The sequence below is a fragment of the Mesoplodon bidens genome (genome assembly GCF_964165515.1).
Source record: "Mesoplodon bidens genome assembly, chromosome: X".
Lineage (NCBI taxonomy): Eukaryota > Metazoa > Chordata > Mammalia > Artiodactyla > Ziphiidae > Mesoplodon > Mesoplodon bidens.
In genome coordinates, this window is record NC_138163.1 from 125,143,999 (window position 1) to 125,359,934 (window position 215,936).

At 39.6% G+C, this 215,936-nt stretch overlaps 1 protein-coding gene and 5 pseudogenes across 8 annotated transcripts; 3 read left to right on the forward strand and 3 right to left on the reverse strand.

Moving 5' to 3' along the window:
* Positions 1-2,346: 2,346 nt before the first annotated feature.
* Positions 2,347-189,871, reverse strand: CDKL5 (cyclin dependent kinase like 5). Of its 3 annotated transcripts, XM_081222835.1 has the most exons (20): positions 189,794-189,862; positions 155,805-155,858; positions 128,257-128,483; positions 125,681-125,715; positions 73,677-73,722; positions 63,596-63,732; positions 52,685-52,805; positions 50,303-50,362; positions 48,197-48,287; positions 44,058-44,247; positions 38,605-38,685; positions 32,412-32,563; positions 26,509-27,475; positions 21,685-21,786; positions 21,293-21,398; positions 17,445-17,568; positions 10,394-10,493; positions 6,417-6,539; positions 5,139-5,258; positions 2,347-2,746 (listed from the first exon to the last, which is right to left on the reverse strand). In XM_081222835.1, exons 3-20 carry the CDS (start codon positions 128,318-128,320, stop codon positions 2,360-2,362), a joined length of 3,006 nt encoding a protein of 1,001 aa, XP_081078961.1. In that variant the 5' UTR covers positions 128,321-128,483; positions 155,805-155,858; positions 189,794-189,862; the 3' UTR covers positions 2,347-2,359. The 3 variants fall into 3 exon arrangements, with proteins under 3 accessions (XP_081078961.1, XP_081078960.1, XP_081078962.1); XM_081222834.1 differs by lacking the exon at positions 155,805-155,858 and having other exon boundaries at positions 189,794-189,871; XM_081222836.1 differs by lacking the exons at positions 6,417-6,539; positions 155,805-155,858 and having other exon boundaries at positions 189,794-189,871.
* LOC308609031 lies at positions 57,060-58,813 on the reverse strand (annotated as a pseudogene). Its single transcript has one exon. The product of its transcript is annotated as an uncharacterized misc_RNA (transcript).
* LOC308609223 (gap junction alpha-1 protein-like) lies at positions 105,517-106,517 on the reverse strand (annotated as a pseudogene). The gene has a single exon. The product of its transcript is annotated as a gap junction alpha-1 protein-like (transcript).
* LOC308608886 (actin-related protein 2/3 complex subunit 1A-like) lies at positions 113,007-114,158 on the forward strand (annotated as a pseudogene). Its single transcript has one exon. The product of its transcript is annotated as an actin-related protein 2/3 complex subunit 1A-like (transcript).
* LOC308609491 (cofilin-2-like) lies at positions 139,646-158,108 on the forward strand (annotated as a pseudogene). The gene is made up of 2 exons: positions 139,646-139,745; positions 157,528-158,108. The product of its transcript is annotated as a cofilin-2-like (transcript).
* LOC308609048 (large ribosomal subunit protein uL30-like) lies at positions 176,847-177,659 on the forward strand (annotated as a pseudogene). The gene has a single exon. The product of its transcript is annotated as a large ribosomal subunit protein uL30-like (transcript).
* Positions 189,872-215,936: the final 26,065 nt, after the last annotated feature.

Below are 215,936 nucleotides of genomic sequence, written 5' to 3' on the forward strand. Positions count from 1 at the left end.
AAGGATGAAAACATGGGAAACCAGCCCCTAGGTGACAACGAGCCTCAAATGCCACAGCATGGCAATGTGACTGCGCAGTTCCTAAGCGCACAGCACAGTGAGAAGTCTTTTCAGAGGAAAAAATGGAGTTTCTGGTTTGCAAGGGGGAATACAAGGTACAGGTTGAGTTTAAAAAAGAAGAGTTACACACCCTTTTAGAGTCATTAGTATCCAGGCAAAAACTGCTAAGGGTCCACATCACTGTATAACTGGGCAGCTGCCTGGAAAAAGCCAGAATTCAGAGCTACTCAGACAGCACTGAACTGGTGAAAGCAGTAAGATATAAAAAGAACCGAAGAGCATGCAAACTATTGGTTTGAATCAAATTGTTTCAATGATAGTACCTAGTTGAGTTTTATTTTAGTGCCTATTACACTTATTAAAATTAAATTAAAAGCACCTTAAAATGACCTCTATATATAATCAATACACATCATTATAGTAGTTATATAAAAATGCAATATGCACACAATTTAAGCTTCAAAGAAACTAAGACCTTTTTCTTTATAATCTTCGTAATCATCAGAGCTATGATTCTTAAAGTATTGGGGGAGGGGAACAGTAACTCAGCAGATTTCAATTATAGCCAACTTGATTCAGGGGCTGATACTCTCACAATCCTGGGACAAGTAATAAATACTGAGAAGTTACCTCTTTGAGGGGTGGGAGGGGACCTTTAAAAATATTATTGCTAAGAGACTACTTCGGAAAATCTAATACTCTTGACGGATGATGGTATTGAGGTGATTTCTGTCAAGGATGGCCCAGAAACGTGGGGCTATGACCCTTGTTGGCCAAAGGTCTTGATGATACTTGGGAATAACTTGGGAGTTGAAGGAGATCAAATGAGGGAAAGGTAAGTCCTGTTCTGGCCACGTGTGTGCGCATATGTGTATTTATTGATGTGCATGATAAACTTGTTATAAATGGACCGTCTCAGGAAGATGAGTACAGCAATTTTCTCTACATCTGGAATTGCTTCAGGAGCCTTTTAAATATATTGGAAAGAGCGATAACAAAAAAAGCATTTAGAAATAGAAATGCCACACATGTATCTCACATGCTACCAGCCAAGAGTCTCCAGTACAGTGCACAGGATTCAGGAGCATAGAGCTGGTTTGCAAGATCTGCAGATACCTTTTACAACCTCGCAACTAGGAATGTTCACTGGCAAATCTTTGGTCTATGCCCTACGCTAATGCTAAGTAGAAGAGCACATTCTCTCTACAAAGACCCATGAGTAACCCTGGATCTGTTCTCCCCTCAGGTGCAAGGAACGTCCCTGGACACGAAGAGGAGCCAACTGTGTGAGGACGGAACAGGCCTGCTGGAGTTCTCACTGGCCTAGCCAACTTCCTTTCCCTGTGGGTTCAGAAGGAGACGCTGCATCTCGTCTGCTACCAAGGATCATGTATAGAAGCTGTCGCTGTCGCCTGAAAGTTTAGCAAGGTTCCTACGGTTACAGTCACAAGCAGCCACAATTCAACTCCCTTGATGAGAAGTATAATACTCACTTCATATCACAAATGTATAAAAATATGGCAGATAAGTGTCATAACGATACTTTCTTTAAATGATTATATTTATAAAACAGACAGATATTTACCATATATATATTTATATATAGAATAAAATACTCCTGATGCAATATATAAACGTTACTGTTTAGTTTTTATAGAAACTACTGTAGCTGTCCCACTGCTTCACAATGTTCCAAACAGCTCAAAATAACTTTACGTTTAACAGAAAAGGTATGATTATAACAGTACAATATTAATTAACTATAAATAAATGTTACAAACCCTATCAAATATGGAAGTTTAGAAAACAATTTAAGACATACAGTTAGTTCATCTGCTAACCCTTCAAAGGGATACTCTTGGATTACAATAAACCCCACATTTAGTCTAGGCGGAAAAAAAATCGGTGGTAAGGACATCGGTCAACACATATTTTTCTATCCCTTGCAGTGCCAAAACACATCCTGGCTTTCCCAAGTTCAACGGCGATTGCACTAGAGCTGGAACCTAAGGGGGAGAACCTGGCAAAAGTGTCTTCTTCCTCAGCTGCACACTATCCACTCTCACACAAGACTCGTGGGGACTGGCGATCCCTAAGGAACTCCTGTGGCTCTAAGATCCCTGACTAGCATTTGTGGCCGTGAGGAGCCAGCTGGCTCCACACATACAATATTGCACACACCTTGATAAAGCTGAAAATACTGGCTTACCACCCCGGCCCCGCCCATTCCCCACCCACCCCACCCCCGCCCCTCCCCTCCTAACCGGATTGTCCCTCCCCCCCCACCCTCCAGCACACATTACAAGGCTGTCTCTTTTAAATCATTCAGATTTGGCATTCGGGACCTATTTGTTCTGTTATAAGGGTGCCCGTTTGGCCCACTCTTGGCACCCAGCTGTTCAGAGTAGGAAGGCCCCTCTGTGGCACTCCGGGTCACAGATGACACGTGCCAACCAGGGTCCATCTGACCTGGCAGCTGGAGGGCCGGCCTGCCCTTTGGTGTTGGCTCCTGCCGGATGTTACTGCTCCCACCAGAGGCCTGGCTCAGTGGGTGAATCCGAATTTCTGAGAAGGAATTTTTGGCTTGTTGAGTTGTTAAGGGCTGGAAGCGGGGGTCTGAGGAAGCCGGGTGATTGGAGGCTGAAGAGAGATGTAACAGCTTGCGCAGTGATTTTAATGGCTGGCTCTGAAAGAAAAGATGAGGGTGCATGTAGGATTTAATTTAGAGTAGACTTGAAAGCTGGGAAGAAAAGGAGCACAGACCTGAGATGACCACGTGGAGCCAGGGAGGGCGGGTGTGGGGGAGGACGGGCCAGTCCAGCCTTATCTGTTCTTTTGTTCTTTTTCAGGCAAGATTGAAGTTATTTTTCTTTAATGAAAAAGCCTAGAAACGTAGAAGAAATCTAGAGCTGGTATGGTGACTGATCAAAGGCTTAGGCACCTTCTATCTGGCTGCATCCCATCTTTATGGGGGGGAGGGGGGAGGCCTCACGTGCCAACGATCAGGAAGAAGCAAAAGAAGGGACGTGCTTCTCCCTTTCGAGAAGACTTCCTTCCCAACAGCTCCGCATAAAGCTGCCACTTAGATTTCACCTGCTAAAACTCAGCCATTCGACCATATTTAGCGGCAAGAGTAACAGAAAAAACGTAATGTTTCAATAGGTAGCAACATACTCAGCTAAAAATTGTGTACCCCCTTCTGTTCTTATCTCCCCGATTTTCCCTTTCCCTTGGCATTGCAAAATCCCAATGTTCCCTTTCTGCACTTTATCATTTTTTTGGTGTTTTACTGTTTTGAGGGGGAGGTAAAGTTTGGGCACTAAAAATGCGAAGCACACAGAAATAAGCAAAAGCCCTAGAGACTCTAAAACACAATTCACTCATAGGGAGCCTTCGTCTCCTAACAGCCTGTCTGCTGTGGGCCTGGGGCCTAGGCCTCATGGGGTGCTGCACTGTGGGGGGGACTTCAAAACAGGAGGGAGGGTCCCAGAAGCCATCTGCCCCACAGGCTCCTCACTGGCCAAAGTTGACTCACACCCCTTTCCTCTTTATCAGGCTTGATGGGGTCACCGTCAGAAGAGGCATGGGAAAGCACCCTGACATTCAAGGCCCTCACCACGGCCCCCGGCATGTGGGCCGAAGCCCCAGCCTGAGGCACCTCTGGCTGCCAATCCTCAAGGGCCTCAAGGCTTTTAAGGGCTCAGCAAAGTAAAATGTTGATCATCTCAAGAAATACTAAAGAGTCGGAAAAACAGGGCATTGTAATCCAGGGGCTACTGCTTGAGCACTGACTGACTCAAGTAGAAAGCGCTCCTGGGGAAGCATCCTCCATGGTCATTCCTGGTGATTTTTACAGCCCTGACCACATGTAACTATTGAACAACCATAATAGTTCAGATGGAGATATAAAGTTACCTGAAAAGAGCTTCTCGGCAAAAGAAGTGTTTACACAAAGAAGGTTCTAAAACCCTGTACTTTCTCTCTCTCTCTCTCTCTTTTTTAAATAAATGAGGAATAGAACATCAGGCTCTCTCACTCACAGCCTTGTGCTTTTAGTTCGCGTACACGTCCAATAACTGGGATAACTGGTTCTCTACACTGTCTTCGCCCCTCCAGCCAATATTATGTTAGAAGCAGAAAATATAAATGGCTGGGCAAATACAGTTGAAATTTAGGGAGCTCTTCTCAGCAGCTCTGAGTAACAGCTTATAGTTAAAGAGAGTAAACAATAAACCTATAAAATAGGACCTACTCCTCCAAATCACAGAAATCCATGGTCATTTATAGGCACAGTAACCCTACAGCCTCAAAAGCTCATGAGGGTTGTGAGAAATTTCAGTACAGAGGACTAAGAGATTTATAAAATATTGAATATAATCAAAAACAAGTTAGATTATGTTACTATGCTCATTATGGGACGCTGAAAAGATACAATATTTTAAAATTTCCATCAAAACAGTTTGCTTCAAGGAGATAAGACCTCAGTTACCTGAAAAATTTATGGCTTCGGTTTCTGCTTATTCCCCCATTATGGCAGAGAAACGTGACTATACATACTTTCTCATATGCAGTTCTTAATGCGAATGTTTGCCGGTTTTCTATCAAAACTAGTATGGATTTCGGAAGCTTAAACAGTCTTTCAGAAAGCTTATTATATCTGTCTTTCAAGGCGCAGTTTGTAGGCTACCACGTTTAACGAACCCTTAATCTTCGCACTACCTCCTCTTACCCTCCCCTACATTTTATGGTACGCTTCACTTTTACCATGAATTACGGTCATTTGTGAATTTTCTCTCTCTCCTAGGCTGCAGAGTTTCTGTGGACTGGAACCGTATCTTATTCATTCCCCTTAACTGTCCTCTCCCTACCCGCAGGTGAAGACTAATAGATGCTCGCTTTCTTTCTCCATTCATCCGGACTCCCAAGATGCATCTGGCTATTTCTGAGGGTATATTCTGGGGAGACTCTCAGCCTTGCTGTAACATTGAGAGGCTAAATTTCTCAACCCTGTCCTCTCTTCAGGAGAGACCGGTCACTGCAGAGTCTGAGAGTCTAGGAGTGATGCAGGCACCACTCACTTGGGTCTGTAGATCAGAGATCTTCTCAGGACGCCACTCCTTTGGTCTGCTGCTTGGGGTGCTAGCAGAGTGAATGGCTTTCTGTAATGTCAGAAGGTCAGGGCCGTCAGAATTGGGCACCTAGAGCAGAATATGGACAAGGATTCAATAATCACACCAGCAAGCCTAAATAGGATATGCAACCACACGCAAGAGGAGAATGAAAGCAAATCAAACGAAACCAAAACTCGACCCCTCCCCTCCAAAGAAGACTCAATAAAAAAAGAAATCACAACTCTCCCAATGTTCACAATGCAAGTGATGCTAGTTAAAGTCTGCTGCCCTCTTAATAATTTTCCCTGCATTAGGAAAAATTGGCAGATGTCATGCAGCTTTGTTAAACCTCAACCCTTAAAGCATTCCCATGCTGTTAGTTTTAGTCGCTGTAAGAGAGAGCAGTTAAATTGAGCTGTACCAGGAATTGCTGCCGTATCCTCATTCCATACTGCAGTTAGGTTATGAACCAGTTCAATAAAACAAAAATTTGTTCCTGCTGGGAAAATGATCCATACACTGTGTTTGGTGGTGCCAAAGAAGTCTAGCAGGCTTTTAAGGATAGCAAAGTGAGAAAGTATGGTTTGAATCATATTCCCAAGACACTACCCAGTAAATCTGGGTCTAGCATTATGCACTATGTAAGTGCTAGAAATTTGTGCCACAAATTCCAGACGAATGCAATTGGTCCACTCACCGATTTTGGTGGACAGAGGAGAGTGCAAAAGCCCTGGCCTTCAACTAAGTGACCAGCGAAAGCTAGAGCCAGGCAAGGAAAGAGCAAATCACCAACTAACAGAAGCTGTTTTTTCATGGAGCCTGCAAGCTCACCCAATTTGGTCAATTTCACTCGGTTTCAAAGAGACAAACTGCCAACCAAGTGTTAACAAACTTTGTGAGCCAAACCAAAAGACATCTGTTAATTGTAAATGTTAATCAAATTCTTTACAGGAAATAAGGGATTTTATGAATACTGTCTGCCAACAACTGGCTAATCAGACAACCCAAACTAGCCTTTCACTAGTTTGTTTGTTTAATAGCCTTTTATGCTTCAACCTCCTTAACTGATTCAGAAGATCCAGAATGTCGAAGAATTTGTATCTCAGTGAATTTATGGAACTGGCTCAGGTACTTAACTAGCACAAAGAGAATATGACCCCATGAAAATAAAAGACATGCTGTTGTCATCAGTAAAACAAGTTTACTGGAGCAGTTTTCAGGGCTACCATACGTAAAAATGGGTACCATGGGTGGAGTGACTACAGGAAGCTTTTTCAAAGAAGAACTATGCTTTAAATGATTCTTTGAATTAAAAAGAGGAAAGAGGGATTTCTTGATGCTTGGATTCTCCCCGTTGGTGGAATCTGTCTGCAATATAAGATACAAATAAACTAATTGCCAAGGAAAAAAAAGAAGGTGTTCTTATCGAAACTCCTAGCCCCTGGATGCCCTCAAATTGTTAAATATTAACAGTCAGTGAAAGAATCTCTGTGCTGTGTGTGCATCTTGAGAGGTTCTGTTTCATTTCTCACCTGGACATGAAGATGCCAATAATGTAAATTCAAGACATGTAGAAACTTCTGTGTATATAAAGAACATTCGGACAGGCTCAATACCTATAGCAGGAATGTCTCTAAAGACCTACACACATATATTCACATTAAGCTTACAAAACATTTAAGGATTTATTTATTTATTATCAGAAATAGGACTGTTACAAAGAATTATGTTTAAAGGGCTACTGATGAGCTTCAATCTTTTCCTAATTGCCAGAGGACTTAAGCAACTAAATAATCTACCATGTAATCTGCCTGCCTATTAGGAAAAAAGAAAAAAGACACTGCAAACCTTTCTGAACGTGGTCAACTCTTGAACCAGAAAACATCACTTGGAAGAGGAATATATCAATATTGCAGGATTCTACCGTTGAGGAAGAAGCCTGGTTCTACACTGTGAGAAGTATTCACCCCATGGAAAGTAGCTGGCACAATTCAGAATACGCCACAAAAGTGAAGAAACAGAAAGTTCAATCTTTAAACTGAAGCATGATTACCAGTTGAGATACTAACTAGGGTAAAATTACCAAGTTGGCAAAGTCACCATATGCTCTGAGGGCTTATGTAACTGTCTGAATGTGGAACTGAAGCCAGATTTCCCAAGGAGGCTTCCAGATTTGCTTGAGTCAAAGCAGGCATCTTTACAATACAGAATGATTTTCTGGCACGACTTTTCCCTGTTTTGGATATTTCAATTGTCAGAGAACCAGAATGTATATGAAGGTGTTCAGATCATCTTTTATTGGTGTGTATGAAGACATTCGAGTAAAATAGCCCATAAGGTTTCCTGCTCCCAAGACAGGGATCCAGGAAGAGTTTAACTTGCATGTCTAAGGAGGCCACAAGAAAGCCCTCAGACATGTATATGTATAACTGATTCACTCTGCTGTACAGCAAAAAGTGACACAACATTTTAAATCAACTATACTCCAATAAAAAAAAAAATAAAATAAAATAGAGAAGCAACAAGGATATAATGTATAGCACAGGGAATTCTAGCCATTATCTTATAATAACTTTTGAGTGTAAACTGCAAAAATACTGAATCGTTATGCTGTACACCTGAAACAAATATAATATTGTAAGTCAATTATACTTCAATTAAAAAAAAAAAAAAAAAAAAGACAAGTAGCCGGAGGTGCTCTGCACCGGTGGGCCCCTGGCAGGGACTGAGCTAGGCCTCCTATTCAGGAGAACCCACCTCCCGTTCTCCCAACTGATTGTGCAACTTTGGGCAGGTCACTACTTGCCTGGGCAGTTAGCAAAATAAAGGGGTTAAACTAGATTTAGGACCCACAGAGGCTTCTCTCTGTGCACTGGGTATCAGATTACCATTTTGAATCTTATGCAAAGGCCACAATGCTTTAAACCTTTCAAAGTTCATTTACCTAGTTTCCTTTTGCTGAGTTCTAGAGAGTGAAGAAAAGTTAAATTTAATTCTGTTCCAATGCTCATGTGAAGGAGGCAGAGTTAACACAAAGTCAAGCTTGGGAGCCTGAGGTCTGCCAGGAAGTACTATGCTGAGTGCTTTTTGGAAATCTTACTCTAGATATCAAAGTCCTTTAAACATTTTTTTTCCTCTTTTAATTAAAAAAAAATGCAGAGGGTATAAACAACTTTTGGTTTGGAAGGCTTAAGTCATTGTGACCTGTGCAGAGATATTTTGCAGTTGCTTTACATATCAAAAAATGAAAAGTATGAAACCCAAAAAAAATAAGTTCAAGTGGAGAGTATGTTAGAGAATAGTAAATTTCCTATTTACCCTACTCTACACTATTTAAACATCTAAAATTTGAACCAGATCCTCAATAATAGTCAGTCAACATGTACATACTTGACTCATGCCATGGTAAGCCGCAGGTTTAACGTCGGTCTAAGGCAGACATCAAAAACTAAATCTACATACAAAAACACCTTCAATTCCTGTGTCCTTGCTACTTTCTTCCACTTAATCACCCCACAATAGCTATGGGCCTGAGGTTAAGAACAAAAACAAACTCGAAATAAAAATAACAGTGGTTAGGAGGAGGTAGTCTAAGTTTAATGTTCATGATGGATAAATATGTTCCACAGATGATGATATAGTTTTATTAGCACTTTACATATTTTAAACTTCTCTACTTCAAATCAGGTCTATTTTGTTCATCTGGTCTAAATAACATATGCAGTTAATATGCAACTAAGTGACATCTTGACTGGACCTTCTACTTTAAGTGAGTTTCAGTTAGCCATATAGGCAGGTTTTGTTTTTTTTCTAAATAAACATTTCAGGAATATTATGCAGCCATTAAAACGAAGATAAGAAAATCTGTGTAGTAACGTACAAATTGTGTGTATGTGTGACAGAAATACTATTAAAAAGCCAGAATACAAAATTATACTAGAATGACTACTATTATTTAAAACAAACTAAAAAACCACCTTCTTTCCATAAACATATGCACAGGCCAAAAAGCTAGGAGGAAATATACCAAAATCCTAATACTAGTTGTGATAGGGTGGTGAGATTAGAAATGATCATTTTTTAATCAATTTTTCTGTAATGAGCTCATATTTATATTATAGTGACATCATAAATTTAACAAACAAGCAAGTAAAGAGTAATCTAGAAAGGTAATCTAGGAAGGCCTTTATTAAATCCTTACTTCAAATATTATATTCCTTTTTACTATCATCTATCTCATCTTTACTCACCATTGAGTCATAATCCTAGACTTTTCGTAACGGAACAGACAGACCTCAGAAAAACTGAGTCTAATCTATTCATTTTAAGAGACGAAATCAATGAAGTCCATCTGAGTAGGTTATTTTGATTATGGCTTTTTCTTTTTAAATAAACGAGAGTCAATCGTGTATGAAGTAAAACTAGAAACAAAATAATTTAAAATGGCTGACTCAACCTTGTCTAGTCTCAAAGTTGTCATAAAGCAAAGGAGGAAGAACGTCTCGTTTGGGTGAAGACGTTCCTGCTGGCCTGGAGGCCTGGCTTCCCCACGTGTTCTCACGTCACTAACCAGCAGAATCCTTGCCTGGTTGGTTCAGTGATGTGACGTGCACAGTTCCATGTACCCAGCCCTTGGTTCAGGTGGAGGGCTCTCAGGAAATGAGACTCATTCCATTTCACAGTTCAATCACAAGATAAACATGTCCTACTAAAGCAAGCCTTGAAATGTCAAATACTATGACCTGTGTGTGACTAGGCAGCCCAGAAATGCACTTGTCAACGTGGGAATCAGACAACCAGCCAGGGGAGAATAATGAACGATGGTTAGTTAAGAATTTTAAGATTTAAACACAAACCAAAACCATTTCCTAAATTTTCACATATCTTTAACCCTCAGAGAGAAATAAATCCTGCAGCTTCATAGTTTTTACATGAATATAAACCCACATGGATAAGATGTTTATTGAGAAAGGGTTAAAGCATTCTCTTTCATCCAAATTAAATTTCTTCTATTCCTGGAGATTCTGTTGAACCTAGAAAAGGCTCTGTGAGAGGAGGATAGTTGTATAGAATTTGAGAAAGAAACATATACAGTATATGCATGTTAAGTCTCAATAAGAAAATAATTCGCTTTGATTGTCACATACAAAGTGTAAAGTACCCACAGACTAATGCAGACTCATACGGATGCCACTGTAAATAGAAACTGGCCATCTACTTACTGTTTGAGATTTCTTCTTTTTCTTTTTCATTGACCTGAAAAAACCTTGTTTTTCCTTTTCCTTGAGTTGTTCAGAATGACTAATGTTTTCAGGACTTTTCCTAAATGGGAAGACATTTTTATCATATTGATCTTTCAATCATTCTGCCATTATATGACAAATATAATGAAGACTAAAAATGCATGACACCAGGTTCAAATAGCCATGAAGAATCAAGCACGTAGGTAAAGAGCCTCTAAAAAGCACAGAAGGAACTGTATCTCATCAACCACGGTTAATGATTAGCCTTTGGCAAAGGCTCACTTGAACTAGCAATTTGAGCATTATTACAAATGATCTGTATCTATGCTGCAGGACCATTTTCATGCTGTTGAAAACCTCAGAATTAGAGTCTGAAAAGCACACGCTTTGAAGGATGGCTTTTCTGTAACCCTCTGAGAGAAACAGAAACATTTTCAGTATCTTCGTTTTTCTATTTACCTTTTAAAAACCAGCTTAACAAGTTCATTATTAGTGGCTTGCCAAGGTACTGAACATTTAAAAAAAAAAAATCAATACTGCTACATAAACCTTACAAATAAAAGTAAAAATTGCCTGAAACTGGAAAATCCCTTTATAAAAATCTTATATATATTTATTAAAACTAAATAAAAAATAGATAAGGTATGAAAAAATGGAGACAGGATGAATGCTTTAATACAAAGCACTCTTCTGGAAAAAAAGCTTCTAACTGAAAATAACGACATTAATACCACCAGGTATTTTAATACAAATAGGAGATATTAAAAGACAGCAAACAAGACACCTCAGCCTCAAGAAGGTGACTACTTGTATGTTAACAGAGGCCCTATATTACTTAAATTAATTTACGGTCTTTAAAAAACAACTGGAATGGTGTCATTCTGGAAAAAGGCACATTCCACGGGCCCTATTTTGAATTTGAACATCTAGATGACTGTGGAAAACCATTTTCTCAAATGACTGAATTCCTTCTATTAGGTATTCCCCAAAATCAAGAGTAGAAACATTAAAGGTGACAGAATTCATTCATATTTATGGTTTTAGAGTACTGAACAGTAAAGTTACCAGAACATCTAAAAAAATATGAGTAAACCAGCATCCTTTACTTGATTAAACCTGTGTGAAGGCAGAAAATATCTATACAAACCATTACAGATCCACATGATAGAAAACACCATGAAGCTATTTTTAAAAATCACATCTTCACAGATTTTTCACTAATATAAAGGAATATTCCAACTACAATACGAAGTGAAAACAGCAGGATTCAAAACCTTCTACATAATATAAGCCCAACTGTATTTTTTTAAAAAGGCATATATATGTATATATACACACGGTTTTTAAAAAGCAGGAAGAAAATTTTTAAAAATCTTAATAGCCATCATTTGTGGGTAGTAGGATTATTGGTGATTTGTTGTTACTTCTTTTTAATTTCAAACAACAAACATGTACTGCAGATATAATAAAAAGGTTTTACAAACCACACAAAATTCATTTGAAAAGCCACGAACTCATGATCAAAGACCACAAGGGAAACAATTTAGAGAGAGAGAGAGAGACAAACACACAAAAAACAAGAAGTAAAAACCATGACTGCTTGAAGGAGCAATGGTCATTTCTTCTTAAGTGTTTGGCCTAAAAGTTAATGGGAATACCAAAGAAGTAAAAACATATACTGCAGGCTCAGGTGTTCTTGAAACTCATTAGGACCTGCAATTTTAAACCTCACTGAGAGAATTCCAAGTTCTGAAGTTAAAGTTTTGTAATACAATACAACCAATAAAATAATTAGCATTGGGACTCAGAATGATGCGTTTAAAATTTTGAAAGCTGAAAAGCTTCAGACATGATGGAATGAGTGAGAATGGAATAGTGAAAAGTTAAAGATTCTTTAAACTCAGTGTTGTAGTGCTGGAAAAAGCACTCTCATCCTAATGACAGACTGGGCCTATTCGGTCAAAGTTTCTTATGACAAGTACTGTTGAGATTAAGGAGATGAAACCCTTGGATGGGGCCTAAAGACAGACTGCCCTAAACTAAATTCCAGGCCACAGCATTCAGTTATGTGAAGGTTCTACGGAACACAGCAGAACAGTGTAAGTAGTTTGCTGGAATCACAGAAGCACCACTCTTAGAATTGAAAGGAACCTTAGAGAACATCTAGTCCAACCAGCAATACTATTCCTAATGTTCTGGAACTTCCAGAAGTTAAAGAATTATATGCTTATGATATAGCTTATGCCCTTCCATAATGGGGTCTGCACATAACCTAGAAGCACAACAGAATACTCAGATTAACGGATAGAAGTTTTTGCTAATCAGAATTAAAGTCTAACAAAATCTCAAAGGTCTGCTGAGGGTCAGTAGTTAAAGTGCTTCCTGCCAACACAGGAAATCTTTAAGGGGGACACATTCATCATGACCACAGTCTCAGGATGGCAATGGGCATTACTATAAGAATGTTAACATTGGCATGAGAGGAAGTGAAGGCTTGAGACACTAGTCCTAGGAGGAGCAGGATTTGGGTAGGAAGAAGAGCCTGTCCAATAAAATGAAAGTGAGAGGATGGGGGGGTGGGGGAAGGGTACTGAAAGAGAAGCAGCAGCAGTACAAAAAGTCCGGTGTTTGCAGTTCCTTGTGTCCCGAAAACACAGAGGATGAATCAAAGACTCTCCGCAGGGTCTCTTCAGAGGCACTGGATAAACTAGAGCCCGGCGGAAAGGGGAATGATGAGGAAAACATCCTCAAACTGGAGCTGCAGAGAGGCGGTAGGGCCAAGGTCCAGGTGGGGAAAGATTCCAGGGGCCAAAGCAAAAAAGAAAATAAATTACCCTTGGACTAGAGGATGAAAGCTAGGTGTAAGGTGTGAGTATGCATGCATCACAAAAGACACAAAAGGAAGTCAGAGAGAAAGAAAGAGTGCCAGTCGGGGAGAGAGAGGGAGACAGAGAGGGAAAAGACATCGAGAGGGAGAAGCTACATTGAATCATACACATACAGAGAATTAACAGAAAAACATAAGGGAGAAAAGCCTGTGAGAGAGACTTAGGGATGGAGAGAAGCTGCTTGGAACACAGGCACCTAAAAAGCTGTGTGCGGTACAAATGAATGAAAGGACTTCAACATTTATAACAACCAGTAGTGCACCCAAAGGGTAAGAGTGAGCTGCACGACTTAATCTCATTTGTGAATTCTGGACCCTGCTGTTGATTCAACAGTTGTGTGCTGAGCTGAGCTAACTAACTGTACAGGCAACAGATGGGTTCAAGAGGAGCAGCACAGAGAAGGGCAAGTGGGACAGGAGCTTTCAGAAGGACCACCCAGCTAGTCACTTGGCACAGTGTGGGGTGGGGTGGGCAGTGAGGATGATGGGGGAGGAGTGTGTGTGTGTGTGGGGGGCGGTTAACAATAACAGTCTCCTTCCTGAACTCAAACAGTATCTACCACATGGGACTCAAACAGTATCTACCACAACAGCTACTACTTCCATAAGGGGTTAAACGAGGAAAGAGAATTCAAAAGACTCACCTAAAAAAAGGAAGGAATTAAAACTGACTGAATCAAAGCCAACCAACACTTACAGAGTACTGTGTATGCACCAGGATCTGTGTTAGGTGTTGGAGATACAGAGAAAAACTAAAACAAGGACTGTGACCTCAAGCTGCTCACAGACTCAAGGCAAAAGACCCACAGGTTTGACGGAGGGCCAGGAAGCGCCAGCATAATCCCTCCAGGAGCAGCAGCATGAAGGCGCGCAGAAGAAGAGAGATGCTTACTCTGCGACACTTGCCCTGCCACCCTCCGGCCCTGCCAGTGTGACTAGGGTGGGTCGGCTAATGTCTGAGAGTAGGAAGTCAGTGACTAATTCTACAGGAATAATTCTGCGAGTTATCATGACAAGCAATAATGGATACCAATGTCTTCGTAACTTTACAAGAAGAGAAAGCCTGGGATTGTGCAAGTGAGTGACAGCAATTCTTCACTTACCTCAACTACTGGGATTTCTAATTAATTTGGTTTACTACTTAAGCGTCAATTTTTAACCCAATTTTGACAGCAGTCTTCCTAAACACTTGGTCTTTTTATAGAAAGTAAGAGCAGCCTATTTTAAAGATATATACTCTACATGGATATCTGTGCTATGTATAAGACCATACAGCTAGAAATGATTTTCCCACTGGGGCCTGAGAAAAAGCAAAAACACCCCTCTTCTCTCTATAGCTATTGTTTAGGATCCTTCTCCCTCTGCACACTGTACTGTTACCTGGGATTATTTCTTGCCTGACAACCTCAGTGCCAACTGCTAGAACTGTGCATAAAAGAAGAATAAACAGGCTCACAGGGAGGGTGGAGGTGTTTTCCCATTAATAAAGATGATCAATCTGACTGCATTAACCCTATTTTTGTTGTTCTGAAATATTTTGGCTTATCTCCCAGTTCTTAACTGGATTCTGGACAGCTGAGATGGCCAGAATAACAGCTCTGGATATTATACTACACTATCCATTTATCACTTTAAAGTATGACATAGTAGCTTGATTTTTCTGTTGCAAGAAATGTGGACACTGTACAAATATCCTCTTCTCCAAAGAAATGGAAGTACTACTAACAAGGAGAAACAGACTGCTCTTAGGTAAGTGATAATTTAGGAACAGCAATTCACTATGTCACCATGGTTTGTTCATGTTTTTTTTGTTTGTTTGTTTGTTTTGCGGTATGCGGGCCTCTCACTGCTGTGGCCTCTCCCGTTGCGGAGCACAGGCTCCGGACATGCAGGCTCAGCGGCCATGGCTCACGGGCCCAGCTGCTCCATGGCATGTGGGATCCTCCCGGACCGGGGTACGAACCCATGTCCCCTGCATCGGCAGGCGGACTCTCAACCACTGCGCCACCAGGGTAGCCCTGTTCATGTTTTTGTAACAGTTATCAAACGGCATTTCTCTCAAATATAAATATGGTGAACCAATGAGAGATATTGTTCAAGAAAAAAATCCAAGACAAGTCAAGCTTAATGGATGACTTAGACTAAGTTAGATATGATGCGTGGAGAACCATCATAGCAGCATTATCATGAGGGGTAGTAAGAAGAAAAGAATATAGCCAATTCATCCCTGGCAATTCTGGAATTCTCTCAAGACTCATAACAGCAGTATCAGAGTAAGGATGACTTGAAGAAGACTTATCTAAAGTTCAGCATCCCAACTGTGCCTCTTTTTTAAAACAATTGTTGTTAGGTTTCTACACATATCCAGGTCTGAACAAGCTCTAGTTAAGATGATTATCAAAAACACAGAAACAATATGCTGTTAAGACTGTTAATCCCACATTTGGATTTAGTTTTGATCTGACCTACCTAATTTTCATAGGACTATGTTAACATGCAATCGACGCACTTTTAAACCATCACCACTTCATCATGCAATGACCAAGACGAAAAACAATTCCATCTCTACTTCTGTGTTCTCACAACTTAGACACTATTCTCACGGCTTGTCAAAACCACACTTGAAAACTGTCAACGCCGGTAACTTAAAGAAGTTGTACCTGTGCTCTCAGGTTAATGTATAGATCTTGTCTACTATTACACGGAGAAAGAATGAACTGAAGTTCATCAGCAAAGTTAAGTGGAGAGGAGACACCTGGCAAGTCATACTGAAGTTAGAGAACATTAATGGCAAAAACCAGGGCTGCTAACGTTAACAAGTCACAACGGTGCCAGGCACTGCTCTAGATGCTTTTTGACGTTTGACTTCATTTAATGATCATATTTACCCGATGAGGGAGGTGCTATTCTTAGCCTATTTTACAGACAAGGAAACTGAGGGGCAGAGAGCTGAAGGTCACATGGCCAAAAGGTGACACTAGTCAAAATATCCTATTTCCAGGGTCTAACCTCTGAGTCATTAATGTTAAAACTCTCATTTTATAAATAAGGCGATAGATATAAAGTATGGTTATAAAAGAAAAAGTATTTATAGCTTTAAGAAAACCGTTTTTATTATTGTAAAAATAAGTAAGTTATTTTCCACATAGGGTATGGTTAACACTGAAACCTTGATAAAACCCTGCCAACAGGGTCCAAATTGTGTGAATTCTGGCAGTAAACAGCAGAGATGGTATCTGACAGATTGGTCTGTTCTCAATTCAGTGAGTTACAATGAGGCACCATTTTATTCTCTTGGTGGAGAACTTAGCAGCCGTATGAAATACATAAACACCCCTCACATCTAGATTCCGGGAAGTCTTTCTGGGCAGTTGAGAATATAAAGTCTACATTAATAAAAAAATAGTCCTACCCCCAAGACAAGATCTGCTAATGAGACTTGATGTATGTTATAATTCTCTCCTTAAATTTTTATTACACATGACACAAAGATTAAAGGATAAGCAAAATTGCCACATCATTTTATCCTCTGACTACCAGTACATTTTTGTGGTAGCATGAAGGGTTGTTCCCCTATTTCTCTCTTTTCACCCTGAATGAAAGTCAGGTGGCACAGAAGTACAGGACATGAGCTTTGGAGTCAGAATGCATCTAGGTCTAGATCCCAGCTCCCTCCTCCCTGTTTCTGGCTGTTCAGCACCAGGCAGGCTCCTTACCTTTTCTAAGCTGCAGTTTCCTCATCTGGAGAGTGGGAGGCACCCCTACTTCAAAGGCTGATTGTGAGTACCGAGTGAGACAGTGTACACATAGAGCTAAGCAAAGTGTCCTACATGATTCAACAGCAACAAGTGGAGAAGACAGCAAAGGACATCAATCATGTCAGAAGAAGGCGATGGAAGACTTATGAGGTATGTACTGACCCAGGATATTTTCTTTCTTTTACATGGTATTTAATATAAATGGTGAACATGAAAGAAACTATTACAAATAATGACAAATCACATTTCCCTTATTAAACAATCTCTCTTTAGAAAGAAAGACTTAGCAGGGGAAAGAATGCTAAAAAGTTTTATCCAGAATTTCTCTGAAATCTAAAATCTACAATTAGAAAAAAGAAGAGTAAAAACAAGCTAAAATACCCACCATGGATCAAATGCTGGTTGTCTTTTTGAGTGATTGGTTCCAGAACTGCTTTCTGATGGTAGGGAAGAAACTCTGGTTGACACATTATTTTCATGGAAAGAATTATCTGGACGTGGAGATGGCACTGAATAAAGAAAAAGTAAGCCACTGATATACTCTTTTGGTTAAAGCAGTTCTCATGTTGTTCTACTGCACTTCCTCTCACACAAACAAAATAAACTAACAAAAAGATAAGTCAAAATCCTTATTTGCCCTTCATATAACTCTTACATTTTCTGAAGCTGGAGGCATTCCAGGGAGAATTCCCCCCACTCCCAACTGCTTATGATGGTAACTTGCAAGGGTCAATTAACACCAGGCAATATACATTCAAGGCATAAATTGATGTGTCAGCTGATAAACTGGAGAACATCGTAGGAGATTTAAAAGTATGAATATGATCCCCATCTCCCTGTTTTGACTTTCTTTTAAGTTGAGGCGTTCTTACATCATAGACCCAACTACGTAAAATCTATTCTTAGTGTGAAGTGATTCTTAACAGTATGTGTACTGGAATACACAAACTACAGTTTAAGCCTTGCCACTTGGGAGGTGGCATCAATTTTATATTTTTTAAAACTCAATTCCAAAGAAATTTGGTTATTTGTACAAAAATACTATTTTTCTCTAAGTTTTCAATCCAGGAATAAACAAAAAGACAAACCACAATGTATGTGAGTCAATACTTTTCTGCTTTTCTTTGGGGGGTGGGTGGGTATTATCTTTTTCTATCAATTTCTAAGCTTGGTCATAAATGAAAATATATTGCAAATTTCATCACAAAAGGAATATACAGGCTGTATATAAAGACAAATGACACCATATTGACCCTTGGCCAGCAGGACTGAAAATGGGAAATATACTAAAAAATCTGTCATTTCAATGATACCACTAAATCTTCATCCAGTTAGATTTAGTAGCATGATTGAAATGAGTGATGTCTCTAAATGTTTCACCTAGTTAAATCTTTTCCTTCTATTTCTGGACTTTCTAAAATAAAAATGTTCTACCTGCCAAACAGTTAAGTCGATTATGAGGGGCCTTGCTGATAGTAACCAAGTTAATTCACTTGCAATCAAAATAAAACTGTGTTTCTAGAGGTCAAGGACTAATTAATAAATTGAAAACTTAGTTAACATTTTAATATTAAAGTATACTCTCCAGACATCTATAGAAGTAACACGTGTATGATCCACTTTGGAAGTAAAACTTACAGTGAGAGTAGAAAAGACTTGCTTATATGTACACTACAATATTTTGTTTAATTAACTTAAAAATTTTTTTTAAATTTATTTTTGGCTGTGTTGGGTCTTCGTTGCTGCATGCGGGCTTTCTCTATTGTGGTGAATGGGGGCTACTCTTTGTTGTGGTGCGCAGGCTTCTCATTGGGTGGCTTTTCTTGTTGTGGAGCATGGGCTCTAGGCACGCGGGCTTCAGTAGTTGCAGCATGTGGGCTCAGTGGCTGCGGCACGCAGGCCCTAGAGCGTGCGGGCTTCAGTTGTTGTGGTGCACGGGCTCAGTAGTTGTGGCTTGCGGGCTCTAGAGCGCAGGCTCAGTAGTTGTGGTGCATGGGATTAGTTGCTCTGCGGCATATGGGATCTTCGTGGATCAGGGCTCAAACCCGTGTCCCTTGCATTGGCAGGCAGATTCTTAACCACTGCACCACCAGGGAAGTCCCAAGTTTAATTAACTTTAATCTGAAGTAAAATTTTAGTCCCATAAGGTTCTAAAGTAACCATGGCATCAGAAAAAAGAATAATAAATGCATCAAAAGGCATATTCAATGCCTTATACTTTTCTCAAAGGTTGGGCTAGGAGGGAACAGAGTAGCCTAATTCAATATACAGTAGGTCCTACATAACACCTGTATGCATTTATTTAGCTCAGGTTCCTAGTTAAAATGACCAAGCAGCTGTCCGTGTTACCCCCCAGTTCCTGCCCTTTCCAGCTGTCCTCCCAGATCAACAGAATAACGAGAAGGGGCAATGTGGATGTGGCAGCTGTAGAAGGTCGTGGTGACCCTTGAAGGAGGCTTTGAGAAGCTGAGCCTCACGGACTCAGGAGGCTTACTGAGTGGGCTTACTGCCGGTCTCACCACTAGGGGCTGAGGATTCCTGGGGGCTCCCACTCTATTACTACATAGCTCCTTCAAGGTGATACCTTTCTCTCGCAACCTCTCCTAAATCCATTCAGCCACTGAAACATCTATTATAGTTGTCAAACATCAAAGCACATTTTTAAGGTCATGCAAGTACACTTGAAGATTTTCTTTCATCCAATCAACAAATATTTATGAAATTGCCAGGCAGTGTGCTAGTCAATGAGGGTAAAAGAGGAAAAGGTAAAGGGCCTTGTAACCTTGTGAGAGAGAAATGCAAACAAAGAATCAGTACCATGTGGTGTGTGTCATGTTAGAGACAGAGGGCCATGGGCGGAACAAAAGAGGAAACACTTCATTTCACCTAGGTGGGCAGGGAAGCCATCACACTGCAGAGGACCTCAAAGCAGAATCTCAAAAGGGACAGAAACAAGTTGTCCAAGTAGGGGGAGCACTGCATTCAGGTCAGAGGAGGGCATGGCCTGTGTGAGTCCCACAGGCTGGGCACCAGAGTGGAGGAGGAGGAGCTGGAGAGGATAGCAAGGGCCAGGGCACAGAAAGTCTAGAATGCCATCTTAGGGAACTCAGATTTTGTCCTGATGCCAATGGGAAGTCGCCAGAGGACTCTCAGCAGATGAGAGGTAGAGGACTGGGACTGGGGTGGAGGCAATGGATTGCCCTGCTATATTTTTTTCCCTGTAGCATTTATTATCTTTTACTGCTCTATGTAATTATTACATTTAGTGTTGCTCTCTCCTCATGAGAATGTGAGCTCTGTAAGGGTGGAGACCTTTGGCTGTCTTGTTCACTGACGTTCTAAATTAGAAGTGTCAGACATACAAGTGACATCAATAAATATTTTATGACTTGGGACTTCCCTGTTGGTCCAGTGGTTAAGAATCCGCCTTCCAATGCAGGGGACGCAGGTTCGATTCCTGGTCGGAGAGCTAAGATCCCACATGCCGCAGGGCAACTAAGCCTGCGCACTGCAACTACAGAGTCCACGCACTCTGGAGCCTGCACGCAACAACTAGAGAGAAGCCCCCGTGCCGCAGTGAAGAGCCTGCCTGCCGCAAAGAAAGATCCCACGTGCCACAACTAAGACCTGAGGCAGCCAAAAATAAATAAATTTTAAAATATATATGTTATGACTTAATCGAATGAATGAGTGGTGTGGTCAGAACACAGCTTCAGAAGGATCACTCCAGGGACCGTTTTTTTTTTTTTTTTTTTTTGCTGTATGCGGGCCTCTCACTGTTGTGGCCTCTCCCGCTGCAGAGCACAGGCTCCGGACGCGCAGGCTCAGCGGCCATGGCTCATGGGCCCAGCCGCTCCGCGGCATGTGGGATCCTCCCGGACCGGGGCACGAACCCGTGTCCCCTGCATCGGCAGGACCCGTGTCCCCTGCATCGGCAGGTGGACTCTCAACCACTGCGCCACCAGGGAAGCCCCCAGGGACCGTTTTGATGGTGACCTTAGAGACAGGGAGAGCAGTTGGGAGGCTACTCAAAGCACCCAAGTCAGAAGCCACAAGGGTCTGAACTAAGACAGAGGGAACCAAGGCAGGGAGACGTGGTGGAAGGCAGTAGTGCAGGTAAGAATGACACTTACCGGAAGTCAGGGCAGTGAAATGTAGGGGAGAGTGCAGCCTGGATGTGTAGTGAGGGGGAGAGAAGAGAGGACCCTGATGGGTGCTAGGAGCTGGGTTTACCTCGGTAGAAGCTGCCAACTCTCCTCGGAACAGGATCATTGTACAGGTGTCTGTTTTCTTTGGGGACAGTGCCATCATCAGAGTGGGGGTCATGATACGCTCCACCCTGAGATAAAAAATAGGTTTATAAAAAGTAAACAACAGAGACATAATGAGGTAGCCTGTGAACGTAGAACAGTGCCTAATTGATCTATAATTTACTCCGGGATCTATTTAAGAGGAAACTCAGAATTATGGCATGAGGAAAACTGCTTACTTTATAAGCCAGTTCGAATTATCTGTGGGAGATGGGGTACAAATAAATCTTAAAAGATAGACTGTAATGATGTTGAGTGACCAATCTTTACAGACATGTTCTACTGTAAAAGGTAGCAGCTCTAGGAAATTCAGACCTCAGACTTCTGCCGTGCATGGAATGAAGAGGTGCCTTCTCTGGAGGACTCCTTAACGGAAGATCGCGCCACAGTCATCTCTGGAGGCAGTTGCTCTCCGGGCTGGAAGTCAAATTTCAAAGGATTTATAAGAGTGTCCTGTTCCTAGGGATGAAAATCACCTAAATCGCCATGGGTTTTATTTGGTATAACCAGTACCTTAACTGGCTAAAATAAAAAATGTGAATTGGTTAAAATACAAATTGTCCTATAAAAGAGTGAATCATCTGATGAATGTAAAATAAGTCAAACAAATGTCACACAGATGGAAAGTGAAATTCTCATTAAAGTTAATGCAAGCAGGGAATGAATTACTCTGAAAATAGTTCAATTAATTATTAAAAATAAAGAAAATCATCTTCCTAATATCTAGAAAGTCATGGTCTGAGCAGCACTCAATTAGAATAGAGTTAGAGATTCTGTTAGTTAATCCAAAATTTCTCTAGCAGATTTTAGGCTGAGTTCTCAAAAAAGAACTACATATGCAAAATTATTTTTCATGAAGGACTTACAAGGCAGATTAAGATGAAAACAAACGTTCTTTGGATATATCAAGGAATTGAATCAGTACCCTTAATAATTTCTGTCTTAAAAATTCCCTAACTACTGTAGGTTTTGTACTTAAGTTCTCTTCTTAATCTTCTCTAGGATAACAGTAATTATACTTCATGTATTTTCTTAATAATCACGACAGCACTCATCTCCGAGACACTACCTATTTCTCTCAAGGAAGTGAGTCACAAGCTAAAAGCAGCCTTGGTCCACAGTCGTGTTCATTGAGGGGAAAAGTAGCATTTTCTACCCTCAGAAAAAAAAAGATTAAGGAATAAAATTAGCAAGCCATTCAGAGGAGTTAGCTGAATTGCATATCTGTATACTATGCACAGAAAGAGTATTATTTTGAGCCTTACATGGTGTGTCAAAAACAGTTTATTTGAAATTTAAAATATGGTTTTCTCTTTCTTCCCCTCACTCCCCAAATGTACTATGAAAGGATTCTGGGCAGGAAATTACCCAATGTAGCCTTTCTTCTTTCTACTTTGTGACAAGATCTCATTTGAATTTTATCACCTGCATTGTTTACAAAGACCTCTACATCTAACATAAACTCTAAGTGACAGAGCCAGTCCAGTCCCCTTGCTCTTGAAGGTGCCTACAGTACTTTGCAAGAGAGTGATTCCCATCATTATTCACAGCTTCAGTTACTTTTCAAGCCATATGCCATCTTTGTGCCTTTAAACTTGTACTTTCTTGCAGCTTTGGCACTGCATTTCCTGAACTGGACTTAAAATTCAGTAACAGTTGGATCTGTGTTTAGCCGACAGTTATTGTTTTATAATTAGCTTATTTCCACCATGTTCATGAAGCCTTTTCTCTAGCACTCTCAGAGAGCCAGTCCATTTGTCCATTTTCCAAGGTATAGTTGTTTTTTTTTTAACTTCTTCTCTATTTACACTATGCTTAATGCTAACACACTTTACTGGCTTTGACCTCCATGTAACATTTATGTGTAGCTGCCAGACTCTAGAGATCTTTCTAGGCCCTAAATGATCCCTTCTCTCTAGAGGGGCTCCTCCTCCGACTGCTCTGACTCCAATCATGACATCTCCTACCCCTCCTCTCACCTGGGCCCCAGACAGTCTTTCCAACCTCATGGAGAACGTCTCTGCATAGGGGCCCAGGGTCACTCTTCAACCTCAATATGTCAGCATGACATGATGCAAAAAGCTCTGGCCTACGGACCTGGACATTACCTCGAGATCCCAGCTCCACCCTGAACTAGTTGGGTAAACTTGGGCAATCCACCCAACCTCTCAGAGCCTCAGCATGCTCATCTGTGCAATGGAGGGGTTGAATGAGGTGACTTCAAGTCCTCTCTTCTACTCTGAAAAGGAGCTCCAAGAAGAGAAACCTTGAAGGCTTCCTTTTTTCTATATTCAATCCTTCAATTCACAAGTCCCGTTTCTACTTCTGAGGAGTCCTTAGACCCACTCTTTCTCTGTCTTCCCACTGGCACTGACTTAGTCCAGAACATATTTCTCCTCACCCCATGCTTGGATTATTGCAAAAGTCACTCTAAATCTTGCATTTTTTCACTCAAGCCACGTGGCCCAAGTTGCAATCCCACAACCCACCAAGCTACTTAATGTCTCAATTATCCTCCTTAACTTCCAGATATCCTTTTTGGCCCTCCCTCGAGCCTCTTTCCTGATGTCCACTCTACTTTCTTCCACTGGTGAAACCCCCAACATCTCAGAAGTTTCTGCTCAGATTCCACCCCTGCCCCCTGGGAGCCTCCTACAACCCCCTGCTGGGACTGTGCCACTCCCCTCTGTCCCTGTTCCCCTCTGCCCCTGCGGTGCACACAGCTCTAGCACAGTGTGGGCATGCAGCCTTACAGTATTATTACTACCTATCTATTGGCAAGTGTCATCCCACCACCTCCAGCCCATACATTCTAAGAGGACGGGGACCACATCTTTTTCATCAGAGCCTATCATTGTGCCTAGCTCAGTAAATGCCTGAATACATCTTCATCCTTTAGCCACAAAACCTCTCTCCACATCTGAGCTCTAAGCAAGGCCTTCAGTTGCTCCTAAAGCCACTTCTGATTGCTCCTGCTCACAATGACCTCTCCCTGTCCTCAAGTACCGTTTATAGCCAGTGCCACAGAAATGTGGTTCTTAATTATTTCATTTTTATCATATATAATTTAATCTTCCTTGAGAGAAGATAAATTTCTCAAGAGCAAGAACCCTGTCTCAGACTCTTTTTGAGTGCCCAAGAATACCCAGCATAGAGAAGGTATTCAGTGCCTAAAGAACAGCCCCCATCATCCCAGAAGCAGTGGCAACAACTAAGACATTTACTCTGTGCCCGGCACAGGGCACACAGTGCTTTATACACCATGTTTAATCCTCACAACAACACTCAGATGAGGAATCAAGGCACAGGAAGATTATATCACTTTCCCAAATTTACAGAGTTTGAAGCACACTGCAGGACTGGCTGCCGGGCATTCCAGCTCAAGATCTTAGCTGCTTTGCTACACCAACTGCTCAGTTATTGACAGTCTCCCCCTCCCCAGCACTCATCTTGCTAAGCTTCCCACTGCATAGTCCATCTTATTTTCTGGCGCTCTGACACACGCTGATGAACCAATTTTTGTATCCTCTAAAAGGAAAGTACTTTTCCTATATGACACTCTTTTCTTCTTCTAACACTGGTTTTTCTCCACCTTCATTTCTTTGATGCAGGTGAATGTTTCATATCACGAAAATATAATTTTAAAAATATGTGTTCTGTTACAAGAATGCTGCTTCTTTTAAACAGGTTAGTGTCAGTTCTAGAGTCTGAAGATCAGTAAGATAGAGGCACCGTTATGCTAAAAACATTGCCTTGAGATTTAAAAACAACCCAAAAGACTGAAAATTAGCATTTATCCTGGCCTGAAGTTATATTTACCTATAGTTCTGGATAAATTTAAAACTTTTCAATTCAGTTAAGATATCGAGTAAGGTATTAGCAAAAGGGTTTGAGTTAAGCAAATGTGGTTTGGAGAGATTAGAGAAAATCCCCATGAATTCACACTGAATTTTGAGAAAATTAAAAACTAACTCATATAGCTGATGAATTCTGTAATAAATCAAACTAGGATTCTCTAATGCAAATCAAAACTACAATTAGGTACCACCTCATGCCGGTCAGAATGGCTATCAATAAAAAGTCTACAAATAACAAGTGCTGGAGAGGGTATGGAGAAAAGGGAACCCTCCTACACTGTTACTGGAAATGTAAGTTGGTGCAGCCACTGTGGAAAACAGTATGGAGGTTCCTCAGAAAACTAAAAATAGAATTACCATATGATCCAGCAATCCCACTCCTGGGCATATATCTGGACAAAACTATAATTCAAAAAGATACATGCACCCCTATGTTCACAGCAGCACTATTCACAATAGCCAAGACATGGAAACAACCTAAATGTCTATCGACAGATGAATGCATAAAGATGTGGTACATATATACAATGGAATACTACTCAGCCATAAAAAGAATGAAATAATGCCATTTGCAGCAACATGGATGCAACCAGAGAGTATCATATAAAGTGAAGTAAGTCAGAAGGAGAAACACAAATACCATATGATATCACTTACATGTGGAATCTAAAATATGACACAAATGAACTTATCTGTGAAACAGAAACAAAATCAGGGACGTAGAGGACAGACTGGTGGTTGCCAAGGGGGAGGGAGGTGAGAGAGGGTTGGATTGGGAGTTTGGGATTAGCAGATGCAAACTGGTATATACAGGATGGATAAACAACAAGGCCCTACTGTACAGCACAGGGAACTATATTCAATATCCTGTGATAAACCATAATGGAAAAGAATATGAAAAAGAATGTATATATATGTATAACTGAGTCACTTTGCTGTACGGCAATAATTAACACATTGCAATTCAACTATACGTCAACAAAAAATAAATGAAAAAAAAAACAGTACAAACTATGAACAAAATATGCCAGAAAGGAACATTTAAGAAAGGAAAACAGATTTTGAAAAATAAGCTTTCTGCATTGAGTACTCAACAATTAGCTTAAGTAACTAAAAAAAATTTTTTTAACAGATTAGTCCTTCAAATATTGCTTCCTTAAATGTGTCCTATCAAGAAAGTATGACCTCTTGCAGTAGGGACAACTGCACACTGACCCCATCACATCCCCGCACCACCTTTCCATGATGAGCCGACAGATCTGGTCAAGGTCCTAAGTTGTACCTGAGGTGATAAGAGCTGCAGGCTGTTGGCTCTGGCCGCCATCCCTTGCCCTACGCTCAAGCTTCCGTCCAAGCCTTTGGCTCTCACTTTGTCCCGGGTCACGTACATGGAATGCCTGTGTGGACGCTGCTGGGAGGAGAAGGGGCTGGTGTAGCCAAGCCCATACGAAAAGGATTCATGAGGCGCAGACAGCGAATGTGAATGGCTGCTGTCCATGTGTTCGGGCAGCTTCAACTCCTCCATCGTCTTAGAATGCCTGGTTGTGGTTCGGCGTGAGTCAAGAGTGCCCTCACTTCGGTTATTTCTCCCCGAAGGGCTGAGCAAAGTTCTCGTGTCGCTGTGCCTGGTGAGGGTTGGGCTGGTGGGAGAGTTCAAGTCCAAACAGCTGGATGGGAAGTACCTACTGGTACTGGACTCTGCGATCTGGGCCCTGGCTTCAGAAAGGTTGCTCACAGACTTGGAGTCACTCAGTGCCCCATGGCTTTTGGCCTTGGTCCTATAGGAAGGACTCCTAGAGGACTGGGGAATGGTGTCGATGTAGCTATGCCGACTCTGCTTTTCACTGGGCTGCAGCGTCCCGGCTTTGCTCTGAGAACTTTCCATAAATGAGTGCCGGTTCTGCTGAGATCTGCTGCTTGATTTGAGGTACTTCGTGCCCGGGCCTTCCGAAGGCTTTGGGTCAATATTAAAATCAAACTCTGTCTTTGATTTGGCTTCTTTCGGGCTGAGAAGGTGTGGTATGTTGTTGTTGGTCAGATCTTTGCTGGTAGACCCAGGCTGGCTGCCCGCTTGGTAGGTTTTGGTGTGCATGGGACTAAGAGTAGCTCCAGCAAGGTTTCCGTTCAGGAAGCTTTCATTGGCAGGAAGACCTTCGTCAGCCCGGGGCAGACCCACACCTAGGTTCTGGATGTCCTTGCTGTTAGATCTGTGATGAGACTGCAAAGCCGCACTTTTGCTGGCTTGGTTTCTATGTCAAAAACGAAAGAAGTATTTCAGTTTCCCTCAAGAGCAGAGGCACAAAAAGTATCATTAAAACAAAAAAGAACAAACACCTAAAACACTGCAAAGACTAAAAACAGTAACTCTCTCAAACATGTGACTATAAATAACACGTAATCTATCAATAAGAAGTAAGGTGCTTAGATCAAGTCACTCTGCCACAAAGCACTGGTCCTGATGAAGTGCTTTGGCATTCTTAAATGCTCAGCTAACTTACTGCCAACACAGCTTCTAACTGATAATCTGGGCAAACATGCTTTTGCTATGTTGGTGCTCACATGCGTGTGTGCTATAGAAAGACTGCAAAGAAGAAGAGGGCTGAGCTATAGGCAAACTCTTTATAACTCTTTGTCTGCTTGAACATCAGAAGGAGACATTTAGACTTGCAGATCACTGTGTTCCTTGAACTTCGTTTTTATTCGTAAAACTCACAGCCTGCCTCAGAGATCACACTCACTGCACATACACACAAGCACCAATGTCTCTTTTGTCTTTAGCCTGTATAATCAACAAATGAGAATTCTACCAAGGTACTCAAGAAAAGAAAATGATACTCTGAAAAGAAGTGTGAACTGCCTAGTGAGGTTTGTTGGAAAACATGATGATCAACGTTTATGTATTAGAGAAGCAGCAATAGTCGGGGCATGTCAGTGTCAGATACCTCCTGTACACTCAACAGGAGCATGTCTCTAGCTGGATCACAGGGATCTAAACAGATAATTTCTCTCCAAAAGACACAATTTATTCTCTTTTTCATTTCACACTTCATTATTCCAAATGGGCTGAGGCTTCATCTGGACTGAAATCTTTAGGACTGAAAGCTTCATTTCCTACTTGGTTTAAAATACAAAATATAAATCCTGAGGAAAACCCTGTCCTCTATTTGAAAGCTGAAGCTGACATCGCAGCAAGGTCAGTTTGTTCTACTGTAACTATTTAAAGGACCAAATTGTGGTTTGAGATAGGTAAGAATGCTTTTAAATGAACAATAACTTACACAATTCCCTTTTAACTAGGCATTCCAAAAAATTTGCTGCATATATTGCTATTGCTAAAGACGGTTTGATCTGGGAGAGTTTTGTTCCCATTGCACACTAATTAGAGGAAAAGTCACATTTTTGTCCCCTGTAGAGTGGTAATCTGTGAAGCTATGCCTTCCGATTTTCTCTATGAGAATCCACTCGTTCAGGCATCAGAGGTAAGGGCCCTCATCCTTTCCTCCTACCTTGCAGAGGAGTGTTAAAAAGTATCTGATATCAAGCATGCCTGTAATAGTGTGGAAGGCCTCATCTCCAAAACACACTTACTAATATCTCTCCCAATTGGGTCACAAAAATTGCAACATTAAATAAGGTCACTTAAATGTGAGCTAACTGACAGGATCAGAGGCCATGGATACTGACAACCGGTTTGTCTGTTTTCTTCTGTCTTTTTCCATGACCGTATCTACTGCCTCATCTTGATTTACAAGCAAAACCTAGAAAACCTACAAAAATAAGTGTTTTGTGGTTTATCTAGGAATAATACAAAAAATATTACTGTTCTTTTTGGTGAAGAAAATCAGTTTTGTATAGTTTATTTCAACCTAAATAAAATGTGAATTTTGTTTAAAAAAGAAAAATATGAGCTAACTAAATGGCAGACCCCAGACCCAGAAAGAAATTACAAAGAAAGGAAAGTTTCACCTTCTGTTAAATGATGTTAACAGAGCCTATCTCCAGATCTATAGAGGACAGTCCTCATGTCAGGTTTTAAACCATTAGAGTTGTTTGTCAACTTACATCCTGGTAACTAAAATGTCTCAGCAACTTCTCAAAAACCCCAAATGATGATAGACAGTCTCACCCATAAATAGATCTGACTAAGTGTGTTGGTTATTTCCCACGGGCCCAACCCCCAATCCATTGTCTATTCCTCTCTGCCCCATCCTGGGTCTGGGGAACCCAACACTGCAGAGTGTCACCCAGCCTCCCTTGTCACCTAACTCCCAGTTGGGTTTAGCAGTGCAAGGGGCTGGGGGCTGTCTCCCCCGGCAGTGGCTCCCTGACTCAGATCATAGCTGTGCCTCTAGATTACAGCTCCCACAGGGTGGTTTCCCCTGCCTGGCTCCCCTGGACTCTCACAACCCTATTTCTTCCTCTTTCTCCTTCAGGCCTAGAGAGGGTAATCGCAGAGATAACTCATGTAGATGTTGTGAAATGTCCAAAGCTCCAAAGAGGACATCCAGAAAAGGGTAGAGAAGAGTGAAGATAGCTGATAGAGCTTTTGAAACTCTAGGAAACACTGCTCTCAATGTGGAGCACAAACCTATGTATGTTAGGAAGAACATATTCATAGTAACATAAGGTATAATTTCTAATGTGAAAAGAGAGGCTATAAAGGTAAGGTGGAAACATCTGTCACAGAGTTAGGTTTCCCATAAATGTACAAAGTGCCTAAACCGCTATTCTGAAAGTTTCTGTCTTGGTATTAATCTGAAGCCACTGAGCTCTGCACACAACTCCTACATAGAAAGGTCATCATATTGTCTTCAAATTGGAGCTCTGCCAAAGCACAATAAAAAACTGCTTTGGAAATTCCATATATCTCTTTGACACACAACTGTAAGGAATCTGTGTTAAACTGCCAACCACTTAAGAGGATTTTATATATAAACCCTTCTTAAATGGTTGGCAGGATGGATAGATAGATGGTTAATTTCTAGTTAAAATAACTTTTCAAACCAAACATCAAAGACGCAAAACTACATTTTTATGTGGAAGACTGGCGAAGCAGGACTGCTGAGAGGGCAGTGTGTGGCAGGATGAAGCACCATCCCACCATGTCCAAGGTGAGCAGAACCTCAGGAGAGTCTGAAGGAGACTTAGGCAAGGGCTAGGTAATGCAGAGTCCACTGTCTCTCCTACAGAGACATGAACGTGGAAGACAGAAGACAGGGTGTGTGAGGATATGTGTATGAGGATACTGGTGTGTCTCAGGGACAAGGCAGGGCACCAACACGATATGGTGCCCTGAACATCTCTATAATGGTGCTAGGAAATCCAACGGAGCCATGGTTTGTGCGGAATTAGTGTCCCCAACAAGAGCTTCCATGGAGGAAATATGGACCATAGGCAAGCGTGGAGCAGAAATATTTCCAGAAATGTGTAAACTGAGCTAATGGTTTCTTTCCTAGAGAAACCAGTTAGGACTGTTTCTTTAATATATTTAATATAGTGTCAAGACCTGAAAACAAATTCTTCCAGAGATTTTTATTTACTTATAATTTTTATTCTCATCTGCTTCAAAAGGGGATTTTGTAGGACTCCTCAAAAACCTATATGAACCGTATCCTCATGGCCACACACATCCTCCTTGACAGATCCCTGAAGAGGGTTCCCAAGGAGAGCCATGGATCCCCATGGGGATTTCTCCCAAGTGAGTCATTACAGGATGAATACACAGGCCTCCTTTTATGGTATGGTTATACCACCAATCACTACAGCACAAATCAAAAATTTATCATCAGTCTACTGAACTTTCTATCGAGATCCTTTTTCTTTGCAAATGTAAACTAGAGGAGTCAAGTGACAATCAAGGTAGAAGGGAGACAAAAGCACCTGAACTGAGAGTGACCCCAGATAAGACACAGGCATAATGTGAACCTCCTAAACTCAAAGGAGCAACTGAAAGATGAATACTGGTCCTTGCCTTAGTGCACCGATCTCATGGAAACTGACAACAAAGTGAACACAAACTTGGTGAAATAGAATTTGAATCTGCTCCCAGGCCTCCTTGAAAACAAACAGGTAAGAATGTTTTATAAGATGTGAGGGAAACAATGACCAAACCACTCATTTTAAATAGAGAACAGCTATAAAACACAATCACACCATCGCAGTTAAGCAGAGAAAATACAGGGTAAATGGTTATTGCTTATTTATAGATGCACTCACAGATCTAAAAAGTACCAGGTCTTAAGCTTTCACAATTCCAATTGGTTAAAAATAATTGTTCTATGTGGAGAGAAAGGGGGGACATGGGAAAAAACTTATATAAGAAAAGCTTCATATTAAGAATTATTGTTTTCTACTTCTCTTCTAATAGTAGATAAGAGGAACTATTTCCTATCTTCCATAATTTAAGCAATGCTAGATGACAAGACCAGCTTCTTGGAAGAGGAAGGAGGACAAGGAGAGGAAGGACCTGCCCCTGAAAATGCAGCCAACAGAATTAAGGAATGTCACTTTTGAGGAGATAACCTGATTGCAGTGTCCAACTCCTTGTGCCCCTCCTTGCTCCCCCATCCCAGGAAATAGATGTTTTTTTAAAGATTATGCTGAAAATTACATTAGAAAGCATCAATTTTAATCACTATCTACACCAAACTAACTTTACTATTTCTATATTCTTATTCTTACGAAAAACTAATTTCTCAACGCAATGATTAAAAGACAAGAGCAACAAAAACACAAGTCCCTGCTATGGAGCCAAAACTACTTGGTTCAGTTGCAAAGGTTGTCCTAGGTGCCTTCCCACCCACCTGTGCTTGGCATCCTCCGCTCCCTTCAGGAATCCCTTTGCCCTCACCCATCCTTCTTCCTCCGGGAATCACCCCTGGGTCCCATGTACACAGGATCTTCTAGCTCATGAGGCCAGAAACCCCCTTAGTTGCTAACCCATGCTACCTCTCCCAGGGAATGCATAGGTTTCCCTTGGAAAATCTTGTAAAAGATAATTAAGTCTTTATGACCCACACAACTCTTTAATTATGGTTCTGAATCATGCAATAAGTATAAGAAAGATATTTTTGAATAAGGAGGGCTTTCCTTCTTTTCTCTAATTGCATCATTTAAGCAGCCACCTCCTCCACCTACTTGTAAGACCAATACTGCATCTGTGTTTCCTTAAAAGGGAATATTTACCTATTAGACAAAGTGCTGCTTTCCACGTGGTAAGGTTTTCTTTTTGCTGACCTTGAAGGGGAGCGATCCAAAAGTCTCTGGGTTTGGAATGTAGGGTGATTCAAACACTGTTCTGTCAAGTATCTGTCAGCTGGGTCCAACTTCAGTAAATTCTTAGGAAATAAAGTTAGGATTGGAAAGAACATCACAAAGTCAAATTTAAATTGTAATAAAAACCATATTTCTTTTCCTTATAAAAGAAATGCATGGTCATTGCAGAATATCTAGCAAACACAGTTTAGTCCAAAAAAATTTTTTTAAAGGACTATCTAAATCACCCATAACCTTACCATTGTTGTCCTCTGGGAATACGCCCTCCCAGCCCTTTAAAAAATATCATGTATATATTTTTTCTTTTATAAAATCTGGCTTATATTACACACATAGTTTTGTATACTGCACTTTTCACTTACTAATCAAAAACATTTTTTACAACATAATTTAAACATCTAAAATATATTTTTATTTTTTTATTTTATTTTTGGACGCACCATGCAGCTTGTGGGATCTTAGTTCCCTGACCAGGGATCGAACCCAAGCCCTCGGCAGTGAAAGCGCAGAGTTCTAACCACTACACTGCCAGGGAATTCCCTAAAATATATTTTTAAATAAGTATATATTCATATCAAAGAATATACATTTTCATCTTTTTCTTGTCCTCCTCTCTGGAGGCAGCCCATGGTACCAGCATCTTGTGAATCCTTCCACAGGTACTTTGTACATATCTCTATCTGCTCCCTTTATTTTATCCAAACAGTAACATACACACAATAGGCTGCACTTAGCTTTCTTTCCACTCAACATTAGATCTTAAGAGATCATTCCATATCAGTAAACAGCCTCAATTTTAGACGTACCTTAGGCAGCATTTTGTTTTCCTTCTTTTAATATTATGAACAATGATGCAACAAGTAACTTTACAACATGTTTTAAATGACTACGTGGAAGTTTGTGGTATGATTTATTTAATGATTTATTGTTGGATGTTTAGGTGGCTGCCACTTTGCACTATTATAATTAATGCTGTAATGTACACCTGAAATCGTTGCATATATCCATGATCCCTTGCGTAGGATAAGTTCCCAGATATGGAACTGGTAGGTATGCAAACCCTTAAGGATTACCTTCTATGTGTTGCCAAATTATCCCCTAGGAAGGTTGTCTCAAGTAGTACTTCTCTGAGCAATTGAGAGTCTACCAATTTCCTGGCACCCTCATCAACAATAGGCATTATCCTTCTTTTTAGCACATACTTGTAAATTAGCTATTTAAAAAATGGTATCTCACAGCTGTTTTAATTCATATCTTTGATTAATAGTGAGGTTGAATATTTTTATGTTTACTTATATTCCTTCTTTTTGTATTTTTCTATTTGTGTAATTGTCCTAATTTATTTGTATGTGTTCTTTATTCATTAAAGTACTAATTTTTTTAACAACTAAAATGTTTTCTTCTAACATTATTTATCTGATTAGTAATTGGACAAGATTTTAAAAGGTGAATCATTATTAAAATTAATTGATTTTTGGGCTTCTATGGTGGTGCAGTAGTTAAGAATCTGTCTGCCAATGGAGGGGACACGGGTTTGAGCCCTGGTCCGGGAAGATCCCACATGCCATGGAGCAACTAAGCCCGTGCGCTACAACTACTGAGCCCATGTGCCACAACTACTGAAGCCCATGTGCCTAGAGCATGTGCTCTGCAACAAGAGAAGCCACTGCAATGAGAAGCCCGTGCACTGCAACGAAGAGTAGCCCCCCACTCGTTGCAACTAGAGAAAGCCCACAGGCAGCAACGAAGACCCAACGCAGCCAAAAATAAATAAATAAATAAATAAATAAATAAACAAATAAATTTATTTCAAAAATTAATTGATTTTTATTGACAAGTTAGGCAAATACATAAAGAAGCATAACCTACATAACCTAACACAACTCAGTAGAGCACAATGACATTTGTTCTTTTGAGTGATGGGCATTTTCCCTCAGAGGGAAGAAGGGTGAAATTCCAGCATTCCCAAATGCATCTCTAGCTCACTTTCATTGGCTTTGCCCACAGTCAATTTCTTTGTGATCCACTACTGAACAGTGAGAACAAACCTCAATTTGTTCTCAATAAGCCAGAATTCAATTTCAGACGACCACCTTCAACCTAGCACCACAAAAAATTTGAATTCTGATCCTATTGTATGCTATCCTATGTTGACTCAGACACAACTCTAAAATTATCTCAATGCTTTCTCCTTCTTTATTAGAAAACAAAAACTGTGGAGGTATATGAAATGATTTTGGTATTACTGGCAGTTAAGGCAGTTAATATCAAAATGGTTTCAACTGTATGGTACTAGTTAAAAACGAAGGAAATTAAAGTACATACAACCTTTTAGAAGCTAAACATCTACTAGCATTAAAGTGCTATTTTCACTTATTTAAGATTAACAAGGGTAGAAATTGCTGCACATGCAATGAACTATTTTTATATTTATGAACACAGCTGTTAATTTTCAAACACCTGGAAGGATGAGGCCATTATGAGGAAAGTATGAAACTTAGTAAATAGTTTCAAAATTCAGTATTTGGGGGAAAAAACAATTTTAACTAAAATAGAGCCCATATAATTATTGTAGCTATTCTTTATATTATTAGGAGCTTTGATTAATTCTGGTAACTTGTATCCCCACTAAAATGGCTGATATGTATAAATAGACGCAGGATGAGATGGCCATTTTAGGTATTTATTTATATGTGGACAAAATTATCAAATCTGCTTTAGGGGATGGCATAGAGAATAAATTTCTTCATGAAAGGATAAATGGTACTATTTATTTTTCAAATTCATTTTCAAAAATAGCTAAAAGGGGCTTCCCTGGTGGTGCAGTGGTTGAGAGTCCACCTGCCGATGCAGGGGACATGGGTTCGTGCCCCGGCCCGGGAGGATCCCACATGCCGCGGAGCGTCTGGGCCCGTGAGCCACGGCCACTGAGCCTGCGCGTCCAGAGCCTGTGCTCCGCAATGGGAGAGGCCACAGCAGTGAGAGGCCCGCGTACCAAAAAAAAAAAAAAAAAAGCTAAAAGACAAAAGGAATAATTCTATTTATATAACATTCAATAATAACAAGGCAGTATTAACCTTTGGTGATAGAGGTCAAAGTCCTGGTTTCCAAGAGTGGGAAGGGGCACCTGGGAAGGGGTCATAAAGAAATTTCCGGGGTGTTAATAATTTCCTGTATCTCAATCCGGGCGGGGTTACATGGATACGTTTACATGATAAAGTTTTACTCTGAGGTACATTTATAATTTGTGTACCTTCTAAATATACGTTTCAATAAAATGTTTATTTAACATTAAAGAAATTTGAGGGTAAATATATTAAATGAATGGGAATTCAACTGTTCAACTTTCAAACTGGTGTAAATGCACAATGGTTCAGGTTATCTTGTGTTAGCGTTTACCAGGTGCCACGCTGATACTTGGTAATTACATTTGGTAATGATTTAACAAAAGAAGTTCAGTTATTTTTAACTAAAAGAAACAAAAGGCAGAAAACATGAAATTGTATTTCAGTTCTTCTATTTCACTCTATTTACATTTTAAAAGTTACCAAATAATTAAAGCCCTGATAAATAAATAATGATGCGTGAAAGAACATATGACATAACGCAAATGATTTAAATGATAATTTATGCCTAATTAACCTTAAAGAGCCTTGAGGATTTTTAAAATAGCATCTCTCAATCTGTGTTCAGAAGAACACTAGTGCTGTAGCATTTTATCTTTTTTTAAGTATTTAGCATTTAATTAAATTTGGGAAATGCTTCTTTACTGTGGGATTTCTGAAAGCCTTTATAAGTTAATGAATATTGTGAATCTCTAAGAAAGGTTATATGGTAAGTGGCCTTTCCCAAAGGCCACACCCCCTCGCCCACCTCCGCCCCCACACCTATTTACACAGGGCTCCTTGGAACACGGATTAACATAGTTTTAAAGTAGAGCAAAGTTCTGAGAGTGCTGCTCAGCAATTTCCAACTGTGCTAAGTATGCCTTTAAAGGTCCTGTGCACAGTGTAAACTCCTCTGTTTTTGACAGCTGACTGAATGGGCAGAAAATAAAATTGATCCATTAACAAGTATCTTTTTTTTAAATAAATTTATTTTATTTATTTACTTTTGGCTGCTTTGGCTGTTGCTGTGCATGGCTTTCTCTAGTTGCAGCGAGCGGGGGCTACTCTTTGTTGCGGTGCATGGGCTTCTCATTGCGGTGGGTGGCTTCTCTTGTTAAGGAGCACGGGCTCTAGGCGCGCAGGCTTCAGTAGTTGTGGCATGCGGGCTCAGTAGTTGTGGCACACGGGCTTAGCTGCTCCGCAGCATGTGGGATCCTCCCGGACCAGGGCTCGAACCCGTGTCCCCTGCACTGGAAGGGAGACCCCCAACCACTGCACCACCATGGAAGACCCAACAAGTATCTTTTGAAGGTCTACTATCAAATAACTAGCACTTGCTTATGCACTGGCTGGCTGCAATGAAAGCTGGAGAAATATGAAAAAGTAGTTCTCACTCAAGGGGCTATCTACTTGGGTAGAAAAGCTTGAATAAGAAACTGTGAGAGGGCTTCCCTGGTGGCACAGTGGTTAAGAATCCGCCTGCCAGTGCAGGGAACACGGGTTCAGGCCCTGGTCTGGGAAGATCCCACATGCAACGGAGCAACTAAGCCCATGTGCCACAACTACTGAGCCTGCGCTTTAGAGCCTGCCAGCCACAACTACTGAGCCCGCGAGCCACAACTACTGAAGCCCGCGCACCTAGAGCCCGTGCTCCGCAACAAGAGAAGCCACCGCAATGAGAAGCCCATGCATCGCAACAGAGTAGCCCCCGCTCGCCGCAACTAGAGAAAGCCTGCGCACAGCAACAAAGACCCAACACAGCCATAAATAAATAAATATTTTTCTTTTCTTTTTTTTTTTTTTGCGATACGCGGGCCTCTCACTGTTGTGGCCTCTCCCATTGCGGAGCACAGGCTTTGGACGCGCAGGCTCAGCGGCCATGGTTCACGGACCCAGCCTCTCCGCGGCATGTGGGATCTTCCCGGACCGGGGCACGAACCCGTATCCCCTGCATCGGCAGGCGGATTCTCAACCACTGCGCCACCAGGGAAGCCCAATAAATATTTATTTTTTTAAAAGAAAGTTTATTAAAAAAAAAAAAAAAAAAACTGTGAGAACATTTTCAGTAGTCCAGAGCATGAAGACCTTCTGGACAGGGGCACCAGCATGAGGAGGAACACTCAGGCATGGTAGTAGCAGTGATCTTGCGGTTGTCAAATGAAGAGCCAGAGGGAGAGAAATCAAGTTAGAAAAAGAGCAGAATTAGGTTCGCTGATAAAATAATCTTATGAGAGGCCTTGAATATGCAAAAAATATTAGAATCTCTTTTCTTTCAACATTCATTTTAAGATTTGTTTTAAAACCTTATGCCTGAGCAGCTCGAGTGCTGGATAAATTTTTATTTATTTTATTTATTTTTATTTTTATTTATTTTTTTTGCGGTACGTGGGCCTCTCACTGTTGTGGCCTCTCCCACTGCGGAGCAGAGGCTCCGGATGCGCAGCCTCAGTGGCCATGGCTCACGGGCCCAGCTGCTCCGTGGCATGTGGGATCTTCCCGGACCGGGGCACGAACTCGTGTCCCCTGCATCAGCAGGCGGACTCTCAACCACTGCGCCACCAGGGAAGCCCTGGATAAATTTATAAATGATTTATTTCTCATTATTTATATTTAGATTGTTACTATTCTGTCCATTTTAGGAATCTAATTTAGGTATCTAGATAGTCCTATCTAGACGGAATGCTACAATACTAGATACTTCTGCAATTTTAAATAAACTGCAAGGGGATATATGTATATGTATAACTGATTCACTTTGTTATAAAGCAGAAACTAACACACCATTGTAAAGCAATTATACTCCAATAAAGATGTTAAAAATAATAATAAATAAATAAATTGCATGACTCTTCAGATGACACAGTCCCCCATTATTCACCACTATACACCTATTAACAAAACATTTAATTCATAAAAGCAGGCTACGGTCATATACAGACACAAGAGAAATCACAAACCAAAAGACATTTTGTACAGATAACATCAACTTGTCCCACCTTCATTAAGTCAAGTAAAACGCTATTTAAAATTCCAAGGTATCTTCTCTCCAATGACTGAGGATGGTTAACAGCTGGAAACTGTAACAACAACATGACAGAAGTATTAGCACGTGGGTAAGGGTATGTGTGTGCATGTGCTTTGAGTGTTGGAGAAGGTAGCAGATGAGCAGAAGCTACTGCCCTAGTGCCAAAGTTAAATTTATTTCACATGTATGTTACTTTTGGTGTCTATGTATTTGAGGTAGGGATTAATAGGATTGGGTGTTAAATGACAGGAAAACTCACAAGTGAAAGACGATACTTAAATCTAGTCAGACAATATTGAAGCATGTAAAACAAAACAAAATATAAAAATTTGAAACTATTCAGTTTATACAGTCTTGTCTACTTATACAAATAATTTGGTTATAATAGAGTTCATATAGAATTTGTCTGCTTATACAGACAATTCTTACACCCTTTTCACAACAACAATCATTTACTCCTGAAAATTAGAGAAGTAAAAAAAGAGAAAAAGGCCAGTACCTGAAAGGCTACAGAAGTAGAAATAATGAATTTGGACACACGTTCTATTATTGCTTTTAATATACTCTTTGAATGACCTGTTTTCAATTCCTTCCTTTATGTAAGTTGGAACAGAAGGCAAACAGGCTCCTAAATTAACAAATGCATTTTTAAATAAAATGAGGGGAAAGGGTCAAGTTTATTCAGATGCTCTGTCCTTCCCTCTGCCAACTCACATTTCACAATATCTAAGTGGATGGTAAAGTATTAGAGTCCAACACCATGTACTCCCTCCCAATGGGAGGGCTACTTTGTTTTTAATATGTATTTCCTTTATACCAACATAAGAGCATTTCAAAGCCTGAAATCTCTAAACATGCTAAATAAGTGGATGAGAGAAGTAGTTATGTAGAAAAATTCAAACAAGGTATTAAGATGTCATCCCCACACAGTGCTAGGTATGGCAGGAGATGCAGAATATGGGTAAGACCAAAACCTTGCATGTAAGCAACCCTCAGTCTGATTGTGAAAGCAATCAGTACGAAACTGTACTAAATTCTAGTTGAAGCTCAGAGAAAGGAGAGGCCAAGGCGGTTTGCAGCTGTAGAAGAAAGAATCCATACATAGATAATATCTGAACTAGCTTTTGAAAGATAAGAAAAAATGTGAGGACAGAGAAAAGTAGGACAGCACCTTCTAGATAGAGGACGTAGAGGGAATAACATGAATTTAACACAGACACACAGGCAATAACCTAAAACTGATTTCTGAGGGAAGTAATGCTCTGCGAGACATTTTAACAATTGTTATTCTTCTTATTTCAGAGATGAAGAAGGTGATGATCAGAAAATTCAAATAAATGGTTCAAGGCAGGTTACATAAAAAGCAGAACTTGTATTTGCACCCAGGTCTGTGATCCAAACCCACATTTTTTCTAAACATGGGAGCCTTTCCTAAAGGAGGTATAGAGGTTCCTCTGGATGTTACTGGAGCATTAAACATCACCCCAAAGAGAGAGACACCTGTCATGCTGTGATAAAAGATTTTAATTAATATCTTGCTTATGAGGTCCTATCTTATGCTACCAAATACCCCCTCCTTTTTTTCCAGAAGTAACATTTCATCAATAAGAAAATTAATGCCCAAAGTCAAAAGGTATTAGAAATATGATTTTTAAATGACCACACAAACTCCTAACTTTAAAAAATTAATTAATGTCTTTTTGAAAGAAAGACACCATTCTCATATTAGGTAATTCAACAAATAACCAAAACTCAAGCATAGAAGTTTAAAGTATATCTCAATCAGTAGTTTGGTTTTTCTTTCCTCTCTTTCTTGATCACTTGGCCAATATGATACAATGAGAGTGCCTCTTTACTAAGCACTTACTATGTGTCAGGCACTGGTCTGGGCATTTTACATATATTATAACGTTTAATCTTCACAACAACCCCATCAGGTGGTACTTCTGTTATCACCATTTTACACATGAAGAAAAAGAGGCACAAGGAACTTGCCCTAGGTCATTCAAGTAGTACATATGGAGTCAGGCTTTGAACCTCAGCAGCCTAACTTCAAAGTCTATGCCCTATATTATGGGATAGCAATTGTTATTTTTTTCAAAATAATACATACTGTTAGAGCAACATCTTGTTGATTTTCCAATCTCTACACAACTGAATCAAAATACAAATCACACTGGACTGGTTACTGGTAAGTCCATGTTTCAAGGCAGCTGCAGTTCACACACCCTGTACGCTTAGCTGAGAATGTCTCAGACATTCTCAAGTAAATGATAAAGGAAGACTTTTCCCTCAAAAGATGTGGTTAAACCTCCAAAAAGGTTCAACTAATTTAGTTAAAACACCACAAACACTTTCAGACTAAAATGTAAAAACATTAAGGTTTATAAAAATCAAAGTGTCAGGGAAGCAGCAATTTCTCCAAAGGATATTTACAAGCAGCACCCTCAAGTACTCTCTAGCATTTTACCGATAATACTATTTAGTGAGGAGGTCTGTAAACAAACAGGACCATAGACAAAGGAGTAAAAGATCTCCTTTGTTTGGCCTATCTAATCCAAATGCTACTCATTCTTCAATATCCATTTCAAACTGCAAATCCTCTATAAATCATTCCTAGTGAATCCAGCCAACTTTCTAGAATGTTTAATATCCTCAAGGTCTCAACTATATTTAGATGTATTAGAAAACAGTACAATGTAGTAAAGAATGTAGTACTTTATTATATACCACGCTTCATTATAAATTGTATTGTTTTCTAATTATTTCATGCACAAAAGTCTTAATTCTTCAGCTAGTTTACAAGTTATTAAAGCCAGGTACCATGGCAGATCTGTTTACACTCTCTTCAGAGAATCCAGCTTAGAGCCTCTTTAACCAGGCAAAGAATAATGCAGCCAGAAGACCAAGCTTGATGCTCCAGGTCAAACATTCAATCATTTAATACTATTCAACCTAGTAAGAGCAACTCTAGGTGTGTTATGAATATAACGGTGGCCATGATAGCTCATTTCTTTAAAGAATTCATTAGTCCAGTGAGGATACATTTTTCAAAAAGCTTTTTTTAAAAAAAAAATTTATTACAATTTTTAAAAAATTGAAGTATAATTTACAGTGTTGTGTCAAACAGCTATTTAAAAGAGACTGCCATGTGTGCTACAAGGGCTATGACCAGAGTGCTTCAGGAGCACAGAAGGGGGAGGCACCCATTCCCCCTGGAGGAGTCTAGAAGGGCTTCATGGAAGGACACTTGACTTGAGTCTCGGGAGAGGGAGGATGGAGAGCTTTCCAGGAAGTGGGGTAAGTATTGGGAGAATTAGAGAAATGAAAACATAGCACTGCAGAAACAAGGAAATGGTGACAAGTTCAATGTGGCTGCAGAGCAGGGGGCAGGGGGTAGGAAAAGGTGGGAGACAAGGCTGGAGGGCTAGGAGCAAGGGGTTTTTAATGCTATCCTAAGGAGTTTAAATTTAATAAGCAATCTTGTAGAGGTTTTCAACACAAAGATGACAGAATTAAATGGGCAGTTTGCAGGAAGATCACTCTAAAAGCAATGTGAAGACTGCAGCAAAGAGAGAAACTTGGAGAAATCAGTTTGGGAGTGGTTGTTCAGGTAAAAGGTGGTAAGAGTGAAAGAAGCATTAGAGATGGAGAGAAGGGAAACATAATTGAGCTTGACTACTGATAATGCAGATTGGCTCAAGAGGGCGTTCAAATATTCATCGAGTCCCTACTACATGTGCTGGGCTGAGCTAGATGCTGGAAATACAGCAATAAAACAGATGATTTCTAACATTAATTATTAAAAAAATAAACAAAATAATTACATACTATGATAAATGCTATGATGGAAAAAGAAGGGTGCTATGGGAGAGACCAAGAAGGAGGTGGGGGAAGTATGTTGGGGGGTCAGAGACAGGGGGCATTCTTGGAGCTGAGATTTATAAAATGAGAAGGGGCCACGCAAGGGAAGTGGCTTCCTGGGAAAAGGAGTCACAAGTCCCGATTTCATAAAGCTGGAATGAAATGTTTACGGGAATTACCTGGGAATGTTTACGGAAGTTAAAGAAAAAGAAAGGTAAGTGTGATGAAAGTCTGGAAAGGGATGGGAATGGAAAGGGGTATGAGCTGAAGTCAGGGAGCTAGAAGGGCCCAGAAAAGGCAAGGTCTGATGGGAAGGAGTTTGGATGCATTCTCAGTGAGACAGGAATTCATTAGTTATGACTTGCTTTATTTATGACTAGAATAGATTTTCCTTTCTTCTGGACTGAGAGCAAGTCCTATTTATTATCATATTTTCAGCATCTAGTAGGACAAATGCTCAATAACTGCTGAACTATTTGCACCCTAATTAATGGTCATAATTTGGCTATTTTTCAGCTTACAAAAGCAAAAATAAAAGGAGAAAAAAGAAACTTGCCTGAGGTAACTCAGACAGATTTGGAAAAGAGAGAAAGCAGGAAGGGGATGGAAGAGAAATGTTTGCATTTCTGTTCCTTTCTTTCTTCCACACTCACTGAGCCTAGCAGGAGGTATACTGTGCTGGGCATTCATGTGTGAGGAGGGGTACTCTTCAAAGTGAAATAAACTGAGGCCAGAAAGTCAAAGGAAAAAAACAAAGTGCTTTGCAAATGTCAAGAAAGTTTGAGAATTATGCACTTAAGAGAAAGAAAAGAAGTGGTGAGCTTATTTTATAGTTCCCACAAGGGCCACCAACTGGCATGTTGGCCCAAACAGAGTAGTTGAAAACTAAAAAAGTTGCTTTGGGGGTGGATGGAACAGAGAAGCAGCTTGTAACTGGCCACTCCAGGAAGATGCCTCCTGCGACTTGGTTGTCCCTCATTTGGGGAAAGTTTATACTTTAAGACTCTTTTTAGCATATTTTCTGAAATCAAGTTTTGCACAAAGTTAGCAAGTCTAGAAAAGGCTGCCCAAGACAATACACTAGTTTGAAAAGAAGATTTGATGTTTCACTAAACAGGAAATACCCACTAGAACAGCACCTTTAAATATGCAGAATGTGAGTATTCATCATCTTCCTCAAATCACTACAGCTATGTTTGCTCAAATAAGCAACAGCCATTTATACCTTTTTCTGTCTTTTGGGGATGCTTAATATTTTGCATAAAGAAACATTCTGAGATAACCAAAGTTTAGAATAATGCGTACACTAAAAAAGATTTTGAAAAATTGGAACTTTCAAATTAGGAAAATATTAGCAGCTCCCACTTTCGAATTTAGACTTTTTAAAATTCACAAATACTATATAAAATTCAAAAATAAAATATTATAATGGGGATTATAAACACTGTAATGGGAAAGGCAATAGTATTCGATGGATAGCTTAGCATTCCACTGTGCAATGAACAATGATTTAAAAACTAGTGTACTGATTCCATTTGGGGTTTTAGCAAAGCCTCTTACCCGGAGCCCATGGAAGCGAGGATTACTGTAGAAGAGCTTCATTTGCTCAGGTGGAAGTGGTCCTAGCACCTTCTGAATAGTAAAAAGTTGGTCAATTTCACTTTCTCCAGGAAATAAAGGCTGTCCATCACTAAGCTCCCCAAGAATACAGCCCACGGACCACATATCTACAGACTTGCCATAGGGAGCTCTGAAAAGCAAAGGGAGAGATTATCTTGGCAACTGAAGAAATAAGTTTTAATAATCTCCAAATTATTTTGAACAGATTCATGATTTAAAGCATATTTGGGTATTTAAGGAATTAAAAAATACCACATAGACAAAAGTGAGGCTGAAAGAAAGGAAGTATGAATATCAAAGTACAACTTCAGAACACAAGTGAATAGATCTATGCTAATAAAGCCATCAGTTTAATAAAAATTTAGTTAGTATACACTGATTTGAAATCTATTCACATCCAGATATATTTTGAATATGAATGGATTAATAAACCCTAAATACAGCACGCATGTCTGATGAGTTACCATTCACTTGGAGAACGAAATGCTCCCAAGAAATGTATTTTCTAGGTAATTATCCTTTAGCTCTCTAAATGTCAACAAGTTATACTGATCCATTTTTTGAGTTCAGCCTATTAAAATGTACCACTGACTTATGTGTCTTCTTATTATTATTATTTTTTTTTTTTGCTGTAAGCGGGCCTCTCACTACTGTGGCCTCTCCCGTTGCGGAGCACAGGCTCCGGACACACAGGCTCCGCGGCCATGGCTCGCGGGCCCAGCCGCTGCGCGGCATGTGGGATCTTCCGGGATAGGGGCACGAACCCGTGTCCCCTGCATCGGCAGGCGGACTCTCAACCACTGCGCCACCAGGGAAGCCCTTATGTGTCTTCTTAAACAACAAACACTTAATATTATTTAACCTCTGATTGCACAGAGTCAAAACAGCTAAGATTGTGCTAAACGCTGTTGGATTATTTACTTCAATCTATTTATACCCTTTGTTTACAGGGCTTTATGACAGGCATTTCCCTCAAAGCATTTTTTCCACTTCTTTAGGGACTTATAGCTATCTTCCAAGGTCTGAGTTTACCAGAGGGCTTTTGGAGTACTACTGTTGCTAATCAGCTATACATGAAAATCGATGTATCCCCAAAAAAGCTTTACATGTATACCGCAATATCTATAGCCTTAAGTCAAATTACATAAAGCAGATTAAGAAATCATATTTTTCTTTATTTTCAAACATAAATTATCTAGTTTTTAAGAAGGGAAAGCCAAAATAAAATATCTGGAAAAAAAAGGAATTAAAATTCTAGAATGCCATAGTGCTATAGTAGTAATATAAAACTTTTAACAAATACTCTAAAGCACTTTTAACATAATACAGAATATGTTTCTAGGATAATAAATCATTGTAACAATAAGTCAATATTTTATTTATCTCATTTCCTTCCATAAAAACCCAAGAACCATACTAGGAAACTTCATTTAGATTTTTTTGGTAGCTTGCTGGGAAGGGAAGGATACTGATCTTTCTTTCATACAAGTATAAGAAAGACAAAACTTGTGCTAGATGGAGAAAACTATGGAAAATCTTTACATACCCACCATAAGCTATTTTTCTTCTGTCAACTAATCTGAATAATTTATGCAGCTGTAGCTACTTTGAATGTCAAGGACAAAGTCTTGAGAATGTACAAAAACCTGTAAATTCTTCATGTTAACCAAATATCAACTGATTTCAATGGGATTTTTATACAAATAATATGGTTCTTCAACCAGTACTTGACAATCATTTAATTACTAATATTCAATTTGGCTCAAATTAGTTGGAGTCCCCATCTACTTTTGGTAGCTCCCATATAGCTCTAAACATAACTCAGTTTATGAGCTATAAAAATAGCTCAGTTTTCCAGGAGGTATTATTAGGCAGCAAATACTCTCCGAAGTTTCATAATAAGGCTGTCCTCAGAATGAACTCCTCAGGGACATCTTATAGACAAAACCATATTATAATGAGTCCCTCTACTTGAATCCTCAGATGGGGTTCTAAGAATGATTTACTTCGTACTCATTTCTTCTTTGGCAAATCCTGTCCAGGAATTTCAAACTCCCAATCCCTCCCAAAAGAATGGACAGATGAATGGACTACACATTAGAGTGAGTCCAGACAGAGGTACACAGAAGAAACATAAGACAACACAAAAGAAAATCAATCCTAAATCCAAGTTGAAAAATGAGCACAGAAATTCTAAAATCTATCCACACAAGGAGGGATAATAAAGTGACTAGCCACCATTTATTTCACAGGATGAAGCACACAAGCTTTTGATTTCAAAAAAAATGGTAAAGCTTTCAACAACCAACACCAATAACTCTTATAGGCTCTAGGTCAGCAATGAAACAAGAATTAACACCAAATGGTTGGTAGACCCTGGGAATTCAATTGTTAACTTCAAAATAAATCCTCAATGAGAACCTGCTGCATAGTACAGGGAACTCCACTTCACTGTACAGTAGAAACTAACACAACATTGTAAAACAATTATACCCCAATAAAAATTTTTTTTAAATAATAAAAAAATAAAGAAGATCAACTGACCACAAGTGTAAAAAAAATAAAAATAAAAATAAACCCTCAGTGGTGGTGGTGGTGGTGGTGGTGGGATGAACTGGGAGATTGGGATTGACATATATATACACTAATATGTATAAAATAGGTAACTAATAAGAACCTGCTGTGTAAAAAATAAATCAAATAAAATAAACCCTCAGTGAGTAGCTTAAACATAGTCATCATGATCTTCAGAAGAAATACAGAAATTTATATTTCTATTATATAAGAAGTACCTTTATTTATTAAAATTTTTTTAATTGAAGTATAGTTTACAATGTTGTAAAAAATATCTTTTAAAAATTAAATTTCTCATGTCCCCTAGATGCATGTATGGCACACTAAAGAAAAGAGATGAAACCTATAATAATTCATGCACTGGTCATCATTACCACCATATCTAATTTTATTTGTAGAGTGTGTCTTCTACCTCAATTCTTTGATGGTCCCAAAGAAGGAAATACGATCTAGGAAAAATAAGAAAATACTACAACTACGATAGGTAGAGAATTATTAGTGAAACTATGTGATGGAGATCAAGACTACAGGTCCTTTCTTAGGTTCTAAAGTTAAAACATATTAAGAGGAAGAAGTATCTTATCAGAAAATGCTTTTCTGGTGTTGACAGGTGAATGAAATACCACTGAAAGTGGAAGGGTGGCACAAAGTGGATGGATGTGGCAGTGTTGCTGAGAAAATCATCAATGTACTAGTCTGGAAAGCCATTTATCATCGAACAGGATTTACAATGTTTGGAAGGAAAATAGCAGTTGGTTCAATATTTACAGAAAAGTGGCTAGGCATAAGAGATACTCCATAAGTATCTGCTGAATGAATGAATGAATACACGAACAAACAGATAAGCCGGAATGTCAAACTCTGTGGATATCCACATTCTTAATGTGGAAGATTATTAACAAAGATGGCAGCAATAATTCCCCCCATTTCCATACACCTGCCACTTTCTAATGTGACTCTGCCACTCCTCCCATCAAGAGGCGAAGTTTATTCCTCCATCCCTTGAATCAGGGCTTAGACAAGTAACGTGCTTTGGCCAATGAGGCAAAAGTCATGCAAAGAGGCTTGAAAACCACCTTTGCTTTTGGGCTTGCCCTCTGCTCAGGGAATTCTTCTGCTATTATATGAAGAAACTTGGATTAACACACTGGAGGATGAGTTCCCATGGAACAGAGATAGTTTGTCCCAGCTGAGGCCCTAAACCAACCAGCCTCCAGATGACCTGCTGACTGTAGCTACATGAGCAACTCCAGTTGAGACCAGCAGAAGAATCATCCAGTTGAACTCAAAACAGCTGACTCCCCCCACCCAATGGCACCCAGAATTGTGAGCAAATAAAATGGTGCTTGCTTTATGTCATTAAGTTTTTAGGTGGTTTGCTATACTGCAATAGGTAACTGGCATTTAATTAACTCAAGTTCTTATCTTCCACAGATAATCCCAAAGTTAACAATAGAGGATCAGCAAATATGTAGATGTCATTCTATTCTGGGAAGGTAACTCACCCAAGTAAGAGTTCTGGGGACCGATACCACCTGGTGGCCACATATTCTGTATAATTAGCATTATTGCCTTCTGATAGATTCCGAGCAAAACCTGAAAGATAGCCAAGCCCAAAGGTGTAATTTTGAAAAAGAATTAATTTCATGTTGACAAAATATTTCAGTGCTATTAATACCTTAAAGGAACATCAAAAGAATATAATGATTGTTACTGAATGGGCTGTTTATTAACAGTGTCCTTGTCATTTAAAAAAGTTAGTCCATTGTTCATTCGTCAATTAAAATATACAGTGTATTCACTACAAAACCAGTCTCTCCTCTCTGATAAAGAAATCTATGTTTTCAAAGTCATTGCATGCTTTTATAAGCATTCAGAGCTTTTCCAATAAGTGTAAATCTTAGAAACAAAATGAAGACTCCACAAGAGCCAGAAGTCAAAGCTAAATTAGCATGTCGCAGAGAGTCATTAATTCTGCTATGTGGGACCTTAGATAGTATTTGTATATCTATTGGTGCTGATCAGCTCTGGCCATTATGTAAACAACTATCGGTAGGGTTTGGCAATGATGGAAACAAAGCAAGCTAAAATGATTTTTATCTCGTAATGTGACTGAGAAGCATATTAGGGATATCTTAATTACCTTACAGACTCTGTTGCTACCCACCCCCCGCAAGTAACAGCCCTTTCAAAAGGTTTTGGGGCCACAAAATAAACTGGCAAGTAGGTTAATTACCCATCTAACTCACCAAAAGCAATATAGGTTCACTGTAAATAGTTACAGAGAACCAGAATATTAAAATTAAAGGTAAAAGTTAAGGTGTATGTCAGTTTCAAGAAATAGAAGATAGTGTTTCTTAAAGTGGAACAGTAAAAAAATAAAAATAACCACAGCAAAAACAAACCCCCTAACTTCAGTTCATCAACACTTCTTTATAAGACATATTTGGAAGAAATATTCATATTTTTTACTGGGATTCTTCAAGCCAGACAAAGGAGCTACACACTCTGGGAGGGAAAACAATCAGGAGGTTCTTGGTGGGGATGTGCAGGGCACAGAACGCCACATGTGGGGCCGTCATGTGGAACTTCCTGACCGTTTAAAGCTGTCTTTTCTTTAAGAAATAATGCTAGACTAAGGATACTTTTTTCCTATTATTAACCATTCTATATGCATCTTTTTTATTTATAACTTGCTTGAAAAATTTCAGCTCCTAAGTACTTCTTAAGACGTTTAGGTACAGCAGGACTCTTCTTTGCAATATTTTTTAAAATTAATTTATTTTTATTTTTTTGGCTGCATCGGATCTTAGTTGCAGCACACAGGCTCTTTGTTGCGGCACATGGGCTCCTCTCTAGTTGTGGCGTGTAGGTTTTCTTTTCTCTAGTTGTGGCGTGTGGGCTCCAGAGTGCGTGGGCTCTGTAGTTTGCGGCACGTGGGCTCTCTAGTTGAGGCACGCGAGCGCAGTTGCTGTGGTGCGTGGGCTTAGTTGCCCCATGGCATGTGGGATCTTAGTTCCCTGACCAGGAATCGAACCTGCATCCCCTGCATTGGAAGGAGGATCCTTAACCACTGGACCACCAGGGAAGTCCCCCACTGAACATTTAAAGGGAATAAACGGAATCATTCTAAAAATGTCTTTTAACCTTACAGATATATAACTATTGCATATATACAATACATATGTATTTACATAGTTATATTTTCAGTGTTTATGGTTATGCCTGAAACAATTTCTATCAATATTTAAAATATTAAAAAATTTTTTATCCTACTCAAGCCAGAAGGCCATAGTGGTATTTTCTGGAAAATTCTTTCTCTGAGGTCATTAAGTACTGGGCTTATGAATATATGCACATGCATGTATTTGCTTTGAATTCTCATTAAACTAATACTGCATGATGCATTTTTTTAAATAGTAGACAATACTATTCAAAGAGAGAGTAGAACTCTTCCCACAACCCATTTTTTAATATACAACCCAATAGAATGTTCATTTGCTAATTTAAGTCAAAAGATAAAAAATACTTTTAATACACCTGTAAAAGCTACCTAAGTGCTCTATTAAATTAATTCTGTACTTACAGGGCTCCATTTCTTTTTAACTTACCAAAGTCACACAGTTTCAAAACATCATTGTGGCTGATTAAGAGATTTTCTGGTTTTATATCTGGAGTATCAAGATTAATAAACAATTATTAAAAAATGTTCCATGTACTGCTGATTGACACTGTTAGAGCACTGTAATGGCACCTAATTAGAAATATCCAGAGTAATATGAATAGAAAATTGTGGCAATGAAAAGCAGAGTAACACATTTTATGCTGGTACACAAAAGTTCCAATTAAATTTTTTTTTGAAAAACATGCAGACCACCATTTCAAAAATATTTTTCCCCTTAAATCTTAAAGGCATTAATTGGATCTCTGAAAGGAATTAAAAAATGATTAAATCTAGGCTAACACATTTTAAGGAACTATTTTTACTTTATAAAATACTAATAATACAAATTTTTGGAGATAGACTATAAACTGTTTACACCCACAAGATACTTTAAAAACACATATGAGAGTAAGTAGGTAGCATTATATTTACTGGAGAAAAAAATACAAGTAAGATACATTGTTTGTTATTATTTTCTGTATAATTTCTATATTTATATATCTCTTTAGGCTTTCTATGATGTGGTTCACAGTCATAAATGTCTAGTGCTGAAGCTATGATAGATGAGTTGAGATAAGATTTCTCATTTATTCCGTGGATCTTTTGAAGATGTGGTGGGAGTTAAGCAGTAGAAATACACAGAAAATGCAGTTTAATTCGCTCCCTTTGGAGGCATCTCACAATTCTATTTTTAGAGTACCCATCATCTATATTATATGGTAGAAGTGAAAATGGAGAAAGGGAAGAGGTAGGAGTGAGATCTGTAGATTTCAGAATCAATTCACAACCATTAATTCACTATACACTTAAGCAAATCACAGTATCACTATGGAAATGCAGCTAAATCAGTTTCTTAATATTCTCAAACTGTAGCAGAGACTGTTATTAGAATCATTACCCTAGACACTAGATGTCCAGGTGACCAAGACATCCCTCCATGCTGCCACCAACCTTCATAACGTAACTGCTATGAAAGTCAAATGCAAGAGAAATACAAACTGTCTCTTTCCAGAAATAACAGGAGTTGCCATTCTTCACATGACCTTTAAGCTATTCTTAAAGTGAGGCTTTTTTTTTTTTTTTGCGGTACGCGGGCCTCTCACTGTTGTGGCCTCTCCTGTTGCAGAGCACAGGCTCCGGACGCGCAGGCTCAGCGGCCATGGCTCACGGGCCTACCTGCTCCGCGGCATGTGGGATCTTCCCGGACCGGGGCACGAACCCGTGTCCCCTGCATCAGCAGGCGGACGCTCAACCAGTGCGCCACCAGGGAAGCCCTATACCATTTATCTTTTCCTGATAATCTCTTGCATTCAAGGGACACAAATTGATACAATAATGAAGCTAAAAGATGTTTGTCAGAAAATGTTGCAGTATCCACTTATCTTTGAATTATCAGACAAATGAATACTACATTTTAATTTATCTAAACAGGCACATAAGGATATCACTTTAAAAATACCCTCACTTTGGGCTTCCTTGGTGGCGCAATGGTTGAGTGCGCCTGCCGATGCAGGGGACAGGGGTTCGTGCCCCGGTCCGGGAAGATCCCACATGCCGCAGAGCGGCTGGGCCCGTGGGCCATGGCCACTGAGCCTGTGCGTCCGGAGCCTGTGCTCCGCAACGGGAGAGGCCACAACAGTGAGAGGCCCGCGTACAGCAAAAAAAAAAAAAAAAAAAAAAAAGATAAATGGTATAGATTAAAGATCTTGCTGAGCAAGTAATTTCCCTTTTACTGCTATAAATCACCCACTTCATGGCAATAAAGGACAAAATAGAACAGTTTATGGAAGTATAATCATGGCCTTTATGCAAGGGTGATCATGCCTACAACCTGCAAACAGTGGGCACTTTTCATGAACAGGTAGGGAAAATCAGGAGGTAAAGGTACATACTAGAGATCTTGGTCTAAGAGGAAATGAGAAGTGACTGTCAATGGGGGCCAGTGACTTAGCACCACCTCTAAAGCCTGATTCTGGCTTGTTTCACATTACCTGCTCTATCTGCAGGACCAAAAGGCAATGGAGAGGGTAGTTCCCCCAGCAAGTAAGCTTCAAAGTTTCCATTTGTTGAGTTCATTTTATCACTAGGTGCTTCTGCTATTGAAAGCGGATCTGGTTTTACAAACACAGAGATCTCACCATAATATCCAAATAAATGTGCAGTCCATCCTTTTGATGATACAAAAGGAGACCTGGAGCCCAAACAATGTCTCATATCCTATACTTTCAAAATGTATTTAATTTAAATGGAATGTCAGTGCCTGTGTGAAATATTTTGTTAACTTTATTTGATATTTTAATATTTTCCATTTCAAAAATTCCATACTTACCGCGATGAACAATATCATTCTTATGGCACCAGTGAATAGCTTTGATTAGCTGATAGATATAGCTTTTTACTTTTTCAGGTGGAACTCCATTTGGCATTTCTTCCAGCAATTCAAGCATATTCTAAAAATTAAATAGAGAGCCAATGATCTCCAAAATTAGGTGGCCCATAAATCATGTATTAACAATTTAAAAAAGCACCTTGGACAATAATTCATCTAATACACAGCATGCATTTTTAAAAAATTGTTTCGCTTTCCATCTACAACCTTTCTCGTGAAGCAGCATACTGTATTAAATCAAGGTTCTCTTTTAAGAAAAATTCCATTTTTACTACTCCCCAATGCTATCTCAAATAATAACCCTGTGCACTTTTCACTCTCCCTAAAACCGATCAGGCATCATTTTAGCCTAATTTCAAGGGAAAAACAACACAAAGTAGAGAAAAGACACTGTAATGTATAGAGGAGAGGGGAAACAGTCATTTTAACAGTGCACTGTGCATCTCAAATAGAACTTTGCAATAAAATCAAGCCTTGAAATATTTCTGGGAGACCTGGAAAATATTCTTAAATGATCCCTAAGGTTAGCAGTGATCAATATAATCAGAACAAATATTTAAACAGGCTACAAAATACTGTTGAAATAAATATTCACAGACTCCAAACAAACCAATATTCAAAAATCTTAGTCTGGAGTCAGAGACCATTCTAAAACTCATGCACATTTTTTAAGTAGAAATTCCACTTAACCAATTTCTGCTAAATTTCCAGATTAACTAAATATTCTCCATTCCCTCCATAAAGCATAAGACTAAGGTCTACAGCATGATTAGAGCTTATTGTTTGTAGATGACCATCTAGGACAGCAGTTCTCAAAGTATGATCTGTGGATCTCGGAGGAGGGGGGGTCTCAGAGGACCCATGAAGTCAAAACTATATTCATGACAGCACTCAGTTATTTGTCTTTTTCACTGTGTTGGTATTTACACTGGTGGCACAAAGCAATGATGGGTAAACTGGTGGCACCTTAACATGAATCAAGGCATTGGATTCTTCAATGCCACAACTTTACAGTTAAAAAAAAAAAAAAAGAAAAAGGCCAATTTTAGTAAAGGATGTCTTTGATGAAACAGTAAAAATTATTACTTTTATTAAATTTCAGTGCTTGAGTACATGTCTTTTTAGGAATCTACATGATAAAATGAGGAATACGCATAAAGCACTTCTGCTGCATATCAAAATACGATAGCTGTCATAGGGAAAAGCACTTGGGTAACAGAGTTATAAACTGAACTAGTCATTTTTCATCGGGTACACCAATTTTACTTGAAAGAATGACTGATACACAGGCATTTATGTTAACATGTTCATTTTTAAATGAATTAATATTTTTATATTGCTCAGTTTTGACTTCTAATATGATAAATATTAATAGATAAAACTCACATAAATATAAAGCTCTTAGGGTTCCCAATAATGTTAAGACTGTAAATGGAGTCCTAAGATGAAAAAGTTGCTGCTCTACTACAACTTTACAATGTTGTTCCCACCAGTCAAGTTGTATTCATATAAACAATCAGTTGTTTATAATACTCCCATATGTATTTATAACAGATGAACTTGCTATTTTAATATAATTAAATATCATATAAACCAATGAAATAATGTTTTTAAAAAAGACATTTGCTGTTTACAAGAAAACGAAGTTTAATACTTTGAAAAGACGTAATAAAGGAAAGCTACCACACATAATGCTATCTAATCGACCATGAGTCCAACAACTATAAAACACTGGCAAGGGACAGTGGTGTGGTACAGATTCTTCACTGAAACTACTTTGCAATGTTTTTTTGTTTTTTAACATCTTTATTGGAGTATAATTGCTTTACAATGGTGTGTTAGTTTCTGCTGTATAACAAAGTGAATCAGCTATACATATACATATATCCCCATATCTCTTCCCTCTTGCGTCTCCCTCCCACCCTCCCTAGCCCACCCCTCTTGGTGGTCACAAAGCACCGAGCTGATCTCCCGGTGCTATGCGGCTGCTTCCCACTAGCTATCTATTTTACATTTGGTAGTGTATATATGTCCATGCCACTCTCTCACTTTGTCCCAGCTTACCCTTCCCCCTCCCCATATCCTCAAGTCCATTCTCTAGTAGGTCTGTGTCTTTATACCTGTCTTACCCTTAGGTTCTTCATGACCTTTTTTATTTTCTTAGATTCCATATATATGTGTTAGCATATGGTATCTGTTTTTCTCTTTCTGACTTACTTTACTCTGTATGACAGACTCTAGGTCCATCCACCTCACTACAAATAGCTCAATTTTGTTTCTCTTTATGGCTCAGTAATATTCCATTGTATATATGTTACCACATCTTCTTTATCTCTTCATCTGTCGATGGACACTTAGGGTGCTTCCATGTCCTGGTTATTGTAAATAGTGCTGCAATGAACAATGTGGTCCATGACTCTTTGAATTATGGTTTTCTCAGGGTATATGCCCAGTAGTGGGATTGCTGGGTTGTACGGTATTTCTATTTTTAGTTTTTTAAGGAAGCTCCATACTGTTCTCCATAGTGGCTGCATCAATTTACATTCCCACTAACAGTGCAAGAGGGTTCCCTTTCCTCCACACCCTCTCCAGCACTTATTCTTTGTAGATTTTTTGATGATGGCCATTCTGACCAGTGTGAGGTGATACCTCATTGTAGTTTTGATTTGCATTTCTCTAATGATTAGTGATGTTGAGCAGCTTTTCATGTGTTTGTTGGCAATCTGTATATCTTCTTTGTAGAAATGTCTATTTAGGTCTTCTGCCCATTTTTGGATTGGGTTGTTTGTTTTTTTGATATTGAGCTGCATGAGCTGCTTGTATATTTTGGAGATTAATCCTTTGTCAGCTGCTTCATTGGCAAGTATTTTCTCCCACTTTGAGGGTTGTCTTTTCGTCTTGTTTATGGGTTCCGTTGCTGTGCAAAAGCTTTGAAGTTTCATTAGGTCCCATTTGTTTATTTTTGTTTTTATTTCCATTTCTCTAGGAGGTGGGTCAAAAAGAATCTTGCTGTGATTTATGTCAGAGTGTTCTGCCTATGTTTTCCTCTAAGAGTTTGATAGTGTCTGGCCTTACATTTAGGTCTTTAATCCATTTTGAGCTTATTTTTGTGTATGGTGTTAGGGAGTGATCTAATCTCATACTTTTACATGTCCCTATCCAGTTTTCCCAGCACCACTTATTGAAGAGACTGTCCTTTCTCCACTGTACATTCCTGCCTCCTTTATCAAAGATAAGGTGACCATATGTGCGTGGGTTTATCTCTGGCTTTCTATCTTGTTTCATTGATCTATATTTCTGTTTTTGTGCCAGTACCATACTGTCTTGATTACTGTAGCTTTGTAGTATAGTCTCTTCTTTCTCAAGATTGCTTTGTCTATTCGGGGTCTTTTGTGTTTCTATAAAAATTGTGAAGTTTTTTGTTCCAGTTCTGTGAAAAGTGCCGTTGGTAGTTTGATAGGGATTGCACTGAATCTGTAGATTGCTTTGGGTAGTATAGTCATTTTCACAATGTTGATTCTTACAATCCAAGAACATGGTACATCTCTCCATCTGTTTGTATAATCTTTAATTTCTTTCATCAGTGCCTTATAGCTTTCTGCATACAGGTCTTCTGTCTCCTTAGGTAGGTTTGTTCCTGGGTATTTTATTCTTTTTGTTGCAGTGGTAAATGGGAGTGTTTCCTTAATTTCCCTTTCAGATTTTTCATCATTAGTGTATAGGAATGCCAGAGATTTCTGTGCATTAATTTTGTATCCTGCTACTTTACTAAATTCATTGATTAATTCTAGTAGTTTTCTGGTAGCATCTTTAGGATTCTCTGTGTATAGTATCATGTCATCTGCAGTGACAGTTTTACTTCTTCTTTTCCGATTTGGATTTTTTTCTTCTCTGATTGCTGTGGCTAAAACTTCCAAAACTATGTTGAGTAATAGTGGTGAGAGTGGGCAATCTTGTCTTGTTCCTGATCTTAGTGGAAATGGTTTCAGTTTTTCACCATTGAGAATGATGTTGGCTGTGGGTTTGTCATATATGGCCTTTATTATGTTGAGGTAAGTTCCCTCTGTGCCTACTTTCTGGAGGGTTTTTATCATAAGTGAGTGTTGAATTTTGTCAAAAGGTTTTTCTGCATCTAATGAGATTATCATATGGATTTTATCCTTCAATTTGTTAGTATGGTGTATCACATTGATTAATTTCATATATTGAAGAATCCTTGCATTCCTGGGATAAATCCCACTTGATCATGGTGTCTGATCCTTTTAATGTGCTGTTGGATTCTGTTTGCTAGTATTTTGTTGAGGATTTTTGCATCTATGTTCATCAGTGATACTGGTCTGTAGTTTTCTTTTTTGTGACATCTTTCCCTGGTTTTGTTATCAGGGTGATGGTGGTCTCGTAGAATGAGTTTGGGAGTGTTCCTCCCTCTGCTATATTTTGGAAGAGTTTCAGAAGGTTAGGTGTCAGCTCTTTTCTCAATGTTTGATAGAATTCGCCTGTGAAGCCATCTGTTCCTGGGCTTTTGTTTGTTGGAAGATTTTTTTTTTTTTAAGCGTTTTGGTTACTTTTAGTTAAAGAGAAACAGCCTTTTCCAAGGGCAACAAAGTGAACTCAAAGTCAGATGGAAACAGGGTGTGTGGGCTTCTCACAATCTCTTGCTCCATAAACCTGGATGTGATTTTCCTCCTGGAAAATCAGGTGCGACTGGCCAGCAGAGGGATGACTTTGGTGGGGTAGGTGGAGCTGCAGCCGGATTGGTCTGAGAGGGCTCTAAGGTGACTTCCATATGCCAGTCAGTTGACATGATTAACGCTATTACTCTTGAGGGGCATTAAATTAAGGAATGACGCAGGGAGCCAAGAGAGCAGCTTATTTGGTTGGTTCTCAATCACAATCAGGAAATAGTCTTTATCTGGTGCAACCATAATTTCATTTTTCTTGGAGCGAATTCAAAGGAAGGTGAGGTCATTCTGGGGGTCAATTTCACGCATGGTGCTCCGGGCTTTCTAGATGATGTTGTGCATGAGGTTGGCGTACTGTGTGGTGTTGGGATTGTCCATGATGCTCTTGATGGGAATGCCTTCTGTGTTCACCACGATGATTCTCTGCACACCCTTCTGGTTCTGAAGTCGCTTCAGTGTCTCCTCCACCTCTGCCATCTTGGACCGATCCAGTAGCTCTGCATCACCAGCCCTCAGCTCAGTCCCTGTTGGAAGATTTTTCATCACAGTTTCAATTTCCTTACTTGTGACTGGTCTGTTCATATTTTCTATTTCCTCCTGGTTCAGTCTCGGAAGGTTGTACTTTTCTAAGAAATTGTCCATTTCTCCCAGGTTGTCCATTTCATTGGCATATAGTTGCTTGTAGTAATCTCTCATGATTCTTTGTATTTCTGCAGTGTCAGTTGTTACTTCTCCTTTTTCATTTCTAATTCTCTTGATTTGAGTCTTCTCCCTTTTTTTCTTGATGAGTCGGGCTAATGGTTTATCAGTGTTGTTTAATTTCTCAAAGAACAAGCTTTCAGTTTTATTGATCTTTGCGATCGTTTCCTTCATTTCTTTTTCATTTATTTCTGATCTGATCTTTATGATTTCTTTCCTTCTGCTAACTTTGGAGTTTTTTTGTTCTACCTTCTCTGATTGCTTTAGGTATAAGGTTAGGTTGTTTGAGATGTTTTTTGTTTCTTGAGGTAGGCTTGTATTGCTATAAACTTCCCTCTTAGAACTGCTTTTGTTGCATCCCACAAGTTTTGGGTCGTCGTGTTTTCATTGTCATTTGTTTCTAGGTATTTTTCGATCTCCTCTTTGATTTCTTCAGTGATCTCTTGGTTATTTAGTAGCATATTGCTTAGCCTCCATGTGTTTGTATTGTTCACAGTTTTTTTCCTATAACTGATATCTAGTCTCATAGCGTTGTGGTCAGAAAAGATACTTGATACGATTTTAATTTTCTTAAATTTACCAAGGCTTGATTTGTGACCCAAGATATGATCTACCCTGGAGAATGTTCCATGAGCACTTGAGAAGAATGTGTATTCTGTTGTTTTTGGATGGAATGTCCTATAAATATCAACTAAATCCATCTTGTTTAATATTTCATTTAAAGCTTGTGTTTCCTTATTTATTTTCACTTTGGATGATCTGTCCACTGGTGAAAGTGGGGTGTTAAAGTCCCCTACTATAACTGTGTTACTTTTGATTTCCCCTTTTATGGCTGTCAGCATTTGCCTTATATATTGAGGTGCTCCTATGTTGGGTGCATAAATATTTAAAATTGTTATATCTTTTTCTTGGATTGACCCTTTGATCATTATGTAGGTGTCCTTCTTTGTTTCTTGTAATAGTCTTTATTTTAAAATCTATTTTGTCTAATATGAGAATTGCTACTCCAGCTTTCTTTTGATTTCCATTTGCATGGAATATCTTTTTCCATCCCCTCACTTTCAGTCTGTATGTGTCCCTAGGTCTGAAGTGGGTCTCTTGTTGACTGCATATATACGTGTCTTGTTTTTGTATCCATTCAGCCAGTCTATGTCTTTTGGTTGGAGCATTTAATCCATTTACATTTAAGGCAATTATTGATATGTATGTTCCTATTACCATTTTCTTAATTGTTTGGGGTCTGTTATTGTAGGTCTTTTCCTTCTCTTGTGTTTCCTGCCTAGAGAAGTTCCTTTAGCATTTGTTGTAAAGCTGGTTTGGTGGGGCTGAATTTTCTCAGCTTTTGCTTGTCTGTAGAGGTTTTAATTTCTCTCTCAAATCTGAATGAGTTCCTTGCTGGGCAGAGTAATCTTGGTTGTAGGTTCTTCCCTTTCATCACTTTAAATATGTCTTGCCCCTCCCTTCTGGCTTGCAGAGTTTCTGCTGAAAGATCAGCTGTTAACCTTATGGGGATCCCCTTGTATGTTATTTGTTGTTTTTCCCTTGCTGCTTTTAATATGTTTTCTTTGTATTTAATTTTTGACAGTTTGATTAATATGTGTCTTGGCATGTTTCTCCTTGGATTTATCCTGTATGGGATTCTCTGTGCTTCCTGGACTTGATTAACTATTTCCTTTCCCATATTAGGGAAGTTTTCAAGTATCATCTCTTCAAATATTTTCTCAGTCCCTTTCTTTTTCTCTTCTTCTCCTGGGACCCCTATAATTCGAATGTTGGTGTGTTTAATGTTGTCCCACAGGTCTCTGAGACTGTCCTCAGTTCTTTTCATTCTTTTTTCTTTATTCTGCTCTGCAGTAGTTATTTCCACTATTTTATCTTCCAGGTCACTTATCCGTTCTTCTGCCTCAGTTATTCTGCTATTGACCCCTTCTAGAGAATTCTTAATTTCATTTATTGTGCTGTTCATCATTGTTTGTTTGTTGTTTAGTTCTTCTAGGTCCTTGTTAAACGTTTCTTGTATTTTCTCTATTCTCTTTCCAAGATTTTGGATCATCTTTACTATCATTACTCTGAATTCCTTTTCAGGTAGACTGCCTATTTTCTCTTCATTTGTTAGGTCTGGTGGGTTTTTACCTTGCCCCCTCATCTTCTGTGTGTTTCTCTGTCTTCTCATTTTACTTATCTTACTGTGTTTGGGGTCTCCTTTTTGCAGGCTGCAGGTTCATAGTTCGTGTTGTTTCTGTTGTCTGCCTCCAGTGGCTAAGGTTGGTTCAGTGGGTTGTGTAGATTTCCTGGTGGAGGGACTAGTGCCTGTGTTCTGGTGGATGAGGCTGCATCTTGTCTTTCTGGTGGGCATGACTGCATCCGGTGGTGTGTTTTGGGGTGTTTGTGAACTTATTATGATTTTAGGTAGCCTCTCTGCTAATGGGTGGGGTTGTATTCCTGTCTTGCTAGTTGTTTGGCATGGGGTGTCCAGCACTGGAGCTTGCTGGTCGTTGAGTGGAGCTGGGTCTTAGCGCTGAGACAGAGATCTCTGGGAGAGCTCTTGCTGATTGATATTATGTGGGGCCGGGAGGTCTCTGGTGGTCCAATGTCCTGAACTCGGCTCTCCCACCTCAGAGCTCAGGCCTGACACCCGGCCAGAGCACCAAGACCCTGTCAGCCACACAGCTATGTGTCAGGTTAGCCCGCTTCAGGGTAGTAGAGGCCAGGGTGAGACCTTGGAAGCTGATGGGGAATGAGGCCGACTCCTGGTCCAGGACAGGGCGCAGATCCAAAGGAGGTGGGGAGGGCGTGTCCTAGGAAACGATTGGGTCAATGTGTCCAGGCTGGGTGGGGGTGGTGCTGGGGAAAGGGAGGCCCAAGGATCTGGATCCAAGAAACTGGATGATATTTTCTCAAGATTGCCAGGGCCACGAGTCAGGAATCATCATGGAGAGAAGCCAAGGACAGCGCCAGGATCACACAGCTGGTAAATAATGGAGTTTGGCTTAAACTCAGGCCAGTCATCTCTGAAGCGCACATTTTTGTACCCTTATTCTATGCTACTCTCGAAGATTCTCAGCTGAAATAGTCCTGCCCCTGCTTCCTCAGCTCTTTCTGCTTTCCTCCATCCCAACGTGCACAATAATACATTGCAATAAACTGTTTACTTGCCATTCCTTTGCAATGTTTTTAGGTTTTCACTTCACTTTAAAGAAGCTGACACAGGATATCATTGATACCTTATGGGTAGGATGTATGTAAGAAAACCCATCAGAACTCCAACCAGAAGATCAATACTCAAAAGGCCTTGACCCTGCCTCTAAAGAGAGTGTGGAACGTGAATGTATATTGATACGTTTTAGGTTAAAACAAAATGTTTAAAGTATATATGCATCATTTTTTAGTGGTTATCCACTCAAATTGTCTTTTTCAATTAACAAATGCACAGGAGGTCCCAAATGCACAGGAGGAATAAGAAGGCTTTGTAATAAAGAACGTAAATTTTATGTCTCATTTCATATTCAACTCTAAATTCCTGAGTTATAGAGAGGAATGTCCCCCAATATCCATTCTTCCCTTACTAGAGTAATACAACTTGTAAGTGGATGCCTAAGTGTCCAGAATGAAGAGTACATTTTCTTTCTGCCTTGCAGCTAGTGTGGCCACGCAACAAAGTCCTGGCCAATTGGATGTGATAGCTGGAGCTCCATCTTGACCTTGAGGACAAATTTCAGGGGTGGTAGAGCAGAAAGGCAGAAGCAACCTGGGTCTCCTATGGCTGTGGAGCAGAGTTACCATACCCGCCTACCTTTGTATTTGTACCTGAGAGAGAAACTTCTATTTTGTTTAAGCCACTGTAATCCTGTGTCTCTGTTACAACCCCCTACCCCTGAGAGTATCTTTCTCCTTGCCCTCTTGAGACTCACTGTCAACCGTTAGGTACTGCCACTGATGGGAGGGTGATGGTCACCTTCCACTGAAAAACCATAAGGCCAGCACAAGAATCCCAGGCTTGCAGGTCAGAGGACTGGAGTTCCAGTAGCAGCTCTGCCACTTACCAGCAGAGATTGCAGACATTACATAGTGTCTGATACACAGAGGTAATTTCTCCATTTTTCATATGAAATTGTTATTAACCATGAACAATCACCATGAGTAGAACAGAAATAAAAAAGATAACTGAAATAGATCTGTCAGAATTTTATTATTTGGTAGTGAAAACTGCAAACTGCATGATTATTTTTGACAACTAAAAAGTAAGCATCTGATTTTACAGCAATCCTTTTTCATAACTTTTTAAAAAATATCAAACTTCAGCTTTATTTTGGTGGGAAGTACCCCTTAGCAAAACACCTAAATTGACACAGAAAAAGAAGCCTTTAAATAGATTTTTGAAAAGAAACATAAAACAGTGTTTTAAAACAACAAAGAGCCTTGTAATATTTTTTCAAGTTTTGCTTGTAATGAAATCACTATATATATATTAATTAGAAAAATAACTTGTAAAGGTTGAATTAATTAAAAAGCCACATTACTGGTCACCTGTCTTGGCAACACTGCTTTCCATTTTGTGATGATGATGCTGGTGGTGATACTGTTATTTATGACATAAAAAGCACTTGGGAATTGACTAAAGCAAAGATAAACCTCTCCAGTCTTAATCTTCTTTAGATAATAACAGGAAATCAGGAGGATCCACCTTTCCTCAGGAAGGAAACCTCTAAAAGTTCTGTCTGACTCCAGTTTATTCTACTCTTGTTAAGGCACTTAGTTCTTGACAATAACCACCTGTGATAAGTCAGCTGCTGTCCAAGAAATTCATAGGCACACAATATTGTTTACGGTATTGGACATTTGCCCTTAGGTCATATGATTAAAACTGTCACTACGAGTTAACAATTAAAAAAAAAAATTGAAGCAATTACAGAGACAACTTGAACAATGTGTGATTTTTTTCTTTTCTCCCATGTTTCTAATTCCTTACTTGTGGTCTTATCTACCTCCTCAAGCTTTACCTTATGGCTCCTGGCACATCTTCTTCCCGCAGATAAAGCCACGGCACTGGCAATTCACAAAAGGCTGCTTCATTAGCCCGCTCATTAGCCACTCAAGGTCTGATTCAGACACCCATCCTATGCCTGTCATCACTGACAATTTACACGCCTCTCCCTCAGAGGCCTTGCTTAGGTTTAATTAAAATAAACCAAGTCTAAAAATTACTTGTTGAAGATAGAGTCTAAGACTTCAGAAGCCAAACCAATACATTGTTTACATTTAAGATTATCTCTCTACAGTTAAATTGTACAAAATCCTTCAATATATTTTCAGGACTTCTAATGATTATGGGTACTACTGTCATTTTTAAAGTCAGATTATGAGCCCAATGACAAATCATACTAGATAATAATACTTTCCTTAATAGTATCAGAAACGGCCCTAAATAAAAGAATGAGGCAAATCTCTATTGCGTCAGTTAGTGACTTACTTTTTCAACATACTCAAACACCAAGTACAATTTCCCCCTCCGACGAAAGGCTTCCTTTAACTCCACAATGTTTTCCTGCTTGAGAGTACGAAGCATTTTAAGCTCTCGTAAAGTCGTTTCCTTGACTTCTTCATTTTCTAGAATGTAAACAATGGTGAATAGAGTAAAATTAAAGCTTTCAAACCACTATTCAAAAAATTCTAAGAACATTGAAAACATACCAATTTCACTTTCCACTTTGAGTACCTCTGCATAAGAAGTCCAAGGATGGAATATTCAATATCACATTTTCTTGTTGAAAGGATCAAGAATAAGAAACTTAAAGAAGAAAAGGCTTACTTGACCAGCATGAACCTAATTTTCTGCTTGTATTTTCTTATACTCCTTACTGCAAAGTACATATGTAAAACAGACTTATAGATATGACATATAAATCCACTGTCATTTTAACTCTAACACTACATACTGAGGAAGAAGGAGTTTAAAAGGGTAAAAAGGAATTAGCCACATCAGTGTGCAGAGGAGCCTTTATGCAACATCTGTAGCAGTTGATGTTTTAAAGTTTGGCCTGAAGCTTTGGCTTAAGAGAGCATTTTATTCCCCAGGCTGCATGTGAGTCACCTCTGTAAGCAGAGGTTATATGCCAGGCATGCACAATGCAGGTCACAGTCAAGTTGCAGGGAACTCTAAGGGTGTCTGATCTTGTCTTTGAAGAGTGGCTGCTGCGTGTTCCTGCTGTCCTCCTTTGGCACGTCCGTCTGTCCATCCCAGGTAGTGTAGCTGTACTGGGATGGAGAACTTAGGCTGAGCCAATACACCCTTCCGTATCATCAACTCCACTCATGATAACCCCCACAGACACAGAAGAAGGACAGAAGTCACATTAACTCTAATGGATCAACTGGCATGGGAGCAGGGAAGGCAATATTTCATGTTAAAGGAGTTTTTATAATAGCTTTAGATTTAGCCAGGAAATTCTGTCATGTTTACATATGTATATACAAGGAAGGATATAGGTTCATAATCCCTTATCTGCATTCCAAAAACCAAAAAAAAAAAAAATCAGTCTAAAAATTGAATACTTTTTCTAACTTTAAGGCAAATCTCTTTAGAGGCAAATCCTGAACTAATACGAGACCACTGACAGTCTTTGTTTATCCTACTTAGCATGAATATTCATATGTTGTGCTGTAGAAATAACACCTGATTACAGGATGCTAAAGTGACATGCCATATTTCCATTCTAAAATCTAAAAGTTATGAATTCTAGAATACATTTGGCCCCAAGGTTTTGGGTAATGGTCAGAATCCTAGCTTTAAAGTCTAAGCTGTGTAACCCTCAAGTTCAGGCATGTCTGGGAAGGTAGAAAATAGTTTGGGGACAGGGACGAGAAAGATGAAGATGCCTTCAAGGAAGAAATGTTTCCTAAGCAAGATACACAAGAGAAAAGAACCTAAATGGGGCCAAAGGGGGAGGGGAGATCCTAAATGCAGTACCAGGAGTACTTCTCAGATTATGGTCGCACCTCGCAGTGCGGGATCTTAGTTCCCAGACCAGGGATTGAACCCGGACCCAGCAGTGAAAGCGCCAAGTCCTAACTACTGGACCACCAGGGAATTCCTCTAACCCCCATTCAAACTGAGTTTAAAGAAAAGAGACTATAACAAAACCATGGGCTTTGCAGTAGCCCCAGAATATCTGTAACAAACAGAAAACAAAGTCAACACTCCTTTGTGAAATGGTTAGACAAGGGAAATATTCTCCCTACTTCAAGAAAACTGTTGGGGAGAATGCTGGAGCACAGATTAGGAAAGGATAGAGATACTGCCTATCAGAAGGCAGGAAGCAGCTGTAGCAAAGGCTGACAGTAGCATAGGCAGTAAACCAGCCCAGCCCACATCAGGGGGGTCAACTGGGAACTGGGTACTCACAGTGCCCATGTCAGAGCATGAAACAGGGGGGCCACCTGGCAGTAGGGGCAATGTGTGTGACATGATTAGGGGACTTCCCAAAGTGGCTGAGAGGCTTGTGGGGAGGATAAATGTCCAGCTGTTCTGCAAATTGGGGCTGGACCAGAGAAGTAGTATTTTGTAACTGTCAGAACTGCTAAAGCCTAGGGAAGCTAAAAGTCTTCAGTCTTATGAAGAAGGTTAAGCTGCTTCTCTGCTGTCCCATCTGAGTTACTCCCAAGGTTAGGGTAATCAAACTAAAATCCACCTGTCTCTAAGATCTGCCACACAGATCTCAATATGAAGCAAATAAAATTACTTCTAATAAGGAAGTAATTCAGCAAGAGACAACTATGCCACTCATGAACTGATCCTTGTCTGCATTTCCATCCCCATCTCATGCCCTTCTCTCCCTCCCTCACGTTAGTCTTTTGGTTCCCAAAATAGCCCCAAACTTTATTTTTCAACCTTAGGGCCTTTGAGCTTGTTCCCTCTGCCGAGAACTCTCATTATACTACCAGACTCTTTACAGGGCTGGCTCCTTCAGGCTGCAGTTTAGATGTCACTTGATCACTAAACCAAAGCAAGCCTCCATCCCCATGCTAATCCGAGAGCTCTAGGAGGACAGGTTGCTTGCTGTTCATCAACGCACACCCAACCACCTAGGACCGGACCCGGCACAGAGGGGATCGATAAATACTTCCTACACGAATGCCTTCACTGGTGCCATGAGGAAATCCTTGCCCATATGTGGCTAGCTCTTATTCCCTTAAAACATGGGAAGCAGCAATGTGATAGCAAACAATAGGCACTTTGCCCTCTCAGTTTTGAGGACACTGCTTTCAATCTTCTCTCTCCAGAACTTTGAAAGGGCAGCTTTTCAGACAGTTAAGACAAACTGAATTTATTTTCCCCTATTCACCTCTGCCCCGGTAGTCTTCTACAATATGTGATTATAAAAAATGGAGGCTCCAGAAAACCGATTGCACCGAGTCAAGAACACATATATATTTGGTCATTAGAACATCCCTAAGCTATGCTGGAGCTGGTTACAAATAAATGGTGCAACAAAGTCAAAGGTAAATAAAGTTGGAATACCTTTTCTAATCAAAAGCTTGGCGACTTCTTGGCACTGAAAAAAGAGAGCTTTGTATCATTAGCAACTTGTGGCAGTTTCACCTTGCTAACAGATAAAGCCGAATGGCCAAAGCAGAATGGCTATCGTAGAAGGAACGTTGGAGTAGGATCTGGGAGACCTAGATTTTGGACCCTTTTAACCAGCAAACACTGTAACTTGTGACTTTGGGCAAGCCATTTAACTTTTCGTTCATAAAATGATTAAATGGGCACTCCTCTGCATCCACACATGTACCGTAAAAAGTCCCATGGCCTTTTCCAAATCTAATAATCCATGATTTCTCTTCATTAAAATCTCATTGATTATGAGCCTAAACCTCATTGAATTTTGGTACTTTGTTATATATATTTATATCATTTGAATCTATACTGACTTTGCTAAACAATGGCTAGAGAGAAAAGGGAAACGAGTCTTCAAAAAGCTCACAAAATCACTTAGCATGCAGAGCCAAAACCACCTCATGTGAGCAGCTCATCTTGTTTAGGAAATGAAGGCTCCTCTAATTTGTGTCAGTCATAGTTATTAAAAGTTGAGGTAAGCACTTTGGCACTAAGATTGCAATGAATGGGAACAGGTAGAAAGTGGAGTTATTAATTCCCTAAGTGCAAGCAAAATGTACACTCTTCATTATTTGGAAATCCTATCATTTTGTTCCTCTGAGTACTTTTAAGGTTCCTGGCCTACCCCCTGTACTTTATAATGAAAATTGTGGCACTAAATGATCAGATGATCGGGAAAAGGAATGAACATTCCACTTACAAATGCTTCTCTCCTCAGAGGTTCAGAAAGTAGCAAAGCTGCTGAGTGAGCCAGTTTTTTAAAGGTGGAAGCACAGCCCACTAAAGGGGGCACAAACACCCCTGTCTTTCAGTTGAAATAATCTCATGGCTTTTTATTTAGGCTAGGCTCCTCCAGTTCACAAATAAAGAAACCAAGTCTAGAAAGAATAACTTTCTCAGGGTAAGTGAAGGGAATGTCACACCGAGTAGAACACAGGGATGGAGGCGCCTTGGTGTAAGGCAGTGAGTGTGCTTTGGAGAGTGAGTCGGAACACCCAAGTCGGAACACCCAAGTCTAGACTCTGCTTCTGCTTAACTATGTGGCAAAGCAGCATGGTGTGGGCGGAAGAAAAACTCAATGAAGATCCTGGGGTCTGTGTCTTAGTCTCAGTTCATCACATACTAGCTGTGGTTCCTCAGCTGTAAACTAGAGTTAGGGTTCTACTAGATGATGCTGAAGGTTCCACCATGTGATTCCTGCTTATGTGCATGCTGATGGACCTGGTCATCAATTACCATGGAGGGTGTTTAGCTTAGTACAGGCAGCAATTATGACAAAGTTATATAAATTCTATTGAGTGATGACTAAATGGTATGGTAGAAAAAGAACATTAAGATAAAAAAAAAAACAACTAACCTATTTCTAAGCTTGCCAGTAAGGCTGCAAGCTAATACACCTAAAAAGCAAGAAGGGAGATTCAAAGTAAAAGAAAACAAGTTTTAAGAATAAAGATCACAGGAGCAAAAGAAATGCAAAGATAAGTAAGTGACGAAAAGAAAAAAATCTACAGATGAGCAGAAACGCTTCTGTAAAACTATTTTTAAAGAACTGTGGGCTTAGAAAAGAAATCCAGAAATAACTATAACCTACTTTATGAAATCACAGACCTGACATTTTTGTATAGCCAAAGAGGCCTCCCATAATGGACCTTTAAACAGGTACAATGTGGGGAAAAGTCAAGCCATCCTTGCACAAAATCATAAAGGTGCCATTTTTGAGTCTGGTTGCCCTGACTGAAGAAGGAACATCAACAGGAGGGCAAGTAACATGGCCAGGGGGTTTTGAATGGTGGTGCTGCTGCCATGTATACCAAAAATGATGAGAAAACTTAAATCTTCAGAGATGAAGGCCAGGTGAAGCACAATGGAAATGTATTCAACCATGAAAGGTGCAAAATGTTCACCAAATCTTAGGAGAATCCCTGAAGTTTGAAAGAGATCCATTTTGGTCATTAAAAAGAAGTGTGGTGAAATCATGACTAGCCAGAATGCTCAAGCTTAGTTAATTGATTTCTCTATTTAACCAAGGTTTGGAAAGTTTGTCTCAAAGTCTCTCTTACAGAGAAATCCGGTTCTTGAATTTAAAGATTATGAACCCTTGTCTTCTACAAATATACAAAATAAGAGACCAGAGTTCCCCTGATCCCGAGATCAGGATAGAGCTTTCTAGTGTCCGGGTAAAAATTAGGATGAAATAAACTGGAGCAAAGAACAGATGATCAATTAAACATTTTCTCATGATTAAGAACAAAGATGTCCATTCCAAGGTAAAATATTTATCTATAGAAACATAAGCAGCAGCAGGATATGAAATGCAAGCAATTTTATTTGATATAAAAGCAAAGACACAACCTAAATTCCATGTTAACCATGGATTACAACACAGCTCCCTGAGAGTCAGCCTCCTTGCCATGTACGGAGGCCCAGTGACAAGTGGGGAGGATCCCTCCTCACCCCATCACCTATACATTCAGGAAGGACTGAAAAGTTCATATAAACAGAAGGTGTTATCACATCAGAAGATCCAAATGTTTGTCAAATATAAATTTTAGACCACAGGACTTCTTCAATTAAAGGTTAAACAGTGTTTTTATTCTTGCTGGTCCAAAGCTATCTAATCTATATCAGTGCTCTTGGATTATTTAAAAAATTGAGGACGGTAGACACTGGCACATGCGTGTACATGAAAATGATGATCCAATAGTGACAGAAGATTATCATCTGAACATCAAATCTCATTGTACAAGATTGGAATTATAGGAAAGGTAGGAGGATTAGGCTAAATTTATTATTATACATAGTCTGAAAAGTACCTTTTAACTAAATAATCTCTAGTATCTTTTTGGTCTGTAGTCATTTTTCTCTTCTCAGAAAAATCCAAATATGTACTGAGCAGAATTAATTCTATGGAGACTTCTGGTCAGTTAGGTATTTACTAGTTAATGCTTCTCTGTGGGAATTTACATTAATAGACAAATTTATAATACTATCATTCAGGATATCATTCAGAATTCGTTATCTGAGACTCCACATTTGTGATGATGTATAAAGAAGCAAAAGTCATCGAAACAAGAAAATATTAACAAATGAAGTGATCTCAAATAAAAGTGTCATCACTCAAACATTCCTTCCTTTTAACAGGTGTTGATTCCCACCAGTGTGTCAAAGTCTTTCAGGGAAAATCATAGGCACAGACACTGATAAATGATCTGATGGTGTTATATCAGCTAACAACTGGAGAATAAAAAATGAACAAGGATGAAGACAAAAAAAACAGGAACATACAAAAACCAAGAGAAGAGTGAAAAAGCCTTTTGTATATTTTTAATGACCTTCTTTTTATTGTGAAAGTCATTCACGACCTAGCCTACAATTTTACTGTAAAAATTGCCCCACCCTGCCAAAAGATAACAATTTATTCTTTTTTCTAAGAAACAGGACATAGTTGCTATTATAATCTAAATTGTGTTAACTATAAGATAAACTTTTTATAATTTTAGTTTCATTTTTTCAACTTAAACTCCCGATCTAACTTTTTATTTACTATGAAATTTTGGTTTCCATTTTATTTTATTTTTATTTATTTATTTATTTTGCGGTACGCGGGCCTCTCACTGTTGTGGTCTCTCCAGTTGCGGAGCACAGGCTCCGGACGCGCAGGCTCAGCCGCTCCACAGCATGTGGGATCTTCCTGGACCGGGGCACGAACCCGTGTCCCCTGCATCAGCAGGCGGACTCTCAACCACTGCGCCACCAGGGAAGCCCCTGGTTTCCATTTTAAATAGTAATCAACTGTCCTGGGATAATAAGGGCTTCTTGAACTGAAGAGTGGTCTACCTTAAAATGTTGTTTAAAAGATGTTTCATGCAAATTTGTGCATACATATGAATTTAACAAGAAAACAGGACATTATCATAATCTTTGAAAGCTAACAGGAGGTAATATATACTCATAAAATATTCCTTGATATAATCAGCATAAGAATACTTGATTAGCTTGAACGTGGGTCAGACCAATTTCAGATCCTATTTCAGTTTAACAATGCTTTCACAGGATTATTTCATTACCTTCACGAAGATTTTTAAACATTGGATTTGGAAAAGTCACTACCAAAATATCAAAAGAATATATTCGGAGTAACTAATAAAAGAAATTCATGAGAGCTATATGACAATAAGGGCAATATTATCATGAAACTGTATTTCTTATTATAATTAGCCTGACTAAAATTTAAGATGATAAACTGATACAGAACTAAGTGGTTTACACAGGGGTTGAATGGACATCCTCACCTATACTAGACTATCTATGTACACTTCACACTCCAAAAGGGTGTTTACCACACATTTTCCCTTACTTTCCACTAAGCATGATACTAATCTGACGAGAGGAAAAGGGTAAAGACAGAAAAGATTGTGTGAGATCTCCCAGGGAGAACTGGAAACAATAGGAAAGTGTGCCTAGAATAGGCTTAGAACTAGAAAGTTATGAATAATTGGATATGTTTTTAGATTCTATTGCTGAAATATTTAGGAAGTGTCCCTCTAGAAGTATGTATGGGCGCGCTTACAAAGCTGTCCATCTGCAAAGTGGGTGGGTGATGCGGCTGCATGCCTGTGAGGTATGGCAACTGATAATGGCCCAGCAGAGATGAGGGCAGAGTGGATTCATGTTCTGTCAGCTCAGTGAAATCAAAACTGATCAAATGTTTCCTATAATGTTTAGACTATCCATACACCCCTGGGATGCCACAGCTAGAAACAAACTCTTTCACCTCAAAATTATACAAAGTCATTCAGCCACTGACTGCTTTCTACTCCATTTTACTGCTTTTATTTACAGGTCTTAATTCTGTTAATAGGTCAGAAGCTTCTTGAAAGTATCTGGACCTGATTTACCTTCACTGTTCTTATAGCACCTGGCTCAGTGCTCAATGAATTTCTTTTTCTTTTCTTTTCTTTTTTTTTTTGGCCGTGCCACACGGCATGTGGGATCTTAGTTCCCCTGATCAGGGATCGAACCCGAGCCCCCTGCAGTGGAAGTGTGGAGTCTTAATTGCTGGACAGCCAGGGAAGTCCCCAGTGCTCAATGAATTTTAACAGATACACTACTGATTGCCAATCTGAAGGTACTGTAATTCAGGGACTAATATATTGTTTAATTGAAGCTAAGAATTGGTATTCATAGGATAGAGGTTATGAAGAATTGGGTATTTAGTTTTCTTAAAAACAGCAATGACATACATGGCCTAGATTGCACTGCTTTTCAAAAATTTGATGACAATTATTATTTTTGGTGGTAGCTGATGGTTGACAATGTGCCTTACAAGATGAATGCACAGCCAGAAGTCTTTATATACAGGCAAAGGTCATGCTTTGATCTACTGTTGCAACCACTCTTTTTAGTAGATCACCATTTGTCTCCTGGCCACCTGCGGTTAGCCCAAAGCCACTGCTCAAAGAGCTTATTTCCAATGGTCTCCTAGGGGGTTGGCCTGGGGCTATTGATTCCCACTAGACTATGGGTGCATGATTGGAAGCAGGGCTTTTTTGGTTGTTTTTAAAGAACAAGCTAAAGTATTTTTTTGTTGCCTTCTCCTTAAGGCTGCCAAGCCAATGCTAAAATTCCTGGCTGATGTGCTTGTGCTCCACATAACCAGCACATCAAAGCTGGGTTACATCAAATACTACTGCATCTACCCCAGGAGTTGTTAGCGAGGCCCTTTTGTTATTTAATGTTTGCTAAGTCTCTAAGGTAGGCGTGATGAAACTTCACAAATACAGAGGCTGGTGTCTTACATCACAGTCACTGTGTGCTGATGACGGTAGGCTATGAATGCCTATTGTCACACTTCCAATTAAATATGAAGGTTGATGCTATGGTGGGGCCTCTTACTCCTGCAGCACTTGTTTTCAAATGGCAGGTTGTGACTCATTAGTGGTGACATCAAAGTATTTCATGCCCAAATAGGCGCTTATATGAATTTATATGAGCAAGAAAAAACAGAAAATGGAGAACCTCACATTAGTAAAATAAGTAATTTTGTGAAACTTTTGCTTCAGTTATATATATGACATTATGTATGAGGATACTGTGTAGGAGGTAAAAAATACTTCTGCTGTGGGATCTCTGTCAAAAAAAAAATTGAAAAAATGCTGCCTAGAGCTTCTTAAAGGCCATCCATGTGTGTCTTTGTGGTCAGTTTTTCTACTTGGCTGTATTTGGATGGCCAAGAGTCTGGATTTAAAACCTAATGGCCTAATGAAATGCTTTATTTATTTTTTCTTTTGTACATTACTTTTTTTTTGGTGCATTATTTTTTTTTGTTGTTAATCCTTTATTTTAAACTTTCTTGCCCAGGATAGGGTAGTTTTAATACTCCATTTGAAATGGTCTGGATGTGTGACCAAAGCCTCCAAGTATGGTATTTCTTCTTGAAAAGCTTTTATTTTCCCAATGAGTTATCCTAAATATAAAACCATTCCCTCTGTACTGTTTACATACCACTTATCTTTATCTTTCTAGCTAACTAGGAAGCAGAGATCGCAGTAACCAATATTGAAGCCTTTAACATAGCACTTGCTACTTGTGTGAACCCAGGAAGTATTTACTTCAAGTAAGTTTTATCATTTTAAACTGTTAGTATTTAGAAACAGTGTAAATAGCATGTCTTCTATCCAGCATTTGAAGCAAGATTTCCAGTGTTGACTGTCCCTTAAAACACAAGATGAATTTTCTGGTATCATGAGATTTGAAAAGATTCACACGGGAGGAACTAAATGTTTCAAAGCAAAGCATGATGATAATTAAGATATATTTACTGAGATTGAGACTGTAAAATCTGAGGAACACAGTCTAATCAGCTAGATTTCATCTCTTCCATATTCTATTCACAAAAACTAAATATAAAAAGAAAAAGTATATATATATATACCTTCACTGTCCTTGAATTTCTTGATTGCCACAATTTCATGCGTTTCCTGCAAAGGAAAAGAGGCAGAAGAAAAGTCATTCTCCAGTGTTTTTCAAACAGGGAATCCCAACTGTCTGGGGGTACATTCTGAAACAGAGTAGCAAGAACCCAGAGAATAAAAAATAAATCCTCCTCCTCCCCAGTCCCTCATTTCTCAGTTCCAAAATTCTCTTTCTTACTACCCTGCAGGCATTGTCAGGGAAGAAAAAGGAGAAGGGGGAGGGGCTGGGGGACGAAGAGCAGATTTGGCAATAAAATATGGATGAACCAGCAGTGTCAATGTCTTGAGACTACGCAAAAGTGCCAGGATGGCTGACAATAGACTGGCATCTATACTGCCCTCTGAAACCCAGGGACACATTTAATTGGGTTTCTAAGACCAGAGAAAAGGCTTCTATAATACTTGGTAGTTGCTGGTAGCAGAATACCTCTTCCAAGTCTCCTCCCTTCACTTACCTCTTCCTAACAAACCTATCTAGTTGTTCACCAGCTCTTCCCCATTGATAGCCATTTCATATCCAAAGTGGGATAAACATTTGCCACCAAATACCAATCACCAACTTTCCCCTGCCTTTATTTAGCTCTCCTGAACTAGCAGAAGTAGTTGGTGAGAAGAACCCTATTTTAAACTGAAAACATCACAAATCCTTTTTTTTGGTCTTTTGTGGCTGGAAGACAAGAAAATAAAGGCTGGGAAGGAACTGAAAACGCTAAAGATTAAGTATAACTAGGCTAAATAATTCATGTAAGATATTCTAGTCTATGAAAGGAATAAAAAAGCTTTTGGTAAAATAATATATAGATTCTTCAAAGCCAACATGTCATATAAAAAGGTCTTCTGAATGATTCAGGCCTGTTCTTTTTTACTCTAAGTGGGTATACTTTCAGATCTGTAAGAGCAAATCTTTTATGAAACTTTGTCCCTGCATCAAAACAAAGACTTGAAAAACAGACACAATACGAGGCAATAACCAACAGGGTACAAAATCATTAACTTATTAAAAAATATGCTTTTCTCCTAGATTCCTTACAAAAGCAAAGAGAATCAAATAAGTAGGGGGGAAAAAAAGAAACTTTAAAAAAGCTACCATTTCAGTCATTATGCTGAAAGACAAACTGAATCGTAACTATATCTGTAAATCAAACCCTGTTTCTCACCTGCCCGTTGAAAAAAGAAGAAAATACCAGCTTTCATATTTGTGTTACAGGGGAAAAATTATCTGAAAGTGCTATAGGCTATTGAGGAAAAAGATTCTTATTAAGGTCATTATGTTTTTGTTTTTAAGGGAGGAATAGAATTGTAGAGTACAGAGAGCTTTGGGGATACAATTTATTTCTACATCAGCAGACCTTCTGACTTAAACTCAGCCACCCAGGTACTTTCTGATATTGTAACTGTTTCATTATTGAGAAGGAATAACTGCAAAGTCAAAGTGATGTGGAGGATGATCATCTAGAATATTAGTATAGGTAGTACCAGGTAACTCTGCTAGGTATGCTACTCTCTCTTAATACACTGACACTGTTTTCTTACCCTGCTCCTTTTCAAATGGCTCTAGCTAGCAACCTACCTGTGGCCTAAGAGAAAGTACAAAGCCCTATCAAGAAACTGCTCACAGAACAAAGAAAGGGGCAACAGGATTGCATCCAGGAAGAGAGGAGGACTGCCCACATTTCAACTGAGTGTTGTTCCAGGTACCATTTCATCCTATATTGCACATTTTTTAAATGGCATACTAAGTGTTAAAACTTTGCCTGATTTTATAAAAGGTCTTGCTTAGGTCAAAACTGTCCACTGATATGACTACCTATTTAAATTTATGACTACCATCTTGAAGAAAGAAATTCATCACATTTTTTTCTCCTGGCATCTCATAAATAGAATTTACAGTATAAAACAGTTGCCCGAAGGGGGGTCAAATAAGATGAAATGTTTATTCTTTTATTTATCCTTTCACCGATACCATGAAAATCCTCTTTCTCCTCAACACTCACACACAGACACATACACACTCAATATGGTTTATACATTTACTTATACAACAAAGCCAAACAGACGGAAGTTTTCTACATAAAATCCAATGTTTGGTGGAAAACACATGCAATCGAGGGCAGAAGACGCTGGAAAAAATTTAACATTTTACTTTTATTCAAACTACTTATAAAAATAATACAAACTCATATAAAAGAACATAAAGGGGTATAAGAGTATAAAAGGAGCATAAAAAGAAATAAAAAAATATATAACCCTTCCTAATAACATTTTGGTATATTTTCTTCCAGTAAATTTTTCTCAAATTGGAAGAATTTGAGAACACATATATTGTGTTGTGTGTTGCTTTTATTTCACTTGATATTGTATAAGGAACATTTGACCTGTCATTAAATAATTTTTAAAACCACCATTTTTAATGGATAGTTATTTAACCAGTCTATCAATGAACATACTTCAACATCTGCATCTTCATTTCCATAAAGTAAATTCTGTAACTGATATAACTGGGTTAAAGGGTATGAACGGTAAAGGCTCCTAATACTGCCAAACTGATATCCAAAAATATATCACTTTACAGTTCCCTTCAGCAGCATGAGAACCCACGCTACAACCATAGCCAACACTAAATACAATCATTAAAAAAATCTTTAGACACCAATGAGATCAAAGGTTTGCTTCTATGAACTGGTAAGTGAAATAAGGTGTACTAAGCTTAATGTTTTTCTTACTGATTCATGAATGTGAATTTGTTGACAAATTTTGTTACAAATATTTTCCCCAGATTGTTGTGGACATGGAATTATTTGGGTGTTGTTGTTATTGTTGCTGAACACAGTTTATTATTATATAGTCAAATTTATTGATACATGCCTTTGTTATTAGGTGCACAACTTTTGTGCTCAAACTCCTTACTTAGCTTGTATATGATTAATATTCATCCACATTTATCTGTCTCGATATCTCAATGATTTAATCTTGTTCCTTAAGTCTTTATTCACTTGTAATTTATTTTAATATGCTATATGGTGAGGGAATCTAAATTTAAATTTCTAAAAACTGAACCAATTTTCCCAATACCTTTTACCATGGATTTTTAGTTCTGTTGCATCTTAGCATCCTTATATATATATACTCTAGATTTTCTTTCAGAGCTTTTTAATCTAGTCTATACTATTGACCTGTTGATTCTTATGCCAGAACCAGTTTAAATTACTGTGACCTTAAACTGTTTTAAATTACTCTGGGGTTACTGACCCTGATACTTCTTATATCATTTTGTTAAATGAATTTATTATTGAGAATAGGTTTTGGCTGCTATATTTAATTTGTAATTATACACACATGAGCTATTATATTTAGTCTCTCTTTCTTTTTTTTTTTTTTTTTTTGTTATCCTCTTGCTATATTTGACCTCATTTTTTGGGGCCACATTTTGCAGCATGTTGGATCTTATTTCCCTGGCTAGGGATGGAACCTGTGCCCCCTGCAATGGAAGTGTGGAGTCTTAACCACTGCACTGCCAGGGAAGTCACCTACATTTGACCTTTTTGTTAATGTATAATGTCCTTGTCTCTTGTAACCTTTTAAAAAAAAATTAAAGTCTATTTTGTCTGATAATATATAATATAATCACTTGTTCTCTTTTGGTTACTATTTCTGTGGAATATCTCTTTCCATTCTCCCACTTCAACCTTTTTGTCTCTTTGGATCTAAAGTGAGTCTTTCATAGACAGCATATAGTTGGATCATGTTCATTTTTATTTTTATTATTTTTAAAATTTTTATTGAAGTATAGTCGACTTACAGTGTTGGATCAATTTCTGCTGTACAGCAAAGTGATTCAGTTTTACATATATATGCTTTTTCATATTCTTTTCCATTATGGTTTATCACAGGATATTGAATATAGTTCCCTGTACTATACGGTAGGACCTTGTTGTTTATCCACCCTATGTATAATAGTTTGCATATGTTAATCCCAAATTCCTAATCCTTCCTTTCCCTACCCCTCTCCCCCTTGGTAACCACATGCCTGTTCTCTATATCTCTGAGTCTGGATCATTTGAAAAAAATTTTTTATTGAAATATAGTTGATTTACACTGCTGTGTTAGTTACAGGTGTATAGTCTCTATTTCTTTACATATTTCCTATGGTGGTTTTTCACATATTTGAGTGTTCAATTTGCATTAAGTTTTTGCTCAGCCACTATTTATCTTTGGACGGCTTTCTGAGTAAGTATCCTATTTTCCAGGTCTTTACATATATCTGAAAGTTCTCACATGTGAATGGCAACTTGGAAGGCACAAAATTCTCAGGAAGAAACCCTTATGTTCTCCACCATCCTCAGGGTCACTGTAAGGTTGTGTGTCCTGCAAAGCCCTGGAAAGTGCCATTCACATCATAGATGTCTCAGGTTTGTATGTTTATTAAAGCAACTTTCCAGTAGTTAGGAGTAAAGTGTCTTGTCGTAACAAAATCCGCACACTAAGATACTTTTCCAAGAAGAAGAAAATGAAGGGAATTCCCTGGCAGTCCAAGTTAGGACTCCGCGCTTTCACTGCTGAGGGCCCAGGTTCAGTCGCTGGTCAGGGAACTAAGATCCCACAAGCCACGTGGCTTGGCCAAACAAAAAAGAAAAAGAAAAGAAAATGAAAGATCTTAAAAGAATTGCCATTTTCTAATCCACATAAGGCTCCAAATGGGCTAGCGATGCCCTGATGGTCTTCCGGTATTTGTGTTGTAGAAAAGAACTCTGAGGTCAGTTTGGTTTTTGTTCGGATGTAGATAACTTCTTTTTTTCTGCCTCGATGCTGTTATGCTGTTAGGGCTTTTCCTTTTCCTTGGAATGGAAATTTTAAATTATCAGAATATATCTAGGGGTTTTCTTCTAGCAACCTTAAATGTTGTTTCTACTCCTATTTTTTAAATACTTTCCACTAGAAATCTTGTAACTTTTAGGTTGAACTTTTCACAATTGCTTTATATGTTTTGTTTACTACTGCATCACAAATGCCTAGAATGGCAGGCGCATAGTAGGTGTTCAATAAATGTTCTTTTACTTCTTTCATTTTAGGTTTCTTCATCTTCTTTCCTTATCTCAGCCGACTTCTGCAATTTTTGCCTTGTTTCAGCTTGTTATCACTACAGAGGTCATATCCTCCTGGCTTTCCTTCAGGAGACAACTTCATCTGCTTGTTACAAAAAAAATTCTTTTAGAACTATGTGTTGCTCTTAAATCTTCAGAGCAGTGAAAGAAATGGGTAGCCATGTCTTTTCATAAGCCGCATCCTGACTCCCATTTTTAACTCATCCTCACTAAGATAAGAAGAGATCCACCACGCTTGGTGTCTGGCAGCAAAACAGGTAGTTGGGTTTTTTAGCAACCTCAATTTCAAAGGCAGATTGATGCACCAGAGCCCAATTTCAAAACCTGGATCCTTAGCAAACATCTTTCCAGTTGGGTTGGCTGGTCTGAGGCTGGGCCGCATGTGGGCATCGGTCCAGGTCTTTTCCTATTCCCTTTGGACAGTTTTCCCTATTCTGGTTCAGAAAGTAGAACAGGTAGCATGTATTGTTCAATCTATCCCCCTGGACTTTGCCAATGATCTTCAGTGTTCAGTTTCTTAGCTTACAGAACTTTTATGAGTTTTTGGTTTTGCTTTTAAATAAATTCATGCCACCACCCTGAGAAGCTACATGTAATACAGGTGTAGACAAAGAACAAATATATGAAAAATAACTCCAAAGAACTGCGTTTTAAATTCAACTTATTCACAAAAGCACACCATTGCCCCCACAATGTCTGCAAGAGAATGTCACCAGCTGTAGTTAACAAGATAGGTGTAAACTGCTTACTTGTTTAAGCAATGAGTTAGTTAAGAGCTCACATTTTCAATAACAAGCTAAGGATGTAATAAAATATATAAGTAAACACTAATGATAATTCCATGTCTCACCCTTAATTTTGCCTCAAAATAGGAATTATATTACTTTGGAATGCAGAAAGACAGAGGTTCCTGAATCGTACTACTACCTTCATGAGGGAATAAGCTATATCAAGGCATTTAACGTTTCCCAGAATAAATTTCTAAAACTGAAAAAAAAAATTAGAAAGAGAATGAAAACTAAATTTTGTGAAGAGTAACAAACAGAAAAATACCTCTAGGGCTTATATTTCTTTTTTTAATTTATTTTATTTCTTTTTTGAATTCTATTTATTTATTTATTTATTTATTTGCGGTACGCGGACCTCTCACTGTTGTGGCCTCTCCCGTTGCGGAGCACAGGCTCCGGACGCGCAGGCTCAGCGGCCATGGCTCACGGGCCTAGCCGCTCCACGGCATGTGGGATCTTCCCGGACCGGGGCGCGAACTCGTGTCCCCTGCATTGGCAGGCGGACTCTCAACCACTGTGCCACCAGGGAAGCCCTTGAATTTTATTCTATTTATTTTTTTATACAGCAGGTTCTCACGAGTCATCAATTTTATACACATCAGTGTATACGTGTCAATCCCAATCACCCAATTCATCACACCCCCACCCCCCTGCCGCTTTACCCCCTTGGTGTCCATACGTTTGTTCTCTACATCTGTGTCTCAATTTCTGCCCTGCAAACACTGGTTCATCTGTACCATTTTCCTAGGTTCCACATATATGCGTTAATATATGATATTTGTTTTTCTTTTTCTGACTTCACTCTGTATGACAGTCTCTAGATCCATCCACGTCTCAACAAATGACCCAGTTTCGTTCCTTTTTATGGCTGAGTAATATTCCATTGTATATATGTACCACACCTTCTTTATCCATTCATCTGTCGATGGGTATTTAGGTTGCTTCCATGACCTGGTTATTGTAAATAGTGCTGCAATGAACACTGGGGTGCCTGTATCTTTTTGAATTATGGTTTTCTCTGGGTATATGCCCAGTAATGGGATTGCTGGATCATAGGGTAATTCTATTCTTAGTTTTTTAAGGGACCTCCATACTGTTCTCCATAGTGGTTGAGCAGCTTTTCAAGTGCTTCTCGGCCATCTGTATGTCTTCTTTGGAGAAATGTCTATTTAGGTCTTCTGCCCATTTTTTGATTGGGTTGTTTGTTTTTTGAATATTGAGATGCATGAGCTGTTTATATATTTTGGAGATTAATCCTTTGTCCGTTGATTCATTTGCAAATATTTTCTTCCATTCTGAGGGTTGTCTTTTCATCTTGTTTATGGTTTCCTTTGCTGTGCAAAAGCTTTTAAGTTTCATTAGGCCCCACTAGTTTATTTTTGTTTTTATTTCCATTACTCTAGGAGGTGGATCAAAAAAGATCTTGCTGTGCTTTATGTCAAAGAGTGTTCTTCCTATGTTTTCCTCTAAGAGTTTTATAGTGTCTGGTCTTACATTTAGGTCTCGAATCTATTTTGAGTTTATTTTTGCGTATGGTGTCAGGGAGTGTTCTAATTTCATTCTTTTACATGTAGCTGTCCAGTTTTCCCAGCCCACTAATTGAAGAGACTGTCTTTTTTCCATTGTATATCCTTGCCTCCTTTGTCATAGATTAGTTGACCATAAGTGCATGGGTTTATCTCTGGGCTTTCTATCCTGTTCCATTGATCTATATTTCTGCCTTTGTGCCAGTACCATATTGTCTTCATTACTGTAGCTTTGTAGTATAGTCTGAAGTCTGGGAGTCTGATTCCTCCACCTCAGCATTCTTTCCCTTAAGACTGCTTTGGCTATTCAGGGTCTTTTGTGTCTCCATACAAATTTTAAGATTTTTTGTTCTAGTTCTGTAAAAAATGCCATTGGTAATTTGATAGGGATTGCACTTAATCTGTAGATTGCTTTGGGTAGTATAGTCTTTTTCATGATATTGATTCTTCCAATCCAAAAACATGGTATATCTCTCCATCTGTTAGTACCATCTTTAATTTCTTTCATCAGTGTCTTATAGTTTTCTGCATATAGGTCTTTTGTCTGCCTAGGTAGGTTTGTTCCTAGGTATTTTATTCTTTTTGTTGCAATGGTAAATGGGAGTGCTTCATTAATTTCAGTTTCAGACTTTTCATTATTAGCATATAGGAATGCAAGAGATTTCTGTACGTTAATTTTGTAACCTGCAACTTTACCAAATTCATTGATTAGCTCTAGTAGTTTTCTGGTGGCATCTTTAGGATTCTCTATGTATAGTATGTCATCTGCAGACAGTGACAGTTTTACTTCTTCTTTTCCAATTTGTATTCCTTTTATTTCTTTTCCTTCTCTGATTGCCGTGGCTAGGACTTCCAAAACTATGTTGAATAACAGTGGTGAGAGTGGACGTCCTTGTCTTGTTCCTGATCTTAGAGGAAATGCTTTCAGTTTTTCACCATTGAGAATGATGTTTGCTGTGGGTTTGCAGTATATGGCCTTTATTATGTTGAGGCAGGTTCCCTCTATGCCCACTTTCTGGAGAGTTTTTATCATAAATGGGTGTTGAATTTTGTCAAAAGCTTTTTCTGCATCTATTGAGATGATCATATGGTTTTTATTCTTCAATTTGTTAATATGGTGTATCACATTGATTGATTTGCGTATATTGAAGAATCCTTGCATCCCCGGGATAAATCCCACTTGATCATGGTGTATGATCCTTTTAATGTGTTGTTGATTCTGTTTGCTAGTATTTTGTTGAGGATTTTTGCATCTATATTCATCAGTGATATTGGTCTGTAATTTTCTTTTTTTGTAGTATCTTTGTCTGGTTTTGGTATCAGGGTGATGGTGGCCCCATAGAATGAGTTTGGGAGTGTTCCTTCCTCTGCAATTTTTGGGAAGAATTTGGGAAGGATGGGTGTTAGTTCTTCTCTAAATGTTTGATAGATTTCACCTGTGAAGCCACCTGGGCCTGGACTTTTGTTTGTTGGAAGATCTTTAATCACAGTCTCAATTTCATTACTTGTGATTGGTCTGTTCATATTTTCTACTTCTTCCTGGTTCAGTCTTGGAAGGTTATACTTTTTTTAAGAATTTGTCCATTTCTTCCAGGTTGTCCATTTTATTGGCATAGAGTTGCTTGTAGTAGTCTCTTAGGATGCTTTGTATTTCTGTGGTGTCTGTTGTAACTTCTCCTTTTTCATTTCTAATTTTATTGATTTGAGCCCTCTCCCTCTTTTTCTTGATGAGTCTGGCTATCGGTTTATCAATTTTGTTTACCTTCTCAAAGAAACAGCTTTTAGTTTTACTGATCTTTGCTATTGTTTTCTTTGTTTCTATTTCATTTATTTCTGCTCTGATCTTTATATCTTTTCTTCTGCTAACTTTGGGTTTTGTTTGTTCTTCTTTCTCTAGTTCCTTTAGGTGTAAGGTTAGATTGTTTATTTGAGATTTTTTTTGTTTTTTGAGGTAGGCTTGTATAGCTATAAACTTCCTTCTTAGAACTGCTTTTGCCGCATCCCATAGGTTTTGGATTGTCATGTTTCTCTAGGTATTTTTTTTTTTTTTTTTTTTTTTTTTGTGGTACGCGGGCCTCTCACTCTTGTGGTCTCTCCCCTTGCGGAGCACAGGCTCTGGACGCGCAGGCTCAGCGGCCATGGCTCACGGGCCTAGCTGCTCTGCAGCATGTGGGCTCTTCCCAGACCGGGGCACGAACCCGTGTCCCCTGCATCGGCAGACGGACTCTCAACCACTGCGCCACCAGGGAAGCCCTCTCTAGGTATTTTTTGATTTCCTCTTTGATTTCTTCAGTGATCTCTTGGTTCTTTAGTCACGTATTGTTTAGCCTCCATGTGTTTGTGTTTTTTACGTTTTTTTCCCTGTAATTAATTCATTTGTAATCTCATAGCACTGTGGTCAGAAAAGATGCTTGCTATGATTTCAATTTTCTTAAATTTACTGAGGCTTGATTTGTGACCCAAGATGTGATCTATCCTGGAGAATGTTCCATGCACACTTGAGAAGAAAGTTTAATGTGCTGTTTTTGGATGGAATGTCCTATAAATATCAATTAAATCTATCTGGTCTATTGTGTCATTTAAAGCTTCCGTTTCCTTATTTATTTTCACTTTGGATGATCTGTCCGTTGGTGTTAAGTGAGGTGTTAAAGCCCCCCCACTATTATTGTGTTACTGTCCATTTCCTCTTTTATAGCTGTTACCAGTTGCCTTATGTATTGAGGTGCTCCTATGTTGGGTGTGTATATATTTATAATTGTTGTATCTTCTTCTTGGATTGATCCCTTGATCATTATGTAGTGTCCTTCCTTGTAACATTCTTTAAAGTCTATTTTATCTGATATGAGTATTGCTACTCCAGCTTTCTTTTGATGTCCATTTGCATGGAATACTTTTTCCGTCCCCTCACTTTCAGTCTGTATGTGTCCCTAGGTCTGAAGTGGGTCTCTTGTAGACAGCATATATATGGGTCTTGTTTTTGTATCCATTCAGCAAGCCCGTGTCTTTTGGTTGGAGCATTTTATCCATTCACTTTTAAGGTAATTATCAATATGTATGTTCCTATGACCATTTTCTTAATTGTTTTGGGCTTGTTTTTGTAGGTCCTTTTCTTCTCTTGTGTTTCCCACTTAGAAAAGTTCCTTTAGCATCTGTTGTAGAGCTGGTTTGGTGGTGCTGAATTCTCTTAGCTTTTGCTGGTCTGTAAAGCTTTTGATTTCTCCATCGAATCTGAATGAGATCCTTGCCAGGTAGAGTAATCTTGGCTGTAGGTTCTTCTTTTTCATCACTTTAAATATATCATGCCACTCCCTTCTGGCTTGTAGAGTTTCTGCTGAGAAATCAGCTGTTAACCTTATGGGAGTTCCCTTGTATGTTATTTGTCATTTTTCCCTTGCTGCTTTCAATAATTTTTCTTTGTCTTTAATTTTTGTCAAAAAATTACTATGTGTTTTATTATATTTCTTCCAGTATTCTCAAGATCCTCCACCTCATAAAAACCATGCCTCAACCAGTGAACAACCATACTGAACACAGAGACTTGTAACCAAAACTCATTCCTGCTACTGACTGTCTTAAAGTTTCTCAGTCATTGCTTTATTCCCAGAATCAACTGTCGCTTCTTAAGATGTTGGCAAAGCAACCGATTGGTATTAACAATCATAACATTTACTAAGTTATTTTAAATGCAGTTACATAACTTGATTTAATTATGCTTTGGAACAGTGAATTCTCTTAACCAATCATACACTGTTGTAAGGAAGTAGCAGGAGTCATTGTTTTAAATTTTTGCTCTGTAATTTAAAATATCCAACATGCATTATGAAACAGAACAGAAAAAAATACTGATTTTATTTTACTCTGCTATTCATGGATTAAAACATTCCAAAGGTTATGCTCTACAATTCATTTTCTAATTATTCTTTGAGGAAGCCCTTCCTTGGGAGAAATTCTTTATTTTTTCATCTAGATAGCAGGAATACAACTTGACAACTAAAGTATTTTAAAGTATTTCAATCTGCCTTTGGTTTGCAAATATCACACTAAGTGTTTTCAAACAATGACGTGCTCATTCAGCAGAAGCAAAATCCTACAAACATAAATATTATCACCTTACAGACAGATATGGTAACTGAAAAAGTATGCTTTATTTTAGGTTATTATTTTTAAGTACTTTTGTGCCAGGGTCTGTGCTTCCCATGTATTATTTCATTTAATCTTCAAATCAATACTCTGAAGAGAATCATCATCATGTTCATCTTACAGATGAGAATGCACTGAATTTTAAAGTAGTTCCATAATTTGCCCCAAGATCATACAACTAAGAAGTAATAGGGCTAAATTTTTAAACCCAGGAAGGTTGATTCTGGAGGCCATTTCTCAACCATGGCAATGCTATTCACTGTTGCGAGCCATATATGTAAGTTCTATTGTTGAAAAGGATATATTCTGAAACACACACACACACACACACACACACGCTCTCTCTCTCTCTCTCTCTCTCTCTCTCTCTCTCTCACTCCTGGGGAGGGGGAGGCATAATTATTTCTCTTCTGTGTTTTCTCAAAAGTACATGTTAGCACCAACAAAACATTTCAAATAGTTTTCTAATGTCTGTTGTATTTATACAACTAAAAGAATGTGCAAATATTTCATTGTTTCCATCTTTATCTGTATTCCAACTTGTATTTCACAGAATCTTCTCAACTTAGACAAATTGTTTAAGTTATTTTTACATTATGAGAAAAATTATAAAATGGGAGCAAATTCAAGTAAAGGATACATTCCATGGCAGGTAGATACAACGGAGCTAACAGAAATACAAAACATTATCCAGGATACGCAATGATAAAAACCAGACTCTTTCCTAAGGAATCCTTTAAAGATCTTTCCGTGACTTGTATTACTTATTACTTGTAAACTACCATAGTCTGCCAATACTAAAAGTTAGATTAACTCCTACATTTAAGTACTGCAGACTTAATCAGGAAAGATTAATACCCAGGGGAGCATTTCAGTCAGTCAGCTAAGAACTATCTATTGGGCCCCCGCCTTATGTGAGTTTTTTTATGTGACATCCTAGGTTTAACATGAGTGAGTAAATAAAACGTCTCATACATACAGAAGCTTACATCCTGGTGTGTAATACATGATAGTAAGTAAAAATTTATGACAAAAGTTAAAAAGTATGATGAATGTTATATGATATGCTACGGAAGTTTAAAACAGATTGATCATGTTAATATAAAGAAAAAACTGCATAGTCCTTTGAGATTTAAGTTTATAATATGTTGGTTTATTTGCTTCTGATCTCTCTCTTTCTGAAATGTGAAATGTCATAAATATATCTTCGTTCATTCCCATTCCTTCTCTCCCCAGAGGTAACTTTCACTCTGAAGTTGGTATGTACTGTTCCCATGCACATTTTTATTACTACCAATGAATTTACCCATAAGCAAATTTACTACTATTTTGTACATTAAAAATCATATAACTGGCATGTTACTGTACACACCTTTTTGCAACCTTTTTTTTTTTTTAAGTACAACATGGTATATCTGAGATTTAAACATAAATCTAGTCAACTGCGGATAATTGTGGTCCCCAGAGGACATCTGGCCATGTCTGGAGACACTTTTGGTTGTCACTATGGGGTGTGGGGGGTACTTACATCTAGTGGGTAAAGGCTACAGATACTGCTGAACACCCTACAGTGCACAGGACAGTCCCCACCACAAAGAATTACCTGGCCCCAAATGTCAAAAGTGCTGATGTTGAGAAACCCTGCTCTAGATTATTCATTTTAACGGTTTTGTAGTAGTCCACTATAAACACTCCCCCTTAAAAGAGACACTGACAAAAAAAAAAAAAAAAAAAAAGAGACACTGACCATTTGTTGAGATCAGGTAAAGCTTTGGAAAAGACTAATACACTGTGAAAAGAAATTTTAGTTGAAAACGGGATGATTAAAAGATTAATTCTTCAAAAATTATTAAAGCTATTAATCATGGCACTAAAATGTCTACATTCATCTCATTTTCATAAAACAATGATTACTTTTATAATAACTTTTGCAATATGGCTCCATTAGAGCATTATATAGTGAAATACCAAAAGATAAATTAAAACATTCTTTTTTGTTGTTAAAAACTCTCACATTTTAAAAAGCATTATATGGAAAACTCCTAATGAATTGACTTCATGCTCAGACTCTAAAAAGAGGATAGTCTTATGAAAATAGTACTACATCATCAAGAACATGAGAGAGCATGCAGCCAAGAAAGGAAGATGTGGGAAGTGGGATCTTACAAAGAAAGAGTCTTCTATAAAACAACTGCCTTCAAGCCAAGTCAGTAATAAAATTCCTACATAACAAAATCTATTTTCTCCTTTGTTTCCAATAAAACATCAAATCCCTTCTACCAAAGAGAAAAACAAACACTGTATGCTAACGCACATATGTGGAATCTTAAAAAACAGTACTGATGAACCTAGTGGCAGGGCAGGAATGAAGACTCAGACGTAGAGAACGGACCTGAGGACACAGGGTGGGAAGGGGAAGCTGGGACGAAGTGAGAGAGTAGCACTGACACATATACACTACCAAATGTAAAATGGATGGCTTAGTGGGAAGCTGCTGCATAGCACAGGGAGATCAGCTCGGTGCTTTGTGACGACCTAGAGGGGTGGGATAGGGAGGCTGGGAGGGAGGCTCAAGAGGGAGGGGATATGGGGATATATGTATACATATAGCTGATTCACTTTGTTGTACAGCAGAAACTAACACAACACTGTAAAGCAATTATACTCCAATAAAGATATTAAAAAAAAATCCCTTCTACCCCCTCTGGTCTGGATCTGCCCTCCACGAATCTTTATTGAGATGTAAAATGAGAATAAGTAAAAATAAAATATTTAGACAGCATGCCTAACCATCCCCTCATCTTCCCCCTCTGAACCTGGTCCTGTCTCCTGTCCCATATCTCAGTGAACCCTAGCCAGAAATTTAGGATCACTCTTCCCATCTCTGCAATCCCAAATCCATCCAGGTTATCACCAAGTGCTGTTGATTTTTGCTTCCTAAATCTTTTTCAAATTGGTCCACTGTTCTCTACCTGGACACTCCCAGCTCAGTTGGAGCCCTTGGCATTCCCATCTGGGGTACTGCCTAACCTCCTAACCCTTTTAATGTCTGCCACTCAGCAACGAGGCTCTTCATTTGCAAAGGAAAATCTGATTTGACTGCCCCACCATTCCCCTTAGAACTCTCCCCAAACTCCCCTGCCCTAAGGACCACATCAAAGCCCCTTCGCCTGGCCAGCAAGGGATGCTCTCCAACCTCCTCTCCCTAGGTCTCCCTTGCTTGCTGGGCCCTCACCATCCTCACCACGATCTCTCCTTCTATTGAGCCTGTTCCCTTTCCGCCAAAAAGCTTGGCCCTCCCTGTGCCATTCAACCCTGCACTATCCCTTAGGCCTTAGCTCAGTCCTCACCTCTTCAAGGAAGTCTTCCCATAGCGCTGTGGCTAGGTCTGAAGCCCCAAATGCTCTCTGAGCAGACACCTCTCCTTCATAACTTGGATTAAAGAGATACCTTCACATATTTATCTGACTCTACCACTGGACTGCAAGTATGTAGGTGAGAAACAAATGTATGACTGGTCTAAAAGTATGCTGAGCGAGAGAGAAAGATCTAGTGCAAATGTCTCATGCACTGCATCACCTATTCAAACCTCACATCTTGCCGGCCCGTGTCATGTGTCTGTTTGGACATCATTTACTAATTCTGCCACAGCTTAACAGAGAAATACCTTTTCCTACCATAATTTTAAAAAGAATAAAAGACATTCCTTGGTATACAAGGAACTAAAACAAACAAACACAGAATACAAATATACACCTTTACTGTTTTTAAGGACAATGTATCCCTGGGAGACTTATTAAGATAGATCTGTTTCCTTCTTTCTTCAGAAAGTTTCAAAAAATGAAGATAATGAAAGAACATAAGAGCCTTCAAAACTTCATCTGGCCCTCTCCAGAAGTCCTTCAGCAGGCAGGAATCTGAATAAGCTCTTAAAGTTCAGGAGAATTATACTGTGTTGATTAAGAATCTCTTTTGCTATTTGGCTACTCTGGCCTCCTGCAGATGTTAAAAAGGCACTGCAAAACCAATATCGTTTTCTTTTTGTTAAAAATTCTTCCATGGCATTGGTATAAAATGTTTGCAGTTACTAGGTTGCCAGGAAAATGATTGCAGTTACTAGGTTGCCAGTATTTATCAAGTTATATGGGAAGGCTTACTAAATTAAAAAATGATTATTTATTCATTTCTCCACCTGAAACAAGGATTGCTCTCCTTCACCATCACCTCTATTCCATTCTGTGACAAAACTAAAAGATTTCCTCTAGTCTGGCAAAACATAACATGAAAACAGATGTCACATAATTACTAATATCTAACATGTGTGTGGTATGAGATACTCCCAGTGAAGGAAATTGTCACAGACCCGGAACTAGCTAATACATCGCTCACAGTGCTGTATAGTAACATGGTCCCCAAATCCTCAGTGCACACGTGCTACAAATGCTTCCAGTCATTTTGTATTAGCGGAGTTCCAGGAAATGTAGGAAGAGGAGTAAAGCTTGGGCCGATATGGAACAGAAAGAAGGGAAGAGCCTCTAGAGGTGAGATATAAGAGCATGAGTTTAGTGGGAAGAGAAAATCAAAGGGAGAGGCTCTCTTGAAAATGTAAGCCACATTCTTAAGGAAGCCACTAGAATTGCCACAGTAAAGTCCTGAACTGTTTTTACTTGAACATTACAAAGTGAGTGTACCCAGTAAGGCTGTGAGACTTGGAGCCACCTAGATGGCTGACATCTGAGTGCCACAAATATAAGAATAAAAAACATAAAATTCTAGGACCATTTAGCTGATAAATGCAAACAAACTCACACACCTAGAAAGCCTTTATAAGTACTTTTAATATGGCCCAGTACAACTGTTAGTGGATCAATTATCAACCTGAAAGGATATTGGCTGACAATGTCAAAGGATGTAACCATGACGAACTAAGGAAACAAGTTCATACAGAATTGTACACTTAAAATGGGTACCTCTTATTGTATATAAGAAGGTACATTCTTTGTATGTAAATTATACCTCAATAGAGTTTTTTTTGAATAGAGTTGATTTTAAATGCATCATTTAAAAATAATTCAGGGCTTCCCTGGTGGTGCAGTGGTTGGGAGTCCGCCTGCCGATGCCGGGGACACGGGTTCGTGCCCCGGTCCGGGGGGATCCCATATGCCGCGGAGCGGCTGGGCCCGTGAGCCATGGCCGCTGAGCCTGCGCGTCTGGAGCCTGTGCTCTGCCACAGGAGAGGCCACAGCAGTGAGAGGCCCGTGTACGGCAAAATAATAATAATAATAATAATAATAATTCACCTCCTAGTTATAGACTAATATAAATTGACTACCCTAGTCATTATGATAGATTAGGTAGCTAATGAAATGTTCAAAAAATAAAATGTAGTTATCAAGATAAAAGATGAGGCACCCAAAGAACAATTTTCACTAACCCCTCTAGCAAAGCAAATAGCAACTCTCTTCACTAGAAAGAGATAGGTGAACTTTCAAAACAATTTAGCTCCATATTTATAGATCATACAAAATTCTAGGTGTACTTGATTTCATACAGCCCACACTTCCACACATTATATACAGATGCTCTCAAACCACCTTGTCTACACCAAACTCAGACTTGGTATTGTCAGCAAATGAATGGAAATTTCAAAGAGTACATGGTAATAATGCCTGCCAGACAGCATTTCAGTTTAGTAATATTAACCATCATGTTCGTACTGTAGTTATTGTGCAATTGTGTTACAATTTTATTTCATTTTCCTTCATTTTATAACAATGAATAGATAATGAGAAAATGAAAACTCCATTTCTAGTGATAAAAAAATTGAGACAAAGATAGCATTAATTAGGCATGCCAAATGCAGGCAATCTACAACCTCAATCAGACAATCATTGGATTTAAGCTGTGTTCAATAGTGGACAAAATTTAAATGATGGAAATACATCCTCTAAGACTAAATCTAAGATGTGCCAAGAAAATGTAGCTCTTTAATTTTCTACAACTGATTTAACCTTGCTTTTCAAGCTCTGACCTTGACTTTAACTTGCATTCTGTAGTAGCTCAGTCCTTGCTTGTTTATAGTTTCTTTCAGGCAAAGCCTCAGTTTCTCCCTTCAGATTTTCTCCCTGCTCCTACCAAGATGGCAGCTGGGTGTATGGATGTGGGTGGGGTTATGTAACTTCACTGTGGTAAGGGAAGGGCTCATAGATAAACATGCGCGGGCCCTTGTGCTGTTCCCTGGGGCTCTGTGGTCCCCGAGACAAGGTTCCTTATAGGCCTGGACCCCAGACACTGGCCTGATGCTAATGTTGGACCCCGTGCAGGCTGTGGGCTCAGGTATGTGCTCTTGGCTTAGAGCCCAGGGATCTGGCCTGGTTGTTTGGCTCCTCAGTTTTAATTGGTAAAGCCATCTAGACGCTGCAATCTCATTTACACCTGCTACCTGGCCAACAACTATAGTGTTGCTATCAGCTTGCCCCTCAACACAGCATCCCCAATGACAGGTTCACTGGCTCTCAACCTAGCTACCTGGGGTGTGCAGTAACTTTGGGATTCCTTGGAAGACACTCACACGCTGAGGGAGGCCTAGGCATCCTCTCTCCGCCTAACTACATCATGCCACAGTTTACTGTGCTGTCACTGCTTCCATTGTGACGAGGCAACCTTGCAAGGCAGTTTCTTCCTTGAGTTCCAAGAGGGGAATGGGGCATAAGCGTCCTTCTCCTTTGGCTTTACCCTCAACCTACTGTCCTCCTAAACCCAGAATTTCAGTCCCCTGAGGTGGTGGGAGGGGTGGGGGAAGAGAATGTCAAGACTTGCCTGCCTTAACTCCGCCTCTTCTATCCACATTCCTTTGGCACCTGGAAGGGCTGTCTTTTGTTTCTCTTTTAAGTGTCAAAGGAACTTCCCCTATGAAGAGGCATTCACCCTAGTCTCTCACATGGAACCATGAGAAGAAAAGATCAGGAGAGAAAAACCAATTTATTGACCAAAGATATATCACCAGGTATTCCAGAAAGATTATCTGTTAAATATATAAACATTCAGGTATAATGATAGAAGAATAAACAAAAAAAGGTTTAGAATTAAAATGGACTGATGATCGACATAAAAATACATGGTCCAAATGAAGGCAAACATCTACTTTTTGTTGAACTAGTTATAGAGACAGCTTGGTACAGATTCCTTGATTGAGAGAAGAACTGACTGTGCCTAACTTTCTCACGGCCAATTTTCCCTGTAAATTATATACATACCTTTGAAGTCATACTAACTTTGCAGACATTGGTGGGTAAACAATGTACAGAACGCTAACAACAGCAGATTGTTATAGTAGCAATGATAATTGCTACTATAAAGGCAAGTTGCTCACTGCTTCCTGGGAGCCTAGCAAAAACCAGATCCATGATTACAGACTCATACCTTCTGCCCAAGTTAGAGACAGTATAGCTAAAATGGTTATTAAATCATTGCTTAAGAATATCTGATTCTATTCTGCTTTTATTAGTCAATAAACTGATGAATTATGCATATGTATATATAAAATATAAAATCTATGATTCTTGATTTTGGGCAAATACTTTGCCCTAATTTGACAATTTCCTATAAAATAAGAAAACGAGTAAAGTCTGGTAAAGAAAGCTAACACACTGTCAAGGAGGGGGAAACAGGACCTAAGAAGTGGCCAAAGCAGGGTGCTTTTATACTTTTTAGACAAAGAAACAATAAATTTGTGAGGAATTGACAGGACAAAGAAACTTGGGCCTTGGGTGCTCAATTAGTGAAGAATTTTACAAGAGCTTGGGCTTGGGGTAGTAAATTAAAGAAGTAACAAGGTTTATATATACAGGCTTCTCGGCTCCAGATTTCCTATCTCTGATGATAAGGGGGACGTCCCTCTATCTCTGGATACAGCAAGTGCACCTTTCACATGAGAGATGTATTTTCTGCTTTTAGGGGGACAGCGGTAGGTCAGAGTTTCCTTCTTGCATCAGCTGTTTCTCAAGCAACGTCAGTTCAAAATAATCAATATGCCATTGTGGCATATTTTGGGGTGACCCACCTTGAGTCCCAACATCACCGAGGCTTAGTTTTTTCCAATTCATGAAAAATATGCCAGGGTTTTAGGACAGAAACATGCTTAATTAACTCCAAAGTCCAAAAGCAACAGAAATTATGTTCTGTATAATATCTTTAGGGTAGCAAGGCATAAGGTCCTCAGGTGCGGGGTTACTACGACACTGCCAAGATGTGAAAGGCTGGTAGGTATAACAAGAGAAACTGAGAAGCTCCCTACTCAAATAACTGAGCTGGATTACCTCTAGGGACCCTGTGATCATGCTTTCTGACAGATCTGTTCACATATAGGCAGACAAGGAAACAGAATGGTACAACCAAAATCTGAAAAAAGTTCCAAGTCACACCTTTTTGCCACAACCATAATCCATGTAGAAAACTGCAAAGTACATTCAACTTAGGTAGTAACAATTTTTCTTTTCTTAAAAAACTTATTTTCAAAGTATCTAGTTAATTTATTGAAAACTTGTTATGTGATGCATTGTGGGGAAAACTAGAAAATGCCAGATTCACTTTCTCTTACCATAGAAAGAGATGTGTATCAAACATAAATCAGCAACCTGTAATATTTTTGAAAGAGCTAAAAGTCTGGCTTATCTTTATATCCAAGTAGCCAGCACTTTATCTTACATGTGATAGGTATGTAATAAAGGTCTGCAGAAGTGAACTGTACCATATTTTCACATAGTCATGGTCATGTTTACCACCATCACATAAAGAAGCTTGATGACCTCATATATGCTACCTTAAGCGCTAAAGCAAAAAAGAAAAGGAGGGGGAGGAGGGAGAGAAAAATTCCCAAAGTGGCCGTGCCTTTAAAACAACCATAGAATATAAATCTCAAGCAGTGCAATGTTTCAAGAGAACACTGTAAACCTAACAAAATTCTGATATGTCTGGCTACTTGATGTCAAGATTATCACGGAAGCTTTCTAGTTGAAATCCTCTTCTAGTAACATTCTCCCAAGGCCTCAATGAGGTCATCAGTTTTGCACCTAATAGATATTTCAAACATACTCTGCTTGTCAATCACTGGATTCAGGAAAGGAAACATATATTACACTTCATGCAGCCTGGAAGCTGTTCAAAACTTCCAGTATAAAGTTTTAATTCCATGCTTCATCTCCTAACTTTTAAGGAAAAGCACCCCTGCTCCTGTCACAGCTAATTATTCGCAGTCTCTCAACTTAGCCTTCACACATACTTGCTTCTATCTGCTCACACTCTGCCTCCAGCATTCATCCTTTCTTCATTCATTCATTTGTTCAATCAACAAACATTTCCCAAGCTCCTATTAGGTGACAGGCACTGTGCTTAGCAGTGCGGATACATAGGAAACAAGACAAATCGGGGGAGGGTCCCTGTTCTTATGGCAGTTACATTCTGGAGGGAAGAGACATAATAAGTGAACAAGTATCAGACAAGAAGATAACAGTAACTGCTATAAAAGAAAGCAAAACAGGTCAACTTAATAGAGTGTTCATTTGGGTAAGGGAGTACCCAAGGAAGTGACATTTTAGCTGCTACTTAAATGATAGCCAACCCTGCTACTTCTAGTTAATTCTTCTTTTCCTCCTTCAAAACCTTTCTTCGGGGCTTTCCTGGTGGCACAGTGGTTAAGAGTCCGCCTGCCGATGCAGGGGACACGGGTTTGTGCCCCGGTCTGGGAAGATCCCACATGCCACGGAGCGGCTGGGCCCGTGAGCCATGGCCGCTGAGCCTGCGCGTCCGGAGCCTGTGCTCTGCAACGGGAGAGGCCACAACAGTGAGAGGACCGCGTACCACAAAAACAAACAAACAAACCAAAAAACCCTCCTTCGGGAAGCACTGCATGATCCCCCAGCTTGTTTTGTGTGCTCCTCTCTTGCAGTCGGTAGCTCACTAACCACACCTCCTACCAAGCTCTTACCACAACTTCCCTGGAATCTCTGGTTTGCAATCCTGCCTCAATGCGCACCTCAGACTACACCTAAGATCCAAGAGTACAGGCACTTCACATAACTCTCGCCCCTAAGACCTAGCAGAAAGGCCTCCAAATGGGTGGGCTGGGTGAATTAAGCAGTTCAATTGCTCTAAGTACTTCTTAAGGATCTTACAGGGACCAAGAAGAAATGAGGCAATGGACACACAAAGGGCATAGAAACAGGATAAGTAAATTTTATCATAACTAAAAACATCACAGAAAATAAAGACTGAAATATTATTTTTGTTAAAAGGACCAATCCCCTGAGTTTTGAAATGATCTGTTTTGTGACATTTTCATTCTGTTGGCCCAAGAACTCCTCAAGGGCAGAGACCACATCCCAATCATTATGCTGTCATGAGCCTTTCCCTTCCAGAATGTGGGTTCTCTACAATCACTAATCATGTCCTTCCTGTTTTTGATTCCAAACATCCAGCAGGACCCACTATAGCAGGTGTTTTAACAGATGTCTGCTTAATGAATTACATTTTAAGTTTCAAAGCTCACTCCTGTGGTTTCTCTTGAGCCAGAACTAACAAAGAATCTTTATATATCAACAAAGAATGTATTTAAACGGCATGGATGATAAATCAATACAAATTTGAAAAAGATATCTGCTTCAGATAAATCACGCAGTTATTCAGATAAATCACATAGTGAGAAAGTGCCTGTAGAAATTTAAGAACCAATGGTATGAAAAAATGCAAATTAATGGATGGCTTTAAGAGAAGTTATACATTATTCTCTAACAAAACATGGCAGAAATTTTATATTCAACACCCTGTGTTTATAAGGAACAGAACAAACTATTAGATTACACTATCAAGTACATAGAATATATATGTAAATGAAACTTGATTCCACATTTGAAATGAATGGAAAAATTTACATATTTTCACTGAAAAATCAAGTTAAAGGGCAGCACAAATCTTTTCTGAACAAAGGAACTTGGCTACATTATAACCACTTTATAATAAGACCCTAAAGTAGAATTTAAATCTAAGGGCATGGATAATATTCATATAATGCCTTGTGAATCACATCCTTCTAGTTATTCTACTACCTGTATTTGAACAAAAAGGCACCTAAAGCAATAGAAAATGTCACAACTGTATAAAGAACTGTGATAAATAATAGATATATCATAAAAAATAATCTGGTTAAATTTTCTCTTGAGCCCTAAACAACCAAAGAAAAAGGCAGAGATTTCTAACAAAATCATTATTTCCTACTTTCAGAAACAAATTTAAAAATCTGATTATTAGAGGACTATATATCCAGCTTAAAATATAAGATATGTACAGGTTATTTTCCATACTCCTGTTGCCAGATCTATCTATATGGTTTCATAAGAAAGAAAACAAAAAGTGTTTCTAATTAGAAACACTGTTTAATTACATTTAATTCTGTGATAATTTTCAGAAGCCCAGAAGCACTTCTTTCAGACACAATCTTGATTTCAAACAAATAATAATACAGCAAACTGAAAGTCAAAGGATGTCACACATCCAGAAGAAGTGTGAACACTTTAGATCCAGAGCCACACTGCCTGGATTTGAATCCTGGCTCTACCATCTACTAGTTGAGAGACTTTAGGCAAGTTTGTTAACTTCTCGGTGCCTCAACTTCTTTTGTCTAATGGAAAAGCATCAATTAGCAGAGCATTAGACCAGAAAACTGGGTCTAATGATATCACTTATTCCTGAGGTTGCTATTAGGATTAAATGAGAGGATACAAGGAAAATGTTCAGAACAGCACATGAGCTAAATGTTATTACCGTTATTACCATCAGCAAGTTCAAAATGCTCTGCTGCGGGGCATTCCCAGATCACTAAAGCAAGTTTCCAGAGGAAAGCCAAGAGCATGGGATTTGTCCCTGAGGGGCTTCTCCTGACGCTGGAGAGAACTAACAGTCCTTACTACATAAAGTCCAGACTCACAGTAAAGCCAAACTTCCCGTCCAATACGCTAATGCCAAAGAAAGCTGACATTCCTCCTGGACTGGGAGGATTACGGGGCTGCAGCTTCTGCAGGAGGCAGAAGAGTGTCCAGGACTTGGGACAGTGGTGGTGCTTGAAGAGAGCCCTCCAGACTGATCACTAAGCACCAGAGCCTGGAGAGCTGGGGCCAGGGAACCAATGCCCATTGGAGCACAGCTCCTGGCAAAGGGTTTAGTGGTAACCTGAGTAAAAAGCAATGGTAACCATGGTAAAAACAAAGCACTAAGGACTATGCCCCTTGCCCCATTTGCCTGGTATGTCATAAAACAAAGGAGGCTTGTATCAGTCCATGGGAAGCAAAGGAGCGCCAGTAATACCAACAAGCCAGGTGGTGTGGAGTTAGATTTAGTTTTATTTCTAAAATAAAAAATTGTGTTTCCACCTGAATGCCATGGGGCAAATTAAAATCTATTTCACAGGACTTTGACTCCATAAAACTGTGAGATCTCTGAAGGTAAGGACTAAGTCTCAACCAGTGTCTGATATATGGTATATATGAAGAATGAACTGATGTTTATTATCACATAAATGGTGTTTACAGAATTTTCACACACACGAAAACTTGTACTTTGGGTAAAGATGGAGTAGCCCCATTTCTCCCAGGTCCTTCGTCTTAAAACTAAAAACCCCTGTACATAACACACAAAGATAGGAAGAAAGGGTGGAAAGGAGGAGGACGAGTGCCTAGAGACTTCAGGACCTGAGGAACACCACAGCAGTGAGTTCCCTGGGATTCCTCACTGTCTCCCATGTATCCCCAACAGGGTGCCACAGAAGCCTCTGACCTGGAACCGACAAGAGACAAATATAAAAAAGTGCCAAGAAAAGCCTGTTCCCACCGCTAAAAGACCAAGAAAAGGATGAGCTAACAATGGAAAATCTTTCTGGCAATACTCACCCTACTCAGGCAAACATGAATGGAAAAACTGCACCACCATCCCACTGAGGTTTCAGTGGGGCTAAGCGGGTAGACACTCTTACACACACACACACACACACACACACACACACACGCTCTCTCTCTCTCTCTCTCTCTCTCTGTCTCTCTGTCTCTGTCTCTCTCTCCGAGGAAGCAGGGACCTAATCTTCCATCCCCAGCCTGGCAGAAGCAGGCAGCACTCCATTCCCCTCTTGTGGTGTTGGTGGGTCCAGCCCCTGAGCTGATCTTCTATCTTCCCCTAGGCAGAAGCAGGCAACAGTACTCTGGCGCCCCTGCGAGGGTAGTGTCTGCAGGACAGAGCAGAGGCAGTGCGAATTAGTGGTCCACTTTCTCTGGGAAGGTATTAGCAGGGCCAAGTGAGGAGCTGAACACCTGCCCCATCCATCTGCAAGGAGGCAGTGGGAGGAAGAACAACACTTCTGCAGAGGTGGTATCAGGGGGGCCAAGCAGGAAACTGAACATACACCCCCCACCCGACCCTCACACAATCCCACAACAGGGAAGCTGCCTGCTTAACAAAAAAAATCAAAAAGGATCCAGAGTCTCATAATATACAAATTGACCAGGATACAATAAAAAATCACTTGTACCAAGGACCTGGAAAGTCACAACTTGAATGAGAAGAGACATCCACCAAGGTGAAATAAATGTTGGAATTATCTGACAAGGATTTTAAAGCAACTCTAATAAAACTACTTCAACAAGCAACCCCAAAATGCCCATGACACAGTCAAAAAATAGCCCCAACCAAAGCCTGCTCTCTCTCTCGAACTAAAAGACCAGAAAAGGAGCAGCCTCGCAAGATGGAAAACTTTTAGACAATAACCACTCTACTGCAGCCAGATGAAACAGTAAAAATTGTGACTCCACTCACACCAGCAAAGGCAGAGTGGGAAGCAGACCCAATCCCCTGCCAGGGTAGTGTCAGTGGAGGCCACGTGGGGAGCAGTAACAAGGCACACCTGCCCCTCCCGCCCCTCCTAACCAGGGTGGTCAACATGTTACCACACGCAAGTCCACGCGCCCGATGCGCAGAGAGGCCAAACGATACCAAAACGTCAGCGTTTGGAGCAGAGAAAGGTTTATTGCGGTGCCATGCAAGGAGATGGGTGGCTCATGCCTTAAAAACCCTGAACTCCCCAAAAGCTTTCAACAAAGCCCTTTTATAAGAAAGGTGAGGGAGGGGTGTGGTTAGTTGTTGCAAACTTCTTGGTGTCAGATCCTTTGTTCTTGAGGTCAGGTCATGATGTTCCTGTAAACCTCCACCTAAACAAATGTTATTCCCTGTTCTGACAAGAAAGGGCAAGGTTCCAAGGATCGACTTTCGCCCTCCAAGGTCCAGGCCCTGGCTAAGAAAGGGGGGTCCCTGAGCGGGGAGCGTTCGTCCAGCACCCAGTCTGGGTCCTCCCACCAGTGCCCAGGCCCAGCTGAAGAGGCAGCTCTCAGCTGGCGGCGCCCACCCAGCCGTCTTCACTGAGGGAGCCAGGCGTCCAGGACCCAGCCGGCCCTCAGGCTCCTCAGACCACCCAAAGGGGGTTGGGCGGGGGGCGGGTCCTGTGGACTGTGACCCATGGAGACCGCCACCGCCATTAGGTCAAAGAGGCGGGGATGGGGGACAGGTTTGCTGTCGCCTCAAGGCCTGGGCCTGGCCAGTGGGCAGCCGTGGCGAGGGCTCCGGAGCTCTTTGGGACACAGCCCACAGCCTGTCCCCTGGGCCCCCAGCTCACCTGATGGCCGCCATCTGCCTCTCAACGCGCTCTCCACCGCGAGGACCACTGTCTGGCCAACCACTGGCAGAGCTCGACCTCTAACCACCACACTAAAGCTCTCGCGCTAACAGTTGTGCGTTAATGGCCGCGTGTTCTCGTGCTCTCGGCTGTGTGCCCACCCAGCCCCTATTACAAAGAGAGGCCTAGTAGAGAGCCCAACTCCCAACCACACCAGTCACAAGGAGCCCCTCTCCAGTGGGTGTCAATGGAGGCGAACTGAGGAAACCAAATTTCCATCCCCACCTGGTGTCCCCTCCCCTGCCAGAGGAATGTCAAAGGAGGCCAGATAAGACAGGAGATTAAATAAGGTCGAATCTAACGACATAATGTCCAAAATGTCCAGGTTTCAAAAGAAAATGACTTGTCATGCTAACGAACTGGAAAACCTCAACACGAATGAGAGAAGACTATCGAGATGCTAACACAGAGATGTCAGAATTATCTGATAAAGATTTCAAAGCAGCCATCATACAGAAGTCTAAAGGAAATTTTAATTTCATATCACTTAATGAAAATATATCAAAATATGTGGGATGCAGCTAAAGCAATACTAAGAAAGTAATAGCACTAAATCCATATGTTAGAAAAGAAGAAAGGTCTCTAATCAATAATCTAAATTCTTACCTCTACACTAGAAAAAGAAAATAAACCCAAAGCAACATGGAAGGAAATAATAAAGATAAAAGCAGAAAGCAATGAAATTTCAAACAGGAAAATGACTGAAAAAAATCAATGAAGCAAAATCTGTTTCCACAAAAAGATTGATAAAGTTGATTAACCTCTACCAAGGCTGATAAAGACTTTTAAAAAGAGAGAAGACAAAAATCATCAATATCAGGAATGAAATAGGGGAGATGCCTACAATCCTGTAGCCATTCAAAGGATAGTAAAGAAATAACACAAATTTTACACTCATAAATTTGACAACTTACAAAAAAATGGGCCAATTCCTTGAAAACCACAAGCTACCAAAACTTAACCAAGATGAAATAAACAATAGTCAGATAATTATTAAATACAGTGAATTTGTAATTTTAGAGTTTCCAATAAAAGAAATCTTCAGGCTCTGATGGGTTCACTGGAGAATTCTACCAAACATTTAAAGACGAATCAGCATCAATTTTACATAATCTCTTCCAGAAATTAGAAGAGGAAGAAACACTTCTTAGCTCATTTTATGAGGCTACTACTATGTGGATACCAAAACCCTGTCAGACAGCACAAAAAATGGAAACTATAGACTGATATCGCTCATGAACTCAGGCACAAAAATCCTCAAAATATTAGCAAATCAAATCCAGCGATATATAAAAAGAAGTATGCACCATGACCAAGTTGGATTTACTCCAGATATGCAAGGCTGATTCAATATTTGAAAACCTTATCAACATGGTAAAAAAGGAAAATCATGCAATAGAAGAATCTGACAAAATTCAACACCCATTCGTGATTAAAAAAAAAAAAAAGAAACTCTCTGGCAAGCTAAGAATGGAAGGTAATTTCCTAAACTTGATAAATATCATCCACAAAACCCTACCGCTAACATCATATTTAATGGTGAAAGACAATGCTTTTTCCCTAAGATCGCAAACAAGACAAGAAAGTCTGCTCTAATCATTGTTACTTAACACAGTATTGTAAGTTCTTAGCAGAGTAATAAGCGAAGAAAAAGAAATAAAAAGCAAACGCATTGTAAACAAAGGAATAAAATGGACACAATTTGCAGATGACATGATTGTCTACATACAGAATCCCAAGGAATCCACCAAAAAACTCCTAGAACTAGTGAGTTTAGCAAGATTGTAGGATACAAGATAAACACACAAAAATCAATCGTATTTCTATATACAAACCATAAAAATGTGGAGACAGAAATTAGAAGCAAAATACCATTTACAATTGCTCCAAGGAAATGAAATATAAACCTAAAAAAATATCTATAGGATCTGTATCCTGAAAATTATAAAATGTTAATGAAAAAAATTGAGAAACATACTGTACTCTTGTATCAGAAGACTCAACAAGATGCCAATTCTCCCCAAAATGATGTATAAATTTAAAGTAATTCCTATCAAAATCCCAGCAAGTGTTTTGTAGATATAGGAAAGCTTATTGTAAAACAGAAATTGAAAGGCATATGACCTGGAATAGCTAAAGAAATTTCGAAAAAGCAGAATAAGGTGGGAGGAATCACTATATCTGATGTTGAGGCTTGCTACAGAGCTACATATCAGTAGTCAAGACACCATGATACTGGCAGAAGGATAAACACATCGATCAATGGGACACCTCAGAGAATCCAGAAATAAAGCCACGCAAATATGCTCAACTGATTTTTGCCTGCAAAAGAAATTCAATGGCGGAGGGAGAGATTTTTCAACAAGTGGTGCTATAGCAACTGGTCATCCACAGGCCAAAAAACAAAAAGCCTCAACCTACATCTCTCAAACAACTTACACAAAATTTAACTCAAAATGGATCATGGACTTAAATGCAAAATGTAAATCTATAAAATTTTAGAAGCAAACAAAGGAGAAAATCTTTAGGATAAAGGACTAGACAAAGAGTTCTTAGACTTACCACCAAAAATACAATACATACAAGGAAAAAAATTGTTAAATCACCTCATGAAAATTAAAATATTCTGCTGTGTGAAAGACCCTATTAAGCAATGAAAAGACAAGCTACAAGCTGGAAGAAAATATTTTCAAACATATCCAACAAAGGATTTTAATCCAGAATATATATATTTTAAAAACTCCTTAAACTGAACAGTAATAAAACAAACATTCAACTAGAAAATGGACAAAAGACATAAAAAGATATTTCACTGAAGAGGATACAGAGATGCCAAATAAGCAAATGAAAAGATATTCAACATTATTAGCCATTACAGAAATGCAAATTTAAGCTACCATGAGATCACCTACATACCTATCAGAATGGCTAAAATAAAAAATAGTTATAATACCAAATGCTGGTGAGCACATGGAGAAACGAGACCAGTCATACATTGCTGATGGGAATAGAAACCACTCTGGAAAAAGAGTATGCTAGTTTCTTACAAAACTGTATGCTCATTTACCATACAACTCAGCAATTACACTCTTGGGCATTTATTCCAGGGAAATAAAAACACATTCACAAAGAAACCTGTACATGAATGTTCAAAGCAGTTTTATTTGTAATAGCCCAAAACTAGAAACAACCTGAAGGTCCTTCAATAGGTGAATAAACCGTGACACCGCCACTCTGTGGAATACTACTCAGCAATAAAAAAGAACAAACTATTGGTCCACACGAAAACTTGGATGGGTCTCAAGGGAGTTAAGCTGAGTGAAAAAGGCTAATTTCAAAAGGTTATATACTATATCATTCCATTTAAATAGCATTCTTGAAATGACAAAATTACAGAGATAAACAGATCAGTGGTTGCCAGAGGACAGATAGAGGGGAAGGGAGGGATGCAGCTGTGGCTACAAAAAGATTGCATAAGGAATCCTGGTGATGAAACTGTTCTATATCTTGACTGTGGTGGTCACACAAACCTACACAAGTGATAGAACTACACTTGTGTAGTTGAAGGATATATGGAATCTATTATTTCTTATAATTGCATGTGAATCTGTATCTCAAGATAAAAATGTAAAGAAAATCAAGCAAGCAATAGGTGAAAATTAATGAAACAGGAAGTGAGGGTGGCAGTGTCCAATCTGATTCCAAGGTTTCAGGAGTTTTGCAGTCTTCCACAGAAACACACACCCCATTAGAAAATAATAGTGATTCTTCCTCAAGAAAAGGTCTGTGAGGAGGAAATGTGAAACACTCTTGACTGAACCAAGAGAATGGGTTTTCCAAATGAGACTGTCAGAGCAAGATGCAGTCAGATGGATTGGCAGGCTTATTGCTGTCCCCAGCTTCACCTTCCCCCGGTGCCCTGTTGGGTGGGAGGAAGCTTCTGATGAAGAGTAGATCAGTTAAAAGAAAAACAAAGAAGCTACATTTTTTTGCACATCTGAAAGTAGTAAGTATATCCGTGATCCTGCTACATATAACTAAAAATGCTAATACTAAAACCTTCTCTAACATAGTCTCTACAATTCCATCTCCAAATATCTATTATAGCGTATTTTGCTTAGATAAAGATGTACCAGTGAAGAATTCAAAAGACTAGGAAGGTCAGTGCAGCTAGAAGCTCTCAGAGAAGGCAGTGATGCAGATTGCTCTCTTAAAACTTTACTGAACAAAGAACACTCTCTAGAATATATGATGCGCTAGGTCTACATTGCATGCAATAAAGCTGAACATGACAGTAGTTCAATGTGAAATGTTAAACAAATTAGTATTTCTCACTGTACAAAACTGCTTATGTAGCTGCCGTGCAAGAATAAAGTACTAAGCTCAGCATTTTCACCAATCATCTGTGATGAGCTTTAAAAAAGATATTTGAAGAAATGGCTAGATTTCTTTGGTATACATTTCAAACAAATTAGTTACATGGATAATACTCAAACCTGTTTCAACCTCTCTTGCATTCCAGATAAAATCTTAGGACAAATATCAAAAATGCTAGCCACCCCAAAAGACTGTCAAACTCAAAAGAATATAAGTTCCGAAATAATGTTTATTCAGTAGGGTTTATTAAATTGGATAAAGGCAAGAACTGTCAGTTACTGCAAAATTCATGTAAGAACACTTAGTAGTCCAGCTCTAAGCATTTCTTTTAAATTTCTCACATTAATGAGTTCTGTTTACAGTACTAAAATTCTATCATTCAAGCTTCAATGATTACATTTCAGAAAAAGGAAATCATTTGTGACATCTTTCTACAAAAGAGAAAAAAATATAATGAATAGAACCAGTATATATAATACGATACACTAGGGGTGGGGGGGTTAGGGAAAAAACAGTGCTTTATTTTCACGGTAGAAATTATGTAACGTAAACATCCTTTTGACCCACACCAAAAAATCCACGAGAAAAGCTCAAATTTGAACACTGTGAGCATTATTTTAAAATCTATGTTTGTGAGTTTATACTGCATCTGTTTATACCAATACGTGGCAAATATCTATCACTTTCACATACACTGAACCATTCTAGGGGAATATGGGAGAGAAAAAGGCCTTACTTATGCATCACCTAGTGCAACTTTTACTTAGAATGCAAGTTGAGTCAACGATTTTAAATCTCAACACGTACCTGTTAATCCCTCTCTCTCCATCCTTCTATCCCAGACACCTCCAAAGAACCGTGGTAGTCTAATGTCTTTGTATCTGCTAGGCCTCACCACTGAGGTTGTTGAATACCACCTCCACTAAAACAAAAGTACACTGTCTATTGCACTTTCCTTTTCTTTAACAATTGAGCAGAATTCTAATGCTTTCAACCACGTGTGTAGATTTCTAGGTCATTTACACTGCTGCTGGCATGACTGCTGGATCTGCAGAACTGCTGCTGGGCTGCAATGGCCAGTGTCCAGTAGCTAGATTTTTTTAAGAATTCCGCTTGTCAACAGGGAAATCAAAAGGCTGTGTATGTGAGTTAGAAACGGTGCTTCCTGCCTGTCCCATTCGAACTTGCTATGTGCTGTAATTAGCAGGGCTCTGCTCACTTCCTTGTTTGCTGTAACTATCGCAGGAAGAACTGTTTCTGTCTCCAGGAACCAGCTTGTCCCTGTGAAGGGACATGGTGGAGAGAGCAACAGTTGATAAGGAGCCAATGGAGGGGCTTGGCAGACCAGATGTATTGTGGTAAGGCTCACGCTCTGGATTCTTCACATGGTCTTTAATCCTCTTGAGAAAGACAAAGAAAAGCTCTATGATATTCAAGGCAAGAGACACCAAGGACACCAGCGGCATGAAGAGGATGAAGATGCTTTTCTCTGTGGGGCGAGAGAGGAAGCAGTCCACCTGACGCGGCAGGGGTCTCATTTGCAAGTGTAAACCGCATTCAGGTGGAAGCCATAGATGTATCACTGGCTCAGCAGGAAAGCCACCTCAAAGACTGTCTTGAAGAAGAAACAGATGGTATAGGTTCACAGCAAGCCCCCCCTCATTTCCACCTTGCCATGTTCTTCAATGTCATACTTGAACTTCTTGATTTCAATTTCCTCCAAGTGCACCTCCACACTGGCACCATCGGTTGGGGCAACTTTGAGTTGCTCCTCTTTCTTGTTCAACTTCTCATCCTTTCGCATCACATAGATCGCGTGTGCTAGGTACAGAAGTGTGGGGACAGATGCAAATACAATCTGCAGGACCCAGAAGCACACGTGAGAGATTGGGAAGGACTCATCGTAGCAGACGTTTTCACAACTAGGCTGTCGAGTGTTACAACAAAAGGCAAACTACTCATCATCCCAGGTTGACTCAACTGCTGTCCCCAGTAGCAGGATTCAGAAAATGAAAAGGACTGAGAGCCACACCTTCCCTCCAGCTGTGGAGTAAGCTTGAACCCTGTCGAGGAGTTGGCCTAAGGCACGCCAGTCACTCATGCTGCCTGTTCGCTGTTCTTTCCCTTAAAAGTGAAGTAGGCACGCCAAGTGACTGCACTCCTTAGAGGACGAAGTAAAACGAAAAAGCAAGTTCAAGCACTCAAAACTGTCTAAACCTTACAAGTCTGCTACTCTTTGGTACCTTCCTCCTTCTTCCCCCTAATGAAAGGCAATTGCTGATACCTGATAAAAGCTTATGTGGATTCATTTTTCATACATGGTGAGTAAATACTCTTAAATAAGGATGTACATATATTGATAATGGGACAATTTACATAAATAGGGGAACAAAATAGACACATTTAAGTATCTTCAATTCCAGAATAAGGCAATCTCCAAAGATTAAAAACTCAAACACAGACACTGAATTAAAAATTTACATGCATATACTGACTGATTCATTTTCAGACATATCAGGGCCATCATCTCCCAAACAGATAATGATATTCATCCAAGCATTATTTATGGAGTGCCTACTAGGTGCCAGGTACTGTACTAGGCACTGGCTCCTACTGTGATTCCTTTGGAACTCACAATCAAATAGAGGAACAGATAATCAAAAGCACAGTATTTTATTGATTTTTTAATTACAATTAATTGTAAGATAAACCATTATTTTATTTAACATTCGGAAAGCAATCAAGGTATCCAGGGTAAGATGTGCCCCAATTTCAGAAATGTGGGGGGAAATGTATATCTTAGAATCAATGAAAAAGGCTAAGTGAGTAAGTGAATATACAATTGCAAATTTAAATAAGTGCCAAGAAGGAAACAAATAGGCACCAACAGAGATTACCACAAGGAAACCCAGATTAGAATGTATAGAGTCAGCCAAGCAAAGACTGGAAAAACCGCTGCATGTGAAGCAGCAGCATGGGCAAAAATCTGAAGAGTGAAGGACTCACTGTACTCAAGGAGCTAGCTCAAAAGCAGGCAGCATGGTTACCAGGTAGTAGGCAGAGGTAGCAGAATGGTGCCAGAGGGGGCTACCTCAGGCACCTGCTTGGCAGGAGCAGAGAATCCCAGAGGCAGAAAGTGAAATTACACTGTGAGGCTGGGGCAAGATTGAGGCCATTGGAGAAATTATTAATGGCAGTTCGGGAGCTCTAGGGGACAGTGGGAGGGTTGTGGGAGGAACCAGGATGTGATAGAGGGATGTACAGATCAGTACAGAGACAAGGGTTCTGGGCTAATGGACGGCCAGCGAGTTTCGGTGGTGACAGAAAGTAAAAGAGGATGTCAAGAATCATGGGTCTGGACTTCCCCAGTGGCGCAGTGGTTAAGAATCCGCCTGCCAATGCAGGGGACACAGGTTCGATCCCTGGTCCAGGATGATCCCACGTGCCGCAGAGCAACTAAGCCCGTGTGCCACAACTACCAAAGCCCGTGTGCCTAGAGCCCACGCACTGCAATGAAGAGTAGCCCCTGATCGCTGCAACCAGAGAAAGCCTGCTCACAGCAATGAAGACCCAATGCAGCCAAAGATAAAAATTTAAAAAATTAATTAATTAAAAAAAAAAAGAAAAGAATCATGGGTCCGATCCTGAGAGTCTCTGGAGAGGGAAATATGCAAGCTATACTAGTGCTGTGGTCCTGAATGCTGTGGTGAATAAAGGGGCATTTTGCAAGGGTAGCTGCCATTCCAGTTAGCAGGGAGTAGTAGCAAGATCAGGACTGAAAAAGAAGAGCTGCTACTCTCTCCTTATCTGAGAACTGAAGTCAGGTCTCTGCCAACAGGGGCCTCAATTTAAATACTTACTTACTGAATGTGGACCATTATCTTCATTTGAATTGTTAGCACATGGAAGCTTTTTTGTTAAGACTAAAATGCTGACACACTGTGTTCATTCTTGTGGGTTTCTTCTCAAGAGCTTTAAAAAAAAAAATCTCAGGAGGAGCAACTCTGATACCATCCACCAATCTGTTGAGAGTGGGTGGAACCTGGCATGGGGCACAACATACACCTGCTGTGCCACTACTGAAGACCTTCTATTCTTTCTCCATTTCCTCCTGACAGCACTCTTTCTTTATAAGAAACGTCTCTGAGCAAAAAGCCTAGGGAAAAGTTTCTGCCTCTAATTCAGAGCATGCCAAACAAACAGATCTTACTTTAAAACGGAGGACCACAGCTAACTGATTATTACATGGCGAAAATAATTATTTTCAACCAAATTATCTCAATACAGCACTGACTCATCATTTTTAAAACAAACTTTATTTAGTATATTAAGATAACATTCATAATATTTATATTTTAATTCTCCCACTTTAAAAAATTTAATTCCCAAAGGTAGATATTCATTTTAAACAATCAGGAAAATTAAAAGAGGAAAATATTTCTTAAAGTAAAAATAATATGAATTTGCCTACTAATAAGCAATCTTAAATACCATACAGCTTATTTGTTTCTTGGTGTAATGGCTGTTCCTCACAGTAGATTCAGTAAGAAAAATAAAACTTAAAATGAAACCTAAAAAGGGGGGACAAGGTTAATACAATTTACAATGTCTCATCTACCCAAAATTGGTTACAACTGTTCTCCAAGGATAAGAACTGAAGCCTCCCAAAATGCAATTTTTTACCAAGTAATCAAATTATAAGGCTTAAAAGTACACACAGTGCTTTCTCAGTTGCTTAAATAACACATTTTAGCCAAACTGTCCTCTATCACACAGATTCTGAAAGTAATCCTATTAAGCTAAAATCACCAAGATGTATAGTTTATGATTAATACATTCATCAAGGTTAATCGAAAATAGACCATTTGCAGCATGAGTTGGGCATTTATTCTCATTAGTTTTTCAAATTTAACCAATGCTTAGTCTCCAGAGATTTCAAAATGCCTTTAAAAATTGAGTTATTTCTTCAAAAACAAGTGGGGTAAAATAACAACAAATGAAGGTTAAAGAAAATAATCCCTGAAACTACTTTAGCATGGTTAAAGGTATCTGACAAAACAAAAAATAGTGCAGGGGACGGGGGGGTCGATAATTCTAGTTACTTTAGGATAAAGTTATTAGCAATTTTCTAGAACTACATTAAAGTTCTCAACTTTTTCAAATATTTTGCCTGGAAAAAGTTCTTACTAAGCACTTTGAAAATATACAGATCCGACATTCAAAGGGATGAAAATAACTGATCTAGCTAAGCAAATGGCTCATAGGCAAGTTAAAAGCCTCTTGTTGAACATTATTTTTAAACTGGACAAGGTATTTCCTATTTGAAAATATAAATATAAGATTTCAGGATCAGCTCCAACACATAAAGTGCTTGGATACTGTCACTCCTGTCCTTACAACAAAAAAAAAACCCTGAACAAACTGCCAATCAGCAACTTTTATTAGGCTTATCAGAGAATTGAGGACACAGGGCAAACTGAACTCTTGAATCTGGAGAAACAGGCAAATACAGAGAATCACATCCAAGATCAGCTTACCTGGAGCAGAAGGTGCTGGAGTTAATACACTAGTAAGAAAACTTAAATCGTAATTTTGACGAAGGCTTGTGAGTAAGAACCCCTGGGGGTCCAATCTTAGGAGAGCCTCTATACTCTCATGGCTTTACCTCCAGGAACCTCACCAGGTTCTGACTGTGAAGATACAAAAACAATCTCCTCCCTTTTTGGGTAAGAGGAAGAGAGAAGTGACGATTTTGAAATACACCCATGGGAAAAAGTAACAGTTTTGAAATAAACCCAGAAGGTTCTCCATAGCAAAGGCCAACACTCCAAGGGAAAATATACCAGAGCCTTCTGTACTGTCCTGGGAGAGGGGAAATTAGCCAACACAGACTTCTCTAGACTTGTTTCACCTAAAGGAAGCAGGGGTTGGGGGAAGGCTAAGAAATACTTCTGAAGGTTGCAGTCCAGGGCTCAGGCCCACCAAAAGACTAAGACTTGGTCCTAAGATTATAAAACACTTGCCCTTCCCCACACTCTACCACCACGTCACCAAGGTTCCACAGTAATCCAATAACAGTGGATTACAACAGAAAGAGTTGCAAGAAACAGACTCTATTTAAAAAGGACTTCTTAGGGAAACCCAAAGATAATGGGGGAGAAAATTTTAAAAATAAAGACACTGGAGGAAACTGAAGCCTCTGGCATCTACACCTACAACAAACATTAAACACAGTCTAGCTCCTAGCCAAATTAACATGAAACCTTATACCACAGGCCTATTTACCTCCATTTCTATTATCCAATATATCCTACCTGGCTTTTAAAAAACACTAAAAAGTATGCTAAAAGGCAAGGGAAAACAGAGTGTGAGGAGATTAAGCAAGCATCAGAACAAGACTTAGATATGGCACAGGTTTGGGGATTACCAGGGATAATTTCAGACAGGGAATTTAAAACAACTATGATTACTATGGTAAGCACTCTAATGGAAAAGGTAGACAACATGCAAGAACAGACAGGTAATGTAAGTATATAACTCTAAGGAAGAATTAAAAGGAAATGCTAAAAATCAAAAACACCATAACAAAAATGAATAATACCTTTAATGGGCTCATCAGTAGACTGGACATGGCCAAGGAAAGAATCAGTGAACTTAAAGATATGTCAAGAGAAACTTCCCAAATTAAAATGGAAACAGAAAAAAGAATTTTAAAAAGGAGAAAAGAATATCCAAGAACTATGGGACAATTACAAAAGGTGTCACTGGAATACCAGAAGAAGAATGAGACAAAAGAGAAAAAATATTTGAAGGAATAATGACTGAGAATCTTCTAAAATTAATGACAGACACCAAATCACACATCCAGGAAGCTCAGAGCACACCAAGAAAGATAAATACCCAAAAACTCTACACCTAAACATATCGTATTCAAACTACAGAAAACCAAACACAAAGAGAAAATCATGAAAGAAGCCAGAGGGGAAAAAAACACCTTACTTATAGAGAACAAGGATAAGAAGTACATTTGACTTCTTGTCAGAAGCCATGAAGTGAAATATTTAGTGTTGAAAGAAAAAAAAACAGCAACCTAGAAGGTATTCAGTGAAATTATCCTTCAAAATTGAAGGAGAAATAAAAACTTTCTCAGATAAACAAAAACTGAGGGAATTTGTCACCAGCAGACCTGCCTAGTAAAAACTGTTTTAAAAAGTTCTTCAGAGAAAGAAAACGATATAGGCCAGAAAGTCAGATCTACACAAAGAAAGAAAGACCATTGGAGAAGGAATAAATGAAGGTAAAATAAAATCTATTTTTCTTATTCTTAATAGATAACTGTTCTAAGTAATAATAGTAATAGCGTATTTGCTAATTATAGCAAATGGATAAGTAAAATGAAAGGTACCTGTACTATCTGAGAAGCAGAGTAGAGTTATCCGGTAGTGGACTTAGAAGATAAGTTGTAAATATACACTGTAAACTCCAGAGCAACAACTAAAAACGCTTCTTTAAAGAAATGTGATGGGGCTTCCCTGGTGGCGCAGTGGTTGAGAATCTGCCTGCCGATGCAGGGGACACGGGTTCGAGCCCTGGTCTGGGAAGATCCCACATACCGCGGAGCAACTAGCCCCGTGAGCCACAGTTACTGAGCCTGCGCGTCTGGAGCCTGTGCTCTGCAACAAGAAAGGCCGCGATAGTCAGAGGCCTGCACACCGCGATGAGGAGTGGCCCCCACTTGCCGCAACTAGAGAAAGCCCCTGCACAGAAACGAAGAGTCAACAGAGCCATAAATAAATAAATAAATAAATAAAATTAAAAAAAAAAAAAGAAATGTGATGGATATGCTAAGACGAGAGAAAACAGAATCATACAAAATGGTCAACTGAAACCAGGGAAGGTAGAAAAACGGGACCTGTTATTGTTTAAAAAAAAAGAAGTAGGGCTTCCCTGGTGGCGCAGTGGTTGAGAGTCTGCCTGCCGATGCAGGGGACACAGGTTCGTGCCCCGGTCTGGGAAGATCCCACATGCCACGGAGCGTCTAGGCCCATGAGCCATGGCTGCTGAGCCTGCACGCCTGGAGCCTGTGCTCTGCAACGGGAGAGGCCACAACAGTGAGAGGCCTGCATACAGCAAAAAAAAAAAAAAAAAAAAAAAAAGAAGAAGTATAACAAACAGAAAAGTTACAAACATGGTTCATATTAATCCAAGTATATTGATACTCACTTTAAATGTGAATGGCCTAAATATACCAATTAAAAGAGATTGTCAGAGTAGATTTTAAAAACTCACATTAAATATAAAGATACATCTAGGTTCAAAGCAAAGGGATAAAGAAAGATATACCATGTTAATATTAATCAAAAGAAAGCTGGAATAGCTATATCAGTTTTAGACAAAGTAGACTTCAGAATGAGAAAAATCATCAGGGATAAAGAGGGGCATTAGAAAATGATACACTCTCCAAGAAAGCATAACAATCCTTAATATGTATGCACCACACAAGACAGCATCAAAATATATAAGGGGCTCCCTCTGGGCCTCGGTCCTCTGCCCGCGTCCGCCAGAGCCTGTTGGTGTCCACTGACCAGAGTCTGCGAATTCAACGCTCCGAGCCCATCCGGACGGTCCCGACTCCCAGCTGTCTATCCTTCGAAAACACTAAGAATAATGTCCCTGCATCAGTTTTTACTAGAGCCAATCACCTGCCATGCCTGGAACAGGGATCGTACCCAGATTGCCCTTAGCCCCAATAACCATGAAGTCCACATCTATAAGAAGAACGGGAGCCAGTGGGTGAAAGCTCATGAATTCAAGGAGCACAACGGACACATCACAGGTATCGACTGGGCTCCCAAGAGTGACTGCATTGTCACTTGTGGGGCTGACCACAATGCCTATGTCTGGGGTCAGAAAGGTGGAGTCTGGAAGCCGACCCTGGCGATCCTGAGAATTAACTGTGCAGCCACTTTTGTCAAGTGGTCCCCGCTAGAGAACAAATTTGCTGTGGGCAGCAGAGCACGACTCATTTATGTTTGTTACTTCGAGTCAGAAAATGACTGGTGGGTAAGCAAGCACATAAAAAAGCCCATTCGCTCCACGGTCGCCAGTACACCCTGGGGCAGCAAGATGCCTTTTGGTCAGCTGATGTCAGAGTATGGTGGCAGTGGCACTGGCGGCTGGGTGAACGGGGTCAGCTTCTTCGCCAGCGGGAGCCGCCTGGCCTGGGTCAGCCACGACGGCACCGTGTCTGTTGTTGATGCCTCAAAAAGCGTGCAGGTCTCAACTCTGAAGACAGAGTTCCTGCCCCTCCTGAGTGTGTCGTTCGGCTCGGAGAACAGCGTTGTGGCTGCTGGCCATGACTGCTGCCCCATGCTCTTTAACTACGACAACCGTGGCTGCTTGACCTTCGTCTCCAACCTAGACATCCCGAAACAGAGCATCCAGCACAACATGTCGGCCATGGAGCACTTCCGCAACATGGACAAGTGGGCCACGACCAAGGACTGAAACACAGCCCTGGAGATGCTGCACCACAACAGCATCACTCGAGTGTCTATTTATGAGATGGACAAGCAAGACTGTCGCAAATTTTGCACTACTGGCATTGACAGAGCCATGACCATTTGGGATTTCAAGACCTTAGAGTCTTCTATCCAGGGCCTTTGGATACTGTGAAGCTGAGCGAGCCTCCCAGATCCAGCATGAGGACAGACAGGCTGCACCGAGCAACTCCGCCATTCACATGATGGGGAGGAGAGCCAGCCTCCAGGAAACACTGAAAACGCATATGGCGCAAACCTTGCTGTGTGTTTTGTTTGAGTGTAATTGGTGAAAGTGTTGGTTTTTTAAAAGCAGCAGTGATTTGGGGTGGGTTTTTTTTTGTTTTTTTCTTTTGCTATTTCATTCCATTCTTGACCAAAGCTTCTCTTTAAGTAGCTTATTATGGAAAATTGTCACACTAACTTAAAGGAAGGGGTGGGGGAGGTATATAAATTGTCTGTTAAAAAATTAAATAAAAATACTGAACAAAAAAAACAAAACAAAATATATGAGGCAATAGACCTGCAAAGAGAAACAGACAAATCCACTATTATAGTTGGAGACTTCAACACCCCCTTTCAGTAGGCAAAAAAAAAGAGAGAATAAAGATAGGTGAATTGAATAGCACCATCAAGCAACTAAATCTACCTGCCATTTACATAATACTTCATCCAACAGCAGCAGAATACATGTTCTCAAGCTCACGTGGAATATTCATCGAGATAGATCAAATTCTGTACCACAAAACACAAATTAGCAAATTTTAAAGAATAAAAATCATACAAAGTATTTTCTCACACCACAATGGAATTAACCTAGAAAACAATAACAAAAAGATAGATGGAAAAATCTCAAAATATTTTGCCATTAAACAACACATTTCTAAATAATACATAGGTCAAAGAGGAAATCTAAAGAGGACTTTTAAAATATTTTGAACTAAATGAAAATGAAAATACAAATCAAAATTTGTATGATGTAGCAAAAGCAGGGCTTAGAGAAAAGTTTATAGCACTGAAGGCATATATTAGAAAAGAAAACAAACTTAAAATCAATAACCTAAGCTTCTACCTTAGGATATAAGGCAAAGAAGGACAACTTAAGACTAAAGCAAATGGATAAAAGGATAGAACAATAAAAATTATAGCAGTAATCAATGAAATTGAAAACAGGAACTCAGTAGTGAAAAAAATCAATGGAAACAAAAGATGGTTCTCTGCAAAGACTGACAAAATTGATAAACCTCTAGCCAGGATAACCAAGAAAAAATGAGCGAAGACACAAATTATTAATATCAGAAATGAAAGAAGTGTCATCATTACCAACCACGTGGACATTAAAAGGATAATAAAAGAATATTATGAACAAATCTATGCCTTCACATTTTATAACTTAGATAAGTGGACCAATTCCTTAAAAGATACAAAATTTACACAAGGAATAATAGATAATCTGAATAGGCCTTTATCTATGGAAGAAACTCAAACTATAATTAATAAACTTCCCAGAAAGAAAGTCCCATACCTAGACGGTTTCACTGGTGAATTCTACCAAACATTTAAGGAAGAAATTAAGGAAGAAATTCTCTACAATCTCTTCCAGAAAGCAGAAGTAGAGAAACACTTCAAAGCTTACTCTATGAGGACACATTAGGGTACTACCAATACCAAAACTAGACAAAGACATTAAAGAAAGGCAAACTACATGAACACAGATGTAGAAATCCTCAACCAATATTATCAAATCAAATCCAGCAATGTATAAAAAGAAATACACATCTCAACTACGTGGGATTTATCCCAGGTATGCAAGGCTGGTTCAACATCCTAAATTCAATTCATAATCAACATATGAAAGTAAAAACACCACATGATCATACCAAGTGATACAGAAAAGCATTTGACAAAACCCAATACCCATTTGTGATAAATACTCTTAGCAATCTAAGAATAGAGAGAACTTCCTCAACTTGATAAAGAACCTCTACAAGAAACCTGCAGTTAACATCGTATTTAATGGTAAGAAACTGCATGCCTTCCCACTAAGCTCAGGAACCAGACAAGAATGTCCTCTCTCACCATCTGTATTAAACATTGTACTGGAAGTCATAACTAATACAAGACAAGTAAAGGAAGTAAAAGGTATACAGATTGGGAAAGAAGAAGTAAAACTATTTTGTTCACAGATGACATGACTGATTATGAAGAAAATCCCAAAGAATTTACCCCCCTAAAAACACTGGAACTAATACGCAATTCTAGCAAGGTCACAGGATACAAAGCTAATATACAAAAGTCAATCACTTTCCTATATACCAGCAAGGAACAACTGGAATTTAAAAATTAAAAACAGTACCATTTATACTATCACCAAAAGAAAAAAAGTACTTAGGTATAAATCTAACAAAACAATTGTAAGATATGTATGTGAAAAACTAAATAACTTTGTTGAAAGAAATCAAAGAGAAAAAAATCAAATGGAGACATATTCTGTGGTCATTGATTAGAACACACAATATTGTTAAGATGTCAATTCTCAACTTGATCTACAGATTCAGTGCGATCCCAATCCTAGCAAGCTATTTTGTGGATATCAACAAACTGATTTAAAAGGTAAAATAGAAAGGCAAAAGACCTGGAATAGCCAACACAATACTGAAAAAGAACAACAAAATTGGAGGACTGACACTACCTGACTTTAAGACTTACTACAAAGCTACAGTAAATCAAGACAGTATGATATTGGTGAAGAACAGACACACAGATCAATGAAACAGAACATAGAACCCAAAACTAGACTCAACACAAACACAGCTGATCTTTGATAAAGAAGCAGAGGCAATCCAATGGAGAAAGAAGTCCTTTCAACAAATGGTTGAAATAACCTAATCAAAAAATGGGCAAAGGACTTGACTAGACATTTCTCCAAAGACATACAAATAGCCAAGAGCACATGAAAAGATGTCCAACATCACTAATCATTAGTGTCATGCAAATCAAAACCACAAAATGATACCATTTTACATCAACTAGGATGGCTACAATAAAATAAAATAAGGAAACAAGTGTTGGCGAGGATGTGAAGAAATTGGAACCTTTGTACAGTGCTGGCAAGAATGTAAAGTGGTGCAGTCACTGAGGAAAACAGTTTTGTGGTTCCTCAAAAAAGTTAAACACAGAATTACCATATACCTAGCTAGCATTTCCACTTCTTGCTATATACCCCAAAAGAACTGAAAACGGGGACTCAAACAAAACTTGACCACAAATGTTCACAGCAACACTATTCACGATAATCAAAAGGTGAAAACAACCCAAATGTCCATCCACAGATAAATGGATAAACAAAATGTGATATGTCCATACAACAGAATATGACTCAGTCATAAAAAAGGAATGAAGTAATGATACAGGCTACATGGATGAACCTCAAAAACATTACACTAAGTGAAAGAAGTCAAACTCAAATGGTCACAAATTGTATGTCATTCCATTTATATGAAATATCCAGAATACGTAAATCTATAGAGAAATCAGATTGGTGTTTGCCAGGGGTAGAGAGAGGGAAAAACAGGGAGTGAGTACTTAATGGGTATGGGGTTTTCTTTTGGGGTGATAGAAGTGTTTTGGAACTTGATAGAGGTAGTGATTGTACAATATTGTGAATGTACTAAATGCTACTGAGTTGTACACTTTAAAATGGTTGGTTTTACATTACGTGAATTTTACCTCAATTTTTTTTAAAAGAAGGTCACAACATTGTAAATCAACTATTCATCGATTAAAAAAGAAAAAAAGAAGATGGGCCTATGAGGCTTACTTCCTGGCTCTACTACCTACTAACTTGTATGGCCTTCAGGAAATTAATCTATTATATTTGAGCATCAGTTTCCCTCATGTTAAAGGAAGGTAATTCTTTCTAACTTTTATAGTTGCTATGATGATCTAAAGAGTAATGAAAATAAAGCACCTAGCATAGGACTTCCCTAGTGGCACAGTGGTTAAGAATCCGCCTGCCAATGCAGGGGGACACGGGTTCGATCCCTGGTCCGGGAAGATCCCACATGCCGTGGAGCAACTAAGCCCATGTGCCACAACTACTGAGCCTGCCCTCTAGAGCCCACGAGCCACAATTACTGAAGCCCGCACACCTAGAGCCTGTGCTCTGCAACGAGAAGCCACCACAGTGAGAAGCCCGCGCACCTCAATGAAGAGTAGTCCCTGCTCGCAGCAACAAAGACCCAACACAGCCAAAAACAAACAAATAAATAAATAATTTATATTTTTTAAAAAAAAGCACCTAGCATAGCACAATGCCTGGAAGTTAAGAGGTACTTGAAACAGAGATTATTACTATTGCTTCTTAACTTAATTTCTCATTTATGGCCACTTGAATTATATTAGGAAGATATCTCAAGTTTTTTTGTCTCCAAAGAATTTAACTCTTCATATTTGTGAGAATGTCCTTCTCTTGAACTCAAGTAATCTTTCATAGTCTCAGTGGAGACTGTTTTCTTCTTTGTATTCCTTTTGGATGAAAAGAGAGCTATTCAGGCCAGTGATGGAACACAGTCAGGGTGAATAGATTGTATATGTCTCTGTATGTCCAGTTCCTAGCAAACTCCACTTCTCCGTTCTGACAGTTGATCATGAACGAAGTAACCAATATAAAATTTCCTACTTAGCCAGCCAAAAGATTTACCCAAGCCCAGCTCAAGGGAAAAGTAATTTTCAGTGGAAGTTCCACACTTTATTAATTCTATTCCTCAAACTCCAAGAGCACCAAGGGCAAAGAGACAAATAGAAACTGAGATTGTTGGTCCACTGAGGCCACTATGCTGTTTCCACTGTATTCTCCTAGTTAGGGCTGCTCAGCATTAGAAGTCAGCAAACTTTTTCTGTTTAGGAAGGGCCACAAAATAAATACTGTATTTTAGGCTTTGTATGTCATACGGTCCCTGTTGCAACTACTTAACTCTGTCATTTTAGCGCAAAAGCATCCATAGAAAATACGTAAATGAATGAGTATGGCTATGTTCCATAAAATAAGAGGCGGGCCAGATTTGGCCCACAGGCACTCAAAAGATTTTTCTTAAACAAATATTTGGTTGAATTTTACTTTGTAATACCATGCCTAGAACACAGTGCTTTAAGTACAGGAGGTAGAAAAAAATTTTAATTTGATTTTTTTAATTAAAATGCTTTAACATAGGAAACAAACCTTTAAATTAAGAAATAGTGGGCTTCCCTGGTGGCGTAGTGGTTAAGAATCCGCCTGCCAATGCAGGGGACACGGGTTCCAGCCCTGGTCCGGGAAGATCCCACATGCCATGGAGCAACTAAGCCCGTGCGTCACAACTACTGAGCCTGCGCTCTAGAGCGCGTGAGCCACAACTACTGAGCCCATGAGCCACAACTACTGAAGCCCGCATGCCTAGAGCCTGTGCTCCGCAACAAGAGAAGCCACTGCAATGAGAAGCCCGCGTGCTGCAACAAAGAGTAGCCCCTGCTTGCCGCAACTAGAGAAAGCTCGTGCACAGCAACAAAGACCAAACACAGCCAAAAAATAAATAAAATAAAATAAAAATAAATTTTAAAAAAAGAAATAGTAAAGCTCAAAAGCACTGCAGAATATGAACTATAGTTTCTAATGGTATTTCAGGGGTGGGTTACTTTTTATATAAAAATAGATCCCCATGTACTACTTTCCAGTTACTGATTTCAACAACTGATAAAGAGTTATGCTTAACTATTTTAAAGTGTCCAGTATACGGGCATTTGTTGATCAGTTCCTTTTCTTACATTTCCAGTGAATATATATTTCAGGCTGTGTAGAAAAATGATTCACACTCGTTTTTGGTTCCTGAAGTTTTAAAGTCACATTAAAGAACTAGTTAAATCCCTTAAGCAGAGACATTTATCAAAGACGAATGAAATTACTCATCTTAAGAAGATGTAGAAAGAATGTTCTTTCTCTCTTTTTTTAAATGTTTATTAATTTATTTATTTGACTGCTCCGGGTCTTAGTTGTGGTGTGCAGGCATGTGGGACCTAGTTCCCCGACCAGGGATTGAACCCGGGCCCCCTGCACTGGGAGCACAGAGTCTTAACCACTGGACCACCAGGGAAGTCCCAAGAATGTTCTCTTAAAGAAGGAAATAATTTTGTTTTATGATTGGCAGAAAAGGGGACTTTAAAGTCCATCTAGTGCTCCAGCCAACTCGGCCTCTGGACTGGGGGGCTGTGGAGTAGGGGGGGGGGAACTGAGTCACTATAAGAAGGACAAATGAGGTAAAGCCTTCTGTGTAGACAATGCATGCAGAGCTAGTAGTGGGGCTAGTTCTAATTTGACCATTCCCTTATCTCATTTACTAAAAAACAAACAAACAAACAAAATCCAGATTAGGACGATGAGGATAAAGGCAACAAGGAAGCCTGCAAAAGCCCCAGATTCTTCTGGTTCCCTGAAGAAGTCAGACTCATCTGGAAATTGACACCTGAGCCATTGTTTCTTTTACTGATAACAAGACAACAGAAACATGGGTAGTTTTTCCTATATCAACAGACTAGCGGAATTGGAAATACAAAATATTATAGTACAAAGAAGTACGATTTTGGTGAGACTTTTGTCGTGTTCCAGAGACTGTTCTACAGTCAATTGGATCAGCAACAAAAACCTGGTCAGATAGGAAACCACACAGAAGTAATGGTTCTACATGAGTGCCTCCGTAAGAAGAGGCAGATGTTTTCCCCCATTAATGATTCCTACTATCTTTGTTCCTGACCTGAAGTCCAGTTTAACACTGACATCTCATTAATCTTCATAACCTGCAGTAAATTCACATAATTTCAGACAGTGCAATTACCTAAAAAAAGATTATGATAAAATAATCAATTAATACTGAAATACTTCCAGCTTCTTACAATCTTTATGAAAAACCCCAAGCCTCGCTATAATCTTCTTCAAATGCTAGAAATTTTGTACACAAAAGCAAGAAACTACATCTTATTTTTATTTAAATAAGGAGGAATAAAATGACAAAGTAAATAATATAATATCCCATATATTCTGTTTCTCATTGTTGACATCTTTTTTAAGTTTTAAAAACTCAAATAACATGTAAAACCTAAAACTAAAAATTAAGGAAAAACATGTTTTATTTAATGTGGGAAAAAACAAGTTTATTTTGGTCTAGTAGAAAATAACTGTATGGTTTTAGATGGCAACTATAAATAATCTGTTATATTGATAATGGTTCATTGACTTTTCCTCAAGCATCTTCTCAAAATAGTTTGATTTAAAAAAAGTAACCAAATCATCATTCAGCTTTTTGGTGGAAAAATAAAATTAATCTGAAAAAGAAAAATGGAATCATTAATCCAAAATGCATATTGCTTCCTAAAAATGAAGGCTTATAACAAAAGACAAATTTGTGAATATTAAGTAATAACAAACATCCAAAGAATGCCTTTTAGTAGGGGAAAATATGGGTATTCCTAACTAGAAAATATTTAATCAAATCTACTCTTCCTACAACTCTCAAAAGAGAAAAATGACACAGTCCAGATCTTCTCTATCTACTCTCTCCTTACCCTCTTGCAATTTGGCATTAATGTATCATTTGACTTAAAGAAGTCATTAATAAATGGCATTCTTAAATGAAATGGATTTTCTCACCCCTCAATCCTTATCATTATGGATCTTTTTTATGGATTTTTAACACTATTGGTGAATACCATTTTAAGAAAATCTTTCTTCCTTGCTTTCAAGAGGTCTACTCCCTCTCCTTTCAGTATGATCATTTTAAACACGTCTTTCACTCTGCTCTGTACTCCCTCTTGGAAGGTTCATATCATTTCACACTTCCACCTCAGGTTCAAGGTAGCCATTTCTGGAGTCAGATCAAAGCCTGGTTTCACCACTTATCAGCTGCATAATCTTGGCCCCATTACATAGCCTCTCTGACTCAGTTTCCTCATATGTAAAATAGGGATGAGAGTGGGGATTGTGGGGATTAAATGTAAAACATCAAACAGAGTGCCTATCTACCATATATGGTAGATGCTCAATATGTGGTATTTACTAATATCAGGTTTGGTATTCTATTGACATTTTATTCTTTATTATGAAAGCCAAACTCATTATCTCTCCCTCCAAACTTATACACCCTTTACAAGTTTCCCAGTCAGATAAATGATACTAATGCTTTTCCAGTTTACCACAAATCCTTGGGATCATCTTTAATCCCTCCACAGGGACCCGCCACTGTGCAAAAGCTCTCTACAGTGTCCTTCCTTTTTGGTTCTGTAATTTAAGTCAAGTTTATCATTTATTTAATACTTAAAGCTGTACCCCAGTACTGGATTATTCACAGCTTTGTATAACTAGCTATTCAAGAGCATTCGTTACCTACTACTTCAAAACAAACAAAAACTTCTCATAAGTCAACCCCGGCCATAGGAAAGGAACTACATGAATCAGCACTTCTCTGTCCTAGGCTCAATTAGCATCAATCTCCAACCTCTCTCTATCCTCTCTCTTGCCTAAAGTTCTAATCGCATCTCCCTATTTCATCTCCATTCCATTCTCCCTACTTTGTTGTGAGGATGACCTTTTTGAGTTTCTGGGAAGAAAAGTGTACTGTAAAACATGCCTCCCCTCTCACAGGCACTTCAAAGCAGACACGTAAAGAAAAAGAAAATCAGCAATGCACATTTACAGGGCAAAGGTCCAAGCCAGAACTTCTTCCAAGTGCGAGTAATCATAAAGCTCCATAAGGAGTTTAATAGTCACTGCTAAGAGTATTCATATACATGCCAATATGCATATATAACAATAAACAGAAGTTGTCAAAAAGAGAGTACAGTTACATTTTTCTTTTTTAATTGAGCAGCATTTATTTCAGTAAATTAAGAAGTATGATCTTTGGTCTGGAATAGCCCAACATCATATTATGTTCACAAAAGACAAGATATATCTGTTTATAAACATGACCTCTAAATTTCTTGCAACAGGACACAGATTAAAACAGTGACTTTCTTTCATACTTGTTCAAATACACCATATGCTAGGAATTATTTAATTGTATATACAATCATAGCCAACATTCTCAGAAAGAGATCAAATTTATGCATGTGATCACATATACCTGTGTAAGTAATCACAAGAGACCTGATTTATACATTTTTATAAGTATTTTATTAAAAATTTAAAAGGTATGCAAAATATATGCGCATGATCACTTTACACATAATAAGCACAAAAGGGAGGATTATATCCATTTTTGACTATAATATGAGATTTCATAGTTATCCATTCGTTTGATCCTAACGGGTAAATCTTATCAGAAGCATCAAATTCTCTATTTTTGGACAGTGGGGTAAAGATTTGAAGGCCTGATTCTAGCTGAAAAAAGGGTATACTGTAAGAAGTCTAATGATTAAACAGTTGCAAATTCTAGAAAGAATTTTATATTACTGAGTTCGGCACTAATTTATGCTTCAAATTTTCCATCCAGTGCTATCTTTTTAGGTACATGAAAGGAAAAAGCAACGATATTCAGACAGCTGGTCTGTAGGGCCCTCACTTAGTGAAGGGCAGTAAAAAAGAGGTGTTTTTTTTAGATGCGATCTCATTTACAGCAATCTCACAGGTTATTTTTTATCTATTCTTCTATCTATTCAGACAGACCATAAGACATACAAGGGCAAGAAAACTATGGTTTATTCATCCTTGTAACTCAAAATGCCTTGCACATGGCCACTAAGAATCAGAGTTCACATTTAGAGTCGGTTTCCCAAGAGCAGAGATGCCTGTTCTCGTCCACTTTCACTCCGAGCCCATCTTGCTGGCACTAATAGTGTGTATTATGAGAACGAGGTACCGTTAACAAGCATGTTTTAACAAATGAGTAAACCAGATATATGGAAAGATAAAAACAATATATTCAACTAATAAACTTTATTTGCACATAAAAGGCAGGAGAGCTTAGATAAGGTCATGCATATGGTTGATTCTCTGTTGTGCAACGGAAACTAACACAGTATCGTGAAGCAATTATACTCCAATAAAGATCTATTAAAAATTTTTTTTAATTTAAAAAAAAGAAAGTATAGGGGAAAAGGTCACGGGAAGAAGTGTGACAATGACTGAGAGAAAATACTGTTGGAAGATTTGTCATTATATATCAGAAATCCCTGGGTTTTAAAATTCAAGGATTAAGACTAAGAACTGAAGCTTCCATTTGCTACGCTGTATCAACAGAGCCATAGTACAAAAAGGGGTATTATGTTCATGAAAGAGTCAAATTTAATTTGGACACTAACAACCTATTTCCCCTGAGTAGTATCTACCCAAGAATTTTATTTTTTTAAAGCTTCCTAAATTTATTTTAACTCAAGGCACCTCCTTAAAAGCACAGCACTTCACTAGAGAGCTATTTGTTTAATTTCAAACTGCAGTGATATTTCTTAATTAGGAATTTAAGGTGCTAAATTTATTTTGATTATATTTAATTTATTATTTTAAATTCTTAGTCATCCTGAATCAAGAGCCAACAGTATTCAAACCATTTTTTTAGGATTTACTGGCAGAGATCTTCAGATAACTATTATCAACATAAAATAACTCAAACACCCAATTTCAAGAATAATAGAAAATTCTTTGAATTAAAGAGATTTGTGATGTAAAATCCAAAATACATCAACTGTCATGAAGCCTTAAATTCAAAATGTAAGTAATATTTTGTACAATGGGACAGAAAAAGCAAACATAAAAATTATATCATCTTTATGTATGTGTGTCTATATATATATATATATATATAGACACACACACACACACACATACATATATGTTATGACAGATTGACAGATTTGAGAGTTTAAATTAAATGGCTTAGGCTAAATTGCTAAGCTCATCTCAGATATAAATTATATCATTATAAAATATCACAAAAAACTTTAAACCTTGGCCTTAACAAATTATACACAAAATAGTATGAGGTCAGATATTAATATTCAAACTAGGTATACCATAATAGAAAAATATTTAACCTAATGTTTGAAATTGTTACAGGTTCAACACTTGCCATCTTAAAGGTAGTCTCTGAGTAAAACATCCTCAACACTGAGCAACACCTATGGAAACTTGAAATAACCTCCCTGAATAACTGGTGATTGTTAATCATAGTCAAATAATCTATATATATAAGATTCATTTCAAGGCTGTTCAAGGGTGATCAACCACAGCTAATAGTCAATCATACACTATTACCCCAAGCCCTATTTCATAACCAAACACCTATCCACTACCCTTCAAAATCTGGATTCTGACCCAATAAGCAATCTAAGTTATTGGGTCTACAAGAAAAATATTGACATGAAACTCCTCCTTGCTCTTAAGTACTTGAACATAAATTAAATCTGTCACTACTTTGATTTCTTCTCTACCATCTTTTCTCTCTTCCCATTAGGCAGCTTTTCACCTACACATAGGTCAGTTGAAAAAAAGAGCACATGACTGTAAAGAACTAACTACTTAATCATGATAAAGCTTACCCAAAGTAGTCTCTTTTTTCAGGGTTCCCATATTAATTCTCCTTTATTAAGCATCATCATCATCATAGCCAGTTTTAATTATATGCCCACATGCACAGAACACTACATTAGTTTCAAAACAGTTAAACATATATAGATATTTTCTTTTTAAAAACTATGTACTTACCTTGTGTCTGCATTTAAGTACAACTCCATAGGCTCCTATAATAAAAAGAAGTAAACAATTAGGGGCACGTATACAAATTACAGCTCTTGGAGACTGTAGAATCAAAGTTCTATTATATTTACATTGGTTATCAATATATGGTATAATAATGATTCATAAAATGATAATATTCTGCAGTGAAAATGCAATGAGCCATATACAAAGAGAGCATGAATATTTATTATACATTTTTTATAAACCAAGAGTATAAGCAACCCATTTCCCCAACAAGTGCATATTCTTAAATGTTTCTCTTTTTAAAGAAAATTTCACTTGAGGCATTTTTAAACTTAAGTTTAAAAATTTCTAGAGACAAGATTTGGACACAAGAACTTTAACAGTAAATTAAAATTACCTCAAAAGATTCTAGGGAACTCAAACTTTAAGAGTTAATGGCTTCACAAAGGTAGGCTCAAGCATGGAGCCTACCAAATATGTTCTCTGTCCTAGGAGACATTTAAATTCTCTTCTAAGATACTGGAATGTTTTCCCTGACTGGCAAAATAGTACAGGCCTCACCTCAGCATTCCAATTAATAACTAGTAGGAGTTGCTAAATTTTTGCCATAAATATTAAAATCAATGGCACCAGCAGAGGGGTCCAAGGATCTCTGGCCATTTATAGCCAAGCACTCCCACTTTCTTTGATATATTTCAAATGAGATACATCACTACCTTTTGGGTTACTTATACTATTAACTAGCCAGTAAGCTACTTCCTTAGAGGCAGAACACAGAGTTGACGGCAAGAAAATTGAGGCAAAAGTTATAATGTGAAAAAATTTAATTAGGAGAATCAAAATATAATATATGATAACTGAAGTTTGTAGAAATGATTGACATTTACAGACGGGCAAAGCCCGTGTTCATCTCTGAGAAGAGGACTTCAGGGAGATGAAATTAGGAAATGTGTCTCCAACAGAGTCTGGAGAGCCAGAGTAAGTCTCCCTCACCCGGTAGAGATGGATGAATCTTATTATCACAGTTAGGATGAACCCAGCCATTACAGCCATCCAACTCAACTCCACAATCACCAGGCAATCATCCAATCCTCATTTAACTGCCCATGCTAGTTTTTCTGTGGGGTAAAAATGCACTGCTTAGGCTGTAGGGATGTAGAGTTTGCTTGACAGTTTTTAATTTCCTTAATATATATGTATTTCATAGCCAGAAAAGCACCTGAGGTAGTTTACAAAGAAAAAAAAACATATAGCAATGATGGTTCTGACTACAACTTAAAACTGACATATTCTGATTTATATAACAGTCTGGTAGTTTTAGTTAATCTAAGCCGATCCCTGAGAAGATTATCACCTGTGGGTATAATAAGAAAAACAAGGCTATGATCCAGAAAAACGTAGGCCCAGAATCTGGAACATTCCAACCCTGTTACACCCAAGGAGCTGACCTTCTCCAGCGAGTAGCTTTACGGCATGTCTCTATGATACTTTTGAAAAAACAAAAATAAAAATAATAAAGAAAGCAGGTATTATAAAATTAATAGTAGATTTAAGACATTGAAAATGAATTTTATCTACATAATTAATATCAATGAAAAACAGGAAAAGGAGTTGACTGGTGAAGGAAGAAGGATCCATTCTTTTTATATGGTTTCAAACTTCGGACCCTGAAGCAAACACCCAATGATTAGACAATATTTTAATTCTTTCTATTTATTTGAAAATGATTTAACAACTTAATATTAAAATCCAGAACAACTATCCTGTTGACATAGGTAAATTTTAAAACTTCTTTTGAAATTCAAAATATACTTGAAAATTCTGAAATATCAAGTTTTTGTAATATTTGCTTTAAAGATATAGATGCTAAGAAACCATAATTATAAATCACTTATACCGTGTTAACAGAATCATTTATCAAAATCTCCATAAAGTTATCTTTAAGTCAAGAGCAAAAATTACTAACAAGGAAAAATCAGGAAGATTTATGAAAATGAATGACCATATTTCATCAAATTGGTATCACTGATTATAAGCATTAGTACTACTAGGAAAGAAAAAGTGCTGTCAATCAAACCATGACATGCTACTGATTATAACACACATCTGATTTCAGAGATGTTAAAAAATGACCAAATTATGTGGTTCAGAATTTATAAAATGTGATTTGTTATTCTCAAAGACAAATAGAAGTTATTTATTCATTTATTTATCATGTATTAAGGAAAATTTAACATACAAGTTTTAAGTTAGTCAAAATAAGCCTAGCTGACATAAAAAGTAAATGTAACCAAAAAAATGTAGACTAAAGAAATCATGATTGATAATGAAAAGAATGAAATGAAGGCAGCCTTAAGAAATCTCTGATTTCTTAAACTTTGAAGGATTTTTAAATGTTATTAACGTTCAATTGGACAATAAGACCCAAATAGTTTAAGAGTAATTTTACTTTTAATATTTTACTCTTAGGCACTTATGTGAATTGATAAAGGTTAAGTTAACAGAATCTGAATTAATAACTTTTTTGGTGGTAGATATAATTGTACATTGCTCAAAAACTCAAGGAATGCTAAACTTACCTTCACCTACAACCCCAAGGATCTCAAATTTATTCATCACATTACCAATGTTAGGAATCTTCATGAAGACAAACTCCTCTTTTGATGCAAGCCACAGAACATGGCATCAAAAAAGAACTTCTAAGAAAGTTGTACAGTAAGCAGAAAAAATGTCCAAAGGAAGAAATTCTCACAGGTTGGCAGGAACTTTCACATATTTGTCCTAATGTGAAGTATTAAATGATTCCCTGAAAGAACAAACACAATTAAAAGTCATAAGTTTTATTTCTCAGTACTCTAATAACCTAATCAATCTTTTTGTACAGTTCTTTTAAAACCACATTAATGTTTCATATACTACTACTACTACTACTGCTGCTGCTAATAATAATAGGAGGGAAGAACCCAAAATGAAACACAAATGAAAAAATGTACCTAACTGTATTTGAAATGAATAATATAACTACACTGAAGGAGGCTGGGGGAAAAGAATTAACCCCAGGTAACTTCTGAAAGCAGTATTTTAACTACATACTCTCCTTGAACTAAAGACAAAAAGAAATATAAACAAATATTATACTCAGTTATTTGTTTTTACACAGAGATATGAAACTTCTTCATGTATATTCTAGGATTGAGCAAATAAGTAAATGCACCGTGGACAATGTGGGTTTGGTCTCATTCTCATAAAAGGAAGTTACAAAGATGAAAAGGGGGAAAGCTTGGAAATAAGAGTTAACCATATAGGGTCAGTTCTTAATATAGACAGATGTACAAATAGATATAAATGTGTATGTAAATATACATACACACATACATTCTTCCAAAAAGGTAAAACATGAATCTAACCATAGGCAGCAACAGACAAGCCCAAACTAAGGGACATTCTACTCAATAACTGACCTGTATTCTTTAAAAATGTCTACATCATGAAAGACAAGGAACAACTGAGTAACTGTTCCAGAAAAGAAGATTAAGAGTCACGATAACTAAATATAATGCATGATCCTGGATTGGATCCTAGACAAGAAAAAACATGTTTTGCTATAAAGGGTAACTGATAAAATTTAAATGTCTACAGATTAGATAGTAATATTGTATCAATGATAATTTTTTTGTTTGTTTCGACAATAGTAAGGTGGTTACAAAAAACAATGCTCTTGTTTTAAGAAATGACAAGATGGATGAAGGTGTTCAAAAGGTACAAACTTCTAGTAATAAAATGAACAAGTCCTAGAGATGCAATGTACAGCATGGTGACTATAGTTAATAATACTGTACTGTATATTTGAAAGTTGCTAAGAGAATAAATCTTAAAAGTTCTCATCACAAGAAAAAAATATGTAACTATGCGTGGTGATGGATGTTAACTAGACTTACTGTGGTGATCATTTTGCAGTACATACAAATATCAAATCATTATGTTGTACACTTGAAACCAATGTTATATGTCAATTATATTTTGATAAAATAAATAAATAAGGCACAGCCCAGATCTCTAGGATAAGACAGTCTAATAAAAAACTTAACCAGGGGGCTTCCCCGGTGGCGCAGTGGTTGAGAGTCCGCCTGCCGATGCAGGAGACACGGGTTCGTGCACCGGTCCGGGAAGGTCCCACATGCCGCGGAGCGGCCAGGCCCGTGAGCCATGGCCGCTGAGCCTGCGCGTCCGGAGCCTGTGCTCCGCAACGGGAGAGGCCACAACAGTGAGAGGCCTGCGTACCGCAAAAAAAAAAAAAAAAAAAAGCTTAACCAGGGCTTCCCTGGTGGTGCAGTGGTTGAGAGTCCACCTGCCGATGCAGGGGACATGGGTTCGTGCCCTGGTCCGGGAGGATCCCACATGCCGCGGAGGGGCTGGGCCCGTGGGCCATGGCCACTGGGCCTGCGCATCTGGAGCCTGTGCTCCGCAACGGGAGAGGCCACAACAGTGAGAGGCCCGCATACCGCAAAAAAAAAAAAAAAAAAAAAAAAGCTTAACCAGAAAAAAAAGAGGAAGAACACCAAAGTTTTTAGAGATAAAGTTTGCAACTTAAACCGTTCAGGAAAAAATATGTATAGTGTATGGAGAAAGAGAAAGAGAGAGAGAGAATGATAAAGCAAATATGGTAAAATATTAACATTTGGGGACTAGGGGTCAAGGGTCTATGAAACAGGAAATTCTTTATACCATCTTTGCAAATTTACATCTGAAATTATTTCAAAATAAGTTCTTTTGTTTCAAAAAAACCTATCCTATCTTTAAGAAGAACAGCTGTATCAATATATAATATTGGTTTAAAAGGAAGAAATAAATATAAACCAGTAAAGAAATTTTTTTTGCTGCCTATGAAATTTGAAACTTTTAAAATATATGAGTACCCCATGTGGTGTAAAGTACTGACATGAAAAAGTGTGCCGCTCTGGACACTAATAGTAGGAATGTAAACTTTCTAAAGGGTAAAATGTCCATAATTAAATGCTTTTTAAATGTTCATATCTTGATAAATGTATCTGACAAAAACCTACAATATCATTCTTAAGTGTGGAATATTTAGATAGTCCCTTTAAAAATTAAGAAGGTGACAAGAAGTCCTACTATTAATACTTATTAACATTACTATTAAACATTATCCTAGTGGGTTCCAGACAGCTCAGTAAAATAAGAAAAAATAAATGAATAAACTATATAGGACTAGAAAGAGGAAAATGTGATAGAATTTACAGATAATTATTGTCTACATAGACAATTCAAAGGAATCTACAAATATTAGAATTATAAGTGTTAACAATGTAGCTAAATATAAGCTCAATCTACAAATATCAACTGTATTTGTAAACATCAATAAGAAACAGAAAATGTAATTTTTAAAAATCATCTTTACAATAACAAAAACGGCACTTAGGATTTAACATAAAAGACACTCAAGACCTCTATTCATATATATATATATATATATATATATATATATATACATACACACACATAACATATATAGATCACACATATATATGTAGGTGTGCATGTGTGTGTGTATATATATATATACATATGTAAACTTTATTCAAAGGCATTAAAGATGACGTATATCAATGAAGTTATCCCAATTTTAAGGCTAGAAAATTCAATACTATAAGAATATCAATTGTCTCCATATTAATGTATACAGTCAATGCAATTCCAATCAGAATCCCAAGAGGGTTTTCTGAGGAATTATAATAATCTGATTCTAAAATATATGTGGAAGAGCAGAATTCCAAGTACAGCCAACACCCGCCCGAATAAGAAAGATAAGAAGGCTCAGCTTTGAGGGGAGGATCTGGCAAGTTGCTCTCTACCAAATATACTGAGGGTTAGAATTGAGATATAGGACTTCCCTGGTGGTGCAGTGGTTAAGAATCCGCCTGCTAATGCAGAGGACAAGAGTTCGAGCCCTGGTCCGGGAAGATCCCACATGCTGTGGATCACCTAAGCCCGTGCGCAACAACGACTGAGCCTGCGCTCTAGAGCCCGCGAACCACAACTACTGAGCCCATGTGCCACAACTACTGAAGCCCGTGTGCCTAGAGCCTGTGCTCCTCAACAAGAGAAGCCACCGCAATGAGAAGCCTGCACACTGCAACGAAGAGTAGCCCCTGCTCTCCGCAACTAGAGAAAGCCTGTGCACAGCAACAAAGACCCAACACAGCCAAAAATTAATTAATTAATTAATTTTTTAAAAAAGAATTGAGCTATAAAAATTAAAACAGGGTGGTCTTGGCACAGAGATAGACAAATTAGCCAGTGGAACTTATATGAGAGCTCAGAAGTAGACCATACGTCAAAATCCCTATAGCTCCAAACCCACCTCCATGTCACTTCTCTGCTCAAAACCCTCCAGGGGCCTCCCATACCATTAAGAGTGAAAGTCAAAGTCCACATAAGCCACCAGGTCTTAACCTCCTCTCTCCTCTGATGTCATCTCTGACTCTTCTCTCCCTTGGCTTGCTCCACTCCAGCCACACTGACCTCCTTCCAGCTCAAAATATAACAAAGTCACAGTTGTCCCTTAATGCTAAATATTTGTCACCCTAATATTTACTTTAGGTCAGATTCTTATTGTCTGATTTTTCATTCAATATTTACCAAAAAATGTTTTTGAAAAAAGGCAAGAGAAAGCAGACACTATACTTATTTTAGAAAACAACTTTAATTCAATGGAATCACAAATTTTTAAAGGATGACTGTGACATCTAGAGAAAATAATGTCACAATTTCAAAAGAAATAAACATTTGTTCTATTTATTCATTTATTAAACAAAAAATTACTCACTGCCTAACATGATTCAAAGAATGGGTAAATAAGACACACGAGACAGTGGTGAACAAGATAGGCAAGGTCCTTGCCCTCATGGAGCTTCACATTTTACTGAGGGAGGAAAAAAATACAAGATTATTATCAGATAGTGATACATGTTATGAAGGGAGAAAAAGGAGTGATTACCCAGACAGACAGCCCCCTCTCTAAAAAGGTGACATTTGAGGTGAAATATCAATAACAAGAACGAGCCAGCCATGAAGATCTAAGTCAGTCACATTCCAGGTAAAAGATGCTCAGAGTGTTTCTGAGAATGAATCATTCTTTCATTTTCTACGGCTGATTTGGAAGAACACCCAGGAAACGTTTAAATATTCTACTCTCTGTCAATAATGGTACGGCTCATTTCAAAGGAAACTAGAGATAAATATTAAATTACTCCTACTAAGAAGACTCAGCACCCCCAAAAGTTCTGTATGTAAGTATGTATATATAAAGAACATTTGGTCCCACCTATTCTCTATGGAAATCAAAATCGACTAATGCAAACTGGGAATCAGAATTTAAATGGGTGAGTAAATATATAACATAGGTGTCAAGAACAGTCTTTTAACTACCAGTATTCATACTGAGGAAAAAAATTTATGCCAAACTGGATTTAACTACAATTTTATATGAATAACGCTGATTAATTTTTTTAAGGCATAAAAACTCAAGACACTTCAGCTTCAAGTAACTAACTGACTTGGATGAAATGTCCCTTTGAGGACAAATACAAATGCTGGAGGGAATACTTTTAAAGAACAGCCTAAAAAGCCCCAAAGACTTAACAAAATTATGAAGAATTACCTGGCTGAAATCAAGGCAAAAGAATAGAACCCAGAGAGGTAATCCAAATCACCCAAAACAGTTTTAGCTCACAGACACTTGAAGGAAGATTCAGAAAAAATGGGAGAAAAACAGACTTGCTCTTGAAACCTTTATAAATCCAGGGGCAAAAAGGTCAAAGGCAAAAGTGTTTCAAAAAAAATGGTACAGATGAACCATTTTGCAAGGCAGAAATGGAGACACAGATGCAGAGAACAAACGTATGGACACCAAGGGAGGAAAGCAGGGGGGATGAATTGGGAGATTGGGATTGAGATATATACACTAATATGTATAAAACAGATAAGTAATAAGAACCTGCTGCATATAAATAAATAAATAATTTTAAAAAAAGCGTTTCAAAAGAAGGAAGTATGATAAGCACCACTCACTTGGAGCTGAAACCCCAAAGAGCTATACTTCTTGGATAAAGGAAACCAGAAAAAAAATCAGTCCCAGGACAGACTTGAATTACAGCTTTATGTCACCTGAGTGACCTGAATAAACCTCTAAGTGTACCTTGGATTGCGGTGGTCCCACATTCAGATTGTTAGTACCAACAGTTGTCTGGATGAAAGGGGTGGCGGCAGGCAGTGGGGGCAGGAGTCTGCAGGAAGGTAACATGAACCTAGGCATCACAACATTGTTACAGATAATTTCTTGTTTACATCATGCAGTACATAATCAAAGATAACCAGATGCACGAAGTAATAAGATACCATTAACAAGAACTAACAGAAATGACCAAAACAGAAAATGACCCAGCAAGACTTATAATATCAGAATTATCAGAAATAGCCTATAAGACCACTATAGGGTTGAATTAATAAAAGCAGAAGGGTTGAACATTTTGACAGAATTGGAAGGTCCAAAAGGTGGAAGAACAAATTGGAAAAATAAATTATAATTCCAGAACTAGAAAATAGAATACCACCAAGGGAACTCAACAGACAGTATAAAGAGAAAAAGTATCATGATACATAAGATTTTAAACATTTTTAAAACTTGAACAAATGAAAATATAAAGTATAGCAAAGAAATGCAGAATATCATTTTTTCCCCAAGCACACACATAACATTTACAAAAACTGATAAAGTGCTAGGCCATAATGCAATTCAAAGCAAATTACAAGGATTTTAATCCACGGACGATCTCTCTCCAAAATGCAAGTATGCAAGAAATTAGTCACAAAAGAAATAACTAGGAAATATTCATATGTTTAGAAATTAATACATTCTTAAAATAATCCATAAGTCAGTCAAAGAAGAAACCATAACAAACATTTAGAAGTAACAAAAATAGGGACTTCCCTGGTGGCGCAGTGGTTAGGAATCCACCTGCCAATGTAGGGGACACAGGTTTGAGCCCTGGTCCGGGAAGATCCCACATGCTGCAGAGCAACTAAGCCCATGCGCCACAACTACTGAGCCTGCACTCTAAAGCCTGCGAGCCACAACTACTGAGCCCACGTGCCACAACCACTGAAGCCCGCGCGCCTAGAGCTCATGCTCCACAACGAGAAGCCACGGCAAGGAGAAGCCCACGCACCGCAACGAACAGCACTGTACTCGCCACAACTAGAGAAATCCTGCCTGCAGCAACGAAGTCCCAATGCAGCCAAAAATAAATAAATAAATAAATAAATTTATTTTTTAATTAGAAAATAAAAATTAAAAAAATACAAATTTGGGCTTCCCTGGTGGCGCAGTGGTTGAGAGTCCGCCTGCTGATGCAGGAGACATGGGTTTGTGCCCCAGTCTGGGAAGATCCCACATGCCGCACAGCAGCTGGGCCCGTGAGCCATGGCCGCTGAGCCTACGCGTCCGGAGCCTGTGCTCCGCAACGGGAGAGGCCACAGCAGTGAGAGGCCCGCATACTGCAAAGAAAAAAAAAAAAAAACAAATTCATGGGAAGAAGCTAAGACAATGCTATGGGAGGGAATTGAAAGCCTCATATATGCATATATCACAAAATATAAAAAAATAAACTAAGCATCTATCTCGAGAGGTTTTAAATAAAAGAACAGCAAAATAAATCCAAAGAAACTATAAAGAAAGAAATAATTAAGAGCAGAAATTCACGAAATAGAAAACACACAGAAATAAAGAGATCAAAAGAGCTGGATCTCGGAAATCAACTTTGGAACTAATCAAGGACAAAAGAGAACTCAGCCCAGTCAACACACTGAATTCTAGCTTTATGCTATCCTGAGCAGAGAACCCAGCCACACCGTGCCAGACTTCTGACCTAGAGAGCTGTGAGCTAATATATGGGTGCTGTTTTAAGCCACTAAGCTTGTGGTAATTCATCACAAACAACAGAAAACTAATAAAACAGTATTATTTCATTTATATAGTTTTAAAACAGGCGAAGTTGAATTACAAACTATATTGTCTAGGTATGCATATATAAGTGGTAAATCTATTAAAAAAATAAGTGACCAAGGAAGTGTTTCTTTTCAAAATGAGGATATTTGTGGGAGGGAGATGAAAAAGGGAGGGGATACGGGAACATATGTATATGTATAACTGATTAAATTTGTTATAAAGCAGAAAAAAATAAAATAAAAAATAAAAATGAGGATATTTGGACTTCCCTGGTGGCCCACTGGTTAAGAATACTCCTGCCAATGCAGGGGACACGGGTTCGAGCCCTGCTCCAGGAAGATCCCACATGCCGTGGAGCAACTAAGCCTGTGCACCACAACTACTGAGCCTGCGCTCTAGAGCCCGCACGCCATAACTACTGAGCCTGTACACCTAGAGCCCATGCCCCACAACAAGAGAAGCCACCGCAATGAGAAGCCCGCTCACCGCAATGAAGAGTAGCCCCCGCTCGCCGCAACTAGAGAAGGCCCACGCACAGCAACCAAGACCCAAAGCAGCCAAAAATAAAAGTAAATAAATAAATTTATTTTTAAAAAATAAATAAAAAATTAAAATAAAAATGAGGATATTAATTATCTCTAGGGAGGAGTTGAGATTGATAAGAGATACATAGGAGGGCTTCTGGGGCACTGGTAATGTTCTATTTCTTGACTTGAGTGAAAGACAGACATTCATTAGAGTGTAAATTTGTTTTACGTATTTCTATGTTGTTATATTGCACAATAAAACAAGTTTTTAAGAAGTCAGAGAGTAATTCTGATAATGACATCATACATAAATAGTTCCGTGGTCATTTATATGGAGGCAAAAGATAATTTTTATCAAAGATAAAGCATTTCAATATTACATTAACCAAAAAAGTTTACCTGAACTCTCTCTCTCCAGACTCCACATATTGCTGTGTGTCTAGTGCTGGGTATCGACAACAAAACCAAAAACTCCCAGTGATGGATAACCTGGATGATGACCACACTCCAAAACCATGCCAGAGAAGGAGCTGGTGAGGAAACTGAGCAAAATAGGCCTCAATGAGAGATGACTGGCATCCCAATGTGTGAAGACTCTTTGAAAGAGAGGGAGTAGAACGGGTGATTTGGGTTATTTCAGGGGGAATACCTAAGATCAGTGGTAGAAGTGAAAAGGAGACAGATGTCAGCTCAGTAGTGATTTGGACAATGATGAACCATCAATGGTTACTCATTCATTCTATAAATATCTCTCAGATCCTACAGTGGGCCAGCCCACCACAGATGCTTCGGGATACAGCAATGAACAACACAGACAGAGCCCCTGCTCTCATGGAGACAATGAGGGGAGACAGATAATAAACAGACAAACACGATCATTCCAGACAGTGACAATTATTATGAAGGAAAGAAAACAGTCTTAAGATAGAGAGTTTTGGAGATTGAAAAGGCGGAGTAGGTAGATAAGGTAGTCTGGGAAACGCCTGTGTGAGGAGGTAAAATTTGATCGAAATCTGTTTAATTAATGTAAAGAAGCCAGCCATGGGAACAGGGATGTGAGAAGAGCATTCAAGGCAGTACAGAGTCTTAGAGAGCCTGATAAATACAAGGAACAGAAAAGATCTGTAATCCGAAGCACAGCACACTAGAAGGGGACCTGCAGGGGGCAGGAAGAGCCCGCTGGAAGCAGTCTGGCCTGGCCGTGGTATTAAAGAGTTGTGTACTAAATTAGATGTCCTCTAAGGTCCCTTCCAACAAAAAGATTGTAAGAATCTCTCAAAAATCGTTTGAGTTTCTGATTACCAACCATTAACTTTGTAAACAAACAACAGAATGCTTTTTAAAGTGGATTTGTCTTGCACTAAGAAAGACACCTAGAATTAAGCAATCTTGTCTCTGCATTGGCAAGCAGGTACCTACAAGAACTGACAGAAATGTAAGGCTTATAATTTATTTCATATATTATTAGTATTGAATTTAAGACCTGTCTGAGCCTTGAATGCTTCCTATGTTGCTGAAATTATAATCTTCATCTCAATGGTTCTTTTCTTCTTCCCATAGAAAGTACAAAATCAGTTGAATCATGAGTTTTGTTTTTGTTTCTGGCATTGTTTTTATACATACAAATGAGAGAGCCACTTTGTCACTGAAATTGGATAGGAATGAATTTGGTACATGACAAAACTTCTGCTATAATAAGAGGGTTTGAAAGCATCTTAAAACTCGTGATCCATGTACGGAAAGAAATCATTTCCGTGGAAAGCACAGCCTTATGAAAAAAACATCCTACTCTCTTGCAGAGAATTCTCCATGTTGACTCTAAGTGAGGAGATAATGCACTCCTCACTCCTATTTAGTTTTCTTCCTTCATGGGACCACCTGACATATTTAATAGGATCTTCATTTTGCTTTATTCCCCCAATAGCTAAGAGTAATTTGATTCATCAATCCATTCTCTATAATTCAGTTCCCATTAAATCAAACTGATACTTGAATTATCATGAGTAAAATACACACAGTTTAATAGCATAAAAATTTCAAACTGTGAACAAATGTAGGGATACCAAGGGGGAAGGGGGAGTAGGATGAATTGGGAGATTGAGATTGACGTATACACACTACTATATGTAAAATAGATAACTAATGAGAACTTACTGCATAGCTCAGGGAACTCTACTCATTGTTCTGTGGTGACCTAAATGGGAAGGAAATCCCAAACAGAGGGGATATATGTATATGTAAGGTTGATTCACTTTGCTGTAAAGCAGAAACTGACACAGCAGTGTAAAGCAACTGTACTCCAAATAAATAAATAAATAAATTTTTTAAAATTTCAAACTGTGAAACATGTAGGTTGCCTCTGCACCCTTTACCCTTAGAATCCTTCCACAAGGTAGGAAACCCAGTCAATGTATCTCCTACCCAGTTACCTGATATTTCTCCTAGCACTGCCAACCCTCCTAAACTCCCAGCCCTTCCTGAGAATCTGAGGGCCTCAAGGTTCAGATAGAAAAAGAGAACTAAACTGGGATCAGAGAAATTCAGAGTTCACACTAACACTGTACTATTTAAGATACACTATTGGTGTAAAACGTTTTGAAAACACTTGCATGAAAATGTATCAATTTTATCATGGTTTCTATGGGATAATTTGTTCTGATCTCCAAATTCTAAATAACTGAATTTAGAACAAACTTACAGAAGTTGGGAACCACCTAGATTTTGCTGGGTTGATGTAGATCAGAAAATGTGGTCTAAGTTATTGTCTTCCACTCCAAAACAACCAAAAACCAAAAACAAACAAAAAACGCCACCAACCAAACAAAAAACAAAACACTGACTTTCAGATGGAAAAAAAGAGAAGGAACTGAAGGCCAAGACTGTTGAAGAACACCTACAGGCTTCAAATGAATTCGAGACCATTGGCCTAGATACATTTCATACCTGAAATGCTTTAAGACTTTGGAGATGAGATTGCTGAATCTCAGTGGTCTTGGGAAAGCCATAGGGAAAAGAGGATGAGAACAAAGACTGGCCTAGAGCAAATGCAGTCACATTTTTTCAGAAAGGGTAAACCAGTACATTCTTTAAACTCCACACCTGAGAACTTAAAAGTAAGCAATCATTCCATAAATATGTCTTGAGAGTTAACTATATGCCAGGCACTATGACAGTCACCGGGAATCTATCGGTAAAGGAAAGACACAAAACCCCTTATCTCACAGAGTTTATCAAAGGATCACACAATAAGTGTAAAACTGCAAATGTAAGTGCTATGAAAAAGAGATATAAGGCTCTACAAGGGCTCGTGCAGAGGTTTTCCACCTAATTAGGGAGGGTTGGCTTTTCCAGAGAAAGCTTTCAGTGGGCTGAGATCCGTAGGACAATTAGACATAAACTTACAGAAGAGGAGGGATGCACCAGGAGAAAATGACCTCCCAGGTCAGGAGGAAACATGGCCAACACAAGAGGCTCAAAGGTGGCAAGGGTTGGATGGTTAATAACCCAGTACAAGGTGAGGCTGGAAAAACAGCAAGTTGTTTAAGTAGTCTTATCCTTATCATGAGACGGAACCACTGGAGGGTTTTGAACAAGAATGGGAGATGGGTTCAGGGGGTGGTATGACAATCAGATGATTTGCATTTTGAAAAGATCACACAAGCTACAGAGTAGAGAACGGCTCTGTGCCTGGAAGGGGAGCTATCAATTTGGGGGTTTAACAACTAGGAAGCCACTGCAACCACCCAGGTGAAATGATAAGGGCGGGATGGACTAAACTGGTACACATGAAGAGAAATGGAAAGATTTAAGATATATTTGGAGGGGAAGCCAATACAGCTGGGGATGGATCAGAGATGGGAAGTGAGGGAAACAGAAATCAAAGATAACTTCTTGGTTTGGGGCTTGGGCTATGAGTAGATAGAGGTTGCTGCTTCTTGATGTGAGGAAAACTAGAAAAGGAGCAGGTTAAGGGAAGGGAAGAAATTCAGGATTCCATTTTAGGCATGTTAAGCTTGAGTTTACATATCCATAAAAATGAAAAAGGCAAAAACCAAAGGAAAAAGAGAAATTTTAAAATGAGGAAGAGAATCTGCAACTTACATCACAAAAAGAAAAAACCCTAAAACATAAAATGTTCCTATTGCTTGATAAGAGGGGTAAGAAACCCAATTTCTAAAATGGGCAAAGTGATATGAACAAATAGTTCACAGAAGAGGAAACACAAATGGCTCTTAAACATATAAAAGGTTACTCAACTTTACATATAATAAAAACTGAAGATTAAAACTATACTGAGATACAATTTTTCAGATTAGCAAAAACCAAAACTAACGTACCATGTTGATGAGAGCATGAGGGAATTAAGCTTGCTTATATATTGCTGGTAGGAATGTATATAGATAGATAGATAGATAGATAGATAGATAGATAGATAACAACTTTTTAGAGGCCAATTTGTTATCTTTCAAAACTAAAAACAAACATATTCTAATGACACAGCCATTACATTCCTAGGAATTTATCCTCAGAAAACACTCACTCACACACACACACACACACACACACACACACACACACGATAAGCATATGCTATTCACTGCAGCATTGTGTGTAAAAGCAAAAGAATGGAAACAACCTAAATATCAAGAGGGGCCTGATTAAATGAATTATGGTACATCCATTCAGTTATTTTAAGTTAGAAATGGAAGTGAAATACTCTAATATAGCATTTCACAAATTTGAATTTTCTCAATGATTTATTTTCCAATAAATCAAAACTAAACTTAAGATTGTATTCTAACTAAATACCACTTATATCTGTTTTGTACACTGATTCTATATATGATATATTTGAAAAAGGAGGTTTATTGCTATTTTTTGGAAGTTTGAAAAATCTACTAATTGAAAAAGATAAAAGTACACGGTAGAGGGACTTCCCTGGTGGCACAGTGGTTAAGAATCTGCCTGCCAATGCAGGGGACACGGGTTCGAGCCCTGGTCTGGGAAGATCGCACATGCCGTGGAGCAACTAGGCCCGTGCGCCACAACTACTGAGACTGTGCTCTAGAGGCTGCGAACCACAACTACTGAGCCAGCGTGCCACAACTACTGAAGCCCGCACGCCTAGAGCCCGTGCTCTGCAACGAGAAGCCATTGCAAGAAGCCTGCTCGCCACAACAAAGAGTAGTCCCCGCTCACCACAACTAGAGAAAGCCCGCACGCAGCAATGAAGACACAACGCAGCCAAAAATAAATAAATAAATTAATTTTTAAAAAACTTACATGGTAGAGTTTATTGGTCCTGAAGACATCAAGTGATTTCAAACACTGTCAAATAATCTGGAAAATTCACAAAGGCTGCTTCCAGGCTAAACAATGTTAATGCTGTCACAAACTGATGTTACCAAGTCTCTGGATTCGTGGTAGACTGAAAATTACATCAGAAAGACTCTAAATCCTGGGTTTCTCTCACCAAGGCAAAGTATCAGCTTTATGGTTGACCTTGACAACTTTCATTTCCTCAGTTAAAAAATAAGGATCCTCTGTTAGAAGTCCCACAGCTTCATTTCTAAACACTCAGAACCTCTCAAACTGAAAATGAATGTCAAAATTCTCAATTAATAAATGTCAGTTAATAAAGGACCAGTATAGGGCTTCCCTGGTGGCGCAGTGGTTGAGAGTCCGCCTGCCGATGCAGGGGACACGGGTTCGTGCCCCGGTCCGGGAAGATCCCACATGCTGCGGAGCGGCAAGGCCCATGAGCCATGGCCGCTGAGCCTGCGCGTCCGGAGCCTGTGCTCCGCAACGGGAGAGGCCACAACAGTGAGAGGCCCGCATACCACAAAAAAATAAATAAATAAAAAATAAAGGACCAGTATAAAATATATATAGCCTACCTTCTCTCTTTTCATTTCAGTTCCAAATCACCTACCAAGGTTAAGTTTCAAGAGAAATTGAGTAAAATCATTTTAGAACAAGGGAAGGAATGGAGTGATTACCTTTCAGCCTATTTCAGAAAAACTACAAAACCAGAATAAGTGAAATACTGCTGGCCAAACATCTGGTGATTAAGCTATTCCTGGGAGGGTCACTTATTTCAAAGAGAAAGAACAAATAGTAACTAGACAGCAGCAACTTTGCAAGGCATGAAAAAGAAGTCTGGGATATTTTCCAAATGGGTTGGGAGGAAGTTATTTTTATTTACAGAGATATTTGTGTCCTATTTAAAATGCAGAAGGAACTCAAAAAAAAAAAAAAAATCAAGCTAAAGATCTTGTACTTCCCCAGCTGTATGTCCTGCTAACTTTAGAAGGATAAGTAACACTACTTTGACCAAACAAAGAACAGTCAAAATTACAAGCAATTTTATCAAGGCCATTAATTGATGAAAGCATTCAATTAAGTTCAAGAGATTTGAACACATAACTAATAAATAATAAAAATTTAATATGTTAAAAGAAAAGAAAGATAGGTTCTTTCCCTCAGGGAAATTACAGTTAAAATTGAAACAAAACAAAAGAAGATACGGTTAAGAGGACTTTTAAGCTACAGCTCTCTCCCACATACTAACTTAATATTAAGCTGAGCAGTCTCTTGAAGCTTTGGTTTGTTTCCATTTGTAAACTGAGGTTAAGTCACCCTGACACCAAATATGTGGCATCTTTTCCAACATCGAATCTCTAACACCTGGGCATCCTACAATCTAACTACCCAGAGTTTAACATCAGACTCCACAGGTTTAAGGGCTCAGTCCCACAGACTTCCCTCACTTTAGATGCCAGTCCCAAGTCCCAGGTCCCCAGGGCAACTGCACTTCTGTCTGACTTGGCTAAAAAATTTGGGGGTTCCCACAAACCCTTCCTCAGGTTTGATAATTCCCTAGAATGACTCACAGAACTCAAGAAAATGCTTTACTTACCATTACTGGTTTATTATAAAGGATACAACTCAGGAACAGCCAAATCGAAGAGATGCAAAGGGCAAGTTACAGGGGGTGGAGGGAAGAGGAGCAAAGCTTCCATGACCTCCCAGGGTATATCACCTTCCCAGCACCTCCCAGCACTGCAATGTGTTCACCAACTCAGAAGCTCCCCAAAGCCTGTTGTTTAGGGGTTTTCATGGAGGTTTTAGTACATAGGCATGACTGATTGAATCAATGGCCACTGGTAACTGAACTCAATCTCTGGCCCCCTCTTCTCTCCAGAGGTAGGGGATAGGACAAGGGGGCTGAAAGTTCTAACCTTCTAATCATGGCTAGTCCTTCTGGTGACCAGGCCCCATTCTGGTGTCATCTAGGGGCCTCTGCCAGAAGTCATCCATTAGCATACAAAAGACACTCATCACTCAGGAGATTCAGGTGACATCTTGAGACAAGAACAGAATATGAGACAGACAAAAGGGTAAAGGCATTCGAGGAAAAGTTCTTGCTAAAATAGGCCCCCCCAAAAAAAAACACCCAAAAACAAGGAGTGTTTGTAGAACCCAAGTCATTCAGCTTCTCTGAAAACTAGGGCACAGGTCCAGGAATGACAGGAACGAGGCAGGGACTAAATCATTAAAGGCCTTGTATGCCATGCAACAGGTATGTTTCCCTATATTTTAAGAAAGGATTCAACTGGTGCACAAGACATTTGAAGGCTACTGCCATAGACAACAGTAAATAAAGAGCAGCTTTTTAGATGAGTACCTATCAGTATTATGTTTCAGAAAAATCACCATGGAGGCAGGAACAGGGTTAGGGCAGAGACACTAATCAGAAAGCTACTGATTGATGGAGGCCAGGCAGAAAATGATGAAAATCTCAACTAAAGCAGCAGTGAGGAGAGAAAGGTGGATAGATTTGAGATTTTTAGGAGGTGTACTCAAAAGACACAGTGCCAATTTAAAAATAGTTGATGAATGAGAAATGGAGAAGTCTAGATGATTATAAAATTTCTGCTTTGACTACTGGGCATAACTGAAGCTGGGAATATAGAGGAGCATATGGAAAACAATATTATGTGATTGACAATTATGGGGTCATTTAATTGTCATTTATTATGGGAAGTTTTATACTGCAAAATGCAGAGATATCATGGATAGCTGAATGAATACAAAGCTGAACTTCAGGTCAACAGTAAGGAATATAAGTCATACAAATTGAGAATATAAGAATCTCAAGATTTAACTTAATTTCCAACTTAAGGCAGCTTCATCAAGAATATAACCTGCTCTATGGGTATTCTCAGGCTCCATTATGAAGTCACTTCTCAGATGAATACATTATAATCACATCCTTTTAGAATCCTTAGAAAAGATGCTTTGGAAAGAGGTGAGTTCATGTAATCATGGCATTTCATCTACCCAAAGCCAAAAACTTTGGAATCATTCAGACCAAAGATTCTCAAACTATTTAGAATAATAGTCTAGTTTTTTTTTAATCCCATGTAAATTATATTGTAAAATACAGTAAAAATGTTAAATTGCTATAAAAGTTTCTAAACTCTTACATTCAGTTTTAAAATATTTTTATACAAAAATACTTAATAAGTTTAAGACTCAATATTTTAAGTGTTAAAAGCGCCCTGACAGGGACTTCCCTGGTGGTCCAGTGGTTAAGACTCCTTGCTCCCAATGCAGAGGGCCCGGGTTATATCCCTCATCGGGGAACTAAGATCCCGCATGCCGGAGGTACAGCCAAAAAATAAATAAATAAATAATGAATTTAAAAGAAAAAAAAGAAAGAAAGAAACTTTATTTTAAAACAAAAATGCCCTGACAATTCATAGTCCAGACAGGGATCCACTGACTCCTACAGAAAGAAACAAATTTTAAAACACATAACCATTATTTATAGGAAAAGACCATGACTTATTCTTTTTAGACTAAAGTTGTTATATCATTTTACTATCAAAAATTGTTCATTTCCTACTGCCTACCAAAATTCCAAATTTCTAAGGCAATGATGTCAAGGAAAATGGCTAAAGACATCTCTTTCACTCATTCATTCATTTGCTCACTCACTTATTCATTCAACAAATACCTACTGAACACCTATTAAGTAGGTTAGGGATCATCTCATCTGACCTTACTTTACAGAGGGGAAAATTTAGGCTCACAGCAGTCATGTTACTTAATCTGAAATTAACTATAACCTTTGGCAATTGCTTTCCTGTGAATTCAACTATAGTTTTTGACAATCACTCACTCTTCCACTGTAAGAATCCTTGGCTCCAAAGCAACTACACCTACTAATCAACACCTAGAACATGCCTTTTCACTTTCCCATTTCTATGCCTTTGTTCCAACCATTTCCCCACCCCTGCCCCCAGTCTTTGCCAACTGAAATATTAGCCATCATTTTTTTAAAAATCAAGTAAATTATAACTTCCTCTCTGTTCAGCCTAGCTAGAAGTTATTCTCTATAAACTCTGCATTCTTTTTTAGTTAAGATTAACAGATTCCCATGATAAAAATTCAAAAAGCCAGTCTATAAATTCTTACATACAGCACTTACATGACATTCATTACATACTTAATTAAACATTTATTGTTTGCATACATATCTATTTCCCTTAGATAAAACATAATTTCCTGGAAACGAGATACCATATCTCCACTATATCCTGTATCAGCATTTCAACTCTATTCTGCCTATCAACTGAGAGAGAATAATGACCCACATTTCTAAAAGAAAGATACAGGGATAAACCACTCTAACAATTCTTAAATAATTAAGAATTGACTATGCCTATTTATAACAGTAACTGACAGAGAATGAACTTGTAAACAATATTACTGTCAATTACTATCTGTATGTGGATTAGCCACAGTACATTGTGCTTCACAGTTCCACAGTACTAACTTAATTACTTGTGTTTTTAATTCCATACATATGATACCTAAAGCCCTCTGAAATACAAACTACCATCTTCTTCTTCAAGGAATCAGAGAATCTTAAAGCTAGAATAAACCATACCCATTCATTATAGGAATGAGGAAACAAAGCTTATATCAAACTCTCCTAACCAGCTTCTGAGGAGGAGCTCTGCTCTAGCCTGACTGGAGGGCCCTCTCCCCATTCACAACAGAGTAGGTGGGAAAACTAGACAACTTCCTGGTTACCATGGTGCCTGCTCTTCAGTGTGGCATCATCATTTTCCTTGAAATAACTCCCACTTTACTTAATCATAGACACAGGATTCAATATTTCAAAGAAACCCATGCACATCCTGAATTTAAATATTGTTTATTGGGACCTCCCTGGTGGTGCAGTGGTTAAGAATCTGCCTGCCAATGCAGGGGACACGGGTTCGATCCCTGGTCCGGGAAGATCCCACATGCCTGGAGCAACTAAGCCCGTGCGCCGCAGCTACTGAGCCTGCACGCCTAGAGCCTGTGAGCCACAACAAGAGAAGCCACTGCAGTGAGAAGCCTGTGCACCGCAATGAAGAGTAGCCCCTGCTCCCCGCAACTACAGAAAGCTTGCGCACAGCAACAAAGACCCAACGCAGCCATAGATAAATAAATAAATAAATATTTTTAAAAATTGTCTATTATCTATTTTGAATAATGCAAACATATGCAAGACTGTTAATATAAGCTAACATATCCTAATAATTTTTAAAATCAAAAGTGAATTTTCTTTTAGTTTCTACACTTTAATATGTCCTTCTTAGAAGATGAAATAACATTATTTCAATAATCCAAGACTAATTAAGATGATGAACAATCAGGCCGAGTGTACTGCTTGTTGGCACAAACCCTTCCTCTACCTGGACCTTTCTGTCTATTCTTCTGAGAATACTAACACATCTGGGTGTCAACCTTTATTAATTATGTGACCATGAGCAAGTTATTTAACCTCTTTAAGTCTCTTTTCTCATTCACTAAGAGGGACTAATACTACCTACTTATAAGTGAGGATTCCAGGTTATGTAAGTAGAGCCTCTGATGCACAGTAGCCATGTAATAAAAAAACAACTATTATTAGTAATTAAATAATAAGATTAATTTAACACAATAGATGACAGAAATAAGAAGGCTAATATCTCAAGAAAGTGGGATTTATCATCTCAGTTATGAGCCTGTGCTTAAAGAAATTCCCCAAATGAGACAAGTAATTTATGTCAAGACCCATAAGGAATAATAGATTCATGAAATGTCATTAGCATTTTAAGAGCAATATTTTTATTAAAGTAAATAAAACATTTTTAAAGCAAGCAATATTTTAGTCTTGCCAGTTCTGATGACAATTAAATTACCTGCAAAGCACTGTTATTTTATTAAGTTGAAACAATATCATTGGAAAATTTTCTACTCAGCCTAAACAATTTAGAACTATGCTAAATCTAGAACCACTTCTAAAATTTCATTGCACTATCAACATTACTGATAATTTACAGAGTCTTGTAAGCAAAGAAACCTTCAACTTACTTTATAAAATAAATCATCTTCTGTTGTACCAAGACAAAAAACAAGAACTGACAAATCAAAGAGCCATCTATAAGCAGAATTGCTGAGGTATATTTGTAAAGCATTTATTTGATGTGGAGGAAAGCAAATGCACTTCAATTACCTTTAGCCCTATAAGATTTCATGAAAGAAACCACAGAAACAAGACACACACAAAGTACAGTCAGAGGACTACAAATGGGAAGTATACTTCCTGAGCTATGGAACATAAAATGAGGCTTCATTTTCAGATAAAATACAGAGAGAAGAGGTGAGTTACTGAGTCTAAACTCCAAAGAAAAGTGTTATCAATTAATTACTATCAAAGAATAAAGAAAACATGATGGAGGCAAGTGAAGATTATTATTTAGAACTAGGGGAAGGGATAAACTGGAAGACAGGGATTGACACATACACACTACTCTATATAAAATAGATAACTAATAACGACCTACTGTATAGCACAGGGAAGTCTACTCAATACCCTGTAATGGCCTATATGGGAAAAGAATCTAAGAGTGGGTATGTGTATATGTATGACTGATTCACTTTGCTGTAGAGCAGAAACTAACACAACAATTGTAAATCAACTATACTGCAATAAAAATTAATTAATTTTTTTTTTTTTTTTTTTTTGCGGTATGCGGGCCTCTCACTGTTGTGGCCTCTCCCCTTGCAGAGCACAGGCTCCGGATGCGCAGGCTCAGCGGCCATGGCTCACGGGCCTAGCCGCTCTGCGGCATGTGGGATCTTCCCAGACCGGGGCACGAACCCGTGTCCCCTGCATCGGCAGGCGGACTCTCAACCACTGCGCCACCAGGGAAGCCCTTAAAAATTAATTTTAAAAAATATTCTAAGACTATGTCTGAGAGGTACATCTAACTCTCCAGAATACTTCAGTCATTATCAGTGAATGTTCTTAAAAGAAATTAGAAGAGATTCTCTAACTCTAGAGAAGAAAAAAAGGAAAATTAAATGGGAAATAGACAAATGAACCCCCACCCCATTATGGACTGTAGGAAGGAGATAAATGAAAATGATTTTCAGCACTTTCTATCTTGCATCATGTCCTTACTCCCCTACCCTGTCAGATCATCCATTAAAAAAAAAAATCAACTAGAAAGTGTTACACATGCACTGCAGAGACAGAAAGCAGACCTGGAGCACAAAGGATATAGTGGGAGTCTGAGAACAGCAGACCACTTAATTTTGCTGGCTGAATGTATCAACCTAGCTGACAAATTTTTGAGGCTCTGTATTTCAAAGAGCCTAGACATTCTCAAATTAAAATCTATTGCAAAAGGTCATCTCCTTTTATTCACCATTACTAGAATGGGGCATGAACATTTCAGAAAGTCAGAAGAAAGTCTTATGGCATGCTCGGTTATTTTTAATCCCAAATCCACCAGAGTATGTAGTTATTCATATTTAAATTTTGAAATAAATAAATAAGGAACTTCCCTGGTGGTCCAGTGGTTAAGAATCCACCTTCCAATGCAGGGGACGCGGGTTCGATCCCTGGTCAGGGAGCTAAGATCCCACATGCCATGGGGCAACTAAGCCCACGCGCCTCAACTAGAGAGACCGCAAGTAGCAACTCCAGAGCCCACATGCTCTGGAGCCTGCGTGCCACAACAAAGAGCAGACGCGCCGCCACAACGAAAGATCCCGCATGCCGCAACTAAGACCCGATGCAGCCAAAAATAAATAAATAAATAAATATTTTTTAAAAATAAATTTTGTACCTGTTTTCCTCTCCAAAATTTGAATATTTTCTGACCTGTAATTCACTTATTGGGATTGTAAAACTTTAATAACAAAGACAAAAATCAGTAAATAAGGTACAGAGAAATTATAATAAAATACATTAGGAAAAGGCCACAGTGTTAATAAGAAAAAGAAGAAAAGTTATTCAAAGTACAGCATTTTAAATCCTCAAGTGATAATAGCATATAAACAGTTCCTCAGTAAATACCATAAGGAAATGGAAATCTTGAGGATCAAAGTATTATAACATCCTCATCATCTACTGATGAGATGAATCTGAAAGAGCAGCTCAAAATGGGAAGCACAATGCACTGGATCATTCTATTGTGAACTTGGTCCACCTGGGAACTGTGTTTCCCATAATTTCCTTCCCTGTATAGTACACCAAGTTAGAGATGGCTAAACTCTTAGAAGGTCCTTATGATAAGACATGGTGAGAATAAATGCAGAGGTGCCTGGGGCAGGTTTCAGCTTGTCCTCAACTCTCCTCTTATCCCCTCTGTGTCCAGCTCTTCTTCACCTGATCAACAGTGGCCTAAGACCCAACAACAGATGCCTGACTCTGGGCTTTGTACCCACAGAAGCAATAGCTACACAGAGGCAACAGCCTTCCACAGACCTCCCCAGGATCATCCTCTTTGCATTCTCACTTTGATGTCTGTATACACTTGCTTCCTAAAATTTTCCCAGTAAGTTCTGACTTATACGCCTGTACCAGTAATTCAGGAGGCTCTATTAGTGACTATTTTTCTGATCCTTTTGCTTCCTGATTTTCACATTCCCAGCAACTCCTACAATCCGTATACAGTCTGAGTACTATAATAAATCCCTTATTCAATAACACTCACAGTGGTTCAATTTCTCATACTGAATCCTGAGCAATATACTCAAAATTCAGCAATTAATTTGTAATCCAGCAGTACTGACAGAATGGATTGAATGACTGAAAGCCATTTCCCTGTTAATACTAAGCTGAATTTTTCCTGAGATAACCAGGTACACTTCATCCATTTACTTCTATAAGTGGGAAATGTTCTCTGCTTTCTATCAAGTGATTCCTAAAAAAGACTGCTCAATTACTTTCATCTTTATTTTCCTACATATAGCACATAAAAATACAAATTAAATAATCCAAATTATAGTATTTGTTTATTCCAAGTTGTTTTAATAAGTGTTAACGTTTCAGTTTATTTAAGTGTTGTTTTAATCAATTTGTCATCTAGGGACTTGCTAAGAGAAGAGACAAATGGACTAAAAATTAATTATTTTTAAGAAGTCTTCTGTGAATTGGGCCCATGAATTCTAATTATAAAATTATAAAAATACAAAACTTATCAAGTAGTCACTAGAAACATCTTCCCCCAAAAAAGAAACAAATATATACTAAGCACTCAAGGCCTGAACTAGATACTAGTAAGTCTGATTCAACAATATATATATATATATTTTTTTTTAAAGTCACGTTTTCTAAAGATTCCCCAAGCTCTGTTTGGAGCTTAACCTTAACAGCCTAACATACATTTTTATAAAGCTTTTATAAATTATCAACTATTTCTTTCATGATTATGACATTAAGATATCATATAGTTAGCCTACCACATTCAAGGGCGTAAAAACAACTCACAATTGAGAAGACATACTGCCATAAGTAAGAACTATAATTAAATACCAGATTCAGGTACCGATCTCTAAAGTGCTCCCTGTGACTGAGAAAAATTACTATATATGAAAACCCAGCTTTATAAGTAGCTAAAATATGCATGGAGTGGAGAGGGAAAGATCAGGAAATATTATTCATGCTAATAAACGAACCTTTGTTTTACAAAAGGAGTCACCTCATAATTTATTTGAAAGGAAGATCCTTAAGGAGTGTTTAAAATTATTCCATTTAGAAAAACTCTGAGAAACAGACTATTTCACAAGATAGTGTTATTCTATAAAACACATTAAAAACTGTAAAAGCTAGCATTTGTGTTTACTTAAGGCCCACCGTTGGGCTTCTACACACAAAATGGTATAGAATTTATATTTTGGGTGGAAAGGATTTCTTTAGCCCCCTGTATAAACTTCCAACTCAAGAAAGACACGTACAACTAATAAAATGACTCAGTAAACCACCACTGGGAAAAGAAATAAATAGCATTTTACTCTATGTGGCTTTCTACAGAATCCTAAGACATTTAGATAAATTTTACTCACAGTGTCAATACATTTTGGAAAGAATACAGAGCATTCTGAATTACTAAGGTCACAATTTTTTTTAACTTAAGTCAGTCTCACACCCCATCCATTTGCTGTTTATAATTACAGCTATTTTTTTAAGATAGAAAACTGCAGACTGAATTCAAATATATCATGCTCCAAAATTAGAACAAGATTTACCTCTAAACTTGATCTTTTAAAAATTGTAATCTAGAGGAATAATAAAATTATTTCACCTGCTAGATTGGTTAAAGACACTAATATTTTTAATGAGCACATTTGAATCATCACTTGCAATAGTTTCTAAAAGTTTTCTAAAGTCTAATGACAATTTGCACACATACCACATTAACTGAACACCCATCAAGCGTAGTGTTGTGAAAGGGGGGGTGGTGGTGGTGAGGATTTCATTCCACGACAGTAATTACAGCTGCAGCTTCTGTTTGCCCATTCCCATAATTCCCAAAATAGTCAATAGAGTCCTTGCTGGTCATAATTGCCTCTTGCTGGTCCATCACTACAGCTCCATTTTGCTACCATTGAAATTCCACAACCAGGATAGCACAGACTCCCCCGTGGAGAGGAGCCTGCAGAGGTTGTCTGTTTGAAGCTGCAATCACTTTTTCCTGAGACTCCTCAGCATCTGTTGACTACCTCACTGACAGTAGCCCACAGACTCCTCCAGATCAGAGAGGCGTGCATGACACTGCCAGAGGACAAGCTGCAACAAGACTCTGATCCCTCAGCTGCAACCCACCAAGTTACTAGTCAACTTGGAATTTTCCTCCATGAAACACTATCTGACACTTCCCCACACTGACACTCATATGCCACTTCTCTCCCCACGCAGTTCCAAGAGTTCTTCCTGCAATTCGTCTCTATTGGCACCACATGGCATTACCTTGGCAAGCCAATGCCCTCTGCAAAGTGGAGAGCTCCCTGGGCTACCTCGGGTGGGTGGCTTCTAGGAATGATGCTTAAGACAGCACATGAGAGGTATGCTGTGGCTTCACTAGTGACTCCACTACTTTGAGGAATTATTCAAACTACTGATAAGCTTTCATACATAAGTCCTTGGGATACACATTAAGAGTTCTCAACACTAAAACTAAATTTTAAAGGTTTAAAATAAAGATTTTTTTTTTCTTCTCTCTCCCTGCGGTACACGGGCCTCTCACTGCCGTGGCTTCTCCCGCCGTGGAGCACAGGCTCCGGACGCGCAGGCTCAGCAGCCATAGCTCACGGGCCCAGCCGCTCTGCGGCACGTGGGACACCCCCGGACTGGGGCATGAACCCGTGCTCCCTGCATCGGCAGGCGGACTCTCAACAACTGCGCCACCAGGGAAGCCCTAAAATAAAGATTTTTATAAGATCTGTTTATATAGCCTTTAGGAACATTAATGATGTCTCAAAAGATACTAGTAACTTTCTCTGGGCTTCATGGCTGTTGCAGTATCCAGAGATTTGGGTTTAAATTCAAAGGCAATTCAAAAATAAGAATGGAACACAGTTTGAATTTCTTATTTAAGAAAAATTTCTGCTTCCAATAATGCTGCCTGCGTAATTCAGGCAAACCGTTCCACTGCAAACAAACAGAAAGCTGGACAAAAATATGACAACTGGGAATGAAGGGAAAAAACTATTATTCAGACTGTACATATAGAAAATCCAAAATAAGCTATAAACTTTCAGAAAAAAATCAGTTTATCAAAGTTGAGGGATATAAAAGATAATATCTAGAAATCAACTGTATTTCTATATACCAGCAATAAAGTTAGAAAATGAATTTTTAATACCATTTATAATACCATCAAAAAATATCAAATTCCTATCAAAACAGAAAGAAAAGTGGTAAACCTCTATATAGAAAGCTAAAGAAAACAGTATTTTTAAAAATTAAAGGACACCTAATAAGTGAAGGGATGTTCCATGTTCTTGAGATTTAACATTGTAAAGACGTCAGTTCTATCCAAATTGATCTAGAGATCCAATAGAATCCCAAGCAAACCAAACAAGTTTTTAAATGAAAATTTGTAGGCTGGTTCAAAAATGTATAAAGAAATGCAAATGGCCAAGGAAAACAAGACACCTCCAAGAATAAAAACAAGACTTTCCCTCCAGATATCAGGACTTATGAAGCACAGTCATTAAGACAATGTATAAGACAAAGAGATGAAAGGAAAGAACAGAAAGCACAGAAATATCATACATGAAATGCAGACCAGTGAGGAAAGTTTGATCTTTGCAATAAATGGTGCTAAGACATTTGGATATGCATAAAGGAAAACAAAATTAAAATTGACCTCTAACTCATACCATACGCAACATTAATTTCAGATGGATTATAGATCTCAATGTAGAAGTCAAAACTATAGGGCTTCCCTGGTGGCGCAGTGGTTGAGAGTCCGCCTGCTGATGCAGGGGACACGGGTTCGTGCCCCAGTCCGGGAAGATCCCACATGCCGCGGAGCGGTTAGGCCCGTGAGCCATGGCCGCTGAGCCTGCGCATCCGGAGCCTGTGCTCCGCAACAGTGAGAGGCCCGCGTACCGCAAAAAAAAAAAAAAAAAAAAAAAAAAGAAAGTCAAAACAATAAAGCTCCTAAAAGATAATGTAGGAGAATATCTCTTTGTGCATACAACAAGCACCAACCAATAAGGACAGATAAACTAGACACAGAATAAAACAGATGTTACACACACACATTTTTTTAAATGGTCAAGGCATGGTGATAATAAAAAGCAGACCAACTTTTAGTCAGTAGTTACATTGATTTTAAATTCTCTATAGAAAATGCACCGTGGATTGTCTGAGCCTGGGGCAGAACACACCCATTTCTCCCAGCCCTTGATACACTACTAACTTTGGGGGGGGGGGCAGGGGGCGGGGCGGCAGCAGCAGTGTTTACGTGTTCACCTGGGTCAAGTTACATAAGTGTTGGCTTTGTGACAATTCACTGATGTCTTGTATACCTTAAGTGCTTATCATGCTTCACTATAAAATAGTTTAAAAAGTCAATGGACTGTAAATGGCAAAATTTCTTTTTTATGGCTGAGTAATATTCCTCTGTGTGTGTGTGTGTGTGTGTGTGTGTGTGTGTATCACATCTTTATCCATTCATCTGTTAATGGACACTTAGGTTGCTTCCATCTTGGCTACTGTAAATAATGCTGTTATGAACACTGAGGTACATGTATCTTTTCGAATTAGTGTTTTCATTTTCTTTGGACATATACCCAGGAGTGGAATTGCTGGATCATATGGTAGTTCTATTTTTAGGTTTTTTGTTATTTTTGTTTTAGTTTTTTTGTTATTTGTGGTCTTTTTGATGATAGCCATTCTGACAGGTGTGAGGTGATATCTCATTGTGGTTTCGATTTGCATTTCTCTGATGATTAGCGATGATAAGCATCTTTTCATGTGCTTGTTAACCATCTCTATGTCTTCTTTGGAAAAATGTCTATTCAGGTCTTCTGCCCATTTTTTAATCAGAGTGCTTGGGTTTTCTTTGATATTGAGTTATATGAGCTGTTTATATATTGTTGATATTAATCTCTTATTGGTAATACCATTTGCAAATATTTTCTCCCATTCAGTAGGCTGTCTTTTTGTTTTGTGGATGGAGATTTTACCATTTGCAACAACGCAGATGGACCTGGAGAGTATTATGCTTACTGAAATAAGTCAGAGCAAGACAAATACTGTATGTTATCACTTATATGTGGAATCTAAAAAAAAATAATAAAACAAACTAGTGAGTATAACAAAAAAGAAACAGCCTCACAGATATAGAGAACAAATTAGAAGTTACCAGTAGGAAGAAGGTAGGGGAAGGGGCAAGATAGGGGTAGGGAATTAAGAGGTAAGAACAACTATGTTTAAAATAAGCAACAAGGATATATTGTACAGCACAGGGAATAGAGCCAATATTCTATAATAATTCTAAATGTATATAACCTATAAAATTTTTGAATCACTGTATGTTGTACACCTTAAACTAATATAATATTGTAAATCAATTATACCTCAATTTTTTTAATTAAAAAAATTTAAAAGAAGAAAGTCAATGAATATGTACACCTCTTAATATACAAAATAGTAATAAAAAGAGACAAAAGTTGAATACTCTTAATATGTTAGTGTGGTATTGTGACAAGAAAAAGAAATACATACTTGGTCTTTGTTCCACAGTTTCTGGCACAGCACTCCTAAAACTCTTGGAATTGCCTAAGGGATGAAAGCAACAAAGGTGTCTCTTGTTATGGTAATGAGGTGACTTAGAAAGCCCCTAGGTAACCTAAGGGTGGGGGTGGCTTGCCAGTGGAGCCAACCACATGATCAGAGGGTTGTAACTTTCAGTCCTGCTGCCACCCTACCTCTGGGGAGGGGAGAGGGGCTGGAGAATGAGTTCAATCATCAACGGCCAATGATCTAATCAATCAAGACTACGTAATGAAGACCCCATAAAAACCCAAAGGGACAGGGTTTGGAGAGCTTCCGGGTTGGTGAACATGTGGCGATTTGGTCAGAGTGGCAGTCTCAGAGAGGGCATGGAAGCTCCACGTCCTCTCGCTTCCCCCATACCTTGCCCTATGCATCTCTTCCACTTGGCAGGTTCCTGAATTATATCCTTTTATAATAAACTGCTAATATAAAGAGTAAAATGTTTCTCTGATTTCTGTGAGCCACTCTAGGAAGTTAATCTAACACAAGGAGGGGGTCATTAGAACCTCCAATCTGCAGCCAGCTAGACAGAAGCCCAGGTGACCACCTGGACATGTGATTGGCATCTGAAAAGGGGGGCAGTCCTTTAGGACTGAGCCCTTAACTTGTGGGATCTGATGCTATCTCCAGATAGATAGTGTCAAAATTGAGTTGAATTGTAGGACACCCAGCTGACGATGGAGGATTGCTTGGTGGTATGGGAAACACACACACACACACACACACACACACACACACACAGAGGAATTAGATGCAGAATCCTAGTTGATGATCAGAAGTGGAATTGGTCCCAGAATTGTAGTAGCATCTTACAAATCAGTATAACGTAAACACTCAAAGAGAAAACAGAAAAAGAACAGATATAAACCGGCCTTTCACAAAAGAAATACAGCTGTCTAATAAATCAATGAAACCCTGTTCAATCTCACTAGTCATCAATTAAGTAAAAAAAAAAAGAGAGAGAGAAATCTCTTTTAACCTATCAGGCTGGTAATGATTAAAGTAACTGACAAATATCTAGTGCTCTTTCTTGGGAAAATGTGAACTCACATTCACAGTAGGTAGGAATATAAAGGTTTCTGGAAAGTAATCTGGCAATAGGTATCAACATTTTAAATGTATGAGTACCATTTGATTCAAAAATCCATCCTTCTTCTAGAGATTTATGCTAAGGAGACCATCAGACAAATGGACAAAGATGGATACTGCAGAAGTTGTATACTGCAGTGCTATTCATAATAATCAACAACCAAAAACCACCTAACATTAGTCAATGTAGGATTGATAAAGTAAACGATATCACATCATATAAATGGAAAATCATACCACTACTAAAATTATTTAACTATATTTAGTGATACAGAAAAGCGGACATAATATTTTAAGTAAAAAAAAAAATCATACTATAGAACATGGTATATTCTGTCAATGAAAAAAACCTTTTTCACAAAACTAAGAAATGTGCAAACTGTATTCCACATCTCTGCTTGTCGCTTAAGAAATTCACTGGTAGCTAGCTGCCTATTTAAAAAGAGAATTCTGGAACTTGCTATTGGCCTAATGTATGAGACTATTTTATGTCCAATATTAATTGGTTCTTATAAGACACCAGAATAACCTTGTTATTCTAATAAAAGACACAACGTTTCACCTTTTTCATCTTAAAATATAGTTGGGAAGCGGCCGCCCCTCCTTCTCCTCACAGTGCCACGCCGCCGGAGGCCGAGCCACCTGCAGCCTCAGCCGCGGGCACTATGGCTTCTGGTTACAGGGAATGATGAAGTCATCAACGTTTTTAATGATGTGAAAGTAAGGAAATCTTCTACACAAGAGGAGACCAAAAAAACAAAGAAAACAGTTCTCTTCTGTTTAAGCGATGACAAAAGACAAATAATTGTAGAGGAAGCAAAGCAGATCTTGGGCTCCTGAAAGTGCACCTTTAAAAAGCAAGATGATTTATGCTAGCTCTAAAGATGCCATTAAAAAGAAATTTACAGGTATTAAACATGAGTAGCAAGTAAATGGCTTGGATGATATAAAGGACCGTTCAACACTTAAGAGAAATTGGAAGGCAAGGTAGTAGTTTCACTTGAATGAAAACCCTTATAAAATGGCAGTCAAGTGCCATCTGGATCTTAAGGAAGCTTCCATTTCTCCAGCTCAGTCAATTGGAATAGTATTAGGTTTTGTTTTTTTTCCTTCCTCTTCCCACTGGGTCCTTCCAACACAATGAATGAAGGAAATATCATTCATGCAAGCAGACTATCAAGAGATTGCCATTAGACTGGTTTTTTGTTGTTGTTGTTGTTTGTTTGTTTTTGTTTTTGATTTTTTTTGCGGTATGGGAGCCTCTCACTGTTGTGACCTCTCCCGTTGCGGAGAACAGGCTCCGGACGCACAGGCTCAGCGGCCATGGCTCACGGGCCCAGCCGCTCCGCGGCATGTGGGATCTTCCCGGACCGGGGCACGAACCCGTGTCCCCTGCATCGGCAGGCGGACTCTCAACCACTGCGCCACCAGGGAAGCCCCATTAGACTGTTTAATACTGTTACTTTTATGTAGAACCCAAGGAATGCCTTCCCATCATATTTTAGCCAAAACAACTGGTTATGCCTCCCTTGCAGCAAGCACTACAATGAATGTGATTGTCAACGTGAATAGCTTAGAACACTACAAAGGGTTAAGCTAATTGAATGCCTTGAAAGTATTATCCACTGGTGAGATGGTAAACTATTCAGTATTATTTATAGTTGCACTTGACTGAAGTTCTGTGAGGCTTGAGCATTCGTACACCTCACCTGCCTTGGCAAGCCTATTTTTTGTGACATGGCAGCATGGATATAATACTATGCATTGAAAGCATTTTTTTTAGAGTTTAATCCCCTACCCCAAAAGGAATGCCAATTAAGTTGTGTTAACTATGTCTTCAACTTATCCTAGTACCCCTGTATTCATTCCCATACCTGTGTATCTTCTTTTTTTTATATATAAATTTATTTTATTTATTTATTTTTGGTTGCCTTGGGTCTTCGTTGCTGCATGCGGGCTTTCTCTACTTGCAGTGAGCGGGGGCTACTCTTTCTTGCGGTGCACGGGCTTCTCATTGCAGTGGCTTCTCTTGTTGGCGAGCACGGGCTCTAGGCACGCGGGCTTCAGTAGTTGTGTCACGGGGGCTCAACAGTTGTGGCGCACGGGCTTAGTTGCTCTGTGGCATGTGGGATCTTCCCGGACCAGGGCTCGAACCCGTGTCCCCTGCACTGGCAGGCGGATCCTTAACCACTGCACATCTTCTTAAAAGAAATAGCTGTTATTAATACCTTTTTGTTTTCCATTGAGTGTACACTACTGAATAAGTGTAGGAGTTTTATGTTTACCATGTAAGTCTTCCAACACTAAAGATATTTTGAATATCAGTCATGATGGCAATTTCTGTATAAAAGAGCCTTAAATGGAACATTGTTTTTGAGATCAAACTCCCCACCCTCACAAAAATGGCCACGTTGCAATAAAAATTGTGGCATATTATAAAAAGAAAAAAATATATATAGACACACACACACACAGTTAGTTGGGGTTCTTCTCCCTAGACTAATGTTGGCATACCAGACATCTGAGACTGTTTTGCACCAGATTTCCTCTGTAATAAATGATATGGACAGGACTTTTGATGACCATGTGAAATGAAACTGCAATCAGCTGCTTATATAAAAACCTTTTGTTTCTCAAATATAAAATTCATCAATTTCCAAACACACACTGACCTGGGTACGCTCATGTGTGTAACACTGACAGGTGTTCAAGATCAATTTACCTAAGGAATTCTGTTTTTAGGATTGTATAATTCTATGTATAAAACACTGAATTTAATTAAATAAGCAAATGGATACTCAGATATTTAAATAGAAAAATGTATTGCTTTTCACTGGAAGGTGAGGTTTGAAATGATTTTGCTTTCGCCCTCACCTTCCCTTATGGAGTTTCTTACACTAAGCCTGTATCATTCTGGGGAAGAAGCTATTCTTATTTTTAGAAAAAATTACCTTCTCCCATATCCCACTTCCCATACCATGTGGCATCTCTACCCTCTGCCCACACTGTGTCAGAAGGCACCACCATGCTCTCCCAACACCAGGTTCAAAGCCTCAGCTTATTCTGAGGCAGCTACCTTCGCCCGGACACTTACCCAGGTGGCTGTCAAGGCTTATCCAGCCACATTGCTCCTTGGCAGCGGTTTCCTTTCATTTCCCAAGGCTACTCCTCCCCTAATTTACTTCACCACTTCCAATTATCTTTTAGTTTTAATTCACCGTATAAAAGTCTGGCAGCTCACGCTTCCTAAAGTAAGCCCCCTGAAGGTCCCTTCCTTAACTGAAATGGTTCCCTGGGGGGCCCCTACATACTCCTACTCTAGTATTCAAGGTCTCTATTGTAATCCTGTCTTTTTGTTCTCATCACTGCTTTTCTTAAACCCTACTCTTAAAGCAAAGGGCAACTGACTTTTCTCTGACCAAGCGAGTGTAGACCAGTGGTTCTCAAACTTCAGCACATCACAACCACCTGGAGGGCTTGTTAAAACCCAGATTTCTGGGATCAACTCCCAGAGTTTCCGGTTCAGTAGGTCTGGAGTGGTGCCCAATAATTTGCATTTCTAACAGGTTTCCAGGTGATGCTGATGCTGCTGGTCTGGGACCACATTCTGAGAACCACTTGGTATAGATTATATTGATACTTTCCTGCTCCATGACTCCATCAAGCAATTCCCTTCCCCTGGCATACACAACCACCACAGCTGACATCCTTTCATTGATTTCATACAGCAACCCCTCTACATGAAGTCATATATGAGTGTCTTCCCCTCTCTGCAACCCAAATAGCATGTGATATGCTGTGATACAGAAGCCCCACAGCCCTTTATTTGTAATTCTAGTGACAATATATTTAGTTTTGTATCATTATATGCGTCTCCATATCAATTAGACTAGGATTATGGGAGACTTACTGGCCTTTGGATATGGAGATGCCTAGAATAGAACTTTGCAGGCACCAAGAACTCTGATAAATATCGTGTATTAATGCATATATGTGGAATCTAGAAAAATGGTACAGATGAACTGGTTTGCAAGGCAGAAATAGAGACACAGATGTAGAGAACAAACGTATGCACACCAAGAGGGGGAAAGCAGGCGGAGGGGGGCAGGGGTCGTGCTGGGATGAATTGGGAGATTGGGATTGACATATATACACTAATATGTAGGAAATTGATAACTAATAAAAACAAACAAACAAAAAAGAACTCAGTTTGAAACTTGCTGAATTTAAGTAGTAGCATTTCAAATGGGTCTTATTTTTCACTCTGCTACACACTTCACACTGTAAGCCCTCAAACAGTAGCTAATGATATCAATGACATGCAAAGAACACAAGTTCCCATGGCAAAAGGCAACAGGAACACAGCACTCAACACAGTCAAGTTACAAAGGCAGGAACCAAAAGGAAGAGGAAGGGTGAAGGAGAAAGAAGAAGGAAGAGGAAGGAGGAAGAAGGAAGAAAATCCTGCTATTTGCAACAACTTGGATGAAACTGAAGGGCATTATGCTAAGTGAAATAAACCGAGAAGGACAAACACTGTATGCTATCACTTATATGTGAAACCTTAAAAAAGGAAGGAGGAAGAAGAAAAAAGAAGGCTAAAGCCTGGGAGGAAATCCAGTAGCTGTACTTTCTAGGCCTCTTCCCCTTGGGGGTGAGCAAGCAGCCTATGGAAAAGGACTGTAATAGGTCTGTGTTACAGTAGCACCCAGCACAGAGAAGGGTTTGACATACATAGTCTCGATAGTACCAGACTGTGTCTCTCTCTGCCCCACCAGTATTCTAAGAACAAGGGACTGGAGCTGTAATATTTGTATTTCCAGCACCTACACAGTGCTTACAATGTAATACACCCTCAATATTTGTTTTTTTTAATTGGCATGAGAGTGGAAAGAATGGTGTGGCTATGAATAACACTTTGAGGACAGAAGCAGCAGAACTTGCTAACCAGAATGTGGAATTAAAGGAAGAACTCTAGTACTATGAACAGAAAAAGGAAAGTCTGGAAGAGGGGCTGAGTTTGGGGAAAGAAGTTTAAAAGAAAGATATGTGGCACTTACTACTCACAAAACTATATACTAGATACTTTAAGAGCTGCAAAGGTGCAGATTGCTCTCAGAAGTTACAGTCCAGTAGAGGGAATGTATGTATACAACTATAGTGAAAAAAGAGAGAGAGAGAGAAATGCTGTAAAAGGGACACTGATGAAGTGTTGTGGATGTGTAGAAGAGAGAAAAGCATATTTCCAAAAGCTCAGGGTTAGGGTTAAAACAATAAAGCATTACCTCAAGGACAGAAAGAGGAAGGTGGCCAAAGGCAGAATGTTAAAGAAAACACAGATACTGCAGAGGGAGACTAGAAATGGGAGTAGGAAGACTGGGAGTGTGTGACAGAAGGGAAGACAGTTGGAAGGAGATCCAGACTATCAAATGCCATAAAGTAGTAAATACGTGCCAAAAAGCCCTAATTGTTGTTACCATCCACAGCCCAGTTCAAGTTCTATCTACTCTCAAACCGCTCAGATTCCTCCAGGCTCCAAATAATTTTGCCTCTCCATAAATTCCCATTATGCTATTAGGATACACGTGCACAGACAAGAACCATGTATTATTTTTTAATTGAAGTATAGTTGATTCCCAATGTTGTGTTAGTTTCTGGTGTACAACAAAGTGATTCAGTTATACATATATATAACAGTTTGCATTTGCTAATCCCAAACTCCCAATCCATCCCTCCCCCACGGCAACCACAAGTTTGTTCTCTACGTCTGTGAGTCTGTTTCTGTTTCATAGATAGGTTCATTTGTGTCATATTTTAGATTCCACATATAAGTGATATCATATAGTATTTGTCTTTCTACTTACTTCACTTAGTATGATAATCTCTAGGTCCATCCATGTTGCTGCAAATGGCATTATGTCATTCTTTTTTATGGCTGAGTAGTATTCCATTGTGTGTGTGTGTGTGTGTGTGTGTGTGTGTGTGTGTGTGTATACCACCTCTTTTTTATCCATTCATCTGTTGATGGACATTTGGTTGTTTCCATGTCTTGGCTATTGTAAATAGCACTGCTATGAACATAGGTATGCATGTATCTTTCTGAGTTATAGTTTTGTCCAGATATATGCCCAGAAGTAGGATTGCTGAATCATATGGTAATTCTATTTGTAGTTTTTTAAGGAACCTCCATACTGTTTTCCATAGTGGCTACACCAACTTACATCCCCCCCAACAGTGCAGGAGGGTTCCCTTTTCTCCACATCCTCTCCAGCAAGAACCATGTATTCTTTTTTTCTTTTTTTTTTTTTTTTTTTTCTGTACGCGGGCCTCTCACTGCTGTGGCCTCTCCCGTTGCGGAGCACAGGCTCCGGACACACAGGCTCCGCGGCCATGGCTCTCGCGGGCCCAGCCGCTCCACGGCATGTGGGATCTTCCGGGATAGGGGCACGAACCCGTGTCCCCTGCATCGGCAGGCGGACTCTCAACCACTGCGCCACCAGGGAAGCCCAAGAACCATGTATTCTTAAACTCAGTACCTTTGTGGACATAACACAGTATCTTGGACATATAGAATATAATACACTCAACTGAATATAACTATACTAAAGTATTTTCCAGACTTTATTTATAGATAATGATGGCTTACTTTCTATGGCACATCAATGAAAACCACATCTCAGGGAGATTGGGTTGTATCATCTGTTTAAATGGCCACAACTTCTCTTTTATTCAATTTGTTGGGCACCAACTATGGATCAGACATGCTGTACAGAAGCTCCTTGCAGGAAGAGCTTATAGAAGAGAACAGGTAGGTGAATTAACCACATGTGAGAAATGCAAAAAGGTATATGTGAGGGCTTCCCTGGTGGCGCGGTGGTTGAGAGTCCACCTGCCGATGCAGGGGACACGGGTTCGTGTCCCGGTCCGGGAGGATCCCACATGCCACGGAGCGGCTGGGCCCGTGAGCCATGGCCGCTGAGCCTGCGCGTCCGGAGCCTGTGCTCCGCAACGGGAGAGGCCACAACAGTGAGAGGCCCGCGTACCGCGAAAAAAAAAAAAGTATATGTGAGGTGTTTTACAGGTCCAGAAGAGGTAGAAACTACCTATGTCTGGGAAAAGGGGGAAACTACTTGGGGAAGAGGTTTCACGGCAATCTTATTTGAACAGAGTGATTTTCTCCAAGCACTCTTGAGTAATTCAGTTATCTCTGTTATATTGTAAAAAAAAAAAAAAAAAAAAAAAAAAAAAAAAAAATCATGTTATTGATGGAAAATGGACTTTCTGAAAAGTATGAAAGGTACTACGAAAGTTCATTTGCTCTGTGCACTCAAGCTCTATTGGCCTCCACCATGTCACTTAACAGACCTAACAGTTACCAACTCCTCATTACCTTTGTAAAACAGACCAGCTGATGCCTACAGTACAAAATGTTTCTGGCTAATAACTGTTCAGTTCATCTTCACACTTCTGCTCGCTTAAATTGAGCTGCATGCCTGGCATCCAGAAGTCACTTGCATTTCTTCCCCAAAACTACTGATATTTGTCCACTCCTCTTGTGGTAACCATGATATGGTTTTCAACTAAACAGTACGTAAGCCAATTAAAAGAAGGTTATAGTTCTGTGAAAATTAGGTTGGATGCTATGGCAAGATTCAATAAAAATGATGTCACTTTAAAAGTGTGGCTGTCAAATTAGATCTGAGTTAGATAATATTAAAAGGAGGAAAATATCTGCTAAAATCTATAATCCTGCACTAAATGGTTTCATAAATTGTCTAAATTATTGCCCCACTTTCAAGAAATCAAAACTGGACCTACTGCACAGATAGGACGGATTCCTACAGGAGAGATGACACAGAACTTCAGTCAGCTGATCCATACTCAAAAAAGAGCCTTGGCCCTATATCAAAATACTGGCAAGGAAACATGTTTTATGGCAAAATATTTCTGTTGTATGTGCATTCTTATCACTCAGAACTTTAATAATTTTTAAAATTAACTTTCCAATAATTGACTTCAATCCACCAAATAAGAGGGTTCCAACCAGAAACACCTTGCCAACACTTACTAAAGTCTCTGTACAAAGGCCACCTCTTTCAGAAAACCCCAGGAGTATTAACTGCCTCTTCAAAATAGCCTCAACTGGTGCTAGACTGCTATTGGTTTGAACCTCAAACCACTTTTAAAAACCAAATTCGTTATGGATAATGAAAATTCTATTAACATTTTTTCTTTTGATCTTGATGTTCATAAAGTAAAACTAAATGACCTCAGTAAATTACTGCAGAGATAGATCTTACAAAGATAACATATGAGAGAAATGGTAGTTGTCCAAAAGGATCCGTGAAAATTCAAGGTAAACAATTTAAGGAAAGATAGCATTTCTACCTTGGTGGAGGAGAAATAAGTAAGAAATAAGTCAATGTATTTGAAAACAAAGAGGAAAATATAAATATGAACCAATATTAACAAAAATCCAAGTATCACAAATGCTAGACTGGTTCTGAAAAGGAGAATGGTATTTGCAACTCGATTTTAACATTAATGAAACATCAACTATGTAATCACCCAATGCCACGTTTTGTTATGTATAAAAGAATCATTCAGGGACTTCCCTGGTGGTCCAGTGGTAAAGAATCCGCCTTCCAATGCAGGGGACATGGGTTTGATCCCTGGTCTGGGAACTAAGATCCCACATGCTGCGAGGCAACTAAGCCCACATGCCACAGCACACCACAACTACTGAGCTCGCACGCCTCAACTAGAGAGGCCACATGCCACAAACTACAGAGCCCACACACTCTGGAGCCCACGTGCCACAACTACAGAGCCCACGTGCCCTGGAGTCCACGCAGCACAACCAGAGAAGAGAAAACCCACATGCCACAACTAGAGAGAAACCCGAGCGTCGCAACTAGAGAGAAGCCCACGTACCACAACTAAGAGCCCACCCGCCACAACAAAAAGATCCCACATGCCACAACTAAGACCCAATGCAGCCAAATAAATAAATAGATAAAAATTTAAAAAATAAAGGAATCATTCATGAAACCAGGAAGTACATATCATAGTATTCGTTCTTAAAGTAGTGTTAAAGTATAAAAGTTTAAAGTATAAAACTTTTCCCTGGCTCCTGTCAGCCAAGGACTCCTAACACTCCCTGCTTGGCACTGTCCAGTTCAAATTGATTTTTCCTCTCAAAAATTTTAACATGCCTCAGTTTATGTTTTAACAGCACCTTACAATTCAGTTGTGAAAACCCAAATTAATACATGAAAACTTTGTGCCCGGACATAAGGGTAATAATATAGGTGTTCAATAAACTTACTGGTTTCATTAAGAGTTAAACATTTCAAGATCCTAGTTAATACATCAAGACAACAGGGCAAGATCAACTGATTCAGATGCATGATTACCAAATGAACTATACAGATCACAGTGGCTATAAATGTTCAAAAAAAAGAGTGCTTGTTTTAGAGTGGGGAGGTTGTGTTTCACACAAGAGGATTTGAACTAGGTCTAGAAAAATGGGTGGAGTTACAGTTGACTGAGCAAGAGGGGTGGGCATATTCCAGCAAAACTGGACTAAGAACACTGGAGGATTACTATAAATAATGATGACAGTAATATTGTATAACTTGCAAAGTGCTCTTATGTTTACCACTTCAGTGACTGGGTATTGCAACAATGCAGTGAATTAATTCACATCCCAGAGATTCATACACTTGAAATGCGATAGAAAAAGATATCTGGTCAAAACTCCACATTCTAAAAGAGAAGAAACCTGGGTACAGTTAGATTCCATAGGTTTTTTAATGCAAAACTAAGAAACTTGGATTTCAATCTGTAAACACTGGGAACTTATACAAGTCTTATTACACTTTTTTTTTTTAAACAGGGACTTAACAATGAAAAAACTACTTGAGTTAGAATATTGGCAAACACAATTCAAGGAAAATGGAACATTCATCATCCATTTATTCATTCATTCCACAAATGTTTACTGAATAAGTACTCTATGCCAGGGGTCCCCAAGCCCCTGGTCCACGGCCTGTTAAGAACTGGGCCGCACAGCAGGAGGTGCGTGGCAGGCAAGCGAGCGAAGCCGCTCCCCATATCTCCCCATCGCTTGCATTACACATTACCACCTCAACCATCCCCCCCATCTGAACCATCCCCCCATCGCTCACATTACTGCCTGAACCATCCCCCCACCCCACCCATGGAAAAATTGTCTTCCACGAAACTGGTCCCTGGTACCAAAAAGGTTGTGGACCACTGCTCTATGCCAGTCACTATACCAGATGTTAGCAATACAGTAGTGAACAAAACAGACCGGGCCCCACTCTCATGGAGTTTGAAATCATAAAGAGAAGCAAAAAATTCCAGTAGAACAAAATATTTCAAATAAAATCTGGTGGCCTACCGGGTTTTCAAATATGATACAATAATAACAACAGTTAAAATAAACAGCACTTTTGTGCTAAGCAGTGATCTAGCAGTTTTATTTACATTAATTTGTTTCATCCTCACAAGAACCCTTTATGGTCCTTTAGTACCAGAAACTCCATTTTACCAATAAGGAGACTAAGAGCCAGTAAATGGCAGAACTGGATCAAACCCAGGTAGTCAAGCTCCAGAATCCCCATACTTAGCCATTATGCTATTATATCCTTAACAGATAAGCCACAGGGCTTAAAATCATGCTTTTGGAGAACGTCCATACATTGGCAGATGCTAAGTATTTTTATATACGTTATCACATTTAATCCTAATACTTTTAAAAGATAAGGAAACAGTTCCAGAGTCATTAGTACCTTGTCCTTGGTCACACAGCTAGGAAGTATCAAGGCCAGAATCAAACCAAGGATTTTTTCAACCCCCAAAGGCATATTTTTACCTATGACATTATTTTAGAAGACAATAGTTGTCTGTAAGCCTCACTGAATGCATCCTAAGTAGAAAAATGGAGTGGGAAAACCAAAAATGTGATGAACAGGTCTATCCATAAAATTTGTAAAAATAAATGAATTTAGCAAGCTTAAGACTAAATGGAGTGTTCAAATCGACAAAAAATAAATGCTGGAGAGGGTGTGGAGAAAAGGGAACACTCTTGCACTGCTGGTGGGAATGTGAATTGGTACAGCCACTATGGAGAACAGTATGGAGGTTCCTTAAAAAACTAAAAATAGAACTACCACATGACCCAGCAATCCCACTACTGGGCATATACACTGAGAAAACCATAATTCAAAAAGAGTCATGTACCACAATGTTCATTGCAGCACTGTTTACAATAGCCAGGACATGGAAGCAACCTAAGTGTCCATTGACTGATGAAGGGATAAAGAAGATGTGGCACATATATACAATGGAGTATTTATTACTCAGTCATAAAACGACACGAAATTGAGTTATTTGTCGTGAGGTGGATGAACCTAGAGTCTGTCATACAGAGTAAAGTAAGTCAGAAAGAGAAAAACAAATACCATGTGCTAACACATATATATGAAATCTAAAAAAAAAAATGGTTCTGAGGAACCTAGGGGCAGGACAGGAATAAAGATGCAGACGTAGAGAGTGGACTTGAGGACATGGGGAGGGGGAAGGGTAAGCTGGGACAAAGTGAGAGAGTGGCATGGACATATATACACTACCAAACGTAAAATCGATAGCTAGTGGGAAGCAGCCGCATAGCACAGGGAGATCAGCTCGGTGCTTTGTGACCCCCTAGAGGGATGGGAAAGGGAGGGTGGGAGGAAGGCAGACGCAAGAGGGAGGGGATATGGGGATATATGTATATATGTAGCTGATTCACTTTGTTATACAGCAGAAACTAACACAACATTGTAAAGCAATTATACTCCAATAAAGATGTCAAATAAATAAATAAATAAATAAATGGAGTGTTCCATGTGCAGAGTGAAGAAGATGCGTGTGTTAACACTACTCTGCAGTAAGTCCATGGATGTCTCACCACCAATCCTTTCCAGGGTCTTATCATTTTTACTAAGAACCCTTATTTCACTATCTAAGCCAACCAACTACAGAAAGCTAAATACATAGCAAACTCTGAGATGTTAATCACTTATTCCATTAAAGTTTGTATATTTGCTAGTTCATCCATTAAAAAGTGTCCCCCTCAAATCTCCAGAGCCTAACTATAATTGCTAATTTTTCCTTCTTTACTAGAGATTATATGAAAAACCTGACTGTTAACAGCAGAGTCATCCTTAGAGTGCAATGAATTGGGCCATTTACCCTAGCCCCAAACTTGGGAAGCCCCTTGTAGCTGTTACAGGAACCAGAAAGGTGGTCTTGCAAAGAATCAGCACCAGGGCAAAAAATTAAATTGGAAAAAAAAATCAGATCAGCACAGAATCTCCTCCTCTCAAAGCCTTTTTTCATTATGACTAAAACAGAGTACCATTTGTCTTCCAACTTGCAATGTCTTGTGTACCAACCATTGAATTTTAAAGCTTATTTAACCACTTTCACAGCATAAAATATAAAAGGGGAAAAGTAAAACAGTAAGAAGCAGAGATGCGACTTAGGAGTGGGCTTAACATATCATTTAATAAAAGATGATTCATTCATTCAACAAATATTTATTCAGCACTTACTGAGGCTGGAAATACAGTCGTTAGCATTCTTCTACATCCCAACATATCCTATTTTTACCCCAGCCAGAAGCTGGGCAGAACACCCTTCAGGGCCCCCACATATAAAATGGAGCTAATAACTATTCTACCAGAAATGTAATGGATTAAATGTGGCACACCAACCTTTAAAGTGTTCTGTGCTCAAATAAAATAACACAGTTTAAAGATCGAAAGGTTTTGGGAAGAGCATGGTTTAAAAAAAAAAAAAGCCTAGAAAGGTAAAGATATGTATAGTAAGCTAATGTTTATCCCTGGACAGGAAGCTGCCTTAAACATCTCTGTATCCCTCAAGGTATTTGGCATGCTGCCCTTCAGTTAACAAGGGTTCAGTAAATACATGTGATTATTTTTTTCTTTCCCTCTCTCTCAGGTACATTGTACTGCAGTTATTTTAATAATCTGGCAAAGGAGAAAGAATGCACAAAAGGAACTAATATTTACTGCCGCCTGTTACATACCAACTACTGTGTTGGGCACCTCATCTATGTTATTTCATTTAATTTTCACAGCCACCTTGTGAGGTATTAAACCACAAAACCAGGAGTGGATTTTCATTTTCCAAGAATCAGATCATAACAAATTCAAACTAAAAAAAAAAAAATGAGCAATGGACCTTACATTTGGCAGCATTTGCTCATTTCATGTTAAAGGGAAAGAATCGAGTGAACCCTACAAGAGTATTTAAAAAAAAAAAACTTTATTAACATGAAAAGAAAATGTACACAGAAAAATACAAATGACCAAAATAATAAATTTTGTAAATATTTAATCTTACAAGTAATTTTTTAAATCCAACAAAAAACAGTACTGCAGACCAGAATGGCCAAAATAATAAATATTTTTAACTTGCAACCTTTCCTTCAGGTGAATCAGCAGTGTTCCCTCTACACCCTTCACAGGTATGGCACACTCCCATCAGTGTCACCTATCATCACCCCCGGTGATCCTCAAGGGGGGATATAAGACTAGTGTTCCAGGGACTTCCCTAGTGGTCCAGGGGGTAAGACTCCGCACTCCCAATGCAGGGGGACTGGGTTTGATCCCTGGTTGGGGAACTAGATCCCACATGCATGCCGCAACTAACAAGTCCGCACATCGCAACTAAAAAAAAGATCCTGCGTGCCGCAACAAAGATCCCACATGCCACAACTAAGATCCAGCACAGACTAAATAAATATTTTACAAAAAAAAAAAAAAAAGACTAGTGTCCTAAGAAAAGACTAGTGCCCTAAGAAAAGGATCAAAGATATACACAAGGATTTACTTTAAAAAACATTCGGGAATTCCCTGGTGGTCCAGTGGTTAGGACGCTGCGCTTTCACTGCGGAGGGCACAGGTTCAACCCCTGGTTGGGGAACTAAGATCACAAGCCACGTGGCGTGGCCAAAAATTAAAATAAAAATTAAAAAAAAAAGGACATTCTTTGCCATGATGTCTACAACAGAGAAAAATGAGAAACCACATGTAGTATAAGGCACTGTAGTTCTGCTTTAAAATGGCTAACCAGACACATGCGTTTACCTTTCCTCCCACACTAAAACCCCCTGAAATAGGCAAAAGAAATATAAAAATAAACCCAGTGCAGCCCTGAGAATATAGGAGGGCTCACAGCAGACAGGTCTGTGAGGAATTCCAAGGAACTATGAAGCAGGTTAAGATTGGGACTAAGAAAAGAAATGGCTTAATAGTAAACCACATAACTGAAGAGCTGTGAAACACCTCTACCTGTGCCTACTCCCTACCTTCTTTCAGTAGGACTGATGCTAGCATTTACCCAGTCCTGGCTCTCCAAAATGATAGTTCAGACAAGGAATACTCCTCAGTAACATTGAGGCCAGAGAAGTAGGGAAAGATGTCAATTAACTGCAGCTTCCATGAGGAATAGGGAGTCCCATAAACCAGAGAGCTAGCAACCCACAGTCTGCAGTAGACACTGCGTTCCACACAAAGGAGACAGCATAAGCAAAGATACCAAGTTTGAAACGATTTTATGAAGAACTCTACATGCTGGAGAGCACAGTGTTTGAGGCAAACAAGAAAAGGACGTGCGGCTGGAGAGGTAGGCAGGCAGAGAACATACCAAGGAGAGCCTGATGAGCCAGATAAAAGGAAATCAGACTTTCTCCTAACTTGCTCCTTCTCTTGTCAGCAACAGAGCACCACCGCAGGCTTTCAAGCAGATCAGTTTCATGATCAAAATCACGTTTTATATCATACTAGCAACTGTAGATAATATATCTGAGTTGGATAAGACCCAACTATACACCTTAGGAGCCTCGGTGGATGGTGGAACCATTAACAGAGTTTGTTTGTTTTTTTTAATTAAGGAGGAAGAGCAAGTTTGAGGAAAGTATGCTGTACTTCACATTAGACATCCTGAGTATAAGGTTCCTGTAGAATAGTCAGGTGTAGCTTTCTAGCAGGTTATTAAGAATGAGTCTGAAGGCATATAGTGAAAAAACAGGAAAGAATTTAGAAATTTAAACATACATCTGCATGTAAGTAGAACTGAAACTCTGGGTGTAATTGAGACAATGACCTAGGATAATACTTGGCCAAGAAGTCAAGCCCAGGTAACAGTAGTGTGTAACGAGTAAGTGGATCGAGACAAGCCCACAGAGAATGCAGAGAAAAAAGTGTAAGAGAAGGACATGGAGAACAAGGATGCAAAGGAAACACACTGCTTCAAGGAGATAGTGACTAACAGCGTCAGGTGCAACAGAAATGTCAAGTAAAATTAGGACTGAATGAATCCACTAGACGCAACAAACAAGACGTTACGGGAGATCTCAGCAAAAACAGTTTAAGTAATGTGAGACTGGGAAGTCAGAGATCGAGCTGAAGTGTGAGAAGTGGATGAGAAATGGATAGACTATGTATAGACCACACCCAGATGTTTAGAAAAGAAGGGGAAGAGAGGTTAGGTAGCTAAGAGAGGAGTGGACAGCTGGTTCAGGGAAGGTTTTCTAGGACGAGAACCTTAGGAATAAGATAATGGGCAGAGAAAAATTAAAAAATCAAAAGGGAGGCTCTAAGGATAGAGCAAGGTTACTGATCCTCAGCACCACTGACATTTTGAACCAGGTCATTCTTTGCTGTTGGGGGCTATGCTGTGCATTGTAAAGTGTTTAGCAGCCTCTCTGGCCTCTACCCATTAGGTGCCAGTGGCACACATACCACCACCCCAGTTGTGACAACCAAAAACGTTTCCAGACATTGCCAAATGTCCCCTGGGGGGCAAAGTCACTCCCAGTTGAGAACCACTGGGATACAGGATGGGGAGAAAGAGGGGGAATAACTGATGAAAAAGGACTGCCGAAGCAGTGGCACCAAAGCTGAAGGCACGGGGCAAGGAACTGGCCTCAAACAGCAGCAGAAGCACCTCATCCTCAGACACAGGGACAAGGGCAGCTCTGGGGAGACAGGCAGTGATAAATTTACAGATGGTGCCAGAAACTGGAGAAAATCAGCCAGAAGGCCTTCGATATTCTCAACGGAGTGGAGACGAGGTTGTGTGCTGAGTATGCATGGTGATGATTTAGTGGCAGGCTTGAGAACAGTGGCTAAGGTTTGTAACAATTAATGGGGACCAGTCCTGGCAGGTCACCCCAGAGAAGACCAACAGAGTTTGGAAACCACATACTCCCTTCTTGCTCTGAGAATGTTAAAATGCATCTCCCCACAGAAATCACCTATGTACTGATTACAGTCCCGAAGAGCAAGTCTATACGAATTTCAACTGCATCATGGAAAGACTAAACTCCTGAGGGGTACCTGGGAAGGTAACCCATTTTTTTTTAAATAACATAGTTCCTATCAGATAATAAGAACTGTGTTGAACATAAGTGACATGTAAATGAACTTTCAGTAAATAATCTGTTCAAGTTAGAGGATGATGCCTGTTGTTGCAACTACTTCCTGGTTCTTAACTGGATGAACTACTTCCTGACCTACAGGAACAGTAAAATAGAAAGGAGTGGCTGCAAAGGCAAGAGCTTATTAAATGAGATTCTTCACAGGACAAAGAGCTGCTCACTCCTGCCCTCTAAACCAAGGGCTGCAAACTCAAATGATTATGAGACTAGGAAACTGGAGATATCTCAAGTCTGTGCATGAGAAAGAAGCTGGAAGTGAACCACCAACATAAAGCTATGAAATACAAAGGGCTGCCCTTGGGTAAATAAGAAAAAAAAAAAAAGCTACACACAGCAGCCCAGGGCTGTGTGTAGGAGTGAGCAAAGCAAAACGGAAAACCCAAGTCTTTGCTCTACCACAGATATGAAGTCCAAATTCACATCATTCTCCAGATGTCAGAAACCCGTCACCTGAGAACAGATCAAAAACTCTCCAGGAGCAGTGAACTCAAAGGGTCCCATCAGAGACAAACGCAAAACTATCCAAAGGAGCTTCCCACAAGCCAGGCACAGGCAAACAATTCCCAAATTGTCAAATGTTGCAAACCACACAAAAAAATAAGAAAAACTTGGAGGGAAGACAAATGGAAGATTTCATTTCTCAAGAACTACAGCTAAAAAAATAATCTAAAGGAGACAAACATAACTATATTTTTAAATGTTCAAAGAAGAGAAAATGTCCTTATGAAAATTAAAAAGTAGACTTGAAAGAAAACCCAGAAATTTTTACATTTAAAAATATAGTCGGGCTTCCCTGGTGGCGCAGTGGTTGAGAGTCCGCCTGCCGATGCAGGGGACACGGGTTCGTGCCCCGGTCCCGGAAGATCCCGCATGCCGCGGAGCGGCTGGGCCCGCGAGCCATGGCCGCTGAGCCTGCGCATCCGGAGCCTGTGCTCCGCAACGGGAGAGGCCACAGCAGTGAGAGGCCCGCGTACAGCAAAAAAAAAAAAAAATATATATATATATATATAGTCAAATGTTTTCAGTAAAAATTTTCAATAAATGGATTAACCAATAGACTAGACACAGCTAAACAGAAATTAGTGAATTGTAAGGTAGATGTCAGGAAATCACCCAGAAGTAAAAACAGAAAATATTAAACAAACTTTAAGCAACACAATGAAAAACTCCAACATATATCTCGATAAGGGTTCCGGAAACGGAAAATGGAGAAGCATTATTTTAAAAGATAATGGCTAAATGTTTTCCCACAATTTAAGGTATCATGAGTTTTCAGGCTGATGGTGTACACCAATAAAAAGCAGGATAGGGGCTTCCCTGGTGGCGCAGTGGTTGAGAGTCCGCCTGCCGATGCAGGGGACACGGGTTCGTGCCCCGGTCCAGGAAGATCCCACATGCCACGGAGCAGCTAGGCCCGTGAGCCGTGGCCGCTGAGCCTGCGCGTCCGGAGCCTGTGCTCCGCAACGGGAGAGGCCACAACAATGAGAGGCCCGTGTACCGCAAAAAAAAAGAAAGAAAAGGCAGGATAAATAGAAACAAATCCACATCTAGAGGTATCGCAAAGAAACTGCAAAAAGTCAAAAACAAGGAAAAAAAATCTTAAAGGTAGCCCAAAAGAAAAGATAATTACTTACCTACAAAGAAATTACACCTGAACTGACTAAAGCCTTCTCATTAACAAACAAAACTTGTCAAAAGACAAGAGAATAACATTATCAATTGTCAACATAAATTCTGTACCCAGTTCAACAATCATTCAAGAGAAAAAGTGAAGTAAAGACACTTTCAGAAACACCAAGACCATGTTTATAGGCCTTTAGTGAAAGAACTACTTAAGAACTTCTTTATAAAGAAAAAAACTAAACCCAAAAGGAAGAAATGGAGTGAATAAAGAATGGTGAGCAAAGAAAATTGAAAACATGTTGATGAGTAAATATTCACTATTTTACAAACTTAAGGTGGTTTCAACAAGGCAAAACCAAAGCATAAATAACTAACATGGAAGAGGGGATGAGGGTTAAAAAGTAAGCCATTCTAAAATCTCTGTCTTATTTGGGAGGATAGGAATAATAATTAAGCTTTGCTTAGTTAAATGTGCATGTTAAAATTTTAAGGGTAACCAAACTTCTGTCTTCCATCCTGGAATAAGAAAGCTAGAAGGAACAGAGCTGCCCGCCCTTAAAATAAAAAAGAGCTGTACTAATTTCAAATTCATGACTTTCTTGAAAGCCATCAGAGAACAACCAACTGGCTCAAAATCTTCAGAGAGAAAGGGCCTGCAAGGAGAGAGGAGACAACCTTGTGCTCACCTAGGGTAGACTGCAAGTGGCCACTAACAAGAGGAGTTCAGGTAGAATAAAAAGCAAATTGATAAAAGCCCGATGTGGCTTGCTGAAGGAACAGTGTAAAACCAATGGAGGTCACAGAAATTGGGGAGACCCCAGCCTTCTGCAGGATCTTCCTTCACCAACGCCACCAAGCACTCACAGAAAGAGCCCTGAGGAGTGCCCAGTGTGATGCAGACTTGAGGGAAGGGAACTGCAGCAGTGTCTCAGGAGCAAGATGTACACCCAGATCCTTCCTTCCCACCTCCACTAGGGAAGAAAAAACTTTATCTGTGAAAGATAGGCCAATAAGTGCTTCTACCCTTAAAGCACTGGTGAAAACTCACTGCAGCCGGAGGAAGGGGTGGGCACCCTACTCTGGGAGAGGGGCAGGACTCCACACTGAGCCCACAACAATAGCTAGGGTAGGGGCATGACCTTGGGATGCTGATGCAGGCCTAAGCCTGAGGCTTAATCAGAACAAAAGACCACCCCACCATCACTCCCCACCTCTAAGCTAACCTACTTCCAATAACAAGTAAACAGCATAATACCACTGGCAGAGGGACAGGAGGAGATCAAGAGCATGTAAGGAGACCCTGAGTCACAGTCCTGAAGGAAGACCCAACACAATAAAATAAACCACCTCCCACCCTAATCAGAGAATTTGAAGCCTGAGGTATACTGAGAGTAACCACAGCAACAACCAAACTTAAAACCAGCCCAACTCCAAACTAGATTAACTCAAATTCCTGAACCAAAGGCCTAGCACAGGGAAAGATGTGCCCATTTACAGACATAAAAATTATGCACCTCAGGGGCTTCCCTGGTGGCACAGTGGTTGAGAGTCCGCCTGCTGATGCAGGGGACATGGGTGCGTGCCCCGGTCCGGGAAGATCCCACATGCCGCGGAGCGGCTGGGCCCGTGGGCCATGGCCACTGAGCCTGCGCATCCGGAGCCTGTGCTCCGCAACGGGAGAGGCCAGGACACTGAGAGGCCCGCATACCGAAAAAAAAAAAAAAAAAAAAAAAAAAAAAATTATGCACCTCAGCTCTTTCCCAGCTAGAACCATGGAGGGTGCAAGAGAGAATTAAAAAAAGGTTCCTGCTGTGCCAGAAACCCTTAAGAAAAAGCAAAAGAATTTCGCAGAGCTTAAGATCAAGAGCCTGAGAAACAAGTATGCCCAGAAGATGCTTTGAAAGGCCAGGAGGAAGCTTATCTATGAAAAAGCTAAGCACTATCACAAGGAATACAGGCAGATGTACAGAACTGAGATTTGAATAGTGAGGATGACAAGAAAAGACAGCAACTTCTATGTACCCGCAGAGCCCAAATTGGTATTTGTCATCAGGATCAGAGATATCAGTGGCGTGAGCCCAAAGGTCCAAAAGGTGTTGCAGCTTCTCCACCTCCGTCAGATCTTCAATGGCACCCACATGAAGCTCAACAGGCTTCAGTTAACATGCTGAGAATTGTGGAACCATGTATTGCATGGGGGTATCCAAACCTGAAGTCAGTAAATGAATTGATCTACAAGCATGGTTATGGCAAAATCAACAAGTGAATTGCCCTGACAGATAACGTGTTGATTACTCTATCTCTTTGTAAACATGGCATTATCTGCATGGAGGACCTGATTCACAAGATCTATACTGTTGGAAAACGTTTCAAAGAAGCAAACAACTTCCCGTGGCCCTTCAAACTGTCTTCTCCATGAGGTGGAACGAAGAAAAAGACCACCCATTAGAATGTAGAGATGCTGGCAACAGGGAAGACCAGATCAACAGGCTTATTAGAAGGATAAACTAAGGTATCTACCATGATTATTTTTGTAATCTGGTCAGTTTTTAAACAGTGACTGCTTTCAAAGTGAAAAAAAAAATTTTGCACCTCAGTTTCTACTGTTCTACAAAATAAGTCAGTGTTACAATAAAAAAAAAATCACAAGGCATAACAAAAAGCAGAGAAAAAACAACACTCAGAAAAGACAAAGAACATGTCAGAACTAGACACAGAATCAGACGTTGGAAATATCTAGAATCAAAGTTAAAATACTATGAGTAACATGTTTCAAGCTCTAACCCAAAAGGGGAACATGAAAAATCAGATTGGTAACTCAGCAGAGAGATGGAAACTATAAGAAAGAATACAATGGGGCTTCCCTGGTGGCGCAGTGATTGAGAGTCCGCCTGCCGATGCAGGGGACACGGGTTCGTGACCCGGTCCGGGAAGATCCCACATGCCGCGGAGCGGCTGGGCCCGTGAGCCATGGCCGCTGGGCCTGCGCGTCCGGAGCCTGTGCTCCGCAACGGGAGAGGCCACAGCAGTGAGGGACCCGCGTATCACAAAAAAAAAAAAAAAGAAAAAGAAAAAAATAAAGAATACAACGAAAGCGCTAAAAATTAAAAATACAGTTAAGAAAAATGAAGAATGCCTTCAATGGCTCTTCAGTAGACTCTACTCAGCCACGGAAAGAATCAGTGAACTTGAAGATGTCAGTAGAAATTACCCCGACCGAAAACACTGAGGAAAAAGAGTGAAAAACAGAACAAAACGAAACAGGACATTCAAGAGGTGTGGGACAATATCAAAGGTTCTAACATACTGGTAACTGGAATCACAGAAATAGAAGAGAGAATGGGACAAAAGAAATATTTGAAGAGATAATGGCTGAAAATATTCCAAAGTTAATATAAGACATCTAACACAAATTCCAGATGATCAGAGAATAGGAAGATAAAAACAAACAAAAAACAAACAAAAATGATTATCACTGCTGAGCACCAACACCACTTGAGACTGAATTCCGTAAGCTCTGCCCCCACCAAACACCTCTGTCAACATGATCACCAGGTCATCGATTCAACTACACATGATGGCCACCTCACAATGCTCACTTCTATATACAAGTCTCACTCTGTGTACATGACTGCTCAAACCTAAGTCACAAGCCTGTATCCTAGCTGTAAAAGAGACTGGGGATGAGTTTTCTGGGAAAGTGGGACCTATAATATGAGAAATTACCAAAATGTAGAGAGGATACTTAAAAGTCTACTACAACATCTAAAAATAAAATAAATAATTTTTAAAAAGGCCCTCCATCTGGGCTTCCCTGGTGGCGCAGTGGTTGAGAGTCCGCCTGCCGATGCAGGGGACACGGGTTCGTGCCCCGGTCCGGGAAGATCCCACATGCCGTGGAGCGGCTGGGCCCGTGAGCCATGGCCGCTGGGCCTGCGTGTCCGGAGCCTGTGCTCCGCAACGGGAGAGGCCACAGCAGTGAGAGGCCCGCGTACTGCAAAGAAGGAAAAAAAAAAAAAAAAAAAAAGCCCTTCATCTAACTAACCAACTGTTACTGTACGGTAGATTCTTTGGTGAAATCATTGCATCCTAGAGAGCCTTTCTGTAAGACACATATTTTACCTCAATGTGGTAACACATTTAAAACTAGCTTCCCAATCTGAGGGACCTAAGCAGTGATGGGGGTTGGGGGTGAAGCCACATAATAAATAAGCAAACATCTTCACAGAATGTTGGTTTTGCTTAATGTTAAATAAGGTACAATGCAGATATATACAAACACACATATGCACACACACACAAGAGCTTATTATGGAACAGAACTCAGCACTTCTATGAATTCATGCAACAAATCATGAAAAAATTCAAAGAAATATCATTCTTATATTTGTAAACTTTGGCTTCCCCTTCATCTACCATACTGTAAATGTTGACAGAAGTTTGAGGAGTCTCACAGAGGGAGCCATTAGCACCTAGTTATACATCAACACGGATCCAATTATAACACAGCTATGTCCAAGACCAGTGACTAGACCTACAGGACAAGCACGTCTATAGGACGAGCAGAGAGGAAGATCCACTAGACAGGTAACTGACAGAGAAGAGAAACCACTAAACAAGGAAGAAGGCATTGACATGAGGAGATAGGGGGCAGGAAAAAAGGCACCTTTCATAAGAGAAGTATTTATTGAGCATTTCCTCTGTGCCAGGCAATGCACTAGATGCTCAGGCGACAACAGGCAACACTCCATGCCTCCAGGGAGCTTACAGTAGAAAACTGATACCATCTGCTTATCCATTTTACCAAAGGCCCACCCCTATTTAAACTCCTGGCTTTAGTATTTCCTATGTATACTCTCAGGTAAAAGTGAAAATGAACAGAAAAAAGCCAAATGGCCATAAAGAAAGAAAACCAAGGTCCTGGGATGTCACTGGGGTCAGAGCATCAAAGCAAGGCATGCAATATATGAATCCACGTCATTTCTTGCTATTCACCCAGCTTTATATGCTCTTAGATCCATGTGTTTGAATACACCTTCTCCAGAAAACCCCTTCCCTCCACCTGACATTCTGGGCCTCCTTTAAGACTCTTCAAAACACTCAGGAATACTCAGGAATTCTTTCCAAATACTCAGGAATCATTACTTTCCCCAGTCCCCTTAGGTCTGCGTTAAGTGCACCTCTTCTGGCCTACAGTACCAGCACCCTGTGTTTCCATCTAAATGTGCATATCATCCTGTTCTTTAGTCATTGCTTTTGGCCTCTTCTGCTGGAATACAAACTCCATAAAAGGGCACAACACCACAGCTTGGCTTTGTATCTCCACCACCTACCGTCACAGTGACACCAAGATACCCAAATCATCACCTCATCATAAAGTAAGTCAAAGAAAGACAAGTATGGCCTTCCTTTACCAACCCTGCACAGAGGGACAAGACTGGAAAGCACAACTCCAAATCAAGGGCAGTCACTGTGGATGGTAGAGAAACCACTAGCACAAAAACATCAAACTCTAAAATGAGGCAACTCTTTAAAAATAAATGTCCTGGGCTGGATAGGAAGTGAAAACAGTAATGACACAAAACCATTGTAAATTCTTCAAGTTACCAGCACAAGGAAAAAAAAAAAATCAACAAGGGAAGAATACAGAGCAGGTATAAAATGGTTCAGAAAAGCCTCAGAACTCAAGGCCAAAGTGAGCTAAGTTAGAGACCGCATCAAAATGTAGATTTCAAAGGAAATATTTGAAGAAGGAGGTGATGCTGTGGTTATTCTTTGTATACATGGAGGAGAAGTGCACAATGGCATTTTATACTGACACAAACTAACCACTTCACACCAAGGAAGCCCTGAATGAATGCTTGTTCAGTCATCAAAGCAAGAAAAACTTAGCGTGGTTGAAGATTTCCAAAAATGAACTGAGCATGTAGGGATACATACTGTAGAAGGAGACAGAAACAAATCAGGATATATAAAATAAAACCTGTGGAGCACTTTTATATACATAAGCTCACTTGAAAGTAAGAAGCTCAACAGAGACTAGTTTAATATAAAAGATGGTAAAACCACAGAATGTGAACCAGATTTGAAAATGGTACTCCTGCTAAAGATTAGTGATTCTAAACATTATTAACAAAATTCTCTAAAAACACTGTAGGTGCTCAAATGACATTTCATAAAATATGAAATACCATAAATGCTGAAAAATATTAAACTAGACATAGGACATTGTATTTGGGGAAAGAAAAGAATAAAGCAAATTTAATATTGATATTTAATGAAATGTTTCATTAAAACCTTGAGCAGATTAAAGATGTCTGGGGGAAAAAGAAACCAGTGAAGAGTTTTAAGTTTAAATATGGAAGAGAGCTAAAACTGTTAGAAAAAATTTTTAACTCAGTTATAAATAGAAATGACATTCCTATATAAGGTTAACAGACTGGTGAAGGATAAAAGAAGAGAAGGAGCCTTTAGAAAACTGAAGGTAATTTCTATAAAAACAATGAAAAGAGTATCACAAATGACAATCAACCAAGAAGGCAGTTGCAAAATTTTTAATGAGATGAGGAAAGAATATTTTACCTTGCAGGGATTATGACCTTTTTGGTAAACCATCAAGGTTCCACTGAGCTAAAACTCTTGTTTTTTGCGGCATTTCATTTCATGTCACATTTCTGCTTAAAACCTTCAATAGCTTCCCAGGAGACTCAGGACAAGTTCAAAAACCCAGCAGATGGCCTACTAAGCCTTTTCAAGACCTGGCCCCTGCCTACTTCTGCGTCATCACCTGCTTCTCTACTTTTCAGCCATTTTGGATTTCTTTCAGTTCTTTAAAAGGTTCGGTTTTTCAAAAGCCTCTATTTCTCTCAACTTGCCTGAGGGCATTTGCACTTTCTGCCACGAAAACTTATTTCCCCAACTAAAGCATGCCCTTCTCATCCCTCAGGTCCCACTTAATGTTACCTCCTCAGTGTGCCCTTCCTACCTGCTCCCCACATGGCAGATCCCCCTACCCTGTTAGTGCCTGGTACTTCTCCTCTGCCTCCATTTCAAGCCTATAAAGTCTTTGAGGACCTACTGCCCTTTGATGTATCACTCTATCCAGCCTCTATCACAGTTTGGTACACCGTAGACACTCAATAAGTATTTGCTAAATGAAGGACAGATTCTCAGGATATAGGACAGGTTACTTTAGAAAGAAATAACAAATTATGAAACACCAATATGCACAAAATTAGTTTTTGTTCTACCTCAACTATTTTCAATTACTAACAATTAAAATAAAACTTTTTCTTTTCGTTTGCAATGCTAATCTTAAATTTTAGTGGTAATATTACCAGTAATAATTACTAGCGATTAAAGTTAAAACATCCACCATTGGCTCAAAAACCAGGGTGGAGTTTGTGGATAAATTCTAGGATGTGTCACATCTGAACCAGCTTTCGTAATCTCTGAAAGATTCTATTCATCAGGAAACTAGTTTCTACTACCCTTGGCCAATATCGGGGTAATTGGGCAAATCCAAGTCAGTAAGTTGTTCTTCAACTGTTACTTATCACCATTTTTCATCTGCCACATCTTCCTCGCACGTGTGTGCGTGCTTAATCTGATTATTATAATATGATCTTACACTGCCAAGAACCTAATCTTTAGGCATAGTACCAAATCTAAAACTGAGATCTAAAACTGCAACTTACCTAAAATAATTTAAAGCAGTCTTAAAAACAAACAAAAAACATAATGTATTCATCCACGTTTTGTTAACTAACTTCCAGAAACCAAAGTTGTTACTTTCGAAATCACTATTTCCCTCTAAATCAAAGTCAGAAAGCTCTTCATTTGTTGCTATTTGATATTAGGCCTTTCTCTTAACAAAGAATACAAAGTAACAACAGAATCACACAGCCATAGCAATTAAACATGGGTTTTGTTTTTCATTTTTTGTTTTTTGTTTTCGGCACGCGGGCCTCTCACTGTTGTGGCCTCTCCCGTTGCGGACGCGCAGGCTCAGCGGCCATGGCCCACGGGCCCAGCCGCTCCGCGGCATGTGGGATCTTCCCGGACCGGGGCACGAACCCGTGTCCCCTGCATCGGCAGGCAGACTCTCAACCACTGAGCCACCAGGGAAGCCCCAAACAGGTTTTTTTTTTTAAGTAAAATTATTTCAAGCCAGTTATGATTGAATTTACAGTAAACTATTATTATCAGAGCAGTGCTGTGTCCTTTCTGTTCGTTATTAAAAATCCAGACACAGGGGCTTCCCTGGTCGTGCAGTGGTTAAGAATCCGCCTGCCGATGCAGAGGACAGGGGTTCGAGCCCCGGTCTGGGAAGATCCCACATGCCGCAGAGCAACTAAGCCCGTGCGCCACAACTACTGAGCCTGTGCTCTAGAGCCCGCGAGCCACAACTACTGAAGCCCGCACATTTAGAGCCTGTGCTCCGCAACAAGAGAAGCCACCGCAATAAGAAGCCCGCGCACCACAACGAAGAGCAGCCCCCGCTCGCATCAACTAGAGAAAGCCCGCGCGCAGCAAGGAAAACCCAACACAGCCAAAAATAAATAAATAAATAAATAAATTTTAAAAAAAAAAATCCAGACACAACCTACCACACACGGAGGTATTGATTTACCTGCCTGGCACTTGTAAGTGTCACTTTCCATAGAGAAATGTTCATCTAAAAGCAATGAAAGTTTGTTTCCAAAACACTTTACTTCCAACCAAACAACTGCATTCCTCTATTATATGTACCCAAAAAAATAACATCCCCAAGCTATCCTATCAGCAGTGTCCATCTACACATGCAGAACAGGGAGCAAAGAGAGCACCTGGGAACCAAATGGGTGGAATTCATCCCGTCCTGTACAACTCGTTCCCAAGGGAGCTTTAACTCCCCTGCCTACCCTTCAGGGTAACTAAAAAAAAAAAAAACGATGCAGGCAGGGAAAAGTAGCTACAGTACCTTGCAGGTTAAACTATTTCTAAATCTCCCAACAATCCAGTCTGAAGTACTGCAAAAAGTAGACAATGCGTTTGCATACCTGAATTTAATGAAGCCTACTCTCTGGCATGCACTGTAGGCATGGATCTCTCAAGGGGGATTAGAGCTCAAACAATAAAATGCACAATGTTACTGGCTTAAAATCAAGAAAACCAATTATTTTGCCCTTGGTCTTAAATCCTAAAGGAATTTTTTCTTGCCCAATAATTATATTACTTTTACCTTGATTTCTTATTTCTGCTTTTCCAACATATCACTAAGAGCACTGTATTTTATTTGCTGGTTTAAAAAAGATCAAAACAGAATCAAATCAAAACCACAAAGACAAGGTAATGGATGGCACTTGCAGTACTGTCCTCTATAATCTGCTACATATTATGTTTAGGCAAAAACTTTTGAATATACAAAAAGTACTAAGAAATTGTAATACATGTAAGAAGATATTTTTAAAAGACGTATCTTTTAAGATCTACATGATTTCGTTTATCAGTGTCTAACGATAAAAGGATCTAGGTGGAAGCAAGTAAATAAGGTTAAAAAAATGCGTGTTGGCCGGACAGATCTTTTTGGGATGATGGAAAGGTTCTAAAGTGGATTGTAGTGATGGTTACACAACTCCATAAATCTACAAAAAAAAAAAAAAAAAATCATTGAATGGTACGGTTAAAACATGAATTTTATGGTATGTAAAGTATACCTCAATAAAACTGTTAACAATGCATATTCAAAACCCATACTTGGTAAAGAAATCCACAGCACTTCTGTATAGGTCCCATCTTAGTAGAACAACTGTCCTGCTTTGGCCGAGGTGATTTCCAGCCCTGAGGTTCCACAATATTCATCACTCCTTTCTAACTTTAATAACTGGCAAAAGTGATTCTCATCAATTACAGAATAAGATGTTAAGTCCTCTTCCTCCCTAACATGGACCTCTGGGGGTTCCTTTGGGCTAAGCAACTGTAGCTCTATTAAGGATGGGTCTTGTTTAAACACACACACACCCATAAGAGGCTATAAGTAACAGAAAATTCTACTTGCAAGTAGAAAAATTTTGTCAAACTGCAACTCCTACATAGTGTTAAGCAACATCAATAACATACCTCTGTAGACTTCACCTCCAAATTTTATTTCACTGAAGTCATTACAATTACAGAAGAGATACCCATCTGCAGATTGTAATGGCTGCCATTTTACTTCAAGAGTGCATCTAAACCACAAAATTGAATTCAAGAAATATCTTCACAGCCTTTATTAGTGTAGCAAATTTAATCAAAGTCAGTCAAAAGTTAAAATGGAACATGAAGAAACATGAAATACCAAGTGGTTAATTAGAAACAGCTACCTCATTTGAGTGTAAATAATTATGTACAACCTTCATTTATGAAGAAACAGAACTAACGACCCTCTTAGAAAAGTCTGAACTTGCTGTTGTCCTATCCATCAGTGCTGATGGATCTGAGTCCAGCCTCCCATGTGACTAAAGGTCAGGCAGCCTTGCCAATGTAGCCTATGAACTCCAGGAGGCATATTTATACCTCCAGTAACCACCCCAGGAGTGAGGTACAGTAGGAGCTCAAAACATGTCTGGGAAATCAGATTTCTAAAGAGAAGCAGAAAGCATAGGTTTGAAGACCACATGTTCAAGTCATACCGGTTTCAATGGAAGTTTTGCCTCAGCTACTGACTAGCTAGGTAATCTGGGTAAAATATTTTCTCTCCCTCAGCCCATTTGGTCAAGTGTATACGGGAAATAAGAAAAACATCTACCTCATAGGAATGTTGTGAGAACACACATACACACATATATTCATGCAAATAAATTATTTGCCATAGAACCTGGTATTCAGTAAGGCTCAATAAATAGAATATTAGAATTTAATTATTATAGAGAAAACTGCCCAAAAGAGACCACACCCAAAACTTGACCCTAATTAGAAGTGACCACACCCAAAACTTGACCCTAATTAGAACTATCTCAAACACAAATGTTTCTAAGAGCTTAATTCAAAATGATGACAATCAATCCCAAAGACGCGAATGGGTTCAGTCCTTTTAACCTAATAAATAATTTTCTGTTAATTCCCAAATCTGAATTGTCTCAATGTTATCAGGCTCTTTAGGTGGAGGTCCTCACTCACAGCTTTCATTTCCCACTGACAGAATTGTACCCAAGTTCATATCACACAGTATTAAGAAGTAACTGTACAAACTTGAATGAGAATTGAGGCCAGATCTTTGAATAATCCAGTCTTCCAAGCACTGCTCTATATAAAGGAAACATTCTAGAAACTATCAAGAATTTAAATCCAAACACTGAAGTAAGTGATGCATCGCCAATAAAAGAGTTCTAATGTTGAATTTAAGATAGAAAGTAAACTGGAAAACCCTCCCAAACAGAAAGTTTAAATATAGTCTTTCAATTACATTATTTTCTCAAGTTGAAATATGTGACCCAACTGACTTCATCATCAGATGATAAAGAACCTTTGAGGTTCGATCTCTGTCTCTACCAAGAAATTCAATGTTGCCAAAAATTAAAACTTTAGAAACTAAAATTATCAAATTCTGAGTAAACTCTTTTCTACTTAAAAAGTGACTTAATACTTCAGATTCTGCTATTCTTGTACCAAAATTAAGCGTCACCTAAAGGATTCCCCTCACATTTTGGATCTAAGTATGTGGATTCGTTTGTTCTTAAATGCCTTCTGTTATTACTTGACATCAAGTTATTAATGAAAAAGTCATATCCCCACACTAACAGCCAAAAGTGAAGTACTGTGTTAACATACCCTCTAACATGTATTAGAAATAAAGGAGATAACCACCAAAGTTATCAAAATAAAAAGGGGGAAAAAAAGGTGAACTTTTAACAGACACATTGAAGAAGGCTTCTTTTCTCTGCTCACCTCCTTACAAATTCCACAGCCATATTCTCAGATATACTGGAATTTTCTACCATAAATTAAATTGAAACATAAATCATAATGAAAGGTTGAATTTCTGCAACAGAAGCCACTGTCATTTCCAACAATGCAACTATTGTTGAAAGCTTCTCTCACAGATTCTTAGACACAGTGGTGAAGCAAGGCTGGGGGGTGGGTGCGGGCGGCGGTGGGAAGGCATACTTGACGAAATGTCTCCACCTCTGTACTTCGTTTTGTAACAATACCGCACCTTCAAAGCAGAAATACCAAGTAAAATCTGGTTGTTATTAAATGAGACTGCCTTAACTCCATGCAGCACATTTGGAACAGAATACATCTGATTCGCAATCAGTCAACCTTCTATTATTCATCTATGCGAGATGGCCCTGCAATTTCCCTCAATGGGAGCCTTTTCTTTTAAAACCCCAGGGAATACTGTCGATGCCACACTCTGATTTAAATGACTCCAAGAAAATTACAATGAAAATAATGGCACATTTAGCCCAGGGAACTTGCATAAGTAGAAAATCAAAAACCTGAGATAAAGGGGTAAAAAATCCCTACCACAAGCCCCTAAATCATGAATAAATTATAAATCTGAGCAGGAAAAAAAAAAAAGGAATCCTCTCTGGAGAAAGAATGCTTATTTCTAATTTTTTTTTAATATTTATTTATTTGGCTGCGCCGGGTCTTAGTTGTGGCTCAGGGGATCTTTCGTTGCAGCATGTGGGATCTAGTTCCCTGACCAGGGATCGAACCCGGGCCCCCCGCATTGGGAGCACAGAGTCTTACCCACTGGACCGCCAGGGAAGTCCCTCTAATTATTTTTTTGATATACCAAATTTTGTTTTTAAAAAAATTAGGCTCAGAAAACTTGCTAAATAAGCAAAATTAGAATACTAAACTGTTTTCTATATATACATATATATCAAATTAATCCTTGCATTGATTAGGTTAAAAGGCAAGACAATTCAAAGGAATTTGACAACTGAAGACCCTCCAACCCCTCTGAAATAGTAGATTATCTACTAATGATTTGTAATGATTAACTTTATTTAGCATGCCTCTTTTGGAGCTCTATTATTTAATACAGCCAAACTGAATGTTTTTATCCTAATTAGGTTTCCTTGTACTTGTGAAATGCTCAGCATACGCTGTGCTGGCAGCTTTAGTTCTTCTACAGCTTCTCTCTTCTGGCTCCGTCCCCCACTCGCCCACCCCCCACCCTTAGAAAAAAGATTTCCTTCCCAAATGTTCTCTTCTCTGCATTTGTCAACAGAAACACCCACTGGTGGTGTCAAACTGGTAATACTGCTGCAGGCTTCCTTACTCCTGTTCCAGTGTCAACGCCAAAAATGCTCAAACCTAAAATAGTGTAGAGGCACACCTTTTTAAAAAATGTATTATTAATGACCGCAACTGGGTTGTTAAATATAAGATTATACTACCCCCCTTCAACTCTTCACATTTTATGAATAAAATATTTTAAAACACTTAAAGAAATTTAAAACACATTTACATCTAAATGTCATTCACAAATAATTCCGAATAGTCTCGGTAAAGATGCCTTCTTTTGTAACCCTACAGCAAGAAAGGAACAACCTGGAAATGTTCCAGCAGATGTTACCTAAAGCGATAATTCTATTCTATACATATTTATGTCTCCTGTTTCGGTCAAATGCTCCCGGACAAATTAATTTGTGTAATCCTTTACATTAACTACATAAACCATTACATCCAAACAAACCTAATTCAGATACACGGAAAGAAATTATTCCGTGTCTGCAATACTTTCTAAAATCAGCTTAAATTTCAGTCAATTAAAATAGATTGTGTTAACAGAACACTGATCTGCAACTACTTAAATATCACAGCATCCGTCTAATCTCACTGTGGAGATACTAAGGTCAGGCTTTTCTTTTTCAGGCATCTGTGCTTTAACACTCAAGTGAAGCGAAAAACAAAACCCTCAAGGAAGATCTGCCTCTACACTGAAATATGTTCAGGTTATTTTTTCCCCCAACGTGGGCACAGAACGTGTCAATGCGAGCAGAACCTGTTCGTTCTGGGAAATGGTTCCAAACCCCAGGATTTAATTTCTATGAGGGTCCAAAGGGTACGAAGGTCTGGGAAGGGGCCAATTTCTGCTTCTCCCCACTATGCTAGTCTTGAACTTCATAACGACGCCTGAAACTTGTTCGGGGAAGCTGGAGGAACCGCGGGGCAGGCGGAGGGTCGCTCGCCCACCCTCGCAGGCGACCAAGGTCAGCAGGGCCGGGGCCGCAGCTCGCAGTCCCCGGCGGGTCCCAGACTCCCACGGAACTCGGGCGGGGGGCTCCGGCGCGCAGGCTCCTCCTCAGCGCCAGCGGGAAGGGGCTTCCCTCGCCGCAAGCCCTGGGGAGCTCGGGCCGCGGGGGCGGCGGGGCGGGGATGCAGCAGACCCGCCGCTGAGGGGAGCCCCACGGGGCGGCCTCGACCCGCCGCCCCTCCTCACACCCTCCCGTCTCTCTACACCCCAAAATACATCCCCAGCTCCTCGCCGGGGAAGCCCCTCCAGCGGCGCAATGGGGCGCTGAGGAGAAGCCACTCCAGACTGGGGTGCCCTCGCCGCGTCGCCCCATTCTGGGGGGACCCGCGCCACCTCCCCGTCTCACGTCTGCCCGGGGGGACCGGGTGGGTCCCCTCTCTCAGGAGAAGCTGGGTGGGCGCGGGGCCGAATTAGGACAAGTAGGCTTGGCGGGCGGGTGGCGGCGCGTCTACTCACCCCGCCGAGATCCCCACCTCCAGCCAGGGTCCCACAGCTCCCGAGGCCGCCGTCGCCACTTTACCTTCCCCAGCGGCGGCGTCAACTAATCGAAACCTTCGACCCCGCCCTCTCTCTCTCAGGCGAACGCGCAGCCTAAATTGCTAACTGCCCCGCCCCAACCCTCCCGTTTGGACCAATGGGGAAGCTCCTCAGGCTCCGCCAGGTCCCGCCTTCGCCCCGCCCACTTCTGATAGGAACCAATAAGGAGAGAGCGCTCGTCCTCGGGCTCGGGCTCGCGCGTCCAGCCCGCGCCGCTCGTGCACTGGTCCCCGAAGCAGAAGACAGCTGGTTCCCTGTATAAGCTTGTCTGCGCGCGTACGCGCGCGCCATGCCTCCTCGCGCGCCAGGTTTGGTTGCCCCACCAGGCCCTAGCAACCTGGGCTGGGCGGCTGGGAGGGGCGGGGCCCGAGCCTTGAGCTTTCGAAGGGAGGGGTGATGGGGGGGAAGATCGTGACTGGGAAAGGGGCGGCTGCGGGGGTGGGGGGCCGAGGAAGCCCGGGAATCCGCCTGTCACAGCGGAAAAAAAGGGGGAATCCTGCCTGCAGCGCAGCTATCCTGACCTCTTCCTCCCTAGGGACACGTGCGGGCGGGGGTGGGGGATCGGCGAAGAGGGGTAGAGCACATTTGGGGCGGAAGCCGAGGCACTGCTTGGAAATAAAGGATGGAGGACTGTTTATCTCTGTTGTTGGTAAAAATGATATCGAAATCCATTGCTGCTGATGCCCATCTGTTGCAGCTGCCCGTGCGCACACACACACACGCACATATACACACATTCACACATACACTCGTCCATCAGCCTGCGATCCTTTGGGTGATTTAGGTGCAAAGAACTAGTAGCCTGAGGATTCCTTACACAGAAGCTGGATACATGCAAACGGCTGTTAAGCAGCAGCAGCAACCCACAGCCCTGCTTCGGTCCAATGCTCAGCCACACAAGATTCCCCAGCTGGCATGAAAGAAATGAAGTCATCGCCCAACCAGTAGAAATGTAAAGATCTTAATACCTACTATGGATCAAGTTTCCAACGAGGATGAAGAGGTGATGAAATGGAAAGAGATACATTTCCAATGCCACTTTTTGAAAACTAGGAAAAATAATACTTTTAAAGACATTGCAGACTAATTTATGTAATGTGCATAATAAGTTCCACTTAAAAAAACAAACAGGAAAAAATAGCGCTTTTTTCTGGTTTATAGGAAAAGCACAGAAAATAAGCAGTGTATGAGATCATAGCAGCCACCAAATTAGAAATACGCAGTACTGTACTGTAATGGGAATTAGATATCTTGGATAAAATCCACTTAATCTATTCCTGTTGTGAATCTGGTAACAATATGTAACAATATGCTGGGTTTGGCCATTCAGTGCCAAGTCAGTAGGGTTTTCCTTTTCATAATATGGTGAATATTTGATGACGAAATGAAGGTACCTGCTTTCTCTTTGGCTTCTCAGGAAGCATATTAGAAAATTTTACAGGTAGGAATGATGAATTAGCAGTGAAGGAAAATGGAGTCAGAGGCAACAGCAGAGAGCTTTGCAGAGTCTCCTGCCTCCTCCAGATGCAAAGTAACAGTTGCTGTGGCCTCAAGCTTCACCCACATGGAGCTAGAATTCCTGGGGCAATCACTCCGTTTTCAATCTTGTATGTTAGTGCCTTTGTCCCAGGAATTGTAGCAGCATTACCTTCGAATCAAATGAAGAATGGTTTATCTGTATAGATTTAGAACAAGATAAGGAAAGACCAATAACTAACTCTCCGGTGATGCAAGTTCAATTTAGTTTTAAGTGGTAATATTAGATGCTTTATAATGTGCCATCCCATGTATGCAAATATGACCCTCCACTTAGGGACCTTTGCTTTGATCTCATTTTGAGTAGTGGTGAAGGGATTCTTAGAGTAACATCCAGTTCAGTTAATTGCAATTTTGATCAAAAGCATATATTTTCTATGTTAGTAAGAGTTAAAAAGCACCACGCTGCCATTTAACTGAGCTCTTTTCTTATATAGAAACAACACTAATACTTACCACTGAATGAATGCCTGCTATGTGCCAAGAACTTTGCATACGTTTAGAGTTGCCAGATAAAATACAGAAGGCCTGTTAAATCTGAATTTCAGATAAACAATGAATAATTTTTTAGTATAAGTATGTATTTTTATCCTGGATACAAGGGTAGAGGGCTAAATAAGGTTTCTAATCACTGTCAAAAGAAAAAAAAAAATTTTGAAATGCCCCTCTGGGCCCAGACCTCATAATCTAGGAGAAAAGCTTAAAAACCAAATCAATGTGTAAATCTGTAACGTTTGTAGAAAGAGGTGTACATACTCATACTAAAAATTATTTGCTGTTTATCTGAAATTGAAATTTAACTGGGCATTCTCTATTTTTATTTGCTAAATCCAGCAACCCTACATACATTATCTCTGAGCATCATGATTCTCTGCAAGATTCTCTGATAGGTCACCTTTTTCCAGGTGAAGAAACAGCTTCAGAGCCTCCCCAACATCTATATGCTACTTCTTCCTTTTAATAGAACCACAGCTGTGTTCTAGTATCCACGTTTCCAGGGCGGTGGGTGCTTATTACTCTTAGTCAATCAATGTGTGGCCCAATTAGACTAAAGGAAAGAACTTAACAACCTATGGTTTGAGAGAGAGGTTTTCCCTGTCTATCCTGCTGGATGAACAAGGAAGCAAGTATCCCAGGTGCCACTGGCAGCCATTTTCTAGCTAGGAGGAAAAACCAGCCTTAGGTCAAAGCCTATACACTAAGTAAGGCAGAGTTGAAAAATAGAAAGAAAGAAAAAAACGGGTTCTTGATGACACCACTGACTTGTTTAATGGAACAAATTCTGCCTTTTCCTTGCATTTAAGACAATTTGGGTTTGAGTTTCTATTAGATGCCTCAGAAGCTTCCTGCTGCAGAGACCATGTGTGCTACTTATTATGGGTCTCAATAATAAATAAGTGGTCATCAAGATGCAAGACATTTTTATCCTGGGTATATGCGGAACAAGTCTAGAAGACTAAATAAGCCTTCTAATCATTGTCAAAAAGCATTTATGAAATGCCCATCTGGGCCTAGATCTCATAATGCAATCAAGATCTAGGAGAAAAACTTAAGAATCAAATCAATGTGTAAATTTGTGGTGTGTGTAGGAAGAGGTCAGCATTAGTTGTTCGCTGGCCCTGCTCAGAGCTTAAATCAGAATGTCAGACCTTACATGTTTTTGTTTAAAGTTCATACCATTTGGGAAAATGTCATTTTAGAAATGCAAGTCCAGTAGCTCACTTTAAACTATTAAAACCTCTATTCCTGTCTCCCATGCACTAAGTTTAACCACAAACAGGGTAGAAAGAAGAGAAATGTCAGCCTCAAAAGACCCAAGAGGGAAAAACCACACCAGAATAGAATGCCATATGAAAGTGAATGGTTGGCAAGGCAGTGTAACTTTAATGGCTAAAACCATAGACTTGGGAGCCAGATTGCCTGTGATCAAATGCCAGCTCTAGTGATGCCCTTGGGCAAATTGCTCAACTTCTCCGTGCCTCAGTTTCCTCCCCTGTAAAATGGGGATGATGACAGTGATAATACTGCTCACCTCACAGGTCTATGTGAATGACTATTTGTGAAATGCTTCACAGAGTACCTGGCCCATAGTAAGGACTTTATAAAGATTACCTATTGTTGAGCAGGCTCAATTCTGCAGGGTATAAACTAGAAGCAGTTTCTTTTTCTTCAACCACTACTTTGAACCATGTTTTTACAGCAAATTTGTCTTTTGTGTCCCTTCACATCTTGGACAGCTTTTCTGACTTTGTCAGCTATTAAAAATCAAATTAAAAAAATCAAATCAAATTTAAAAAATTAAATTAAATTAAAATTTTTTTCTGGTCTTTGTCAGCTATTAAAAATCAATCTAGAGGGCTTCCCTGGTGGCGCAGTGGTTGAGAGTCCGCCTGCTGATGCAGGGGACACGGGTTCGTGCCCCGATCCCGGAAGATCCCACATGCCGCGGAGCGGCTGGGCCCGCGAGCCATGGCCGCGGAGCCTGTGTGTCCGGAGCCTGTGCTCCGCAACGGGAGAGGCCACAGCAGTGAGAGGCCCGCGTACCGCAAAAAAAAAAAAAAAAAAAAAAAAAAAAAAAAAATCAATCTAGGGCTTCCCTGGTGGCACAGTGGTTGAGAGTCCGCCTGCCGATGCAGGGGACGCGGGTTGGTGCCCCGGTCCGGGAAGATCCCACATGCCGTGGAGCGGCTGGGCCCGTGAGCCATGGCTGCTGAGCCTGCGCGTCCGGAGCCTGTGCTCCGCAACGGGAGAGGCCACAACAGTGAGAGGCCCGTGTACCACACACACACACACAAAAAAATAGATAGCTAGTGGGAAGCAGCCGCATAGCACAGGGAGATCAGCTCGGTGCTTTGTGACCACCTAGAGGGGTGGGATAGGGAGGATGGGAGGGAGGGAGACGCAAGAGGGAAGAGATATGGGAACATATGTATATGTATAACTGATTCACTTTGTTATAAAGTAGAAACTAACACACCACTGTAAAGCAATTATACTCCAACAAAGATGTAAAAAAAAAAAAAAAAAAAAAAAAAAAGATGCCTTAAAAAAAAAAAATCAGGGGCCTCCCTGGTGGCGCAGTGGTTGAGAGTCCGCCTGCCGATGCAGGGGATACGGGTTCGTGCCCCGGTCTGGGAGGATCCCATATGCCGCGGAGCGGCTGGGCCCGTGAGCCATGGCCGCTGGGCCTGCGCATCCGGAGCCTGTGCTCCGCAACGGGAGAGGCCACAACAGTGAGAGGCCCGCATACCGCAAAAAGAAAAAAAAAAAAAAAAAAAAAAAAATCAATCTAGTCGGGCTTCCCTGGTGACGCAGTGGTTAAGAATCTGCCTGCCAATGCAGGGGACACGGGTTTGAGCCCTGGTCTGGGACCCACGCTCCTAGAGCCCATGCTCCGCAACAAGAGAAGCCACCCAATGAGAAGTCTGTGCACCACACTGAAGAGTAGCCCCCGCTTGCCACAACTAGAGAAGGCCTGCACACAGCAACGAAGACCCAACACAGCCAAAAATAAACAAATAAATTTATTTTTTTAAAAAATCAATCTAGTCTAAACTTGAATGTTGTGTTTGATTTAAATCCTGTCCCCCTCCCCCTTTCTCCATCACCATCATCACCTGCCAGGCCTGTGGCTCAAGACACTGAAGTGGCCAGGGGGTGTGGTCAGCCCCTTTTGATGTCTACTCCAGTTCCTTGGAGGGTGTGGTCAGTTCCCTCACCAACCCTAACTCCCCACAACCAAAACTGGGGTTTGTAGGAGGTAGAGGGGAGAAGGAACCGACAGCTTTTCTCTTAGCAACCCATGGACATTGTCGCCTGCTTTCCTCACTTCCTCCCATCCCCCATCTTGGCTGTAGTTGACCTCTGTTTAGAGGGCATCTGAATGACAGGTATAAATACCCCTTCCAACCTCTAGCTGTCACTTCCCCTGTAGAAGCCCTCCCTAGGTAGAGGCAACAACAAAAAAATCTCTCTCAAAATACTGTTATGCATGTGTTAACACTACACAGAAAACAAGCCAAAATTTCCCAGAGTCAACTCAATAAACTAGAGTCCAATAACTCAAAGAACCACTCCAGCATCCTGAAAGAATGTTGCCATGTTTACTGCCTGAGTCTGAATAATGGTTTCAATGGTTTGAACAGTGTGTGCTCTTGGGCAGTTACCCTCTCTGTGTGTCAGTCTCATCTGTAGTACAGTAATAATAACGGGTTGTTTATGAAGATTAACATAGGGTTAGATGAATTAATACATGTAAAGTGTTTAAAGCAGTGGTGACACAAAGAAACTGATCAACTGGGACTTCCCTGGTGGTCCAGTGGTAAAGAATCTACCTTACAATGCAGGGGACGCAGGTTCGATCCCTGGTCAGGGAATTAAGATCCCACATGCCACAGGGCAACTAAGCCCCTGCGCCACAGCTACTGAGCTCGTGAGCCTCAACTAGAGAGTCTGCGTGCCACCAACTACAGAGCCCATGTGCTGTGGAACCCAAGCGCCACAGCTAGAGAAGAGAAAACCCGCACGCCACAACTAGAGAGAAGCCTGCGCACCGCTACAAAAGATCCCGCGTACCTCAACGAAGATGCCACGTGCAGCAACTAAGACCTGATACAGCCAAAAATAAATAAAGTAAATAAATAAATCTTTTAAATAAATAAATAAATAAATGTTAGCCGCTGTTATTATACGCCAGGCATTGTGCATACATCATCTCTTTCAACCCTCACATCAACCCTATGAGCGATGTCTTAATTTGGGTTTCCCCAAAAGCAGATGCTGACACAAGGATTTAAGTGTTCATAGTTTTGAGAGTTAATCCCAAGAAACACCAGAAGATGCGTGGGCAAGTGAGACAAGGAAGAGAAGGAAGCCAATAATAGGTGTGTTATCGAGCCAGTTACTTCTGTAGGCGACTGGTGCTCAGAGGATTTGCTGGGGAGCTCTGGGAGATGATGGAGAAATTCTCCTCTCCCAGAGATGAGAAGCTGGGGTGTTTCTCCACCATATTGAAAGCTCTTCCGGGCATTAACCCTCCAGCATTTTCAATTCTCCCAACATGCAGGCCAAGTGTGCTCCCAGAGAGTCCCAGGTGATGACAATAAGTGGCCCTGGGCAGGTGGAGGTGAGTGCCAAGGAGACACTACTGGAGCAACAAGAGTATGTCCCTCAGCTAAGAATATTATTATGCCTATTTTACAGAACATGTATTTTACAGAATTGTAGCCATCTTAGGAAATGTTCTCCAACCACAGGCTAGCAGCATAAATAGCAGTGAATATTATGGACTCCACAATTGATGAGGGATTTTCTTGAAGAAATTTAAATCTTCTAGGAAGAAGCCTGAAACTTGGCTATTTTGAGGCTCCTCTCAGTTAACAGTTACATCTAGAAGCCTCCTCCAACCCTCCCCCTTTCCCTGCCCCTTTTTCAATCCCTTAGGGTGGCTGTGGATTCCCTGGTCTACCTTTGTCTAGTATGAGCAGGTCATCTGAGATCAGCGGTACCCAGAGAGCTGGAGCGTGGCTGTGCTAATAGATGCTGTTACTGATGTAGAAGAGCTTTTTATTTCAAGAAGAATATCTAATGAGATAATGGAGATGTGCTGTCTTTGGCTTTGAAAGAAGTGAGACAGCTAATTTTATAGCTAGCAGCAGGAAAATAACAGTGAGAATTGGGGCACAAAATGGAGAGTAATTCTAGCATCTTTCCACCTGGCCTAAATAACTTCATAGTCCTGAAACCCCTGACCTGATGATTTTAGGGCAGTCCTCCACATACAGTTCCCCTTCTTCCCCAACACACTACACAATAAATTGTGAAAGAGGCGTCAAGCCAGTGAAGTATGTTAGAAATACTTGTTGTCTCAGATACCCGTTTCTACTGAACATTCGTACTTCTACATAATTTTAAAATATCAATAAATTAATTTCTCATGTATTAATGTCTTAATCCAGATGAAACCATATTTCCCTAGCTAAACAACAGTCTATTGATCTTTCTTTAGAAATCATATTAATCAACATTTATTGAGTGCTTACTGTGTGCCAGGCATTGTGCTGAACATTTTGCATGGATTATCTCATGTAATCCTTTCTGTACCCCTCTGAAGTCATGTGGTGGTTTTAAGATATCCCCAAAATATTTACCTCTCCCGTCAGCAGCCAGCAAGGAACTGCCAACAGCCATGTGAGTGCGCCATCTTGGAAGCAGATCCTCTAGCCCCAGTCAAGCTTTCAGGTGAGTACAGCCCTGGCTGACATCCTGACTGCTACCTCATGAGAGATCCTGAGCCAGAGCCACTCAGCTAAGCTGCTCCTGAGTTCCCAACCCACAGAAACTATGAGATAACAAATGTTTATTGTTGTAAGCCACTAAGTTTGGGGGTGATTTGTTGTACAGCAGTGGGTAATTAATTCAAGTAGATGCTATCTCCATTTTACACACAAGGTTTTAGTAACCTGCCCAAGTTTACCCAGGCAGTAGGCGGTGGAAGCAGGATGCAGACCCAGCCAATTGCCTCCAAAAGCCTAATCCTTAACCACTAAGCTATACTGTCTCAGCGATAGAAACCATGTATGTAACGGTGCTATGTGCCAGGAACTTTCCTTACACTGTCTCATTCACTGCCACAACAGCTCTGCAAGGAAGACTTTTTTCCACCTTCCAGAGGCATCAAAGTAAAGTGACTATCTTCTTTTAGGAATCGAAAGTTAGTGACGTGCATGAAGGCGTAGGAGTGAGGCAGCACTGTTGTCCATTGCTTACTTGATTCGCTCAAGTGTGAGGTGACTTGATAAGCACCTCACTAATATCCCACCCTCAGAGGGCTTGGAAAGTTTAAAATGACCCCAAATGATGCCCTTCCCTTGAATATATGCAGATAGACTAAGATGTAATACATAATAACTATTATCTCAAGATTTTAATTAAAAGTGGAAAAATTAAAAACACACACCTCATTTAATTTGTAAAGGAAACACATGAGTTCATAGAGTCTAAGTACTAAAAAGGAATAAAGTGGCTGTGCCATTCATTTTCTAGGTTTTATATCACACCTGATTCAATGCAGCTTTACAGACCTTTTTATAAGGCACCTTGGAATTCTGCACTAGTTATATAAAAACACACACAGTGGAAAACATATTGATCTTGCTTCTTCTCAAATCCATAAAACAATTCTTGCTCTTTTAAAAATGTTCTGATATAATGAGTCATTAGCATAACATTGGTCTTGTGTGTACACTCCTATTTTGTATCTATACAACATAAAATAAAGCAGAGATTAGCGCCATTATATAGTTACTGTCAATGGAAAAGTGGAAAAAATCTAGTAGGCCTCAGTTTTTGCCACCTATACTGATCAATGTACCATATTAATGGCTTTGCATTGAAAATAAAGATTATGTCTTATTCGTTTTTGTTTTCCCAATGCCTAGCATAAGACCTGACACTCAGTAAGTGTTTGCTAAATGAATCAGTTAATAAACTGATCAATAGTTCCCACATCATTTTGTGCTGTGTTAATACACAATAGTGGAAAATTAAGGATTCAGACAGTTACCTGAAGAATATGCATTTTTTAAAAGAAGAAGAGGAAGAGGAAGAAGAAGAAGAAGGGCGTTCCCTGGTGGCGCAGTGGTGAAGAATCCGCCTGCCAATGCAGGGGACACGGGTCCGAGCCCTGTGCCGCGAAGATCCCACATGCCGCGGAGCAACTAAGCCGGTGCGCCACAACTACTGAGCCGGCGCTCTAGAGCCCGTGAGCCACAACTACTGAGCCCACATGCCACAACTACTGAGCTTGCACGCCTAGAGCCTGTGCTCCGCAACAAGAGAAGCCACCGCAATGAGAAGCCCGCGCACCACAACGAAGAGCAGCACCAGCTCGCCGCAACTAGAGAAAGCCCGCGTGCCGCAGCAAAGACCAAACACAGCCAAAAATAAATAAATTAATTAATTTAAAAAAAAGAGAAAGAGGAGAAGAAGGAGAAGAAGAAAAAGATGAACACAAACAGCTAGGTAAATTGACGCTATACCATTTGGAGGAGGCAGTTTGGAATAAAAAAAGGTATGGGAACTATGGAGTGAACCTGATCTACCTCTACAATTCCCTGGAGTCTTGGTTTCATTTCTCCAAAAGAAATTCTTGACCAGCTTTATGGATAAAAATTCAACATGGCTTCCAATATACTTAACAAAATGAAAAGGTACAATGCTTATTTTATTTATTAGTCAGCCTTTTTACTATCAAGGGACACGACTACTCAGTTCCACATGTATAAGTTTTTATTACATTCTCAAGCAAAGACAAAGATATGATCTGAATCACATTAAATAATACGCATCACAGAGCACAATCTTTCCAGAGTTTGTTTCTCCAGCAATTTCTTCACTAAATTCTCATAGATTTCATTTTCAATACGATGAAAAAAGATCAAGTCCACCTGATCTTTTGTCATATATTTGTCAAATATAATTTTTACAAGATAGGTTGAAATAAGAGGAAAACTGTCCACACTTTTAAACAGAACTCAAAATATACTACTTTGTCTACTGATAACTGTAAGTTACTTTAAAATGTATAAAAAAACAAGACGGACTGATGGATGGATGTAGGGATGGATGTATGGATAGATATGAAGTACATGTGGATATAAACAAATAGAGTAAAATGTTAATTGTAGAATCTGGGTGGTGGGTATGTGGATATTCACTGTGCAATTCTTTCAACTTTTAGTATTTTGAAAACTGATTGAAATGTTAGGGGAAAATGCTACTTTGGTGGAAATATATATTTTGCTTTATGATTTCAAGTTCAGGATTTCACACAGAGTCATGACCAAATCACTGTTAGCCTCAGTATTCCAACTTAACTAAGACCAGGTACACACACACACACACACACACACGCATGACATATATCTTTAACTTGCATTGCCATGATAATCCCAAAATAGAGACCACTTATTATTCCACACGTCTGTAAGATTTTCCACTGAATCCACCCACCACCTATACCACAGAATCTTCCAAAAATTGACTTAAAGCTGCCCCAGGCAATATATATATTTTTTCTCATTTATTTTATTTCTTGTATTTAAGGCTATGCCTACCTATGTGTTATTCTCTTCTCCAAACCAGATAGAGATAAGAGTTATAGAGAGGAATATACCTAGCTGAACACACACCTATCTGGGAAAGCTGCTCAGTGGGTGCCTTCAGTGTACTGAAAGGATAATCTTCCACACATAAATTATTTTCAAGAATGTTAGCTTCTGAGATATTATTGCTACCAATTTTAAAGGGGACAGTTGGAAAAATGATCATAAAGACAAATAGAAAAAAATTTTAAACTTGCAAAATTGGGGTATAGGGAAGGATCAAAAATAATCCCTGTGGCAAACTGTATTTTCCAAAGATGGCCACAACAATATCTCTCATTCCACATGTCCTTCTTACAATGTGATTTTGACACTCTTCCCATCAAGAGTTGGGGGTCTATGTCCCCTCCCCTTGAATTTAGGCTGCCTTGTGACTATGGTGAAAGGGGCATTGTGTGATTTCCAATGCTAGGTTATAAAAGGCAATATAGCTTCTGCTTGGTTCTTTGGGGTGCTCGTTGTTTTTACTCAGCCATTCTGTTGTGAGGAAGCCCAAGCCACCCTATAGAGAGGTCACTCTGGAGAAGAACCAACTTAAACATGTATGTGAGTGAGTCACTTTTGGGAGTGTATCCTCCAGACCTAGGAAAGCCATCCCAGCTGATGCTACCTGGAATAGAGACCACCAGTCCGCCCTAAGCCCTGCTCAATTTGAGATTCATGATCAAAGCAAATAATTGGAATCCACTGCATTTAGGGGTAGTTTGTTATGTAGCAGTAGATGGCTGATCCAGTGCCCAAGACAAAAACCACGTGCATGTACACACACTGCCTTCAAAAACAAGAAAACAACTATATTACTGTACTAGCAAGAGATAGAGATTTTGCAACCAATTGACATCCATCAATAATCCAACTCCTTCACTTAAACCAATTTTGTTGGTTTCTCACATATGAAACCTTTTTCTTTTTTTTCATGAAAATTGCTAGAAGATAGCCCGGTTGACTTGAGCTCATCCATCCAACAAAGATTAATGAGAGCCTATAACATAGAAAACGCTAAACTTATCACTGTGGGGATATACAAATGGAGCAACCAATCATCATAAGCTATATTTTCCTTATTGTTCTCTTCCAAACTAATAAACATGGACATAATCAAAAAATAATCATGAGAAAAGAAAGAAAAAAATCTGTTACTTTACTGATTCATAAATAAGGCAATCAACTCCTGGAAACGTTGCATAGACTAATCAAATAAAAACAAAACCTAGGGACTTCCCTGGTGGTGTGGTGTTTAAGAATCTGCCTGCCAATGCAGGGGACACAGGTTTGATCCCTGTTCCGGGAAGATCCCACATGCCACGGAGCAACTAAGCCCGTGCGCCACAACTACTGAGGCCGTATGCCACAACTACTGAAGCCTGGCGCCTAGAGCCGGTGCTTCACAACAAGAGAAGCCACCGCAAGGAGAAGCCCATGCACCACGTGGAAAAGTGGCCCCTGCTCGCCGCAATTAGAGAAAGCCCACGTGCAGCAACAAAGGCCCAACACAGTCAAAAATAAATAAATAAATTTTTAAAAACCACCAAAACCTAAATTTATTTTCTCACTAATCAATTTCACTAGTGTAAAAGATATAACTTCAAGACTTTGTGGATAGGTGACTTCAATGCGTTTTATTGTCTATTCACTGGCTTCCAAGCAAAAGAGTATCTAACTAGAGAATTCCTTGATGGTCCAGTGGCTAGGACTCCATGCTTTCACTGCCGAGGGCCCAGGTTTGATCCCTGGTCAGGGATCTAAGATCCCACAGGCAAGGCGCGGCCAAAAAAACAATTTTTTTTTTTAAAGAAAAGAGTATCTAAACATACCAATTAAATGGTTGCAATATCTCTGCCTCCTTGGGAAGCTTTATAATGATATATTAATACAACGCAAGTTCAACGAATAATGTTCGTTTTAGGGACCCCAATCTCCCTTTCTGCTCCTTTTTCCAGCCTTCACATCGTCTCAAACTCAGTACACCCAGTGCTCTCTTACCCTCTCCCTTTCAAAAGTAGCTCTAAAATAACACCTGATAAATTCATTGAAACCAGCCTATAAATAGCTGTTAATGTGTTATGTATAATCTTTCCTGGCAGTTTACATTTTAACAATGAAGTAATCAATCAATCAATCAACCAATAACATAGACGCAAAGCCTCTCATTATAAAATTCCAAGATTTAGTGAGACTACCAGCATTGTTCACAATAGTCAAAAAGTGGGAACAACCCAAATATCCATTAAATGATGAACGGATAAACAAAATGTGATACATCCATAGACTGGAATAGTATTTGGCAACAAAAAGGAATGAAGTACTGATACAACGATGGATGAACCTTGAAGACATAATGCTCAGTGAAAGAAAACAGACACAGAAGGTCACATAGGGGCTTCCCTGGTGGCGCAGTTGTTGGGAGTCCGCCTGCCGATGCAGGGGACACGAGTTCGTGCCCCGGCCTGGGAAGATCCCACATGCCGCGGAGCGGCTGGGCCCGTGAGCCATGGCCGCTGAGTCTGCGCGTTCGGAGCCTGTGCTCTGCAATGAGAGAGGCCGCAGCAGTGAGAGGCCCGCGTGCTGCAAAAAAAGCAAAACAAAACAAAACAAAAAAGGTCACATAAAGTTGGCCTTGCCTTTATGATAAGGAAGTTTTTCCTTAAAAAGAATCTGATTCCCTGGCTTGGAGGAAATTTCCTCTTGTTCTTTTCTCAGTGGAAATGGTAAATAAATGGTCAAATTCTTAGAACAACTTTGCAGGTGCCAAATCCTTTGTTTATTGATGACCTTCAGCCTTTTGCGTGTTCACTTTTGCAACTTTTCCTCATCTGCCCCGTTTTTCAAGTCAAATTCTTTTTACAACTATCCAATTGACATTCATCTACTTCTTAGAATTACTTTTCTTTTGGGTGGGGGGGGCATGCAGCTTGCTTGGCTTGCGGGATCTTAGTTCCCTGACCAAGGATTGAACCTTGGCCACGGCAGTGAAAGCGCTGAGTGCTAACCACTGGACCGCCACGGAACTCCCCTTAGAATTACTTTTAAAAGTGGGAAGCCAAAATGAAACAATGTTTTTCTCCATCAGGTCCAAGCAGGAAAACAGAACCCACTCTAGATATATCAAAGAGAAAGAACTTACTGGGAGGAATTACTAACAAAAGAGATGGAAGGACCAAAGAAGTGAAAGGGAGGGAGATGAGGTTATCCAGAGATAACTGGTTCGGGAAGCCTTACCACGCGTGGGACTGGAAAGCGGAAGGGCAAATGGGGTTCCCCTGAACCCAGAAGGGCTGTGCCGCCAGGTTGTTGGAGTTCTAAACACTGTGCTCCTAAGCATCTGTATGTATTCTAATTGATGTTGCTGGAACCCCATGGTGACCCCAACAAAGGGATTTTTTTATGACATGCGGAAACTATGACATAATGTTCAGTGAAAAAGAGCAAAAGTTACATGATGATAATAACTGCCAATTTTTGAGCAATTCCTATGTGCAGGCCTTTTATATACATTATCTCACTTAACAAGATAATTCTCATGGGAACTCTATGGGGTAGGTATTATTATCTCCACTTTACAGGTGAGAGAGTAGAGACTTTAAGAAAGGTTAAATTCCCATTAACATGTGAGTTCACGAAGGAAAGGCTGTATCTCTCTTTTTTTACTCTCAGATTCCCAGTGCTACACAAGAGCTATTTTTTGAATGAATGAAAGTTTCACCACTAATAAGTGACAGGGAGAGAATTCAAATCAGATCTTTCTGTCTTCAGAGTTCATGTTCTTAATCACAGCACACTGATGCCTCTTTAAGTCTAGCATGAGTTCAACTATGGGGGAAAAAATATATATATATGTATGTATGTATGTCAGAGAAGATTAGGGGAAATATATGCTAAACTGTTAACAACGATTACTCTGGTCAGTGGGCTCATAATCAGGATAAATAAATAATTGAATCTGCTTCTTTTCTTAAAAATAAGTGTTGAAGAGAGGCAGGCTTTCCTTTTTCTTCATTGCCATGGCATGTCTGCTGGAGGTTGCCATGGTAGATGGATAGAATGACCATGGCAGAATGGAAAGGCCTTGGTCTCAGCCCAGCTTCTGTGCTCAGCCACAGGTACAGGAACCCGTCGGCCCATGGATTGCACTCTGTTGCTCCTCCTGCTGAATGAATCAGTGCAGATGAGAATAGCACTTTAAGCAGGCATGCTTTTTGATTTTACACTATAAATTCCTAGTTATCATCCATTTCTAGTTTGAGTATCGCGATAGACACGTTGGTGCACCACGCTGAGCTCCCTTAAGTGAAGGGCTTGTTGCCCCAGCAGCTGGGAGTGCTGCTGGCAGGCAGCCTTGAGGTATTGGCCATTTAAGGAGGTGCCTCAGCTGCGGAAAGCCACCTGGCCCAGGTGGCCAGCATCCAATGACTGATGGGTGCAAGGTTATATAGGGCTGGCCATCTTGGCCCAACACAGAACAAAGCTCCAGAACTTCCCGAGGCTGTGGTTGGGCCTGTATGACACATAGACTTTTCCCTCTGCCCAGTTCTGCTTCCTGCCCCTCCCTTTCACGGGAGTGGACACCAAGAACACTTCCTAATAAACCTCCTGTGTCCATCTCAGAGTCTGCTTCCAAGGGAACCCAACCTGTGACAACTCTAATTCTTATTTTTTCACTAAAAATTTGTCTCTTACTCAATAGAGAAAGTGGAACATTATAGGAGGAAAGGAGGAATGGAAGGGCATTTTATAATTTAGAAGATATCAGCACAAATAGCTAGCTTTCCCATTAATCCAAAAAGCTCCATTATCACTAGGCAACTCTGGCTAAGAGAATGTCTAAAGTATCCCTGCTCTCGGAGGAATCTGCAAATGGAAAAGCCTTTCTAACATGCACCTTCCCTAAAAAAATGTAATCTAGTGCGGATATTTTGGGGCTAGTGACCCTTCTGTGCCACTCAAATCCTCTTCCTTGTGGGATGTACTGGTCACAGCGATGTTCCCATTTCTCAACCATCTGCCTACCCAGTGGCCTCAGGCTTTATCCGGCTTGTCACCAAAAGGAATCCTTATAGCTCTTAAGATAAAATGCAAGGACAGCCAAAGTCTGACGATTCTTCTAAAGTAGACTAAATTTCTACAATGTGAAGTGCTTGCTTCAGGGACAGCAATATAAAGTAGAAATATGGAGGCCATGCGCTGTTCCAGAATAGACCAGGGAAGAAAGGAAGTTATTGGAAGCATCTGTTGGTAGTAGCAGGAAGAGAGGCAGGTGGGCCACCACTGGGTCCAGCTAAAGAACCAGGAGGGGGTCGGGGGAGCATCCCAGTCCCCATAAAGTACTCTGTCACAACTCCCTGCTGTCCCCCAGGGCCTCAGGCCTGTTCCCAGCCCACCTATCAACCCATCCCTGACCACTTACCATATTGTACACGTCTACTCCCAGGCCCAGCACCTTCCATCTGCACCTGGTGTTAGGGAAGCAGCCACTTCTGCTACCCTGCAGGTGGGTGGGGGAGAAGAGGAGGGTCCATAGGGAGATGGATCGCTGGCATTCCAAGTCAGAACCTTCAACACATTTTTTACAGAAACACGGCTGTCATACGACAGTGTTTGGGCTCTAGGATACTACTGTACTCCTGGAGCACTGGTTAAATGTGTTTTTCTGGTCCTGACCTGGACCCTTAATCAATCTACGTAATCCTGTTTCTGAGAAAAAAATGCCATCAATTTAAAAATAAACTTTTGGAGCAAATCCTCTTTGTAAGTGGAAGCCTCTCTCCCCCTCCCCCTCCTCCCCTTCCTCCTCCTCCTTTCCCTCTCCCTCTCTTCCCCCTCATACACACACACACACACACACACACACACACACACACACACCCCAACCATTAATTAAAGGACCTAACCCTTACAATTTTCTAAAAATATAAGTTCCAGATAATATGCATTGATTTCCTTCATTCATTAAGCTGTAACAAATTTCTATAGACAGAACGTACAAGGAAGGAAGTCTGTGTGCAGGCCCACCCCTGCAGCAGTGCGCTCAGATTATACACACATGCCCTCAGCTCGCTTTGAGCTCCGCTGCTCACCAGCAGGGTAACCCTGAACAAGTAACTTCCCCTCTTTAAGTCTTGGTTTCCTCGTAATTGTACCTTCCTTAGATTAGCTAGAACTCAAAAAGGATCAGGTTTTATTACCATAAAGCGACTACCACTGAAATAACTGCAACCAGGCCTATATTTACTCAGCCCCCAAAAGGCTTCTTTGCCTCTATTTCAGATTAAATATGGTTCCAAAAGGTTTCTTTCAAAATGTCAAATTGGGGAAAAGACTTAGTCATAGTTAAACAATTTGAGGGAGCAATGGTGCCAAATTGACACCATCTGGGAAATCCTCTGTCTATATTTAATGCTTAATCTTCTCACTGTTTTGTTTTGGTTTTTTTTTTGCTTTGCATTTTGTCCTGTTGAAAGCATCCAGTTGTGGTGGTGTCTGTTACTCAGATACCCGAGTCATAAAAATGTGCAAATCACGAGCAAAACCCTGACCTCATACTCTCTTTCCAAATTTGTGCACTTTGCTTCTTTTGTAACCCACATAAAAGTCAGCGCCTCACATAATCCAGTCTCCATACTGAATGGCATTCAAAGCAGCACAGCTCAGCCTCCAAAAGTAACTAAACTTCAATGGAGTCCCTGAGAGAGTGCCAAGGCAGGCCCAGTTTGCAACTCCTGTAATACTTATAATCCAGTTTTCCCCTTCTTCTCACTTGCAATATCTCTCCCATCATGTACGTGCCATGGATTTCTCAATCCCTCATTCTCCACTTAATATTTTTAAAAAATCTCTCTATAACAGCTAAACTATATGATGTTTTCCCTTTTTGACTGACCTCCATGCCCCCAGTTCAACCTTTTCTTCTCCCTGCCAGCAGCTCTTGCTCCCTTTTCCAAAGTAACATTAAATCAGTCATGTGCCTTGCCATTCTCCAGCTCTTTCTCTTCATTACAAACTTTTTCACTGGAGGGGTATCATGGAAGGAATTGAGTTACACCAAAATTCGTATATTGGAGCTCTGACCCCCCCCCCCCGTGTAACTGTATGTGAATATAGGGCCTTTAAAGAGGTAATTAAGGTTAAATGAAGCCCTTAGGGTGGGTTTGAATCCGATATGACTGGTGTCTTTATAAGAAAAAGAAGAGACGCCAGGGATGTGCATGCACAGAGGAAAGGCCATGTGAGGACACAGCAAGAAGGCAGCTGTCTGCAAGCCAAGGAGAGAAGCCTCATGAGAAACCAAACCTGCTGACATCTTGATCTTGAACTTTCCAGAACTATGAGAAAATAAATTTCTGTTGTTTAAGTCACCCAGTCTGTGTTACTTTGTATGGCAGCCCTAGCAAACTAATACAAAGGGCCTAGGGCAACAAGTTGGTCTAGGCAAGCTTTCCCTAAAAACTGTATGTTTACATGGACACACTGTATTTTTATTTAGACTGTGTATTTATTTAAGTTAGATTTCATGATGGTGAGGGTTGAAAATATTATTTTGCAGCATTCAAGCCCCCCCCACAAGGCCCCTCTTTCCATGACCAAATCCATCTAAACCCCACCTCCTTTAATCTGAGATATTTGAGCATCCTGCTCCACTCTCTGACCTAATTTCTCATCATTTCCCAGCTCTGAAGTCTGCTCGATCCTAATCAAGCAAACCTGCCTCCTTTGACCATGGGCAGCTGGCCTCTATGACTGGACCTCAGCATACTTTGTGTCCCTTCCCTCCAGCCTCATCTTCATCAAAGAAATGCTCATGCCATTGACCATAAGCCTCAGTAGTTAGCACACGTACTTAGAGCACTGTGCCCAAACAAAAGAGATACACACTTCCCCCTCCATATTCGTGTGCTAGGGCCGCAGTAAAAAGTACCGCAGATTGAGGGGCTTAAACAACAGCAATTTATTGATTCACAGCTCTGGAGGCCAGAGGCCTGAAGACAAGTTGTCGGCAGGGTTGGTTCCTCTCCTTCTGAGAGCTGTGAGGGAGGATCCTCTTCCCTCCATGGCTTCTGCAGGCAACCCTTGGCGTTCCTTGGCTTGTAGATGCATCACTCCATTCTCTACCTTCATGTTCACGTGGTGTTCTCCCTGTATGTGTGTCTATGTCCGAAATTTTCCCCTTTTATAAGGATACCACTCATACTGGGTTAGGAGCCCACGCCAGTATGACCTCATATTAACCAATTACATCCGCACGACCCTATTTCCAAATAAGGTCACGTTCTGAGGTACTGGGTGTTAGGGCTTCAACATATGAATTTTGAGGGGAGAACATAATTCCACCCAGAACACCCACCTTATACAAAAATATCTCTGAAGTTTGCCAGAGCACTTCCTCCTCCTCCCTGGGAGTTGAAGACAAGAGGGGAAAAGGCAGAAAACACCATGGTAGAAAGGCCACTCCATTTTCAGAGAGGATTTGTGAGCATAACTGTCTCTGTACCTCAGCCTCCTTATTAGTGATGTGAAGGGGCTGGGGAGTACTAGCTTGCTGATAACACTCCTAATTCCAAAAAAAAGTACAAAAAAAAGTACTTCAATTTCAATAATGAAAGGAGGTGAAGTTAAAAGTTCCATAGACTTATTCTGATGGTCATTTTGTAATATATACAGATATCAAATCATTACTTTGTACACCTGAAACTCAGTTAACGTTATGCCAATTATACCTCAACTTTAAAAAACTTTAAATTTAAATTTAAAAAAATATATATGTATACCAGACCTTTCCACTCACATATTTAAAACCCTCCAGTATGTAAATCCACTATACTTCAATAAAAATAAATAAATAAACTTAAATACGTAAGTGAATAAATAAAACTCTCTGGTGACTTCCCATCATAAAAAAAAAAAAAGAGTTCTAGAGCAGGAGTTCTTACCCTGAGGTCCATAGATTTATTTCCAGGGGGCGGGGTGTCTATGGCTCCCCCAGATTACATGCAGAATGCGGATTGGTCATGTGCACCCCTCTGCCTTTCTTAGGAGACAGTCCATATTTTTCATCAGATTTTCAAAAAGGCCATGCCTCCAAAAATTTACAATCTTTGGGAGGTTGAAAGGCTCACGTCTGGCAGAACTGACCACACAGCAACCACCAAGCAGCGCCGCCATGGGCTGAGGCCTCCCATGATCACCTATAACTTTTCTTAGGAATGGGTCTCTCTGACTCAGCTTTTCCTGCCTGTCGCCTGTCATTACCACTTCTGCTTTCATCCCTGACTTGATTTCACTCAGCCTGCCCCGCCCACCTCATCACTGATGAGGCTCCACTTCTTTGTGGGTCAATCCCCCTGTATTGTATTGTTTATTTATGTATTCATTTATTTGTTTGTTTGTTTATTTTTGGCTGCGTTGGGTCTTAGTTGTGGCACACGGGATATTCTTTGAGGTATGCGAGATCTTTCATTGTGGCACACGGGCTTCTCTCTAGTTGTGGCATGCAGGTTTTCTCTTCTCTAGTTGTGGCGCTGGGACGTGGGTCGCGTGGGCTCCGTAGTTTGCTGCACATGGGCTCTACTGGAGGCATGCCAGCTCAGTAGTTGTGGCATGGGCTTAGTTGCCCCGCCGGCATATGGGATCTTAGTCCCCTGATCAGAGATCGAACCCACGTCCCCTGCATTGTAAGGCGGATTCTTTACCAGTGGACCACCAGGGAAGTCCCCCACTGCATTCTAAACCAAATTATTTAATCTCTCCCTACCTCCATCTCCTGGCCTCAGCTGAAAACTGTGTCTATCCAGATACCAAGTCCCCAGATCTCCAAATCTTCCCTTTATAAGACATCAGAGAGGGTCACGGTGGGGCAAGGTTCTGACCCCTGAGCTGCTGCACACTTTCCCCCTCCCCACCTTGGGAGTTTAGCTGGACTGAGGTGGAAGGTAAAGGGTGGGACCTTGGGAGCCTGGGTGCAAAGGAGAGCAAGCAGGTTTAGAATCTGGGAACTGGACCAGGTTCCTGTTAGGAGCAACATGGGTTATGTAGAACCAGCGGGACAAACCTAGTCAGAGTCCCTGGAGACTCCAGTGGAGACCAAATACAGCCATTTGTTCCAAAGGCCAGAGACAGGATCTAGATTGTCTTGTAAGGCTAAGAGTTACACGTCAGAAGGAGACCAAACTCGGATGAAAAGCAAGTCAGAAACAAGCGAGAAGGATCCAGGACCACGATCATGGTTGGTCTAAGATATTCTTTTTTTTTTTTTTTTTTGCGGTACGCGGGTCTCTCACTGTTGTGGCCTCTCCCGTTGTAGAGCATAGGCTCCGGACGCACAGGCCCAGCGGCCATGGCTCACGGGCCCAGCCGCTCCGCAGCATGTGGGATCCTCCTGGACCGGGGCACGAACCCATGTCCCCTGCATCGGCAGGCGGACTCCCAAGCACTGCGCCACCAGGGAAGCCCCTAAGATATTCATTTTTATAACGGCACTAGAGTGGTTAAGAACATAGTTCAAATTTCAGCTCAGCCATTTCCCAGCTGACCTTGGACAAGTTACTTAAGTACTTCATGCCTCAGTTTACTCATCTAAGTGAAGTGAAGCGATGAGTTCAGTAACATTTAGCTTCTCTGAAGTTTCTCTTGAATAGAATTTCTAAACAGAAACACTTGAGCTGATGTATTGCTTAAGTCTGCTTTGAGGGACTTCCCTGGTGGCGCAGTGGTTAAGAATCCGCCCGCCAATGCAGGGGACATGGGTTCGATCCCTGGTCCGGGAAGATCCCACATGCTGCGGAGCAACAAAGCCCGTGTGCCACAACTACTGAGCCTGTGCTCTAGAGCCCGTGAGCCACAACTACTGAGCCCACGTGCCACAACTACTGAAGGCCATGTGCCTAGAGCCCGTGCTCCACAGCAAGAGAAGCCACCGCAACGAGAAAACTGCGCACCACAACGAAGAGTAGCCACCGCTCGCCCCAACCAGAAAAAGCCCGTGCACAGCAACGAAGACTCAGCGCAGCCAAAAAAAAAAAAAAAAAGTCTGCTTTGGGCATACATGTACTATATAAGCACATATACCTTTATCTGTTTGTGCATGAAAACTTCAAGGATTCAGTACAAGATCAATTTAAGTAATAATATATTTGGCATGATGTTTTTCTCAGCTAATTACTATTAAAGGGTATTTAAGATTTGTATTTCTTCCAAAGAAATTTTTTAAAATTTTAATAAAAGAGAGGCAAACTCCTTCCCTTGGTGCTTATGATTTAAATCCTTCCCGCCCTCTTCCCAGTTATTAGCCCTACAAGATTCCTTCCCTTTCCAGCTCTTGAACCTACATTGGTTCTTTTCTCCTCTCTTCAATTACACACAGGTCTTCACTATCCTGGAAAAGCCTTTCACCGCTTCCTCTAGTTACCATCCCATTTCTCTGTTCTTTACTTCTGTACTTCTTGAACACATAATCAATATTCCCTGCTTATTGCTGAAAATATCGTGGTGCCGACAGAATGAAAATATGAAGACAAAGCAGGAGTGATGTGTGGAGCCAGTTTTGCAAAATCTGATCTAACTCGATAACTATTAACTGCATTAGTCACTGTGTTAGGCCCCCAGGATACAAAGTGAATCAAACATGGCAGGTAAGGGCTTCCCTGGTGGCGCAGTGGTTGAGAATCTGCCTGCTAATGCAGGGGACATGGGTTCGAGCCCTGGTCTGGGAGGATCCCACATGCCTCGGAGCAACTAGGCCCGTGAGCCACAACTACTGAGCCTGCGTGTCTGGAGCCTGTGCTCCGCAACAGGTGGGGCCGCGATAGTGAGAGGCCCGCGCACGGCAATGAAGAGTGGCCCCTGCTTGCCACAACTAGAGAAAGCCCTCGCACAGAAACGAAGACCCAGCACAGGAAAAGTAAATTAATTAATTAATAAGCTCCTACCCCCCAACATCTTAAAAAAAAAAAAAAAACATGGCAGGTTCAGGAATGGGCTCCAGGTCACAGATAATAATTGATGGAGCCCAGATTCAAACTTAGGTGTGTGACCCCACAATCTTCTTTGGATGGGTTTATCTGATGGCCAATGGAGAAGCAAGAAATGTGCCATGGGGTTTCAGAGGAAGACATGCTTAATTATTAGTGCCATTTCAAGATAGACAAGAAGTGAGAGGACTGGGAAAATGAGAGCTTCTGAAGAAAACTAAAGATTGTCCAAGATTCTAGGTCCTCCTGGGTGTCTGTGACTAGCCAGAGCTGAGAGAAAGCTAGAGAACATTAGAAGCTCTTCTGGACTAGATTCTATCCTGTTCAAAGGACGCTAGGTGGGCAAGCAGTTGGCAATGCCCATGCAAACCTGGCTCTCCTCTTGCGCTGGTCAGCATGGCCTTAGAGGCCATACTCTCTCCACCATCTGCTTCTCCCTTTCTCTCTTTCCCTGGTTCCTTGTATCTTCCTATCCTTATTCTCTGAGAAAAGGCCTTTGGTGCACCATTTTTTCTCTTAATCATTCATCTCAAAAAGTATATATTGTACAATCCCGTGGTTTTTAAGACTGCACCCAAATCTGAATCAGCATCTGTGACTTGCCTCCCAAGCCCCCAGTCTCAAATCTCCTGCTTAATGGATTGGCCACTTAGATGTCACTTTAGTCTCAAAATTTATACAAGTGAACTTCTTCTAATGTTTCCCAAAGCTTCCTGCCCTTCCCAATGCCATTTACTGTCCTGAAGGACATCACTATTCTCCCAACCCTTAGAGCCCTCTTCAGTTTCTCTTTAGTCTTCTGGATGTATCAGTTGTTGAGTTCTGTCAATGATTTCCCAGTTTCTTTTCATTTCTTCCTTATTTCCACTCCTGGGCCCATGATCATAGCTCAGTCCATGACCTCTGCATGTCATTCAACAATGACTTTGACCTCTGAACAGCTTCTCCTGCCTCTGGCTATCTCTCCCCTTCAGTCCACCCTGTGTGGAGTTGCCAAGCAGATTGCCTAAATCACAGCTTGGATCCTGTCACTGTTTGGCTAAGAAAAGCCCTGACTGTCCGTACTCTACTCTACAAAGAAAGATCCAGGCTCCTCAAGGGACTGTGGAGACCTTTTGTAGCTGCTCTTTCCCTGGCAGGTAGAGGCACAAGCAGAATGATCCAGATGGGGAGAAGCTTCGGACTTAACAGAGTCCTGCTCCAACCAGCTTGCCATCCTGGGCCAGAACTTTGGACTTACCCAACCCTCTGCTGGCCATCCAGGATGCCCCACTCTGTGACTGCTGTGATCTGACACATTCTGTTTCCACTGTTTGGAGTACTAACCCTGTTCCCGCCCACTATAGAGATGCCAGGCAGCATGAAGATCCCATCCCAATAAGGACCTACTCTATAGCACAGGGAACTCTATTCAATACTCTTTAATGGCCTATCTGGGAAAAGAATCTAAAAAAGAGTAGATATATGTATACATTTAACTGATTCACTTTGCTGTACACCTGAAACCAACAACATTGTAAATCAACTATACTCCAATAAAAATTAAAAAAAAAAAGAAGACCCCATTCCATCCCCACCCTTCCAGGAAGCTTTCTCAGAATCTTCTCAGTGCTTCTCCCCTCTTCAGACCGTCTCTCAAGCAGTCATTTGAGCATTAATCTTCTACTGCCATCACTAGATTTGTTGCACTGGCATGCCGAATTGTCAGTTTTCTCCACATCTTTGTATGGTCAGCACCAAGCAAGCACTAACATATAAAAAGTTATATTTAATGACTCTGCACAATAGATAACCTTGTTAAACTTTTAAATATTTTAAACATATGAAGAATAAAGACACCAATATAACAGACAACCAAACTACAAACACCCAGATTTAACAGATGCTAATATTTAACAAAATTTGCTTCAGAAATCTTTTTTTTTTTTTTGTCTGCGTTGGGTCTTTGTTGCTGCGCATGGGCTTTCTCTAGTTGCGGTGAGCAGGGGCTACTCTTCATTGCGGTTCACGGGCTTCTCTTTGCGGTGGCTTCTCTTGTTGCAGAGCACGGACTCTAGGTGCGTGGGCTTCAATAGCTGTAGCACGCGGGCTCTAGAGCACAGGCTCCGTAGTTGTGGCACACGGGCTTACTTGCTCCGCAGCATGTGGGATCTTCCCGGACCAGGGCACGAACCTGTTTCCCCTGCATTGGCAGGCAGATTCTTAACCACTGTGCTACCAGGGAAGTCCCCAGAAATCTTAAAAAAGAAAATTAAAATGTTACAGAGGACAATTAAAGCCTGCCTCCTCCTCCAACCCACAGATATACTTGTTCCTCCCCTTTCTCTCCAGAGGTCACCACTGTCCTCTTCCCATGAATGTTTGTACTTTTAACGATATATGTATATTTCTATAATTGTGTGCTTTAAAATTTTACACAAATATTTTGTATCTATCTGTTCTGATGTGACTTTTTTTCCACCTAATGTTCTGTTTTTGAGATTTATTCATTGTGCCATTATAGCAGTTGAATCAGTCAGTCCCTATGAGAAAGAGATGGGGAACCTGAAAGATTTAACTGAAGGGACTCTTTCTAGACATGTGGGGGGAGTTCTTTGGCTGCTGGGGAGTGACCTTTATTACAAAGCAAGGTGACAAATTAATGCCCAGAAAGGCATTATGATGGTGAAATGTGTTGCCTCCCAAGAGCATTTGTGTTTTAAGCAGTAATTTAAATGGCTGGAGTTCTAACAATGGATTTTAAGACAATTTCAGAGAACCTTTCTGACACTTAACACATATAAAAGCAACTTCTTTCTCCCCTTCCAGAGGAAAGTCCTTGTCTTCTTTTTCACCACTTCCTCCACAAGCTTATTTTATTTTTTCCTCATCCAGGAGAGCTCCTAATCTTCTGACCTTGGAGGTGTAGATTTTAAATAGGTCCACAGCTAGCTGAAGACTGCTGTGTTCCCTCCTTCTGGTTTCCGGGGCTTCCTCCTGGCTGCAGGAAAAACAGTGGCTTTTAGTGTTGACCCACAGTGCCATCTGCTGCCTGAAAGTGGGAGACATCACAGGTTCCTTCAGCGCATATTTTCCAGGAGCAGTTTTTTTCTTAAAGGGGACAAACATCATTTTGGTTTGGTTTGGCTTGCTTTGTTTTGTAACACTCATGAACATATGCACTTCTACGTAACTGAAAAATTTTCCAAAGCTTTTCGTCAGCTAAGAAGACATTGCCCAAGGAGTGGATTCTGTCTCAGGGGGTCTGAATCTGAGATTGTGCATTTCTAACAAGCTCTCAGGTGATGCCAAGGCCCCTGGTCCCGGGACCACATTTGAGTAGTGAAGGGATAGAACAGAGTAGTACGTGCGCCTGGGCAGGGGACTTTTACAGATAACCCTCCTTGGAGGTGTAGATTTAAA

Bases quoted from the DNA above. Each gene is read 5' to 3' on its own strand.
- CDKL5 (XM_081222834.1), bottom strand. From the start codon at position 128,320: ATGAAGATTCCTAACATTGGTAATGTGATGAATAAATTTGAGATCCTT. The intron at 63,733-73,676 runs GTATATATATAT...TTTACATTCTAG, and splicing joins GAAATTCAAGGACAGTGAAG to AAAATGAAGAAGTCAAGGAA. The intron at 38,686-44,057 runs GTAAGAGGCTTT...TTGTTGTTACAG, and splicing joins CTCGCTTCCATGGGCTCCGG to TTTCCAGCTGTTAACCATCC.